Here is a 229,532-nt window from a genome sequence, read left to right on the forward strand (position 1 = left end):
TCTTCTGTAACGGAGCTCTGATAGAACAGATTTGTCTTCTCATACAGTGATCAGATCCAGCATCTCCCGTACGATCCATGCTGGAGCTCTTTTTGGATTTGGGACTGCATCGCCACCCATGCTGATCAGAGCTCCACGCTGGGCAAACAGGAAATGCAATTCAAAAGTTTGCAGGGCTTTTCCTGTCTACCTGGCCAGTGCATCAGAGTTCAGATTGCTTTCCAGAGCTATCACAGTGGTGCACTGTGGGATACCGCCTGGAGGCCAATACCGTCGATTTGCGGCCACACTAAACCGAATCCGATATGATAATACCGATTTCAGAGCAACTCCTCTCATCGGGGAGGAGTACAGAAACCGGTTTAAAGAGCCCTTTATATCGATATAAAGGGCCTCGTTGTGTGGACGGGTGCAGCGTTAAATCGGTTTAACGCTGCTAAAATCAGTATAAATGCGTAGTGTACACCAGGCCTGTGAGTGTGCAAGAGCAAAATGCAACTGGTTTCTGCTCAGATCCATGATGATGGAACAATACACCACCTAGGCAATAGCTGCTTGCATCTGCACTAACCCTTGTGGGTTTGCCCAGATCACAGTACCTGAGAACTGGAGCTGTTGAGATAATTTATTTTGAAGGCAATTTCTTGATTTGACCCTTATAGCCAAGATGTATTGGACCTTAACAATGCATTCAGTAGTTTTGCCACTGTAGAAAAGTCTTGTAGGTATTGACCAAGTTAATTTACCTTCCCCAGTTTGTGTCTCAGTTCTGGTACATAAGCTTATGCATTCAATCCTCTAAGTGATTTTAGTTTTCTCCAGGTTATGACTGATTCCATCTTCATCTATTGTCTGTTCCAAAAATTTAGTTTGGAGTAGACAGAAAAATGCATTTTTCCTTGTTCAGTCAGTCCAGATTGACTGATTAGGCTAAGGGCTTCACTGAGGTTTTATGTTCTTCTGTTGAAGATCCATATATCATAATATCGTCCATGAACATTATAACATCATTTGTTTTCATTAACAGTTCTTCAATATTTCCTTGGAAAACTTCAAAGTCGCTGGTAATCGCAAAGGTAATCTTTGAAAGTAAAATCTTCCAAAGGATGTGATAAATGTAGTCAGTTTAGCACTTTCTTTGGCTAAAGGAATTTGCCAGAATCTGCTTGAGGCTTCCAGCATGGAAAATAATGTATCTCCATTCATTTTGAGGAGGCTGACATTCAGCGTTGAGATGATAGATTTTTCTCTCACAACTACTTCACTAAGTCTTTTAAGATCCACACAGATTCATATTTCACCATTTTTCTTTATAGCAGATGTTACGGATTGGATCACAGAAACCCCCTTGGGAACTGCCAACTGATGTGCCAAGACTACTTCTGCCTCTGCCTTCTCTGCCAGCTTGGCACACCAGCACCCTGTCTTGCTGAGCCAGACACACCAGTCTGTTGCAACACAGACCAAGGTTCTGAACCACATGCCTCAAAGCTGCAGACTTAGCTGGATGCAATTTACAGAAGTCTTCCTGTCTTTAACAGTCAGATGCCCAACTCCCAATGGGGTCTAAATCCCAAATAAATCTGTTTTACCCTGTGTAAAGCTTATACAGGGTAAACATAAATTGTTCACCCTCTATAACACTGATAGAGAGATATGCACAGCTGTTCGCCCCTCCCCCCCAGTATTAATACATACTCTGTGTTAATTAATGAGTAAAAAGTGATTTTATTAAATACAGACAGTGGGATTTAAGTCGTTCCGAGTAGTAACAGACAGAACAAAGTGAATTATCAAGTAAAAGAAATTAAAATATGCCAGTCTAAGCCTAATAGAGTAATAAAACCGAATACAGATAAAATCTCACCCTCAGAGAGGTTTCAATAAGTTTCTTTCACAGACTGGATGCCTTCCTAGTCCGGGCACAATCCTTTCCCCTGGTACAGCCCTTGTTCCAGCTTAGGTGATAAGTAGGGGATTTCTCATGATGGTTCTTCCCTTTTCTCTCTTTCACCCACTTATATAGCTCTTGTATAAGGTGAGAATACTTTGTCTCTCTGGGTTCCCACACTCCCCTTCTCAATGGAAAAGCACCAGGTTAAAGATGGATTCCAGTTCAGGTGACATGATCACGTCACTGTAAGACTTCATTACCCACTTGCCAGCACACACATATACAGGAAGACTCACAAGTAAAACAGATCCATCTACAGGTAATTGTCCTGGTTAATGGGAGCCATCAAGATTCCACACCACCATTTATGACCCACACTTTGCATAATAACAATAGGCCCTCAGAGTTATATTTTATATTTCTAGTTTCAGATAGAAGAGTGATACATTTATACAAATAGGATGAACACACTCAGTAGATTATAAACTTTGTAATGATACCTTACAAGAGACCTTTTGCATGAAGCATATTCCAGTTACATTATATTCATACTCATCAGCATACTTTCATAAAATCATATAGAGTGCAACGTCTCAGCAGATACCATTGGGACACACCCTGCTGTTGGCTCAGAGATTTTCTTGAGTATGTCAATCCATTTTCTTTGACTCAGTGTCCACTTTATAAAGTAAGGGGTTAGCATAACTATACCTCACAGGATTCCTCTCTGATGTAGCATTGTCTTTTAAGGTTATTTGTACAGGCTCTCCTTTCAAAAATCCAACATCACCACATACTGCATTTCAGGATGGGTTAGTTGGTCACCAGCTCCTTGCTGTGTGTGATGGCTGTAATTTACATTGTTCTAGTGGTATTCTGATCATGCTGTTATATCATTTTAATTTGGCTTTGCTTGTTTGCAATTTCATTTTCTTCTCTTGAATAATGCCAAGGAATTCTTTGTAGCCTAGCACATTCAATGAAGCCCCACTATCCATTTGACAATCACTTTCATGTTTGTTTATATGCTGCTGCCTTGTCTTTGCAGCTAGTGCTAGTCTGAGATTTACAAATGATTTTTTTTGCTATTTTCACTTCATTAATGTTATATAAGTGCAAAATCTCATCCCCTCAGTCACTGTTCGCTTCCTCACCATAGTTCCTTTTTTTTCTTTAGTTTTTCTTATTTGTGAACTTTAACATAAGGATTTCTCTTGCCACAATTACACCTCCACCCTGCTATAATGCTGTCCTCGGGAGCCAAAACATCTTACTGCGTTATAGGTGAAACTGTGTTATATTGAACTTGCTTTGATCCAGCGGAGCGTGAAGCCCCGCGCCCCCAGAGCTCTGCTTTACCATGTTATATCCAAATTCGTGTTATATCGAGTCACATTATATCGGGGTAGAGTTGTTACATATGATCTGTATTGCAGGGCCTTTTCCATTATGTTTTTCTCAACAGTACCAACGTATCTTCTTTGCATTTTGTTTAGCTCCTCTGCTTTGTGTTTATTCATTTGCTTTTGCACAAATTTTGTGTATTTCCCTATATAGTTTCATGTTTTCCCTGTGTTATTTAGTGAATTATCTCTGAGTCTTCTCCACTTATGCTCTGTGTTTGGATTGTTCACTGGTTTTGCACATGTCTATAGCTCTTGGTGTGCATTCTGATTTGAGCTCCTTCATCTTTCAATCCTATTACTGATCTATTTCAAATAAATTCATCATTTAAGGTCAAATCACAAGTCAGCCATTTTGTGGAGTATGGCAATACATTGTTTCTTCAGATTCTTCATTACACTTTTGCATATTTTTTGTGGCTTGAAAATGCTTTTAGAATGATTCTAGAATTTTTATATGGGTCTTCCCAGTCTGCTGCTGACATAACTAGATGCTGTTCAAACATGTGGCAGCCTTTGCAGCTAATAGGGTTGTTGTACTTATTTTGTTTTTATCTAGTCCCATTGTATTTCATAGTTTTCCCATTGTGATCTAAAGAATATCAGATTTCTGAGCACATCCCCTTTCATGCCCACCTACTTGGGGACAGGAATTAGGTATGATGCCATGAGTATTTGTTTTGTTTGCATTTTTTTGGAGGGGGCTTGATGTTCAACTTTCAATATTCTTAAGTTCTGACTACCTGTAATTGTAAGGCTTACACGTCTAACATTCAATACTCACAAAAAGAGAGAGCCAAGATAGTGCAATATTCATACTTTATTCCTTCCTCCACATATGCTGTCGTCTCTCATCACACACTTCCTGAAAGCAGAGTTCTGTAAGTTCCTAAAAATTCCCCTATGCATAATCATATTGTCATACTATAATGCTCCTGATGAGATGCTACCTATTGTAACAGCAGTTGTACATTCAAGCTGAGGCTAATTTTGTGTTCCTCAACTCCATGCATATGACTAAATACACAGCCAATTTAGTCTGTGTGACAACTAAGGTTGTCTGCATCAGAGCTGGAAAGCAGGATTTCCAGCTCGGATAGACATACCCATGACAGCTCTGATTGAGTTGCCATGCTAAAGATAGACATGTAGCCGTGGCAGCATGAGTCACATTCAAACTCACTTATCCTCAGAGGTGAAAGGTTAATGCTGAATCATCAGTTCCTCTAACATATACTGTGCAAGTGAGATTTTTGAAGGGTTTTGATGTTGATCTAACTCTGCTCCCACTGAAGTCAGTCAGTCAGCAGTTAGGCCAAGCATATGGAGCACTTTTGAAAATCCCACTTTACGTAAATTCAGGCTAATATAAATCTAGGGATGAGGAAACTAGTTCAGAGAAGATTAATTTTATCCAAGTCTTAATTTGAAACTTGAACCAAACTAACTGAACCCTTCTTTAAAGTTTGAAAAAGTTTACATACTTTTTTTTTCTCACCTCCAAACTTGCTTAATTTTTGAAGAAGACCAAAAGTAAAGACAAAGAATATTGCAGAGGAAGATTGAAAGCAAGAGGGTTGTGAGATCTTGAAAACATCCCTCCTTTTTTCCTCTCTCAGTAGTGTCGATAGAATCATATGCCTTTAAGGCCAAGTTCTGCTCATATGTACTGATCCTGAACCACTAAGATGAGAGTTTTGCCATTGATTTAAAAGGAAACAGGTTCTGGCCCTTAATTACAGATCTACAACTGTATAAGAAGAAAATGTTTCCCCTGAAATCTATAATCTTATAGATTTCAGGTTCTAGAGGCTTGCTAGTGAGATGGCTTCAGGTTATTCCGAGTCTTCTGTTAATTTTCTGATGTGGAATCCTACCAGCAAAAGTTAATCGCTCAGCAGTAGGTCCTCATAGAGATTCAGTTCCTGTTTTCTTGGGTTTCTTTCTGAATCAATGTCATCAGAGAATCAGGGAGCTGCTCAGATACCCACTGTAGTCAATGGAAAGGCACTCATTGATTTTAATGGGTTCTGGATCTGGGTTCATTCTTCAGTTCAATTCTGTATTAAATGATTTTCAGAACTGATTAGTGAACATCACACCTCAATACATACCAGCTCTGTTTACCAATATATGCACTGCCTTAAAATGAAAAGTCCTTCCATCATTAGCTGCTAATTAACTGACCATGAAGTTTTCACTAAATATACATACTAGATGTATCGTACTTTTTGGTAGCAAGCAGATAGCAGCAAGCATACTAAAACACTATTTCTGTCTGTCCCAGAAAACAGACCATAGAAACAGAAAGATTTTGCAGAATGGAGAAGGCAAGAGACTATAATGAATGCTTTCAGGACTGCAGTCTTTGTTTTTCTAATTTGACTAATGGAGCATTTGGACACAAATATTTGGGATGAAAGAAGCTGTGTGTAATGAGACACATCTGTCTTGCCTGAGAAAACAGACTGGCGCTCAAATATATTGTTTGCTTGAGTTTTTTATGTAACTGGGTTTCATTCACACAATATATATATTTTTTATGTTTGATCTAATCATAGGGAGGAAAAGAAAGTGGTGTCTTTCCCTCAATTGTGCATATGAGGGGAAACAAAAGTGGAGGGATGACCTTTCTAAAATCATTCAGTGTGAACACAGGGGTTAGACTAGATGACCCTTGCAATCCCTTCTAATCATATGGTTCTATGAAGCTCTCAGTTCATATTGTTTTCCATTTGGAATTTAACAAGGCTAGTGCCAATTACCATATTTGTTCCTGAGATCAGGCATTGTTATTACATATACCATATATCAGATTCTCCTGTCTACCAGGTTCTTTTAAATAACAGTTTATCATCATTTCTTTACCTTAGATTGTTTTTACCATCACTAGCTTCATTAGTTCAGTAGGAAGAATAATAGCAACACTCTATGTAGGGACCTGCCACCAGATTAGGAACAAAAAAAAATGACAAACGGTCATGGAGTTAAACACCAGGCACATTTTGAAGTCCTAGGCTGGGCAAATGCCAGATGTACTGGATCTTCTTCTGACAGGGGCCCAAATTTCTGTCTGTTTATACATTTTGGCAATACTTACTTAGTTTCTGATATCAATGAAGTATTATTGAGTGGAGTTATAGTTGAAGTTGGTTTAAACTGTTTTTATGCAGTGTGATGTATGAATTATGTAATTTCTTAAAACTAGATGAATTATGGTCATGTCTAACTAATAGAGGTCCAGTTCCAGAGTTTTACTTAATTCTGTTCAGTTAAAACTGCCATTGACTAAAATCGCGATTGGAGTCCTCCTCACTCCGGTAATAAATCCGACAGCCAAACACACACATCTCAACTTAAAATAGTTAAATGTTTTAGGATCTTTGTTTCCTGATTCTTGCTGTTGCTTTAAAGGTGTTGTAATTCTGTGTAACTCATTTGGGAAGTACTCTTCTCCAAGTCTTACATAAATGAGAGAGGATTTTGTCCAGTCCATAATTTAAGTCTTGGTGGAAAGTTCAGATTTTTTTTCTTAGTAATTGTTTTCTCTATCCCCTCTCTCCATCCACAAAACAAAAAGAAAAAAAAAACATATTTCACCAGGTTTAGAAGGAAGTGTATTATGAAATTATTTTATTCCAACACTAATTTTCTGGCCATGGATTCATGTTCCTCAACTGTCCCAAAACTTCAATGCCCAACTTTTAAATGTGCAGTGCATAACATCTTCATATACAAACCAGTGGAGAGTTCAAGAGGTTAGAGCTAGGGCACCACATTTTACTTTTCCTTGCCATTACAACTTGCTGAAGATTTTACAGAAAGGCAGAGTCTTAAAATCAAAGGCCAAGAGTTTTAAAAATGATGTCTAGTATTAGGGGCCTAAGATCACTATTTAGGTACCTAAATAAATGGCCTGATTTTCAAGAGTGCTGAGCACCAAACAGCTGCAATTGAAATAACTTTTGAACACGACTACTTCTTTTGGTGCTTAAATACAGACTTTGGTGTCCAATATTAGAAAACTATTTTTTAAAATCTTGGCTAAAGATATTAGAAAAGAAAAGGAGCTGTTAGATCAAGCCTATTATCCTGCCCTAGGAGGAGTAATCAATAATATATATTTTCTAGTGCTTTGTCTACTCTAGCTTTATTTGTCTTCAACATTTCCTTTGACATACTACTCTACTGTCTCAAAGGCCACGTCTACACTGCGGGATAATATCGAATTAGCCAAAATCGGTTTTATAAAACTGATATAAATTCGATTTCATGCGGCCACACTAGGCACAGTAATTCGGCGTTGTGCGTCCATGGTCTGAGGCTAACGTCGATTTCTGAAGCGTTGCATTGTGGGTAGCTCTTCCGTAGCTATCCCATAGTTCCCGCAGTCTCCCCCCTATCCTCCATAGTCTTCCGCAGTCTCAACCCCGCCTTGGAATTCTGGGTTGAATCATTATTGTCGCGGGTGGTTCTGGGTAAATGTCGTCAGTCATTCCTTCCTCCGGGAAAACATCAGCTGACAATCTTTCGCGCCATTTTTCCCTGGATTGCCCTGGCAGACGCCATAGCACGGCAACCATGGAGCCCGTTCAGCTTTTTTTTTTCGGCACCGTATGTGTACTGGATGCCGCGGACAGAGAGGCGATACTCCAGCGCTACACAGCAGCATTCTCACTTGCTTTTGCAATGATAGCAGAGATGGTTACCAGTCGTTCTGTACCGTCTACTGCCGAGAAAACTGGCAATGAGGATGACGGTTATCTCTCCCCCTCTGTACTGTCCGCTGCTATCATGAGTGCCCCTGGCTGAAAATCGGCGGGGGCGCAACGCAAAAGCAAAATTGGGATTGACTCACTTGGGACTGAGTCAATCCCTCCCTTATGGTTTCTAAAATAAGAGTCAGTCCTGCCTAGAATAAGGGGCAAGTGTATTAGAGGACCAGTGTATCAGAGCACAGCTGCTCCGTGTCAGTATTCACAGGGGGTGCCCCTGCAACAACCCCACCCGTTGCTTCCCTCCTCCCCCAACCTTCCTGGGCTACCGTGGCAGTGTCCCCCCCATTTGTGTCATGAAGTTATAAAGAATGCAGGAATAAGAAACAGAGACTTGTTAGTGAGATAAAATGAGGGGGAGGCAGCCCGAGATGATAGTCCAGGCAGGACTATGACATGCTGCCTATGGACAGTCCAGGCAGTACGGAATCTTTTCTTTCACAGGAAAGGGAGGGGGCTGATTGAAGCTCAGCCCCAGTTGCTATGATGAAGAACAGTTACCAGCCGTTCTGTACCATTCTACTGGGAGTACTGGGAGTCATTCCCATTTTACCCAGGCGCCCCGGCCAGCCTCACCTGCAGGCCAGCAGGAGCACTCACGGGCTGATGGCGACGACGGATATCAGTCATATTGTACCGTCTACCACCGGGGAGGGGGAGAGGAGCAGAGGAGCGATACTGCTCTTCACTGCTGCAGCATCGCGTCTACCAGCAGCATTCAGTACACATAGGGTGACATTGAAAGAAGTCAAGAAATGATTTCTTTCCCTTTTCTTTCACGTGGGTGGGGGGTGGGGGGGGAACTGAGGAGCTATTCCTGAACCACGCCAGACACTGTGTTTGAACCTACAGACATTGGGAGCTCAGCCAAGAATGCAAATACTTTTCAGAGACTGCTGTGGACTGTGGGATAGCTGGAGTCCTCAGTACCCCTGCGCCATCCATGAGCGTCCATTTGAGTCTCTGGCTTCCGTTACGCTTGTCACGCAGCGCTGTGTATCCTGGAGATTTTTTTCAAACGCTTTGGCATTTCGTGTTCTGTAACGGAGCTCTGATACAACAGATTTGTCTCCCCATACAGCGATCAGATTCTAGTATCTCCCGTACGGTCCATGCTGGAGCTCTTTTTTGGATTTGAGACTGCATCGCCAACCCGTGCTGATCAGAGCTCCACGCTGGGCAAACAGGAAATGTAATTCAAAAGTTCGCGGGGCTTTTCCTGTTTACCTGCCGCTGCATCCGAGTTCAGGATTGCTGTCCAGAGATTTAAAGAGCCCTTTATATCGATATAAAGGGCGTTGTAGTGTGGACGGGTACAGCGTTAAATCGATTTAACGCTCTTTAAATCTATTTAAACGCGTAGTGTAGACCAGGCCTTAGATGTTACTGGCAGGAAGTTTTGCCTGATACAGATGTAGCATTTCCCAGTTCATCCCATTATCCCTACCATGTTATTCCCCTTTGTACAAAGCTACATTATGCTCCATCCTTGGATTGAAATCCTGGCTTTATTGAAGTCAATGGCAAAACTCCCATTGACGTCAGTGGGGCTAGGATTTCACCCTTAGTGTTTACATCCTTCAAATATTCATAGATGATCATCATCATCCTCCAGTGCACCTCCATCACAGTCTTAGCCATGCCATACATATTGCTTTCTTAAGCCTTTCTTATAAAATAATCTATCTAGAGTTTTAATTATCTTTACTGTTATCTTAAGTAGACAAACTTCTCTCTGGTACTAATGTGTGACATACCTAGGGTACAATCTAGACTAGTGAATAGCTGTGTTACCCCTGCCCTCTAACCTGATGTGTCCTTTGCACTGCTTTGCTGTTTTTTGCCTCCACTCCTGGGCTGCTCACAAACAGACTCTAGCATGTAAGTAGATCCCAGTTATGTATGTCTATATTTGCAACCTGCCAGTCATTCTCAGGCTTTTACTAGCCCAAATTACACTGCAGGGTGACCCCAGCACATTCCCAGTCCCAGACTTTTCCACAGAGATATACAACTTGTGATGCCCAGCCCTCTCCTGGACAATACAAGCCCATATCATATAAAGTCCTTCGTTTTATAACTAGAAATTATGCACACAAATCTTGTTACTCCAAATGAAGTTTCCCAAACACTTCATTTCAAACACACTGATTTAGAGAAGACAATAAAATGAGCTTATCACCTTCAAAGAGAGAGATTTTAAGTGAATGCAGGTAATGAGGCATAAAAATCAGAAATGGTTACGAGAGAAATAAAGATACAACACAACTAATGTCTAACTTCACAAACTACAGAGGTTAAAGATGTTGCCACAGTTTTCTCGGTATCTCAACTGTATCATTTTTAAGACATTAAGAATTACAATTTTAGCTGTACTGAAACCATTCAACTGCTAGGTGTAAAGTTGTGTTTAAAAAAAATATAAACAGACATGTTTTCAAATATGACCTATTTTTCTAGTCTAGACAGGATCATGGTTTCTCCCACATTTCCCATTGTTTTCAATAGGAGGTGAACATGAATCACTGATGGTAAGATTTAGCCTAAATTTGTTTTTGTTTTTATCTCTGCTTCTAAAATGTGCTCTGCCTCCCTCCACCCCTTCTATTCCTCAGCTTTTACAAACTGACTTTTTCCTCTGCTAGACTGCTTTTGGACTGACTAGGTTTTCTCTTGTGGCTGTGGCTTTTGCCTTCTACCTCACATCTTTCTCTCTAGTCAAACCTCCTCCCTCCTCTGGTTGTTATTTTAGACATTCACGTTATGTTCCAAGCTCATTTTCCTTCTCAGGATCTGTTATCCAAGCTGCTTTTCCTTCTGCTTCAATGTAAGACATAGCTGCTTACTCAACTTTCTTTTCACCCATATTCTTCATCTATTCCTTAGACTGCTTTCAGCAGGATTAGTGCAAAAAGATCTTGGTGCCAGGATCTGCCTTAGCTGCAGTCAAATTCATTTATCGTTTTGTACTTATTCATCTGGTGGGTGGATGTGTTTGGGTCTGGTTAGCTAAAACATAGTTTTGGTAGTGCTAATAAACCTTTTCATGTAAACAAATAGAGATTGTGTTTATAAAGATATGTACAGTATATCCTGGATCAAAATGAAATCATACTGTTGCAACGGTATTTAAATCCACGGATTGGAAGGCAATGGGATGGGAGGAAGGATGGAGATGAAATAAAGAAAATCCTAAAAAAGAGAGGCATAAATGGGGAAAGAAAGAAAAAAAGCTGGCATGTCTCAACAAGCCTTTTGTTACCACTATTAAAGCTACAGTTGTCACTATTTCAAATGACAGAGAAAAGAAAATCTTTGTTCTGAAGCCTACTAGCTACAGAGCCACTAAATGTGCACATAAGCAGAGTATGTAGTTACTAAAAATAAACATTTAAAAAAATCAATGATGCAAATTAGTCTCCCATGTCCTTATTTAGGCACTTAAATAATGAGTTAATTTTTAAAAGTGCTGAGCCAGCAGCTTCTCCCCATGAAATAAATGTGAGCTATTGGCTGTTCTGCACTTTTGAAAATCAAGCCACTTATTTGCTGCCTGAACATCAGGGCTGGTTGAAAATATAGTTTTGTCAGAGTCAAAACATTTTGCAGAAACATCTTTTTTGACCAAATTTTTGACATGAAACCGTTAAAGTGTTTTGTTTCAAAAAGGCAATGTTTTGTTTCATTTTGTTTGCTTTGAACTTTATATGGTACTAAAATATTTAATACTGTATTACATTATATTTAACTTGTATTTAAACTTAATATTTTTGTAAAATCTAAAAGTCTATATGAAATTTATCAAAATGATAAAATTGAAATTAAATGTTTGGACACTTCCTGCAAAATGTTTCATTTTGATAATTTAGTCATTTTAGCTTTTCTTTCTGATTTGGAATGAATTTCTTTTCAAAAGGTCAGTCTCCTGTGGAACGGATATTCTGGTTCCCAACCAGCTCCATGAAATAGATGTTTAGGAGTCTATGTTTGAAATTATGGCCAATGAACTTATAATGCTCATCCACTGAATGCTCTACCCACTAAACATCCTATTTTCCATGTTCTCCATGACATTGAAGTGAAAGTTTTTTCATGTAACAACCACTGATTTACTGTGTTCCTGTGATGTTTTCTAACTACATATTAGGCCATTAAAAACAAAGTAAATGAATGAACAAAATCTTGTGAATATCCTGACCCTGCAATTACCAAAAGCAATTATACTATAAGGAGCATTATTTGGAACTCAATTTCTTTCAATAGATTTTCCAAAAAAAAAAAAATTAAACAAATTGAATACATAGGATTCATTTGAGGATATTACTCTCTCGTAGTAGACATGCATACGCCAAGATAAAGTCCTTCAAAATTTACAAAACGAGAGTGTAACGTTGCATCTCATAATACTTTATGGAAATATGCTTATGAATGTATATATGGCATAACTGGAATATGTTTTATGCTACATATGCCAAGTAACATATCTTTGTAAAGGTTATGATCTACTGAATATATTCATCCTATTTGTATGCACGTATCATTTTTGTATTCAAAGTTATGAATATTAGCTATGTACTTGTTTGATTTTAAGTAGCCTTAGTAAGGCATTTGGTCAGCTTCTTAAGAAAGGAATTTGCAAGTTAAGTGTCCAGTCAAGAAACACTTAACAGACAATGGAACCTTGGAAGACTCCAGTCCACATAAGAAGTCTTCCTGGGGACTTTGAATGTAGCATGTGAGCAATGGCTGCCACATGTAAAGTTCTGACTCATCCATGGACATGTGACTTGCCCATGTAACTCCAAAACTCCAGCTTGCTGCTGGATTCTGCATAGGAGAGAGGAAGGGGGTCTCCACCCACAAGAGAGTCTGTTTAAGCCCCTGAGAGGCCTCTCCATTTTGTCTTCAGCTAGCTCAAGAGATAGGTATCCTTTGGGAGTGGAGAGGCTAAAAGAAACTGGAACAAAGGACAGTAACCAGAGGGGTGTGAGTGATATCTGATCCAGACTAGAAGGAGACTAGTCTGTAAAAGAAACTTATTGGAACATCTCTGAGGGTGAGATTTCATCTGTAATCTCTGACTGTGTTAGGTTTAGACTTGAATGTTTTATTTTATTTTGTTTGGTAATTTTCTTTTTTCTGTCTGTCATTACTTGGAACCACTTAACTCCTACTTTTTGCATTTAATAAAATCACTTTTTACTTATTAATTAACCCAGAGTATGTATTAATACCTGGGGGGAGGGGGGGGAACAGCTGTGCATCTCTATCAGTGTTATAGAGGGTGAACTGTTTTTGAGTTTACCCTGTATAAACTTTATACAGGGTAAAATGGATTTATTTGGGGTTTGGACCCCATTGGGAGCTGGGTATCTGAGTGCTGGAGACAGGAGCACTTCTTAAGCTGTTTTCAGTTAAGCCTACAGCTTTTGTGGGACATAGTTCAGACCTGGGTCTGCGTTTGTAGCAGGCTAGTGTGTCTGGCTCAAACAGGGCAAGGTTCTAATGTCCCCAGCTGCCAGGGAAAATGGGCTCAGAGGTAGTCTCGGCACAGCAGGTGGCAGTTCCAAGAGAGTTTCTATGATCCAACCCGTCAGAGAGAGGACTAAAGAAAAATACAGTATATGGCCCTATAATTGAAACAGCCAGTAATAAATCAGTCTTATCACTCTTATTATATAGCAAAAATAATAAATTACATCTCTCTCATCATTTTCTTTCACATTTATTCTTTGATCAAATCTGTTTCCAACTCATTCAAAATGACACAACTAATGTTATTGTTTTTGTCCTGTTTAATCTTCATTAAAGTAATAAGTGATGACTCATTATTACATAAAGTTATGTTTTATCACAGGTAGTGGAAGGATCAGTCCGTGGTTAGGGCACTAGCCTAGGACTTGAGAGGCCGGCATTCAATTCCCTTCTCTGCCATGGAGTTCTTGTGTGACCTTGGACAACTTTATAGCTCAGTGTCCTACCTGTAAAATGAGGATAATAGTATTTTTCCTGCTGCACAGGGGTGTTGTGAGGCTAAATACATTAAAAATTGTGAAGCATTCATATACTATGGTAATGGGGGCCATGAAGTCAATGGAGCTGTGTCAATTTACACCAACTGAGGATCTGGCCAATGGTCTACAACAAAAATAAAAAAAGTTTAACTACAGTTTCCAAAGAGGAGTATCTGTAGGCCTGGGACTTTATCAAACCCCCCCCACACACACACACACTCCTCGCCTCTCTATTAAACTAGCATTGGATGAAACTCAGGGAGTTCACCATTAAAACTGAAAATAGAATGTTTTGCTGCTGATAAAGCACCCCCACCTTAGGAATGTTTCTAATGAGAGTTATTACCATCAATGGTTGTAAAGTAAAGACACCAAAGTGCTGGGCAGTTTTAGGGAGGATACAGAAAGACTTAATAAATGGTAAATAAATAATAAATTTTGACCAAAGAATTTATGCTGACCATCTGCACAAACAAAAATGGTCACAAATACATTACAATTTAAGCGTACAAAATTGCGCAGAAAGGAGGACACATAGGTACTGTATGCCCCAAACCCTCGAAAGGGTGCCTAAATTGACTGGATCACGCCTTGACCCCCTCAGTAGGGTTTTGGCAGGGTGTCCCAAATTGTGTGGGTAACATATCTGTTTTAGCTTAGAAAGAGAAGCATATTCTTGTTTCTTTCTTATGTTTATACAATCCATATGACAATGAGGCCTTGGCCTGAAGGCACTGGTGCAATACAAACAACAAAAGACAAAATAATTATGAATTGAGATAAAAATGTTGTTATAGGTGGAAATATCCTCTTACTTATCCCAAGAAGTGGTCAGAAAATGGAAGTTATTTCCTGCAAAAAAGTTCACAATTTGGGAACAAAAAAAAAGTCACCTTGAACTGAAGGGGAAAAAAAAATGTAAATTGCAAGATTATTTATTTATTTAGTAAAGAATTTCCAGGAAAATTCCATATTGAGGAAACCAAAATGGAATGTATGGCTTGCCAGCTGCTCACCTGGCAGATGGGCAGGTTGCCTGGCAACACTGAACCTGGGAGCCCTGGCTCTGCAGCAGAGCACCAGATGAAGTGCCAAGGAGCTGTGAGCCTGGAAGCCTTGAGAGACATGGCTTGCAGGCAATTCATCTGGTGCTGGGCTACTGAAGAAGTGAGCAGCTGAGCTGACAGGAAAGCAGGTTTCCCTAGAAAGCATTACCCTGACAGAAAACTGTTTTTACTTAAAATTCCAACCTCTCTCTATTTCTTCCTCAAGTGTCTTTCACTGTTCACTGAACAACACTAATGGATACAGTACACAGTCAGCATAATTAATGTGTCAGAGTCATATTTTGCTTCTATCTATTAAGAATGATTTTTTGTTTCTTAGCATTTGACGGTTGTATTGCTCCTGAACTCATTTCAGGCTAGATTGTGCCAAGGCTCAGTACAGTTTTGCAGAGGCCTGGGCCAGGAATAAGGACCATACCAATAAGATCTGCAAAAGGGTTTTCCTCTTCACAGCTAAAATGATTAAGGAAACACAGTGCTTGTGCCTCAGATGCTTCCATTTGGGAGCAACTGGGTGAGGAATAGATGAACCTGTAGCTCCACCTATCCATGTGCCAGCAGAGCTAAGTATGCATCACCATTATTAACAACAAACTCCCAGAATGAGACGTTGCAAATTGCCCCCTTTCTCTTCTGATCTGAATAACTGGGAAGACTGGGAGGTATTGTACCTCCCTGACACAGTTGCCTCCCCTGCAGCCTCCATAGGCACATTGCCAAAGGAATGCCCCTTATGTTAGGAGGAAGCCTGCAAACAGCATGATCCTGTCCTAACTTCTTAACATAGAATATAAAAATAACTCCTCACATGTACGGATTTAAAGTAATTTCTTAGCAGTTTGGGACTTGTCTCATTTTTTCCTCTAGGAATATGTTACAGATTCTAGCTGGGAATCAGCCTTCTGGGTAGCTATTTCCCTCTGATATTACATACATCGCTTTTTGTGTGATGTATAAAAAGACTGGGGCAGAAAAACGTTTGAGACTATGTATTGAATATTTTAAGGCAAGCTTTATAATTCAATGCTCAGAAAAGAAATACTATATTGAGATTTGAAGTCAGTCAGATCTGAAATATTTTAAACTGTTTTCCCAATTGTCTACCCGTCTGTGCAATGCAACATTACTGTGAATAACAGCATCTGGCTGTGACCGTAGAGATGGAACCTTATTCTTTGTTTCATTATCTTTCTTGAGGAGAAGATATTGGTTTTTCCACCTGAAAAACTCTTCTCCCAAGATGATAAAGGTTTTTACATTTCCTAAAATTTCCTAGAGCTATTTAAGACCACAGATACTAATGGTGGTTATTATAGGTAATACACCTTGCCAGCTCCTCAGCTGGCATAAAGCTACATAGCTCCTTGAAGCACAACAAATTTATGGGCTGATTCTGCCAATCTTAGCCATGCTGAATAAAATCATACTGCACAAGCACTGTAAGCTGGTGAGCTGTTCCACCAGCCAGGAAAAGGAAATAAAGCGCAAAGCAACATCCAGGACCTATTACTACTGTTTGTATTGCAGAGCCCTAGTCCTGGATCAGGATCCCAATGTGCTAAGCACGGTACAAACACAAAGGAAAAAGACAATCCCTGCCCCAAATTGCTAACCATTTTAAATGTAAGATGAGAGATGACAGGTGGTTACAGTAGATGTGAGGGGAGCCCAAGGAAACAATGAAACATTTGGGTCAGTATGGTAGGCAGAGGTCTAGGCACAATGGTGCTGGAACATTAATAGTGGTAGTGCTGAAAGCCAGCCCTCTTACCCCTGTCCACCAACACCCCACCCCACCCTGCCCCCGAGCTGAGGCTGGGAGCAAAGCCCCTGGCACACGGGGCAGCAGCTAGAGCCCCAGACACACAGGGTGGCAGATGGAGCCCTGGGCATATTGGGAGCCCAGGGGTGCTGCAGCACCCCCTGCATCCTTAGGTCCCGCGCTGATGTGACAAGATGCTACAGCCTGAAAAAGGGTTCAAAGGAGAAAATGGAGCTACTTGAGGATGATTTAATTATGTTGACAGGAGCACTCTCAGTCCTACTAGTTTTTTTTTTTATCTGCTTGCTTGTGTCCTATAATTTATTAAGAAATACAAACGCCTTAGCATCCCTGCTACCCTCACTGCCAAGTGTCTAGTCATAAATTAGGTTGTAGAGTGTTATGGGCATGGAATTGGTCTTTTTGAATGACAGATAACACCGTGGGGCCCAATCCCAATTAGAGCCTTAGAATGTTACCATAAATCAATTAAATAAAAATAATGGAGGCCAGCTAAGATTAGAGACTTCAAAGTTTATTAACAATTCAGGAACATAGATGTTGGTGTTGATTTGTGATATCCCTTGAACATGAAAGAGAAGGATAATTTCCTGGGAGTGGGAATTACTTTTTATAACATAGACCAAGTAGTGTATTGATGGCAGTTCCCAAATATTGCCAGAATTATAGCATATTCCAGAGTCTAGTTATTTCCCTATAGATTACTCTTTGGGGCTATGTCTATATGTCTCTACCTAGCCTACTTGTCCTTCCCTCTGAGCTTCCTGTACAGAGTTCATAAGATGGCACTACACCACACAGTTCTGTGGGATAGAATCCAAATATTCATCAGCCTGGATTTGTACTATATGATTCCATCTCCCATGCCTCTTCTCAGCTTTGCACAGGAAATGCCAAGGGACTGTATGCATTATCTTAAAATAACATTTACAGCATTCAATTCTGTAGCTCTTTTATTAAACCTGTAAAACATTTTATACCGCTGCATAAGGTTAAGATTAAAATGACCTCTTGCAAATAAGTAATACTACAATGGTATTTGAGGTAATCCCCTTATAAAATGGATAGAAATTCTCTCTAATATTGAGGAAAGATTTGTGTGTGTTTAGGGTTACCAAATAGCAACTGTGAAAAAACAGAACAGGAGGTGGGCGGTAATAAGTGCCTTTATAAGAAAAAGTCCCAAAAAATAGGACTGTCCCCTTAAAAATGGGACATCTGGTCACCCTATGTATGTTGGCATGAAAAATGCTAGATAAAATGTAATTTACTACTACTTATCAATTCCTGTGGTTCTATGGATCTCCCCACACTGACCTAGAAGAAATGCCTTTTCACTAGGCAAGAGAGCCAGAGAAAGAGGCTGTGTAATAAGCTCCCAGTTCTCATTTACACTAAGGCCTCTTTACGTAACGCTGGCAGAGTAAATGAGAATCAGGCCCTAATTATTTTAGTTTTAGTCTTCCTTGATAGTTGGAGCTCACCTGAAAATGGCACTATTTTTTAAAATAAATTGCAGTGTCTAAATAAGACACGGGTGCTAGTTGCATCTTTTTGGAGATTGCACCAGGAGATAGTGTCCCATGTCTTGTTTACACTATATTAACTATGAGTTCAAACTCTGAATACACGTAGTGCTCAAATTTACATTTGGACTATTTCACGCAAAGAGACTCAGTTGGCCCAGACTTTAGCAAAGACTGAAATACTATTTTGTAAGCATTAACAGCTGGAGGTTTTTTTCTTGGCGCAAGGAAAACAGCCTAATCTGTTAAAGTGATGGTGTTTTGAAAGTAGTGCTGACACCTTCATAAATCTTTCATAGAAGCAGAGGTGGAGCTGAATTGGATCTGTGTTGTACTCAATCCATCTGATGTGCAATGTGCTTTGGACTAGTAAATATAGGGCTAGATGAACATGTCAGTAAGAAACGTGAATCTGCATTCATTGGACACTAGAGTCTGCAGATCCTTGAGGCACCACATCTTTTTCTCCCAGCTTTGCACTATTTTATAGCTTGCATAGTGTTTTATAGAGCTGGTCAGAAAATAAGGCGATTTTCAATGAAAAGTGCTCACTCTCTGGCAAAATATCAAACCCAAAATGTTCTGGTTCAAACCCGAAGTATTTCAATTCAAAACAACTTCACTGTGCCTTATGGGAGTTGTAGTTTAGGTGCCTTATGCTCCCATTCTCCTCTATGGGTCAAGTTCTCTGGCCAGACTACATCTCCCCTGATGAGCCACTTTTCTCCTATCTTGATAAAAGAAGAAGGGGCACCTAGTCATGCTGCATCTTAAGAGATTATTGGGGAATGTTACTTTTTTCAATGACATAGCTACATTTTCTATGGAAAGCAGACCCTTCATGAAAAACTTTTAATTGAAAACCTTTTTCCAACCAAGAAACGGTTTTGATGGGGAGGGGAGTACTTTGACCAAATTGGTCTTTCTTTCCCTGCAGTAATTCTGTCTGAGCTCTCTCCTGGAATCCAGGAAAGCAGTTTCCAGCCCGGTTGGCTAGATGTTTTATTTGAAGCCTTCTTAAACAATCAAAACCTCACACTCTTCCTTCAAAAAATCTGTGCAGCCCAAGTGTCCCTTCCCCAAGTCTGTTCTTCACACCAGTAACCTAAAATTTCTGGCTCTTGCCTCAGTAATAAAGGACTTCACATGGTCTCCCTTCTGTCCATTTATTCTCAGGAGCAATTCCTCTCTATAGTAGTTCCAGTAGCAGTCCTTTGGGAGGGTATTGCAATCTCCCCTCTCTACTTCCTACTGCCCTTTTTTTATAAGGCTCAGCTAATTAATTTCCAGCACTTCTCAGGTGCAGCTGGCAGAGCTAATCATCCAACCAGTTGCAGGCCTCTGATCCTAGAAGGATGGTATCCCTTATAACTTCACAAGTATCTAATTATTTATACTACTTTCTTCACTAGTGTCTAAACACTTGACATATTCCTATAGTTCCCTAAAATATAGGGATCTGATCCCATAAAGCTTCAGATGAATAGTCCCCTTGACTTCAGTGGGACTGTGTGTGCATAGGGCGGGTGCAAGGATGTTTCACGCCCTAGGCAAAACTTCCACCTTGTGCCCCCTCCCCAAGCCCTGTGTCAGCTCTCCGCCCCTTCCCACCCTGAGGACCCCCTGCAGCAGCTCCCCCTGGCCCATCTCCCTTGGAGGGCAGGCCCAAAGGTATATTATGAAATCCACACTCTCTCTCAATGTGGAGGAAGGTATGCACAGCCTCTTACTCACGCCCCCAATCACTGCTCTACAGCCAAAATGCTTCTCAAATAAATGTAGTCAAACTTTACTAATTCTGGGTCACTGAGAACGAAAATGATGCTGAAAATTGTTGATTGGCTCTAGTCTAGCTGTTGGGCTCCAGACTACAGCAGTGGAATCTCCTGGCAGGTGATGTTAGGGTTTCCATGTTCCATGATCGTCAAAAGGATCTTGTCCCATTCTTCTTCATGGAAGGTGATCTTGTAGCCTGCAACAACATCAGTGGTGTGATGGCAGCCCTCAACATCGTTCACGATCCAGATGAGTGGAGACTGTTCATTGATTCATTGAAGACGAGTCTTAAAGCTGTTTTGCCGCATAATGGCAGTGTTTTGCCATTAATTCCAGTTGGTCATGCAGTCCATAGGAAGGAAACCTATGACAACATGAAACAACTTTTGAGGTGCATAAACTATGACCAACATCAGTGGCAGCTTTGTGGCGATTTGAAGGTTGTTGCTCTCTTGCTTGGTCTGCAGACTGGATACACAAAGTACTGCTGTTTTCTCTGCGAATGGGATAGTCGTGCAAGAGATTCCCACTACATCAAGAAAGATTGGCCACTCCGACAGTCATTGGAGCCTGGGAGGAAAAGTGTTCAGCATCCACCACTTGTTGAATCAAGGAAGATTTTGTTACCACCCTTACACATCAAGCTGGGTCTGATGAAGAACTTTGTCAAGGCCATTGACAAAACACAAGCAGCTTTCAAGTACCTCCGTGGAAAATTTCCAAGGTTAAGTGAAGCTAAGATAAAGGAAGGTGTCTTTTTTGGTCCTCAGATTCATGAACTTCTTCGAGATGATGCATTTGACCATGCACTGCGTGGCAAGGAAAAGACGGCATGGAAAGCCTTCCAGTTAGTGGCAATAAATTTTCTCGGAAACAACAAGGCAGACAACTACAGGTTGTTGGTGGAAAACCTCCTCAAGGCATACAAAAGCCTTGGTTGCAACATGTCACTAAAGATACATTTTTTGCACTCTCATCTAGATTTTTTTCCACCAAACTGCGGAGCAGTGAGCGACGAGCACGGCGAGCGATTTCACCAGGACATTGCAACAATGGAGAAACGCTATCAGGGCAAATGGAGCCCATCAATGCTTGCAGACTATTGCTGGACAGTGACAAGAGATGCTCCATTTAATGAATACAAGAGACAAGCCAAGAAGCGCCGAGTAGACACTGAATAGGACTAAACTATGTACGTAATAGTTTTTTGCCTTTTGTTTCATAATAAATTTTATTTATATAACCCTTTTGCTGATTTTTAAAGTGTTACATAAACAGGACAGGTGAAATATTATCATGTAAAGCAACCATAAACACATGAAAAGACCTAGGTTTACAATTTATGATTAAAACTCTACTATCTACACAATATACATAGACATAAAATGTAAAAACTTAAATATCTTAGAAACAGTAGCCAATCAGTTGTTTTAATTGTCATATTTGAATTCAGCACATCAAAATACATAATAAATACCACATTTTATCTCTGAAGCAGACAACTTCTCAAAAATTGTAGACCAGTGTTATGAATTGCACAAGCTGGGTTATATTATAAACAATAAGTTTATTAAGTACAAAAGGTGAATTTTATGTGGTTAAAGGGATAGCAAACAGAACAAAGCAGATTGCTATACCAATAAAACACGCAAACTAAGTTTGATTCACTACAGAAACAGGTTACAAAATGGAATTTCTCACCCTAAAATGTTGAATTAGGCAGGATGCAAAGTTTCTATAGCTCAGAATTCCAATTATTTCTTCTTATAGACTGGACCGCCGTCTCAGTCTGGACTCACCCCTATCTTTCCCTTCAAGTTAGTTCCTTTGTCCCTTCAGGTTCTTTCAGCAGTCCTTCTTCTTGGGTAGGCAATGAATGAAAATCTCTGTGGCTGGGAGTTTACTCACTGGCACAGCACCTCCTGCTGGTTGTCCAGGGAATTAGCTCTTTTCCAGCTCCAGAGCACAGTCCCCTATCACCAGCTGATTTCTCACCTGCCGTTGGCCCCTGTGTCCCTCAAAGACCCCAGTGCCCTTTTATGTCAGGGTTCTGACCCAGCAGTATCCCCCAATCTGGGTCTCCCCTCCTGGGGAACCCCCAACCCTCTAAACCCACCTTGCCTCAGTGGCTATTTGCAGTCACCATCTAGCCCCCACTCCCTGGGGCAGACCGCAGTCTGTAAACCACTTATCATCAGCAAGGGGGGTTGGATCAGCTGCTTCTGCCTCTATCTGGGCTGCCTCTCTGCAGCCCTAGTACGTTTTGTAGGCCTGTAACTAGGCCTGTAGCCCGGGGTTTACTAGGCTGGAGCTCTCCAGCTCCCTCTGTCGTTCCCTAGCACTGCTCCACCTCAGGTACTTTTCCCAGGCAGCCAGGTCCTTCTCTCTCTAGGAAGCTAGAGAAAATGTCTCTCTCAGCCTCTGGCCCTTAGCCCTCTTATAGGGCCAGCTGTGGCCTGATTAGGTGTGGCCTCACCTATGGCTGCTTCCCCAATCAGCCTCTCTTTTCCCAGCTGTAGCCCTTTCCAGGGCTGTTTTAACCCCTCAGGGCAGGAGCGGGGTAGCTAGGGTTGGTGCAACCACTAGGTGAACTAGGTTCTCGCCTAGGGTGCCAAGTGGTTGGGAGTGCCAAAAAGCAGTGCCCTGGCTCAGCAGGGAGGAGCTGCCTTCCGGAGGCACTGGAGAGCCAGAGCATCAGCTTGTGGGGGCGGCGTGCCACAGCCATGGACGAGAAGGCGCAGTGCAGGGGGGCAGCAGCAGCCCTGCAAAGGCAACAGCACTGCTAGTGGGGAACATCCTTGCCCCCGGCCCCTCTTTCCCAGGCTGCGGCCTGCTCCCTACCCCCCCAGGCTCCTGCAGGCTGCAGAGGATGCATGCAGGTGCCAGCCCCCATGTGCCCCTTCATTCCCCCCTTGCCACGCTTGGGCTCTACAGCTCCCAGGCATGTGAGCTGCTGCCGGGGTGCGGGCCCTGAGCCTGCTCCAGGAGGGGCAGCGGCAGCTCACATTCCTGGGAGCCGCAGAACCCGAGCGCAGCGAGGGGGGAGCAGGGGGCACACGGGGGCCACCGCCCGCAGCCCAGGCAGGCTCACCCACCACGCTCGGGTTCTGTGGCTCTCAGGCATGTGAGCCACCGCTGCCCCTCCCGCTGCCTCAGCACTCTACAGGGGAGGGCTGTGCACCTGGCAGCATGTTTTGTCTCAACATGGAGCCAGCGTCTGACCAACATGGCAGTAAGGGGCAGTCAGGGAGCAGGTGGTGGGTTGGATGAGTCGGGAGTTCAGGGTGGGGGGCTGTCAGGGGGTAGGGGTGTGAAGAGGGATTGGAGCAGTCAGGGGACAGGGAGCAGGGGGGATTGGATGGATCGGAAGTTCTGGGGTCCTGCCAGGGGGCAGGGAGTGGTTGGATGGGGCGTGGGAGTCCCAGGGGTCTGTCTGGGGGCGAGGGTGTGGATAAGGGTTGGGACAGTCAGGGGACAGGTAGGAAGTAGGTTCCTAGAGGAGCAGTTAGGGTGGAGGGGTCTCGGGCGGGGCTAGGTCAGAGATCTCCCCCCCATCCTCTTTTTTGATTGCTGAAATATGGTAACCCTAGGCGAGGGGGGAGCTGGGAGGCGTATGGGGGCTGGCGCTCACATGCATCTGCTGCAGCCTGCAGGAGCCCCCAGGGGGGCGGTGCCAGGCCGCAGCCTGCATAGGAGGGGCAGGGGGCGCTAGGGTGGGGCGTTGCTCGTTGCTAGCAGCACTGCTGCCTTTGCAAGGCTGCTGTCCCCCTGCACCGCGCTGGCTCCTCCATGGCTGGGGCTCACCGCCATCACAAGTGGGACACTTTGGCTCTCCGGTGCCTCCAGAAGACATCTCCTCCCTGCTGAGCTCCTGCAACAGCCCAAACCCGGCAAAGCAGTGAGTGGACTCGGGGCAGGGGCCGCTAGGGTGGGGCGGGCGGGGTGGGTTACACGGTGGAAGTTTTGCCTAGGGCGCAAAATATCCTTGCACCAACCCTGGGGGTAGCCACCCTGCTACAGTCTCCTTTGCCTTCCTCCCCAGCCTTACATAGGCAGGAATCTTTTGTTTCCCATCTTGACACACATACCCTCTCCTTTTAGTGGAAAGTTACAAGAAGTCCAAGATAATGTTTAGCTATGTTCCCAGATGCCTCCCAGGAAAGAGAGAGATTAGTACAGGGGTCGGCAACCTTTCAGAAGTGGCGTGCCGAGTCTTCATTTATTCACTCTAAGTTAAGGTTTCGCGTGCCAATAATACATTTGAACGTTTTTAGAAGGTCTCTTTCTATAAGTCTATAATATATAACTAAACTATTGTTGTATGTAAAGTAAATAAAGTTTTTTAAATGTTTAAGAAGCTTCATTTAAAATTAAATTAAAATGCAGAGCCTCCCGGACCAGTGGCCAGGAGCCAGGCAGTGTGAGTGCCACTGAAAATCAGCTCACGTGCCGCCAGTTGCCTACCCTCGTATTAATATCTTCACAGTCTTGTTGTTTCTTCCTAATGGCCCATCAAATCTGATGATTGCCTGTTGTCTGGTGGGTATCTTCCAAATACACACCTAGTTGTAATAGTGACAAATCCATATTCCTAACTTTAGATACAGGAATGATACATGTATACAAACTGGATAATCACATTCAATAACTCATAACCATTCTAATGATATCTGACATGAGCCATCTTGCATAAAGTACATCTCGGTTATGCCATATTCATATCATAAGCATATTTTCATAAAGAATATGGAGTATAACATCACAAAGGGTTTTCAGGATCATGCCCCAAATGATTAAACAACAATGGACTCAAAAGTATATACTAAATAAATAAAACTGCAAAAATCAGCCTGAAATTCAGTGACTCAACCATACACGGATATACTCCATCTTTGCAGATGTAAAATAAGTTGTCCATATCACAAGGTAGGTTCATAAATGCACACATTGCACATAACTGTAAATACTTTTTCCTTTTTAAAAGAGTGCATCAGCTGTTCACTGACACAAAGAAATAGTTTATTAAGAGTTATTGTTGGTTACTAAGAGTGACTCTTTTTACCATCTAAAAGAATATTTTATGTGTCTACAAGTCTAAGAGGGAAGCTCAAACTTTTCCCATCAAAGCTAGGTAAATTTTGTTTAATTTGTGAGCTAAGATTTGTTTAGTTAGTTTAATTTCAGAGCTAAGATCACATGTATGTTGCCTCTGAATAACACATGAATAAGTCATATCAAGTTTAGCCTCAGTATAATCAGGTGTGACTCCCCTGAAATAAAATGAGTTGTGCCAGTATACACTATGCCTGATTTTGCTCGTAATGTGTAACCTGCCCAGATTAACACAGAAAAAAATAATTCACAAACAGGACTGCATAATTAGAGCTGCTTTCTCATTGGAAAGGCTGTTGAGCTGAACACCAACTCAGAATAAGAGAAATCTGGCAAAGGGGACTCAAATGAATTTCTTTTATCTTTAATGTGAAAGACCAACCACATGTTTTGTAACGATGCACTTAGACATCACTACAGAACCTGCAGTCTTCCAAAGTTAAACTGCTCCAGTGCATAAATTCCACTTCACTAGGCAATGTGCCTTGACACCAGGCCTTTATGGCCTAAATCTGATCTGGGCACACTTTCTCGGTGTAGCTGTCTCCTGCCAATTAAGAAAGCATCTGTGTCTTTCTAGCCCTGGCATCAGTGGAGCTTTATATTATTTGTCTGAAACTCAAAAGGCAGCCTAGCCAAAGGACTGGATGACAGCCTGTTTTCAACACTCATGCACCTTTAAAAATAAAGCCTGAGGTGGGGGATACCAAAGCAAGGACCACAGTTACATACGACAGCAGTAATTATATGACAGTTAACACTGGAATTAAGGGACATAGGAAGAAAATTCTCCTAAGCATTAGCTGCCTGGTTGTTTAGATGTTAGTTGGCAGTGTAATTCTCTATCTAGTCATATTGCCAAGGGCTCAATACTAAAAGATGCTAAAAACCTGCTGTGGAAAGCTGAAAACAATGGGAATTAAGAGTGCTCAGGAAAGAGATATAACTTTGCTGGATTGTGCCCCCAGTGCTTCGAAAAGATTTTTGTGGAACAGCAGATGGGCAAGCTGTATTCAAGGGACCAATCGGCACAGATCCATGTTAAGATCTGTATCACATGACTAAGAGAGCACAGAGGAAGTCAGTCTTGGTGCAGGTGTGAGGGAGGGAAATTTAGCAAATATTGGCAAACTTGCCTTGGTAAAAAGGCTTCAGAAGCAGGTCACTTTGAATTGAGATTTAGGAGTTGGCTTGCTGCCTGGAGATTGGAACAGGTCAGACTCCTCTTCCTTTCTGTAGAGAAGACTGGCTGGATTGTTTTATTTTTCTTTGTTAATGACTGATAATGAACACTTCTTGTCTTTAACCCTCAGATAAGCTTCAATTTGTTCAAATATGACAGTTGTTCGATGGCTGTCATGCCTGTTTTCTTCTTCTTTGAGTGTGATTGCTGTGTGTTGCCATTCTATGGCTTTCTATTCAACAGCATCAGTTATCTGGTCCAGCAGCTGCCTTTGCCCCTCCAGTGATGTTAAAGGGCAGTGCCAGACACCTAGATCCTTTCCCCACTGGCTCTATAGCAATGGTGGGCAACCTGCCGCCTGTCAGGGTAATCTGCTGGCAGGCCGCCAGATAGTTTGTTTACATTTGCACAGCTGCCTGCAGCTCCCAGGGCTGCAGTTCGCTGTTCCCGGCCAATGGGAGTGGTGGGAAGCGGCACGGGCTGCAGGGACATGCTGACTGCCGCTTCCCACAGCTCCCATTGGCTGGGAACAGCGAACCATAGCCAGTGGGAGCTGCAGGCGGCTGTGCAAGTGTAATAAACTGTCCGGCAGCCCGCCAGCAGATTACTCTGATGGGCCACATGCGGCCTGTGGGCCACAGGTTGCCCACCGCTGCTCTATGGTGTCAGTGATACATCCTAGAAACTATCATACATACATGGAGTAGACTGGGTATTTTCACAATCTGGTAGATTGACACAACTTGCACGCTGTGAATATGAATCACTGTGGGAAATAGTTTGACTAGTAGTTAGAGTAAGTGTCACTTACCCCTCTATACCTCAGTGAGCTTCTCTGTAAAACAGTAATAATATTTAACAGTTAGTTAAACTCAAGATAATATCCAGACTGAATTCACTGTTGTTTATAAAGTCCTTTGGTATTCTTGGGTAAAAGATTCTACAGAAGTTCAAAGCACTATCATAGCAGGAGAGTCAGACTGAATGGAATCTGGATCTGCAAAACCCCCAGGGATCCTCCAAAATAAAAATCCTCCATACGTTCACCCTTCTTTTTCTTCCTCTCCCACCTGTCACCTAGTCTTCTTACCAATCCTGCACCCAGGAATATTCTTTCTTCCTGTTGCTCCCTTCCTTATTGGCAATGTGCCAGGACAGAAATCATACAGCAAATGTATTCAAAGGCCAACCTTGCTAACACCTATCATTTATACAGTGGGCACTAACTCCAAAGGCTATCTTCTGTGGGGTGCCATGATATAATGACTTGCAAGCCCTGTGTACACCAGGAGATTGCACTGCAAGCTGCATCAAGACAGCATATAGAGTACTACTTCAAATCTGTCTTCTGTATTTATCTGTTTCTACCCACATTTTATCACTAGGGGTGGCAACCAAGCAGGGGATCAAAGATGTTAATATCTGGAGCAGTATTAATGATTTATCATGCTGTATCTTCTTATGCAAATTAGTATGCACCAGAAAAAGTAATCCAAAGAACTAAAGGGGGAAGGGGTTGGTTTTATACTATTGCACGGTAGTGTAAAAAGAGAGATTCCACTGAAATCCATAGTTTCATCAGTGTCAGATTGGTGTAAGTGAATGAAAATCTTTATTTGTATTACAGTAACATCTACAGGGTGTAACAGAAATAAGCCCCTTATTGTTCTGTACACTGTACAAACACAGTGAGGGACCTCTAAATTAAAAAGCTTAGCCAAAGATGGGAGGGAAAACAGGCACAGAAAGGTGAAGTAACTTGCCCAAGTTCACACAGCAGGTCCTTAGCTGAGCTGGAAATAAACCTAAGAGTATATCTACAGAAGCAACAAGCCACACATCACATCAGCAAGTCTCAGAGTCTGGGTCAACTGACTCAGACTTGCGCTATGGGGCTAAAAATAGCAGAATAGAAGTTCCCTTTTGGGCTGGAGCTTGGGCTGTGAGACCCACTCCTCTCACCGCATTTCAGAACCTGAGCAGGAACATCTCCACTGCTATTTTTAGCTCCATAGTGTGAGCCAAAGTCAGCTGAACAGGTTCTGAGACTCACTGCTGTGGCTTTTGGGTTGTTTTTTTTTCCAGTGTAGATGTGCCCTTAGCCTCTTGGCTCCCAGTCCGATGCCAATTGGCACTTAATTATTCCCAGGGCCCCCAACTTATCATACAAAATGGAAAAATATCATGGTAGGAGCCAAATTGTTCCCAATTTTCCATATTCCACTTCTCTTCCTTTCAGATTGGTACCAGTGTAAATGAGATTTACCAAGCTATACAAACTTAAAATTATACATTCACATCTAGAGACTTTCCTTCTAATTATTTAATACTAAGGAAAGTACTAAAAAGATTTAAGACTCCCAGGTTGTTGGTGGTGGTTTTTTTGTTTTTTGTATTCTTTCTGTTTCCTTCATCTCTATGTTTATATTTCTCCATCGGGACTGAAGTCATTTCTATGCCCATTAATGGATTGTTCTACCATTCCCATACCATGCTGATTCCCCTAAAACCCTATTAAGCATTTCAGTGGAATGGTAGATTCATAGTGATTATTTTGTCAAGTTTTTTTAATGAATGAATTGAGCTCTGGGATCTTATCTGCCTCAAAACCCTCTTTTATGTATGTGTAAGAAGGCTGCTTCCTCTCCACTGGACTCACAGCTAACTTTTTCCACCACTGCTCATCATAATTTGTCAGATACCTTCCAACAGCGGAAGCATGTCACTTTAGCTGTCCTAATTAATATTGGGCCCCCTCCACATCTACTTTTCAGATCCTAGGAAGACGGAAATCAGTCCTGAACCTACTAGCTCCTGGTTTTCACTATCCCCAGAGAGTGAAACTTTCTACCTCACTGACCTCATATCTGCCTAAATACTTGCTCTATTGCTTCCATCCTGGCCTCCTCATTGTACTCGCCTCAAGACTCCTCACAGTCTGGGTTTTTTCTTTCATGTGTTTTCCCCCCAACTATCTGGAACATTCTTCCTTGCTCAGTCTGATCCACTGAGTCTCCTCCTCACTTTAAAACCTCATCTTTAAAACGAAGGAGGGCTGAACCAATTTGGCCAAATCAAAAACTGTACAAAATCTGAACCTAGATCTTTAGCTTCCTCACAGCAGTCCCTTTAGAAAATTATCAGTTAAGTATCTTCCCTCCAACTTCCCATTGCAGGCAAATCTTTTGGTTTTGCTGAGCTCCATCTTGGAGTCTCAAGAGATTTGGAAATCTGCTAGTCCAGCAGCTGTTTTCAAGTCTCACAAGGCTTAGGGATTTCATAGGGCTAGAAAACAAAACACTATGTTTTATGTGGAGTTTCTAATACAGGGATGTGCCAGTCATAAGAAAGATGAAGCTAGCCAGAACCCAAGAGAATTATGGCCAGATTATGATCATATTTACACTAGTATAATTGAGATCAGAATTCCCCCCACAATGCCTGTTGCGTGGAACCCTTCCCAGTGAGATATCACCACAAGTAGGAGGCTGGGTCAGCACTGAGAAAAGGCAATTATGGGATGTCAGAGTCTCTAGTGAAGGTCAAATACAAACAATTGGGAATGAGGAGGTAAGAAAGATCAGCTTCAGAGAATGAAGACTTCAAAAGATTCACATGCACTTGAATAAGCTGTATATCAGGTTTTTGTTTTACCTGAACTAAATGAAGTCAGATGTAAAATCCATTACTGCTTACAACCTTCCTGCTGACAACAGCTTATTGAAAAATGTCAAAGATTGAAATGCTGATGAAAGTTTTTGTTGAAATTTTGGTTTATAAAAAAGGAGTCAGAATTTAAAGTGTTCACAAACATTTTGAAATTCAAAACTGATGGAAAATATGGGACAACTGGAGAAATGTGAACTTTGTTACTAGCTCTGTTGTTCACTTTAGCTCTCGCTTCAGAATACTTTGTGTCAGTTTTCATGAATGCACGAAAATGCATTGTTATGTTTTATATCTCTCCTTCCTCTTGCACATCCACATCATAGCTAGGCTTGGCAGAATGATTTTTTATAATACCGACAGATAATATCAATTTGTTTCTTTTTAAGCAGTTTTCTAGTTTTATCTATTTAAATTTTCACAGCTATGGGAACTTATGGGGGATCAGGCAATTATTTAATGACAGTAGATGTTGAGATTCAAAAAGGTAAAAATTTATAACTGTTAAAACACAGATAATCAACAACACGTCAAAATATACAAAATAAACTCTAATAAGTTCCCAAGCAGTACTTTTCTTACTGTGCCTATCTGTACATTTCTGTTATTACTGATGGAAATATTTTTCATCAATTTCTGTTTGTACACTGAAATTGTCGTTTACCTACATTTACCAGTTAAAATCTAATCCTTCCAAGCCTAATCATAACACATCAGACCTTCAAGTAGTTGCCCTTCCAATTAAGTAATGTAGGCATTAGGTGAGTCCATTCTGGAGCTCCACAGCACATTGTCTCAAACTTGCTCATAGCCCAGATCTGTCTGATAAGACATTTTGACAGTCTCGATGTAAGTAGGGAAAAGCTCTCATAGTTCAATAGAGCCAAATATAATTCCTTGTTGCTTTGTCCTTGACGTTTCCATTTTTCCTTGGAACACAATTTATTTAGTAACCTATTCTTGAGGATAACATTAATGATATATCAGATCTTCTGCCTTTCCTTCCAATGAATCCTGAAGCAGGGCCGTCCTTAGGCATAGGCAACACAGGCAGCTGCGTAGGGCACCTGACAATTTGGGGCACCACTGGGTCTTAGTGTCCACCCTCTTCTTTTCCTATTCCTGTTCTGATCCTTCCTGCAAGCTCCCACAGATGGCTGCTCTAGCCTGGTGAGTCTTCCTTGGGAAGGAATCTAGTAGTTAAAAGTGAAAAAACCTCCAGCCTGCCAGACCTATTAGCACAACATTGAAACTGTTAAAGAGACATTCAAGGGGTAATAAAGCCATTTAACAGGCATTTTCCAACCCCAAGGTATATACTGACAGGTTTCAGAGTGGTAGTCCTGTTAGTCTGTATCAGCAAACACAAGGAAAAGTCCTAGTGGCACCTCAGAGACTAACAAATTATTTGGGCATAAGCTTTTGTGGGCTAGAACCCATTTCATCAGATGTCCACGAAAGCTTATGCCCAAATAAATTTTTATACTGTCAGTTTCTGACTTTACTGACAAAAACAGTTGTGCATTAATGTAATATTTACACAGAACATGTCAGTCTACAGGACCTTAGTTTAAAATTTGCTTTAAAAATATTTCATTAGTGAGCTGGTGAAGATTATAAAATCACATTTCTAAAAAATGCTTGCATAGAGTTTTAGATGCACAATCATCTTTAGCCTTAAATGCGTGGATCTTCAGACATACAGTTTTTTAAATAAATCCTTCAAAAGACGTCCCTTATCTAAAATACACATTTTAATTACTATAATTAAAAAAAAAAAGTGCTTCCAAGTCTTCCTGTCCTTTCTGTCCATCCCTTCACCACCTCTCCCCCCACTCCCCACTGAAGAGAGCCCTTAAAGGGACAACAGTCCTTCCCTTCCAGATAGCTGGACAAAGAGTTTCCCTTTCTTTACTTCTGACTATCCGATGAACTAGTTTTAAAAGAACCCTCCAGCAAAATCAGTACCTTAGTAAGACATAAAATCCTTGTTATACCTAAAATCTTTGGAAACATATTTTTTTAAAGTTGGTGAAATTTCATAACCATGTCTCTTGTTATGGAGATCACACAAAGTAAATTACTGTTCCCTTTTTCTAAAAGCAATGAACATTGTTATGAACACACTAAACCTCTCTGATTAATTTAAAATAATGTCTTTGTTTCAGTGAGTTAAATATGTAGTAATCTGGAATGCTGGCTTAAGGTTTGAGTACATTTAAAATATAAATTCAGCTTAGAAATACTGATTAAGAAAATGTAAAACAGAGAAGAGCTGCATCATGTATTCCATTATATGTAATGTTGTATTCAGCAGGACAGCTGACTCACCCTTACTACGAAGTTTTTGCAAATAAATCTCTGACAAACTTCAGGGCTTATCAAAAAACCTGTGACTGACATTTTTTATTCCCAAATTTTAGTGCTTTTAATTAGGTACTTTCTTCATGTCCATTCTGCATGAGGGAGAGGGTATGGGAGTGTCTGCGGGGAACTGTGACTCTCCGCCACCATGAGGCAGGCCGGGCATCTCATTATTCTTTGCTGTCTCGTCCCTCCTCCCCCTCCCCCACCAGGTTGTGAGCTTGGGCTGCCATCCGGCATAGGGGCACCAGTTTAATAATACTGCATAGGGCCCCATAAATCCTAAGGACGGCCTTGTCCTGAAATATGTTAAAAGCTATGACCCTGAATTGCCTGCAGGTGCCTCCCTGCACATACTGGGAACCCGCAGAAATCAGTGAGGCTCCATGTGGATGCATGGGTGTGTCTGGGTACAGTCAGTTGCAGGATTGGGACCTAGATACTGAAATCTCATTACTCTCTGCTGAAAGGCAGCCACTTCTTAGGGGGAACATGACAGATGCTTAGCAGTGCAGAGCAACACTCTAAAAATTTAGAGAGTGAAGACAAATATATTTTCCAGTTGAAACTGAAGGAATTTAGAAAACAAGAATATAATTATCCAAAGTGGCATATGGCCAAAGTGGTATAGTTCATGCTTATACTCTTACGAAAAGTGCCTTGAAATCTTTGCTGACCACAAATCATCAAGACATCCAATTTATGTCTCACCTGAAAGTCAGGATCTCTTGCAGCACCGTGCACCCAATCACCCCAAGCTGGATTGTGGTGACTGCTGAAGATGCACAATTTCAGCTTGCTTAACCATAAGCACTTTCCTGCTGCAGCTGCATATTCATACATACTACAGGTTAAGTACATATACACACATGTGTGTGTGTTGCCTCTATGGCGTATAGCAGCCTCAAATCCTCCCTTCCTTCCCCTCCCCCATACACTTTTTTCTGTTTATTTTATATAAGAAAGACCAGATCCTAAATTCCCTCTTTTATCAGAGGACTGTGGCAATATTGGGGGACCTGTAACATGACATCAAAAAGGAAACTGAAATATTAACAGCAAACTCCTATTCCCAGTAGCATTGGCGGGGGGAAGGGGAGGAATAATGAGTCTCAGTATTCCTAAGGCTTCATATTCCTCTTTATCTCTGGTGGTGGTTGGGAAAACTGTAGCTCAGTCTTCAATTCCTGTTATGTCACATTCCAAGGCCTCCAAACATTGCCAAAATCCTCCAGCGAGAGAGGAAATTCAGGCCTTGAAATCCTGACATTTCCAGTGTAAAAAACAGGGGAAAACTCTCATGATAGTTTAAAAAGCAAGCCTACCTTATGAGGGCATCTCAGTATATCACAAAGAAGCAATGAAGGGCAAAAACGTTTTGTTTTTACAGTTGTTTCACTTTTAAAATGTGATGTCACATTTCGCCAGCTTATAAAGAATCCAGGCCAGACCCTCAGCTGATGAAAACTAATATATCTCCATTGACTTCAGTGGAGCTATGCTAATGTACACCAGCTGAGAATCTGGCCCTTTAAATCAAGTTTAAGAAATCACAGGCAATTTGAGCATAATTTTAAACAGGAAGAAATATACATTTGAGATTCATGTTTCAACTTTGCATTTATGATACTATATTTATACTATATTTATATTGCTTTAAAGTATCCTGGTGCCACGTCACAATTTATTTTAGCTTGCTGTATTTTATTATGTTTCTGCTTGTCACATTGCAATTTTTTTATGTTTATTCATTATACTTTAACATGCACAAATTACAGTTTTTTCCTGTGATGGGGTGTCCAGCCTACACAAGGCCAGAAGGTGGCTATGCTGTACCTTGTGCTGTGGGTGCCAGAACCTTTGAAAGAGTGGGAGGACCACCAGTCATGACCCCTGCCTTTTAACATGGAGTAATTTGGGCATGGGGGACAGTGTTGACCCCTTCCCCATCCCAAACTACAAGCCTCAGGCTCTCCTGCCGCAAAGTGCAGCCCCTGCCGGCACCACTCCGTGCCTGCCCAACGCTTGCAATTTGGGGGGGCAACACTGCCCCCTGCCCTCCCAAACTATGCCCATGAAGTGGGGGATATGGCCCTCCCACTTTTAAAAGTGGGGAGCCATGACCCCTGACTACTTCCTGGCTCCTCCTCCAGACAATGGCACTGGAATGAGTGTTTAATTAAAGATAAAGCTCAGCTGGACAGGAACAGGAGGGGCCTGTATAAAGCCCAGTAGCTGAGAGTTGAAGGGGGCTGCAGTCAATCTCAGGATGAAAGAAGGTAAGGAAGGAAGTAGCCCAGGGACACAGCAGTAAGGTTTAGGGCTGTGAAGATTTTGTTTTGTTGTAGGGTCCCTGGCCTGGAACCCAGTGTAGAGGCCCTCAATTCCCCTACCAGCTACTGGACAAGGGGCACTGATAAGGGGGCAGTGAAAGAGAAGATTGCCTGGGAAAGTGGGTCCTAAGAGATTTTAATAGTGCACCCGCATTCCCCTGAGAAGGGGAAACTACAGTAACCTGGCCAGAGGGCCAAGCCACGAAGTGGGAGCAGTAGAGTTCAAAGAGAGTGTGATGGAGTGCAATTGCAGCAAGGGGCATCAGCCTGGCAGAGCTACTCCCCAGATGCGGCCAAAAGGAGGTGCTCCAGCAGTAAGCAGAGAGTGCCCCATGACACTCCTCTTTTATCATTACTGTATATCACACTGTAATAGCTGATCTGAAAAAGGTTTATTAGAAGTGACTACTGGGTTTTTAAAGCTGAGTGTAATTAAGATGTTATCTTCACCCTTTCAGTCTGTTGCTTGCTTGCATGAAACTGCTCGCATAATGATTTTTGTCACAGGAAAAGTGACATCCAGTTTATATTATGACTAGTAGCTGAAAGCCCGTGCTATTGCATAGGTGTAATTCATAAAGTCAAATGTATTTTTTTTAAAGTTGAAAATGGGAGGCTCCTGTTTCCACGCGCTGTGCTATAGTGAGCAATGTTGCTGTCTGTACATGTTCCTCAGAATTGGTGCATAGAACTTCCTCAGGGCTGGAGCCACAATTGCCTTTGTTACCCCATGTAGCTCTTACTCCCACTTCCTCTGATCAACTGTCACATTCCAACTGCCACAGAACCTTTGGACTCTAATGTTCCCTCTGGTTCTCAAAGGGCCTAGTGATTGAACCTGATTAATATTCTTTAAAAACCAAAAATTCTCAACCATGCTTGTAGCAGTGTCCATCGCTTCACTGACTCAACAGACATTTTAGGCTTCAAAGTGATATTTGAAGTTATTGTGTATGTCAGTTGTGTTTGGGTGTGTGATTTTGTTGATTTGTGGTTGCAGGGGTTGTACCCGGAGCTTTGTGATATTTGTGCAGGAGGCAGTTGGGGCAAGAAATCAGTCATCTGTGTAGTCTCACTCATAAAACCAATTAAATCATTGTATGCAAATTAGCTATAAAGCAAGAGTGGTGACTGGCTGACCTAATTCTGATATCTCAATAGTCTAAGACTCTTGGCATGACATAGATACACTCCCTTCACTGCACTGGTGTGATTTACAAGCTCACAATGGCTGAAAACTTAAAAGTTGGATGGTAACAGGTGGCAAAACCCACTGATGATTGCGCCTCGTGATATTCTAAACAAAAAGAGCTCTCAGCTGTGCTTGTAGCAGCCTCTGTCGCTTCATGCTGACTATATAGACTTAATTGGCTTCAGAGTGCCAATCCTGAAATCTTAATAATATCTCACAGGAAACATCAATATCAGAGCTAGTGGGGGAAAATGGAGAAAACTTTGTCATTGCCATTCCACGGGTTTTGAAAAGGAATGGTTTTTCATGTATTCGATATTCCTTGCCAAATTTGTGTTTAAAAAAATTGATTTTGACTTTTTATTCAATTTTTACTTTTTTTTGGTTTTCCTCTTTTCCTTTTTCTCCCTTCCTTTCTCACTTTTCTCCATTTCGGTTTGCCACTAAAACCAGGGCAGGGGGCAACGCAGAAGAGAAAGGAAAAACATGAACAGCAGAATAAAAAGTAAAATTGATCAACTAAAAACATTTTTAAAGAACCACAAAAGCTATATTTTTCTAAATGACAGATTTTTGTCAAAATTCTCTTTGAAAACTTACAATTCTTCGAGTGCTTGTTCATGTCGATTACAATCAGGTATGTGTGCGCGGACATGCACATTGACGGGAAGATTTTTCCCTTAGCAGCATCCATCAGGTCAGCCTTGGCGTTCTCTGGAGTCACGCCCTCATGGCACCTAATATACAGCCCTGCCGACCCGCCACCCCTTCAGTTCCTTCTTACTGTCAGTGACGGTGGCTGGAACTTCCCTTGGCTCTTGCTGAGCAAATTTTCTTCTCTATTCCATGTATCTAGTTAGTTAGTTATTAGTAGTATTCCAGTTAATAGTTTAGTATAGTATAGTAGTTGGAGGGGGGGGTGTTTCCCCTCAACTCTGGCCCCGGTGCCATGGCATGCCACAGTCCCTGGGCTTCAAGAACTGCATGGCTTGTGCCAAGCACATGCTGAAGAGTGACCCACACTCATCATGTCTTCGATGCCTGGGGGAGACCCATCAGAAAGATCGTTGTAAGATCTGCCGCAAGTTCTGCCCGAGAACACTTAAAGAAAGGGAACAGCAGCTGAAGGTTATCCTCATAGAGGCAGCCCTAAGCCCCCACTCCAACCCAGGCTCGAGAGACTCGACCGTATGGCAGCATCCTTGACGTGGAGCGCCCCAGTGCCGTTGGCAACTTCAGCACCAAGGAAGGACTCTTCCAGGGACGCTAGGCACCACCACGACTTCTCATGGGGCCCATCTGATAGTAGACACCGCTCCCATTCACCGGTGGCCTCAAAAGAAGAAAAAGCCGGATGACTGTTCTACTCTGGCTAAGCCTCGAGACATGCGACCCTAGGCAGGCCATTCCTCGGCATCTCCTTCTGGGGCCGTGTCGACTCCTGTCCAGGTAAGACAGTTGACTCTGACCCCACCTCAGTCACTGGTGCCTACACAGCAGCTGCAGCTCCCATCCACACTGGAAACGTACCAGGCTGCTCGAGACTTCCTCCACCTGACAGCACCATTCTCGCCTGATAGGGAGGAACCCTCAGCGCCAACAAAGCACTGTCCTCCAGTGCACTGTAAGGGAAAGCCAGCTATGATGTCGAGGTGCTCCCCTTTGCCTTGTCCATCGGCACCTACACACTCCAACAGAGAGCCTTCCTGCTCCCTGAACTCTTGACGCTCGAGGCACCAAGGATCGGCTTCTCCATGGTCTTCAGTGTCTGAGGCCCAACTCCAGCACCGTGCTTGGCTCCGACTTTGGCACCAACCTTCATGACGTCAATGCACCCATCTCCCACATCTGCACCATTGTTGACCTCAATGCAGGCACCTATGGCCCCGGTACCGATGTCAACACTGGGACCCCCAATCCCTGCAGCTCCTGTGGGCGTCCCGACACAGCTCCCTCCGGTGAGACTGATGCTGATGTCTGCTGCAACGCATATGGCCCTGGAACCATCATTGGCAGCACCTCCTTCAGCGCTGCCCCAGGAGTCACGTGACCCCTCCAGGACAGTCAGTAAGACGCTTCCACTACCAGCATATGGTTCCTCCTCCTCGTCGCCAGACAAAGTGTTGGCAGGGACAGCCATAGCTCCTGCGTTAGAGGATAACAGAGTCCTACAGGACTTGTTCCACAGGTCTGCCCAAGGTCTGGGCATCAAGGCCGAGGAGGTGGTAGAGGACATGGATCCCATGGTGGACATCCTAGCACCCTCAGGACCTTCACGGGTAGCGTTACCAGTAGTGTAGCTGGGGGGGAGTGGGAGAGCAGCCGCTCCCCCACTGAGCACAAGTGGTGCCTTTTTAATTTTACTCACCTGGGAGCAGGAAAAAAAAAGGCGCCACCCGCTGCAGTGCTTTTGCTGACAGGGCGGCGCTCCGGGTCTTCAGCAGCACTTCAGTGGCGGGATCTTCACTCACTTTGGGTGTCTTCGGTGGCACTGAAGCTTCATCATCGAAATGCCGCCAAAGACCTGTGGAGTGAGTGAAGTTCCCGCCACTGAGGTGCCTCCAGAGAACCAGAGCGCTGCCCTGTCAGGAAAAGCACTGCAGTGGCTGGCGCCTTTTTTTTTTTCGCTCCCCACTTCCCTTCACCTGGCTACGCCACTGAGCATTACCCCTCATAAAGACGGTGGTGGACACCACTAAGACCCTGTGGCAGATGCCGGCAACCCTGCCACCCACTGCCAAACATAATGAGCGGTGGTATTTCATCCCCTCCAGAGGCTTTGAGCATCTGTACTCCCATCTGCCTCCACACTCGCTAGTGGTCAATGTGGATAACCAGCAGAAGAGACAGAGTTTCCAAGGTCCTTCCTCTAAGGATAGGGACGCTAAACACCTGGACCTCATGGGTAGAAAAGTCTACTCCACTGGTGGTTTGCAACTCCATATTGCTAACCAGCAGGCCATTGTAAGCAGGTACTCTTATAAGACCTGTGCTGCAATGGCGAAGTTCACGGAGCTTGTCCCTTCGGACTCTCGGTCAGAGTTCACTGCCCGTTCCTCAAAGGTTCCAGCAGCAGAACTGCCAGGACAATTCTTGGAGGAGGAACCGAAGTGGTAAGAGAAGGCAATATCTCTCCACTAATCAAGGCCAACCCAAACCACCCTCTGGTCCTAAACCGGCCTTTTGAAGGTGCAGTCGAGGACAGCACACCAGACCAGAGACTGGAGCTACCCCGCCTTACCTTTTCCTCTCAACTATCCCCTTTCTACCATGCACGGTCCCATATAACTTTGGACCGCTTGGTGCTTTGCATGGTAGAGAAGGGATACTCCATCCAATTCTGTGCCCTCCTGCCCTTCCATCCTCCTTCCCTGTCCCTGTTCAGGGACCCTTCTCACAAGCAACTTCTCATTCAGGAGGTGCAATCACTCCTAGCACTGGGAGCGGGGAAGGAGGTTCCACTAGAGCACGGGGCGAGAGTTTCTATTCCTGCTATTTCCTAATTCCGAAGGCCAAAAGCAGCCTCGGGCCTATCCTGAACCTGCGCGACCTCAACAAGTTCATGAGGAAACTCAGGTTCCGCATGGTCTCCCTGATATCCATTATCCCTTCACTGGATCCAGCAGACTAGTATGCCACCCTCAATTTGAAGGATGCATATTTTCACATAGCAATCACGCACAACCACAGAAAGTTCCTCAGGTTTGTGATCAGTGGTTCCCATTACCAATTTACTGTCCTCACTTTTGGTCTGTCAGCAGCACGTCAAGTCTTCACCAGTCATTGCCGCCTTTCTGCGGAGACATCAGGTACAGATGTTCCCATACCTCAACGACTGGCTGATCAAAGGTCGATCTAGGGCTCAGGTGGAAGCTCAGGTGGCATTTATCAGAGCCACCTTTAAGAATCTGGGCCTGCTACTAAACGAGACAAAATCAACTCTGTCCCCAGTCCAGAGGATAGAGTTCATAGGGGCAGCTCTGGACTCAACCCAAGCCAGAGCATTCTTCCCACAGGTGAGATTCCAGGCCCTTGACGCCATGATCCAGGGACTCAGTCAGTTCCCCACCACCACCGCAAGAAATTGTCTCAAACTTCTCAGCCACATGGCAGCCTGTACATATGTGGTTCAGCACGCCAGACTCAGGCTTCAGCAGCTTCAGTCATGGCTTGCGTCAGTATACAGACCTGCCAGGGACAGCTTGGACAGGATCGTGACCCTGCCTTGCCTTATCCTCGACTCACTCCTGTGGTAGACGGACGCTCAGCAGGTGTGCTCAGGAGTTCCCTTCACTGCCCCACAGCCATCCCTAGCACTAGTGATGGACACATCAGATTTGAGATGGGGAGCTCATCTGGGGGAACACAGGACTCAGGGCCTCTGGTCACAGACAGAGCTCCATCTTCACATCAGTGTCAGGGAGCTCAGTGCTGTATGCCTAGCATGTCAGTCATTCTGCCCATATTTAGCAGATCAATGTGTATCCGTCATGTCGGACAATATGACCACGATGTTCTATATCAACAAACGGGGGTGCACGCTCCTCCCCCCATGCCAGGAAGCCCTCAGGGTTATGGGACTTTTGTACAGAACACTCAGTCGATCTACAGGCGTTGTCCAGGGGTCCAGAATGAGCTGGCAGACCACCTAAGCTGGTCTTTTCACAGCCACAAGTGGTCCCTTTGCCCAGATGTTGCATCTTCACTCTTCCAGAGGTTGGCCTGTCCCCGATCAACCTCTTCACCACGCCATGCAACAGGAAGGGTCAGTAGTTCTGCTCCTTCCAGAATCACAGTCCGGGCTCCACAGTAGACGTGTTCCTCTTTCACTGGGGGGAACTGCTTCTGTATGCCTTCCCACCCATACCACTCATCCACAAGGTCCTGCTCAAGATCCGCAGAGACCGGGCTTGGGTCATTCTCATAGCACCAGCCTGGCTCCGCCAGCATTGATACACGTGTCTCCTAGACATGTCACTGGGAGTCCCAATTACCCTGCCGCTCTTCCCAGAACTTCTCATGCAGGATCACAAGCAGCTCTAGCACCTGAACCTGCAGTCGCTATATCTCACAGCGTGGAGGCTCCATGGTTGAATCCGTTTGAGCTCTCCTGTTCAGAACAAGTCAGACAGGTTCTCCTGGGCAGTAGGAAACCCTCCACTAGGGCCACGTACCTGGCCAAGTGGAAGAGATTTTCAATCTGGTCAGCTCAGCATGACTTTCCCCCGGCACTAGCCTCAGTGACCCAGACTTTGGATTATCTTTTCCACCTAAAGCAGGAAGGTCTTTCCTTGTCTTCTATAAGAGTACACTTGGCTGCCATCTCAGCTTTCCATCCGGGGGTACCGGTCCGCTCGGTTTTCTCTAACCCCCTGGTCAGTCACTTTCTGAAGGCCTCGACAGGTTGTACCCACATGTCTGCCAACCAGTTTTAGCTTGGGACCTTAGCTTGGTCCTCTCTAAGCTCATGGGGCATCCCTTTGAGCCTCTAGAAACATGATACCTGCTCTACCTTTCCTACAAGGTCGCCTTCCTGGTGGAGATAACTTCAGCCCGGAGGGTGTCTGAGCTCAGGGCTCTAACGTCCGAGCTGCCCTACACCGTATTTTTTAAGGACAAGTTTCAGCTCAGGCCCCATCCGGCCTGCCTCCTGAAGGTTGTATGGCAGTTCCACATCAATCAAGACATTTTCCTCCTGGTTTTCTACCCCAAGCCTCATGCGAGTAGCAGGGAGTAGAGGCTCCACACTCTCAACGTCCACAGAGCACTAGACTTTTACATCGAGAGGACAAAACCATTCAGGAAGTCGTACAGCTCTTTGTCGCAGTAGCAGACAGGATGAAGGGCCAGCCTGTTTCGACACAGCACGTTTCATTATGGATTATGGCCTGTATTACCAAGTGCTACAGTCTAGCAGAGATCCCAGCGCCCCTGATAACAGCACACTCTACAAGCTTCATCGACAGCTTTCCTGGCTCAAGTGCCCACCCAGGAAATCTGCAGGGCAGCAACGTGGTCATCGATACGCACTTCCACTGCACGCTATGCAATTACTAGGCAGGCCAGAGATGATGTGGACTTTGGTAGAGCAGTACTCCAGTCAGTGGACAGCTCCAACCCCACCTCCTAATTTTGCTTGGGAGTCACCCAACTGGAATCGATATGAACAAGCACTCAAAGAAGAAAAAACAGTTACTCACCTTCTCGTAACTGTTATTCTTCGAGATGTGTTGTTCATGTCCATTCCAATACTCACCCTCCTACCCCTCTGTTGGAGTAGCCGGCAAGAAGGAACTGAAGGGGTGGTGAGTCAGCAGGGCTATATATTAGGCGCCATGAGGACATGACTCCAGGGGGTGCCCAGGCTGACCCGACAGATGCTGCTAAGAGAAAAATCTTCCAGCCAACGTGCACATGCACACACCTGATTGGAATGGACATGAACAGCACATCTCAAAGAACAACAGTTACGAGAAGGTGAGTAACCATTTTTTTTTCAGTGAAACTGGAACATATAGTTTTAACCAGCTGTAGTCAACAAATTGAGTTAAATTAACCTAGAACTCTGCAAATTCCCAAACACCAGATTAAGGGCATAATCCTGCCATTTGTTGTGCAGGTGAATGGATGAAAGGAGTCCATTCTGTCACATCTCGCCCCTATAGCAGGTACACAGGATTCCAGGCTAGTTCTCTGAGTGCTAGGCTGTGGGAGTAACTAGTGGACCTTTTGATGAGTGGGTAATGAGTCAGCTGATGAATTGCAGCCTTAGGGGAGCAAAGTTAAGCTCCTGGTCTCCTTCTCTAATGGCTCTGAACTAAATCAAGATTTAGTGACCCATCTGGAGTAAAGGGTAGCACACTGTTGTACTGCTGAAGGGAAGGAGAATGTCATTCCTGCCTTCCCCACAGCTCTAGAAGGAAGTAAAGTGTGCCAGTCTACATCTGGGACTGCACTCTTCCCAATGCACCTGCATACAACTGCCTTGGCACTGCCCGCTATCCACCCTTTCTGACTCAACTACTCAGAAGTGAGACATAGCAACTGTGCAGAGCCTTCTTCCCTTCCCATGCTGCTCCCTGTGCTGCCATACTAGCAGCAGGTGGAAGAGGAAGGTGCACGATGCTCTCATTTAAGTGTCAGATTATTGAACGATTTGCTCACATTGAATAGTATCTTATCCCATGAGCAGCCCTTGTGAAATCAGTGAGGCTCTGCCACTGGCTTGCTGGCTGACCTTGGTAAATAATTTACCTCTCTGTGCCTCAGTTTCCCCATCTGTAAAAGGAGATTAATGATACTGACCCCCTTTTGTAAAGTGCTTTGAGATCTAAAGATACAAAATATTTTAAGAGCTAGCAGTAAGTCAATTATTTTGTTATTTCTGAAATAAAATACTAATCCACTGGAGTCAGGGGCTCATAATCTGCCCTGAAAGGAGAAGCGTGGGGCCTGGTGGTGTCACATAAGGATGGATTACAGGGACATAGGAATTGCCATGCTATGCCGGACTGCAGTGGTCCATCTGCTCCCATATCCTGTGTCCAGTAGTGGCCAATACTAAATACCTCAGAGGAAGATGCTAGGTAGCTCATAACATATAATAGTTTATTTTAATAGCTATTTTTCCTCTGTAGTAATCACTACTTCATCACCTTGCTAAAATTTGAGAGCTTACACGGCTTTATGAACAGAATATTGGATACAAAACATACGTACACTGTGTATGTGTGGAGAGAGTGTGTGTTTTCCCCTCAGGAAGTATTTCAGTGATGACTGAGGTGGGTTTTAGAATCACTTGATTGTCTGGAGGATTTTCGAAGGCACTAGGGACAATTAGGTGCCCAACTCTCATTGCTTTCCAATGGAAATTGGGCACCTGACTCCCATTGATGTCTTTGAAAGTCTCCCGCATCACTAACAAGAAGAAATAATCTGTAAAGTTAACTCAGTACTGATGCTGCTATAGTCTAGCCTGGCTGTATACTGCAACTGGTTCCTGTCTGTCTGTGTGTGTGTGTCCTGGAGAGTCAGCATGAAGTGTGGCGTTGCACAGTGTCCTATAAGACATGTGGCAACTTCAAATTTCCTGCTGAAGCTTTTCCATTTATAGCACATAGAGTGTTAATGGTTCTATGAAAGCTAACTCTGGATCAATTGAGACTTCTGTAGGCTTGTTTTGTTATTTGCTGGCGTGTTGCATGTGAAATCATTAAAGTGAAAAATGTGAAACCACTGATTCATGCATTTGTCAGGATGTTTTCACTGCTATGGCTTCATCCGGCTTCCCTCCCCCATGCATGTAGGCGCTACAGACAATTCAATGCTGTGCATCGCTGTCTAACTCTAAGTGGCATAATTCACAGACACTCATCCTGGTTAAATATTTCACAGTAATTATGAGGTACTAAAATTGTTATTAATGTTGATACAATGCAAATATATTTATCTCCATATGTTCTGTCAATGCATGTGTTATTAGTGCTAATGATGTTGCCTTACAAATGCAGATGTTTTCTCTCACCATTGTCTTTTATTTTGACATTCCAAATAACTGTGTGTTCTGAAGCATGAAGTAAATCCACTGTGTTTTTGTAAGCCGCAGTATCATATGTCTGGTGAAGGTCAGCCAGGACATCAAGGGAAAGTATATTTTAGAAAAAAAACACAAGAAAAGTAGTTAAACAACCACTCCTGCACTATTTTAATGATGACAAGCATCAAATTTGACATTTAGCAAAATGTTTGTTCTAGGATCCATGGCTTTTGGGAGGAAATGACAATGATGATCAGTGGTGTCCTCAGTAAAACAGAACATTCCACCATGAAATGGGAGGGCTTTGATTATCGGGGTAAACATACACAAAGAAAGGAAACTATAAGGTACAAGCACAGACAAGTACACTTAAAACAAGTGTATGGGTTAGCCCAGTGCTCTAATGACACTGCGTTGTGCTACCACAGGGAAATCTAAATTTGAGACCAGAATGGTTCAGATCTCAGACATCTACTCTTGGATGTCTGTCAGCTTAAACTTAACATGGCCAAAATTCAACTCCTTGTCTTCCTTCCTTCCCAAACTCTCCCACTGCTCACTTTCTTAGTTATTGCTACCACCACCATCCTACCCCTCACTCATGTTCATAATTTAGGTATCACATTTGACTCTGCCTCTCTTTAAATGTGCACATCGAGTCTGTGTCCAAATCTTGCCACCCTTCCTATATAACATATCTAAGATCTGGCCTTTTCTCTCAGTTCACACCACTATCCAGCCCCCTTCTATTTAGAAGCCATGGAAAATCATTGACATAAAAATTACTGTCTATGGTCATTTGTGCAACTTCTAGTGATAGAAAGACACTGTATGGCCTGATTCTCATTTACATTAAGCCCACTTTACACTATTTTGGCGGTGTAAAGGGGCCTTAAAGGGGATGTAAATGTAATTTATATCCCCTTTAAGGCCCCTTTACACTGCCATAGTGGTGTGAAGCCACCTTAGCATATGAGAGAGACCAAAGGGTTGTCCACATGGGAAAGTTGTTTTTACCAGTTGTACCAATATAGTCATACAGGCATAGTTACACTGATCTAATCCCCTGTATGAACACTGTTATTCCTGTATAAGGCCATGTCTACACTACAGGGCCTTAGCCAGAATAGTGGAGATACAACATCAGCTGACAAAAGGTGTTCTTCTGTGACTTAGCTACACCACCTCCTGAATGATGTTAGCTAAGCTGACAGAATCACTCTTCTATCAAAATAGATTAATCTACACCAGGGAATTTGCAGGTATTGCTATGTCACTAGGGGCTTTAATTTTTTCACACTCCTAGCGGACATAGTAATGCCAGCAAAATTTTGTAGTGTACACCAGGCCAAAAAGTGGCTCTCTTCTGGATTTTCTTAAGCCCCTTCCCAGGTGATATAAATTAAATTTTATAAAGGTACTCAAAGCAGAATAAGAGTGTGGGGAGAGTTGGGCTGGAGAGTGTTATTTTTGTATCATATCTGTTTAGCATATATCAGAAAATTCCCTGTGTGGACAAGGTCTAAAGCTCTAATTCTGCAAGCTGCTTCTCGTGGGCAGAACCCCATTGACTCCAGGGGAATTCCACATAGGTGCAGGGAACCACCCATATAGAACACCTTTTAAATTCTAGCCTGAGGTCCTAGACATGAATTACTCTGGATGGCTCCAAACCCTGACTTGGTTATGCATTCAGCTCACTTTGGAAGACAGATAAGCTTTCTTTGCTATCTGATCACTTTCATTTTGGGTGTTCAAGAATCCTTGCTTCCTGATCAACTCAGCAAAGATTTATTTTGCTTGGTATTAATCACAAAATCTTTCTTACAATTGATCTGTGAATGATGAGAGGGTATAATTATTAATGCTGGGTGTTTATCACAACCATGACTTCTGTGAAAAAAATCAGGATATCTACATGGGTGGCTGGTTTGTAGAAATTTTGGTGGTGTCCAGAACACTCCCCCCAAACTCCACCCCACCACATGCCTAAGACTCTGGTAGGGAGTTTGGGTGGAGGGAGGGGGTCTGGGGTGCAGACCCTGAGCTGGGGCAGGAGATTGGGGTGCAGGGTGCAGGCTCTGGGAGAGAGTTTGGGTGCAGAAGGGGTGAGAGATTGGGCTCTGAGAGGAAGTTTGGGTGGAGGAGGCGGTCTGGGGTGCAGGCTCTGGGCTGGGGCAGGTGTGTGTGTGTGTGTGTGTGTGTGCAGGACGAGGTGAGGGGTGCAGGCTCTGGGATGGAGTTTGGGGATAGTGGAATGTGGAGGGAAGGGGGCTAGACTCTGGGAGGGAGTTTGGGGATGGGAGAGCGTGCAGAGGGAGGGAGCAGTGGTGAGGGCTGTGGGGTGGGGCTGAGGATGAAGGGTTTGGGGTGTGGCTGGGGATGAGGGGTTCATGATGCAGAGGGGGCTCAGGGCTGGGGCAGAAGGTTAGGATGTGGGAGGATTAGGGCTCTGGCTGGGGCTGGGGATGAGGTGGTGGGGTGTGGGAGGGGCTCAGGGCTAGGGCAGAGGGGGGCGAGGGCTCTGTCTGGGGCTGGGGTTGAGGGGTTTATGAGTGGCTCAGGGCTAGAGCAGAGGGTTGAGGTGGGGAAGTGATGGATCTGGCTGGGGGTGCAGTCTCTGGGATGGGGCAGGGTTGGAGATGAGTTTGGGGTGCAGGCAGGCTGCCCTGGGTCTGGGGCCAGAGAGGAGGGCTTCCCCCAGCCCTCTCCCTGCTGGCAGCAGTGAGCTCTGGGGGAGGGGCCCCCCTCACCGCTGTCACTGCACGTGCTCCTAGGGCCCCTCAGGTCCAGAAAGCCCCCTTGCCTCCCCTCTAGTGGGTGCCAGGGGGGGCTGCCATCACATGTGCGCCTCTTCCGCTGCTGCTGCCCCTCACTGTAGTCTCACTGGGGGTGAGGGATGGGGCTGCCCCTTGCCCAGAGTGGGCAGGAGCAGTGACTGCAGGTGGGGGGGGGGCTCCCTGTGCTGGTGGAAGGTCCCACTGGAAAAAGGAAGGGTCCGAGGCAGAAGGGCAGGGGCAGGACAGCCTGCCATTGCATTAGTAGATGGAGGGCACTAGGACCTTGCAGCAGCAGTTGATGCTGGGAGCCAGAAGAGCTGAGTCAGCGTGGAGCTGCAGGGGAGAGGCAGGGATGCTCAGGGACCCGGGGAAGGTGTGCGGGTGCAGCAAGTGGGGGCTGGGGGAGGCAAGGGGGCAGCAGGCAGGGACGGGGGAGAGACCCAGCCCCAAAAATTGGTGGAGCTGGGCCCCTGGGCCTTGAATATTGCTGGAGCCCAGGCACCACAGGCCCATATAACTCGCCGCCCCTGGATAACTAGGAAGTTTTCATAAAAAGTCATGGTCTTTGCTAGTATAATCAGATGCTTAGGATTCAGTCTTGCAAAGGTGCTGAGCTCTCCTGTGAGGTGTTGAGCACTCTCAGGCCTCAATTTAACAGATCACTTAAGCAAATGCTTAAATTTAAGCATGTGCAGTGCAACAGTCCTTCCCTATTCAGTAAAGCACTTAGGCACATGCTTAAGTCTCATGCTGAATCGGGATCTCAATTCCTTTCAATGTGAGTGGTACAACTTGGACAAGGGTGGCCAGACCTAGTGGTCGGCACAGAAGTCAGGAGTCGGGCTGAGTCAGATACCAGGAGATCAAAGTCCAAGAATCAGGTCAGAAGGCATAGGGGTGAGTAAAAAGACTGGTCATGCAGATGAGCAAATGGTGTGGCTGTGGCATGGGTCACCTCCTTTTGGAAGTGTGCCAACCTGCTGCCTTTGGAGAGCTGGAAGGAAAGCTCCCTAGAAGTATGGGGAGGCCACCGTTGCCCAGACAGTGGCCCTGATGCATTGTTTTCTGTCCCAGACTAAAAGTCAAATGGAAAGCTAAACAGGGTAGGAAAAGGTGTACAACACCTCCTTTTTGTAAAGATGTGGAGGATAAAATATATAGAGTAAAACACTTCAGATACAAATTTTCAAACAATCACTTCTGCTAAAATTCTTTAAAATTTTAGTATTCCTGAGTATTTTTATGAATACCTAGAAGTCAGCTAAATATTCATTACCAATCAATAATATGACCTTGCAAATGACCCGGAACCAAGCTCACTTTTTCTATTGATGAACATATTTCCAAATCATTTTTTGTTTTATTCGACCAGCTTTAATGACATATAGCTCAGCCAGATAATGCACCGAATGACAGAGGCTTCTAGGGGCCAAACTTAAAAGTGATCCAGATACCCTACTATATGTTACGTTCATTACATGCAATATCAAAACCTTTGGGAAGAAGTGTGTTTTAAGGAGGGATTTGTGTGAAGGGAGAATGGTCATTTGATACACAGGAACAAGGAGAAAATAGTGGAAGAAAAGAATTGGAAAGAAAAAGACAGGCAATTTCCATGGACTGGTTGAACATACAGATGAGTTTAGTGAAAAAATTCTGCATAAAAAAAGTTCTTCTTTGGTGAACAGTGTATTTTTCTCAAGGAGGAATACATTCTTTTCAGGTCTTTTTTGGTTCATTTATGCTTTCAATTGTGCAGAATTTCTTTCAGAAAATAATTTATGAATTCCATTGCCTCATTGATTACTTGTCTCCATTCTTAACAGAAATGAATGCAAGCAACTGTAGAGGAAATAATGATACACTGATTTGGACATATTAGAGTTTCCACTGGGGTTGCAGCTGGTTTCAAGACTCACACACAGCCAAAGAAGAGTGGCATTCCAAGTCGTGCAGTCATTGAGAGAGATCAAAAAGGCTTTGAGTATTTACTCCAGTACTACTACTGAGATACAAAACTTCATCTTGGTCACGTTTTGCAGGCCTCTGCGAGGCACAGCGTGCACAAAGCAAGGAAATAAACTGAAATCTGGCAGAACTGTCCTTGTACATTCAATGCAATACTTTCTTAGAGCCAAGAGGAAAAGATTTAGAGATTAGATATGCAGACTGAATCTCAGCCAGGCATCTTCTTCAATCTCTGTTTATAATTTACAGAAGAGCTGAAGATGTGGCTTTTGGGTCATATCCAGCAACAATTCACCCTACGAATATCTCTGACTGAGGCTGGTCTTTAGTGTACTGTCCCATTGGTAAAGGCATTCTAAAGCTATTGAATTTCCCTCCCCTAATTATTCTGATATGATTTCCATGTTTTCTTTGTTCTATTTGGTGGGTGGGCACTTTCTTCTGCTGCAAGCCTAATTAAATCTAACAGCTTTGCCTGGACAGCCTAGTGCAAAGCACACTTGTCTGCAGCATCCCTTTTGGCTTAACTCAGGGAAATATGCAAGTGGCACTTGAAAGCATTTCTGATGAGACAGAACCTAGGCAAGTTAAAGCAAGCACAATTTCAACATGCTGGTCAACCCAGTATTCAGCCCAAGTCTGAATGATGAGAAGCAAAATGGAAAACCATAACTATTTTTATTACATTTAGCTTTGTTTTGAATTGTAGATACAAGCAAAGATTGAGCAATCATGCTGTTTTCCTTTGTATCAGTTCAATAGCATTTTGGAGTGCTTTTCCTGAGTTTGGCATCCCTGCATGTTAAGAGTATGATAGACCTTTCTTTGTTATTTTCTCAACATGCATAAAATATGGCCAAGAATGTACTCTGGTAATGTCTGTACATTCCTATACCTATGAGGAGGTTGCTGATAAGCATTCAGCTAGCAGTGGGCCTAACCAGGAACTCATTTATCCACTTCTGAAATTGTAATAGAACTCACTGGCATGTAAATCAGAGACCTGAACACACAGGGCTTGTGCTTACTTGGAGCCCACACCATCTCTTATTCTGAACAATGATGGTCAGTTTTGGTTGCAGTCCCCTGTCCTTTTCTCCCTTTCTCTGTGCAATGAGGCTCCCTCCCCCATCTATGGCCTATGTTATACAAGAGGTCAAACTAGAATCTTGGTGTCCTTTATGGCCTTGGAATCTATTAATCTACTCTTTCATAGTGCTAGGGAGCATGAGATACCTCCCTTCCCAAGTCTGCTTCTCATCCCAGTAAGCCTCTCAGTCTTTGGTTGCTCTGTTAATGTTCAAAGGAGTAAAGAAAGGGACTTCACTAATGGGGAAGTCGCTCAGGCAAAGAGAGTCCTGAAGGAATGGCACATGTAGGCCCCGGGAATGGGGGATCTACTGAGGAAATTTTCCTGACCTCAGTGATAAGTCAGAAATGGTGTAGAGATGGAGGAAATGGTCAACCTCTAGCTCAGGGGTTCTCAAACTGAGGGTCGGGAGCCCTCAGGAGGCTGTGAGGTTATTTCATGGGAGGTTGCAAGCTGTCAGCCTCCACCCCAAACCCCGCTTTGCCTCCAGCACTCAGAGGCTTGCTATGTGAAAGGGATCACCAGTACAAAAGTTTGAGAGCCACTGATCTAGCCCCAGTGAGAGAAGTGCGTGGTGGTCAGGAGTAGGTAAAGATACTCAACAACAACACCCTATCCCCAAGCCCAAGCAGAAAAGAAGCAGAGCCCCATTGCTGCTGTTCCCTTAATGTGATGGAGTGAGTAAAAAAAAAAATAGCTGACCAGACATTGCTGTCATTTAAAGCAAAGAACCCAGTCAGAAAGAAGAAGGCGGGAGGATGAAGGCCTCCTGCACACATTGGAGAGCAGCCATGGCATCAAAAATTGAGGAACCCTGCTAAGGAGGGAAGGATTAGTTGACTTAACTGGGAGAAAACAACATTACTAAGATGCAAAGGCATGTATAATGGTGTCATGAATGCATATTCCAAGTAGCTGGAAGTCATTCATAGATTTTTAGGGCCAGAAGGAACCATTATGTCAATCTAGACAGACCTCTTGCATTACACTGGCCACAGAATTTCACCTAGTAATTCCTGCATCAAGCTAGAGAATATCTTTTAGAAAGATATCCGATCTTGATGTAAAGACTGCAGGTGATAGCAAATCCACCACATAAGTAAGATTAATTTATGAATTACCCTCATTGTTAAAAATCTGGGCCTTATTTCTAGTCTGAATTTGTCTAGCAACAGCTTCCAACCATTAGATCTTGTTGTGCCTTTTGCTGTTAGATTAAAGAGCCTTCCACTATCAGAAATCTTCTCCCCATATAGGTTCTTACAGATTGTGATTATGTCACCTATTAACCTTCTCTTAGACAAACTAAATTGATGGAGTTTCTTAAGTCTCTCACAATAAGGCACGTTTTCCAGACCTCAAGTCATTCTTGGTTAAGCATGGATACTAGCACATGCCTTGCTGACTTAGAAGAGAGGATGAGTTCTGAGTAAAGCACCAGACTCTGAGAGTTTGGATAAAGTCAAACTTTCTCCTGCACTATCCCTGGTTCTTAGTTTTGCTCTTCTCTGTATTTGACATCATGTAGATACAGGCTTTGAGACTCTGTAATATTAGGTGATGATTGTAACAACTGTGAATATCATTTTTCTAAAGATTGGGAGATGATTATTGTGACTGGTTCCCTCCAAGGTGCCACCTGAAACTGGGGTACCATTGAGCCCCTCAACCCACCAGCCTGGGCTCCCACTCACCTTGTAATGTTGTGACAAGTGGCAGACAAGCTCCCGGTCTCACACTTTCCCCAGCACACAGGTAGGGACATACCCAGCTGTAGTAACATGCAGACAGGCTTTCTGACCAGCCCCTGCATGGGAAGGCTATACAGCTAGGGAACTTACCAGCTCCTGAGGCACACACCCTCTCAAAATTATACCATCTTGTGCTGCACAGAGAACTGTACAGCATAAGCCCATAAAATTCACCCTCTCCCTCAATGTGGAGAGAGAGATGCAACATCTTTCTTCCCCAAGTTATGATTTCCACACACTGGTTTTAGACAAAACAAAAACAAGTTTATTAGCTACAAAAGATAGATTTTAAGTGATTACAAGGGATAGCAAACAGATCAAAGCAGATTGCATTTGTTTATTTGTGAGGTAATCTAAGCTTATTATACTAAAGAGATTGGGTATGAGAAGCAAATTCTCATCCTAAATGATTATTTCAGCTGGTTGCAGAGATTCTTAAAGGACAAGTTGCACTTGCTTGCAGCTTAAAACCCCAGGTATTCCTTTCACAAGCTAGAAATTCTTCTAGCCTGGATTCAGCCCTTCCTCCCAGTTCAGTCCTCGTTCCACAGGTGTTTCCAGGCGTCTTTGGGCGGGGAGTCAGTGAAGAACCACGATGATGCCACTCCCCTGCCTTAAACAGCTTTTGCATGTGGCAAGAACACTTTGTATCCCCCTTGGTTCCCAGAGCCGGTCAGTGGAAAAACACTGGTATTCCAAGATGTAGTCCAGTACCAGGTCACTTGGTCACATGCCCCTGTAGGGTGACAGCAGCCATGACTTGGAGGCTGTTTGTAGCATCCTCAGGAAAGCTCCCCGGTGGGAAATTAGCTTCTTCTAAGATCTATTGTCCTCCCTAATGGCCCTTCCAACCAGCTATCTAGACTGATTGCATTCTACCTAGTGGGAGTTTCCCTGGTGTAAACACATTTGTAATAGATGCATAGACAATGTTCCTAACTTCAGATACCAAAATGATACATGCATACAAATAGGATAATCATATTCAGTGAATCATAACCTTTTCAATGATATCTTACATGACTTTTTTACAGAAAATACATCATAGTTATGCCATAATCATATCATCATAATAGTACTACGAAGAACATGGGGTGTAATGCCACAATGTAGAGTAGTGGAAAACAATACTGACATCTGTGCATTGTTTCTTTGTATTAATTACAGATGGCCTGATCTAGCAAGTGAAGACGTTTACTCTCAGGCAGAGTCCTATTGAAATCAATGGTGAAGTCTTGTGGATCCTTTTAAAGGTTCAGGGCTCAGGCTAGAATTGTTGAAGTACATATGCCAAAATATGATTTCACTGTATAATTATGTATAAATGTGCATATAAATCTGTAGATGGATTTTGTTCTTACCTGCACAGAGCTGTAAGATGCTCTTGACAGCTGATATGACATTCATTCATATGATTCTCTTATTCAGAGACCTGCAACCCAAAATACTTTGAAAGGATTACAGAAAGTAATAAAAAGAAATAAAGTTTTATCATTAAATTTTAAGATTTGTGTGCTCCATGCTTTTTTTTTTTTTAAGCAAGTCTGTGCCATGATTTAAACCCTGGGCCTAATGCTACATTCCAGGCAAGCTCTGCTGGATGCAAGAACAGAAAGGGCTTGGAGTGCAAACGTGGATTTTAATCACCTTTGCACTTTCCCTTTTGGGAGGTCCCCATCCCAGTACAATTAGTGACAATGTTTTTAAGGCCATTCTAGCAGCCAGATAGAGCCAAAGCACAGAGGTGCTGTATTTTCATGCCCTCTTATTTGACCAAGGGAAAAAAGGGAAAACCTCCTTCACACAAATAGTGCCCACCCTCCCCCACTCTGCTACACTCAATATCTGTCCCTTACAGGGCCGGTGCACGGTGGTGCAAGGATGTTTTGTGCCCTAGGCGAAACTTTCACCTTGTGCCCTCCTCACGCCCCCGCCCTGAGGCGCACCTTGCCCCCCCACGGCAGCTCTCCCCCTCCACCCTGAGGTGCCCACCTTGCAGCAGCTCCCCATCCCCTCCCCCTGCTCTGTGCACGAGCACCCCGAGCACACGGTGGCTGCTTCACTTCTCATGCCTCCCAGGCTTGCGACACCTAAGCTGATTGGCACCGCAAGCCTGGGAGGTGGGAGAAAGGAAGCAGCTCACCCCTGCCCTGCCTCCACTCCAAGCACACCGTGGCCACTTCACTTCTCCCACCTCCCAGGCTTGCGGCGCCAATCAGCTTAGTCACCGCAAGCCTGGGAGGCGAGAGAAGTGAAGCGGCCACGGCGTGCTCGGGGAGGAGCCAGGGCAGGGGTGAGCTGGAGCGGGGAGTTTCCCTGTGTGCCGCCCCCCACTTATTTGCTGCAGGTGGCCCTCTCCCCCGCCCCCGCCCCAGCTCCCTCCACCTAAATGCTGGAGGCGACCAGGGCGGCCGACGATCCAGCCGCCATGGTCGCTGCCAAAGAAAATGGTGCCCCCCAAATGCCAGTGCCCTAGGCGACCGCCAAGGTCACCTAAATGGTTGCACCAGCCCTGTCCATTAGTACTGTAAAACTGCAAAATCTGTGAACTGCTATATGGTTCATATGCACACTAGCCATGACTGACCTCACTGCCTCTGTATACAGGCCTGTGGTAGATATTTTGTACTGAGTTCTCAGTCTATCTGTCTGTGACTTCTCCTCCTCCAACCCATCTAATCTTTTTGTGAGCAATTTTCTGTCTTTCTGCAGGGATGATAGAAGTGATCCTTTAAAGCCATTAGCTTTGACATTTGAAAAAGGAGCATCTAAAATGAAAGTATACTCCAATTAAGCAAAACATCAATTAAGACTTAAGCAAAGATTAAAAGATTCAGATCAGTTCTTTCACTCAAATGAGAATATATATATATATAATATATATACTTCACTAGTGGTAATGCTCATTAGAGGAAAGGGCATTTTAAGCATATCAAATTACCATGACAAAACCTTACTGTGTATGTAAGGGGAATTATCTTTCAATTGTCTTTGAAATAATATGTGGTATGACCTACTCTCCTAGTTGTCTAGCAGACGTAAGGGCCTGATTCTCGTTTAAGGCTGCTTTATAGCACTTTAGCATAGCAAAAGGGCCTTACAGTGTGTGTAAATATAATTTATTTCTGCTTTAAGGCTCTTTTACATGGCCTTACTTTGAACAAGGGTCCAACAATTTGTGCATTCATTTGTCTGGACACACATGCATCCAGAATTCCCAAATTATATTACAAAAATGATAAGATAAAAATAATGCGCTTCCAAACACATGACCTTATCCTGCCAGATTTTCTAATGACACTGGGTGTGTCTGAGATCTACTGCACATTGCAGAGATTGCTAAAGCGTGATCTTCACACCCTGCAGTCCTATGTCAAATACTCGTTTGATATGTAGAATAGAATTTCAGTGTTACAAGAACTGAGGCCAGTATTTTTGTAAACAGAATGTGCAACTAATTGGCTTAGACTTGATGTTATTTTCTGCAAGATACGTAATTGTCCTTTATGACAGTGATTATATTTCTATATTGTGAAAATGAATAGGTGCTATGAGTTTACTCTGAAATAGAATATTCTGAAGGGATTAGTTCACTCTTTTAAAGGAACTTGCATATTGAGAAAACTTTCAAATACATTATACTTCAGAATAGTCACCTTTTTCATTGTTTAGTTAGTTTTTCTCACCATTTTGCTGAGGATCAATGATATTTGTTGAAATAAAATCCACAGGGTGTACTCTTTTTTTGGAAAATGTGATAGCATAGTATCAACACTAATAACAATAGTTCCATGTGGAAGTGGTTTTTTGCTGTGTACTCTTTACTACTCGGAACTGGACTAAAACCAACAATTTCACTGCTAACTTCATTTCGCATTCGCCATTAATCAGCCATTAGGTGGTAATGACCTTCAGTCTGGACCGACCAAGGCTAGATTTGAGCTGGAGTTGAAAGACAATATATCTTAGCTGCCTGATCATCCCATAATGCTGAATTTGTAACACAACAAACATTTTCATAGCAGCTTGTGATGTTAGAAACAAAGGATTATGTCTTCATTATGGGATCAAATGAAAAAATAATCCAGACTATGAGGTAGAACAATCCTACAGTAACGTCTCGTTTAACGTTGTAGTTATGGTCCCGAAAAATGAAACTTTAAGTGAAACGATGTTAAATGGGCGGTTAGATTCCAAGGAAACGTTTTTGGGGCAGACAAAAGGCATTATGTACTGTACTGTACTGTACTGTGGTGGGGAGGTGCCCCTGGCTTACCCCAGACAGGCACAGCCTGCTGCAGACAATGAGGCAGGGAAGGACGCTAGGAAACACCTTGCACAGCAGCAGCTTCCTCCCAGAAGAACAGGTGCTGACTTTGCCGGGGGATGCTCCAGGCTCGCCTCTTCCCATCCCCGCTCCGCTCCTTGCCCACCTCTTCCCACCTGGACTCCACCTCCTGCCCGGAGCATGCTGCATCCCCGCTTCTCCCTCTTCCTCTCAGTGCTTCCCTGCTGCAAACAGCTGTTTGGCAGCACTTAGGACTTCCTGGGAGGGAGGGGGAGGAGCGGAGACAAGGCTCTTCCCCGCTCCTCCCCCTCCCACCAGTGGCAGATTTAGAGTTAGTAGGGCCCTGTGCTCAGCTTCATTTTTGAGGCCCCACCTGTGGGGAGGATTCTCTCTTATCTCCCCCCCCCACCACCACCATTTTTCATTCTTTTTTTCTCCATTCTCCTCTTGGGGCTCAGGGCTGTGGGTGCAGGGTCTGGGAGGGAGTTAGGGTGCAGGAGGGCTGGAGGAGGCTCAGGGCTGGGGCACGCAGGAGGTGCAGAGCACTTACCTGGGGCAACTCCTGTTTGGTGCAAGGCATGTATAGGTGGCTCTGCACAGTGCGGCACCGCCCCCATAGCTGTGATTCTGGGAGCTGCGATTCTGGGAGCTGCCTCCCCCAGCAGGCAGGGCCACTCGGAATGCAGGGGCTTTAGGGGCTGCAGGGCCCTGGGCTAAGGTGGCCCCGTGGCCCTGGCCTGCAGCTCTAAAGCCCCTTTTGAAATACGGCCCTGTGAGCACAAGCCAGAGGACTCAGGAGAGAAGCAGCCACAGTGGCCGGAGAGAAGCACCGTTTTGAGGGCAGCTTCTCCACTCACTCGCCCCCTCCCTCCTTCCCAGAAAGTCCTAAGCACCACCAAACAGCTGTTTGCCTGGGAGGGAGGAAGGAAGGGAGGGGGAGGAGTGCTGGGAGGGAGGGAGAAAGGGAGGGGGAGGAGGCGGAGAAGAGGAACTTGTGCAATGCTCCCTTGTAAAGTCAGTCAAACAACATTATAAGGGAGCATCGCACAACTTTAAACGAGCATGTTCCCTAATGGAGCAGCAACGTAACTTCGAAACAACATTAAACGGGAAGACGTTAAGTGAGGAGTTACTGTATTTTGCCATTAATCTTCTGTAGTTACACAAAGGAAGTATCACAAATTACCTGGATGGGCAAATTGGCTATGCAACAAAACAAACAAAAAACATAAAGGTATTTTTTTAAAGTTCAGAGAAATTTAATTTTAAAATAAATACTTGTCATGCTTCTTTGTTTCCTAATATTGAAACATGGGAATTGCCTTAACAGTTCAGGCTATTGATCTATTAAAGCTATTTATTGTGCATCTGGCAATAGTCAGTACATGTTCTTGTAAAGGAGAAGAAGAAAGGTAAACAAATATTCATGCCTTATTCTCCATTAGAGAGGCTCTGATCAAGGACTAGGGCCCCATTTGCAGAAAGCTCACAATCGAGGTTTCTTACATAACACAACAGGTGCAATTAACAGGGAAATAGGAGGCGGGGAGAGGATGCTGTAATGGTAAAATCAGCATAGTTTTGGTATAATAATCAGTAGTCTGGGCTAGCTAATTGCTTAGCAATTATGAGGTGGCAGTGCTTATAGACATTGTGACAGTGGCAAGTCTTATGGAGAGATTTGAAGAAGGAAAAGGGGATGGCTTTACAAAGTTGGATGGAGCATTTTTCCCATAAACAAGGGGAAAAGTGTGAAAATACTTGTTAGAGAAGTGAACTAACAGGTGATAAAGACTGGCATTGTCAACCGAACAAAGAAGGAACTATCCCCTACTGTATATGACAGAGATAATACTTTCCTGATTCCGGCAGACAATGAGCTTAGTTTACATAAATTTCAGCACGTATAACACAAATATTATAATTGCCCATAAAATTATTCCACTTTTAAAAAAATGCAAACCCTGTACTTGACTCTCTGACCTACCAGATCAGTGAATTCTCAGGCTGGCTGTCCATCGTATGAAGAAGTATTTATTTGTTTTCATATTTATTAATGATATTCAGTTATTTTATTTTCTATTGGCCTTTATTTTCAATGGGACCAGAAGTGGTAAAGATTATTCCCTTGGTAACAGCAGTGTGGCCAAAACCAGATGTACTAACAACTTCATGAAAGAGTCTGTTCTCATGAGATATTCAGTATGAGTTCCAGGCTAAAATAGATGTATCTCCATAAATGCATCTCCAAATTCAGCTCATGAGTCTGAACATTATGAGGTTTACCCAGAACCATAAAATACTCACAAAGCAAAGTGCTTTTCATGTAAATATTCTTCCAAATTTAGCAGAGGGCAAAAGTTCCTCTTTAAACTTACCAAAAGCCTTCCTTTAGGGAGGAGCCAATCATTTTTACTTTTTATCTCCTTCTCTATTGTATCAGCTGTTTCTGTCCCACAGTTGGAGCAGCTGATTCTCTTTTAAGTATTCTTCATCACATTAGTTCTTTCTTATATTCTTCCTTAAGAGCTGCTGGTGCTAATGAGTTGGAAGCGAGTAATGCATTACTCATTCTGCGAACTGAAACATGTACAAGAACTTCCATGTCACTAATTCAAGCCACTCCTGGTGGTAGTAAAATTCAGTCCAGTAGTGTCTAATAGACATTGCCATCTGATGGCTAATAGCTGTTACCATCTTATGGCCTTTATAAAATGAGCTGGTGGCAATCTGTCCAGTTTTTAATGGAATCCCTGTTGTCTTTGGCACCAGTTGGTTTTTATTATTGACGGTATTAGAGAAGCCAAGAATTGAATTGTCATAAAGGTTATGGGCTTTGCTATGTGGAACAGCTGAGGGGTGCACTAAAGTGCACTAATGTGGTCCATGTAGAGCCGTGGTGGCCAACCTGTGGCCCGTCATTTCCCGCAGCTCCCATTGGCCGGGGACGGTGAACCACAGCCACTGGGAGCTGGGGGGTTCGGGGAGGGGCTGTGCCTGTGGATGGTCAACGTCAGCAAAATGTCTCACGGCCAGCAATCTCATTACCCGGATGGGCCGCAGGTTGCCCATCCCTGATTATAGCCTGCTGCTATGCATTAAAAATTCCCTAGTGCACTTTAGCATGTGTTGTTTGAAACAGTACTATGTTAAAACACACTAGGGAACTTTTAGTGCACATCAGCAGGGTCTGCCTGGACCAGTTAGAGCATAACACACTAGTGCACTTTTAGAAATCACCCTCCCTACACAGTGCTCATTGCTGCTCCATGTAGACAAACCCCAAGTTACCTTTCTACCCCTGCAATTGGTTTCTTCAGATGAGATTGTGTTGTACTCAAAGTACTATATGGGATCTTTTCAGGGGGATTAAGGCAAAAAGCCACATTTATTAGTAATACAGGTATTAATTAATACTCTATCATATGCATATGATATATTACAGTCATGCATTCACACACACACACACAGACACAAACACACTCCGTCTTGCTGTTGTTACCAACTAGTTGCTCCCCTTAACTGCACTGACCAGGTGAGTTAGATGGGGGAGGGGTGGAGCCGGGCTTCTGCCGATCCGGATCGATGCTCCGATGGTGACAAGACGAGACCCAGGGTCCTTCTGCAAGACACCTTGTATTTATAGCAGCTTCCCTCTTATGCAAATCCAGACCAGATTCAAAATCTGGGTCTGTGTCCGTTGGTCTTTGTGCTGCTTTTTTTCTGGGTGTTGTCCCAATGCTGCTCAAAGAGGGCGTTTTCTAAAGAAGGTGCTTGCTTCTAATCCCTGAGGTCGTCAATATGTCTGCTTTTCTTTATTGGGCCCACTTGACAAGTTGTATTGTCCTTTGCTCTGGCTTCCATTCCCTCTTTAACTGTTGTAGCTGTCTGGAGGTGGGTGTCTTCCAAGCCTCACTCATTCACACCTCATTCAGTCAATGGGGCAATTGATTACAGAGTGTGGGGGGGGAGATCTTATTCTACTTCTAGCAAAAAGGCACATGTTTCTTTCACTTTAACTATACTATCCTTAGGGGCTATAACATTTGATACAAAGTTTTCTACCAATTTTCTAATACAAAGTTGTATGAGAGAGGCACAATGCCAAGTCATATGAAATACAAAATTAAACAGTGAACAGAAGTTACAATGCAGGCAAGTGTAGTGAATGGTGAACAGAAGTTACATTAATAAAGTGAACAATTAAAAACAATTTCATTTATCAGTTCTACAGTTGGAGACACACTGTACAGTGGAAGGGGAAGCTTACATTGCCACTGCTTATTCTGTACCTGATCGTTGCATAAATGGTGGATACGTTAGTTTCCAGCCTGTTACTAACTATAAAAGTGGGGGATAGGGCTTTGGGAGGCAGTGTAGTCTAGTGGACTGCTAGGTTCTATCCCTAGTTCTGTCAATGACTTTCTGTGTAACTTCCGGCACATCACTGGCCCCGTGTCCCTTCCCACTCTGACCATCGTGTCTAGTTAGCTGGAACGCTTTTAGGGGCAGGGTATGTCTTTCATTATGTTTGTACAGCACATAGCGCTATGGGGCCCTGATCTTACTTAGCTGAGACCTCTAGATAACATTGTAACTATAATAATAAAACTGAACCCAGAAAAAATGTGACTCAGACAGTGTGAGGTGACATACAGTGGACATCTGACAGCAGAGTGACTGAAAGCAGATCCCAAAATCTGGAAACCTCAGCAATGACTGGGCACAGTGACAGTCATTGTGCTCGCCTAAACTCAGAATGGAAGTCTAACATCACCAGTAGTTCTAGACACTCCAGCATGGGCAGGGGAGGTCAGTGTGTGCTCTCTCCCACATATGGTGCCCAGCTGAGCTATCATTGTGCAAGAGGAGCACAGACTGAACAGTTTCAAGGGCTGTTTCTGTGGCTGCAGTCCCCTGTGGTATCGAAGAAACTATACCTGCCTGAAATACCACGGGTCAGATCCTCAGCTGGTATAAATCGGTGTAGTTCCATGGAAGTCATGTAAGCTAAACAGATTCACACCAGCTGAGAATCTGACCCAATGCCTTTAGGGTTGCCTATTGAAGAAATGTGACTCTGCACTACCAGTGTGGGCTTAGGTTTCTAGCCACCATTTTAGCCCTTAGAAGGGAGAGAAGAAATAAGATGCTCCTCTGCTCTGTATTCACAAACATATTAGTCTCCTACACAATGTCCTGCTGTGCATTCCTAAATGTATTTTCCAGCCAAGAGGAAAAGAAGTACCTGGTATTCATCATTAAAAACAGCATACTGTATGCAGTCATGACTGAAAAATGTTATAAAATGTCACTCTGGAGTTTTTGAGTGGCTTTGTGGCAGATCTAACCAGCTTTTCACATCATGGAAACTTACTCTCCATTATTCATTACACAAAGTTATTTATTAGAGCAGAAACTGCAACACTTGACGCACAGATAATATCTGTAGCAAAACAATGTTCTTTTGCAACACATCTTGCTTTTGTTTGCAGGGCAGCTAACATTCTTCCTGAAATCATTATACTTTTACCATCAGTTTCTGAACGGATGTGTCAATTTAAACTTTTTTGCTTCAGTGCTAGAAGGAGGGTTTCCAACTATTCATTTAGGACCCAGACCTGCCAAAATATCTTAAAACTACCTTCATCCTTCTAATTCAGGATTATTCCTCAAGCAACTCTTCCATTGCTTTTCTCAGACAGATTTTAAATATTCCAAGCCACTGGCCTCCTGCCACTTCCTTGGAAGTTGGATCCAAGTGGAAAATAGTATTATTTAATCCTTGTATACCCTATATAACCTGCTAATGGCACACTTAGTTCTCCAAATGAGTTTAACTGCTTAGACAGCTTCTCTCTCCCCATTAACAAACGTTTTTCTCTTTTGGGTTTCCTTGAAGAATTACCGTATTTTGAGGGTATCTCCATGAATAACTTATCAGTGACTGTCCATCCCACCACAAGCAATGATTTTCTTGGAGTGTCTTCCTATTAGTGGTCCCTTAAAAAGAAATCAGCATCTCCATCATATCAGTACCTCCTCCAAAGAACTTCTCTTAAGAGTGTGCCAGCATGGCTTCACAGCTCTGGTACTTGAGCTCGCTAGATTTCCCTGTGATTGCAGTGGAGACATACATGAACCTGCAATTGGCTCTACATGGGTGGAACACTGTACCCGTGGCCGTGGGGAGTCAATTAAAAATCAACATGGGTCCATACTGCCCTGGGGGACCACCCACACAGCTCATTGAAAGATTGGACCCTAAATGGGATATGCCAAATCGCATCCCAAAGAGTACAGCACAAAGAACCAAAATACAATCAGCCAAGTCTATCATTGGTGTAACTCTACTGAAATCAAAGGATTTTCAAAAGGGATAAATTTGTCCTCAAAAATTTAACCACAGGGCTAACCACTGCCCTCAATTCCAGCATGCATCTCCCACTAACATAAATGGGATTTCCATTCTTGTGGGTTTAAGATAATGAATAGCCCTAAAACATTAGAAAATGGTGCCAAATTTTCCCTATTTTCTCCTTTCCCTCCACCCTTAAATATTCCGCCCATTGTATTATTATGCCCTCCCACCACAGGTGTGTTGAAACCATTAATTGAAAAAGTTATGTTCAACATCTGTTCCCTCACCTGACTCCTTGCTTTTTTCCCTTTTTCCTTATCGCCCCAACAGACTCCATTCCCATAAACAACATTTCTTGCATATTTCTTGATAGATTCCCCCGCTTTCCTCTCTCTCTCCACCCTCATACACTCTTGTTTGTTCACTGACTCACTGTTCTATCAAGCCAGTTCAGATGCTAGCTCCACATCCTGAAGATCCTTAATCTGTCCCCATCTTCCACAGTTGGAAGGATAAAGGTGTCTGTGGAACTATATCTCATTTTCCTAAATAGTCAGTAGAGGCCATGGGTGTCCCCTCAATGATATTCCTAATCTTTCCTGACCCAGGACTATCAACAGTTGAGTTTATTTGGCTTTGTGCTCTTAGCTGGTGCAACCCAGTTGAGGTCAATGGAGTTAACCAGTAAAATGGAAAGGAGTTGGCCCAGCATTTCCAAGCGAATAGTTGATAATTCAAACAATTCATCTGGAGAGAAGGTGTAAAATCAAACAGTTTTTTTTAATTTAGAAACAGCAGCCACTGTGCACTTGTAAAAGTATACTGTTCTATTATAGGGATCTCAGATCTAGATGTGGTCCCACACAATTTTTTTTTTAAAATAACACTTTTAGTAAGTAGATCTAAAAGGGTGAGCGTCTGTCTTAATTTCCTGACTTTTATTGAGTAGCATGAGATACTTAAGAGGATTTTATTAAGTAATTTTGTGTGTGAATTTTTAAAATGCTGATTAATTTCTAAGGCATCAGAGAGACATTAATATTTATGATCTGCTTGGTATTACTGCAGGTTTTCTCTGTGTTGTTATGACAAAGCATTTAAATGAAAACTATTTTAAAGAAAAAAATACAAAATATCATATCAATCTTAGGAAAGCAAATAGGAAAATGGGAGGTAAGATATCTTAATGTTTAAACCTTTTTCATCCATACAACTTCCAAATTGTCATAATATATAATATATTTCAATTTTTTTATCCCAAGGTGGTTCTTATAATGTATCTGTGCCATTTTAGCACTAGATCGTTAAGGTTTCACTGATTTTGGAAATTTGATAATTATCTTATATTTAAATATTGTCTTTTAGTCAACAGGTATCCTAAGCATTTTATAAACTCTTTATTGCATTATTAACTACAGAAATCACTTCAGCAATAACTGAATGCAGCCAGCTCTGAATTAGAATGTTTGGTAGCACAGCTGCAATATTTACACATGGCTTAGGTTAGGAAAAGAAATAAAGAATATTTAATTTGGATCAGATTCGGTGGTGATACAAAGTCTGGTACAAGTTTTTCATGCTGGTTTAAACTGTTAAAAAAATCTGGCCTGATAACGCCTGCAACACGAAGTCCTTAGGCCCAAGTGAGGTGTTGGATCAGCACTGACCTGGAGGGAAAAGAGTGCCATATTAAATCCCCAACAGCATTTCCCAGGTCTACTGTCCAATCCTTAATTTATGGGCTCTGATGAGATCAAGAATCAAGATCTCTGATAAGATCAGCTATTGAGGTGGTGCGTCTTTAAGGCAATATTCTCTGTTTACAGCCATCTTGTCTCAGAGGCTAGATGGTTCAGGGTTGAAGTCTCATATAAGGAGATGCTCTGTCTGCCTATATGCTTGAACAGCACCAAGCACAACAGGGCTGTGATCTTGATTGATATTTCTGCATGTTGCTGCAATACTGCTACTAATAATTAGTAGTATAACTATTAAATTCCCTGACACGACATCATATCACATTGCATTGTTGGAGATGCCGTTTTTTGCAAAGTCAGATAAACTGTGGTCCCTTTGCCTGCCTTTGAGGACTGTCAAGGTTAAAATTCCATGGTACATTTTATATATACCCAATATTTGATCAACACATCTTCTAAACAAAAAAGGTTTCAATGTTCAAGGTTGTGTGCGCGCTATTGCTTAGTCACTGACATTTTTTCAGTAGAGCCACAGTACAAATATTTTGCTTACCATAAAACTGTGAGATGCCTTGAGTATGGAAAGGTGCTACATGAGATCCAATGTTATCTAGAGCTAACACTGTGGGATGGGACACAGGAGATCTGACACTGACTTTCTGTGTGATGCTGGGCAAGTCACAACCACTCCATACCTCCGTTTCCCTCAGATGTGTAATAATGATAATGATAGTTACCGACCATAAATGGATGCTCTGAGGGTGAAATAATTGATTTTTATAAATCATATTAATAACATTAATATCTAACTCTATATTTAGCACTTTTCTTCTGCAGATCTCGAAGTCTTGTACAAGCACCTTAGATCCTTGGATGGAAGACACTACAGTAGAGCAAAGTATTATTTATTATAGTATTAAAAAAATTCTTCTCTGTTAAATATTGACTTGACTGAAGACTTATAGAAGAAAACAGTGAGTCAACAAAATGATGTCAGCTGAAGGCATTATGGAGATATTGGAGGTCACTCTTTCAAAACCAGGGAATAGCTTTCATTTTAACATAATGAATATGCATCTATGGGAAATAACATCACTAATCAATAATTAGCGAGGAACGGATTGGGTGTGATCAGCTAGGAAGGGGGAAAAATATGTTAAGGCCAGAGTGTTGGTGTGGGGTGGATCCCCAAATGGATATTCTCCTCAGAATTTTGGGTCTGATTGTAATTCATCTTACACTAAGAAGGAATCATGGCTTGATTGTTGGGACACCAGTTTATGAGTTCAAATCCTAGCTGTGTCATACATGTCCTGTGGCCTTAGGAGAGTATTGAGCCTCAGTCTTCCATCTATTTTTCTTAAAACAGAAGTGTTGCTCTTAACTCTGCCTGGCAGAAATGTTACACAAGAATAAATTCATTAATGCTTATGAGATGCTCAGAGGCTACAATGATGGGAACCAGGTATGTACTTTAATAGATAGTGTAGTTCTTGACTGACACCACTGAAATCAAGATAAATTCTGGCCTTTTATTTCTTAGGGCCAGATTTTTAAAGGCACATAGGCACCTAATTCCAATTGATTTCAATGGAAGTTAGGCTCCTAGATGCCTTTAAAAATCTGACCTTTAGACACTTGTCTTTTTTTCTTCTTTAAGGTATTGAATTTTTTATGACTCCATCCAACTTTCCCATCACCCTGTGTCTGTCTCTGTGCCTTATAACCTTTTGAAATAGAAACAACACTTAAAAGTGCTGTGTTGATACACTTAATTCTCGCTTCCCTCTTTTCTTTCTCAGCTTTTCTGATCATCATTATTCTGGCCAGGGTTTACTTAACATTAGGAAAGTGTAAAAAAACCAAAGTGAAATAGATAGCAAAAAACAAAAACAAACCATACAATTTTTCCCCCCACCGTAATATAATTAGGAAAATGACAGATAGTTTCTACAGATTGGAAAAGTGTCATTCTTGCACGTAGAAGGATGAATTCTGCCCTCAGTAACATCTGTGGGATGAGGTTGGTTTTAGTGAGTATCCACTGACGTAGGCTGAGATAAGGACAGAACCTGGCACTGATACACTGTGAAGGTGTGAGCCAGTAGTTCTGCACAGCTCTGACTGGTATCAGGATACAATGCTCTTTTTCCAGACATTAACTCATCCTTTCAGCTGCTCTGTGATTTCCTGTGCTTGTACTGTTGTGAATTTCCCTCCATCTAATGGCTTATAGACTCTAGGACTGGAAGGGACCTCGAGAGGTCATCAAGTCCAGTCCCCTGCCCTCATGGGGTCCAGTCGAGACCTCGAGAGGTCATCGAGTCCAGTCCCTGCTTGTTTATCATTATTATTTAGAGGTAGATCCACCCATGTTTAATTCAGGTGGCCGCAGTTTGCCCACTTTTTGGTAGCTGTGAACTGCTGGGGTGGAAAAAATATTAAGCCCTCTATTTTCGAAAGCGTCAACTATTTTTTCTGTCTCAAGTTAGATACCCAAAAATTATGCCCCCAACCCAGGTTAGCAGACACCTTTGAAAATATAGGCTTAAATGACCAATACCTGTCTCACAGTTCTCTGGCAGCCAGAGAACGTTAGTACTACAGTTACCACCCATCCAAAATTCATGGACAGTCACAATTATCACAGGCTTCCAGGGTGTAAGATAGATCGATCTTGGCATAGACTGTGATTATATGGTGTAGTGTGATGTCATCAACCATTGGAGGAGCTGCTGCTGCTGTCACCATCCAGCTTAGGCCACATCAACTACTGTTAATGACAGTGATAACCTGCTGTTATTACTGTTACTTTTGATTTCTGCCATCCAGTCCAGCCCCCTCAATTACATCATCTGCAGAGGGCTGGACTGGGTGGCACTCTTGCTTCAGCTTCTGGTATTCATGCTAACTCCCCTCTTTCACACAGCTCGAGGGGGGTGGGGGAAGGGAAGGAAAGCCATTGACACTTCTGCTCACCTTGATTATTAGCTCTTCAGAATGGTCACCCAGCGAAGTCATTGCTGTGGAAGGAAAGAAGGTACATAAAATTGAATGACTCCCACTACATGATTCTCAACTTTGTCTTTCTGATTCTAGTCTTCTTTCCCTCTCACTGACATATCTTCATAGATAAGAGTAGAGTTTAAACCTAGCTCTTAGGGGGCAGGAGGGAGGGAACAAAGGGCATGTCTACAGAGCAAAAGCTATGCATGGGCAAACCTATCAAGGATAACTTGAATCCAGATACTGCAAGTAATGCCAGAGGTGAAGACAGCACAATGCAGGCTTCAGAGCAGGCTAGTGATCCAAAAACATACGTAGGTTCTTTGCTGGGCTTGTATTGCCTGGTGTGCTGCCTTTACTGCTTATTACCTCTGCTAGTTTCGGAAGGCTAGCCATGCACAGCTTTTGCTGGGCAGACATAACCTTAGAGTACAGTGCCTGTTTGCCTAGTGTTTTAGCTTTGTTGTTTCCCTGCACATATTTTATCCTTGGGAGGCCATATTGTCGCTATCACAGGCATATGGTAATTTCTAATTTTTTCTTATTTAAGATGGTTTTCTCTCTCTTGGCTGTGTTCTTCCTCTGAGATAGCAAAAAGAAAAAAGGGACAGAGAACATCAGACAAAATTAAGCCACCTTTGGCCTGGTCTACACTACGGGTTAGGTCGATTTATAAATGACCGTATCCACACAACCAACCCCGTTCCGTCGACCTAAAGGGCTCTTAAAATTGACTTCTGTACCCCTCCCCGGTGAGAGAAGTAGCACTAAAATCGACCTTAGTGGGTTGAATTTGGGGTAGTGCAGATGCAAATCAAAGATATTGGCCTCCGGGAGCTAACCCAGAGTGCCCCATTGTGACTGCTCTGGACAGCACTTTGAACTCCGATACACTAGCCAGGTAAACAGGAAAAGCCCTGGGAACTTTTGAATTTCATTTCCTGTTTGGTCAGCATGGTGAGCTCAGCAGCACAGGTGACCATGCAGTACCCCCAGAATCACAAACAAGCTCCAGCCTGGACTGAAAGGGAAACACTGAATCTGATTGCTGTATGGGGAGAAGAATCTATGCAGGCAGAACTCCTATCCAAAAGAATAAATGCAAAAATATTTGCCAAAATCTCAAAGGGCATGTTGGACAGAGGCTACACCAGAGACACACAGCAGTGCCATGTGACAGTTAAGGAGCTCAGGAAAGCCTACCAGAAGACAAAGGAGGCAAACAGTCGCTCCGGGTCAGAGCCCCATACATGCCGCTTCTGTGAACAGCTGCATGCCATTCTAGAGGAGGACCCTACCACTATCCCATCACTGTCCATGGACACCTGCAAGGAAGGAGTCTCATGGGACACGGAGGACGATTTTGTGGATGAGGAAGAGGAGGAGGAGGAGAAGAATGCACAGCAGGCAAGTGGTGAGTCCATTTTCCCCGGCAGCAAGGAACTTTTCATCACCCTGGAGCCAATACTGCCAAGGCGGGATCCCCAGTCCTGAAGCTGGAGAAGTGCACATTTGTAACTACAGTACAGGGTTTAAAAGCAACAGTGTTCATGGTCACCTGGTTGAAATAGGAGAATTATTGTAAGGGAACAGTAAAAGGACGCCGTTCATGCTGGGCTGTTTGGGCTTGGCTAAAAGGGATCATCCTGGAGAATAACCACATGGTGAGGGGAGGGGAGAAGAAATCCTCTGAGAGAAGAGCCACGCAGTGGAGTGGGGGAGGTGTGTGCTGCACATCTACCCGTATACTGCAGCCCCTCCTTTTAAATATGAAACCTAGCCCATTGCATGCACTGGGAAAGGGGGGCGTTATGAAGATGTAAGAAGCCAACCCAATTTTACTCTCCCTTTTTATCTCCCCCCAGGTGCAAATGTTTCTACGCTCCCCCTATCATTTCCATCTCTGCAGTTATTGTAAATTAGAAGGTGAAAAAAATGCACTCGGATGACATGTTTTCGGAACTGATTCAGTCCTCCCGCACTGATAGAGCACAGCTTAACGCATGGAGGCATTCAGCGGCAGAGGCCAGGAAAGAATTGAGTGAGCGCAAAGACGGAGGCAGGACACGATGCTGAGGCTAATGGGGGAGCAAACAGGCCTGCTGAAGCATCTGTTGGGGGAGCAAATGGACATGATGAAGCATGTGTTGGAGCTGCTGGAAAGCCAACAAGAGCACAGACCCCCTCTGCATCCACTGTATAATACCAAACCTCCTCCCCATGTTCCATAGCCTCCTCACTCAGACGCCCAAGAATGCAGGGAGGGAGGCTCCGGGCACCCAGCCACTCCACTCCAGAGGATGGCCCAAGCAACAGAAGGCTGTCATTCAAACAGTTTGATTTTTAGCGTGGCTACAATAAACAATGTGGCCTTGTCCTTCCCTCCTCCCCCACCCCGCCCAGGCTACCTTCTCCCTTATCTCATTTTTTAAAAATTAATAAAGAAAGAATGCATGGTTTCAAAACAATAGCTACTTTATTTCAAAGGGGGGAGGGTGATTGTCTTAGAGGGAATTAAAATCAAGAAAGGGGGCCGGTTTGCATCAAGGAGAAACACACACAATTGTCACACCATAGCCTGGAAAGTCATGAAATTGGTTTTCAAAGCCTCTCTGATGCGCAGCACGCCTAACTGTGCTCTTCTAATCGCCCTGGTATCTGGCTGCTCAAAATCAGATGCCAGGCGATTTGCCTCAACCTCCCACCCCACCATAAACGTCTCCACCTTACTCTCACAGATATTGTGGAGCACACAGCAAGCAGCAATAACAATGTTGATTGCGCTGAGGTCTGACCTAGTCATCAAACAGCGAGCTTTTAAACATCCAAAGGCACATTCTATCACGATTCTGCATATGCTCAGCCTATAGTTGAACTGCTCCTTATTACTGTCAAGGCTGCCTGTGTAAGGCTTCATAAGCCATGGGGAGCAAGGAGTAGGCTAAGCCCCCAAGGATAACTATTGGCATTTCAACATCCCCAACAGTAATTTTGTGGTCTGGGAAGTAAGTCCCTTCTTGCAGCTGCTTGAACACCCCGGAGTTCCTAAATATGCGAGCGTCATGCACTTTTCCTGGCCATCCTACGTTGATGTCAATGAAACGTCCCTTGTGATCTACCAGTACTTGCGGCACTATTGAGAAGTACCCCTTTGCAGTTTATGTACTGGTTGGTAAGGTTGTCCGGTGCCAAGACGGGGATATGCGTTGCATCTATCGCCTCATTACAGTTAGGGAACCCCATTCAGCAAAGCCATCCACTATGACCTGCACATTTCCCAGAGTCACTACCCTTGATAACAGAATGTCAATGATTGCATTGGCTACTTGGATCACAGCAGCCTCCACAGTAGACTTGCCCACTTCAAATTGATTCCTGACTGACCAGTAGAAGTCAGGAGTTGCAAGCTTCTACAAGGCTATTGCCACTCACTTCTCAGCTGTCAGGGCAGCTCTCATCTTGGTATTCCTGCGCTTCAGGGTAGGGGAAAGCAACTTACAGAGTTCCAGGAAAGTGGCCTTATGCATGAGAAAGTTTTGCAGCCACTGTGAATCATCCCATACCTGTAACACTATGCAGTCCCACTAGTCTGTGCTTGGTTGCCTGGCCCAGAATCAGCGTTCCACTGTATCAACCAGCCCCACTGCTGCCATGATGTCCGAATTGCCATAGTCCGTGCTTTCAGGAACGTCTGTGTCCATGTCCTCATCAAAATCCTCCTTGTGCTGGCGTCTCTCAGCCTGGTTCTGCATATACTCCAGGATAATGTGCAAGGTGTTTACAATGCTCACAACAGCAGCTGTGACAGTGAGCTGAGCGGGCTCCATGCCTGCCATGGTATGGCATCTGCAGGAGAGCAGAGTTGCAGTGGAAGCGGTGGATGATGACGGTTAGCAGTCTTACTGCACCGTCTGCTGACAGCAGCACCCAGGAGGACCAGAACAGATCCCCTGAGCTTGTCCCTGGGGCGCAGGAGAGCAGAGTTGCAATAGAAACGGTGGATGATGACGGTTAGCACCATGCACATTTCAGACAACATGGAGAAATTTGCTATTGAGAGTGAGCTTATTTAGCACAGACCTTCTACCTTCTAGGCCCCATACGCACCCTCAGCTTGCCTATAATTGCTCTGCTCCTGCCAACCCACCTCAGTGCACCTCATACTCATAAGGACACAATTTTCCCCTTAGACTTGTGTTCAGCTAAGCTAATTTGTATAGTTAACCCCTGCTCCCCACAAGCATTCCTTTTCACAGAACCATTAGAAAAGATAGGAAACCTAAGGATAACGTACCAAACCTCCCAAATGAGGTACAATTAGAGGTGGCCAAGACTTGCAGTGGATTTGCTTTTGAATTTGGGATTTGATGTATCCAACAACTCAAAGTAAAACCATCAACTATCCTTGGTTTCCCATTAAAATCATGTGAAATCACGATGCATAGCCATAAATCTGGTTAGCATTGCTCACTATTAAGTCTTAGCAAATCTCTCTCAATGACTGATATTAAATTTCTAGGGAAACCCCAATTTGCACAACTTTGAGTTTCATAACACAAGTTTTGCATTCATCAGTTGTTTCTCCAATGTGTTGTACATTACTTACAGTTTTTGCATGTGTGAAATTACCACAACACAACTGATTGCAAAACACATTCAAAACTCTGCAAAAGAACCAAGCCTACCAGACAAATGGTAAATCTATGTGGTGAACATGGATGGACTGGTTCACCTGCATTCCTAGCTCCAGCAAGCTTCTGGCTAAACTCATGCCTTTCCTTTAAGAATTCAATATTGAACTTAGTGTCCTTGTGGTATTACTGGTTTCCTCCCAGCAGTAACAATTCAACAGTTCAGCAGAGCAGAAAGCAGTCTAATCACCATGTTTGATCTCTCCAATTGTTCTGCAAACTAATTTACAGGCTGAACAAACGAGGTCATCAATGAATAACCAAAAAACAATAACCACCCCTCTACCAACATGCATCTTTGCACACACAGGGTTCACTGCTAGTTTCAGCTGTTTCAAAGCACCGGCGACTCAGCATCCAGTGTTTTTAGTGCAGTGTTGTGTCCGGTTGTCTATATTAGCACCTTTGACCTAATTCATGAAACACAGCAGGCCCTAATTTAAGTGGTTGAGAAAGGGAGAGTGAAGGTTGAGTTGGTGGAAATTTTTTCAACAGAGCAGTTTTCATGCAGGAAACATTTAATGGGAATGTATCAATTTAGTGAAAAAGTATTTGAAAATTTCATTTTGACAATGTTGAAGCGCTTCATTTCAATTTCAATATGGTTGGTTCAATAGTTCCAGTACTTATATATAAATATGGAAACGACCCTTTTGAAGGGCTACATATCAAAAAGATCATTTCTATATTTCCCAAACTATTTTTCCCCAGAAATTTTGTTTTGTTAGAAAGTTTGAAATTTGGACTTTCTGCTCCAAATCGGGATGAAAGGGAAATTTCGGAATGTCAGGATTCCTCGGCGGAAGGGAACTTCTGAGTGTCCCCCGGGATGTGGTTAAGAGCATGGGACTCAGTTTGCATGTTACCGTGTTGGGTGTGCATGGGGGAATCTGGAGAGCCACCCTGAGGTTTCTTTAAATTGGGCTGGGAAGCAGCAGAACAAAAGGACAAGCCGATCCGTGCTTCCCACCACTCTTCTGCTCCTCGCGGTGTCTTGCCCAAACTCTTGAGGGTGGTGTTTTGCTTTTTATTGCTCTCTTTCTCTCTGTCTGCGAAGCGGATGCTGCTTTCCACTCTGCTCTCTCCACCCCGTAGCCCAAATCCTGGCGGAGCGCCAAGTGCAGGCGCAGCGCGTTGTACATCTCAACTGCTCCCCTCTGCTGACTGCACCTTCCAGAGCGCGCAGCAGCAGGGGGAGAGGGGAGGGTGCTGTCATCGCAACCCCCGCCAAATAAATCCAAGGGGGGGGGGAAATGGCAGCAAGATGCAATATCTGCCATAGCACAGGCGGCGTGTGACCGCCATGCGGGCGGCTTCGGCGGACTGACTGGCGCTCTGTTCCTGCTGCCTCCCACCCGCAGCCCCTCTTCTCTGCACGTACAGAGCGGCCCCCGGCTTGCGAGCGCACGCGGTGAGTGGAGCGAGGGGGCGGGCGCCTCTGCTCGTGTCTGTAGCGGGCATGTTCCCGCAGAGCCTCCCTGCGCGGCTGGGTGGGGGGCCAGGCTCCGCGTGGCCGCGAACGGCGGGGGAGCTGAGCTGAGCTGAGCTGAGCTCCTCTCCCCTCCGCCCGGGCATTGCTCGGAGAAAGTCCAGGCAAGTGGGATCCACAGAGAGGGGACCCCCGCACCACCACAGCTTCGGCCAAAGGCATCAGGAGCCAGGCAGAGGGGGGCGATGCTTGGAAGGGGATCGCTCTGCATTGATAGGCGCTGCTGGTAGGTTGTTGTTTTGTCCTGTATGTGACTTGTAGCTATTCAGAGGGGTGAAGTGGAGGGTAGGGAGTTTAAATAGGAATTGCCTGAATGGCCCGCAGCGGGGTGAGTGATGCCAATTTAGGGCTATTAAAAGCAAACGCCGCTGCATAACTTATTGTAGCTTCATCCCTGCACATGCAGGTCTCATCAACAACATGCACCTTTGGGTGACAACGGTGTCCAGCCCCACCCTAAGCCCAGCAGCCATAGTGGTCCTGTGATTTCTGTCGGTAGGGCTATCCTGAGTTACTGTACGTTTCTGACTGGTAACAGGTTCACATGAGGATATAGACACGAGGCACTAGGCTAGGGGAACTTTGATAAAATGAAATAAAACGATCTGGTTTGAACAAGGAAATGTTTTGGTGCGGTCAACAATGGTCTCTAGGGAGATATGTTTGATTTTCCAAACCCCGGAGACCCACTGAAGGCAAATACATAAATTGCACCTGTATGTATCCCTTCTCAAGGGATGACTTGTTAAATACTTGGAAATCACCTAATTGTAGCACAGTTGGCAGGACTTTAGACAACGGTCTGTTGTTCAGTGAGATAGACTTGGGTATTGGGAAAAAGTAGTTTTGATCTTTTTTTTTTTTTTTTTCTGAATCATGTATTTCTCCAGAAAATCAGAAAAACAAAACATCTTTTTTTTCCCAAGTGGAAACTACATTTTAGCTGAAGTGTAGTGGGAATTCCTAGTCTATTCCAAGCTATGCTTAGAAACTAATACATAGTCTAGTGATTTAATGATGGTGGTGGTATCTCTAATGTGTTTATTGACAATGTTTAAGTTTTTGAAATAAACTATGCAATAGAAAATAAAGCAATACCATTGTGAAACCCTTATAACTTAGCCATTTAATATACATTTTAATCTATTTTATCATTCTCATTTTGGTGGCTTTTTAATAGTAAGTATACCAAGTAAGGAGTTTTAAATTAGAGAGATTTACAAAACCTTTATACATTAACTAACATTGTCTTAGAGATATTTGGCAAGATTTCTCGTTAATATTTCTGTGCATTCTATTATGTACAGTAAAACGTAGTTTTAGTTGTTGCTTACCCAATACGTTTCTATCAGTGCTAGGTTGATATTTAGCCCTCATATTTGCTTGCCAACATAATGTTTTAACATATCATATGAATATAGAATTAATGTATTTGCTGTCACCTTTCGCATCAGAGATACATATCTAAAATGTAACTGAGGCTGATACACAAAAACATAGTAGTTTTGTCCCGATAACATTCTTCTTCTAACTGGATTTGACTATAAAATTATCTTCAGTGGGTCAACTCCTGTAATCTTTATCCACATGAGTGAGATCTATATGCATGAGCAGGAATTCACAGGATGGGGTTGTATAGTTCCATTTTTGTGTGTGCAGTTATTGATAATTTTGACAAGTTATAACAAATCTGATAATTTTATGAAGGTTGAGTTGTTTAATACTCTTCAAGACCACATTAATTTGGTAAATGTCTGTGTTTTAATATCGTGAAATCACCAATAGCAGATAGCCTTGGAAAGGGCAAAAAATGCATCAAGGAAATGATTTAGCCTTTATAGTGTTCATAATTTCCAGCCAGCATGCTTTTAAGCATTTCATTTTAAATTACAGGAAACAATCAGTGATTGCATTTACTGACACAATGTTTAATAATCAAAAGATACAACCTGTAACAGTCTAAAAGTAAAGTGTTGATGCTTAATTTAGGACCAATGGTGAGAGAGAAGATGAAAGGTAAGAAGCCTTTTATCCATTGGGGGAGAAAAGGGGGAAAGTCAGTTGATTGATTAGCCATTTTTCTTGAAATTGGAATTAAATGAGTAGTGCAATATAAAGCAGCTATCATAGTCAATAAGTGTGGCTTTTCAGGATATAGTGAGATTAATGTATTATTATAAAGGTGTGCTATAGCCACCGAGTTCATGGAAGGTCTGGTGAGAGTGCTCCTTTTTCATTACTCCATCTCTTAGGTAAAGAAAAGCATATCTGAAATTTAATTCCAGAACTAAATTGAACAATACACATTATTTTATAGTTTCCCATAGTAATCTATTAATATTTTACTTATTATGAAACATGGATTGATTGGGATGTCATGTTTGTGCCCCTCCCTGCTGAATAGATAACTTGATGCTTAGTCTTCCGTTCTCTCGTTAATAATCTAATTATAGGAAGAGACTGGAAAGAATATTGAATGAAAAGTTGTTCCCAGTGGACTTGCAGAGGAAGTCACTTTAAAGTAGAACAATATTTTAACAATTCTGGCCATAACTGCTTATCCACTGTCAGGGCCAGATTTTCAAAACAGCTCTGCTCCCATTTTAGCACCAAAATTAATGGCCAGATTTTCAAAAGAATTCCTCATGTTATGTTCCGAGCTCTCTCTTTTTTATTTTTAAATATGGCCGTAAGTGCCACAGTCCGAGCTCCTCAGTGTAGTACAGAATTTGGCTCCAATTTGTGGGTGTTTTGCTCTTGAAAAACTGCCCCTAAGCTTTTTTGAAAATCTGATCCCACAGTTATAATCAATTTCCCCCCTTTACTAATATGTATTCTGGAGGAGACTCTTTTTTTTTTAACAGGAGGTAGAATTGTAGGAGTAAAATATAGCAGCTGTAAAGAAAGCCAGTAAAAGTATTTTAATTTTTTATGTGGAAAGCCAGCAGATTTAATGTTCGATAGCTATACGATAAATGCTTATGAAAAAATATTAGAATTGTAAATAGAAAATGTAAGTAGCACTTAATCGCTGAACAAAAATAATAGGTAATGAGAAAAATAGTTTTTTCCTGCTTTAACTATACATTTGAGGGAATGTTGTAAAGGATAATAATTGGAAAAAAAAATAGATTGATCCAGATCCTGAAACAATTTAGACCAACAAAGGTTCTGGCCTACTTTGAGTTTTCTTCGCTTTAGAGCAGTGGTTTTCAACCTTTTTTCATTTGGGGACGCTAAAAAGTTTCAAATGGAGGTGCAGATCCCTTTGGAAATCTTAGACTTAGGGTATGTCCAGATTACCCACCATATCGGCGGGTAGCGGTCGATTTTTCGGGGATCGATATATCGCATCTCATCTAGACGCGATATATCGATCTACGAACGTGCTCCCGTCGACTCTGGAACTCCACCGGAGTGAGCGGCCGTAGCGGAGTCGACACAGGGAGCTGTGGACGTCGATCCTGCACGGTGAGGATGGGAGGTAAGTCAGAATAAGATACTTCGACTTCAGCCAGCTGAAGTTGCATATCTTACATTGACACCTCGCACCTCCCATTGTAGACCAGGGCATAGTCTGTGGACCTCCAGGGGTCTGCGGACCCCAAGTTGAAAACCACTGCTTTATTAACTAGGAAAACTGATGCTCTAAACTAGCAAAACAAAAAAAGGTGTGGCACCTCTGAAGAACAAAACTGAGTATTTTCACTACATAATGGGAAAGCTTTAGAAATTATGGAACAGATTCTGATCTCACTTATCCCTCTGTAAATCACAGTGAGGTCTACTGTGAAATTACTCTACATTTATACTGAGGTAAGTGAGTTCAGAACCCAGCCCTTCCTATGGAGAACTAGCATAGTTACATTAGAAGTAAAGCCACTGGGTCCTATTTTGATCTCACTGAAACCAGTTTTAAACTGATTTAATACCATTATTATCTTCAGGCCAGTTTCTTCTGGTTTACACCCATGTAAGTAAGATCAGGAATTGTTTAAAAACTTCTGGTCACAATGACTTAATCAATTGTACTCTCTTTATTTTTAAGGTTGCATTAATGTTTGCTGAATGATGAGAAATGGTAGTTATCTGCCTACATCTGTGATCCAGTAATTAATCAGAACTCACTGACACTATGCACAACGAACAGAAATGAAAATTGCTTATTGCATGTCTGGAAGTGTGTCCTCTGTGTGGTGTTAGCTTTTTCTATAACTTGTTTGTGGCATGAAGATTAATTAGGTAATTCTCTTTGAAGATGAAAAATGTAATATTAGGATAACTATAATTCAGAATTGTTATTAGTTTTTATTAAGGGAAACTGGTTGTGTATTCACTAGTTTGAAGATCATAATTTAACATTCAGGCTACAGATGATTGTTAAAGGATGTTTAAATTTTGTATTGAAGTGTGTGCAGAATGGCTGGCTGATGTCCTCCACAGAGTCAGACCATTAATAAGGACCAGCTTGTTTCTAAACAATTTGGTGCTTTTGGAATTTGTGTGTATGGCATGGGGGTAGAATGGAGTTGAAAGGGGGAATTGTGGTGTAAGGTAAGGTTCTATCATTGTTCCTTTAAACCACTGTGCAAATATATTTGCATTTTGAGTTTCCAGGCAAGCCAAAATGTAGGACTAGTATTGAATGCTAAATGAAATCTGACAGCTAAATCAGAGCATGCCACATAATGATCTTGGGATTTCCTTACTTGAATAATGTTTCTGAAAATTTTTGCTTGGAATGAATATAGTCCTGTTTAAAAGCTAGTTTAAAACAATAGCAGGTGGAAAAAATGAGGCTGGAATTTTATTCTGTTTAAAATCTTTCTCCACTTTAGAGGTGTTTATACCTTTGTTACCTTTCCTGTCTGAAAAATGGGGGTAATGATACTAACCTCTGTAGCAAAGCCCTTTGAAATCTACTGATGAAAAGCAGCATATATGTGCTGGTTTGTTTGTTTGATTTATTTATTTCCTTGTGATTGCTGGAAGATTCGCACAGGTTGTAGAAATGAAGACCCATCTTTGCTCATCAGCCAGTCATATAGTGCAGACAGCCACAATGCACTCCTTTGTGTTAATCAGGCTGAAACTCAATCTGCCTGAGAGACTGAAGGATGATTTGAAGCTTATTTTGATTAGTGAGAGATACATCACTACATAAAAGTTCTTACTCCGTATGCGTGCACAAATGAAACAGCAAATTATTATGGGAAACTTGATGGTGCATCTCCTAGATAAGAATAATGTTTCTTTGCAGTCTTGCCACCATCATGCAAAAAACAAGATGGTGATACTGAAAAGGGTCCGTTTTGCTCTTTTGTGCTCAGAACTTCAGTCTGCGGATATTTCCATTGAGAAACAACATAGAGAGACCTGAAGTGAACTTAAGGGTAGAAATAAAGGCAAAAAATAGCATTTGAGGAAAATTATCAAACATACTTAATGTGAGGGAATACCTTGGGAAATAATAGTACTGAAAGAATCCTGAGGGTTATAACAGAGAACAAATTAGACCTGAGTTTGCAATACAGTACGGTGGCAAAACAGGCCAATGCAATTTTCCATCACATCATTATTATGAATCAGAGGGACAACAGGCTCTACGGGTTTTGAGTGGATGCATTTGTGATTCCATGTTAAATTCAGAGCACCTGAAGATACTAGCAAATTGAAGGCATTTGAAAAAAGGTCAATAACACTGATTAGGGGACTGAAGGGACAGATTTATGAGGAAAGATTAAAAAATGAGTCTGTATAGATTGACTAAGGTGATTGAGCGGAGGGAGGGACTTTACAGTTTTGGATATAGATGCTAAATAATTTCTCTCTATTTTTAGTATTGTATGAAGGGATATAATTAAGATTAATGGGCTAAAAAAGAAAATTTAACTTGAATGTCAGAAAAGCTTCCAGACATGGTAATTATTCAGCTGTGGAATAGTCTTCTGAGGGAAGTGGTGGTAACATCATTGCTTGGGATATTTAAAAGTAAACTGCATAGAACTCTGGAAAATATAGTGTAGGTAATAAGAGAATCCAATTTAATGACACTCCTGGCTAGGTCATCTTTGGGGACTAAGCTGGAGTCTCTGTATCTAAAAGTATAAGCCTCTACTGCTTGAGCTAAATGCCCAGATTCACTAGCTTAGAGGGAGAGGTAAACTCAAACATCAATAGGTGGCCTAATGAGAGACACGGTGTCATGATGTGTCAGTGTGGGCAACACTTGCAGAAGGAAGGAGATACAGAAAATATCTAACTCCTAAGGTCCTGTGTCTCAACAAATGTGTGTTTGCTTATATAGCTAGCAGTTGAAATGGGTGTCATTAGGCCATATAACAAATATTGCCTCATCATGTGTCTCCATTTGGTTTTCATTGGTGGGTGGAGGAAAGGGGAAAAGAAGATGCTATATAATGAGTGGTTATTGCGGGTCAGGATTGAGATACATAATGATTCTGTTATATCCTTTGTCCCAGGTAGAATTCTATCACCTGAAGAAAATCTAGAAAGTCACTGTTTCTTGTCCATCTTACTCCTTCAGGTTCCAGCCAGTAATGGCAAAAGGAGTTGAGTGATACTGTTGGGTGATACCTTTTCCCTTGTTGATTCCTTTATAAATTAATCTTTGTACACTTGCTGAAACTTGAGAGGCAACCCTGATAGATTCAGACATTCCAAGGCCAGAAGGGCCCACTATGATCATCTAGTTTGATTTCCTGTATAACACAGGCCATGGAGCTTTTCCAAAATAATTCCTGGAGCAGATATATTGGAAAAACATCCAATCTTGATTTAAAAATTGTCAGTGACAGAGCATCTCCTCCATGAGCTTTGCAATTGTTCCAGTGGTTCATTACTTTCACCGTTAAAAATGTACACTGTATTTCCCATCTGAATTTCAACCTCCAGCCATTGGATCGTGTTATACTTTCTATGTTAGATCAAAGAGGCCATTATTAAGTATTTGTTCCCCGTATAGATAGACTATTTTAACTCCTCTCCAGTTTTACAGAACCAGATGTTTCAAAATGTTAGTTAAGAATCCAAAGGTTGGATCTAGTCTTTTTGAGCTTTGTCTATATGGATCAAAATTGGCTTTACATTATGCTTCTGAAATAAATTCTCTAATTTATATAATCCCACTCTGAGTCAGTTTTCCACTGCACAACTTGTCCTTTTTATTATTATCAAATAATTACCCTGGGTAGACATGCTCTTAAGTGTTTGTTTGTATTTGACTTTGTTTTATATTAGATTTTGCTGTATCTCTTTTTTGCATGTCTTACTGTGGGATTTGTTGATTCTGCTCCAGGGTAATTTTATGGCCACTAATGTTGTGTATAGCTGTGCATGCAAGATAACAAGCTAGGGGTAATTGGAGTGTATTATTTCAAAGTGTAAAATGATTGTCATGCAGTCAGGAAGAAAATTTTCCATTCTGTGTACAGCATCGCACAACTTGTTGGATGCATTGTGGGTTTCTTTAAATTTCTTTGAAGCCTCAGGACTGGCCCCGGCCAGAGATAGGATACCAGACTATATAGCAAATGGTATATTCTTGTATCTTATGCTATTTTAGAGGCAATTTTTTTGGCATTGGTAATATGCTGTTATCTGTCTTGCCCACTGTCTACTTTTATTGAGTCAAGTGGATTCAGCTTCCTTTCTTGGGAGTAGTCAACAGCAGCCTTTGGGAGACGTGGAATTGATATCACCGTGGTATGACTTACTCTTCCTCATATGTTGAAGTTAAGTGGCTCCCATTTTGCTAGGTCTTGTGAAGATTTGTGAAGAACTCATGAGTTCTAATCCCATCTCTCTAATGGATTTACTATGGGACATGAGATTCTGATACCCTTACTCACGTTGGGATATCTTGGACTTCAGTGCAGTCAACTGAGAAGTAATATACTATTCAGTATGAGTAAGAATATCAGAATCTGGCCCTTAAGATATCTGAATCTGGCCCTCCAGGTGGTCCAATAAAAGATATTATGTCACTCACCTTGTCTCTTTTATATCCCAGGGCCGGCATGGATAGAACACTGCATGCAATTTTCGTAGCCAACAGGAGTGCTTTAGGTTTAATCAGTGAATATTTGCACAGCACTTTAATTATATAAGTGGAAAGTATCAGATACTAATGCAAACAGAATGTTACAAAAGGGACAGGGGAAGAAGTAATTATGGCATGGAAAGAGACAAACACTTAGCTCTTTACATTATTAAACAGACAATGCATGTAGAGTGGATTCCTTCTTTGCTGATTATTTATTCTGGATCTCAGGGCTCTTAGCTGAGGAAGACATATACTGGTCTTTAGGAATGGAAGGGGAAATCATCCAATTTAGAGAGAGGTCATATTATAACATCTGAATAAATTGCACACCAATTCTGCTCTTTTACAAAAACAGATCTCATTTCCCATGAACATTTGAAATTCTAAAGAGTCTAAGCGGACAGGGTATACCTTTCATCTGTCTGCTTAGGTTATGATGAGATGCTTATTCTCACACACATTTTCGTAACTCTCTCATCCTAGTGACTGGCTGGGGAATGCTTAGGCGTAAGTATTCCCCTACTGTGGTCTAGCTTGATTGTTTTGAGTTGTTTTTTTAATAGTTTATCTAGTTAAAGGAGATCAAATTTTACAGTGATAAGATGAAAATCACTAGTATGCACACTGATCTCCCTTTGCTGCATATTCTTGTGAGGGATTTGGAAGGTTCTACGGCCTGAGTTATGCAGAAGGTCTGACTAGATGATCGTAATAGCCTTAAAATATATGAATCTATGAAATCATAAACAATTATATAGGTCTACTAACTTTACTGATGATTGCCTTGTTGAGCCTGAACTGCAAGGTGTATGGAGCATTCTGTATCCAGTCACTGGAGGCTACTGTCTGGATTATGATTTCCTTATTCAGAGTCACAGTTTCAGGTGTAGAAACAGATGCTTGAGCCGAAGCCCTCTTCTCATCACTCCACACTTGTTTATTTTTCAGTTTTGCATTACAGATATGCTTTTATTATAGAGAGAGAATATGATTCCATTGAGATTTGTTTTCATCAGTAGTATTAGCATGTCCTTTTAAAAGGACAATAGAAGAACCCTGTAAGTATTTTGCATGTGCATGCTCTTGACCAAATTCTGTGCTGCTTAGAACCCTATACAGGCCTATTGACTTGAGTGGAATTTTATAAAATCTAAATTAGTGCAGAACATGCTTTGTGGCTAGAGGATGCCTATGCTGTGCTGGTGCACTTGGTGGAAAGAATGAGGAGGAGGTCTGCTACTCTCCTGATTCATTCACTAGCAACTCCAGAGGGACATTTCTGGGCCCCAGCCAGCTAGTGTGGGTGCCGCCATCACCAGTATATGCTAAATGGGGCACACACTGCTCCTTTCCATAACAGTGGTGAAATGCACCCCATTGCACGTCTGGTATATTCTGCCCAGTCTTTCAGGATCCCCAGAGTAGTGGACACATCTAGTAGAGATCCTGCTGTACCTCATTGCACTTACCAGAGAAGGATTTGGCCCATAGGATGCCAAAAGGAAATGACACATCTTTTAAATCTGGTAAGCTGAGACGGGTTAATACTCGTTTTCACTGCTGAGCAGTGCACAGACAGAAGGGGGCTGCTTGATCTAGTGTGCTAATACAGCCTTCCATCCTGGATTTTCTATGCAAATTCACACTTAGATAGCAAGGAGCTATGAGCTAATATGGTCTTAGTTTAGGTTTTTTTGTTGGGGGGGCATTTGTCCATATAAAACCACTATATTGCTGGCAGCCAGTGTTCCACGAAAAAATCCTGCATTGGAACTATAGGGGTGTCATGCGTTGGGAGAATCAAGGGTCACTTGTAGAGTTTAGTATGTGCAGGGTGTATCTTCGGTATGTATGTGTATTTTTAGGCAGTGTGGCTTAGTGGGTTGAGACTCAAGAGACCTCAGTTCTATTCTGGTTCTGACACTGGCTTTCTGAGTGACGTTGGTCAAGTCACCTCACCTCTCTGTGCCTCAGTTGTTCCATTTGTGAAATGGGGATAATGATACTGACCTCCTGTATAAACATCTTTAAAATCTACTGATGACAAGCACCATATAAGAGCTAGCTATTGTATGTGGGATACTGGCACAACACCTGTTTGTGCTGCCACTAGCTCTAACTATTGTTACCTTGTTCCTGGACACCAAAGTCACATGCCCACATGTAAGTAAATGACTCACAGACGTTAAGGTCAGGAGGGACCATCATGATCATCTAGTCTGACACACCTTTAGTTTAGGCTTGATGTTTAACTACATCATATCTGCCAAGCTGTATTTTGTAAATTCTCCTGTCTGCCTCTGTGAATAGGGCAGTAACACAGTGAATGTTGTTAACCTGGCAGAGTGAAGAACAGGAAATACAATGGAATTAGTGTATTTTGGAGAAAATGATGACATGTCAGGAGGTACAGTATGCTGTTCTGAAAGCTAGGTGAAAGCATAATGTGACTGGGCAATTGTCATGCTTTAAAAAGTCTGGGACAACTTTTTAAGAAAGAGATAATTGCTTGGTTGAGCTTTAACAAGCAGCCCTGTGTTTTGTTGACTGTGTAACAAAGCCCATATTTTTCTTCTTGGAAAATATAGTAAAAAGCCTTAGGCATAGTAGTGACACAGGTTCCTCGGAGAGACTTCAGAACAGCAGTCAGTTTAATTTTTCATTTATTTCTCTTGCTTATTAACAAGAATCCATTTATAGTCCTGAGGGTGTTGGTGTGCAGCCTCTCTGAATTGTTGATTTGGCTCTGCATTGCTAATAATGCTGGAGATGCGTGTAGTCTAATTCCGAAGCTGCTAAGAAAAATTTTAATGGGCTGGGAGACACAAGTGCTGTGTTGTATGGGTGCTGAGAAAGCACTGGAGTTGGGGTAATCTGAATATATGCTGTGCTGTATTAGATTCTCACTCTGTAGAGTACTATCTTTTGTGTTTAGAATATCTATGTGCATTATTCAATTTTATATTGTTTTGTACAGGGACCTTAAGCAGAACTGTGTGCCCCTTGTTTCTGGTTGCTTATGTTGGAAATTCTACACCAGGAGTTTTCAAACTGGGGGTTGGGACCCCTCAGGCGGTTGCGAGGTTATTACATGGGGCGGGGGTCGCGAGCTGTCACTCTCCACTCCAAACCCTGCTTTGCCTCCAGTATTTATAATGATGTTAAGTATATAAACAAGTGTTTTTTTTAATGGATAAGGGGGAGTCGCACTCAGAGCTTGCTGTGTGAAAGGGGGTCACCAGTACAAAAGTCTGAGAACCCGTGTTCTACTACCTGGTGCTGGTGTTGGTGCCACAAGCACTGGTTGCTGCTGATGATCTGTGTTTTATTTCCTGGTAATCCACTTCTTTCCATTCCAGCATTGTAGATGACTTTAGTAAGGTTTTGTCCTCTTTGGCTATACTTATCTGTTGTCAATTTTATGGAGGTGCGATGGCGTAGCAATATAAATGATAACACCATGTGAATTAGGATGCCAGGTCAGCCTTGTGTGTTTTGTTAGGGATTGTCTTCAATAGACTTTCATGCTTCAAATTATTAAACAAGTTTGTAAAGGCTAGTCTGGACACTGCCCACCTGTTTGATCCAGTTTTGTTCTTTATCCTATGCTGATCCCTGGGGTTAAAAATTATTATTTGTAGCCTTGAGGAAACGTGGATAGTGTCCACACTAGTATTTACAAACATGTGACCTAGAGCTGGTTGGGAACCTGATTTTTCATTTCACAGGTAATTCTGTGACTCAAAAAAATTTCCATTCTGAAACGAGGGGGGAGGGAAATTAAAATTTCCTGCAAAAAGCTTTTCTGAAATCAATTAGCTTTTGGTCAGTTAATACAATTTCATTCCAATTTCAACTATTTTAAACTTACAAACAAAAAAAAATATGCAAACCAATGAATTTCATTTTGAAAAGTTGTTTTGAAAAAAAAATAAAACCATTCCATTTTGACATTATGGAAATCCTTTGTTCAGAAAAAAAACAAAACAATCTTTTGTCAAAATTGAGACGTCTTCAGATGTTTTGGCTTAGATTAAAACAGCACTTTTTGTCAAAACTGTTTTAATAAATTTTCTGACCAGCTCCAGTAATAACTACACTGAGTTAATTGGCAGTCAGTTAATACAGGGTACAAAAGTATAGTGAAGATGAAAAGAGATACAAAGTGAGTGAGGTAATATATTTTATTGGACCAACTTCTGTTGGTGGAAGTTACAAGCTTTTGAGCTACAGACCTCTTGTTCAGTGAAGACAAGTCTTAAGTCCCTGGCAGTTGGGGCAATGACCCCAGGCTCTGGGAAGGAAAGGTACAACATCCATTGCATTTTATGACCTCCTAGAAACCAGCTTGGATTGCTAGCTTTACATATTGATCTCATTAAGATACCTGTGATCATGTTAGTATCTTAGAAGACGGTCAGGAAGAGACAGAGGATTCTAATTTGTTCAATGTACGCTTAGCTCCTATTTAGATTATAGCTCTGTAAGGTAGAGTCTGTCGTTAATCTATTTTTGTGCAACAGCTAGTAGAGTTAGGCCTTGATCCCTCATTGGGAAATCTAGTGAGACTGTTAATCAAATAAGTAATAATAATATTACACCTCTACCCCGATTTAACGCGACCTGATATAATACGAATTTGGATATAACACGGTAAAGCAACACTCTGGCGGGGCGGGGCTGGGCACTCCGGCGGATCAAAGCAAGTTCGATATAATGCGGTTTCACCTATAACGCAGTAAGATTTTTTGGCTCCCGAGGACAGCGTTATATCGGAGTAGAGGTGTATTTGTTTGGCTTTCTTTTGGATGATCAAATACAGCCGCTGTCTGCGGCCCATGGATAGTATAATGACTGCAGTAATATGTAGAGTGAACCGTCAGTGGGCTTGATTCATCACGACATTTCTTCTGTTTAACACCAATGTAGTTCCACTAAAATGGTGTAAGACTGAAGTAATGTAACAATGAATCAGCCCAATTATGTCCTACTGCCAGATAGAGGGCAAGACCCAAATTTAGCACCTTTGGGCAATCACGTAGCAGACCCAACTCTAATCCTTCCAATTAACTGAATCAAGAGTTCCCAGTAACTTTGTCACCTTACATTTTTTTTTCTTGTTTTGGTTTGGTTGTGGATCTTCATTCCTAATTCCAGAGATGGGTCTTTTCCATTTAAATTTTGCTTGAAAAATTACAAAAAGAAATAAAACAAAAGCTGAAGGGCTAGGTAAGAACATGACACGTTAATTTAATTGATACATTATTGCTCTGTTTTGCTTTCTTCTACATTCAATTCAATCTCCTCTGCCACAAAAACAAACAAAGTGGAGGAGTGTACAGTATTCTATGAATGGTAGCAACACAACAGAATCAATTTTTGGTAATAGTATTATGAAAGTCGTGCTCATTTTGTGACATGAGTACCAAACTGAATAGTCATCCCCTGTTCCGCTGCTTGGATGTCATCCTGCTCCCATTGAAATGAAGGGTCAAAAATGGAAAAATTCCCATTGGATCCAACACAGTTTTTGTGAAACTGACTTGCTGCAAAGAAGTACAAAACATGCAAGTGGGGATTTATTTTAAGACAGTATTTATAGGTATGTCTTCAAAATTGCCCATTTCTAGATGCTGAGAATATTTGAAAGAAAAAATGGGAAGTGGGAGGGAGCAGAGCTCTGGTGTTAATTTCAATGACTCATCCATCAGAAATCTTTTCTGTCCAAACATTGAGTGTGTGCTCCATCCATTTACTTTGAAGAGCCAGTCTGGCTAATACATTCTTGGGGAAAATAGCATTCTTCTTGTTAGTTAGGGATACTGGATTCTGGAGACAGGAGTGCCTAACTCAAGAGAGAAGATTTCTTATTCAGGAAGAAGTAAATTGGCCTTTTCACTGCATTCAAAATGCATGTCTCCAGTGTGCTTGCTTGCTAGCTGACTGCTGCAGCATCTGATTTACTTGGCTGTTCTCTCTATTGTCAGATTTAATGATGTGTGTTTTGTTAACACATCTCATATTTTACCAGAGGACTCAGCAGTTCTCTTCAGTCCACCAAATCTGCTCACTTCGGGTCAGATTTTCCCAGGAAGAAAGTCAAATGAAGTAAAAATGGGGAACAGATTTATATAATCAATATTTGCTGCAATTTTTAGACTTTAAAGGTGACCCACAAAGGAAATTAAATGGGCCTGTGTCCCACTATTATTTTTTTCTTGTGATGTACAGCGAAGACCTGAAAAAATTAGTTTTCTTTTTTCTGTTTGTCTTTTTACATGTGAAATGCAGGTCCTGTCTAGGATGTAAGATTCTATGACTGTGTTAGCCAGAGGGAGCTACAGTGTAAGCAAGGCTCCTGAGTTGTCAGCCTTTTTAAACAGTGCTTTAGCTAAGCTTTCTGTTTTGCATACTGTTGGCCAAATTCAATGCCACCTTGTACTCCATGTAACCCTACTAATGTCAGTAGAATTGCTTATCTGCTCAGAATGGTGCCAAAAATTATTCTGGCCTTGTCTTTGCTGCGACTCTCATCAGTTTTAACCCCACTTCTTTGTTTGTGTGTTTGGCTTGCTAGTATTTTGCATCTGTCGATTTATTTAATTCAAAGACTAATTAACATTTTGAAGAAGGCATCTTTGTTAAAGATTCACAGCCCTGCCTTTTAGTTAAGGCATGAGAGCTACCAGAATTCATCCAATTGATTCTCCGGTAAAACCAAGAGAAGAGCTGACATTCCTGATATTTTTAAGGTTAAAAAAAAAAATAGGCAGAAAGAACAAACTATAATAGCTTAATTAGTTAAATAAATAACCCATCTTTCAGATTTTTTTTATATAATATAAGATGCAAACTTATGGTTTTTGCAGCCATTTGTGAGTCACATTCAAAGGATGATGAAGAGTGAATGGTGAAAATGCTGCATTTGGTTTGCATAGGAATTGAACAGTAACAAATAATAAATACCAGTGATGATGATGATTTCTATGCCAAAAACCTTTTGTTTTACATATAGGAGTTATTAATCTGATTATGTGCATTGGGAGCTTCCAGTTGATATTTCACGTTTCAGTTTTGACCATATAAAGCCCCAAGTGTCTTAAGACCTACCTTCCTGACATACTAACATAATCAGAAACTCAAGCTATATCTAATATGGCTCCCATTCCCATAGTATATGAAGGCCTCACAATCTTTAATGTATTTATCAGGGGTGTTGTGAGGATAAAGCATTGTTATTCCCATTTTACAGATAGGGAAGTAAGGCACAGCGTGCTAAGTGACTTGCCAGTGGTCACACAGGAAGCTTGTGGCAGAGCAGAGACTTGGACCCAGGTCTTCCAAGTAGGAGGCTAGTGTCCTCACCACTGCTCTGTCCTGCTTGGAAACCTTACTGCTCTGTATACAAGAAGGGACTGTTGGATAGGCAGCGGCATTGGAACAGTGGAGGTGCGGAAAGGCATTGAACAAAAGGATAAAAACCCTATATGATGAAAACCACTTCAAGCCAGGCGGTGCTGCTGCACCCCCAGCACCTTTAGTTCCAGCACCCTTGTGGCTTGGTGTTTTTTGTGAGGGCCTCAAAGCTTCAGAATTCTTTGCCACCTTGTTCTGAAACAACTGTAATCTGATGACTTGAGGACCTCTGGGGCATGCTATTAAGCCATTTCCTCCACAAACATTTGAAAATGGGGGGAAATTGGAAGGTGGGAAAGGGTTAATTTGATCTTTTGGGTTGTCTCATTTGCAACAACTTTACTGCTATGCTTTAGTTATATTTGGGTGTTAATTTTGTTGTATTTTTAAGTTATATACCTGCAGCATATGAAGAGATGCTTTTGTTTTAGTGTGGGTATAGCCATCTTTTTGTTTTGATGGGGTCCTGGTCTTTGACTGAGGCTCCTAGGCACTACCATAACACAAATAAGAAATAATAATATAATTGAAATCTAAATACATATGAGTAAAGAGTAAGAGTTGATTCTCACTCAGGATAAATAATTATGCTGTCTTATTAACAGGTTTTATGGTTATTTTTCTAACTGTCTTTGCATGTTAAGAATTAACCACATTCCAGAGTTGCTATGAAAGTACTGCCAGATATTAGTAGTGTTCTCTAGCTGAGTGCAATTCAGCATTGATATAGTGATAACATTTGTAAAGGTTAACAATACTGTTTGAAGATAAGCTCACACTCAGCTGTTCCGTCGCATGTGTGTGATTTTGGTTCTTTTCCTGTCTCGATTTTTACTCACTGAAGATAAGCATTGCCAAACCTGGCCATGGTTCATGATCTCACTTCTGTTTCACCAAATTCCATTTCCTTACACAAGTGGAATAACTTATAGTCCAGTGTGGATAACTTTGGCATTGTTAAAACTTGGACCCGGCCCTCTTTTTATAAGCAATATTACCCAGATAGTTTTATATCTATTACACATAACAGAGACAAACACCTCCACTACTAGGCAAACTGCTCATTGGATGTACAAGCAAATGCTAACTGATGTTATCCACCAAGATAGATTTGACCTGCTCCATTAGGGACCTTCACATTAAATTCCCTTTCTCTATTGATATTGCCCTGTGGCAGGGCGATGAGTCACCGGTGCAGTGCTCCTGCTGGTTGTCCAGGAATTAGCTCTTTTCCAGCCTGGAGTGCCCTCTGCTGGCTGATGTCTCGCCTGCCACTGGCCCTGTGTCCTTCCCAGACCCCGGTGCCCTTTTCCCAAGGGTTCTATCCATAGACTCATAGACTTTAAAGTCAGAAGGGACCATTATGATCATCTAGTGTGACCCCCTGCACAATGCAGACCACAGAATCTCACCCACCCACTCCTGTAGCAAACCCTTAGCCTATGTCTGAGTTACTGAAGTCCTCAAATTGTAGTTTGAAGACCTCAAGCTGCAGAGAATCCTCCAGCACGTGACCCGTGCCCCATGTGGCAGAGGAAGGCGAAAAACCTCCAGGGCCTCTGCCAATCTGCCCTGGAGGAAAATTCCTTCCCGACCCCAAATATGGCGATCAGATAAACCCTGAGCATGTGGGCAAGACTCACCAGCCAGCACCCAGGAAAGAATTCTCCTGTTTTTGTTATAAGTAACTGCAGATCCCCACCGCCATCTAAATCCCATCACAGCCCACTGGGCATACTTACCTGCTGATAATCAAATATCAATGCCAAATGAATTGCCAAAATTAAGCTATGCCATCATGCCATCCCTCCATAAACTTATCAGCTTAGTCTAAAGCGCAGATATGTCTTTTGCCCCCACTACATCCCTTGGAAGGCTGTTCCAGACTTCCACTCTCCTAATGGTTTAGAAACCTTTGTCTAATTTCAAGTCTAAAACTTCCTAGTTGTCCAGTTTATATCCATTGCTTTTGTCCACATTGGTACTAAGTTTAAATATTCCTCATCCGCTCTAATAGTTATCTCCTGATATATTTATAAAGAGCAATCATATGTCCCCTCACCTTCTTTTGGTTCGGTAATAACAGTGCCAAGCCTCTTTGCGAGTCGTCCTTTCATAAGACAGGGTTTTCCATTCCTCGGATCATCCTAGTAGCAACCTTCTCTTACCTGTTCCAGTTTGAATCAACCTTCTAAACATGAGAGACCAGACGTGCACACAGTACTTCCAGATAGCAGGTTCACCAGTGGCCTTGTATTAACGGTACTAACACCTCCTATCTTTGCTGGAAATACCTTGCCTGATGCATCCTCCTAAGAACCCCACATCAACTGGCGACTTAGTTAATCTTCTGATCAACCAGTACTACTACCAAGTCTCTCCTCCTCTCTATCCAACTGATGTGTCCCCAGTTAACTCACACTAAAATCTGTGGCCTAACCTAATGGATGACTTGCAGTGTACACTCTTAAATTTATTCCTATTACTATACTCCAGTTTAGCAAGGCATCCAGATCTTCTGTATATATCTCGGTCCTTCTCTGTGTTAGCACATACTCCAAGCTTGGTGTCAGTCTGGGCAAAACTTGTAATTAGCAACATTCCCAGCTTTATGTGCCAAGGTCAGTAAGGTGACAAGATTGGTCCCACAACCGATCCCTTAGGAACTCCACCTAGTAACCCTCTGACCGCCTGACAGTTCACCTTTCAGTATGACCCGTTTAGTCTCCCCTTTAAAACCATTCCTTAATTTCCACCTTTCAATTCTCATACGTGATTCCCCATCTTTTCCAATTTAGCTAATAATCCCCTTGTGGAACCGTATCAAATGTTTACGAAATCAAGGTAAAATTAGATCACTGCGTTTCCTTTGTCTAAAAAAATCTGTTATCTTTCAAGGAAGGAGATCAGGTTGGTTTGGCACGATCTACCTTTAAGTAAACATGTTGTATTTTGTCCCAAATTACCAGTGACCTCAATGTCCTTAACTACTTTCTCCTTCAAAATTTTTCCAAGACCTTACATACTATAGATTCAAACTAGACAGGCCTATAATTCCTTGGATCACTTTTTCCCCCTTTCTTAAAGATAGGAACTATGTTAGCAATCTCCAGTCATACGGTACAACACCTGAGTTTACTGATTTTATAAAATTCTTGCTAATGGGCTTGCAATTCATGTGCCAGTTCCTTTAATATTCTTGGATGAAGATTATCTGGGCCCTCCAATTTTGTCCCATTAAGCTGTTCAAGTTGGCTTCTACCTCGGATGTGGTAATATCTACCTCATATCTCATTCCTATTTGCCATCCTACATTATCCCTAAGCGCCATTAAAGACTGAGGCAAAGTATTGTTTAGATATGGCGCATGCCTAGATTATCTTACCTCCATTCCATCCTCATGTTTAGAGGTCCCACTTCTTCTTTCTTTGTTTTCTTCTTATTTATATGCCTATAACCTTTTACTATTGGTTTTAATTCCCTTGCAAGGTCCAACTCTTCATGGTTTTGGCTTTTTCTTCACTTTTTTATCCCTACATATTCTGACCTCAATAAGGTAGCTTTCCTGCTAATCCCTCTATCTTCCACTCTTTTGAAAGCTTTCTGCTTTTTCTAATCACCTCTCTGAGATGCTTGTTATCCAGCTTGCCTACAACTCCTGCCTTTGATTTTTTACCCCTTTCTTGGGATGCAGGCCTTCTGATAGTTTCTGCAACTTGGACTTGAATAATTCCAGGCCTCCTCCTGCTTTTAGATCCACACGTTTCTTTCAGTCCAATCCATTTCCCTAACTATTTCCTTAATCTTTAAAGTTCGCCTTTTGAAGTTAAAAAAAACAAAACAAACAAAAAAACCTAGTTCCAGACTATTTTTGTTTATCCTTCCATCTAGTTTGAACTGAATTGGCTCTTGATCACTCGAACCAAGGTGTCCCCAACAACCATTTCTTCTATGAGATCCTCATTCTACGCACCAAAACCAAATCTAAAATGGTATCCCCTCTTGTGGTTCTTCAACTACTTGGTGAAGAAATCCATCAGCTAACCACACATCCAGAAAAATCTGAGCCCTATTATTACTACTAGCACTTGCCTCCATCTATATCTGGAAGTTAAAGTCCCATAATCACGCAATTCCATTAGTGTTACTTCATTAAAAACATTAAAGAGGTCTCTCTCCATATCCAAATCAGATCCCGGCGGTCTGTAGCACACCCCAAAGCACTATCTCAGGGGAGGCTCTAGTAGCTTTCTTTTCCCAATAGTGATTTTGCCAGACAAACCTCCGTCTTATCTATTCCATCATTCTTATTTCTTTACAGTGACCTCATCACTGACATACAGTGCTACTTCACCACTTTGCCTTTATTTCTGTCTTTCTTAAACAGCACATAGCCTTCAACCTGTACTCGAGTCATGACTACAATTCCACCATGTTCTGTTATCTCTATAAATCCGGTTTCACTTTCTGCACCAGTAGCTCTAGTTCCTCCATTTTGTTACCTAGGCTCCTCGCATTAGTGTACAGACATCTTAATTTTGCCGTTTGGCTCACTGACACTCTTTACTCGGTAGACACAGAGATTCTACCAACCATATCACCAAATTAGACTGGTCACACACTTCCCTTCCTCCTTATGTCCATTCTTCTGCCACGGGTGTATCCTCTCTTACTTGTTTTTCTTCCCTCTCAATGTGAATTCCGGTGTGGAGATTACCTGACATCTCCAAGCCATCTCCCCAAATTTCTAGTTTAAAGCTCTCTTAATCAGTTGTGCCAGCCTCTATCCTAGAAGTCTATTTCTTCCTTACTCAGGTAAAGCCATCCGAGAGAACAGCTCTTGTCCATGAATGCTTCCCAGTGGCCATACATCCCCAAGCCCTCCTTATAGCACCAACTGCCTGAGCCATCTGTTGATTGCCATAATCTTGTCACACCTTTGTTGACCTCCTAGGAACAGGCAGAATCCCACTGAAGATCACCTGAGGCTCAATTTCCCTTAAGCGTCTTCCCAGTCTGGCATAGTCTCCTTGATACATTCCGGTGAGAATCTAGCCGTATTGGTTCATTCCCACATGAAGGACAATCAGCGGATTCTTTCCCGCTCCATTAGGATACCTTTTCAGCCTCAGGTCCACATCCCGTATCTTAGCACCTGGCAGACAGCACACCCTTCTGTTCTCCAGATCAGCCTAGTTACAGGCCTGTCTATTCTTTCTTCTCAGTAAGGTGTCCCAATCACATAGACCCCCTTTTCCTGGTGACAGTGGGATTCTCCGTCTATCCCCTGCCCCAGTGGCTTCAAATCTCTTGATTTATATGTCCCTTGCAATCCTCCGCAACTCATCCCGTATCCTCCTGGGGTTCGTACTTGGTATTGTCTCCATTGACTCTTCCCCTCTTCCTATAGACTAGCTGCTCTTCTCTTCTTCCTTGCCTCTCACTTCAGCAACCACCTGTTTGCCCCTTCTTCATTTCCAATCTGCAAATCTGTTCCTGAGCTCTATTCCTCCTTCACTGGCTCGTCTTTTCCTCTGTCTATTCTCTTAGTCACATGCTTCCACTATCCACTTTCCTCACCCAGCAGTCTCCCTCAAATCTTTGATCTTGCTCCATCTGCAAGTCTGAGCTTATCCTTCAGCCTCCTCCTATCTTTGCTCCATCATCTGCTCGGACTCCTCTACCAGAGTTTCCACCTGCATCTCCACCGCAGTACCCCTCATCTGGGTCTCCCCACCCAGGGACCCCCACCCAGGGACCCCCCCACCTCTATCCCCACCTGCCTCAAGTGGCTACTGTCATCATTGTCTAGCCCCACTCCCTGGGGCAGGGCAGACTACGATCTGTAAACCATCATCGGCAAGGGGGTAGGACCAGCTGCCTTTGCCTATCTCTGGGCTGCCTCTCTGCAGCCCCAGTACCCTTTGTGGGCCCTTAACTTGGCCTGCAGCCTGGGGCTTTGCTAGGCTGGAGCTCCCCAGCTCCCTCTGCCCTTCTCCAACTGCTTCACCCTAGGTGCCCTCCTTCAGCTTCCCAGGCAGCCAGGTCCTGCTCTCTCTGAGAAGCTAGAAAGTGTGTCTGTCTCTGGCCCTCAGCCCTCTTATAGGGCCGTCCTGGCCTGATTGGGGCATGGCCTCACTTGTGGCTTCTTCCTCAATCAGCCTCTCTTTTCCCCTCTGCAGCCCTCTCCAGGGCTGTTTTAACCCCTTCGAGCCGGAGCGGGGTGACCAACCCGCTACATGCCCACATACTAATTTATTATTCAAAGCTTTTAGTTTAGTCCCAGAACTTCAATTTCATATGTATTTAAGACCAGATCCCCAAGGTTGTGTTCTGTCACTGGATGCTATATTATATTGCTTATAGATATCTTGTTCACTGGATCTTCAATTTTTCCTTAGCTTTCATTGATGATTGAAAGTGATTCCAAAGATAGAGATACACTTTTGTTGGGATGACAGTTCTATCTAATTCCTGCCATCAGGATTTAATTTATGCCTTTCATCTGTATAGAACTGCATTCTTGTTCTTCTTGCTCACAAAAGCATTTTTCCCAGAAACTCAGTGCAAAATATGCTGAGGGTGTATCGTTGGCTAATTTGAAGTCAGTGGACTTGCTCCCATTTATACCAGCTCTGAATTTGGCTCTCTATTTGCAGTATTTTCATAGCTCTTTTTCAACTACTTGGAAAAGAATAATTTTATATCTTCTGTTAAAGAAGACACTGAGGATATAATTAATCTCCTTGATTATCAGAACTTGAGGATGAGTGCCACCTTTGGTTTTGTTAATTCTGTAGTTAATTTCATATAATTATTGTTAGTGTTTCACTGTATTCCTTCCCTCTCGCAAAATTTCTTACGTGCTTACCTGACTCTACCTTCTTTTTTTTTCCCAAGAAGAATTCCTCAGTAATTCCAAAGATCATCTGAGCAGCATGTCCAACTTTTAATATAATCTAATTTTGACTGTTTTCTCCTTCATTTTAGTATTGGGCTCTGTTTGTTTTAAATATCACTAGTGCTCTACCAAATTCACGGCCATGAAAAACGTGTCATGGACTATGAGATTTCACTGAGGAGACCGGCGTTTCACAGGAGAGCGACAGCTGCTGGCCAGGTGCTGACCCCTTAAAGCAGTGATGTGCCAGCAGCTGCGTAGAAGTAAGGGTGGCAGTACCATACTGTACCATGCCTTTCTTCTGCGCTGCTGCTGGTGGTGGCTCTGCCTTCAGAGCTGGGCTCCTGGCCATCAGTTGCCACTCTCGAGTTGCCCAGTTCTGAAGGGAGCACTGCAGCAGTGCAGAAGTAAGGGTGGTAATGCAGCGACCCTCCTACAATAATCTTGAGACCCCACCCCCCACAATGCCCTTTTGGGTCAGGACCCTTACAATTACGACACTGAAATTTCAGATTTAAATATCTGAAATAATGAAAGTTATGATTTAAAAAATCTTATGACTGTGAATTTGGTAAATATCATACAAAGTGTTTGTAATGGTCTTGGAGCTGATTTGGGCAATGTTTCTTTTTTGACCTATTAGAACTGGTTGATAAACCTCTCTCTCTCTCTCTCTTTTTTTTTTTTTTCCTGTGAAGATTTTGAATGAAAATGTTTCATTTAAAATTTTTTGTTCATTTTATTTTTTTCATGGAAATGTTAAAACAAACATTGTCATTTCAATGTAATCAGTAATGTTCATTTTGATTCAATTCCAATAATTTTGGTGTAGTCAGTTTTTAAAAATAGAAATGAAACCAAGATGCAATTCAAAATTAAACAAATTTTGTTTAATTTCTTTTTGAAATTTCCCATTGCGAAACTGAAAAATTGTTAGGTCCCTCCAGAGTCAGAACTTGCACCAGTTTAATGTAAATCCGTTGTTAAACTAATTTAGACAAACAGGTGAAAGCCTACTGTGTAGATATTCTTATTTTCATTTGAGTGGTTGATTTTGGTTTAACTTAAACCAGCGATTCTCAAACTGTGGATTGGGACCCCAAAGTGGGTTGTGACCCTGTTTTAATGGGGTTGCCAGGACTGGTTTAGACTTGCTGGGGTCTTGGGCCAAAGCCTGATGGCTTCATCCCTAGGCAGTAGAGTTCAGGTTACAGGCTCCCTGCCTGGAGCTGAAGCCCTTGGGGTTCAACTCTGTCCCGCTCCCTCCACCTCCTGGGGTTGCAGGGCTTGGGCTTTGGCTTTGGCATCCCATTCCGGGCAACACGGCTCAGGTGGGCTCAGACTTCAGTCCTCCCCTTCTTGGGTCAGGTAGTAATTTTTGTTGTCAGAAGGGACTTGTGGTGCAATGAAGTTTGAGAACCCCTGGCTTAAACCTCTTCCCAATCAGTATAAGAATAAGAGCCCCAGGAGTGGTTTCCATTGGTTTATCTAAATCAATTAAAAATCATTCACATCTTAAGTTGTACTGTACAGCTTCCTTGTGTGGGCAAACCCTGCATATTCCTATTGGCCTGAGTAATGGAGTTATTTAGTGCATACTGCTGAAAGCAATGGAATTTGTTAATTCTGCCTTCAGGACACCTTTAAACTTTTACAGTTTGCCTCACCTCCACCTCTTTTCTCCTTACCTAAATGTCTGGAGGTCTAGCACTTGGGGCTTCCTTTGTGAGTTTAGTCTTTTCTGCCTTCAGTGTCATTGATCCCTTGTTGTGTTATATGGTCCTGTGCTGTCCCATCACATGCTCTCTTAAGACTGTCAATAGAGTTTAAGGCCTCAATTCTGCACCTTCTGAAGTCAGTGCAGCTCTGTGTGGAAACAGATGCCCGCCTATATACTGTCACTTGCAAGATCAAGCCCTAACTGTTCACTTGCTGCTTGACTCAGCAACCTACTCGCATGCAAACATATCAAAATATCAAAAGGCACTGGAAACTTTGATAGACAGGAAGACAGAAAGACACAAAAATCATGGAATCCATCTCTCTTGGGAAAGCCGTGGCAAATTAGCATGGGGAGAGGAGGATTATCCACCCACCGATCTTAAAGAAACGTGAAAAATACCTTGTATGACAAAATCATGATCTAAAAAATTGGTGTGAAACTTGAGCCATGGTGGGAATCAAGCCGGTAAGTCCACAATAGTTAATTGCGTTTAGACTTTTTTTTAACTGTTCAAGTATTGAATGTTCTTAATGGACCAGATCTTCTAGTCCAACTGAGAGATGCTCAATATCTGAGGGAGCTTTTATACATCTTGCTGCCCCTGGGTTCTGGGGCTCCTCAGTGCTGACATCTACCATCATCCGATGCTGATGCTGTTTCTACCCTCTCAATAATGGGTTGGAGCAAAATGATGCAGTCATGGTTGTCTTTAAAGGGCATGGTAGCTCAAGAATTAAAGCACATTCTATCTAGACTGTCTGTCTGTCCTAGTTATCCCGGTCGTGGGCCAAGGCTTCATTATGCTAGGTGCTATACAAACACAATGATGGTCTGTGCCCCGATGACCTTACAGACTAAGTAAATGAAATTTATCTGGTCTGGGGGTTACTGCTATCTGTTACCAGTGAGAGACATGAGTTCATTTCCCTCAGGTCTATGTTTCCCGGACTGTCAAGTGGTACAAGTGCTGAATATGGAGCATAGTCAGCCCCTGGAAGGGGGAGGGAATTTGAGCAGAGTGGCTGAGTGCAGAGTTGTGTTGAGTAGCTTTGAAAGTAGCCCCATTTGGCTGTTCTTAGTTGTGGATAGAAGGTGGTCATGCCTACAGTTGTGAGCGTGGGGAGGATCTTGTGGGAAAATAGAACACTTATCATAAAAGAGACACCATGTTAGAGTGCTTGGAACAAACTCCCTTCAGTGCTGCCTTTCCTTGGCATTGCTTATTTTTTCATGTCCCTGTCTTCCCTCTGCCCCGCCATCTAAAGAGAATTTTTGTGCTTATGAAGGTTGTGATTTCCAGTCATGCAGCTTAAAGTCCTCCATTTAGCCACAGAATAAATACAGCATACGGAGTAACATTGCAGGCTAACCCACAGCCACCCCCTACCTCACTCGTCCCTGGGTTATGAGATAATCATCTCTAGGGGTAAGAGGTTAGTTCTGTCTCCATGCCCATTGATTTGTTAGCATCTCTACTGGGACTGCCTGTAATGGTGCCCATTTGTGCCAATCATAATAGTGATGTATGCTGAAGTAGATGCTTGTCAACTAGGAAGTGGACTGAGACCACCAAACTTGTTTTTCATGGGCCACTCAACGGTCATCAGTTGGTAACAACTTCTAGATACTATTACTTTCAGTTACTTTGTTGATTTATGGGGTTTTTTGTTTTTGTTTTCAGTTTTAGTTGACAATTCAAAGCACCATCACACCTGCCTGTCGCTCATCTGTCATGCTTGCCACCTCCAGAAAAGCTGTGCAGCAGCAATAGCCATCTGTCTGGCTGAGGACTGATTGCTAATACACAGATTCAGGAAGTAGTTATAAGGAGAATTTAATTTGCTCTCTGTGCATGTCAAGGCCTAAGTAGTACAAAAAAGCCCCCACAATGATAGACAGAAAGAAAAAGTCTAGCTGTACCTCACCATCTGGCCACATAAAATTATGCAACTGCTCTGTTAGTGACAGGCTGATGTTTCTCAGACCAGCTGAGGCAGTCAAATGAACAGCACGGTGAGCATAAACCAGTGCACATTAATATTAGCAAACAATCCTATCAAAATAAAGTGGAATTGAGAACAGAACCTCCTAAGTGCTCTAAAACATTAAAGTTTCCTCTGTGATTTGTTTCCCTTAAGCCTGGAAGCCAAATAGGGTTTCAGCACACACAAGCTTCCAAAATGAAGTCCTTTACCTTTAAATCTACAGTGGTTGGTTTTGAAAAATTAAACTGACACCAACTAGTCAAAGGACTATGATCTGCACAAGACACAGTGGGACTGCTCACATGCTTAAAGTTAAGCACCTGCTTTAGTGCTGGATTAGGGCCTAAGTCTAGTAGCCAGCATTGCCAACGCACAGTTTCATCATGAATAATTTGATATTTTGTGTTTTTTCTGATAGCCACACTTCTGCAATCATGTGACTGTAAGAGAATCTGAGTTTTCATTTTTAAAAAATGTCTTTCTAGCCTTTGTGGCTGCAGAGAATAGTTAGAAAATGTGAACCCTAAGATCTCAGATACTAGAAGGAAAATAACCCCCAAATTTATTATTTTAACCCAATTTCATGATTTTTTCAGATCTGACTTGTGACTTCTAAATTCTTGGGGTTGGCAATACTGTGATATGGAAGATGTGTACACCACAGCCCCTGGAGGATGATGAAAAGACCTATGCAATCCTCCTTTTGCCTCCTGACCACTGGAACAGGACCCTAGACTCCTCTGAGAGGTCTCATTTTTATGTTGGTCTAAGGCCTGATCCAGCATCCACTGAAGTCAAAGGAAAAGTCCCTATGTACCCATTAAAAATCCAGACCTTTGCTAATTTTGATTTTTACTTTGTAATACTGGTAATGAGTTCAGCACAGAGCATTTGTCAGGGATTGATGACCGGCATGGAGTAAATAGCCCTCTGCTGCTCCATCTACTCCTTCTATGCAGTCATTAATCCCCAGGAAATGTGTTGCACCTGAGGTGTTGTTGCTTAGTCTAATGCTGTTTAGAACCCCGTAAGTGCCCTTATTCAGTTGTCCAGCCGGGTGATTACTGAATGACACAACGCACTACAATCCCTCAATGCTAGCTCTGCAGTGCTTTTATTCCTTGGTGGGAGAGGGAGCATGAGGACAGGGTTGGATTGGACCTATGGCTTTTGCATGGTAGCACAGAGCAGTGCTACTGGATCAACCCAACTGTCAGTGTTGAATTAATAGTTCCTCTTTATTTTCCAAATAAATCATAAGTAATTCTTCCTCTACTACTGTAATCAGTCCACCAGTTCTGGTTGTTGCCTGCATGACGACAGCCATGACCAGGACTTTGCAATTCTTGAAAAGTCATGGGGCCAAAGCTCTCCTGACCTAGGTCAGGCAAACAAACCTAAACTCCTTGTTCATTTCAGCCTTGACTTTGGCCACTCCAGAGATCTAGTAAATGTGAACTCCAGATGATACTCTGCAATTAACACCCTGTTTTGTTCTGCATTTGTAGGCAGATGTGCCCTGGTGGGTATCCTCCTGACCAAAATTTTTATCAAGGATTTCTTTTTCTTTTATCTGGTTTCATAAAGGCTTGAATGTCAGCCACTTGGCAGGGAGGAGCCACCTTCTGGACACATCAGAGAACCAGAGCGTTCTGCTTGCGGCAGCAGTCAGCCCCAACCATGGAGGAGCCGACGTGGTGCAGGGGGGCAGCAACCCTGCAAAGGTGGCGGCAGCGCCGCTAGCGGGGAGCAGCTACGCCACCCCTCCTGCCCAGGCTGTGCCCCGGGGGGCCTGTAGGCTGCAGTGATATATGCAGGCGCCAGCCCCCATGCGCCCCTTGGCTCCCCCCTCGCCTAGGGTTACCATATTTCAACAATCAAAAGAGAGAGGAGAGCCCTGCCCTAGCCCCCATCCACTCTCTCCCACTTCCCACCCTGATTGCCCCAGTCAGAACCCCCAACACCCCCTGCTCCTTGTCCCCTTACTGCCCTCTCCTGAGACCCTTCCACCCTAACTGCCCCCCTAGGAATCTACCCCCTACCTGTCCCGACTGCCCCAACCCTTATGAACACCCCACCCCCAGACAGAGCCCTGGGGACTCCCACTCCCCACCCACTGACAGGACCCTCAGAACTCCCAACCCATCCACCCCTCCCCCAGGACTCCCCTTACCAGGCCCATGCCGGTCAGACACTAGCTTCGCTTGAATGCAAAATGTCACATGGAGCGCTGAAGCAGCGGGAGGGGCAGCAGCAGCAGTGGCAGCTCACACTTCCTGGAGCTGCACAACCTGAGCGCGGTGAGGGGGAGGCTGGAGGGTGCGCCTGCCCGGGCTGTGGCCTGGTGCCCCCCCGGGCGGGCTCCTGCAGTGGATGCATGTGGACGGTGGACCTCATACATCCCCCCGGCTCCCCCTTCGCTGCACTCAGGCTCGCCGCTTCTCCAGCAGCAGGCTCAGGGCCCGGTGCCCCAGTGGCTCTCACTCCCAGGAGCTGCAGAACCCGAGGCTCAGGGCCCCGTGCCCCAGTGGCTCTCACTCCTGGGAGCCGCAGAACCCGAGCGCGGTGAGCGGGGAGCCAGGGGGCGCGTCTGCCACCAGTCTGGGGTCCTGGCCACCGACCCCGCTTCACTCAGCTGGCTGTGCACGCTGAGTGGGGCCGGTGGCCGGGACCCCGGCTGGCAGCTGTGTGCCAGGCAAAATCGGCTCACGTGCCAAAGGTTGCTGGCCCCTGAAATAGAGCTTTGAAATGCAGACCTATATTGTTAGAAAATTAATGGTAAATACTAATTATATTTGTCTGTGTTTGCCTATATGCTTGTTAGATGTTAACAATGTGATTTTTTTTTTTAAAGCTTGTAGATGGTAAAGTGCTCTTCCTGTCTGTTACTATGTTCTATTGATTCAGAGATCACAAGGCACTATTTAGATTGTAGATGAAATTTGGGAGTAATAATATCTTTGTCTATATTTCTCTTTAAAGTTTGTAGCAAACTGTCTATGAACTGTTTAATGGGTAATTACTTTACGCTGATGAATGCAACTAATTACATGTATATATGTAGGAAATAGGAGGTTTTGCTTCAAGGCCACAATTCTTCACCCAAGGAATATCTGCTGTCAAGAGGCTTTCAATAGCCTGCCAAAGATCTATAAAAGAACTCTAGGGCCCCAATCCTGGCATCTCAAATCTGCTTGAACCTTATCAGGGGAGGTTTTGAGTCCTAAGACTGAGGTATCCAGGTATCCTGGACTATCCCTGCAAATTCTTCTGGAAGGATTTGAACAAACTATACATGAACTGCCTATTTGGATTATAACCTATGGAACTGATTCTGAAAGAAATTTTTGCAACTCAGAAGCTCACCATCTCTACTATGAAAGTGACCTAAGAACTTTATTCATATCTGTGTGCATAATGATGGTCTTTTAACCACAATACTCTTTTTTCTTTTTAATAAATCTTAGTTTAGTTAATAATAATTGATGCTAGTTGTATATTTGGGTAGGATCTGAAATATTCACTGACCTGGTTGGTAATATGTCCAATCCCTTTGGATTAGTAGAACTTTATATATGATTAACAAGATTTTTAGTAATCCTCATCATATTTGACTTGAAGGTCTGAGTGGGGAGCCCAAGGCTGGATTGCTTTAAGGGTAACCAGTAAAGGACTGTAGAAGCTGTTTTGTTGCTGGGTTGGTGAATATAATTAGTAGAATAACCAACAGTTTGGGGGATCGTCTGCCCCATTCTTTGCAGTTTGCACTGACTGAGCAATCTCAGTGTGGCCCCTCCGGGCACCAGCAGTCACAGTCTATTTGAGCATATGAGGAGCTGTTCACTGTTGTTGTTTTTTCTTACCACTAAAAGCAGCTGGCCTTTACCTCTGCTCACAGGATATGTGAACATGGAGTCCTATCCATTAAGGAGCCTTTCCTACACAGTCGTCTTGAACAAAATTGAGAACAGGCTGGAATATCTACCTGTGGTGTACTCAGCTTTTCACAGGATGCTTCCTTTTCCTTTTGTCCTAATGCACACTGCCCTATTGAAATTTGCCTTCACTGTCTGGTTGTTATGAGGGCGTTTTTGCTTTTAAGACCTTACAACGTGCAGTGCCTGCATGCATCTGTAATCTGGTATCCTTTTGCATTTCTTTCTCCTCTATCAGTGGCACCAGCCCTGCTGTCCCTTTAATTTCATTCATTCATGCATTGGTGCTTTCTCCCAGGCAACCTCTTGTGCTGGACATGCTCTTTATTAATGCCCTTTACTTACTTTACTAAGCTGCCTTCTTTGTCTTATATCCCTCCTAAAAACTTATGTCTCTGCTGTCTTGCCAACAAGAAGTAGGAGAGGAAATAAAACAAAACAAAACAAAAAACCACAAAAAAGCAATTTTTTTTTTAAACAGGAACAGAGCCAGCAAAATACATACTTTCCTAACTGCGTAACTGAGAGCTCTTATTATCACAGCTTTGTCCTCCATCAGCCTTATTACCCTAACTTGTTGTGTTTTGCATTGTAGACTCTTCACAAAACATTCAAAGCTATAATTCTGTCCTGAAGTGCTTAGTATATCCTGGCTTATTTAATAGCAATACTTTATAGCCATTGATTGATTAATTATTACCTGGACAGAACCAAACCCTTCCACAGATCAAATGGAAATTATAAAAAGGGTTTAAATCAACCACAGCCGGCACAGTGAAATGTGGGTGCTTTTTGCTATTCCACAGGCCTAAGAGTTAGCAGACAAAATCCCTACTTCAGTTAGGACATGATCCAGAAGCTCACTGACATCTGCGGAAAGACTCTCGTTGATGTCGGTGGGCTTTGGATCAGGCTGTTAGAGCACATTCAACTAGATCCATTGGTTCATAGGATGATAGGAAATGGAGCTGTTTCAAGGAGATTTGTAGTGTCATGACACTGGTGGTCAATTCTCACATTTACTCAGCTTTGTAAAAGTGGTATTCTCTTTGTTTTGGATACCAGTTTTGTCCCTTGTCCTCTTATTTTCCCCAGTGTTTGCTAATTCCCAGCAGTACCAGAATGGCAGATTGGATGAGAATGAGACAATCACGTTCTTTAACTGTAACTGAGTTTTTCAATTATTCCCACTCTATGAAACCTTTAATCTCTTCATAAAATTATCATTAAGGGTTACTGCTGTTCTTGATGGGAAGCTCCTGTTAGCTGCGGACGTTAACTTTTGGAAGAATCTACTTGGAGTGTGGTCTGACACTTCTGTTTACAGAAGCTGGGCACTGGGCTCCATGGATCTTTTAAGGAGCTGTTATGGTGATGACAGCTGTGGGCAGAATGGTTGAGAAGACCTATCTGAGGTAACAAACCGTTCCGTTATATCTTTCTCCACATAACTGTTCATTGGAACTAGAAAGGAGGTAAATAAGGAACAGGAATGTCTATTTTTCACTAAAAAGGAAAGACATTCAAAATGGAAAGACTTTCACCATTCACTTTTTAACAAATCCATCCCAGTGCAATTTATGTTCAGCCTAAATAACCATGTATGTCATTTTCTTTGTATGTGTGGTGTTGGACTGTTGTGGGAAAAATTCTAAACAGGCAGAGTTCTCAGGTGCGAGGGGTAACTCAGTTGGCAATAATACTGTCAATGCCCCTTGAGACATCAGAGGAATCTCCAATGAGTCGTCCCCCGTCCCCTCCCTCCCCCGATGCAGACTTTCCTTTAGTTTACTCTCTGCTGCAAACTGCCTCATTTGCCAGCAAAACTGTTAACACGCTGTGACTGAAATTCATCAGTTTTAGTTCCTCTTTGGCTCTTCCCTAAATAACTGACAGAATATTCAAAGGAAACCTCTAGAGTGCTTCATTATCATAGCTTTTAGGGTCGAGTGCTCAGGCCTCTGCATGAGTGGTTTGCAGTTTGATTCTCTTACTGAAGTCATTGTGGGCCGTAGACTTTATTGTGAATTCCATACACAGGCTGACTGCAAAACCACACCCTGAGATAGCAAATACATGTTGAGCTAAATTAGTATATGCCCATTAAGGGTGGATTTTGAAAAGTGCTGGGTTTTGGCCTGACTCTGAGCCCACTGAAGTCAATAGTCAATTTTCCCATTGTCTAAAGTGGAGGCAGACTTTTCAAAACAGACTCTAGAATCAGGTCTCCCGTGGTCCTGATTCTTGACTCCAGCTTGGCTCCACTCTACCCTCAAGGCTGGCCACTCCCTTGGCTCCGACCATTAGTAAGACCACCCATGACCCCGGTTGTGATCCTGACATCTGTGCTCATGGCTGCTGCAGGCAGAAGAGGTGGCAGGGAGGCAGAAGAGAAGAAAGACTTTTTAAATAAAAACTTAGATTCTAACCCAAATATGTCAAATGAGCCAAAAAGAGAAACGCATCGAGGTGACTTGCTCAGCCTGGTGGCCAGATGTTTGACACATCTATCAAAGGGTATGGCTACACTTGGAATTTCCCTGATTACACTGACCGCTTTACAGCGCTGCATCTTGCAGCGCTCAGGGGTGTGTTTTTTCACACCCCTGAGCGCGAAAGTTGCAGCGCTGTAAAGTGTGAGTGTAGCCAAGCCCAAAGGGTGTGTCTTCATTGCAGAGGTAACTCAGGTGATTGGCAGCTGCGTCTGAGCACTGGGGTAGCCTAACCCAGCTGCGAGCAGTCACGCTACAGAGCCACGCTTGAGTTAACTGTGTCCTCAATGGTGCTGCAGTCACTCGTGTTTCACTAGGACTTCAGGGGGCATATCCATTGTGCTTCAATAAGCTGAGTTGCTTTATGATTCTTTCCCTGTGTATTGTGGGTGAATTTGTCCTTTGGGTATATGGCAGGAATTGTGGGAAGGCATTGGAGGATTACCAGCATTTGAGTGATTTAGCCTGTGTCCTCACTGCAAAGTGGGTGAGTTACTAGCCTGAGTAAAAGAGCATCTCCAGGTAAACACCACCAAACTTGGGTCAGAAGCTTTTGTGTGTGGACGGCTGGAGGGAGTTACAGGCAACACCCGAGTAAGAGTGCAGCTACAGGGGTGCTGGAACAATTTTTATAGTGTGGGTGCTGATGATGGAAATGATGTATTTGGCGTTTATTACTTCAAGCCCAGGGGTGCAGCAGAACCCCCAGTACCTCTAGTTCCAGCACCACTGGCAGGCTAACGCTTCAGTGAAAATCTATCCTTAGTGAATCTGTATTTCTCTATTCTGTGTTGATTATTCCTTCCTGTCTAAGAAAGATGCTGTGGGGAGTGGGATAAGAAGAGGCCTTAGCTGAGGAGAGGAATTAGTTGAGCTTGGAGTGTGGAGAGAGAGAGGTAAACCAAGGTGGCACGGAGGATTTATAGCCTCTGTCCCTGCCCAAGAAATGGACTAGATTAATGCTGCTTTTAGCGTTTTAAGGGTTTTTATAATTCTTGCTCCAGATCTTTACTACTTGCTTCTTTTTCTCTGTCCCACATGTAATAAAGGTGACATGTTTTTATACAGAACTTTTATGTGCCTCCCTTCTTTAGATGGGTCACTTGGGAATAAAACTAAGAGTTTTGAGAAGAAATTGTTCCCCTCAGGTTTCCGCCTTCGCCAGTTTGCAAAATTCAATCTCCAGAAGCAGTTTATCTTCACTACAACAGCAGAAAAGGTGCTCAGAGAGAGTTGGTCTTGGAATGGAAACAGGTTGTCATCAATAATTTTTAAGACGATAAAATAAGCAAATTGTATTATTAATTCCAAGTGCAATTCTGCACCCAGTAAAGTCAATGGGACTTTTTCCACTGATTTCAGTGGGGCCAGGATTTCAGTTTCAAATTATAATTTTCATGTCAATTTACAAAGTTGGTTAAGGATATGTTGTTTTTTAGGAAAAAAGTAGAGAATTCCACCCAGGAGGAAAACCCAAATCCTCATGTATCACTCTTGAGCATAAATTCATTTTCAGAGTTATTTTGTAGCAAAAATAGTCATCTGCAAATGTGTTTAGGGCCTGGTCCAGTGCCCATTAATGTCAGTGGGAGTCTAGGAAAGAACTGACCTGAAAAGATTGAGGGCCGTTCTTGACTTTCTATAAACTTGGCTGTGGTGCCTCAACAAGGTGCTTATCTGGGCGCAGTGCGCACTACAGGGGTATAGGTACAGGTCTCCCCCCATCCGTTGTCTCATATATCCGTTGCACATCAGTAGGGCAATGTTCCGATCTCCATATCCGTCGTTTGCAGCTTACTTGCTTCACCTTTTGCATCATTTTTCTGCGGCCCCCCCAGTGCCTTCTGTCCGCCATGATCAGCTGTTCAGCAGCGTTTAGGAAGCATAGGGGAGAGGGGAAGGAGCAGGCGGAACTGGGCGGGAAGGTCCGGGGTGGGGGAAGACGTGAGGCGCCGATGAGTACAGTACAGTACTACCCATCATGAGTGGAAAACGCACTCAAAGTGTTAAGAGCGGGCCTGTGCCTAAGAGACAACATAAAAGTGTAACAGCAGAAGTGAAATGAGATGTTATACAGCGTGTTTCCAGTGAATATTTCAGATTTTACCCAAATATACGATTAGCACCAATTCTTATTACCTAAACTAAGATTTATTAAAAAGAAAAGAGCGAGTATTGTGGTTAAAAGCGTATATGTCAGGGTTGTGTTATTGAAAAGAGTGACAGATACCGAAATGATGTATACCAGGGAACCGCTGATACAGCAGTAGCGTAGGCAGGAGGGGACACTTGGGTGAGTGGGCAATGACAGGGGGTGGGGGACGGAGGGATAGGAGCGATCTGGCTGCCTTCCCCCACTCCAGCTGGCCTTGCAGGGGAGAGGGAGTGATAGATGCTCTGGCCAAGGGCTCCTGGAAAAGTGGGAGTGGGGCAGAAAAATGTGTGTCCCCGCATCCTTACCCACTCCTCCTCCACGCTCAGGGCTTGCCCCACTCTGCCCAGACAGGTTTCCTGCCCCGCTCTGCCCAGAGTGGTGATCCTTTTTGTGAACGTTCTGCCAAAGTCTCCAGAGTTCTCAATGATGCAGTGGCTTGCTACAGGGAAATCTGTCATTCAGAGATTCATGCAGGAGAGCAGATGTTGATAAAATCCTTTTTTGGGACTTCTGCAACCAAAAAGCCAGCCGTGGAAAAGCCAGCCCAAGAAAACCCAGCTGCCACCCCTACCTAAGTTAAGCATAATTGTCACTGTTTTATATTACTGTATTAAAATGTTCTGTGTGTTTGAATGGTGTGAGTAGGGTTACACATTACTTATTGAATGTTTTATGTGTAAAATGTGTACTGTGTGACCTGTTATTTTAAAAAGGTACACTGTTTAGGTGAAAAGAGCATCATCATAGATGAGTGTGGAGACATGAACTCATCCGCTCCTTTATTTCATTATCTCTTATGGGGAAAAATTCCTAGATATCCGTCATTTTAGTATCATCGCCTTTTTCAAGAATGCAACCTCGACGTATACCTGGGTAGTTTATACCCCTGTAGTTTATTAGAAGGCTTTTGAAGGTCAGCAGCAACAGGAGGCACACCCCACAAATGGGAATATGCAGACACCTCTACAAAGTAGAATCTCCGTTTGTGCAGCTCAATGGACCAAAGTGGAGAGCACAGCTAGTATGCGCTGTGCTTGCATTCCAGCCTTCCCCTACACCTTAGTGTATGGCTTTGTCTACACTACAACAGGTTTGCTGATAGGGCTACCTGTTAATAGAAAAACCCTATTAACGGAGGCACAGCCTATACTAGCAAAAGAGTTCTTTTACAATATAGCTTGCACTACTTCCCCAAACAAAATAAATTATGCCAGGAAAAGGACTTGATTGCTGATATAACTACATCTACACTAGGGCTTTTGCTGGCATACCTGTGTGATTTTTTCATACGGCTAATCTATAGCTATGCCGGCAAAACCTTCTGGTGCAGACCAGACCTTAATGTAATTCATAATACCACTTCTCTCAGTGCTAATTCGGGGATGCACTGACGGTAAAATCTCCAGAAGAAACAGGTGTGTGGTGTTGCTGGTGCAGACATTCATGCAGCAGACCTTGGCTACTCCAGACTGTTAGGTTTATTGTGGTTTACTTTCAATTACCATGTCCATTTGTTTATTCTTTTGCTTGCATGCTTTTATACCACAGCCACTGAATTGGAAGCACTTGTGTGCTGGTCACTCCTTGTTGGATTGAACATCACATACACTAACACCAGATGGCAGAAATTAGAAAGTATGTGATTGCTCTGACTACTAGAAGTATGTAATAGGCATAGTGTGTGCAGCACTTTTTCAATTAAACTCAATGCTGATTTGCAACACTTCTTGCTTATTCCAGTCCTGGGCAAGGACTGACAACCCAGCAAGATGAAATTGGTTTATGCTGAAAAAATAAGTCTGGTGCCACCAGTCAAAAAATATTATGCACTGTAATTTATTTTCAAATATAGACATATTGATTTTATATGTATGTATGATTGTGTGTGTGTATATATATTCCCATTGGCTGGGAACGGCGAACCGCGGCCAGAAGGAGCTGAGGGGCCCCATGCCTGCAGACACTCCAGGTAAACAAAACGTCCCGACCCGCCAGTAGCTTACCCTGATGGGCTGGGAGCCAAAGTTTTCCAACCCCTGAAATATAGGGTTGGCTTATGAAAGGGTCGTACAGTTGTTGGTATTTTTACCTATCCATTTTGGGGGGTCGGCTTATAAATGAATGAGCTGATGAACAAGTGTATATGGTACTTCTCACATTCCGAATCTGAGCAACTTCCAAATAAATGCAAATGAAATAAAAATCACCTGTCATAGGTATTTCCTTCTTTGCCACAATTCTTTGCTAGAATTACTCTAGCTGGAGGTTCAGGGTGGCCATTGTTCAGTCCTGGACTAGTGAGAGCTCGAAGGTCCTGTAGTTTTTGAACCATCGGGGCTGGAAATGGGCTCTTTATCACATTGAAGAGCTTGGGATTTTCCCCCTTTGATGTAGGGCACTTGTTTCTTTCCTTAGTTGGTCATGAGGTATTAGGCCTTAAATCCACAACATGGCTATGCCTGAAATAGGTATTTTAAATGATTTTGAGCAGTTTGTAAAACACATTAGTTCTCATTTTACACTTCTTTGAATCTTTGTGCTGTGGACTCCTCCTGGTGCTTAGGCAGTTTGATTTTAAGGTGGAAGAATATATAAATAGTACCAGCAAAATTTTAAAATGTTTAAAAACACTTCTACAATAGTTTATCTGTAAACAATATGGAATAAAAGAAAATATATGATGGGCTTAATGGATTCTTTTTTTATATGAGTAATATACCAATTGTGTTGCAACTTGTTCAGATGTGCTTAACTCCAATTTATGCCCACCTGTACCACAGCATCATGTTCATTCTTTCTCTCTCTCTCTCCTTCTGCCTTCACACTTAGGCACTTGGAGAGATACAGGAAAGAAGATGACAAGGGTTGCAATGACACATGTTTAATTCACTGATCATAAATGTACTGGCAGAATTGCTGAGCTATGATAATTAAAGTTGTTTGCTTAATTTAAATTAAAAACTAATGTAATGTTCTGGTCCACTCTAAAAAGTGACTAAAATTGACAATGCAGCTTTATATGTTTTATTATCTTGCTTTGACACAATTTCAGATTTTCTCAAGAATATGCAAAATGGAGGGTTTTTCTAAATGCCAGCATTGAAAAGTCAAGCTAGGATCTGTAAGCCAAGCTGTGTGTTTTAACCCATAAGAAGCAGCTATTCTTGTATACTTTTCTGACCATAACATTGTTTAAAATAATAGCTGTTGTCATGAATTTTCTTTGATTTTCCTGCTTAAGCAAAACAGGAAGGAACTTAAACGTGCTTAAAATTAAGGATGTGAACATTCCCAGTGAAGTCAATGGGACTATCTCAGGTGCTCAAAATCTTGTCCTGGATAGAGACCTAAGTTGGCCTTGTATTGGAGGAGTTTCTTTTATAGTAAACAGAAGAGAGATCTCTCCCTGTCAGGAAACCAGTGCACAACTTAACAGAGACATGAAATGGCACCCCTTTTGCTCCACTGCTTATGAATAATAAGTAATGAAATAAATGCAATTTAAAATATATTACATTTAAAAATTGTTATAAAAATAACAAATATAATAAGTTCTCAAACTTGTTGGGAACATCCTATTTCCTCTACAGCAGCATCTTCGAAAACAGTCGAACTGGGATCATCCTTAACATACCTCTCTAAAAATGCCCACGACAGCATTACGTCTGTATAATTAACCTTACAGAGGAGGGAAGAACTTTGGGAGGCAAATTTTCATATCATAACTTGGAAGCTGCAAAGTATATTTTAAACAAGCCACACCCCTTGGAAAAAATTCTTTTCATATCTGAAGAAAATAGGATGTGTCTAAATTTTACTTTAATATAAAACAAAAATGCAAACAAATCCTCCAGTGGTTGCTTAAGAAGGAACTAAGTTCGTAGAATAAATTATACTTGTTGTTAAATATATAAATGTTACGGGCCTGATTTCTCCATTGCTATGCATCTTGTGTAGTCATTGACAAATGCTACTAAATGACAGTTGATAGTGTTTTACAACTTCTTTTGCATTCACTTTGCCCTGAGTATAAAATACTATCATTCTGACTTAGTAGCATTTGGCACCCACTTTGCGCTGGTGTAAATGACTACACAAAGTTCAAGGCAATGGATAATCAGGCTCAGAAATAAAAAAAAAAATATTAATATGCAGCTACCAATGACAGGCAAAAAGGGAGGACATTAAAAGAATGTAAATCTTTCATGCCAGAGTCTCAAATAGCATAATAAAAGGCGATAGGTTTCCGTTTTTATAGATAAAACAGAGGAAGGGAAATCCAGACTGGGACTGTGGATTTTATTAATAGCAATCTCAAAGGGGAGTGTAAGACCTGCACAAGAGAGGCAGGGCTCAGAATGCAGGGTCTGCCATTGCTGATAACAGAATTTCAAGCAAGTTTTTTAAAATACATTTATACCATCTCAGCAGTTCCGTCTGTCTGTCTTGGATTTTTGGTTTGGGCCTGTGATCTCATACAATCCAGTCTGTTTTAAACTGGGCATCTGCAGCCTTTTTGGTTCTGGAACATATGTTATTTCCAATGTGTGTGTTAATGGAAGCTGGTCTTGTTTTTACCAGTGGGTGTAGCTATCAGCATTGGTGTTAATGAGCCAATTTCCAGTGAAGAAGACAAAGCAAGAAAGGGAAAGGCAAACAGAGAAGTCCATTTGTATCAGTGTTAATTAGGGTTGGCAGAATTTGATATTTATTAGTTTATAATTTTGATGGATAATATTGGGATTTATTTTTAACCAGTTTTTAGATTTTTATCAATGTATTTTCAAAGTAGGACAATTTTTGGGTTTTAGGCATTTTTTTTTTTAATTTTAATTTTATTATTAAATGTTCATGGTTGCTGGAAATCGGGTGGGGGATGTTGATATTCAAAAACTGAAAGTTTTTATAGACTGTTTAAACAGAAATTGTCAACTTCACATGTCAAAATATATAAAGTAAGTATCCTTAAATCAACAAATCATATTGGTTTGTACTATTTATTTGCTAGTCCACTTGTAACAAGGCTAAAATCACTGGATTTTGACTAAAGATCTCAAACAACATTTTTTGTACTTTTTCTATCTGTCAGCTTTGCTTATTGATGGAAATACATATTTGTGGGTGTATGCTGAAATTGATATTGACTGACATTTATCGATTTAAAATTTTAAACCTTCTAAGCTTAGTGATGAAACGTTAGAGCGTTGTGACACATACTGATTCCAAGGTCAGAAAGACACCACTGTGATTATCTCATCTGACCTCTTGTATAACACAGGCCATAGAACTTCTCCAAAATAATTCCTAAAGTATATTTTTTAGAAAAACATCCAGTCTTGATTTAAAAATTGTCAGTGATGGCAAATCTACCACGACCCTTGGTAAATTGCTCCAGCTATCAAACTTTTATGCCTTATTTCTGTTCTGAATTTGTCTTTCTTCAACTTCCAGCTGTACTCCGCTCTGTACAATGGATATGAGTCTTTATTCATACTGTTGAGATGTAATTCGTATCTTAGAACATGTGCAATACATTCTTTTTCATCTTCTTTTGCAGAGCTGCCTGTTTTGCAAGTTGCTAATCTTTTCCACCAAATTTTCTTGACTGTTGGAATTTTTCTGTGACACTTGAGAATATATTGCAGAGGTGCTCAACATCTGCTATTCAGTCCTGTGTTCTACACCCTTTAGCAGGTAAGCTACTGTCATTGCAACACCAGTTGTTCACTGTTAAAATGTTTCCACTTCTCAAACATCCCTGCAGAGGGCTCGACTTTGATGAAATGAAGAGCTGACTCTGGTTAACTTCTATATTGCACAATCTCCCACAACAACTCCACATTGTATTATCTGCCATTGAAGAATTAGTGCATAACATGGCAGTATCGTATGACGTTGGAAGTCAGCTAATGTCAATATTTATTGCTTTGGCCTTCTAGCAAGTAAAGATTGCACCAGTAACCTCCCAATTGTGAATCCATTTGCAGCTGGATTAGAGGTAACTCTGAAAAAGCAACATAAGTGATTGGTTGAGGCCTTGCACTTTGTGGGAGGGGGGGCTCTGCATAAATTGAACTCATGGGCTGAGAAGCCCTTATAACATTGAGCTGGAGAGAGAGACCCTGTAGACTATAAAGCCAATCTTGAGTTGGATTAAAGATTTCAGTCATTGTTCACCAATACACGGTTCATTTATGTGTGTTGCTAAAACTGAGTCTAAGGGATTAACATTTGGGATTAGGGTTTTCAGGGGGTAGGGTATTGTATGGATTTCTTGAAATAATTTTCAGAAAACATCAATTATTGGGGATGGGGGGAGAAAGAAAGAGAGGGGAGAGAGCGAGAGTGTGTGTGTATGTATGTGATAGAGAGAAGTATGCTGTGGTTCCTTACCAATCCTTTTCAGTTTTTCTTTTAAGAATGATACCACATGTAGTTACCCTGATTTTTCTAGGCAATTAAATATTGCTCAGACAAAAGTTTCCACTAACCATTTTAAAATGACTTTTCTTCCCAAACCGTCTGAGGTTTTCTCATCCCTAAGAAGACCTTAAAGAAAATTTATCCCACTGATTTAACTGAACTTCATCAGCAAACTATAGAATCTCTCTAAATTTTGCAGTGGTTTCATTTTTTAAAAATAATGTGGTAGACTTCCCTGAAGGTTCTCACCATAAAAATATTTAAACATTTTCTTGTAATATACAATCCCATATATGGTGCTTTATTCTGAATTTATACCAGGCAATAAATGCTGGGGCATTCCTGGTGACATTTCTCACCCAGATTGTATTCATTCTCCATGTTAGTTAATTTCAATGGTGAGGATTAGATTTCCATATATATAATGTGACCATGTCTCAGTGGGGACTGCTCATGAGTATGAGTGCTACTCAACATCAGGATGGTAAACTGAGTCTTGTATTATGTTCAATTAAATTTAACGCAGATTGTGACTGCGGGTGTTCCAAGTAGGAGCCTCCTCCACCCCTTGTGCATTCCCCATGAGAACTAGGTGCAATCACAGATCCTGCTCTCAGGAAAAAAAAGATGAAGGTCCACATTGTGTCTGGCCCTTGTGCAGTGGGAGCATTCAAAAAACCTTCTCTTCTTGTATACCCTATGCTATAGTTATTGTCCTTGTGTGCTCCTGAGTGAAGGACTGCTTCTGATTAGTGCCAATAGCAGTTCTGGCCATGCTGGGTAAAGGCAGAGTGGTGTCTCCATTCCCTAACACCAGCAGACAGAGCTTGCCATCTGAGGAGGATTTCCCCCATGCCCAATACAGGGATGTGATGTAAAGCCAGAATTTAGCCCCTCAGACCTGAGAATCTAACTCGGACTTCTCAGAGTAATAGCAATACCTTGCACATGTATTGCACCTCTCATGTGAGATTTCAAGGCTACTGCCAGCCCAGTGGCCCCATGTGGAATGAGTTGGCACTGTGAGTAGCAGTCAGATCATAGCAGACAGGGGTCCATGTCAAGTCAAGGGCAGAATGGGCATGGACCCTCTCACTCTTAGAGGTGATTCCTCTTGAGGCAGGACAGTATTGACAAGCCATTATGGAGAAAGTTGTACTTCTGCTGTCCATGTTGATCCTGTTCTGTGGGAAACCAGAGAACTTACATTTCCACATCTGCTAGTCTTTCAACGTCCCCAAAGCTAATATTCACTGTAAAGTTTAAGTAAAAGCAACAGTGATGGCGTATCCAATAACTCAGTCATTATTGGATGGACTAAATATGGACTTAGTCTTGTGTTTATCCACTACCTAGCATTGATCCCCTTTAGAATGGTTTTACTATGAACAGGCCGTCTTTGCATTATTTTGTTTTGAAACTTTTTGCATTTAAAATTCTTCTTTCATGATTAACTCTGAATCGCGCAGTAAACAAACTGGCATATAAATGCCATCTGTCTCTACTGTAAAATGCGTGAAACCAGTTAATTTATCATGGTTCACAGAAAACATTACAGTGATGGACTATCAAAAGGGAGCCTTGTTAAAGCGGGACAATGTTTGACAGTTTGTGTTTAATAAATTACGAGCACCCTACCGATGTGTTTGTCTAGTAAATGTACTAATAGTTGATGAAAAGACAGACTGCATCCTGTGAATCCAGGAGTTTACAATCACTTGTTTTCTTCAATGCAAAGCCTGTAATTTCTCACTTGCTGGCAATACAATAATAAGCCCAGACATTAAATGATGCTTGTGGTAATAAGTGCAGCATTATAATAAGATCTTATTTCCTACCCCTGCACATATTTTCATAGTTGTATTTATTATTATTAACTTGTAGTATGGGAGGGCCTTAAAGTCCCAGTCAAGATCAGGGTCCCATGGTGCTAGGCATTGTACAGAATACATATCTGAACCAGGCAGGCCATTCGTCCAGTTTTAAGCCCAATAGCCCTGCTTTTCTAAGGTTTGTCCTCCATTCAGGAGTGAAACAAAACTGGTCATAGTTTTGAATGGTATCAAATAGGGGACTGCCCTTTTATAAAGCATGCTGCCCCTCCCCTACTAGCATGCATGTGAAGCCACACGTTGTCGGGGGTGGACCCATGCCATTCCTGAAAGTACTAAAATGTCTGATATTCTGGGGATGTGTGAGTGGCCTCCCTAATATAAACCTGATCTCTGTTCCCATTAGCTTACATTCTAAGGTCCTGACCCTTACAAATACTTATGCATGTGCTCAACATTAAGCAAGTGAGCAATCCCATTTTCCTCAATGGAACTATCACGTGCTTAAGGTCAGGCAGGTGCATGAGTCTTTGCAGGATAGGGGCCTAATTAGAAACAGGACTGCACTATGTTTCTTCCATTTACAAAAGCAGGAGGAAGGATGATGTAACAGTAATAAATCATACACTTGGTTTATATAGTTAACATAGTGCACAACTGGATGATTGACATTATTCAATATCTTTAAAATTCCATTTCAAATTCTAACCCCTTGGACTCCCTTAACATTACCCCCACCCAGAAAAAGTGATCCTGGACTTACTGCCTATTTTTATTTTATTATTTGTTTTCCTCCCTTCTCCATAAATTATACCCAGCCAACCTTCTCCTAGGAAGTTCCATGGAGGGGTCTAATCCACACAGTGCTCCTTGCTGGGGGCTGCAGGGCCATATGCTCCCAGTGTCCTAAATCTGCAAAGTGGGTGAGGTCAGGGAAATTCAGCTAGCCCCTCTCCCCTAACTCTTTTTTGTGCTGCTGGCAAATCGCTGCTGAATCTCTTGAAATAGCGACTAAAATATTTACCTACTTGAAATACCAGTTCAACCTGTTAACCAAAAAAACCACCCCAAAGACAAAACAGTGCTCAATTAAGGTTGGAACAGTTGCATCAGAAAATGATGCAAAACATTAACTGTGTGCATGCCATGTCAGGTAAAGATATTGCTGTCATGGTTGGCTGAGCAGAAAAGCAGACACATAACAGCCATAGGACCTGCTCCTGGGTGCAGTGTTTGCTCAGCTTGAAAAATGGGAAGGGAGATTTGCGATGCTGGAATTTAACACAAGAATTTTTTTAACTGCCTCTTTCAAAGAGGGCATCTCACGTTGCTGAACTGAAGTGCCGTTCCACCCAGCAGCCTCCTAGACACATTCTGGCTCTTTAGAACCCTTTTGGTGACTACCTTGCAGCTGGGGATGAGATTTCTGGCTTGGGTAGATGTACCCTCACTAGCTTTGACTGAGGTTTGCCACCCAAGTATAATCCCACCCAGCCCCCGTACTCAGGTGACTAGCCGGTGCTGATGCCCGTTTAGTGATGGCTACATTGCTATTGTTACCACACTGGCTCGATCAAAGCTAGCATGGGAATGTCTACCCAAATCGGAAATTATACCTCTCGCTCTAGAGTAGTTGTACCCATTAGGTGCTGAGTAACTGCCAGGAATGGGCAGATAAAAAGTGTTCTTCAACATCACTCCAGTTTGTCTCAATTTACCTTATTCATTTCTGCTCAGATACTAACTACAAAGCAAGGAGAGAAAAATAGTATGACTTCCACATTCTTCTCCAACTTCAAACAGGGTCTGTATAAGAAACTTTTGTAGGGTTAGGGACTGTATAAAGAAAGACAAACTGAGGCACAGAAGGGTTAAATAATTTGCCCAGAGTCAAACAACAAGTCACCAGTAGTGCCAACCCCAAACCTTCAAAAATCATATTGGGGCTCAAAAAGTCATGAAATTGATTTGAAAAATCACAAGATTTAAAAACAAATAAACAATTGGGTTCTTTTAATTTGCCTTCTGGTTTCTGATCCTTTTAAGGCACAGTTTTTCTCCAAAACCATGAGGGCTAGAAACACATTTTTTGATAACAAGTAAGATTCTCAGGTAATCCTAGGACCCCAAGAGCTGGAGCTTTGAGTATAATGCCAAATGTTGTGAGACTCCCAATGAAAGCACAAGAGTTGGGGAGACTCGGTCAGTGATAGAGTTGGGGCCATTACCCAGGAATCATGGCTCTCTCATCCCTGTAGTCGAATCACTAGACAGTACTTTCTGAAATATAACATATTTTTTAAAACTTAAATAGCTAAATAAACATAACATTTTGATGGGGTCAATTCATAGTTTGAAAAACCTCTTGACTAAGATTTTCAAAAGCTCCTACTGATTTTGGATGTTTCAGTTCTTAGTTGCCTGCCTTCTGGCACCTTCACATGACCTGAATACACTGCTACCTTGATACAACACCACCCGATATAAAACAAATTTGGATATAACGCAGTAAAGCAGTGCTCCGGGAAGGGGCGGTGGCTGCACACTCCGGTAGATTAAAGCAAGTTCAATATAACATGGTTTCACGGTAAGATTTTTTGGCTCCCAAGGACATTGTTATATCGAGGTAGAGGTGTATTTGTAAAGTATGGAGCCACGCACCTTTTAAAAATTAAGGCCACTTTCAGGTCTTTAAAGCTGCACACCCAGAAATTGAGTTAGCCAGAATTCCTAGCCAGGTCTGAAATGTTTTAAATTGCTAAAAAGTTTGAAATGGAAGGTTTTCTGTTAAAAGTGTGTGGTGGGGAAAGGGTGTTGTTATGGTAAAAACAAATGTTTCAGCTGTCAGATTTGCTCATGTGGAATAAATTTGGTGGTTTGATTTGAGATTTGTATTTCACTTTCAAATGGCATGTTAATTTCTTGTATTAAATAAAATAAAGAAAATCAAATAGAGGAGCATGAAACAAAAGCCTGGATCTGAATTTTGAGGAAGGGAGCAACTGAAATCTATATTTGACATCATACAGCTGAATTCTACAAATGGCGTCTTGGCTTTATAACAGACTAAGCTATAAATTCATATCGAACTTGGAGTGTTTCTTTTTGAGCCAATCTCTAAAATATGTGAGTAATCAAATAAACATGATCTAACGAGATTTACCATTTGAGGGATTGTTTGAGGGGATGTTGCATTTTGCTTTTAGATTTATTTCACTTTATACGTCATCCCCTCTCCACCCTCCTCATCTCTTAAGGATGTGCTGTCTCATTGTGTTGACTATACACAGAAGCTGCAGAGTGGGGAGGAAAAGTGATGCTTTTACAGGAATGGAAACATTTTATTTTTACCGGCTGTACTGGTCAGGCTGACTAAGCAGGTATCCTAAAGGCTGCTGCAAGCTATAGTCTCTTACAGAGTCCTAATCACCTGCTGTATGTTTACATTCAGCTATAATTACAGTTCTTTGTCCTTAGCGTCCCATTCGTCTGGGAGGAATGGAACAGGAACTCAGCATAATTCAATTGAATTTATCTTGTAAGCAATATCCCCAGCAAAGCAGTAAGAATTTTTTATGGCTGCAGGACTTCTCTAGTCTAAAGCAGGAATGGATTGAGCTCATATGGAATAAATATGAATTGAGCCAAACCACTGCAAAGAACTAAAATCAAAATGAAACATGACCCAAGATTTGGAAAAATATGGTTGCCTCCCTTTTTCTTTTCTTCCTCCTCCCCCCAAATCCCCTTTTCCTTTTCCTCTTTTCTTGGCCCAAAAACAGAGAAACCAAAATGTCATGAGAGAGGTGCTGTTTAGGTATGCCTGCCCTCACTAAAATTAGGAAGAACTGAAAATCTTGCCAGAATTCTGACCTCGTGAATTCCAGTATCAAAGATGTATTCTGGCAGTCCTTAGTGAAGCAAAACTTTCATTGATTTCAGTGGGAATTTGACTAAGTAAAGATCACAGGACTGAGACAATTTTCAGATAAGCTTTGGGAACTTGTTTGACAAGGATCTCTGAGCCTTTTGATGTTTGTTTGACATCACTAGTCTGAAGCCTGGTGCAGCTTTATGAAATTGGCTGATTTGTCTAGCTGCGCTGACTCACCTAGTAAACTGTTGGAAGTGGCCGTGGCTGACGGAGCTTAAATAAGAAAACCAGAATTTAAGAATAATGCATTTTTCCCCCAGAACTGATGGCAGATTATGAAGAATTTAGAACAAAGCAATAATGAAATGAAAGGAGGTTTGACAAACATGCTAGCTTTTCACTGAGGTACAGGGACTTCCTGCTAAAGCACCTCCAAAAAGGGTGTGGAGCGCCCTTGTGACTGTAGGCTCTCAATCGTTGGGGCGCTTGCATGGAGTTAGAGTGTAAGTACTATCTGCCCTGAGTAGAGGCTGACATGCAGCTGCACCACCTCCAAAGTATAGCGGAGAATGAATAAGTGACTCAGACATTCTCGGTTCCTCTTCCACTCCCCTCTTGCCCTGAGGGTAGTGTGGGGAGGGGAAGTCACTTCTTTCCCCTTTTTGGAGCAGTTTACTCCTCTGTATTCATCTCCTTTGTATTCATCTGGCCAGCTATTCTGGCAGAGCAGGAAGGAGGTGGGGCTGAGCCTGTGTTCCAGGGCCATCCTTAGCCATAGACAGAATAGGCAGCCGCCAAGGGCACCACTAGGTCTGGGGGCACCGCTCTGCCTGGAGCCTGGACAGATGGGAAGCAGTGGAGCATGTAAGAGCAGGGCTGCTGGGTCCTCGAGAGACGAATGCAGCACAGTCTGAGGGAGGGGATTGGCTGCTGGGGTCTCTGGGAAGTGATGGGGGAAGGAAGTCACCTGTGAGTGTGACTCTTTCCCCTGGCTTGAGGTGAGGCAGGCTCAGCGGCTCTGGCAGTATCCTTTGTTGTCCTCCATAACATCCATTCTTCTCCCCCCCACAGAACACCCCTGTCTTCCCCCTCCCCCCTCCCCCCGGCTGCCTGCTGAGGAATAAAAATGAAAGTAACTCACTTCCTTGGCAGGCAGCCAGGATTGAATGGTCGCACAGGTCTGGGCTGGGAATAGCCAGATAGCATGTGCAAAAAATCAGGATAGGGCATTGGGGTAGGGTGAGCAAATGTCCCACTTTTATAGGGACAGTCCCAATTTTGGGTCTTGTTTTTTATATAGGCACCTGGTGCCTATATAAGACAAAGCCCCAAATATTGGGACTGGCCCTATAAAATCAGGACATCTGGATCTGATTACCCTGGCTGGGGAGCGCGTCTCTCTCCCGGGCGGAGCTGCACAGGGCAGGATGAGCTGCTGTGGCTCCATGGGTGCCCTGTCCCTGAGATCAGATGCTATGCTAACTTCACCATGGTCCGTTGGGCTGGCGGTGCTGCCCACTGGTATGTGATCGGACCTGAGGATTTGCTGCTGCTGTTGCCACTCTGAACCCAAGAGGTGGATTTTGAGGTCCTGCAGTTTTCCACCTATTTCCTCCTCTACTGCAGCTGTCGGACCAGCAGCCTGAGGGGGTGAGCTAAGCATGAAAGCAGTGCTGTGTTGCCATTTAGATTTTCATTTAACAAATTTGTTTGCCAGAAATGCTTTCTAACAATCCTGAATTCAATTGCAATTTAAAAAAAAAATCAATATCTTAGCCAAAAACAGAAAATTAAATTGTTGACAATTATTTGTGACAAGTTTGGTTTGGGGCAGGGAGTGGGCCAGTTTTCATCAGAGAAACAAAAAATGTTGACTGACTTTCCTATAGCCCTGTCACTGCTAAATAGAGCCCTCCAACAACTGTAATATGCTCATCTCCTTAGTAGTGTATAGAGCAGTGGTTCCCAAACTTTAACAGCTCGCGAACCCCTTTCACTAAATTGTGAAATGTCATGAACCCCCTTCTAAAAATGAATATTTTCAGAGATTTAAGTTTAAATTACCTCAGTGTGATGGATGCCCCAACTGCCCGCCCCGCTCTTCCTAGAGCTCAGGCTGGGGTTTGGGCTGCTGGCTCTCCTGCTGACAGGGGCAGGGCTCAGGCTGCCAGCCCCAACTGGCCAGCCCCACTCTTCCTGTTACTCGGGCTGCCAGCCTCGCACAGAGCACTGGGGTTCAGGCTGCCAGCCCCAACTGCCCGGCCCCACTCTCTCTGGGGCTTGGGCTACAGCCCTGTGCAGAGCGCTGGGGTTTGGGCTGCTGGCTCCCGCGCTGACCACCAGAACTCTGGCTGCCAGCCCAAACTGCCCGGTCCCACTCTCCCTGGGGTTATAGGTGTCTGCCCTGCAACTGGGTCCCACCTGCTGTTTCCAATGCCCAGGGTCCTCTGGCCATCATTACTGACATTTTTCTGGTGAACCCCCTGTAACATTCTGCAAACCCCCAGGGGGTTCGCAAACCCCAGTTTGGGAACCACTGGTATAGAGCAGGGGTAAGCAACCTAAGGTGGCATGCCAGCTGATTTTTGTTGCTCTGGGGTTCTGGCTGCTGCCCCATTGCCAGCCAGGGTCCTGGCCGCCAGCCCCACTCAGCACCCGCTGCCGGCTTGGGGACCCCCAAGGAACCCCAGGCTGGCAGCGGGCTAAGCAGGCCAGCGGCTGAGACCCCGACTGAGCCACTCAACCCACTGTCGGCCTGGGGTTCCATTCACTCAGCTGGCAGCAGGCTGAGCGGGACTAAATTCGACAAAATAGGAAAACAAGAGCAACTAATGACAAAGTGCAAGAACCTAGAGAGCCTCCTGAAGCACGGTGATAGTTTTGATTTAAATGGACTTGAACTGTACGAAGAATTGAGTACACTGTCATCAGTGTTGCCACATGCAAAATCAATGATGGACATTGTACAGTTTATTCACAGCAGCAAACTTGTTTATATATATATCTCCTCATGTGTACATTGCCACTCGTATTCTATTGACAATTCCTGTAGCAGGAGCATCATGAAAACAGTTTTTCTCAAAACTGAAGCTCATTAAAAACTATCTCCGATCTACGACTCAGGAACGCTTGACTGGTCTTGCTATTCTTGCAATCAAACAAGACATCACTTTGTCTTTGTCATACGATGACATTACTGATTTTGCAGCCAAAAAAGGCAGAAAGATTGCTTTTAATTAAAAACAAATCCTTGTTTCAATACTACTTCATGTAAATTTCCAATAAAATGTTGACAAATTTAAGAAGTTTATATTATTTGCATCATTCTGTCAAATCAGAACTTCTTCTATAGTGCTACTTCTTTAGTGCTAGCCCATCAGCATTAGATTGTGCTTCATTAAGTTAAATTGGTTTTAATAACATGCATATGGCAAGTTTTCCAATACTGTAAGCTTGTTCGTATTGCTAAGAGCAAGTCAGGCACAGAGGCACCAATTTAATAATCCTGTCTAGGGCATCATAAATCCTAAGGATGGCCCTGCTGTATTCCATGTACTCCACACCTATTTTGTGCTGAGCATCAAGCAAGTAGCTCTGTTTACTGCATCCAGAATCACAATCTGAGCAGGGGCATATGGGAGACTTCCTGAGCACAGCAATCCTTTGACACCCAAGCTGGAGAGTTTGAAATTTGCTTCACTAGAAGGAACAGCTGTGCTTGGCTCTGCAGCCTTCTCTTACCCATGCCATTAGATCACTATGACCGAAGAAGCTGTTTTTTTAGGAGCCATCAGAGGCTTTTAAGTTGGTTCTTAAATTTCAATGCATTTAAAAAATAAAATCATAGAATCATAGATCATTAGGGTTGGAAGGGACCTCAGGAGATCATCTAGTCCAACCCCCTGCTCAAAGGAGGATCAATCCCCAAATCCCTTAATGTCCCACTCAAGGACTGAACTCACAACCCTGGGTTTAGCATGCCCATGCTCATGATAAAGGCTATTATTTAAAAGTCAAATAAAAGACCAATTGCTTCCAAAAAGTGTAAATATTTACAACAGAATTAAATTACTGGTTTGCTGTAATATGTGGTGTTTCATTTACTAGAACAGGTCAGGCTGAAGTCATCACCCATGTGTTTTTTCATTGGCTTCAATGCACTTTGTGCCTAACATTTTGTCGGTCTTATTTGGTAATTAATTTGTTTTCTGTGTAATTGTCCCACTGTGATATCTGTGCGTCTCATCTACATTAATAAGGCAGGCAAGTATTATCTTTCCATTTTACAGGTGTTGAACTGAGGCATAAAGAGATCACAGAGCTTGCCCAAGTTCACAGAGGAAGTTCCATCTCACTGTGTAAATTACAAGCTTTCCTTTCATGTCCTCTGGACTGTGAGGTGCAGGACTTTCAAAAGCACTCTGTGTTGGCCTAGCTGTACTCCACTGAAGCCAGAGGGAGTTTTACGTTGAAGTCAGTGGGAGCAGATTTAGAGCAAGGCTGAACACTTTTGAAAATCCCATGCTAACTGTCATTTTCTTAAATATACAACGTTGTGACCAAGAAATTTAAAAAGCAAAACCATTAGCCACTCTAAAGGTTAATCTACACCAGCGGCTCTCAAACTGTGAGTTGGGACTGCAAAGCGGGTCAGGACCCCATTTTAATGGGGTCACAAGAGCTGACTTAGATTTCCTGAGGCCCAGGGCCAGAGCCCAACCCCACCATGTGAGGCCGAAGCCAAAGCCTGAGTGTTCTGCCCTGGGCAGTGGGACTCAGGTTACAGACCTTCTACCTGGGGAGGATTTCAGCTTTGCCCACCCCCTACCTGGGATGGTGGGGCTTGGGCTTTGTCTTTGGCTCCCGCAGGGTTTGGGCAGGCTCAGGCTTCGGTGCCCCCTCCTGGGATTGTGTATTAATTTTTGCTATCAGAAGGGGGTCATGGTGCAATGAAGTTTGAGAACCCCTGATCTTCACGGAGTAACCATGCATTGCAGAATGTGTGGTTTCCAAACTGGTATGTTAAAGAGCACCTCTAGGGAACCATTAGTGAACACCAATGGGGTTTACATGGACCAGTTGATGCTCAACACATTAGTGTACTTTAAAATCACAGCCCCATAGTGCACATTATCTGACTGTCTAGACAAGTTCATTGTGCATGTGACTTGCAGAGTCATCCAGCCAGTGGAGAGAGCACTGCTCAAGAAAGATGCTGTGTGAATTATTCTTAGTTGAAAGGCTCAGTTGGTTCACACACTTCAAAGAAGAAAAAAAGGGGGGAGAAAATCTCTTCCAGAAGGAAAAGGACTAAATAGGCCAGGGAAGAAGTACTAGTTTTAAACTTCTAAGTAGATTTTATAAGCAACGGGGAGCCAAATAAAAAGTTAAAACCCATTTGACAAAAGGTACTTGTTGTCTCTTTAAATTCCTTGTTTTATAAAAAGGAAAAACTAAGGGCAGGGTACAGGGTCTTAAAAACTCCTGCTCTAATTGTCAGGTGCTACAAGCCTGTGTCTTATGTGTGTGGCTTTTTTTATGACTGCACACCTTGTCATGTGGGGGTATGAAATAGCACAGTAGTGGAGCCCAGTAGCACTGCTGTAGGTAAGGGTCTGCTAGCCTTCCTTTCCTAAACCCTCCTAGTTGGCATGTAATTGTGTTTGTCATTTAATATCCTAGCCCCTTCAGATATCAAGGCTGAAACTTGGCACTCAGCCCAGCTGAATTTTTTAAAGATGTAAACGAATTCAAATTGGTTTGTCTGGTTTTGCTTTAGAGATTGGCACAAAGCACAGATTTCTCAGGATTGAGGAATGCTTCACACTCCTCAGTGACTTGGTACCAAATTACGTGACAATGTCTGTAAAGACAGAACAGTTAAGTATGTTTAAGAAATTAAGAGCCAGATTCTGAGCCCCCTGCTCATGGTGAGGAGTACCTTCCTGTTCAGGGAGGAAGATGCTATTCAAGATGAGTCCGGGTATCAGAATCTGTCTCTTACCAGTAACTTCTGACTGGGAGAGAGAGAATTCCTTTTGGGGAAAAATTTTGGGAGCAATTTTCCCTTCCCAGGAACCATGGACATCTCCATGTTTTACTGTCCCTCGTCCTGCACAGAAAGATGTGAGGTTACTGCCGCTCCCCAGTCTCAGGACTGAAGGAAAGGATTAGGGTGGAGGCTGTGTTCATTTTATAGAGGAAAGTAGGACCTAAACCAGTTGTCCTTTAACTGGTAGGAGAACCCCCCTCCTCTGCATGACTGAACAATATGTGTCAAGCTCCAGACGGGAAACCTCATGGGGTTTTCTTCACCTCCCCAGGCTTCCCCACTTGGGTTTCTCTGTGAGAAAGGAAGCTCTGCTCCCTGGATAAAAATGCAGGATTGGGACTTACAGAAATGCAGGTTTTCTTCCAGGCTTTTCTTCTTCTTCTTCTTCTCCATGTGCCCTGATGTTGACACTAGCTTCCACTCTGAATGGCAACTCAGTATGCACTATACTGACCATATATGCACTATACTGTCAGCCACTGTGACACGTGCCTGGAGCTTGAGGCTGGTGTGGGAAGGAGGTATCAGATGATTATGTAAATTGACAAACACAGCCACATACATTGTTAAGAATTTTCATAAACCTTGTTTTGTAGTTTTCTAAATTTCCAGCTCTCACCTCACCCTCTCAAAGTGAGATGTGGGCTTTTCTTGGGCTTCCACAGTGGTTGTGACATCATGAGCACAGTACATGCTGGGATGCCACAGAAAATGAGACCTGCTAATCTTGTGACATCAGGGAACATGTGGAAGTTTAAAATCAGTTGTGTGGAACTGCCATTCTTACCCTTGGTATTTTGAGCACCAGCATTTTGCTCTGTAGTTATTGTTTAACCTATATATAGGTGCTCTAAATTAGGCTAAAATCCTGTGGGTGGTAAGTATCATTTGTATGAAATGTTTGTACAAGGTCATCACTTTAAAATGTGGCATACCACATCCTGTACTGCAGGAGCTGCAAAATCTCACCACACTGCTTGTGGCTGCCATTTTGGAATCGCTCTCTTCAAGAAGCAAGACTTTTTTGGCCAGTTTTAAAATGTTTGGTTTCATTTATAAAAGAGAGTTCAGTAGAAGCTGTACTTTCCTCATAGGCCATCCTTCACACGGCCTCTGATCAAAGGTAGCTTTGCTTTTGAAAAATGAATCTTTCCAAGGCCAAAGGGAAATGATATATGTTCTAAAAAGCGAATCCATATTGATGGCAAGGCTTTCATAGCTCTTTCAGTGTCCTTTATACTTTGATACAAAAAATATAAAGTGCTCCCACTTCATTGGTTAGTACTGTGCTGCTGATCTACTTGAATTTCTCATGGGGATTGGCAGTAATCTTAAAGCAGGGCGATATTTCCAATAATTCTCATATGAACATGTTAACAGTAGAGCTCTGCTTTGGTGCTATTAACAGCTGGCTGCCACTGCAGCTTATTAGAAACTCAGCTATTTACCAAAGTGGGCTCTTTATCTTGGTGACCTTCCAAGACCATCAGAGCCTTCTTGGAAGACCTTGAATCGGAACGGTTTGGATGTAAGAAGGGCAGTGCGGCACAGCACACAGCTCAGAACTCCCAGGATTCATATATTTGGAAGGCACTGTACCATGTATAACTGTAGAAGATAGAACAATGATACTCGAACTGTCCCATCAAGGTCATAGTGTTCAGAGATCCTATTAATATGATGCATGGTAAGCAATTTATGAAAGAAGTCACACAGCATTTGAAAAAAAGTCATAAACATTATTATCTTAGTTGCTTTTTAAGATTATTTTTCTACTATACCATGATCTTGTAAAAACAGATAAAAAAACATTTTAAATAATGAAGTTATTTATTGGACAGAATTCGAAACATCAGTTTATGTATCAGTTTATATTCCATTTATTAACAAAGCCATGTGTTTGGTTTGGCATTCATACCATTTATACTGTTTAGAATGGGTTGTACCACAGTGGCTTCGGGTGTGGGGGTGGCACTGAGACCTTGAATTGGTGCTGCCCAGAGGTCTTAGTACTGATAAAGAAAAGCCCCTGTAGGTTATTAAAGTGAAGGGTGCGAAAGAGAATTACAGATGATCTAGCTGATGCAGACTAAGGCACTGAACTTCACTTCCTCTTCCTCACGTAACATTCCACCATATTCATTCTAATTACAATGCTCAGTTTAATTCCCAACCCCTACAAGGAGATAATGAACAAACAGAAAAGCTGCTGGCATTGTCCTTTGATGGAAACACTTGGCATTTTTTGATTGCGACATAACAGGCAACAGCTTCAGGAAGATGGCCTGGTTCTTATTCAATCACAATATTTTCTGGGGGGAGGGGCGGGGTGCAGAAGAGAATTAGCAGTACGTGCGTATTGTATATTATGTATTGCACACTTTTAACTGCTATTTGGGGAATGGAAAGGGATTTAATGGAAATTTTAGGTATGAGTGTTTTACTGTCATTTTTATTTATTTATTTATTTATTTTATTTGTATTGTATTATGGTTGTGTGTAGGGACCTCATCGGCGATCTGGACCCAATTGTGTTAGGCACTGTAAACCTAAGAGACAGGTTTAAGGTGTTAGTGCTGCACTGAAGCCTACAAACTAACAGTGTAGAACCCGAAGCCATGCAGAGCCCCACTAAGGTTAAAGGCGGCTCTGCCCAGTAGAGGGGTTCAGCTGTGCAGTTGGCAATGCAGCATCAGGGCTCAATCCTGACATCCTTTCAGCTGTCCTGTGAAGCTGGTCTGAATTATCTTATTTTGCAGATGGAAAAACTGAGGCAGAAAGATTACGTGAGAGCCCAAATCCATAGAGAGAGTCCAGAGCTGGAACAGGAATTTAGGAATTCATGGCCTTTAAGTCCTATACTCCCAACTGTTGTTCTAGACCACATTTCTCTTCCTTAGTGCTTACAGAGCTTGTTCATTTGTGCGCGTACAATAATTTTGTTTTTAAAAAGTGAAGAGTATTCTTCTATCCCAAATCCTTGCTGTTTACTTGGTAATGTCCCAATACGTTTTCTCACAGGACACTAATAATGAGCCAGACCCTCATGTGGGCTAAATTGATGTTGCCTGGTGGAAGTCAGTGGAGCTGCACTGACTTTGAACCAATTGAGGAACACATCTCATATGTTTAAAGAGTGGCTGCAGTTATAAAAGTTAGTGCAAAATGGCAGCATGACCTAGATTGTCCCCTTTACTGACCTCAGTGGAGGGTATCCTTCACAGGCTCATTTCCTCCTGCTTGGCTGGAAGGGGGATGCCACCTGTGCAGCAAAGTTCCTGTCCTCCCCCCCACATGAGGAGGCAAAAGCCCCTCATGTGAGGCTCTGCAAAGAGCTCCATGGAGTTATGGGAATAAAGCTGAGGTTAGAAAGTGAGTCAGAGAACAGGCCACACTCTACAGTAGCACTTTAGTGCTATCATAGGACCAACCGTGGTAAATGACAGCAGGAAGTACCCTAGTGAGCTGCCTTTATTTCCAGGTTCTTTATCATGGACTAGTTGCAAATTCAGTTTTATACTTTCCTTGCTCTCAACTGTTGTTTTTTTCCTACCGACAAGGGAGCATTAAGGGGAGATTATCTTGAAAGAATTGATGCATTCAGAGTTATAGTGCTTCCCCTCCTCCCTCTTCATTCCACTCCCGTTCCCTCCTGCCAAGCAGAGCTTTCTTTCCCCTTTCCTCTGTTGACTGCTGGTGGAACAAGATGCTCTGTGCCTTTAAGAAGTGTGTCTTTTCAGAAGGCTGATTTCTTGGCTTTGGCATGTGTTGAGGCATGTTTTCAGTTTAGCTGTGTGTTTTATAAAATCTAAAAGTGCATTCAGTTAGTGGGGTTTGTAACTAGTTTCTGTAAAGAGTTGGAGTTCAACTCTGTTATTTAGTTGCACTCAAAAGAATAATCAGCATTTCTAGGATAATTCTCCCCTCTCCTCAACTCCCCGTAAAACACGAGGAAAATTAAAGGAATTCGTATTTTTGTATTAATTAAAAAGAGGATCTTTCTCCAGTGCCAATATTTAATTAAAAAGACCCAGCAAATCTCTAATGAAATAACTGACAGGGCAAATTCTGTTCTGAGTTATGTTCCCATACATTCATCATGATCACTGCTGTTTTCATTTTGTTGTCAGTGTGGTGACATGCATGGAACTGAGGGAATAATTTGGCCCAACACAGTTGCCAGCTTGCTTTATTTCATTGTGAGTCTCCTGATATTTGGAGTGTTTATTAAAGCCCCTGCTCCTGAAGTCATGTGAATAATATGAAAATTTCAGCTTGCTTTTTTTTTTTTTTCAAATAAGTTTCTGGCTCACTTGGTTGTTCAAAAAAGCTTGAAAATGTGACCCAATTGTACCCAAAAAGCTCAAAAGCCAGAAGGCAAATAAAAAGAACGAATCACATGATTTTTTTTTGGCAGGGCGGGACCTGACTCAAGATTTTTGAATCCTTCGGATTGGCAATACCATAATAATTAAAATACAGCATTCTAAGTAACATATTCTATTTAGAATAGATACACTTTAGGGTTCTACTTAAATTATTTTTTTAAACTAATTTCCATGCAGGGCCCTGGCACTGGACTGCAACAACAGTGCACACCACCTAGGACTGTCCACGTGTACTGGGAGACTAGTCTGCCTTCAGTAAACTCACATAACTGTCATTACTCGATATCAAAGTTGTGGTCTTTTTAAATCCTGGTCCTGCAAGTGACTCATTATGACCAGACCCCTGCACCAATACCAAGTCCCATTGACTTCATTAGGGTTTTGTGCAAGCTGTGGAATCCACCCATGCATAGTCACTGATTGGGTCTTCTTGGAGGGAAGAATAGGTTTCCAAAGATCAGCCCAAGAAGAATGGCTGAGTGGCGGTGTTGTGTATTGTAGTTAGCATAAGAGACTGGACTCAAAGGTTCTGTTCCTACTCTGCTACCATCTCACTGTGTGGCATTGGTCAAGTCACTTAACCTTTAGGCTACAGTCCCACGTGAGTTAAAAAGGGGCAGTAATACTTATCTGCTTCACGGCTGTGTGCTAGGATTGAATTAATTAATGTCTGTAAAGTACTTGGGGGGCTTGACTCTATATAAGTGCCAGGTGTTATTTGTATTTAAGGTTAATTAATTATTCATTATGGAACCATGGCAACTCCCCTCCCTTTCCTGTGTCACTAGTTGTTTTTGGTGAGCTCATCCCAAAAACTTGTGCAATACTTAAGCCTTCAGAAAGTCCCTGCTATTTAAACCCTTTATTCTGAAGTGAGTGGTGTTTAGGGGCTGCTCTTTTAGTAAGAGGTTGCAGAGCAATGGCACCACCCTGCCCTTTTATCTCTCAAGGACTACATCTATACTTACAGCAGCATGTAGTGTAGAGATTGCACACCCAGCTAGCTTGTGTATAAATAGCATAGACTGAGGTATGGCTTAGGTGAGTAAAGCGTCCTACACACCTGAGTGCCCAGAAAGCTCCTGCGTGGCTCTCTACATGCCAGGCCTTGCCTCCCACCTCTGTGCTGCTGTTTTTAGCAGTGTAGTATTCTGCTGCCAGAGCTTTTCCGGATGGCAGAGAAATGATCCAGCCGTGAGTAAAGGCTCTGCCAGGGTGGAGTCAGTGGGGGAAAGTCCCTGGCAGCAGGGAAAGCCTGCTCCCAAAGCGTTTCCTCACAGCAGGACCCTTTCGCTACTGCTAGAGCCTTGCAAAGTACCCTTGTAGTCCGTGTCGTCTACACACCACTGTTTGTTTAAGAGCAGATGCAGCCAAAGTCAGTCAGGGATCACGGGTGCTCCTCCCCCCTCTCCTAACCATCTCTTCTTTCCTCTTTGCCCCTTATGCCAGGCAGCACTATGCTCTTCCTAGCATCATGGCCTAGCAACCAGTGGTTACAGTATGGGGCTGGGAATTAGAACTCTTGGGTTCTATTCACAACTCTGCTCTGGCGCACTGTGTGATCTACGGCTTTCCCCGTGAGCTTCATTTTAGATGGGTATAATAAATTTTGCCTGATTCCCAAGGATTTGAGGCTGAATTAGGACTTGTCTACATGGAGCTGTTAGTGAGAAATAAAGTAGGAGGCTAATTTAAAACACACTAGCTACCCTGGTTTCACCAGGTAGAAGAGCCCTTAGGTAATACTTAAAGTGATTGAGGTCTGTGAATGAAAGGTGCAATGTACGTTCTAAATACTCTTCTGTTGTTATGAATGTAGGCAATCTTCATTGAAAGCAAAGTAGCTTATCTGTAAATCAACATTTGATCAGGTGGAGGCATAGATTCCACGTTAGTGGGAGGGAGAAGGAGTGTAAACAAACCCTGCCCGCTTCTACTGAACAGAGAAAACTGTAGTGGAATTAGAAATGATTCTCATCCCTTGTGGTTTGTTTTGTGTGTAACGCAGATTTTGAATGTAGTATTCAAAAGCAGAGGCCAGTTATTGAGACTGTTGGATAGAAATGAGTGTAGTTCAGCTATTGATGTGGAATTTGAAGTGACAGAATGAGAGAGCTTTTTTCCTTCTGTTAGCAAGTTTCGTGTGAAGCCCGGTACTGCTTTTTTTTTTTTTTCCAGCAGCACTTCCTGTGGGCAGTTGAAAACATATCACAAGCACTGAGATTACTCAAGTGAGCAAGTGGAGCATTCAAAGGAAGAAGAGCAATTAAGAGAGGAGTTTAAAAATTATCATTGTATTAAGAGAATTGTTAATATACAGGCATAACAAATGTGCAGTTGCAAGCTTTCCTGTGCTGTCAAGAAAGGAGAAGGAACTAAAATTCCAAGAAAGATTTAATCCACATTTTGGGCTGGTCTACACTACGGGGTAAAATCGATTTTAGATACGCAATTTCAGCTACGTGAATAACGTAGCTGAAGTCGAATATCTAAAATCGATTTACTCACCCGTCCTCACCGCGCGGGATCGATGTCCGCGGCTCGCCATGTCGATTCCGGAACTCCATTGGGGTTGGTGGAGTTCCGGAATCGATATAAGCGCGCTCAGGGATCGATATATCCCGTCTAGATTAGACGCGATATATCAGTCCCCGAGCAATCGATTTTAACGCGCCGATACGGCGCGTAGTCTAGACGTGGCCTTTGTAAAACCTGTCAAGTTCACAACAGGTGAGAGGCAGTAAATGTTTCCTCCAAAGGAGACTAGAAACCAAAACAAGACAGAATTACATTAGCACAGCTTAACCGGGTTACCAGCTAGTAATTTAATTAAACAGAGTAAATCCTTGCTTAACTGAACTACCTCACCAGAGAAACTCTCCTTAATACAAATTATGTTCCCCAGTTTCCCCCTTTCTTCGTCCAGATAAATTAAATATCCATCCTATTTGAAGAAACAGGGTTCTACTATATCTGTTTTAGGTCACCGATTTGTATGCTGTAGAAGCTATCTCATTGTTTAGAATACAGAGATATACTGTTGTGCGTGTTTTCCCTTTGCTGCCTTGTACATGGATTGTTGTCTGTTTGCTTGTTTTTGTTTGAGGGTTTTAAACATTTGGAACAGAGTAGAAATAACCAAGTCTTTGTACAAAGGTAGGTTAGATTTAGACCTTTGTCTTAAGAATGAATTTTTCATATTTCATACATTATGATGCCCGTCTCCCATACTTCAAGTTTTTGGGTGGGAGGGGCAGCCAACAGAAAATTAAACCTAGTCTTCATTTGACCATTAATATTAGCCCAAGATAAAATGTGTTTTCGTTTTTTCCCCTCTGTGATTTGATCAACTCCTCCTCCCGCCCAAACAATATGCAAAGAGCTGAGCCAAATTTCAGGCTGTGGGGTTGGAGGGGTAGAGGTAATAAATAAATAAATTCAGATTTTGACAATGCTTCCAAATTATTGATTCAGATAAGGCATCTATGAATTTCAAAATCCGTTTTTGCTCCTCTAGCTTACATTAATTTGACATATACTTAGGCGTGGCAGAATTTGAAGGATAATATCTGTTTATTTTTAAGCATTTTTTCTCTTTTTATAGTTTACAGTTGCAGGAAATTATGGGGGGGTGTATCAGACGAAGGACAGGTCAGGCAATAATTATTTAATGACCTTAAACATTGCGATTCAAAAAGTTAATGTTTATAACCTTTGAAACACAGATTGTCAACATCACACGTCAAAATATACAAAGTAAATATCCTTAAATCAAACTCTAAGTTCTCAAGTAGCATTTTTCTTTCTCCTGTACATTTCGATAATTATCGATGGAAATATTTTTTTCATCAGTTTGCATTTGTATGGTGAGATTGATGTTTACTGACATTTGTTGAAATTCAAATCCTTCCAAGCCTACATATACTCAAAATGTATTCACAGATCTAGGTAGCTGACTTTCATATAGAAGAAAAACAAATGAAACAAATAAGTATAAATGTTTTGTGCAATGTTATCCCACAAGAAGGTCCAAATTCTGATACCATTATGCTGAAAAGTATCTTACTCTGTGAGTAGTCCTTTTGGTTTAAGTTGGGCTGTTTGCTGAGTAGTGTTACTAACATGAATCTGGCCCCAAGTGTTGTATAATGCTCATCTGATGCATGTCCAACCTGATGCTATATTACAAGCTATTCTCTTTTTAGAAATCTCGTTACAAAGGTCTGTCAGTACTTAATTGATAAGGAAAAATTTGTGATTTGAAACAGAATCTTGGTGCAACAAGTCAAACATTGGCTAGAATCTTCCACCATTATTTTCATAAATATTACAGTATCAGAGAGAGCAGGATGTTCTTCGCTTTGAAGATAACTGAACTGGGGCTTTTGTTGTGACTAGACATGCCCCGGATTGTGAAGCTGTTATTTCAATTAAAAAACATTAATAAATCTCAAATAGTTAGTCATCTTATTCACTCTATTTAACCTCTGAAGTTCCTCAAAATGAAAGCACCTGCTTCTACTTTTTGGTCTGTATTCATTTTTCTTTCTTTTTTTAATACTCTCACTCTTGTGGCTTATCCGATGCTTTCAGCTTAAACAGCCTCTGAGGCAAACAGTAGGTTTGTGCTGTGTGTGTGTGTGTGCGCACGCGTATGTGAGTGTGTGTGTGTGTGTGTGTGTGTAAGTGTCGTAACGTGGCGGGGCATAGGCAGTTATGAAACTTCCCAATAAAGTCTCAGTGCGTCAGTATTGGTCGGTTGTTTTTTTCCGTTGCCCTCTGATTTCATTTCCAGTTATGAGTGAAGAGAGAGGGCTGGGGGAAAGAAACTGAAAAAACCAGTTGACTGATTAAAGCAGCAATTCCCATGACAGGTGGAGCATGCAGCATGTTGAATGAGACTCTTCATTTTTGGTGCACCAGGGCAGGGGAAGGGGAAATCTTTCCACTTTGGGCAGCTGCTGGTTAAAAGGGGCCCCAGCAAACTGTTAAAGCAGCAGCAAGAAGTTTGGCTTTAATTTTTTAAAAGGACTGGAGAAATTATTAACCACAGTTTATGACGTCACAGTTGATCTGATTAAAGGTTTGTTTTCTTGCTGGCAGAGGTGTGCTCTGTAGAGACTGGTTCTCTCTTCTTTTTTTTTTTTTAAGTTTCTTTTTTGAACAACAAACGGAGAGAACTGCTCGCGTTGCTGCTGCTGCTCCAGCTGCGTGTGTGTGTGTGTAAAAAGGATGGTGTATCTGTAGCTGCCACGCACAAACACACATTTGACCATGAGGACTCTTCGCAGGTTGAAGTTCATGAGTTCGCCCAGCCTCAGTGATCTGGGCAAGAGAGAGCAGGCAGCCTTGGATGAGCGGGGAACCCAGCAGCGACGGGCCTGCTCCAATGCTACCTGGAACAGGTAAGGTCTTGCTCGATGCACTCCTCACCTGGAGCCTCTAAACTCTCTGACAGCAGCTGGCATGCTTGATTCCACAATTACCATCTCTTTCTGTTTTGCAGTCTGGGATAGTTTGTTCCTAACAGTGCTTTATTTCAGGAACGTAACAACACATTGGCTCCTGTATTAATGTATAACATGTAACCGGAGACACGTTTAGTAACAGACAGGAGCAACTCTTTGAGGCTATTAACCTTTCTCTGAATGCTGACAGAAAAATAAGACTTGCCATCCTGAAGATGGTTCAACCTATGCTTCATTCTGACAGGCACGAACTTTTTTCAAAGCACCAACATACAAATATGTTCTTATACCTTGCTAGACATTTTAGTTCAAGGTTGATTTGGTTTTGTTTAAAAGTGTCTGCGTATGTTCTGCTTTGCTGTGCTTTCTGTATGTTTTGGAATGGGGGGGAAATAATCCATCAGGCTTACTTTTTTCTGTGTATGTATTCTATGTCTATCACAGTTTGTCAAAATAGATAGTGAGACATTTTCAAGTAACTTAGGGGAACATTTTCCAAAGTAAGTGACTTAGGCATTTAAGAGCCTAAGTCCCATTGACTTTAATTGAGACATTGACTGCTCGGTGCCTAAGGCGCAGATTTTAAAAGGTATTTAGGTGCCTAACTCCCATTAATATTAGTGTGCCTAAACACCTTTAAAAAAGCTGGCCTTAAGTTAATTTTTTGAAAATGAGACTTAGGCGCTTTGGGAAATGTTACTGATAGGTATTTTTAAAAAGCACTGAGATATATTTACAGCAAGAGAGAAATCACTGGAGTGGCCAGGAGAACAAATTTCCTAATAGGATTATGTCATCATGCAAAAAAGGTTCCAGGAACCACATCTATCACTATGACTATGCTATTTATTTATTTAATCATTCATTCATTCATGTATTTATTATCAGAGCAGCATGTTAGGCATTATAACAATACAAGACACAAAGGAGACACTGTCCCAGCCCTGAGAAGTTTGCAGCTTAAGAAATACAGGTGTGCACAGGGAGATCCCGATGATGGTGCTAATTCAAGATTTGCCACCCTTAGTCGTGTTGAGTAGTACTTCACTTGGCTACTTGTCCCACAGGAATCAGTAAGGCTCCTCGCAGAGTAAAGGCTGCTCGGTGTGAGTCAGGGTGACAGAATCGGGTCCTCAGAACTTTTTCATAATGGTGTGCTGACAGCTTTCCCTGGCTGAGATTAGCACTGGGCCTCCTGGGAGAAGCAAGTTGTCAGGACGGATTTGAATGGAGAGGGAGTGGCTGCCTGGCATAGGGAGATGGGGAGGGTTTAGGGGACGGTATGGAAGGGATCTCGTGGTGCTGCATGAGCATTGTTCACATTCACTGTCTCTGCTGTTGGTGCAAAACACTGTCCAAGAACTGGTCAGAGAAGAGCGGGTTATTTATTTATTTATTTTAGAATTTGGAAAAGATGGGTACAGTTATGGTCAATGGGAATTTCCCATCTGTGTGTGGGAGACTTGTTAACTCTCCTGTGCATTTAATCTATCATGCATCACATATTGTTTAAACCATGCATGTGTGAGTAATCTCTTTACTGGTTTGTGAACTTGGTGACTGACCTTTCTTTTTTGCCATGAGGTCATCTTTTCCTTCACTGTGAATACACTGCCATCCTGAACTTCCATAGCACACATCTTTGAAATCCCTCTGGAGAAGCCAGCGAAGCTGCTGCTTTATAAGACCCACACTGCTTAATTTTGCAAACAGAGTGAGCATCAGTGTATGTGTGCCAATGTGCTCTGAAGTCACGATAAATATTACAAAATGTGAGTGATTTTTAGAGACTGCAGCCTAAGTGCAGGCCCTGCATTTCATAGTAAATAATAGAAGGCCCTCTCTGCAGCAAAACAAGGGGATAAATGTAGCTCTTTCTTGCAACTTAATGCAGCTCATATTCTGTCGTCTCCCCCCCCCCCGCAACGCTGCCCGCCCCATGGAAACAAACCCTCCTTCCCCAGCGCCACCCCGGGAAACAGCTGTGGGCCGAAAAGGAAGGTTTGGGTGGCGGGAGAAATGGCGCCCATAGGGTGACCAGATAAGATAGGACCTGCCCCCTCCCCACTCGGCCCCACCATCATCCTCCTCTTCACCCCCTAGCTCCCCACTGGCTTGCTGTGTCCCTGCTGGTCAACCTCCCACCCACCACTCGCCTTCTTTCACCTCCTTCCTCCCTTGTCAGAAACCCCCATGCCCGTCCCTAGAACCCCCGCTGGCTCACTGCTTGCCTCTTTGCCCACCCACTGCTTGCCCACCTGCTCGCCTCACCGCCCCCCACCAAGTACAGAGCCTCATTCAAAGACCCAGGGGTCACTATATTACTGCACACAGCAGTCAATCAATGCAGTTGTAGATAAATCTCTGTATTATGCATTTTTGTATAACTTTTATATGACTTTGTATTGAACCTTGGTAATACATTATAGCGGGGCCTTAAGGTAGAATAATTAAGGTAAAAGCAAAATGTCTTTTTGCTAGAAGAATAAGATCTTCACCCCCCACCCCTTTGTAATCAATTGGCCTGTTAAATGAACGAGGTAGGACTGAGGAAGGTGTGGAAGGCAGCACCTCCAGACATCTGCAACCCTTGGAGAGGGGCTGGGAGCCAGACCAAGGACTATCAAACTTGTCAAGTGGGCTGACTAGAGAATAGCAGACATACTGACGGCCTCAGGGGTTAGGAGGAAGCACCTTCATTTCGGAGCACCCTCTTTGCAGCGTTGGGACAACCCCTAGCCCAGAGAGAGACCAACAGACACATTCCCAGATTTTGAATCTGAGAGATTTGCCCCCCTCCAGCCACCGACTTGCCGCTCGCCTCCTCACCCCACTGCCCCCAAGTATAAAGCCTCATTCAAGGACCCAGAGGGTCACTATATTAATGCACACAGCAGTCAATCAATGCAGTACCAAAAATTAAAATACTGAAAATGGATGCCTCCCTCCAGGCACCAACTCATTGCTTGCCTCTTCACCGCTCCCCCCCCGCTCCACCAAGTAGCAGTGGTGGCAGGTTGTAGAAATTTTGGTGGTGCCCAGAACACTCAGAGCCCACTCCACCCTGAACTCCGCCCCCCACCTGCCTAAGGCTCTGTGAGGGAGTTTGGTGGGGGGAGGTCTGGGGTGCAGGCCCTGGGTTGGGGCACGGGATTGGGGTGTAGGACGGTTGAGAGGTTAGGCTCTGGGATGGAGTCTGGGGTGCAGGCTCTGGGATGGAGTTTGGGTGCTGGTGGCAGGCTCTGGGCTGGCTCACCCACTTTTGAGCCCATGCTTCCCCCTCCAGAAGTAGAGTTGTGGCTACTTCATGTGCCAAAATGAGCTGTCCGGCAAAGTTTTCTTCACTAAAGGCTAGTCTACACCGGGGGGGAGGGAGTCGATCTAAGATACGCAACTTCAGCTACGTGAATAACGTAGCTGAAGTCGAAGTATCTTAGATTGATTTACCTTTCGTCCTCACGGCGTGGGATCGACGTCTGTGGCTCTCCCTGTCGACTCCACTACCGCCGTTCATGCTGGTGGAGTTCCAGAGTCGACGGGAGCGCTTTCAGGGATCGATATATCGCCTCTAGATGAGACGCGATATATCGATCCCCAAGAAATCGATCACTACCCGCTGATACGGCGGGTAGTCTAGACGTATCCTAAGTCTTCTATGTTCATATCTGCTTAAGCCCTTGGGGTTGTATTTGTAACAGGGTGAATTCTGCCCTTTGTGGCTAGGTGAGGGCAAATTGCAGGAGACTGGGTTCCATTTCTGTCATTGCCCAGCTCCCCACTGGCACATTGCATTCCTAGCAAGGTTTCTTCCTCTGCAGGGATGTTCCTTCATCTCTACAGCTACAGTACTGTAAAACAGCATGAAACTGTCAAATCAAATGGAAGTAAATCATTGTTGAGCTTCTGCCTACTACTATGTAAATTAGACTTTGTGGGCACAGCCTCTTCTGTCCCTGCTTTTCCATGAACCCCCAAAACAGTGTGTACCAACTCACCAGCCAACACATGTTCACTAGCAACTAGCAGCAGCATAATTGAACAATACAACTTCAGTAGAGCTCACAAAATTTGCAATGGATTAAAATAATTTAGGTTCTTTTACAGGCATTGTCTTCAACTGCTTGTTTTCTGCTGCAGCAGTAAACAGGGCTGAATACTGACTAAACTGATTGGACTGAGAAACCCAAGGTTTATAATCTTTATAATCTGATAGCCAAGGGGGCCCCTCTGAGGGCAAAGGAAATCCAAAGAGAGGTTTTTTCTGGCTGAGCTGGCACTGACTGCCTAATCAGTGCTTAATACTGCCTGGGTTCTGCCGCTGAAAAGCCTATGGTGAAATGAACGTGTATTCTCCTTGGTGTTAGGGAAAAAAGGGAAAATGAAGAAGTAGGAGGTAGTGAATAAAATAAGCCAAAATATGAGGAGGAGGAGGAGGAGGAGGAGAAAGAGTTTCTTACAATAATGAAGTCAATGGTAAATCCAAGCTGAGAAACATGATTAGGAACAATTGGAATTAGTTTTTGCAGGAATGTAGCATGTACACTAGCTTGCCATTAAGTAGTGCTCAGTGGAGGGCGCAATGCTTCATCTTGAATTAAAAATCCCTGTCTTTTCAGGTTACAGCAGGACTTTCCTAATGAAAGAACTTTGAAATGTGTCAAACTGAAAGTACTAAGCTTTCGCTTTTGTTAGGACATTTTTCCCTTTCCCACATTGGCTAATGATTCAGAGATACGGTATTTGTATTGACTTAGCTCCTTCTTCCCAGACCTTCTCAATGGGATCCACTTTTGAGAGAGAGAGTTTGGTTTGAACACAGGAACAAATGGGAGCCAAAAACTCCTTACTTCTACATCTTCACTACCCGCCGTATCGGCAGGTAGCAATCGATTGCTCAGGGATCAATATATCGCGTCTCATCTAGACGCAATATATCGACCCCCGAACGCGCTTATATCGATTCCGGAACTCCACCAACCCGAACGGAGTTGCGGAGTCGACATGGGGAGCCGCAGACATCGATCCCGCGTCATGAGGACGGTGAGTAATTCCATCTTAGATACTTCGACTTCAGCTACATTATTCACGTAGCTGAAGTTGCGTATCTGAGATCGATTTTTCCCCCGTAGTGTAGACCAGCCCTGACGCTAACTCTTTTTGTTACACTTTGGGGAAGCTACTTAACCCTCTGTATCTCAATTTCCCTATCCGCAAAAGAGGGATAATAATGTTTATCTCCCTCACAAATGGGTTTACAGTTGATGCAGGTAATAAATGAATGTTTGTAAAGCACTTTGAAGACTTTGTGTTTTATTAAATGTTTGACAAACAGCTTAATTTCAGTCTATGGGTGTTTGCAAATTGTTCACTTTGGGCACAATTTTCAGAAGTACCAAAGTGTCTTAGAAGCTCAGAAGTGATTTAGGCACTTAGAAGCTTAAGTCCCCTTGACTTTTAGTGAGATTCACATGGTACTGTTTCTGTTCACTGATTGTTTGACTGGAACTTTTTGAACAGGAGAATTACAAATAGCAATTACCGAATACTTGGGTGTACTCTCACATACCCTTCTTTGCATATGAGTTTGGTGTTTATTTACAGACTAGCAATTACCTAAAAATGTGCACAGACAAAAACTCATTTACACACCTTTGTTTGAAAATATCAAGTGAAAAGGGTAGTGGTCAGAATGATCAGGTGGTCAAATTTCAAACTAAAGTTAATCAATAGAGCTGGATGAGAAATAGTTTTTCCCATCTGTGAATATTTTCAAGAGTTTGACATTTTTTCCTATATCAGATCAGGAAGAAAACTTGAAATCTTGAAAATATTTCAAAACCTGAAAAATCAGTTTTATTTTGAGTCAGTCAAAATGTTTTGTTTTGATAATTTCTAAATATTTCATTTTCACGTTGGCTGTTTTTTCTTTGATTCACTTTTTTCCCCAGACTAATTAGTTAACTTCTTTGTTTAAAAAATTTAATGTAATACCAGAAATTTCTCAACCTTCTTTCCAGTCAGAAAATTTAGTAAACCTGACCCTATTGTACAGACAGTTTAACTTGTGATGAATTGGCATTTTTCAACAAAAACATAGTTCATTGGAAAAATTCCGGACCAGCTCTTTTTTTTTCGAGCCCAGGTTTGCAGTAGTTCCTCAGCTCGACATACAACTTTTGCCCATTGGAAAGAGAGGCGTTTAATCTTAACTACATCTGGTTTTAAAACAATACAAATTATAGATTTAGGATGATATTTTCAGATTTCCTGAGCACCCATAACACCCATTTAATCAGTGAGCAGCTGTGGGTGTTCAATAACTCTGAGAATAAATCTTGTCCTGTCGGATTGCCATTCAACAGCCCGTGTGAAATTAGTTTGTTTGGTCTCTAGTTACGCAGTGGCCAGGAGTCCATATGTGCCTTGCGGCTAATTACAGTGCAAGTTAGGAGCCTCCACAAGAATCAAACAATGAATAGGCTAGAACGATGCTCTTAACCTCTTTGGGTCCCTTTACTTTAAGGCATAGTGCTGGGGAAGCCGACCCTGCTCTTGTTTAATAAGACATTATTTCATCCCTAGTTATAGAATACAAAGTGTCATGCCCTTGCCTTTCTGAGGATATTGATTGGGCAAACAGTAGAACATAGGTGCTCTCCAAGTATCAGGTGGAACGTCCACTCAGCTGATTTTACCGTTCTTCTTGTGAGTTCGTTCTCCCTTTCAGTTAGTGTTCTTTTGGCATTCTACTGCAGTCTGTGGTAACTGTGGGATGTATAAATACGAGAGATCAGTGCAGCCTTTGGCAGGTCTCCCAAACAGGCCAGCACGGGCTTCCTGTCAAAAACATTCCTATCTTCAGCAGCTCACAGCTATGCTGCATCTTTGCCTTTTGTGATAGGTCTTCACTGCCATGGTGTATTTGAATGTGTTAATTCTTAGGAAATGCTTGATTAGTCTTTTTGTTTTTGATACAAATCATTTTAAATTGTCACAAGAGCTTATCTTGAAAAAGTGACAGGTGGACAGCTTTGGAGAGCCGTGTTGCACTGTCTTTACATTCACCTTTGTTCATGTTTCATTTCCTATAGTACAGTATCTTTTTACACATGCAGATACTTTTGTGTGTAGGTCAGCTTCAGATTGTGTTTCTTATACTCTAACAAAGGCTAGGGCATTAGGGGAAATATTTGTATTTTCAACATAGAATGTAATCTCCAAACTACAGAGAAAGCAGTAACAAGTACATTTCTGTCTTGTTACTTGCATGCTTACCTGCATTGCATATCCACCTATTAAACCCAACGGGTGACCTAGATTTGGTGTTCTCCAGCCTTTTCGTTCATTTTGTATGGCAATGTCTATACTATAGGTGCTACAGTAGCACAGCTACAGCTCTGTAGCTAAGCCTCTGTAGCACCGTAGGAAGAGGTTTTTCTGTCACTGTAGGTAATCTGCCTCTCCAGATGGCAGTGGTTAAGTTGATGGAAACATTGTCAGCCTTGCATGTCTATTTCAGGGGTTTGGTCAACATAATTGTGGTGCTCAGGATCGTGAATTTTTCACACCCTGAGTTTCATAGCTATGTTGATATAACTTCTTAAGTATAGACTTGTCCTAAGAAAGAGCTCCGCTTACTGACCTTCCTTTTTTCTCAACCCTCTCTCCCATCTCCCACTTCTGGATTCACAAACTGTTTGATTCTGCAGATACAGGAAGGGCTCTTTAAATCATTGGTGGCTCATCGAGACTCACCTTTTGAGGAAACAGTGACTTAGGCTAATTAGTCTGGTACTTCACAGAAGCCAGCTAGCAGTTGAAGAGAGAGAGAATGCAGTCCTCCTACTGTACCCAGATTAGACAGTGCTTCGCTACCACACTAATTTATAGAGCACCACATATAACACTGGGAGGCTTTCAGTTTTTGCTGCAGTACTGCATGTTATAAAAACCAAGCTGCTTGCTGCCGATTCAGCCCTGTCATGAAAATAGCTTAAGCTTTTTAGGGACTCAGGGTGTCTACTCCTCTACTGCAGTCTTGACTTGGACATATAACAAGTTTCTACGCTTCTCTTAGGTAACTGGAAATCTCAACCCTCTGATCCCCTAATGCCCCCCACAAGCACTCTCAGTTCTGGACACATTACGGTTCCTATATTCTGTGCCCTCTGCCCATATCTAGCATTCCTCGGGGGTGGGAACCCAGCCCTCCACCCCAGCTGTCATGGCATAGGAGTGTCAGGTGGGGGACTGGATGAAGAGAAGTTCACCCAGTGAATCATCTGTCTTTTCAGAAGCAGGTGAGAGAATCTGGAGCAGAGGAGACAGGAGATCAAATGGCTATGCAGAGGGAGTGCAGATCTCCTTTAACTAGCCATGGCTCATCCACAATTGGAAGACCCAGTTCAGACTTCCCAGCTCTTGCTCTTCTTGTAATGTGGATACTTTTGTCCATTACGAACTGAACTGAGATCATCAACTTATGTCACACAGGTCACCAAATGCCTATCAGATGGTAAAGACTTGGTCATTACCAGCCTGGATTTCATTCATACTGATGACAGGCGCTGTGTGTGTGTGTGTGTGTGTGTGTGTGAGAGAGAGAGAGAGAGAGAGAGGCTGAAGTAAATTGCAATAGTCAGTGAAGCTACACTGATTTACACCAGCTGAGGAACTGTCCCATCAATCCATACAGTCTTTCCAAAACTGTGCAACCTCCTGCAGGGTAAGCATAGGTGCTGACGCCGTGGATGCTCTGGGGCTGGAGCACCCATTGAAAAAAAAATAGTGGGCGCTCATGATCCACCAGCACCTGCTGATCAGCTGTTCAGTGGAACCTACCAATCAACTCCTCCCCCTCCCCCCCAGCACCTCCTTCCCACCACCGATCAGCTGTTCGATGATGGGTGAGAGGCGCTGGGGGAAGGAGGAGGAGCGGGAGTGGGAAGAGGTGGAAAGAGGGCAGGGCGTACTTGGGAGAGGGAGTGAAGTGGAGCCTTGGACAAGAGACAGAGCGGGCATAGGAAAAGGCAGAGCAAAGGCTGGGTCTTGGGGAAAGGAGTGAAGTTGGGGCAGGGCCACGGGCCTGGGGAAAGCTGAAAGTCAGCACCTGTGAGTGTAAGTAAATGATTGGATTTTTTTTGTTTCATTTGTGTGCTGCTCAGATACATCCACTTGCCTGTGTGCGTGCACATATACAGTAACTCCTCACTTAAAGTCATCCTGGTTAACATTTGTTTCGTTATTAGGTTGCTGATCTATTAGAGAACATACTCATTTAAAGTCACGCGATGTTCCATTTTAAGTTGTTTGGCTTGCCCCATTCCAGCTGCCCAGCACTCTTGCCAGGGAGCAGGGTCGGGGCGCGGGGGCTTACCCCACTTCACCCACCCAGCATTCCAGCCAGGGAGTGGGCAAGCCCCTGACCCTGCTTCCCAGCAGGAGTGCCAGGCGGGTGGAGCAGGGTGAGTGCCCATGCCCCGACCCCACTCCCCGGCTGGAACGCTGGGCGGGCAGAGCAGGGCAAGCCCCCATGTCCTGACTCCGCTCCCTGGCGGGAACACCAGGCAGGCGGAACGGGGCAACCCCCACGCCCCAACCCCCACTACATCCCTGCCTCAACCAAGCTTCACAGTCATCACTGGGGAGTCCAGTATTAAATTGTTTGTTTAAAATTATTTAAAACTTATACTGTATATGTATATAATGTCTTTTATCTGGCAAAAAAATTTTTTCCTGGAACCGAGCCTCCCCCAATTTACATTAATTCTTATGGGGAAATTGGATTCACTTGACATCGTTTTGCTTAAAATAGCATTTTTCAGGAACCAAACTACAACATTAAGCGAGGAGTTACTGTACTCACACACACAACACACCTTTCTCGCACCCCATTCTCCCACTACATGATATATGAAACCACTTTGAAGTTAAAGGGAATTGCTCGTATTCTGAAGGAGAAGAATCAGTCCATGAGCAGTTGTGATGTATGAGGGAGAAGAAGCCATATCTTTGTACCTCTATACGTAGAGTGTATCAGTAGACTAAATCTGTTTTGAACTTGTACATACAGTAGTAGAAACAAGTGGGTTCTCATCTGGGCTGAAGGTTATAACATTATTCAGCATTGGGGAGTTTATCTGTACACAGCAAGTGCACAGATGGTTCAAGAAATAGATGGATTTTGTTGTCTTTTATGGAACTGAAGTTTGGTTTCTGACTCTGCTTTGCTCTTGTAAATATTTTATTTACAGTCCCATAATATTATATACATCTAAGTTTAGTGCATTGAAAGACATGATAATTGGCTTTAAAAAGTACCAAAATGAAAATTGTGTGTAGCATTGTTTACTATCCTATGGATAATAACATTTGGCTTTGACTTGTGAGGATGGTAGTCATGTTGCGAGGATGAGATAGCAGACAGTCATGAAGATCATTAGCTAGAACCAAACAGGATCATATGTCCATTGTGCCAGTGGCTCATGGGCCTGTCTGGCTTTGTATGTATCCCATTATCAAACTTCTGATGCATGCGGTTTACCCGTATTTTGAATTCTTAATGAATTCCATATTATTGCTAAAAGCATAACCAATTGCTTGACAACACTTGCAGTTCAGTGTTAGCAATGTGTAAAGTGACCAAATTGCACAATAAATTTGGCTATGGTTGGTTAAGTGAAAGCAAAACTATACAGAAAGGAATGAGTTAATAGCACACCAATCCTTCTGAGAAGCTTGTTTCTCACAGCATGCAGTTCACCTTACACAGAAGGTGTGCTTTGAAATATGTATTCAAAACCACCTCCTTTATACCAGACCATTTTACAAGTTAAAAGTCTTTCTGTGTACATTACTGAGTTCTAACCCACCAATTTATACTAGTCCAGTACCTTTCTTATCTCCTTGTTTTCTTTCTGGTACTATTAGCCTGCGACAGTACCTCTCAAGCTTATACCAGTGTAGAACATTCATGTATCTTGTCTTTGTACTTTGTGTTTTCCAGTACCAGAGCTGACTTCAGCTTTGCAGGGCATTGTGGGGTACATATCTCTTGATATAAGTAAACAGATTTGTGGAAAAATTATATTACCATTCAGTTAGTGCAGTGGTTCTCAAACTTCTATAGTGGTGACCCCTTTCACATAGCAAGCCTCTGAGTGTGACCTCCCTTATAAATTAAAAACACTTTTTAATATATTTAACACCATTATAAATGCTGGAGGCAAAGCAGGGTTTGGGGTGGAGGCTGACAGCTCACGACCCCCCATATAATAACCTCACGACCTCTTGAGGGGTGCCAACCCCCAGTTTGAGAACCCCTGAGTTAGCGTAACTTTCAAACATTTGTATATGCAGTGTAGTTGTGTCAGTCCCAGGATATTAGAAAGACAAGGTGGGTGAGGTAATATCTTTTATTGGACCAACTTCTGCTGGTGAGAAAGACAAGCTTTCAAGTCACACAGAGGTCTTCCTCAGTTCTGGGAAAGGTACTTAGGCTATATCTACACTGGCACTTTTGTCGCTAAAGCTGTTTTCACTCAGGAGTGTGAAAAAACACCCCTCTGAATGACAACTTTGAGTGATGAAAATTGCTGGTGTGGCTAGCGCCCCTCGTTGTGGGTGGTTTTATTACAGTGAGCCATTGTAAGGTGCGTTGTGTAGACATAGCCATAGAGTCACAGCTAAATACAAGATGGAACAGATGGTTTATCCTAAGTAGTTAGCACATACTCTAATATTGCCCAAGTGGAACATAAGTGGTGCATAGTCCTTATGCTAATCTTGCACAGACTGAACTTTACTCTGTAATGACAATAAGTACTGCTACTTAGCAGAGTATGGGCAAAATTAACATTCAGAATTTGCTGCTTTACAGTGATGACAGAATCTTCTATTCTAAAGATGCTACATTCGCTGCTGCTACCTGGCAGGGAATGTTGATTTATTTTTCTTAAATTTAAACTTTGGGATGTATGTGTGAGATGCTCAGGGCAATATCAGTGAATGTATGCATGCTTCAGAAACAGGTATGTTTAGAAAAGGGATTGTGGAATACATTTTATAAAGCATTTCCAGTTTAGGTTGAACTGTTAAAACATGAGCTGAGATTACCCCAGTATAACAGCATTTTACATAAACTGAATTATGTAGATTACAATATAAAACCTCATGGAGGATCTGCACAGGCACAGGAGTCCACCCAAGTGGAACAGCTTGTAAGATCACGATCTCTCTGAGTAGAAGAAACAGCATCCTTTCTCTGCTGGAGAAAGTTGAGCCAGTTGAACTAAGTGTGATTTTAAACCAATTTAGAAAGCCAATGCAACCCCCATGGAACACTCATAGTTTGATTTAAACCAGATTTATTTCAGGTTAGCTTAAGTCAATTATGAACACAAATTGCCACAAACACAAGTAAGCCACTCTTAAATTGATATGGCCACATAGCCTTTTTTACCTGTTTAGCTAAATTGGTTTAAAATCACACCTTTAATTAAACTGGTGTGACTTTCTCATATAGACAAGCCCTAAGTATTCTGTTCAGTGTCCTTAATTAGGGCTTGCAGAACTTTTAGAAGAGAAATAAAGAAGTTAAAAAGATTAATATAACAACAGAAGAAAATTATGACAAAAATACATTGAAAAAACACCACAACTTACATATTGACTGGGGTAAAGTTTTCAAAAGTGTCTGGGTCCTATTTTAAAAGGTGAGAGAGGCTTACACTAGCACGTTTATCAGCAAAACATAGTTAACACTGCTTGTCGGGGGTGGTTTAATTATGCCTGCAGGAGAGCGGCTACACAGGAGACCTTACAGCGATGTAGCTGTGCCTCTGTAAGATCCGTAGTGTAGACATAGCCTTAGTCCTAAAGGCTTGAAATTGACTGGCATAGCTAAAGCAGAATAACTACTGCTCTCTAGGGGTATGGCTACACTTGAAACTTCAAAGCGCTGCCGCGGCAGCGCTTTGAAGTGCAAGTGTGGTCGCAGGGCCAGCGCTGGGAGAGAGGTCTCCCAGCGCTGCACGTACTCCACATCCTCATGTTTACACTGGCTCTTTACAGCGCTGTGTCTTGCAGCGCTCAGGGGGGTGTTTTTTTCACACCCCTGAGCGAGAAAGTTGCAGCGCTGTAAAGCACCAGTGTAGCCAAGGCCTAGGTATGTTGGTAAAACTTTCCTGTGTGGACACAGTATTCTGGAATAAAAGTGACTTTGTTCCAGTATAATTACTCCTCCAGTTATTCGGCTATAACTATGATGGTCATTTTTCTGTGTAGACAAGCCCTAAATCGTGTTGTAGTCACTGAATGCCCAAAATGAAATAAAGGGAATCCAATTCCAGGTAGTTCAGGCTGCTTCCATCATTCTAGTCCTCTTGGGGAAAAATCAGCCAGTAGTAGCATGTGCAAATAATAGGAACATTGAGGTTTTTTTGATGCCTGCTTTATACAGTCGCTTTCATACTCAGAGCACTTCACAAACAGCTACTCTGTCTACAGATAATAGCCCAGGTTAGGAGTGGCCTCCATGCAGTCGCTCAAAGGCAAACAAAAATCTTCTCCCTTAAGCAGCTGCACAGGATAGATGTCCCTGTGCTCCCTGCATTCTGGCACTGTTCACTCTTGCTCCCTGCCAGGAAGCAGGGCTATAAAAAAGGGGTCAGACCCCCACCAAGCTCACATAGCAAAGCCAGTGTACTCCAGGGGGAGCAGTCTGCTCCATTTGATGGATGGAGCAGGTTGTACTCCCTTTAGTACAAGGAAGAGTCTCATGTAGACGCAATATATCGACCCCCGAACGTGCTCCCCGTCGACTCCGGAACTCCACCGGAGCGAGCGGTGGTGGCGGAGTCGGTGGGGGAGCCACGGACATCGATCCCATGCGGTGAGGACGGGAGGTAAGTTGGAATAAGATACGTCGACTTCAGCTACGGTATTCCCGTAGCTGAAGTTGAGTATTTTACATCGACACCCCGCCCCCCCAGTGTAGACCAGGCCTCTGTCAAGGTTTGTAGAGAGTCTAGCTCCATTTGAGAGAGCGCCCTCTGTGGAGTAATAGACCTGCTGAGAGTCTGGATAGAAAACCTTCCCTCCAGGGGTGGCTCTAGCTTTTTTGCCGCCCCAAGCACAGCAATCAGGCAGCCTTCAGTGGTGCGCCTATGGGAGGTCCCTGGTCCCGCGGATTTGGCGTACCCACTGCCGAATTGCCACCAAATCCGTGTGACTGGCAGACCTCCCGCAGGCAAGCCGCCGAAGGCTGTCTGACTGCCCACCTCGCAGAGACCAGCAGGGCGCCCCCTGCGGCTTGCTGCCCCAGGCACACACTTGGAGCGCTGGTGCCTGGAGCCGCCGCTGCCTCCCCCTCATTCAGAGAGGATCTCCAGAGAGAGAGAGGGAGAGCTGTAGCAGATATTTCAGTCATTCCACTCTACAAGAGGATGTCAGGGAACATTCCAAAGTACATTTCCAAACCAGAAGAGTGTGTAGAGAGTGCTGGTTTTATTAACTACATTAATTGCACCTCACATATTACTCCTAATATTTAAACGTGGCCATGTCACTTCATTATGTACTAGGGACATTTAGCTGCCAATTTTCAAATGATTGTAAATTGAGTGTGTCTTTTCAAGCCAGCTAAGATCAACTGTATTGGATTATTAATGTTCACGTGTGAGGAGAATTCAAACAAGGAGTACTTAACATCTCGAAAATGACATTAAATGAATAGCAGAGGGAGAGAGAGGTTGATGTTTTCTGTTTTGGTCTGCTTATGCATTTCTGCATGGCTGGATCATATGCTAACTATCCTGGACACATCACTTTTATTTTCCTTTCCCCCTGCTGATGAGGCCAGAGATGTTTAGCTGTAGGTCTTTTCACTGTTAAACACTGTGATTGTCTCTCTACTGTGAAAATGAACCAGAGTTTGAGTGGTTGCCAAATCTCCTTCCACCCAGGGCTTCACCCTCAGCCTGCACTCAAAGTGTTTGTCTTGTGGTGGACCTGACTTCCACACAGGGTCAGCCATGCTTAATGCCTATTAGTCTGGCCCTGCCAAATTCACAGCCATGAAAAACACATCACAGATGGTGAAATCTGGTCTTTTGAGTGCTTTTACCCCATACTATACAGATTTCATGGGGGAGACCAGTGTTTCTCAAATTAGGGGCTCTGACCCAAAGGGGAATTGCAGAGGGCTCACAAGGTTATTTTGGGGGGGAGGGGGAGCAGCGGCTGTTGGTTGGGCACCCAGCTCTGAAGGCAGTGCCCCGCCTGCAGCAGCACAGAAGTAAGGGTAGCAATACCATCCCATCCCACCCTTACTTCTGCACTGCTGCTTTCAGAGCTAGGCTGCTAGACAGTGGCAGCTGCTGACTGAGGGCCCAACTGCGCAGGCAGCAGCACAGAAGAAAAGGTGGCCATACCATCCTTACTGCTGTGCTGCTGCTGGTGACAGCTCTATCTGCAGAGCTGGGCTCCCAGCCAGCAGCCACTGCTCAGTTCTGAAGGCAGTGCCGCCACCAGCAGCAGCCCAGAAGGAAAGATAGCAATACCACAACCCCAGCCTACAATAACCTTGCAACCCCCTCACAACCCTTTTTTTGAGTCAGGACCCCTATAATTACAACACTGTGAAATTTGAGATTTAAATAGCTGAAATCATTACATTTATGATTTTTAAACTCCTATAGCCATGAAATTGACCAAAATGGTCTGTGAATTTGGTAGGGCCCTACCCATTAGAGCAAAACATCTGAGATATTATCTAGACTTTCTCCAGTGGTATGTGTATCTCTCTCCACTTGCTAAAACAGGTGTTGAACTCTGTTGGCCCAGTCCACACCAGGAGAGTAACTGTTTCAACACCAGTTCTGAGGGAAAGAAGATATTCCCAAAACCCGATTTTGATGTCTGCTGCCAACATGGCTCATTTTTCTGATACAGAAGCAGCTGGCACTGAAGCCTTTTAAACCATGTAACAGAACCAAGCACAATTCAAAAGCAGGTAGCCGCGTTTTTTCTTCACATAGTATAAAATGTAAACTGAGTTATTACTTACAGCACTAGATGGTAATTATGCCTTTCCAAGGAGGTGGTGTCAAACATGGTTCTGACTCTGGAACAATAGTGTGGATGTGTAAAAGAATTATTGAACCCATCTAAAAGTCCAGACAGGGATGGCAAGTTGTATGGGCTCATCTTGCCTGGGCTCCAGCAAATTCAGGGCCTGGGGGGCCCAGCTCCACCAATATTCGGGTCTCTCACCCAGCCCTACCTGCTGCTCCCACACACCTCCCCCAAGCATCCCTGTCTGCCCTGGGCAGCAGGCGGCTGGCCCCTGCATCTGTGTGCTGCACTCCCTTGCTGGAGTGGCGCTGGGAGGCAGGCTGAGGTGGCTGCTGCGCCTCTGGAGGGAGGAGGTTAGGAGGTGCATGACAACCCCCTCTGTTCCCCCCCCAGTAGGTGACTCCGAGTCAATGCTGAGGAGGGAGGGCTTATCCTGGCTGGACCTCCTGAGCAGTAGCCTTGGGGGGCTTGGATGAGTTTCATGCCAGGGGGGACCATGGAGGCCCCCCTCCCCTGCTCCTCCGGAGTTCGCTGCTGCCGGCAGGGAGAGGGCTGGGGGAGGAGTCCTCTCTGGCCCCCCACCCCAGCCCTGGATCAGCCTGCCTGCTGTACTCCAAACTCCTCATCCCTGGCCCAGCCCCATGCCCCGCACTCCTTCCTGCACCCCAACCCTCTGTCCCATCCCAGAGCCCGCACCAGGCACCCAAACCCTCTCTCGCACCCAGCACCCCAAACACCTTCCCACACCCCCTCCTGCTCCCCACCCCCCGTCCCAACCCAAAGCCCATACCCAGTACCCAAACTCCCTCCCAGAGCCTGCAACTCTCCCACACCCAAAGTCTCTCTCCCAGACTCTGCACTCCAATCCCCCTGCTTCACCCAAACTCCCTCCCAGAGCCCACACCCTGCACCCTAACCCCCTCTCCCAGCCCAGAGCCTGCACCCAACATCCAAACTTCATCCCAGAGCTCGCACCCCTCCCGCATCCAAACTTCCTCCCAGAGCCTTAACTGTGGGGGAGAGGAAGGGGGGGGGAGGGAACCGGACTTGGACCCATTCTGGGCACCACCAAAAATCATATAAACGTGCCTCCTGTGTGTCTAGATGAGCTTTACTGCTATTAGGTTTTTGATGTTTGAATTTCTCTCATAGGAACTTTAGGATTATAGCCCACATCCAGCCCTGCTTCACAAGGCAATGAGCTTCTTTGCTTACTAGCTTGTCAAATACAAACTAGCACACTTAAGATAGACAGATTTGGTCCAAACTTTGCATTCTAGAACTCAGAAGCTTATCCTTTTTCCATTTTACCAGATACACTATAGTGTGATCTGAAGGAAAATCAGCTGCAGAGTTCTAAAAAACAATGCTTGCTAAGTCAGTGGTAGAACCAGAAACACAGGGTGGAGGTGTGTGTTGTTGTTTTCAGTTTCCTAAAAATATTTTCCATCAGATATTCTAAGGGTGAAATTCAACTCTGTGACCCACAGCGATGGTCTATTAGTACCACTGTGGATCTCTATTGCTATTTTGCACATTCTGTGTGCAGAAATGTCAGTGGGAGTTTGGCATGTAGAATGTAGATGCACTCTGCAGATTAGGGAGGAAAATTCAGCACTGCGTTTTCAGACGAGCTGTGAGGCATTTGGTGCAAAATAAAACAGGAAGAGCTTCACTTTGTAGTTAGTAATTCCTTTTTTGCTTGGTAGAGTTAAGAGAGAAGAAAAGTGAAACAGTGCTCATTGTGAAGAGCCTGTTCCATAACCACAATAATTATGTGCTCTTATAATAATACTCAGCTCTTACATTGAGTTTTACATCCACTGATCTTAAAGCACTTTATGGAGGTGGGCAAGTATCATTACCCCCACTCTAAATATGAGAAAACTGGGACCCAGAAGCTAGCCAGTGTCACACCGTGGTAGAAATAGAAATAGAACCCAGCTCTTGTGACTCACAGTTAAATGGCCTATCCATTGGGCCAGAGTACTTTTCAAAGACATAATGTGCTACTAAAATCCTTCCTTTTTCCTCCCTGCAAAGGGAACTAAGCTGTTCAGACATGTTTGTTTCTGTCAGGGTAATACTAATGTATATGCATATTTTTCTGTCTGTGTTGGAAGTGATTACTCTTGAGGTATTTTTCATTTTTAAAGATATACTGAGACAGTTGCAGTTGAATTTAAAACCCTGGAGCTATGTCAATTTACATCAGTTGAGAATTTTATATTTCTTTACTTGTTACTTTCATTTTTAACAATGAAATAATTTCAATGATCTCATTAACATTTTGCCGTTAATCCTATTTGTTCATATTGTGCATTTGTATCCATCTGGAGAATTAAACTAACCTCGTCACTTTCATTTTTATTCAGCCTTTAGTTTAATTTAACCAACCGAGTCACTTCGAGTTTGTGTCTCTTTTGCTGTAGCACAATGCTGCAATGTTTGGGTTGCAAAATTCAAATATAGTTGAAAGAAGACGTAACTCTCCAGACTGTGTGCAGGAAACTTCCTCTCACTCTTGTGGTCCTGCATGAAGGCTGTCTACACTAGCATTCCCTGTGTTTCCCAGCCTCTGGGGAGGGCAGGGACTGTTCACTTCTGCTCTCCACCATCCCCAGGAGTAGGATCCCCAGAAGAGGACAGGGAATGGTGGGGATGAGTCAGGCTCATAATCCACCCCTCCCATGACTCCCCTTCACCCGAACCAATGCATAAAGCAGGGCTGGGGTGTTGTGCATGGGGAAGCAATCTTCTCCCTAGGATGGTGCATATCGTACACACGCACACGCTTGTTGTGCAGCGATTTCCCAGAAGAGATGGTGTGTCTGAGGCACAGTTTCCCCCGTGTTCCTCCTGGGGTAAAGCTGTTTGGGGCAGAGATGTAAATGCCAGAGACTGGACCGACATACGTTTATTGTTTTAACCAGAATATTTTCATGAGTGAAGAGCTGCTTTTCTCTCCATGTTAAACTGATAAGGAGAGCCTTCTGTGGGCAGCGCAAATGGTCACCTTAGTAAGAATGCCTGTTCGGGAAAATGGTGTCAAACTGTTGTGGAATCATGTGGCAAAACAACAAGAGGAGTAGCTGATAGATATAAAGTCCATCCACATTTTGAACTGGAGATATAATGCCCAGCTCAGGAAGGCATATTTGTGCTAGCTCTAATCTAGCAGTGTGCTAGACATAGAAGTGTAGCTGCAGTGGTGAGTGAAAGGAGGCCCAAATACAATCCTGTCTGAGTCACTAGGTATGTACGCAAGTGGCTAGCCCCTCCAGCTGCTTGTCCTGCCATGTTACACTCTATTTTTAGTGCATTAGCTCAATCAGAGCTAGCACAGGTTGGTCTACCCAAGCTGGAAATTACAGCTCCAGCTCGAAGGGTAGACATACATTTGAGTTAACTTTTCAGCTTTGCCCTCAGAAACAAATTCTTTAAATTGTGATGCATGCCTCATTGCATCAGACTCAATCTGAACCCTTAATGTATTTCAGGTCTGTATTGGAGTCTGATCCTTATTCATCTGAGGGCAGGTCTACGCGTAAAACATTGCGCTGCTGTAGCACGTTAATGAAGATGCTCAACATTGACAGGAGAGAGCTGTCCTGTCAGCATAGTTAATTCATCTCAATGAGAGGTGGTAGCTGTGTTGGCAGGAGAAGCGCTCCTGTCGACATAGTGCTGTCTATCCCGGGGGTTAGGTCCGTGTAACTATGTTGCTCCGAGGTATGACTTTTTCACACTCCTAAGCGATGTAGTTATACCAAAGTAATTCTGTAGGGTAGACCTGCCCAGAGTGGTCCTTACATGTGGAGTCCTCTTAAAGTCAGTGGGACTCCTAAGCATTGTTAGTAAGAGCTGCCAGATTAGGCCCATAATGTTTTGCAAATTTTCAGATCATCTCTTCAGATTTGGGCAGTCATGAAAATTATGATAGGTGGTAGCCTTCAGCAGTGTGCATTTATGTTAAATACCCACTTACACTTCTAGACAGAGCTTAGTGAGTTTGGAGGTTTCCGCTTTGTGTGCAGTCAATGTTGATCACAGTAGAAACACGCAGGCAACACTGACGGTCTCTATACAGCCTTTGCATACAAGAGAAGTACAAGTGGAATTCAGAGTGGGTGCTGAGAAGGGATTATATCTGTACCTGTTTCATCACTACCTCTGTTGATGGCTAACTTTCATAAACATTAAATATCACCTAATTTTTTCAGCTTGTTTTCCTCTACCTAGGGCAGGAGCATAAATCTTGGAAGTGTGGGGAGGGGAGTAGCAATGAATTGGTCTGTGTTACTGATGCTTTTCTGTCATACTACTGTTACTTTTCTTAAGAATGAATGAGAGATGTCCAGTGAAGTTAGCCAAAAACCCATCAGAGAAGAGAGGTGTGTCCATATTTTTTTCTCTGAAAGTCTTTGAAAACTCTAAGGATTCTTGTGACTTGAGTAAATATATTCTAGTGAAATAAGATTATGTTTATGGTCTGAACTTCATTTTGTGTTTAGTCTTAAACCACTGATTATTGGTAAAGAAGTCAAATAACCTTAGTTTAAAAAATATATACACCTCTACCTCGATAGAACGTGGTCCTCGGGAGCCAAAAAATCTTACCGCGTTATAGGTGAAGTCGCATTATATCGAACTTGCTTTGATCCTCCAGAGTGCGCAGCCCCACTCCCCCAGAGCACTGTTTTACCACATTATATCTGAATTCGTGTAATATCGGGTCGTGTTATATTGGGGTAGAGGTGTATATCAATAATACTTGTGTATCATCACCTAACTTACAGTAATATATTTCCTCTGTGAAGGGGCCTTTATTCTTGTGATTAGAATATGTAGGCCTACATTTTCAAAAGTGTCTAGTGGTTTTGGGTGCCTCAGTTTTTGGGTGCTCAAATGGAGACGTCTTAAAGGGCCCTGATTTTTCAGAAATGCCATCTGCCTCTGGAAATCAGGCCCCTTTACAGTGTCTCAGGTTGGATACCAAACATCACTAGTCACTTTAGGGCATGAGGTTTGTGGGAACTGATGTACAGCTTATCGTGGATGTGGTTACATTTCCAACGTATGAGAGTAATGACTCATTTTCTAATTTCTGCTTGCAGTATCCATAATGGAGTAATAGCAGTGTTCCAACGTAAAGGGCTCCCAGATCATGAACTTTACAACCTCAACGAAGGAGTTAGGTGAGTACCACAATCAGAGAGAGAGACGTTGCAGCACAGTTTTTAGAAGACTGATGTTGTTGGCCAGTAATCGTTGCTGACAACTCCCACAGTGAGGCCTTCTTTCTTCAGTTTGTGTTGGAACTGATCAAGAATATCATTAATCTGTCCTTATTGGTTAGGTGTTGGTTACTGTTCAGCTGTGTTTACTGCAGGACTCTTGTCTGCACATCAGAGGGAAAAACTAAATGTAGTGACCTGCCTGTGTCGTGGAAACAAATATAGTCCTGTCTCAACCAGTCTGTAGCGGTCTAGATGACATTTAGAAAACAAGAGTGCAAATCCAGAGCAACAGTGTTGACCTTAGTGGAGTTACTCGTGATGTGCTCCCATATACCTGGAAACAGAATCTGGTCCACAGTTTTCTTTTAACAGCAGATTGGCTATTTTTTTTTTCAGATTGCTCTTGCATAATGTGCCAGGTTATTTCTTTTAATTAGTTTAATGATAAACCTGCTTCACATGTTTTGCTCAATTGATCATTCATTTTGCTGTGCTTGGGGGACAACAGTTGCTGATGATTCATACCAGAGCTGATTGAGGGCACATTGCAAAATCTAGATCAAAAGCTTCTGTCATAAACAATGCATTAGTAGTGTGAAACTCTGGAGTAAAATAATGCATACTCTTGCTTAGAGGTTGGAAATTCCAGTTATGGTAGCATCCTCAGGGCTCCTGACCATTTGGAAATGATTCCCACGGATGCAGCAAAACACAGTCCAAAATTATCGGTTTCAGGAAATGTGTAGACCTTTCCTTTGTGAGGCTGTATAAGGCACTAACTTGTGTTGTGGGTTTGTGGAGACCTTAACCAGTGGGAGTTCCAGGAGTAACACAAAGCAAGCCTGGCCATTGGGCCACCTTGTAAGAGGTTGCAGTGTAAACTGGCTTAGGCAAAAGGGGCAGGTGTAGCACTAACCTCTGCACGCATCCCTCAAGGTGGCTAGCAGGATTATCCTCGCACAGTCCATCAGTGTGAATAAGTGCAAGGTGGTGCCTAGCCATTGCAGGAGAGAGTGGGGAATGAAAAGAAGAAATGATTCACTGCTCATCCATCCAGTGTATATGCAGAGTCTGCTCCTTGGAACTGTAGAGTCACCAAGCATAGTCCAGTTTAATCTTGCATAGCAAGAGCTTTCCTGCAGGGTTCATTTGTCAGAAAACATGAACAGATTAAAAAACCATGATTAAGTTAAAACCCAGCTAGCCTTTCCACTTTTATGTAGAGGTTTGCTTCCTCTTAGGCTCCAAGTTAGGTTGACCATCCTCTTAACAGCAATCCTCCTTTTCAGTGACTACCCAGGAATTGTTTTTTATGAAGCTTCTGATATGTCCAGTGATCCTTCATAAAAACACTGTTGTGAAGGGAGTATAAGTGGCTTGGAGGATTGTGCAGGGGTCATGAAGATCTGTATCAAGAGGAAGCATTTGTTCAAATGTCAACTGCTAGACAGTCTCTTAAGCTGGTTAGAACACATTTGTGCACACAGCAGCAGAAGCTGTCTCTTCTGAACTGTCCACTTTCTGACTTAACTACATTTTTCTACTGCACGTGGTCAATATGAAGTTTTTGAATCCTCATGGCTATTTAAAATCAGAACTTTTTTCAAATTTAGTTAAGCACAATGAGGACTATTTGCATGGCTCAGTTCAAAGGTCATACTTCAGACATTATTTCTGTAGCTGTGTCCAAAAATTGAAATTAATGTTATTCTGAAGTGGGACAGATATAATCACCCTCTCATAACTCAGACATCACTGCATTCCTCTCCCCCTCACCCCCGCCCCCCAGACGTGATCTTTAGGCAAAGACCGAGCCTGGAAAATTTCACCTCAGATGCTGTATTTTCTTCACAGTTACAGGATAATAAGAGAAGTTATTTTCCAGCTATAAACAATGCAGGTTCTACTGGCAATTCTTGTAATTAAATCATGAAAAGAATTGAGTAGCATCATAACACAAATATTAATATGTGGGGAAATAAGTTACACCTACAACATTTGTGCATCTGTGACTCCCAAAACCATGTGTGTTTGTGCATGAGTACTTACATGTGGTGTTATCTGTTTTGTACATGCATATGAAGGTTTTCTGTGTCCATTAATTGTACCCACAAGTATCAGGTCTTCAGCTGATTTAAATTTGTGTAGGACCATTTCCTTCAGTGGAAATACATTGATTTACACCAGGTGAGGATCTGGCTCATAAAATTTATGGGTACCACTTCATGTTTGAAAGTTTGACCCAAGTGTCATTAGATAGGCCTTTCTTCCTTCTTTCCCACCTGTCCTTTTCTTCCTCCTCCTTCCTCATGGAAGATGCAGAAAACATCACAATGGATCAAGGTGATTTTTTAATACATACAACATATAGCTGTAGTAAGATACATGTCTTCTCTGCAGCATTAGGACTTGCGATTAATATGATCTGAATAAGATATATCTTTGCAACATTAGATCTTTCATACCAACATGGGAATATTTCCCTTTTAGTGCAGTATTTAAAATTTCTGTTCTCCATGATTTGCAGATTTTCCCTCGCCAAAATCACCGTTACATTTGAGGCTGATTGGTCTCTGGGTTGGCAGTCTTGGCAGACCATGTAGCAAGTCACTAGCAGAACCAGAACTAGAGTTCCAGAACTAGGGTTACAAATGAAATGCATGCTAGGGTGATAAAGCAGATGGTTCCCCAAGTTAAGTAGCTATAGCTCTGAGTGCAAATACATTCCAAGAAAATGATAATCAACCCATTAGTGCTCTGTACCCTGAATACTGCTATTAAAGAATCATAGAGGGCCTGGCTTCGTTTATACCAAAGCGCCTTTTCACCACCACCAAGAGAGAGTAAATTACATTTAGGGCCAAAGGGACTGATTTTACTTCACTTGCACTATCATAAATCAAGAGTGACTAGTTTTACATCATTGTAAAACAAGTTTAAGTGAGGGAAGAAATAGCTCCAAAATATAATTGATTTATATCCTGAACTCCTTAACACAGCTTTCATTCTGTCCTTATCAGTTGGTTCAATGGGAGTTTGGCTGAGAAAAGGTTTAAGGTAATGTTCCATAATTATTATAGTCACCTTAATTTTCAGCCAAGTTAAAAAAAAAAAAAAAGTCAAATCAAGAATTTTTAACAAAAACCTATATATAGAATCTCTCCGCCTAACTCTTTTTTTTTATCTCTGATGGTGTGATATTAATAACTATATAGTGGAGACCTGCGGGAGTTCTCTTTTCTTATACTTTTAGTTGGATGTCATTATTTACACTCCTCAAAAATTAAGGAAGAAATAGAAGGAAGAGGAAACGGTGAGGAAGCAGGATATCCAGTATTAAAGATGATATATATTTATAGCTGCCTCTCCTCTGAGCTTCAGGATGCTAATTGGATTCAAGCAAGGCAAATTTCAGCAGCATTTCCTCAGTTGTTGAAAGATTTTGTATCTGATGAAAGAATCCCTTTCTTCGCGTCTTTCATGATTTAATAGCTCAAAAAATAAAGGTCAGCTATAATAAAGAACTAGATTTTTTTTTCATTCTGAGTAGCATTTAGGAGTCAATTTCAAAGTCAGCCAAAGAAGAAGCAACATGAAGATATAAAAGGACATTTTATGTGAGTTTATATCAGCTTCTTAATTTGTAAAGTCCTTAAACAGACAGAGTAGATTTAGAGCAAAAAAGATACAAGCCTCACACGAGTGCAAAATGGCTCTTGGTAAAATGAGAACTGTTTAAATATCACGTCTCATATCTGATCAGAAATCTCATTTTAATTTAACCAGCATTTTTCCCTGGACTCCATCACAGAAGTATATGTAGTCAGACATAGCTATTCAGTACTGACTATTGCCTATGGCCTGATAGATTGGTACAATATATTTTATTAAAAAAAAGAAAAGATATACATTTTTGCAAACAATTTTGTTGGGTTCGGTTCTGCTTTGGATCACTTTTTAGTAAGGATAGGTACTGAGGACATCAAACACTGATGTTCTAATGTTTTCCAAGGACCTCAGCATTCTGTTGATAATTAGTTGAAGTCAGCAATAAAGTACCAGTATTGTTAGTGATTCAAAGGGGAGAAAGCACCCAGTGCTGTCAGTTCTGCCTCTACCCTGTAAGTAGAGATACTAATGCATCCATAATCATAGAATATCAGGATTGGAAGGGACCTCAGGAGGTCATCTAGTCCAACCCCCTGCTCAAAGCAGGACCAATCCGCAGACAGATTTTTGCCCCTTTAAGGATTGAACTCATAACCCTGGGTTTAGCATGCTGCATTTCATTGTTCATGTAAATGCAGGCTGTGTACTTTTTAGCTTTATTTCTTTCTCATTTGAACTACTAAGTACCAAGATTTTAGTTCATCAGAGCCTAGGGTTAGTTTTCTAATCAAGAGAATGCCATTTTATAATCAACATTTGGAACTCCAGTAATTAGCCATCATGTCTAATGAAGGTATGAAGCCATCTATGTATTAGCTATTTACAAACCACCTAATAGAATCAACAAGGAAGTTGGGACTGGAGTTTGAAGAGCCAATAACTTGAAGGGAAGGTGGAAATAAAGAGAGTGCCATGTAACAATGTCCTCCAATATTCTTTTTCTGAGCTGTGATACCAAGGTTATATTGCAGAGTGAGGTCTGGAGTTGTGGTGTCTCTTTCATATGAGAAATAAAATCTCTGTGGAAATTTACTGCCCTTTCATTATAGACTAGATTCAGCCAACCTTACTTATACTGAGTTGTGCCTTATTCCATGACATGTCCCATTGAAATCAGTGGGCCTGCTTGGGAAGTAAGCTACTCACCAGGAGGCAGAATCTGGCACAATGCACCATGTCAACAGTTGAGATGAACTGAGATTTTTGTGAATAACCCCTAGATATGAAGGTCAAAGTGTTGTAGGCAGAGAGTGCTCAGTAGAGGATCCTTAGCTGCAGGATTCACTTTCCATATTTCATCCAACAAATCCTGGGTCTGTTGACCTTCAGAGCATTATTCAAGGTTTATCTACTCACCTAGACTGAGCTTTCGAAAGCCGACTAGGGGATTTGAACATACCATTCCCAGTAATTGTAATGGGAGTTGCATGACTAAGTCCGTTAGCTGGCTTTGACCATTTCGACACTATGCTGTTATCTGAAGGAGTGTGTCTGAGTCGGTTGAGTTTCTAGGGGAGAGTTCTTTTCATGCTGAATTTTGTCCGGTTGGGCTCTCTTGAAAATCCCACTCCTTGTTTTAATTTAATTTCATGCGTTCCTAACATGTCTGCACAGAGTGCACCAAGGTCATGATGGGCATATTCTTATCAATATAAAGGAATAATAATAGATGTTGACATGCTCCTTTTCATAATGGCAGCTGTCGCTGGACACTGCATGGGAGAATGTGCTGAATCTTGTAGTGTTCCACAAGTAAGTTTCCATCTCCTGTGAGGGTTTTGTGGGGGAGGATAAGGCAAAAGAGGGGCATATAGAGGGGAATGGATTGCTGAGCTTCAGAAATAGGGCATTTTTTTTTAAAATTAATTATTTTTCAAGGCCAGAAGAAGGGAACAAAGGGAAGGGAATGGGAACCACACACAACAAAGTGTCTGCATTCATATATTGTGAAACTTGTCTTGTACGACCACAGTAGGGACCAAAATATTTAATTGAGGTGCTCTTTAACCAGATTTCACAGATGGTTGTATACTGAGCTCCTTCAGTGGTCAGATGAGGCCAGATTTTCAAGTGTTCAGCAACTACAGCTGCAACTAGCTTCTCAAAATTGTTCAGCACCCGACATGCATCAAGTGGGAATTTGCTGCATAGGTCTTGTTCTGGTTCTCTACATGGGCAAATTTCACCTTGAATACATTGGTTCTGGCATTAGAGCTGGTGGAATTCAGTTGTTTCATTTGATGGTGGTTTATGGGAATTTTATTTTGTGTAGGTTGGCACTCCCACAGTTTGGCTTAGAGGCTCTCAGCTGAAGGAGTCCCCAAACTGAAAGTGATATGCTGCATTTTAACTTGATTTTGCACTGAAGCCATGTGAAACTTGGGAGTTTTAGTTTAACTGGCCCAGATTCACTCTGGATGATCATGACACTTGGCTCAGTTTCAAGCTTGTCACAAAAATCCAGAGAGTTTCACTGGGGTTTCAGGTTTCTTTATGAATACTTGGCACAACTCTGTTATTAAAGTTACTTAGGGCCCAAACCTGCAGTCCAGAGCTCTAAAAACTCAGACCGCACCTCATTAAAGCAAGCCAAACTCTCATTCCTTTGGAATTACATCATTTCTAAATCTGCCAGATTGCTCAGAGCCACATACCAGCATAGAATGCTAAGATTTTTCATATTCTTCCACTTCTGAAGTGAAATTCTGGTCTCGGTTACATAGGCGTAAATATAAAGTAATGCCAGTGACTTCAGTGGTGTGATACCAAATTTATACCAATGCAGCTGAAGGCAGAATTCAGCCTCTCTTCTTTTAGTTAAGAAAATCACTCCAGACATATGTGTATTTGTACCACAACTATATTCATTAGCAGGTCTAAATCTCCAACAATAAATATTTCTGATCATTTAAAGATGTTGGTTTAAGGGTTTATTATAGTGTGTTATCCCTGTTTAATATGCTTCGGGTTAAACATTTTTAGAAGGAAAGATATGCAACTTAAAACACTTTGTAAGATCAGCAATCTTCTTCTCTTATACACAATGCACATTGGGTACAATTTGTTGATTGTATAAATATTTTTTTATTCTCTAATACAGGCAGCTACTGAAAACTGAGCTGGGATCCTTTTTTACTGAATACCTGCAGGTTTGTGGGGCTTTTTTTTTTATTTAGCTTCTTAAATTTGTCAGTGCTGCTGAGTAAAATTATTTGGCTGAACAAGCAGTAGGTAAATCCTTTTGTGACGGGTTGGATCTCAGAAATCCCTTTGGGAACTGCCAATTGATGTGCCAAGACTACTTCTGCTCCTGCTTTCCCTGCCAGCTTGGACTCCAGCACCTTGTCTTGCTGAGCCAGACACGCCAGTCTGCTCCAACACAGACCCAGGATCTGAACCACGTGTCCCAAAGTTGCAGACTTAATTTAACTGAAAGCAATTTAAGAAGTGTTCCTGTCTTTAACACTCAGAGGCCCAACTCCCAATGGGGTCCAAACCCGAAATAAATTGATTTTACCCTGTATAAATCTTATGCAGGGTAAACTCATAAATTGTTCGGCCTCGCTAACACTGATGAAGAGATTTGCAGACCTCTTTGCCCCCACCAGGTATTAATACATACTGTGGGTTAATTAATAAGTAAAAAGTTATTTTATTAAATACAGAAAGTAGAATTTAAGTGGTTCCAAGTAATAACAGACAGAACAAAGTGAATTACCAAGCAAAATAAAATAGAGCACGTGAGTCTATGTCTAAGAACACTGAATACAGATAAAAACCTCACCCCATACGCTTCCTTTTACAGACTAGTCTCCTTCTAGTCTGGGTCCAGCAATCACTCACACCCCCTAGAATTAATGTTCTTTGTTCCAGTTCCTTTCAGGTATCCTTGGGGGTGGAGAGGCTACCACTTTAGCCAGCAGAAGACAAAATGGAGGAGTCTCCCACAGGCTTAAATAGACTTTCTCTTGTGAGTGGAGGCCCCCTCCTCTCTCCTATGCAAAGTCCAGCTCCAGGATGGAGTTTTGGAGTCACATGGGCAAGTCACATGTCCTTGCATAGCTCAGTTTTTACAGGCAGCAGCCATTGCTTACCTGCTACCTTGAGCGTCCTCATGTAGACTTCTTATGTGGATTGGAGCCTCCTAAGATCCATTGGCCCTTAAGTGCTTTTTGATTGGGCACTTAATTTCTACATTCCTTTCTCAAGAAGCTGACCAAATGCTTTACAAAGGCTATTTAGAAATCAAGGAAGTACACAGCCAATATTCGTAACTTCAAATACAAAAATGATGCATGTATACAAATAGAATGAATATATTCAGTCATAACCTTTACATAGATATGTTACATGGCATATGTAGCATAAAACATGTTCCAGTTATATATACATTCATAAGCATATTCCCATGAAGCCTTGTGGGGTACACCATCACACCTTTACCTTTCTATTACCTTAAAGTTAAGGATAAAAATAGGATTTGTTCCCCTTCCATCAATTTTCGTGTTACATTGGTTGAAATTTTATACCAGGTCAGATATTGAAATATTTGACCAGAGGTCTTTGTACCACATGTATTTTAAGGACACTATTAAGGAACTTTATTGGGGTCACTTATAAAGGAAGAATTCAGATTATGGCTACAGAATGGATAATATTTGCCCCTAACTGTGACAGTGGGATTCCTATAAATACTATTTGTTCCAGTATTCTGACATGATTTATTATCTTGATTTGAAGCACTCTAAAGTCTGTGGAAAGACTCCTGTTGACTTCAGTGGGTTTGACTTCAGGTCCTGTTATGAGCATTTATTGACTGAGATTTGGTTTTAATATTTCATTTTATAGTGAAAGCCCACATCTAATATAAATCTCAGCATAATACAGATTTTTATGAAACAGATCCTTTTCAATAGGGTCCAAATATTTAATTTAGGTGAAAATTCTGTGGGATTCCTCAAGTTTCTTGTGGTATAATTAATCAGGAAGCCATTTATTAATAATTATACATGAACTTACTTTTAAAATACAATTTACTACCTCCCTTGCTGATTAAATGTTGTATGGCTTATGCTAATGTTTGTAAAAAGCTTTGATATCCCCAGATGGAAGTTGCTATACACTGGAAGAGCTAAGAATATGATTATCATCATCATTTTACAAGTGTCCTAGTAGCTTTAAACAAGAAAATGGACATAGACGTAAAACTTCATTAATGAACAGCAGCCATTAAAACAGCTTGCTTGTTTAAAAAAAAATCTACAATGACTTCAAAGAAATATGGACTTGTAGAAATAAAAGGTGTGTGTATTTTATTTACAGAATCAGCTGCTTACAAAAGGCATGGTAATAATGAGGGACAAGATCCGGTTTTATGAAGGTAACTCTGACTTCAGCAATGATGCAGCTGTTCAGTAGGCTGGATCTAAAGCATACTGAAATCAATGAGATTCATTTCACTGATTTCAATGTGTTTTGGATCAGGTCCCATAACAGCAGGTTGTTCCAGCGTCACTTACAGTTTCATGTTCCTATTGGCTTCCACTGAGGAGAAATGTTTGCCTAGCACATCAGCTAACCAAATCTCCTGTTTGGATGTTTATATTTTCATCCAGTTATAACCTGTTTAAGATTAAATAGCTGTGGAAAACAGAATACAATATTTAATTAAATGACAATGTAAACCCTGCAATCCCATTAGCTGAAAAGTCATGGGAACACACCCTGATCTCACTTACACCTGTGTATATCCTGAGTAATTCTGTTGTCTTTAGCAGAGTTACTCTGGGTTTACATTGGCATAAATGACGTCAGAAGCTGTGCCATTGTGTTATCATGGCTCCATTTGTGGTTATATATGTCACCTAACTGAGGCAACTATTAATGAGATTTCTTTTATATTTGAAAGAATCAATCCAAGTACACCTCTACCCCGAAAGAACGCGACCCAGTATAACATGAATTTGGATATAATGCGGTAAAGCAGTGCTCTGGCGGGTGGGGCTGCGCACTCTGGCGGATCAAAGCAAGTTTAATATAATGCAGTTTCACCTATAATGCGGTAAGATGTTTTGGCTCGTGAGGACAGCGTTATATCGGGGTAGAAGTGTATTAAGTAAATAAATGGAGAGAGAAGGAACAAAAATTCAGAGTATTGGCCAGATTCTGCTCTCCTATACACCAGTATAAATCTCGAGTATCTCCACTGAAGACAGTTGTCCACTGGAATTACTCCAGATTTTCATCAGTGTAATTAGGAGTAGACTCTGACCCTGTCTCTTGACACAGACACTTGAGTTTCTCCCACTTGCATTCACTAGAGATCTGCGAAAGAGGCGGTCAAATCAGTCTTTTAATGAGTACATGAATGCAGAAAGAAAAAAATACCTCTTAAAATTGCTAGCACAAATTCACTGGCAGAATTATAGTATGGTCAAATTCTGCTTACCTAGCCTCCAGCTGCTATTTTATCTGAATACAGTATTCGTCATTTCATGGCCTATGCTGTTGTGCAGCAGTTAGAGGTGATTTTTAAATTGGCCATGTCAGCCAGAGGAAGCTATATTTCATTGGCGGGAGAAGTAATTTCTGAATATAGATTATAAAATAAAACATCTGAGAACCTTTTGGAGTCCAAGACAGTTTTAAAGAAATGCAGTTTTCTTTCAACTGCACCACAATGTCAAAACGTCTCTTAGTCTAAATACGGCATTTGATCAATTTCCTGGAGAAAGCTATTGGCATTACTTAACAGCTATCCCTGAATTTTAAATGTGATCTTTTCATTGCTGTCTGCTTATTCGATTGGATCAAGACTGTTATTGAACCCAAATCTGTTAATGAAAAGACAATTCCCCTGACCACAGCAAACAGAAAACATATTTGACATTACATTCCTCAAACTCCTCTAGAGCCAAATAGAGTGCTTTAATTATTTAACATACCACCTACAAAACCACAGACTGTAAGGATTTCAAGGTTTTCACAGCTTTCTTGCAAATTATAAATCAGATTTTTCAGTCTCAAACTGGTAAATCAAAACGAGAAACCAGTCAATTTTTAAAATCACACTGTACAGGTGCATTTTTTAAAAGTTGATATTAGACTGATATCAAATATCAATAAAATTTAAGATGCAAAACTGAGAATCAAACATTGAAATGCAGCTTGCTTCTCCTGTAACTGAAATGAAACTCAGAAACCTTGCATGTATAAAATGTCAACAAACTCTTAGGCTTGATTGCTAATTTGATTTAATGCCATATATAGTTTACTTAAAACAGGTCATTAAAAAGTGCGTGGTGTAAAAATATTGTGGGACCATGGAAAATATTATGTGTCTGTTTCATACAAGAATGACCACATCAGGCCTATGTTTATATGAGCTGAAGTTTCCTTTATCTCTGCAAATACTGTAGGAAATCCTTTGCTTGACAGTAAAACAAACGTTCTCAAAGGACATGGAAGTCAAATTCTTTTGTGTGAAATATGCTAATCACCAGTTGATTCTAAGCATTCTTCCACATCCCACAGTAAAAGGCCTGTCTGGGAAAATGCAGCTTACTGTGCAGATAAAGGAGCAGCTGTTCTGAGTCACTGTTGTTGCTGCATTGAAATTCGTTGCTTTACAAAGTAGACAGTGCTGAGCAGGCTGCCCACAAAATATAAGAGATGAGCGAAGGTAAAGACACTTTCCCAACAGGATTAGGGTTGCCGACTTTCTAATAGCAGAAAACGGAACACCTTTGCCCTGCCCCTTCTCCTAGGCCCTGCCCCCTCTCACTCCATCCCCCCCTCCCTTGTTCGCTCTCCCCCACCCTCGCTCACTTGCTCATTTTCACCAGGCTGGGGCAGGGGATTAGGTTGAGGGAGGGGGTGAGGGCTCCGGTTGGGGGTGTGGGCTCTGGGGTGGGGCTTGGGTGACCAGAGAGCAAATCTGAAAAATCAGGACAGGGGATGGGGGGTAATAGGAGCTTATATAAGAAAAAGACCCGAAAATCGGGACTGTCCCTATAAAATTGGAACATCTGGTCACCCTAGGTGGGGCCGGGGATGAGGGCTTTGGGCTGCAAGAGGGGGCTCTGGGCTGGGACACAGCATGACCACATGGACATCATTGCACTGTTTCCTACAGATCCTGGAATTTTCAAACCGTCCCTGTGGCTTATTCCTTGCTGGGACAGGGGAGGAACAATGTGGTGGAATCTCCATGTGGGGATCTTCAGAGATTTAATCCCCCGTGTTCCCTCCATGGAGTTTTACTGCAGGAAGCAGGGCCAGTCTGGCTTTGTTATATTCTGTAAGGAGCTCTCTGACTAAGCTTTGTGCCAGAAGTCCCTCAATTTAGTAAGAGCGTTTAATTGTGTGATCCAAAAGACACAGATACTGACTGATACTATGTACAGGCGGGGGAGATGCTTCTAAAATAACTGTCAGTGATTCCCCTTTGTTCTGCAGGAACTAGTATATTACATCATTTCCTGTGTTGCTCAGTTAATGCCACTGACTAAGTGTTCACAACATAAAACAAGTTAGTGAAGCTCTTATGTTTTTACAGGACAGAAGCTGCTGGATTCCTTAGCTGAAACCTGGGATTTCTTTTTCAGTGACGTTCTGCCCATGCTTCAGGCTATTTTCTATCCTGTGCAGGTGAAATATTACTTTGTTACTTTAGAATCCAGACGAGGCTGTTTGACGGGTTGAGCAACAAATTGGCACAACTGTTAAACTATTCCTGAGGGGCCAATCTGTTAGTGCAGCTGTTCTGAAGAGTCAAGTCATTTGCATGAATGGTGAAGTACTCATCTGAAAAACATGAAGGGGGAACTTTGAAAAGAGGAACTGCGTGCAGTGAGGATGTTTAGCCCTCATGTCGGCTTACACTAGAGTAAACGGATATGAATAGTAAAATGAAGATGGGCAATCTGTGAAGCAAGCACAGCTCTGTTGACTTCATGTACGTCTCTAGCTAGACGTCATGCATGGATATATCTGAAGTGCCTGCACTTAGTATAGTGTTAAAAATGTCAATGGAAAATTTTATACTGTGTATGTCATTTTCAGACACTTCCTGTTTTGCTGTTGGTGTACTTCTTCGCTGGTGTAAATTAGCTCAGATTCATTGACGTGAGTGGAGTTGCACTAATTCACACCAGCAGAGAATTTTACCTGAAATCATTTTAAACATGCTTATGGCACTTGACCTCCTTGTGGGAAAAAGCCTGGTTTTCAGAAACATCCTCCTATTTTGCAGGGTTAGCTTTGCATCTGCAATTGATAAATCTGTTAATTGGGTAACTAAATGCTGTCAGTATGATCATTTGCACTTGCAGGCACAAAATCCTAGTTCTGTGGAAAAGTTGAAACTTTATAAATATGTTGTTTCTGCAAGTAAAGGAGACAGCTGAAAAAATTCTTAAAGCATGTAAAGCATACAGGGCCACATTGTCCACTGACTTGTGCCATGTGTAGCCATTTAAACCAGTACAATCACCAACAAATCAGAATATTGGGTGGAATTTTCAGAAGTATTTTGACACCTAGTGGGATTTTCAAAAGCTGCTAAGTAAATTAGTTGCCTATGTCCCTCTCAAATCAATGGAAGTTAAGCACCAAACTCACTTTGGTGCTTTTGCTAATCCCACTAGGCACCTACTTACATCTTTAGGTGCCTAACTTTTTTTGAAAATCTGCCCCTAGGAGAGTTAGGAACACAAGTCCCATTCTCTTTCTATGAGATTTGTGACTGGGATTTTCAGAGGAATCTAAATGTGTATCTGAGTACTAGTATATCCTAGGGATGAGCCCTTATGTCACCAATTGAACTAACTATACTAGTGCAAACCCTAGTGTAGACAAGGAAATGGGGGCTTATCCCTAGTACAGACAAAGACAGAGGCTGCTATTGCTGCTAGAAACACGGTCTTTGGGCAGGATCTGTTTTTAGTGAGATGCGGTCTTCCCTGGAGAAAAAGTAGTTGCATGAAATCAGGATGTGAAGCATCAGCTCTGTACGCTAAGACAGTAGCACAGGCAGGTTTTGAGCAGTGGCGGAACGAGGGGGCCAAAGGGCCTTTGGTGGTACTCACCTGCAGTTATACCTATTGGCTTGAAAAGGTGCCAGACACAAACCTAAAGGCCACTAGGGGGCTGGTCGCCCCCTCTCCATTAGCTCTGCCACTGTACTGAGGGTTCCCTGAATTTTAAAGAGAGGGGGAGCCACCGCTGGGCAGAGCTGGAAAGTCCCAAACCTAGACAGTGTGAATTCCCACCCTGCACCCAAATGGGGGAAAATAAACAGAAATTCAAACGTTGCCCTTGTTAAAATACTCTTAAAACTTTATACTACTATATTTAGGGTTCCAAACCATTCTTACAGGGTGTAAATTCAGGAAAGATCCCTGATTACATGCGTATCCAGATGTGGCAAAGTTACCACTAACACTTCTTCCTGGCCAAATGTCTTGCTGCAACAACTTTTGCCTGAGTTTCCCCCACTGTCCTTTGGCCACGCCTGGATTCTCTGACAGTCCTCGTCCGTCCCTCTGACCCTGGACAGTCACCCCAGCCCTTCCAGTTGAAGTGCAACCCAGCTCTTCCCTGAGGGAATCCCCACAGCCTCTCTCCTGGGAGCATCCCTCATTCCCCCTCCCCCTCCCCCTCACTGTTACTCTGGGTTCAGCTCTCTGGCTTTGGAGAAGTCAGCAGGTAAACGCCTCTGTAGCTCCTCTGCCATCAGCCTTCTTTGGCCCTCGGCTCTGGAAGTCTGAGTTAGAGCCAGCAGGCAACTGCCTCTGCTGCTTTTTGATCTTCAGTGCTCTCCAGCCCTGGTGCTCTGGCTTGGGGACACCAGTCAGCAAACCCGTCTTGCTGCTCTCCTGCCTTCAGCCTTCTCCCAGGCACCATATAAAGTCTTCTGGCTCTGGCAGCTCTCACCTCCTATCATTCCTTTGACTGACCCAGGCCCTGACTCACCAGGTCTCTCCTCCTCTAATATCAAGAAGTACCCTCTTGTAAACCCAATTAATTGACCAAACTGGAGTGTGCTGATAAGGCTCTAGCACACTGGCCCTGCTCCCTCTTAAAGGGACAGTATCACCCTCTGACACCAGGTCTTGTATTGATTTGTGGATTACAGACTAAATAATCCAGTCCATGGCAATGATAGACAAGTCGTACAAAAGTATCGTATGAGTCCACACAAAGATTATGGATCTACAGATTGGTTTGTTTTTTGACCATCCCAAATATTTTCACTGAATTTACCATTGCTACTACTTGTAAAGATTTAAGAAAAACACTTATACTTGGGATTTTGACAGTTATTTTTAAATGGCTCATCATTCTTATTGTGGTGATTCTGTTCATAGGGGAAGGAGCCTTCAGTTCGTCAGCTGGCTCTCCTGCACTTTCGGAACATTATAACCCTCAATATTAAATTAGAAGATGCCCTGTCACGTTCCAGAGCCAGGGTTCCACCTTCAATTATTCAGATGCTGCTAATACTCCAGGTAAGGAGTTTGGGTTATATTTTAAAAATCTCTTTCTATGCTGTGTTAACAAGATTTTCAAAAGTGGCCACTGATTTTTGTGTGCCCAGTCTGAGACTTCTTGACCCTGGATTTTAGAGGCACTGCGCATCCACTAGTCCAGGTGAAGCCATGGAACTGTAGTTCTCAACACTGCTGAAAGTGGAGTTCATGGAGATTCAAACTGTGCAAAGCAAAAATTAAGGGACCCAAAAATAGAGACCACTTTTGAAAATTGAGTCTAAATGTATAAAGTTTTGGTATCCGGTTCATATTTGTGTCAGTAACACAACTTTCAAGGGGTGCTATGGGCTGATGCACTAGTATTTCTGGAGATTGGTGGTTTCATCATAATTCTTTGTATAGATTTGATCATGTCAATAAATTCTGTCAAACTTGCTTGCTATTCACAGATGTAAGATTCTAGGTATTGATGTTGTCTTTAAATATTTATCAAGTCCTTGGTCCAGAAATTAGGGATAAGGAGAAAATTACATAGATACAAATTAGGGCTGTCAAGTGATTAAAAAAATTAATCGTATGATTAATTGTGCAATTAATAATAGAATACCATTTAAATATTTTTGGATGTTTTTCTACATTTTCAAATATATTGATTTAAATTATAACACAGAATACAAAGTGTACAGTGCTCACTTTATAGTTATTTACAAGTATTTGCACTGTAAAAAACAAAAGAAATTGTGTTAGGTGAACTGAAAAATACAAGTACTGTAGTGCAATCTCTTTATCATGAAAGTTGGATTTACAAATGTAGAATTGTACAAAAAAAACCTGCATTCAAAAGTAAAACAATGTAAAACTTTAGTGCCTACACGTCCACTATGTCCTATTTCTTGTTCAGCCAATCGCTCAGACAAACAAGTTTGTTTATGTTTGCAAAAGATAATGCTGCCTGTTTCTTGTTCACAATGTCACCTGAAAGTGGGAACAGGTGTTTGCATGGCACTGTTGTAGCCGGCATTGCAAGATATTTACGTGCCAGATATGCTAAACATTCGTAGGCCCCTTCATGCTTCGGCCACCATTCCAGACGACATGCTTCCATGCTGATGATACTTGTTAAAAAAAAATATGTTAATTACATTTGTGACTGGGAGATTGTCGTAAATATAAAGGGAAGGGTAACAATCTATGTGGATGCATCCACATAAAATCCCTCCTGGCCAGAGGTACAGTCAGAGGTACAGAATCATTTTATCTGTAAGGGGTTAATCAGTTCAATTAACCTAGTTGGCACCTGGCCAGAAGGACCAATGGGAAAAGGAGATATTTTCAAATCTGGGGTGGGGAGGTTTTGTTTGTGCTGTCTTTGTTCCCTCTGGATAGAGAGAGAGAGAGAGACCAAGCAGGTAACCCGTCTCTTGAAAAGATACTTTGAAATGATACATCTAAAATTACAGAAATTGTAAGTAAAGGCAAGGAAATGCGTTAGATTATCTTTGGTTTTAGCCTATGAATTTTCCTTATGCTGAGAGGGAGGTTTATTCCTGTTTTTGTCACTTTGAAGTTGAGCCTCGAGGGGAATCCTCTGTGTTTTTAAATCTTTTTATCACTCTGCAAAATTACCTTTCCATCCTGATTTTACAGAGGTGATTCTTTTACTTTTTTCTTTATAATAAAGGCCTTCTTTTAAGAATCTGATTGGTTTTTAAGACACTAAAAACCAAAGGGTTTGGTCTGTGCTCATTTTGTTAACCTATTGGTTATTATATTATTCTCAAGCCTCCCCGGGAAAGGGGGTGAACAGGTTTGGGGAGGATATTTTGGGGATATAGGAACTCTAGTAGTCCTTTTTTTTTAATCTTTGTCTAAATCACTTGGTGGCAGCAGTACAGTCCAAGGACAAGGAAAGGATTTGTGTCTTAGGGAAGTTTTAACCTAAACTGGTAGAAATAAGCTTAGGGGGTCTTTTATGCGGGTCCCCACAGCTATACGCCGAGTTCAGAGTGGGGACGGAACCCTGACAGAGAGATCTGTATATCTCTGGCTCTATTATACCCGCATTCTGCCATATATTTCATGTTATAGCAATCTCGGATGATGACTCAGCACATGTTCATTTTAAGAAAACTTGGCTGAACAAGAAGTAGGACTGCGTGGAGTTGCAAGCTCTAAAGTTTTGCATGGTTTTGTTTTTGAGTGCAGTTATGTAACAAAAATCTACATTTGTATGTTGCAGTTTAACAATAAAGAGATTGCACTACAGTACTCATACGAGGTAAATTGAAAAATACTGTTTCTTTTGTTTATCATTTTTACAGTGCAAATATTTGTAATAAAAAATAATATAAAGTGAGCACTGTATACTTTGTATTCTGTGTTGTAACTGAAATCAATATATTTGAAAACGTAGAAAAATATCCAAAAATATTTAATACATTTAAATTGGTATTCTGTTGTTTAATAATGTGTTTAAAACTGCGATTAATCATGATTAATTTTTTAATTGCAATTAATTTTTTTGAGTTAATTGCTTGAGTTAACTGCAATTTATCGACAGCCATAATACAAATAAATGAAACCAGGGAAACTGTCAGAAGAAAAATAAGATATCCAGAAAGAAAAGCAGCACCTAGTTTGAAAAATATTCAAAGAATGAGGGCTTGCTCAGTGGGAGAGGGATAGCTCAGTGGTTTGAGCATTGGCCTGCTAAACCCAGGATTGTGAGTTCAATCCTTGATGGGCCCCTTAGGGATCTGGGGCAAAATCAGTACTTGGTCCTGCTAGTGAAGGCAGGGGGCTGGACTTGATGACCTTTCAAGGTCCTTTCCAGTTCTTGGAGATAGGGTATCTCCAGTGATATAATGTGTATATTGGAAGTAATGTTTGTGAACATTTGATGAAAGAAAAAAATCACAACAGGATGCATGTGTTAAGAGGGAAAGGTGGCATTTCTTAAAAACTGGGGCAATTGAGATGTTGTGGTTAGTAAATTTTTATATACAGATGAATTTAGAACAAACGAAAGGAAATACTTTTTCACTTCTGTTTGTGGTCATTGAATCAAATACTATGGCTGATTGTATTTTAAGGGCTGCATAATTTAATAACTAATGTGGGGAGGGATAGCTCAGTGACTTGAGCATTGGCCTGCTAAACCCATGATTGTGAGTTCAGTCCTTGAGGGGGGGCATTTAGGAATCTGGGGCAAAATAAACCAACAACAAAAAATCTGTCAGGGACAGTACTTGGTCCTGCTGTGAAGGCAGGGGACTGGACTAATGATCTTTCAAGGTCCCTTCCAGTTCTATAAGATCTGTATGTCTCCATATACATATATTACTCTGTTATAGGTAATGCGTCAATACCTCTGCTGGACCAAGAACAGGTATTTTTCCACAGTACCATATTGCACCATTGTCTAGGTACATTTTATCAACAGGGCTTAAAGTCAGGGAGGTCGCAGACCTGGCAAAAAATATAAATTAAGCTGGGTCACTGAGAGCACACTTTAAGCACTCTTACCAGAGCTGGTGTTCCCAGATTATGAAACTCCCCTCACTTTTTTCAGGCTATGTTAAACACTGGTTTTCAATTTTTTCACTTTCCCCTTTAAGAATCAAATAATAGCCACTGCTAGGATCCTGCTCCCCTTGAAGTCAATGGCAAGACTTCCATTGACTGCAATAGGAGCTGGATAACATCGTATATTAGACAGTTCAGAGGAGGTGATGGAATGATCTGCCAGGAATAGTGCTGCAGGGAAGTTTATTGCATCCCTCCCTTGTCCACCAGCAGGGAACATTAACAGGATAATAAGTACTGGGGTTTTTTATTTACAGTAAAAGGCCAAATTTATCCCTCTGCAACTCCAATAATTACATGGGGATGTATTCATCCCTGGATGTTTATTCATATAAATCTCCCACTTATTATCATACAGCAGGAAGCTAGTGACAAAAATTGTTGTTTGCCAATAGTTGCTTGGCTTTGCGGTTTAAAATCTAGGTGAAACCAAACCAAAGACTTACAATGTCAAAGAGTATCAGGAAATGAGTCAGTTTCTCTGTTTACATTTATAAAAGCTCATAGTCAATTCAGAAGGAAGTCTGTTTCCCAAACCCAAACATCAGAGTAAACAAAAGCTAATTTTTGTACATTTAGAGGTAACAAATGCAGTGTTTTAAGCTTGTTGAGTATGATTAAATCCTGTTGTGGGTAGAGGTGGGGCGCAGATAACAATGCAACTGTCTGGTTGTCATGCGAGATTACAAATCACATGGTAAAGTTTCATGCTCAGACTTCCCAGAATGATGGAGAGTGTTACAGACCTGTCTGAGTCACCCTCTTGGATCACAAGTATATTCTAATTGGACTCAACCTTTGTGCTTCCAAGCCAGCTGGGACTGGGCAGCATCAAATCAGTTTCTAGATCTGGGCCTCTAAGGGTATGTCTACACCGCCCTGGTCTACACTGGGTGGGGGATCGATCTAAGTTATGCAACTTCAGCTACATGAATAATGGCAGTGAGTTGACTGCTGCCACTCCCCCATTGACTCCACCTGCACCTCTTGTGACGCTGGAGTACAGGAGTCGATGGGAGAGTGCTCGGGGGTCGATTTTATCATATCTAGACTAGACATGATCAATGAATTCCTGCTGGATTGATTGCCTGCCAATCCGATGGGTAGTGTAGACATATTCACAGCAGAGAAAAAGCTGTGGCTGGCCCATGCCAGCTGACTCCGGTTCATGGGGCTGTTTTATTACTATATAGACTTCCAGGCTTGGACTGGAGCCTGGATCTAGGACTCTGTGAAGTAGGAGGGTCCCAGAGTGTGGGCTCCAGCCTGAGCATGGACAGCAGTTTTTCAGCTCCAGAGCCCAAGCCCTGCGAGCCCAAGTCAGCTAACCTGGGCCAGCCTCAGGGTTTTTATCCCTGTGCGGACATGTCTTAAGATACATCCTTACAGATCTTTAGGAAACACAGAAAAGCCTGTATGCTCTCCCCCTTGAATCTGTACTCAGATATCTGAGCCCTTGGACCCGCTCCTGCAGTCCTTCTGTTTTCTGGCAGTGATCAGATGTGCGGGGAGAGAGAGATCAGGGCAGATCCTGCTTTTACATAAAGTTTCTGTTCCCTCTGTCAGGTGACCAGCTAATGAACTGCAGACTCTAGTCCTGTGGTTAGCTGAGAAGTTCCAGCCATCTAGAGTTCAAACTGGGAAAATCAATTCCCTCCGGCCGGCTCCTCTCTCTAGCAAAACCTTGGTACAGGGGGTAGACCCCCATTACACTAAGCTGCCCTGGGTTTGTCCTTGATAGCTCTAAGCAGCTAGTTACAACCTGAAAGTGTGGGTCACATTCTTCAAGATGGCAGTTCCAGTGTCAATGGAAGGCCGTAATTTGATACAGACATGTACCAATCCATTACATCTGGTTGGATCAAAGACTAGATGCACTATGGAGGCAATGGGATTTGTTTGTGGTGTGGGGTAAACTTTGTACTGGTCATGTACCTTTCTTCACTGGTAGGTGGAGCCGGACTGGCCAGAGGAAGACAAAGTAACACAGGACTTTTGCTCCATGGAGGGGTAATGTAGGTTTATAAAGAAGAATGGGAAGTCATGAGAAACTCTGACCCCTATTCAACATACAGGTCCCAATCTAGCAAAGCACGTAAACACATGCCTAACTTTGACCACATGAGTAATCTCACTGACTTCAGTGGGACTACTTGCATATTTAAAGTTCAGTACATGCTTAAGTGCCTTGATGTATTGCTGCCAGCACAGAGGACTCACCACAAAGGAGAAAATAGTCCCTTTGGAGCATTTCTCAGTGAGAAGGCCTGGAATGAAGTTGGTCCCTCCTAGAGGGTAAACTTTTCTTTCACCAGGTCTTCCAATCTCTGAGCCCTGGGCTGCATTTATCTTCAGCCCACCTAGCAGCCTCATTCCAAGGAGTGCAGCCCAGCCTGTGATACTGTTTCAGCATCAATTCACTGGCATAAATTGACATAAAATGGTATATGAATTGGGACTGAAAATCTCACAATCCACCCTGCCACATCCCTGCCCTTCACAGACATGTGTAGACACCACCATTTCTCTGTGAGTACGGCATCAGAGATATGAAACTAGGGACCAGGAAAAGGAGAAGAAATGAATGAAAATGTAGTTCAGGATTCTGAATTTGAGAGTTGAGACAAACTGGAGCAGCTAGATTATCTAAAGAGCAACAAAGCGTATCAAGGGATTATAAAAGGTCAGCTATCCAAGTGACTCGTTCTATGGGTGCCACATGACAAAATCTCATATCCCTTATGTCAGCACTTTGAAAATGTGCCCACGGAAACGTGGAAAGAAGTATGTTCACTTTTGGAATAAGATTGTAGGGTGCCATCACAAACCAGTAGCAAACAGCAGAACTGAAGCTAACATTTAAGGATCAGAAAGTATTCCTAGAGCCAGTGCATGTATGCACCTCACCATCAACCTCATCTGCTCCTACAACCACTTTGACTAACCCTGGAAAGATCACCCCCCATGTTATCTGGTGGCCAAGAAAGAGTTGATCTAGATAGTGAAATCCTTGCCCTATTAAGGTACTCATTCAGAGGCTCTTATGACACTCAACTTCTCTGCTTCCAGCATGGCAGGAGAAAGTGCGGTCAGTTGTGCTGCACTGATACTTAACTGCAGTGTTAGCCCCCATGGCCATGTATAGACAACATAAATTAAAGCAGCCCTTAGATAGCTCTAGCTGGACTTGGGCCTGCAAGAGCAGCATCAGGATCAGGGGAGTGCAAAGAGGAACGTGAGGCTCCTTCGCATGCACATACATACAGACACACTCAGCCTGCACTCTCTGGCCCTTTGTGTAGAATTAGAAAGCAGGAGAATGAGTCAGAAAGGAAGCAGGAAGATGGAGGTGAAAAGCACAGAGATTCGGGAAGAACAGCTCACAAAACACCAGAGAGACAAAATGGTCACTGCGTGATTCCCAGAAGATATTTATACAGAGGACTGAAAAACCCCCCGACTTATTTTGAAAAACATGTGGTACAAAGGCCCTTTGTTTGCCACTGTGACTGGAACATCTGATCGCTAAATGTCCTAGTTTAGCCCTGAGAGTCTGCAAAGAGGGGTAAGAGAATATTCAGCTGAACATCTCTCATTTGACATAAGGATAATGTGGAGTCCATATAGAGGGTTAAAAAAACCCTCTCTGGGCAGCACACTATTTAAAAAGATATATAATACAAAGTACGATATCTCTCACATTGGGGGAGGAGGTCTTTTTACACAGCAGGTCCTAATGGAAAAATAAAACCGTGTGGTGTCATGTGTGGCTTCTCTGAGCTTCATTTGAACTCTTGGGTCGGGCATCTTTGTGTGAAAGCAGACAAAATAAATAAATACATCTGCCCAGTGGGACTTATTTCTTGTCTCTGTAATGTGCCTAAATGTTCTCTGTATATCCCATCTCATTTCAAATGGGTGCAAAGGGCATTTCAAAGGCTGTAATCAAATACAAAGAATGTGGTTTCCCCATCTGGGCAGCAACACAGCAAACCAGTGACAATGTAGCAGTTAGAGAACAAAATGACCTGCACTCTCCTGAGCACGGCAGGGACTGTTCTTTGGAACTCAAGCTTTTCAAACACTGAAGGGAGTATCAGCTGGGGCCAGTATATTATGGCCTTGAGGTTTATAGCTTGGCAGTCTTTTGTCAGGGGTAGCCTTGCTGTGCCTTTGAGACTGCAGCACGGGAGACAGGCAGGTTATAAGCAGGTCAAGGTGGCAGATGGTTTGGGGTACCAAGATGTTTATAACTCTTTTTTGGTGGTTTTTGAAATAGGGAATCTCTGGTGTTTAAGGATATGAGAAATGGGTACATAGAAATACACCACAGAGCCTAAATATAAAACAGCATTTCTTAAAGTGTACCTTTTCCCTGCCTTTTGGGAAATCAGCTCCTCTCCTGCTTCCCCACAATGGAGACCTCTGTCTGTTGCCGTCTGTGTGTTGTTTTTCTGGGCTTTCAGCCCCACAGATAAAGATGGGAGTGATAGTTCTTACATGGGTAGCAATCACAGCCAGATCCGTAGCAGGTTTAAATTGGCATCACTCCAATTGACTCCAACTCCAGTGACTTCAGTTGAATTGCATGAGCTTGAGACTATGCCCTCAAATTTCCACTTCAGAAAACTTTGTATGTAAGAACCTGTGCACTTGTGAACTGTGGCCAGCGTAATGTTTTATTGTCTCTGTTAGCAAATACAGATGTGTCACACACAGTAGGTATGGCACTGTTTCGTGCCCTGTGATGGATCATGTTTTGCCATGCAATTGTTTGGGTCTTTGCAGAGAGAGAATTTTTTCAAAGAGAAATGTGACTTTTTCTCCCTGCAGAATGTATTGTTTCTCTTTGTTTTTGCTTTATTCATTAACGCTATAATTTTTCTATATTAATTTGCTAGATTTCCAATGCTGAGAATTTTTTTTCACACAGAATTAGACGTGATCTTGTGATATTGGCATTGTTTCATTTACAGCTTATTATATGACCCCGATCCTTCATCAGTAGATCTCAAAGCACTTTACAAAGGGAGTTCAGGATCATTATCCCCATTTTACAGATGACACTGGTGTAAATGAGGTCAGGATCAGGCCCTAGAGCTGTTGAGGATGTGACTTAATGATAGTGGATGGCTAGCAATTTTCCACTTGCAAGCTGTAGTTTTATATTGAAGGAGGGAAACCACATCAGAGGCATTTTTCCCTCAGTATATATTTAGCTCTGTTTTCACAAGGCTTTGAGAAGAAGAATTTCTTGTTTCAGGAGTTACCACAGCTGAGTTCAGTACTATGTCCCCAGGCACTGGAGTGGGGAAACAACTGTGGTTACTATTAGCCATTCTACAAGCTTTAATGAAAAAACCCAGATTATTTCTCAGAGGTAATTCAACCTGAGCCAAAATTGCTGTGACAAACTCTAAGAGAACCAAGCCCGTTCTACTCATGCGGACTCTGCTTAAATCCAGGCCAATGAAATTCGCCCCCAGGATGGGTAGGTTTTATTTTCTTTTTTTAAATTGGATCTTCACTGAAAATTAGCAAGCAGCACATACCAAAACACAGTCAGTTTTCTTTGTTCTTTGCCTTAACCAGGACGGAAAGAGAAAAAGTAATACAGATTGTCCTCTGCTCTTTGTTCTGCGAGCAGATGACTCACATGCACCTGCTTCAAGTATGTTGTGCCATAATATTTTAACTCTGCGTATTCCCCATTCTTTTAATGCAAGAAGAGCAGTATGGCCTAGTGACTACTTCAAGGGAATTGGACTTGGCCCTTGTTTACATGAAAAAGTAGCTTCTATTCAATGAAGCTTGTTTAGAAACCAGTTTAAATCAGTGTAGGCTCCTCTTGTGTAGACACTTCTTACATAACTTGAAGAGTATCTTATATCAATTTAGCTCATGTGCTTACCTACGCAGACAGTTGCATTTGTCTGATTTAGTTGAACCAGGGCAAAAGGCTGTGTGGACATCATAAAAGTGGTTTATTTCGGATTAGCTAAACTCCATTAGAACAGGTTTAATCTGAACCAAAAACAAGCCACACTTAAACCAAAATAAGAGTGTCCATGCAGGAGTTTGCACCAGTTTAACTAAACTGATTTAATTAAACCAGTGCAAGTATGTGTGTAGATAAGTGCAAAGTAGGTAAAAAATCAGCTTATGCTAAATCAATATAAACCACTCAGAAACTGCAATAAGAGTGTCTGCTCAAGGGCTTTGCTCCAGTTTAACTGAATTGTTTTTTGACCAGTTGAGTCAGTTGGTACAAATGTGTCTGTAGAAATTTCTTGTGTAGTCGCATTTTGGTCTGTGTTCCAAAACTGGCATCAGAAATAGTATAGGCACTTGGGGCACTGAAAAACCCTGATCTAACCAAGGTCATATCACACGGAAAGGTTATGGTTTGAAGAATGAATGAGATGCCAGCAAAGTGTGAGATTCTTCTGGAGCGTTGGGGAGGGGATAGTAATGCTGTAACCGAGAGGGGAATCTCGACTGTTGAATTCTTTTGAGGTGAACAGACAGATTGATTGAAATACTGGCTGAGGTCAGTATTTACAGTCCATTGCACCAAAGTACATCCCATTCTAGGGCAGCCCCATTCACATGACACCTGACATGAATAATAACAACCACCACATTTGCAGCAGTGAAAATGCAGGCTCATGCTGTTTGTAGGTTTTTTATTTTAACATTGTATAATTCAAATGCACCTAGAATTTCTGAGAGGAAACCCATAGATTTCGAGTGAGATCTGCTTTCAGCCCCAACTACGTGCAGAAAGAGTTCTTACATCTCCTTGAACAGACACTGACCTTACACAGTAGGGGCAACAAGGCAGCACACTGCTTAGTACTTTTCAGTTTAGCATGAAACAAGATAACTTTCAGCAGCAAGCTTTTTCTGGGGGGCAGCTCACCTCAGCTCACCATTTTTTTTCTCCTAATACCTCTCAATCTCCCATTGCTGCTGTGTATAATGGGTAACATTATGTTTTTACATCAAGGTTGGATTTTTTTCCCTAAAAGTGATGCTCTATTTCAAATAGGAATTAAATCAGGGAAGTTCTATGGCCTGTGTTATGCAGGAGGTCAGACTAGATGATCACAGAGATCCCTTCTGTCTGTGAATCTATGAAATATTACTGATTCTAAAACGCATGACATTACTGCACTGAGCTTTGAGCTCTGGGAGCCAATGTTGGGCATCCTCCACCCCACCCACCTCCTGCCATTGTCTCTTCTTTCTCCTCCCTTTATCTCCTTCCTTCTCTGATTCTCTCCCTTGCAGTCTCTTCTGTGCTGTTCTTTTCCTCTTCTATTCCCATCTCCCCCTTCCTCCCACATATGCCATAGGCCGTAAGGGGAGATGCAGACAGGAAAGCTGCTGAGCGCGTGATGGTGTGTCAAATGCAGGCTGACTGAAAGCTGTGCTTCTCTGCAGGCGACTCTTTCTCAGATCACTGTCTATTTTCTTTCTCTCCTTTTCTTTGAGCATGTCTGGAAAAGTGGGTCAGGGCCTGGCGGAGGCTCTCTGCACTGCTCCCGCTTGCATGGAATGAGAGCTGAACGCAAAGGCTGCAGTTAGTTGCGGTGGTTGAAAAGCCTTTTTCAGTAATGCCTGTAACTGCTGAAGCCTCACAGAGTCAGGAGTGACATAAGCTAATTACAGTGGAACTCAGTTGTAAATAGTGAACTTGGATATAATGAAAGTCTGTTTACAGTGTATAAAATGAGTCCCAAATTGTTCGCATGGCGGGGTGAGGTGCAGTTATGGTTAGATGACTCCAGCTTTCCTAGCCAGGGAAGGAGTTGTCCTCCAGCTGTGGAATTTGTATAGTTTGCCTGCACTGCACTGAGAGTGGCAAACTTATGGGAAAATCCTACACAGTTTCAGAGGAATGAAACCATCAGGCTCCTATAGAAATCTATAGGGTTCTCTGCAAATGTCTCTAAAATTATGTGGCATTTAATCAAGAATGAAATTCTCTCTCTAGGTCTCTTGAACTACCCTATAGAATTTTATAACAGGGATAAAACTCTATTCTATGTGTATTCCATAGGGACAGGATTTGAGGGAGAAAGGGTTGTGAAGGAAGTGCAGATCCTATCTGCCTATCTATCATCTGTCCCATGCCTTTCCTACCCTCATGTTGCCAGGCAGGGAGACCACTGGCATGGAACAGGTAACGCTTGAAGACAAAGGTTCCACCACTATTTGGATTCTCCTGTCCACCGTCCCACAATGGGAGCACATAAGAGGTGTGAATGGAGGCCAGTCAGTAGTCTGGTAGAAGTAGCCTCTGTTGAATTGCTCAACAAGCCTGGAGGGAGAGGTCTGTGAAATCATGACTGGTGTGGAGACAGAGAATCAGGAAGTGTTATTTACCTTTCACATGGCACAAGAACCAGGGTCACCCAATGAAATTAATAGGCACCAGGTTTAAAACAAACAAAAGGAAGTACTTCTTCACATAGTGAAGCGTCAACCTGGGGAGCTCATTGCCAGGGGATGTTGTGAAAGCCAAAACTATAACTGAATTCCAAAAAGAACTAGATAAACTCATGGAGAATAGGTCCACCAATGGCTATTAGCCAACAACCCCGTGCTCTGGGTGTCCTTAGGCCTCTGACTGCCAGATGCTGGGACTGGACACCAGGGGATGGATCACTTGATTGCCATGTTCTGCTCATTCCCTTTGAAGTTGGTTCTAGCACTGGCCACTATCAGAAGACAGGATACTGGGCTAGATGGATTATTGGTCTCATCCAGTATGGCTGTTCTTATGTTCCCCTTTTTGCCCCCTCTGCATGTGCTCAGCATCCAGCCCAACCAGCTAGAGCTGGCTGTGGGCATGATGATTTTGTTCAGAAAGAAGCTGTATTGTTGAATTATCATTATTTTATTTTATTTTATTTTTTCTAGAGAAAGCTCCACTGCACTTATATGGTGATCAGTAAAGGGCATAGATGTGATATATTAGATATATTATTCTGTGTAAGTAATGTTTTGTTCTGTGGTGAGTGTATAGGGTTAACTCTTATGCAGTACTAATTGTATATTCTTGCCCTTAGCTCGTTAGGTGCAAAAGTAGCAAGCATAAGCACTCTGTGATATGTGAAACTACTGTGTAATTCATTACCTTGCTGCTACCTGATCATTACAGGCAATTAAAAGGTAAACAGTTAACCATGTGACTGAATGGTGCTTAGATTATGTGGGTGTTCTTTGAATTAAATCATTACCAGAAGTGAGACTGCCTGCTTTTCCATTGTTTCCAGTTTAGTTAGCATTTAGTTCCAGCAAAACATCCTGTAGTAGTTTTTAGCCACCTTTAAAATTGGTTGCAGCTGACTAACTGGCATGCCACCACAGAGCTTTTTTTATGGTAGATAGTCAATCTGAGAATGACCATCTCTTCAATAACAGGATGGGAGTGGTTTAACAAAAGACAAAACATTGAATTACCTTTCTCATAACGTAATGAGCTGTGCTGGAACTGAGAGCTCTTAACTATGGCACTTAACAGCAAACCTTAAAACGAGATCTTTTAGTACTACCAAATGGATCGTTTTGCACGTCACATGAGGAATTGTTCCTTAGTTCCTAATCCAGATACAAGATTGGAAAAATGCAAACCAATCTTTGCAACCAAGCTGCCCACCTGCAAGGGAAACACAGTATTTGAACCAGATGAAGTCACCCTCTCTATCAGCTTAACCCTTAGCAAAGTGCATTAATTACTCTCCAGGTATGTTTCACTTAAGGACTGTCTAATTTCCTGGGTTTACCTAGGAGCCAGGGGTCAGATGTGGGGAAGGCATCTATTGTTGCTTAAAGTCAGGGTAAGCTCGAGACTCTGGAGTTCTGAGTGATCTTTCAAGAATCTCATTTTCTCTCCAGCTCTGCCTTCTTGCTGTCATGGACCAAGACCTCACTGTACAAATATAACAAAAAGACAGTCCCTTCCCCAAAGATCTTACAATATAAGCAGAACACAAGAGATAAGAAGTGAATACAGAGAGACTGACAGGGGAGTACAGGGAAACAAAGGCAACACTAATAGCAGAATTGATTTTGTGACAAATAAATAATGTGATGATGCTAATGATCCAGGAGTAGTCTCGTGATCCAATAGCAACCTGGTACCATGGGATACTTGATGGGCTCCTAGAAGAAAAAAATGGACACATCATTCCTCCTGTATATACTCGTCTGCCCTTGATGTGGCTTCTCAGTATGTAGCTCAAGAGAACAAGAAACTCTAATAAGCAGTGGGGAATTTCCAGTGTTTTTCAACATTTCTGAATCACAAAGGGGCCAAACCACAGCTGGTATGAGCTGTTGTAGTTCTGCTGAAGTCACCAGTTTCCAGCAGCATAGGATCCAGACCAGTAGTTTTGTCTCAAAAATAATAGAATGAGCTATATTTATGGTAACCTTGTAGTTTACATGAAAAATGGCAGAAAAGTTGCTCCTTGGAGGCAGTCTTTTCATACGGTGCAGAAATCAATAGGAAAATCAGCCAACTTTGAACAAAATGTTACGTCGTTTTGTAAAGCCATATTCTCAGCTTGTGTAAATTGGTGTCACTCTGTTGATTTCAGTGGAGCTACACTGATTTATACCAGCTGAAGATCTGGCCCAAGATGTGCAGTGTAGCAGTAACTTCTGACCCTTGCTATATGACAGGGGGGGTTACCTTTTGTAATCTTCATTCCTGTCAGGTGACTACAGCCAGGAAACAAAGATCAATCTCTTATCACCACTCATCCATATGTACCCTTATTACATATAATATTTACATTTTGGGGATTACATGTAATTTGGTTGTAAATTAATTTGGTTGTCTTTACTTTCTAAGGCAGATAAGCTCTAGGATTCATAGATGAAGATAGAAAACTGTTCTTCTTCGAGTGATTGCTCATATCCATTCCAGTTAGATGTGCACGCCGTGTGTGCACGCTCGTCGGAAGATTTTTACCCTAGCAACCCCGGTGGGTCGGCTGGATCGCCCCCTGGAGTGGCACCGCTATGGCGCCGGATATGTACCCCTGTCGACCTAACCACTCCTCAGTTCCTTCTTGCTGCCCATGTTGGTCGTTGGAACAGTGGAGCGTGGCTTAGCTGTCCTCCACTTCCCTAGCTTCTCCTTGTTTATTCGATATCTTGTTGTATATAGTGTAATTAGTTTGATAGTTCTTAGACAGTTAGTGTATATAGTTTAGCGGGGTTTGGGCATTAGCCCTTCCCTGCACCCGGTGCCAGGGCCCATGCCCGGTTCACCAGGGTTCAAACTGTGCTCGGCATGTAAAAAGCCGATGCCCATGAGCGATCCCCACGACTCTTGCCTAAAGTGCCTCGGGGAATTGCACATCTCAGATAAGTGCTGCATTTGTAAGGCTTTTAAGCCACGGACAAAGAAGGAGAGGGACTTTCGCTTGAAGACTCTCCTTATGGAGGCAGCTCTGAACCCTCCGTCCTCGGCACCGAGTGCGGACAGCGCTCCTCCGGCACCGGACTGCGCCGGCTCCGCCAAGACACCTCGGCACCGGCCTTCTCCGGCACAGGGACCTGATCGGAGGCCCTCCGCTGCCTCCATACCTTCCATGCAGACTCACCCTCGTTCGGACCACCCGGCACCTACTCCTGCTGCGGCACCGATGACTGTGGTACCATCGACTCTGGTCCCAAGAGGGCCGTTGAGTCCGATCCTTGAGAGCTCCCCGCCAAGGCCTGTCGTTGAGCTTACGGTCCCCTCCACACCGGAGACATTCTCCTCAGCCGGGGACCATATAGCGATGACTGAGTCTGCCCTGTCTCAACGGGTAATACATTCCAGAGGCAAGCCAGCCACAATGAGACCTCCTTCACTGGAATCAGCAAGCTGGCACCAATCTCGATCCAGGTCCCGGCGCCGCTCGCGGTCTCATGGACGGTCCCGGTCTAGAAGCTGCTCGTAGTCTCGGCACCGCTCACCTAGGCGGTACCCGTCGTACTCGCGGCACAGATCCACTTCTCGTCATGCCCGGTACTCCCGGTACCGCTCCGGCTCTAGGCACTGCTCCCGGCACTGAGACTCTCGCAGCCGGTCCCGTCGCAGGCCTTCAAGATCCAGGTCGACCTCCCGGCACCGTGCTGGTTGTAGGCCCCAGTCTCGCTCTCGGCACCGATATGACTCCCTGTACCGATCCCTGACACCAAGGAGATCTCCAGCAGCGAGAGCGAAGGACTCGTACCAGGCTCACTTGGCTCCTCCCTGGGCGTCCCGACATCTGTCCGTGTCTTCTCAGGTGGATAGTGCATACGCCCCAGACACCGACGTGCCTGCTGCATTATTCCATGAGTCCCAGCCTCAAGATCATGGGCCGCAGCAGTGGGGTTTCTGGATGCCTTGGGCGTATCATCAGGCCCAAGGCTCTCACCCAGGTCCATCGCGCTTGGCCACCTCGAAACACCGGGTGCCGGAAGCCACGATCACCCGCCCTCCTCCTCCTCCTTTGGAGGAAGGGTTGACCCAGCCTCAGGACTCCCAGCTCCCACGGAACTGTCATAAGCCATTCCATCGCAGATTGACCTTAAGTTCAGAAAGTGATACATAGCACAGAATTCTCTAAGCTTAATTACAGCTAGATCTGATAGCCACACCGACCCCAAAAATATAGTGTTTTGGGCACTCTGACCTCCCCAACCTTCCCTGGGGCCCCAAGACCCAAATCCCTTGGGGTTTTAAACAAGGAGAAATAAACCATTCCTTCTTCTTTCCCCCTCCCAGACTTCCCTTCTGGGCTATCCTGAACGTACTGAACCACCTCTTTAAATCACAAATCGGAGAAGCAGTCCCTTCCTCCCACAAAGAGGCAAACAGATTCAAGGAAAGAGAGAGATTCCACCTCCCCCCCCGTCCCCCCACCAGTCTAGGTGAGTTATCCCAATCCCCCTGGGATAACACAGGGAAACAAGGGGAAAAAAGTTCAGGTTCTCTAAAAGAAAATCTTTTTAATAAAAGAGGAAAAAGTAAAGAATTACTATGCAACTTCAAGATGTAAATATACAGGGACCTATAGCTTACAGACACCAAAGAAACTTCCCCCAGTACCAAACAAATCAAAATATTCCCAGCAACTACACTATAAATTAACCAGCCAGATCCACAATTGCAAATAGAGTAAAACAATCAAAAGCTACCTATTTGAACAGAAACTTAGCGAGCCTGTTAGTAATGTCTGGTCCTCTCAGACCCCCCCCTGAGAGAGAACACAACAACGGACAAAGAAACCACAAACGAAAAAAATCTTCCCTCCACCCAAATTTAAAAGTATCTTGTCTCCTGATTGGTCCTCTGGTCAGGTGTTGTTTGTTAACCCTTTCCAGGTGAAAGAGACATTAACCCTTAGCTATCTGTTTATGACAGAGACAGAGACCATCCACCAGGAGGAGCCCTCGTCAGACCTGTTTGTTCCAGGGCTGTCATCTTCATCCTCCCCTGACGAGGCTGTAGCTGGAACTTCGTCTGTTGGCCCTCCACCAATCGACCTCAGGGCCCATCAGGACCTCCTCAGGCGTGTTACACAAAATATGAACTTGCAGGCCAAGGAGGTCCTGGAGGTACAGGACCCAATGGTGGACATTTTGTCATCAGATGCCCCCACTAGAGTGGCTCTTCCCTTCGTTCGGACGATACAGGCCAATGCCACCACGATCTGGCAGTCTCCGGCCTCTGCCGCACCTGCTGCGTGAGGTGTAGAGCATAAATACATGGTGCCCTCCAAAGGCTATGAATATCTCTATGTCCACCCTCCTCCTTGCTCCCTCGTTGTACAGTCGGTTAACGAGAGGGAGCGCCATGGCCAGCAGGTTCCAGCCCCTAAATCAAAAGACGCGAGACGCATGGACTTGCTAGGGTGCAAAGTCTATTCTGCAGACGCACTCCAACTCAGCATGGCCAATCAGCAAGCCCTCCTTAGCCGCTATAATTATAATACCTGGGTGGCAGTGGACAAATTTAAGGAGTTGCTTCCACAGGACCCACGACAGGAGTTTTCGGCGATCCTCGATGAAGGAAAGAAGGTGGCAAGAACTTCCCTCCAGGCTTCCCTGGATGCCGCGGACTCAGCTGCCAGGACTTCAGCCTCTGGAGTGACTATGCAGCGTATCTCGTGGCTGCAGGTCTCCGGCCTTCCCCCGGAGCTCCAACACACAATTCAGGACCTTCCCTTTGAGGCCAAGGGCTGTTCTCTGATAAAACTGACCCTAGGCTGCAGAGCCTAAAAGACAACAGGGTCATCATGCGCTCGTTAGGCATGCACACGCCAGTGACTCAGCGCAGGCCCTTCTGGCCCCAACTGCACTGCCCTTACCCTCAACCCAGGCAGAGGCAAGACTTCTCCAGACGGCGAGGCAGGACCGGTCGCCGAAGGCAATCGGGCAACCAAGGGGGCCAAAACCAAGGTTCCTCTAAGCCTTCCTCAGGGCCAAAACCTTCCTTTTGAAGGTGTGCCCGAGGGCATTGTACCAGTTTTTTTTAAAGGATCCGTCCCCTCCTTTCTCCAGCAGTCTTTCCTTTTTCCTCCCTGCGTGGTCCCAGCTAACATCAGATTGCTGGGTCTTATGCACGTTGGAATTTGGATACCACCTCCAATTTATTTCAAGCCCCCCTTTCCACCCCTCCCTCGTCCCTCTTCAGGGACCCTTCTCGCGAGCAACTCGTCCGGGAGGTGCAAACGCTCCTCGCCAAAGGAGCCATTGAGGAGGTACTGGAACACGAATGGGGCAAGGAGTTTTACTCCCGCTGCTTCCTAATCCCCAAGGCAAAGGGAGGTCTCAGACCTATCCTCGATCTGCGGGAACTCAACAGATACATGATAAAGTTGAAGTTCTGTATGGTATCCCTGGGGACCATCATCCCATCCCTGGATCCCAGAGACTGGTATGCCGCCCTCGACATGAAAGATGCCTACTTCCACATAGCTTTCTTCCCACCTCACAGGAGATTCCTCTGATTCGTAGTCAACCGCCAACATTTTCAGTTCGCAGTCCTCCCGTTCGGCCTCTCTCTACAGCCCCAAGAGTATTCACGAAATGTATGGCTGTAGTCGCTGCCCACCTCCGCTGCAGTTGGATACACGTGTTTCCATATCTAGACGACTGGCTCATCCGAGGGAACTCCGAGGCGCGAGTTGTCCGTCACGTCTGCATTGTCAAGGACCTTTTCCTACATCTAGGCTTAATGATCAATGCGGAAAAATCGACTCTGATCCCCACTCAGAGGATAGAATTTATTGGTGCCACCCTGGACTCCAATCTTGCCAGAGCCTGTCTACCGCTGCCACAGTTCCAGACTATGGTGGCCATCATCCAGAGTCTGCGAGCGGCTCCATTGACTTTGGTACGCACTTGCCTCGCTCTCCTGGGCCACATGGTGACCTGTACATTCGTGACGAAATACGCCAAATTGCGCTTCCGGCCCCTCCAATCATTGGTCAACTCACGATACCGACCAGCCAGGGATGCTATGGACATGGTCGTCTCCATTCCCCCGACCATCCCAGACTCCTTAGAGTGGTGGCTGGACCCCTCCATGGTGTGTGCAAGGTTCCTGTTCCATCCGCCCCAGCCCTCAGTGTCCCTGACAACGGACACATCATCCCTTGGTTGGGGAGCTCACCTCTGGCATCTACGCACCCAGGACCTTTGGTCATCTCAAGAGCTGATCCTGCACATCAACGTCCGGGAGCTGAGAGCGGTCCGCCTCGCTTTCTAGATGTTCCAACAGCACTTGCAGGGCCGTTGTGTGTCAATATTCACCGACAACACAACGGCCATGCATTATATAAACAAGCAGGGCGGCACGAGGTCCTCGCCCCTGTGTCAAGAGGCCTTACAACTCTGGGACTTTTGCATAGCCCACTCTATACAACTCATCACATCCTTTCTCCCCGGAGTTCGGAACATGCTGGCGGATCGCCTCAGCAGATCCTTCCTTTCCCTTGAGTGGTCGCTTCGCCCGGATGTTATTCTTTCGGTCTTCCGGAGGTGGGGGTTTCCCCATTTAGACGTCTTCGCGTCCTGCGAGAACAGGAAATGCCAGATGTTCTGCTCCTTTCAAGGCGTCTCACCAGGTTCAGTAGCGGATGCCTTCCTTATACCGTGGACGATGCACCTGCTATACGCCTTTCCACCATTTCCGCTTGTCCACAGAGTCCTACTGAAAATACACAGGGACAAAGCCCACTTGATCATGATAGCTCCAGTGTGGCCTCAGCAACACTGGTACACCATGTTGCTAGACCTGTCCGTAGCCGACCCTGTTCCCCTGCCTCTTCACCTGGACCTGATAACTCAGGACCACGGCAAACTGCGTCACCCAGACCTTCAGTCCCTCCACCTCACGGCATGGCTCCTGAGTGGCTGACCCAGTCTGAGCTACGTTGCTCTGCCCCAGTGCAACAAGTGCTCCTGGGTAGCAGGAAGCCGTCCACTAGAGCGACATATTTGGCCAAGTGGAAGCATTTCACGTGTTGGTGCGTGGAGCGGAACTTCCTTCCCGCCGAGGTCTCCATCCCCACCATCTTGGATTACCTTTGGTCTCTCAAACAACAGGGCCTAGCGGTATCATCTTTGAGGGTCCATTTGGCGGCCATCTCTACCTTCCACCCAGGGGAGAATGGTTGCTCGGTATTCTCACACCCGATGGTGTCTAGATTCCTTAACGGACTGGAGTGCCTCTACCCCAGGTGCATCGCCCTGCCCCAACCTGGGACCTTAACCTGGTTCTTGCCAGACTCATGTCCGCCCCATTCGAGCCGTTAGCAACTTGCTTCCTTCTCTGCCTCTCATGGAAAACCGCTTTCCTGGTGGCCATCACATCGGCAAGACGAGTCTCCGAACTTTGGGCCCTCACGGTAGACCCCCCATATACTGTGTTCCACAGGGACAAGGTGCAGTTGCGACCACATCTGACCTTTCTCCCCAAAGTGGTATCGGCCTTCCATCTTAACCAGGAGATCTTCCTACCTGTCTTCTTCCCAAAGCCACATGCGTCTCGCAGGAAGCAGCAGCTACACTCCCTGGATGTCCATAGAGCGCTCGCTTTTTATATCAAGCGAACAAAACCATTTCGCAGATCCCCCCAACTCTTTGTTGCAGTGGCTGAGCATATCAAGGGCCTACCCGTCTCCTTGCAGAGGATTTTCTCCTGGGTGATGTCATGCATCCGCACCTGTTACAACTTTGCTCATGTTCCATTGAGCCACGTCACTGCTCACTCTGCCAGGGCTCAGGCCTCATCTGCTGCTTTTCTTGCTCACGTTCATGAGATTTGTAGCGAAGCTACCTGGTCCTCGGTCCATACCTTCGCCTCTCACTATGCCCTTGTTCAGCAGACTAGGGATGACGCAGCCTTTGGCTCCGCAGTTTTACACTCTGCGACATCTCACTCCAACCCCATCGCCTAGATAAGGCTTGGGAATCACCTAACTGGAATGGATATGAGCAATCACTCGAAGAAGAAAAGACGGTTACTCACCTCTGTAACTGTTGCTCATATCCATTCCAAACCCACCCTCCTTCCCCACTGTCGGAGTATCCGGCAAGAAGGAACTGGGGGCGGTTGGGTTGGCAGGGGTATATATCCGGCGCCATAGCGGCGCCACTCCAGCGGGTGACCCAGCTGACCCACCAGGGTTGCTAGGGTAAAAATCTTCCAAAGAGCGTGCATGCGTGGCGCGCACATCTAACTGGAATGGACATGTGCAACACATCGCAAAGAACAACAGTTACAAAGATGAGTAACCGTCTTTTTCCCATTCCCCAGACACGCTGATGTTTAAAAGGGACACTCAGGAGAAAGCGTCCACACTAGAGCTGGTTGGAAATTTTTGGATGCAACATTTCGTTGTTGGAAAATGCTAGTTTGTCAAAATCAAAATGTTCTGAAGAAATGTGTCAATTTTCATTAAACTTTTGATGGAAACCAGGCAGGCTGCCACAGGGCCTGGGAGCTGCCAGGCTCCTGGGCTCTGTGGCAGCCCACCTAGCAAGTCGCTTGGGCCCCTTTGGGAGTTAGGATGATTGCCTGGGGAATCGGGCAGCTAGCTCCCTGATTCTCCAGGTGGATGGCTCTCCAGGCTTCCAATTTCCTGGGCAGCCAAGCACTCTGGGCTGCCTGACTCCCTAGCTCACTGGGCAACTGGTATCTGGGTTGCACAACTACCCAGGAAGTTGGGCAGCCTGGGGACCAAACCGAAAAATTCTATTTCAGTTTTCCCAAAATAGACTTTTTTCCAGTCTTTCCCATGAAAGTTTGTGCATTTTTTGTGGGAGGGAAAGACTGTTTTCCAGCCAGATATAGTCCATGCCTTCTACTCGAATGCTATTGAAATACATTGGCGTAGGGGAGATAGTTTTTGAGAGGGATTTAGTGGGGAAAATTGGTAAATACTTTGCTATAGAAATAAGAACTGTCCCAGTTTAATAGGGGCATTTGGTATGTGTACATCCCCTCGGAGAACTGGGATTCTCCGAACTCCTTCTTCCTCTCTGTCCTTCTCTTCCATGACCCAGTTTCTCTGCCTTCCTTATGTTGGTCTAGGATAAAATTTTCGAAAGTGCCTAAGTCCCATTTTTCCAAATTGACTTAGGTTAATGGTATAGGTACGTCGGAACCTAAGCCTCATTGTGACGTAAAGTCCCAAGTCCCAGATTCACAAAGATATTTAGGCACCTATCTCCCTTTGATTTCAGTTGGCTCTATGCACCTAAGTGCCTTTGTGTATCTGGGCCGAAGTGCCTAAGTCAGCTTTGAAACTGGGACTTAGTTTTTTCTAAATCATTCGCATGCGTCTGAAAAGTTTTATTCTAAATCTCACTGAAACCAAGCATAAGGAGTGGAAGAGGTGTGAATAAAAGAAATGAAAAAAGCGTTAACACATTATAGTGTGTTAATAAGCCACACAGATCAGGATTGGTTTACATTGTGGAGGATGCCTCTTCATTGCGCACAGGGGTGGGTTGTTAGTGGGAATCGTAAAGAAACCTGTGTAATTATCAAAATGGCAAATATTTTAAATCTAGGTGGACAAAGAGAGATCTCCAGTTAATCTTTTCAGACAAACTTCAAAGGGCAAGAAAATCAGTGGGATAGATTTAGTTATTCATGGAGGATGAAGTAGCAGAATGCTTTTGAAGGCTGAAATCCATCCATATAAAATAGTCATTAATGTTTTAAAGGGGAAGTGTGGGTGTGGAAGGCATGAGTTTGAAATCTTCACAAGTGCTTGACAGCAATCAAGTTTGCATTTGCAGCACTTCCAAAGACCTGCTTTGGATATCTCTTCAAAAGAGTCTAAACAAACCGAGGGAGGACTTGTCCCTCAGAACTCTGCAGTCATCCCTTCTCTTGGACTCCTACCCAAACTCAAATACAAGATGTATTTTCTTTAATTAGTGTGGAATGAGAATATCTTGGAGCCCAGAGTGGGTGAAAGACTTGAGAGTTCAAAGTCAAAATACTTCAATTCATTAGCCATGGCAGACAGGCATAATAAGTATGAATCAGCCTGAACTTAAGGAGGAGCCTATAAAGAATTGAACTTTACCCTCTGTCAGGGTCTGGGGATGCAATCCAGATCAGTAAGGGATTGTGTCACTCTCTTATCCTGTAACCCTGCGTTCCTCACAATGTTTTGCTGCTGTAGCTCCCAGCCTGGACACTCACAGACTGCCTATCAATATGCAGGTCATACCCTGCATATCTGGGTGCTTAGACAGACCTGGTTCAGCAGCTCAGACTCCAGCAGCCTGTTTACAGTCCCACAACCCCACTCTGGCTTTCACTAGCCTTGGCTACAACCAGTAAGGTGACCCCAACACACTGCCAATCCTGAATTTCCCCGAAACTCTGTGTTCTGCAGCATACAGCCCATTACAGCTTATTAACTTAACTGGGATTAATATACCCTTCCATTCAAACACAGCACAGAGCTGGTTTATAGTAAAAATAAAACAAATTTATTAGCTGTGGGACATAAGCTAAGTGATGCCAAGTAAAAGGAATAAAGTTAGAAAGGATTACAAGGAAATAAAAGTGAAAACACATATCTAAAATCTAAAACTTAAACTAGTAAGGTACAAACTTTGGTCAAGATGGTTTCTGTCACCAGTCATTCTTCTTGTAAGCTGTGATTGACTTTCCCTCAGTCAGAACCTTCCACAGAAGATGCTGGCTTCCCTTCTCTTCCGAGGGGAAAGATCTGTGCCTAAGCAGGTTTCTCTCCTATATTCAGTTCCCAGAGACTTCAACACACACACCCTTTCTCAGCTTGTAAGAAAAGATGTTGTATGCACTGTAGTTGTAGCCATGTTGGATCCAGTGGTATTAGAGAGACAAGGTGGGTGAGGTAAAGTATTTTATTGCACCAACTTCTGTTTGATAAGAGAGGCAAGCTTTCATGCCACAAAGAGTTCTTCTTCAGGTCTTCCAGCACCACAGCAAAATGCAAGGTGGAACAGATTGCTTAGCATAAATAGTTAGCACACATTGGAAGGGATCATTCAAGATAGAGTGGCCCATTAACACCTCTTCAGGCAAAGGACAAAAAGAAGAGGGGAATGGGTTACAGATTGTTGTAATAAGCTGTAAAATGAGTGTTCAGTTCATGGTTTTTAGTGTCCAGCAGAGTAATAAGTTTTAGCATCTAGGCTTGTCTTTTGAAAGTGTTGTGCAGGTTTCCTTTGAGGATGATGACTGATAGGTCAGATATAGAGTGATAGCTTTGTGAAGTGTTCACCCAAAGGTCATAAGGTGTTTTTGTCTTATATCATTTTCCTGTGTGAGTTCATTCAAGAGCATAGTGATTGCCTGGTTTCACCCATATAGTTGTTGTTGAGGCCTTTAGTACACTGGATGAGGTACACCACATATTGTGATAGGCATGTGTAGGATCCATGGATCCTGAAAGGTGTGTTAGGAGGAGGTGGTATTGATCATTGTGGCACTGGAAATACGTCTACAGATTTTGCATTTGTTGTTCGAGCAGAGTCTCATGCTGCTTTGAGTTGGTGCATTCTGGTCAGTGGGGAACTTGTTTCTGATGATGAGCTTGGGGATTGTTTGAAGGCCAGCAGTGGGGGTTCAGGAAAGCCCCATCCTGAAAGAATTCTTTTCCAGACCTGTAGAGGACCTCTGTGTGGCTCAAAAGCTTGTCTCTCTCACCAACCAAAGTTGGTCCAGTAAAAAATGTTCTCATCCACCCTGCCTCTTTGTTTCAAGAGGCGGAATGGCATCATGCTGTTCTTCTCTTCTTGTGGATTTTTTATCCCATTGCTGATTTCTGTGTAAATGGAGATTCCGTTGGTTTTGGTCACACCTTGCTTAATCTCTCTGGAGACAGGTAGATAGCTGCCTTCTTTCTCCCTGTTTGGCCACCGACTTTAAAGTATAACATTAAGTATCCATAATTTCTCATAGTGTTAATACATACATCTCAGCATTATCTTAATCACCAGTGTGTCATTAGCTTTCAGAAAAGACCTCATTCTATACACTTTTATTATATAGTAATATTGTATGCAATCAGTTCATTCAATTGCTTATTACTTGCATATCAGTCCCATGTCTTTATAGATTAATAAACCTTTGTAATGTATTCTTTGAAAAGTAAACATTAGACCAAGCTTCTCTCTCTCTTGCTGTTAGCTTGGTAACTGTTTACTTGGAATGTGTATGTACCTTTCATTGTCTCTGCCTGATGACCGGGCTACTGGTTAGAGAAGAAACACATTCCTTTGTCTAGGGCAGACCTGTTTAACAACTCCCCCCTGACATACCTGGTTTGTATACTTTAGTCATAATTCTTGCTATATCCGTAACTCGTAATGCACACTGCATACATACATCATGGAAGAATATTAATGATCAGTGATTTATTCGTTTTCAAATGATACATCACAAGGCATATTTTGCAAAAAAAATTATTACAATAGTGTATTGGATGTGAATACAAGTGTGTGTGGGGGGGGGGGTGTAGTCCACAAAAATCTGTCTGTGCAAAGACCAACCTGATTGCACCTGAAATTTATTTCACAAACACCTCTTCAGAAAGATTTGGGGACATAGATCGGTTAGCCTGGAGATTGCTATGGTGAAAGATCCACGCTAAGTCACCCAGCTATGCATAGCTTTGTTTAATGTAAGTCACATTAATTATTTAATTGTAATGGTTGCAGTCCTATTCGCTGCCTACAGGAGACGCTCACTTAGGAATCAAAGACCCTCCAGCCTGAAAACTGTATATGGCAGAAATGTGCACCGTTATTTCTAGTGGCTATTTAGCAGGAAAGTGGCTGCCCACTTCTTAAGGATTATAACTAGTGTTTTTAGGGTTTCAGTATAACTTCTGTATTTTTTTTAATTTTCTCATATTTTTTTACCAGTCTCATGTCTTTTCCTTATTGTCTGTCTTCATAGTCTCATCTTGTCTGAAGTGTTTAATAAAATGTGAGGAAATGTTTTCTTGGATTTCCGTAGATAAAGGGAAAGCTGTTTTTTCCTTCCTATGTGCCCGATCCTGCCTGAAAAAATCCCATTGCTATCCTTCCTTCTGCAGAAAAGCCATTTTGAAAAAAACTCCTCTCTGACTTAATATAAACTATATCTGGGAGTTCCATTGTGCTTACCTTTTGCCTCTGTCTCAATGTCACCATCTAATGAATGAAAGAGTGCTAGAGCAGCTGCTCATATTGAAATTAGAGAGACAAGGGGGGTGAGGTAATATCTTTTATTGGACCAACTTCTGTTGGTGAAAGAGAGACAAGCTTTTGTACTTACTCAGATCTCTTCTTCAGGTCTGGGAAGTGTACTCAAAGTGTCATTGGGCTTGTCTACACTTAGGTTTTATAGCCCTCTGAGCCAGCAAGTTAGGAGGGTGAAAAATCACCCCGCTGAGCACAGCAAGTCTGAGCACTTTAAAGTGCTACTGTAGACAGGCTCCAAGCGCTGGGAGCTAATCCCCTCGTGGAGGTGGATTACCAGGAGCGCTGGGAGAGCTCTCTCCCAGCACTTGCGCATGACCATACTCGGGCTTCAAAGCGCTGCCACGGGAGTGTTTCCTTGGCAGTGCTTTGAAGTTTCTGTGTAGACATAACTCACTGCTAAATACAAGGTGGAACAGATTGTTTATCATAAGTAGTTAACACTTACTTCAAGGGATCACTCAAGTTGAAGGCAAGTGGCCTGTTAAACAATGGCTGAACAATCTGTTCCAAATTGTCTTTAGCTGTGACACTCTGAGGGCATTTCCCAGACCCGAAGAAGAGCTCTGTGCAGCTCGAAAGCGTGTTTCTCTCACCAACAAAAGCTGGTCCAATGAAAGATATTACCTCACCCACCTTGTCTCTCTAATATCCTGGGACTAAGATGGCTACAATAGCACTGCACACAGTGAAATTGACATGTCTGCACTTCCTGAGAATAAAGTGAAAATGACAAGATCTTTATTTCTGCAGCAGTTGCAGGAATCTGGAGCATTTACTTCTGTCAATATCACCATGCGCAGCATGTCTACTTCTCCACTCTTGCTACATTGTGAGGGAGGCAGAGATTTTAACAAACATGGTTAAATGCTTCAAATACTCGCCTTTTCCAGGATACCAGCTACTTAGGAGAAAGTGTAGGGCTAATTTTTTAGTGGGCTTCTAAAAATGTGGCCAAAGTATTTGTGGATGCCTCTGTCTACATTTGCAAAAAAGGGTACTTGTACCTTCAAATGAGTAGTTAGACTTGTAGGGCCAGATCTTCAGCTGGCATACATCACTGTAGCTTCCTTGCCTTAAATTGGAGATACACTGATTTACACCAGCTCAGAATCTGTCCTGTAACAATTATTTTGCACATGCAAGAAGCTGTGCACCAATATATGTGCTCCCAAATATATGTTGGCATATCTGAGAAGCCTGTTTGGTAACTTTTACAATAATGAATGGTCAGCTTCCAGTAGGTTACGGTCTTTGGGAAAGAGGGGAAAACTATTTTCTTCCTACATGTTCGTATCTGGAAAGACATTACTTTGCTTCATCCAGCCCAAGGATATTTTTTGTCTTTGGATTGTTGCAGACACAGGCACCCGACTTTGTCCTTTCCCGGGGGGTGCTCGACCCCCCACTCTGCCTCAGGCCTGGCTCCTACTCCACCACTTTCCCCAAGCCCTGCCCCACCTTTTTCTGCCCCCATCCTTCTCTTCCCAACCCCGCGCTGCCTCTTCCCACCCCATTCCACCCCCTCCCCAGAGCACACCCCGCCCTCACTCCTCCCCCTCTTCCCCAGTGCTTCCTGCATGCCGCTGAACAGCTGATCCACAGTGTGCAGGGAGGCAGTGGGAGGGGCTGATCAGTGGGGCCGCCATCGGGCGGGAGGCACTAGGAGGAGGGGGAGGAGATGATGAGGGGCTGCCGGTAGGTCCTGAGCACCCACCATTTTTTCCCTGTGCATGCTCCAGCCCTGGAGCACCCACGGAATTGGTGCCTCTGGTTATAGAAGAACCCCAAGTATGAAAAACAAAAAATGTAAGTGGATTAGGTTTAGCTCACTTAAGAAGAAGAAGCCAAAGTTTTTAGTTTTTGTCTTGGAGCTATTTTGTTGTTGTTGTTGCTGCTGAGAGTCTAGTTCCTAAAGGTTAAAAAATGTCAATGTCATCTGCTTTGGATGAAAGTGAAATGAGGTAGCAGAGAAAACATAGAAGAACATAGCTGAGCGTTTCTTTCCAAGCTGGGGAGCATGCACAAATGCCTAGAGGAGGGAACTAGGAGTCAGAACTCCTTGCTTCTAGACCCATCTCTGCTCCTGATTAGCGTGATGGGGAAATTCCTTTACCTCTCTGTTTCTCTGTCTGTATAAATGATGCTTACAGTTCCTCCTAGAGGAGTTATGAGGTTTAACTTATTATTGTTTAACGCCTTGCAATCCTTGATAGAAGGCGCTCTGGTTGGTATCTGGACCCTACTGAATTCAGTGGCAAAACTTGCACTGACTTCTATAGGGCCAGGATTTTACCCAATGTGCATGGAAACTATTATTATTCCCTTTAAGATATGGCCTGCCCAGGTTTCCAGCCCTGGATTTCATTGGGCCAGATCATCAGGTGGTATAATTTGGTGTAGCTCCATTGATGTCAACAGAGCTATGCTGATTTACACCAGGTATGGATCTGGCCACTTATCTGGTATTGCACCCCCTCAATACATGTATAATTGTCATGCAGCTACATCAGTGAAAGCAGTTAACAGGTTCATTGTATCACCCCTCAAGAGAGTTCAGTTCTTGAGCTCCTTCCTATCACTGAAACCAGTAATCCTATCAGCCGTTGTTGATCTCCTGCCAATAGAGATTCAGCATGGGTAAATAATTACATTCATTTTCTAGAAAAAACTGTTAACACTAGAAGTATATCACTGACTCCTTAGATATGCCAATGTTGACCTTGGTTTCAAAGGTTACAAAGACAGAGAAGAATCTGTTTAATATATCATGTTGTAGTGAAATCACTTGTGAACAATAGCCACTGAAAATTCTGTCTTTTCACAACCATCATGAGTTTCATTTTTGTGGATTCGTTATCATTAAACTTTTATGGCTGAGTGTTTAGAAGAGGGAATATTTAATGTATTTAATATGTTTTTTAGGGCCTGATCCAATGCATATTGATAGAATCCTTTAAATATCAGGCCCTCTCTCTTTTGCATTTCAGCACTGTATGAATGCAGAATGTATAGAGGCACAAAAGGTTTGTGGCTTAGATAATGTTCTGATTCTTCAAATTTGGGGCCCAGTCCTGCAACCTTTTAATCACACAAATAACCCTTACCTATGAGAGTCTGGCTTTAATAGCAATACTCTTGTGAGTAAGGGTTGCAGGAGCAGGCCTTTAGTCATTCTGGATGCATTTTCTTGGCTTTTAATTTTATACTAGAGGTTTATATTGAGAAGGTAGATGCCAATTCAACCAGATAAGAATAAATTCTTTGTGCAAAAGCAAGTGGACAGTGAAAAATACATACACAGTTGCATACCTATTCAGAATCCTGCATGGAGATTTAGCTTCATGATTCCCACTAATATCAACGGTGTATTCAAGAACACCCCACTTTTGTTTCTCAACTAAGAGAGCAATTTGTTTTGAGCGTTGACTCTGTACCTTGGAGATAATTTTCATTGGCACTCTAAAAATTATCTAATGGAAAAAGTATTTGTTAAAGGGCAGCTCTCTGGGTCTGATTCACCCTTGTGTTGTTCCACTTTTGTGTTGGTTTAACTGTTGAAATCAATGAAGTTACATGCTCAAAACTGAGATAACACAGCAGTGAATCAAGCCTTGTAATTTTAGACCATCATATGTCATTTTAACTACAGTGCCTTCCTCTTTTCTTATGATCAAATCCATCCCTATCACTTTGATTGGCTGTTTATTTCAATCTTGTTATTTGTGTGGCCCCAGAGTGTACATCACAGCTTGCATCGCCATAGCAGTGATATGCTAATATCCATGTCTGAATAACAGACGTTTTTTAATGTAGATGTTGTTTTGGGTCTGCCTTGCAGGTTGAAACTGAAAATGAGATAGAAGACAATCTTTCTTATAACTGAATAGCAGCTATTAATATCCCGTGTCTGTCTGTCAGGTAATCAGTAAGTGTGTGTAAGTGTGTGTGGGCCACTCTCATTACCAGTTCAAAAGTGATTTTTCTGCCCTTGGTATCCTGCTGTTAATTGATTTGTCTCGTTAGACTGACCTCACACTTTGTAAGGCAACTCACATCTTTTCATGTATTTATTCCTGTTCCTGTATTTTCCACTCCATGTATCCGATGAAGTGGTTTCTAGCCCACAAAAGCCTATGCCCAAATAAATTTGTTAGTCTCTAAGGTGCCACAAGGACTCCACGTTTGTTTTTGCTGATAACAGACTAACACTGGTACCACTCTGAAACCTGTTATCTCTGTAGTTTCTGATAGTCATATTAGCCTGCTCTGTTAAGAATTTGCAGTCATTTCTGTATAAATATTCTCTCTCCCCCTCCTGGGATCTGCTGCCTTTAAAACCTATGTAAGGCAGGAAGCACTTATCTTCCTTACCTCATTTCATAGGTGTTTAAGAAAAGGCAAGATGAAGGACTAGTTAACTCAGGAGATAGCTTCTGTATCCTGTTACTAGTCACTTCTAGGGCAACTGTTGAAATTCGGTGCAGGATGGTTGTAGGCTGAAAGCTGTTAAAGCTGGTGGCACTAATTAGTGTATTTGGGCCTGATCCTGCAAACATTTCCTATCTCGTATTTTCTTTCTCTATCACATAGTCCCATTACTTTCAACAGTCTGTAGGACTGAGCCCCTCAATGGCAGGATCAAGATGGAGGCCAAGCACTGAAAGGTGACCAACCTTTTCATGCCTAGATGTGGATTCTTTCCAGGTCAGGAATGAGGCCTGTTGATAGGAGTAGCGTGAGGTGAAGCATGCACTGCTGCAGCCTGTTGTTCTATGAGAGGACTTTGTTCTCCAGGGCTGTCAATCCACCAATAGTCATGACTGCTATATTGACTTAAATAGTGGAGAGTCTGGCTTCTGCTCCTATGGTTTCTCTGAGCTTTAGTTCAGAGTTGTCAGGTACCTGGGATACGATTCTCCTCTGCTTCAGCTTCTTTTTGCCTGTGATGGCTCTGCACTGGGCATTCTTTAAAGCATTAGAAAATGCACTGCATCCCTTAGCCATCTTTCGTGTCCTCCTGTGACAAGACTCAGAGCCTGCCTTTGGAAATCCTGCTTGCTTTGCCCAGATGGATCTGGTAAAAGGTCGTTTCAAAAAATGCCTTTTTGGTTTATTAAAAATGTATCTGGCAGTTGGGCATTGTTGAAATCCGAGACCATCTCCGTTTGGTGCTTTGTTGTGAAAACTCCATAGTCAGCTAAAACATAAAAGTTCAAGTAAGAGTGCTATAGATACTTAATCAATGGCTAATGTACACTTCAGTGCATCTAAACTTGCTGCCTATTGATACCCAGTGATCGGAGGATACTGTAATAACAGAGCTTTAGTCCAGAGCTGCTGGTCCTTGGTACAATATGTGATTAAAATGGTCGTTTAATAGTTTATGTTTAAAAGGCAAGTGGAGGGCAACTGAATGAGGAGTCCTCTTTGGACCTGAATGTGGATACAGGACACTTCTTTAGGAAATGAAGTCCCTTTTGAAATATGAGCCCAAAAGTTAGTTGTTGTTGATCAGCCATGACTGCTTGAAGTGTAAAAGTGCTTCACTAATATTTTCATTAATGAACATGGTGAGGCAACTAGGGGTTGAGGCAGCAAAGAGTTCTGTGGCACCTTATAGACTAACAGACGTATTGGAGCATGAGCTTTCGTGGGTGAATACTCACTTCATCGGATGCATGTAGTGGAAATTTCCAGAGGCAAGCAAGAATCAGGCTGGGGCTAACGAGGTTAGTTCAGTCAGGGAGGATGAGGCCCTCTTCTAGCAGATGAGGTGTGAACACCAAGGGAAGAGAAACTGCTTTTGTAGTTGGCTAGCCATTCACCATTGTAGTTGGCCAGCTATTAGGGGTTGAGGGGGAATCCAAGGAACAGCTGTGTAGGAAGCCTGAGGCCTGGAGAAGAAGCCAGGAAGTCAGGGGAAGCCAGGAGCTGAGACGTGGTGAGAGGTAGCTGGGACGAGCTAGGGGATAGGAAGTAGCCGGTGGGGTTAGGAAGGTGAGACCCAAGATGTGAGGGGTGGGGTGGCGGACAAAAGCTGAGCACTAGTGTAATGAAGCCAGGAGGAGCAAGGGAAGGGAGCAGGTGGATGTTCTGTTCCTAGCTAACCTTCTGGTCCATGTGTGTTGTGCATCTCACTCAGATGTGCCATAGAGGATAAGGATCTGTCACAGCTCTCACTTTGAGAGCCTGGCTGTTTAGTTCAAGTGGTACATTCAATGTCCAAGTCAGTCTCTGGTGTTAGCCAAGATGGTGGCTGTCACTTAATTTTTAGGATCCATCAGTTTCTGATCAGTGTATCCTGTTAATGCTAAAGGCCCCCCACGTAGGTGAATCAGGATCTTTACTATTCCTTTCAATACCATGCCTATGAGGAGTATCTGAGCTGAAGCTTGGACCTTTTGTGTTCCATTACTTGGGCCAAAAAAGCACAACATGAGCTATGTGAGACGTGTTGGGGAATAGGACACTTGTTTATATTTCCTTGTTTTACCTAGACAGATGTAACTGAGTTATGTATGTGGAGTGAAGAGCAGTAGGCAGTGGCCTCCCATTTAGGATGTGGGTTATTATGGGATCATTCAAAAGAAAGCAGCAAAGCATATTAATCGTACCGAGGCACTCTGGTTAAAAACTATTATTCCAAAATTTAGAAGGGGTTGTTTATGGAGGCACAGAGTGATGTGTGGTGAGGAACGAATGGAGCCTAGGGTTTGATTTTGTGCTCAGTGGAGAGAATGAATTGTGTGTGGGGATTTGTTTGAGGAGGGATATTGTGCAGTGACAAATGAGAGTGAAATGGGGACCATGCAATGAGATGATCCACGCTGTGGATCCCAGGGCTTGGAACGGCCTGGCTCGCTGAGGCAATAATTCACAAAAAGCAACCATACGGGGGCCGGTGCAGCAAACTCCACTTCTCAGAACCACTCAGTGCTTTTAGTGCCGACTCTGGGAGGGATTACAGCACCAGTGCCTTCCCCTCACAAGGGAAATACTTAGGCCTTTGTCTCCTCTTCATAAAACAAGTTCCCTAATATAGATAATGATTAGTCCCCTTTTTCAGGGGGTGTAGCAGTCCCTTTCCCTTAGGTGTTAAATAGCATAACTCTTGTCCACTGGATGAGAAAAGCTAAAACTGGTCCCTTTTTACACAGAGTAAATGGTGCACAATAAAATAAACCATCTTCCCTTCTGCACGCTGCAGGGTTTTGCAAATCAGCTCCCCTCAGAGGAGAGACGTTCTGTGTCTGCTCACTAGAACACAGCTTACAGCTAGCTCCCTCTGTCTTCTTTCATCCTTGTAACGAGCCCCACGTGATTGGCACTACCATGGGAGACACAAACCATGACTGTGTTCACTCTGCTTGTGTGTCATGTCTAGAACTGGTCGGAAATTTTCTGACAATGTTTTTCTATCAGATACCTGCCTGGTCATGTGCTAGGCTCCTCCACGCTACTGGGGAGCCCAGTCACCCAGCAGCCCAGGCTCCTGGCTCCTTAGCATCCTGGACTCCCAGCTTCCATACTCTCAGCTCATGAACCTGCAGTGTTACTAACCAAACCCCAATTTGGATAATTGCATCTTGCCTAACTAAATTCCCCCTCCTTTTACAATTAGATACCTGTGGGCTGATACTCCACTGGTATAAACTGTAGCTATGACGATTTACACCTACAGAAGATCTGTCTTCACTTTCTGTCTTAAACTGTTATCCTTTGTTGCTTTGTGCTGTTACCCAGCTGCTGCTCCCTGTCCCAGAGGCAGCTGCATTTCAGTGCTGGCTGAAGCCATTCCAGTATATAGAAATCTTTGCAAAACACTCTGAGATCTCACTGTTTGAAAATGGCTTAATATAAATGTAAGACATTATTACCGTGTTGTCAACTTTCATGATTTTTTCATGAGTGTTGTAATATTTGGTGTTTTCTTGAACCCTAAGCTCCTGGAGTCAAGTCATTACATGAGAATCTTAGTTTTCATATATATAAAATAGTAAGTTTCTAGCTTTCATGAAAGTATGACCCTAATGTACCCTGAAAGCTAAAAACCCTAGGAAAAAAAATAAAAAATGTGTCATTTGGCTTAAAAATTTTGAGGTTTTTTCCATCTCTTGATATTGGGGGCAAGGAGGGTCTGACTCATGATTTTTCAGTGCTCAGGGTGGACAGTACTGCTAACAGTTTTTAGTTAACTTGGAATTAACGGCATACATCAACATATAAATAAACTGCACTATACACACTTCATTTAAAAGAGGATAATGTTCTTAACACACGGTGTTTCCATTCTCCTCAAAGAAGTGACTTTATTGAGGTGCCTTTGCCCGCTGTCTCCCCCATCTCCTGTGTTTTCCCCTGGAAGGCTGTAGACATCAGGCTGCACAGGATATTTAATATTGGTAGTTCTTTTTATTTCAGTAGTGTTTAGAGAGCCAAACCACGATTGGTCCTATTGTGCTAGGCACGGTACGAGCACACAGTGTGAGACAGACTCTGTTGTGAAGAAGAACTTAGCATCTAAACAGACAAAACAGATAAAGGGTGGGAGAAGGTTAGTATTATTCCATTTTACAGATGAGGAACGGAGGCAGCAAGAGATCCATTGATGTGCCCCAGGTGACAAAGGAAGTCTCTGTAGCAGAGCCAGGGATTGAATCTGAGCCCTAGTTCTGTGCTTTAACTACAAGACCATCCATCCTCCCTCTCAGTACCCGTTCACTGACACCAGCAGTGCCACTCCTTAGCAGGTTTTTGCAGTCTTGAGCTGGTGGTTTCCACATTTTGTTGGGCTCTCTCTCTCTCGAATGTTCTAGGAGTTAGATGTCTGGATTTTCATTTTCCCACATATATTTGTAAGACAAGTGAAACTTGTCTCTGGAAGTAAAGAACTCCAGACATGGCTCAGTGTCCAGGATAAGAATATGCATAATCAAATGGATACATTACTTGTATCAGTGGATCAGTTGAGAGTACACTGACTATAGATCTATGCTGTAGTCACCTATCCATACATTAAAATATACAATATGGACAGCCCCACGTACAACTAAATATAAACCAACCCCTCCAGCCTTCAGCCAACTGCAAAAGCCAGAGGAAATAGTTGGTCTTCGTAGTTTTTCCAGAAGGTTAACCAAGTTAGAACAGCCAGCTGTCCCCCAAAAGCCACAAGGATCAGCACAGGGATGGCTCAGAGCCACTTGCCTCCGTAGGTGCCAGAGTGAGACTGAGGATCTTGTGCTTAGGTGATCCTTATTAAACGAGTTGGGTCCTCTGCATCCAGTTTTCAGTGGACAAATGTCACCTGACCTACTGTATGCAACAGAAGTTGGTCCAATAAAAGATATTACCTCACCCACCTGACCAACTGACAGTACTTGCAAGCCCTGCTGGCAGACACAGAGAGGCCTGGGACTGAAAGCACCATAGTGTCAGAAAGCAAGACATGGAGGGTCAGGTCTAGTGGTTGGAGCAGTGGAAGTCATGACTAGTGGTCAGTGTAGTGGCAGCCAGACCAGAAACAGGAGATATACTCAGGAGCAGGAAAGCAAGAGTAGGGCTGGGAGCTAGGTTAGAGCAGGCTGAAGCCTGTGGAGTCTGTCCTCACTATCAGGCAGGGGAGAGTTCCAAGTGATGCTGGGCAGGCTGAGCTGCTGTTTCTCCTGCGAGGCTTGAATATCTGCCCTGAGAGTCACCAGACCAACTCCTGGCTTGTGGGTTAGCTGGAGCCTAGCTCAAAAATGACTCATCACCACATGTGGCTTAATCAAGCTCTAGTTCAGGGATAACTCATCCCCTCACACACGGCTACCGCAACACCTCTCACATCGAGGAGGTCCCTCCAATACATACAGGTATATTGGTGGAGCAGGGCACATGCTTATGCATGGTGCTGTGCCTGTTCTTTGGATAAATACAGGGCTCTGGAGCATTCAATCTGGCACTTATTCACACACAAAAAATAAATAGTTTTACAAGTTTATCATATAGCCTGAAGTCCATCATACTTCTGGTATTAAGAGAGGCTACATACAAATTGCACCACTGAAAATATATATACATTCTGCTGTTTAATCTCTAAAGGCACAATCCCCTTCCAGAGAATTCAGGAAGATCTGAAACAATAGTTTGTGCAGGAAGGATCTTGCAGGTGGTAACAATGTATTTGTGCAAAGAGACAAAATAAAAGAAAGGTCATCACATCTCCGGAGGGAGCCAGGTGCTCTATGGCTTTTCAAAAAGTATTGAAAAATGTCTGATGACTGAATACAGAGCTGAGGGCTAAGACTAATTGCTGCCTGTGTCAACCAGCTGGAGATTTAACCTCATTCAAAGATAATAGCACTTTGAAGTCTCCATGCTTGAAAAGTGGGGATGCAAATAAACTAAAGTAAAAATGGGGGCTGGAGATTAATGTCGTTCTAGTTCTTGCAAGTGAAAGAAGGAACTTTGTGACTGAATTGGAGGTGAAATTGAACTGTCAGATGCTGTTGTGAAAGGGCTTGTGGGAGGAGAGAAGATCCCATAGTGCTAGTGAACTGATCATATTTTTCAAGTGCCTTTTACAACAGCAGGCAGAATCCTTCTCCAATCCCAGGGGAGATAGCAGTGCTACAACAGAGTATTAGGACTGCTCAGGGCCGGTGCAAGGATATTTTGCACTCTAGGCGAAACTTCCATCTTGCGCGCCCTCCCCCGAAAAAAATCACATACATTATACACAATACACGGTCACAGAGTAACATGTTATAATTTAGAATTTATGTTTCCATGCTTTAAGTTTAGCAAATTTAGAAACAAGTTCCTCCAAGTCAATGCTGTGAGCAATGTCATGTTCTAGTGACAAGGTAGATAGCCCAACAAATCTTTGTTGCAACATTGATGTTCGCATGTATGTTTTTATCAACTTGAGCTTCGAGAAGCTTCGCTCACCACTGGCCACAGAAACTGGGAGAGTCAAGAGAATGCGAAGAGCAATAACTGTATTAGAGACACTATCTGTCAGCTGGGGGTCAGGGCTGTGGGGGGGATGGGGTCGAGGGGGTTTCCAGCTCAGGAGGACTGGGCTCAGGGCTGGGGGTCAGGGCTGGGGGGAGGATGGGGCCAGGGGGGTGCCTGAGGGCACTGGGGCAGCTCAGCTCTACAGGCTGCTGTTCTCTCCAGCTGTCCAGGCACAAGGGGAGCAGGAGCAGGGACCAGCCAAGGACCAAGGGGGCAGGAGCACAGGCACCTTAGGGCGACCTGTGGGGAGGCACTTGCTTACCTTGCCCAATGCATGAGCGTTGGGGTCCTCTTTCTTCCTCCGCTCCACCAGACCACCACTGAGGCTCTTTTCTTCTCCGTGCCCGTCACTGGGGCTGACATGGAGGCTGAGCCAGGGGGCAGCCGCCGCTTTTCTCCAGAAGCGAAGCCCTGGTGTCGTGCCGCCGTCGCAGGGCCTCTGCCATGTGCCCTAAGCAGAGCTGCGCAGCTCTGCCCAGCCGCCGGCACCCCCGTCGGCAACGAGAAAAATTGCATAGGCTGGAGCCCCTGCTCTGGGAGAAGAAGGGATTCTGAGCCTCTGCCTGCAGCTCAGGGATTCGCCTGGGTCAGCGCGCCGCGGGCAGCCCGAACCTCTGGGTGCAGTTGTGGTGCCCTGACCCAGGGGGTGCCCTGGGCTGCCGGGCTGCCGCGGCGGCCCTGACCCACGGGGCGCCCTGGGCTGCCGGGCTGCCGCGGCAGTGCCCTGACCCGGGGGTGCCCTGGGCAGCCACTGGCAGCTCAGACTACCTCTCCAGCAGCAGCAGCTGCTCAACCATTTAAAAATTTGGGGGGGACCACTTTTTGGCACCCCCAAATCTTGGCTCCCTAGGCAACCACCTAGTTCGCCTAAATGGTTGCATTGGCCCTGGGGCTACTCTTCCCCCCGGAATTGGAGAATAATCGCTAATGGCTCAGATACCTCCTCAGGCAACTCCTACTCAGGAGATATCTGAGCCATTAGCGATTATTTTTGAAAAGTCATGGAAGACGGGAGAGATTCCAGAGGACTGGAAAAGGGCAAATATAGCACAATCCAGGGAATTACAGACCAATCAGTTTCACTTCAGTACACAGAAAGACAATGGAGCAAATAATTAAGCAATCAGTTTGCAAACATCTAGAAGATAATAAGGTGATAAGTAACAGCATGGATTTGTCAAGAACAAATTGTGTCAAACCAACCTAATAACTTTCTTTGACAGGGTAGCAAGTCTTGTGGAGAGGGGAAGTGGTAGAACTGATATAACTTGACTTTAGTAAGGCTTTTGATACTGTTTTGCATGACCGTCTCATAAACAAACTACCATAGACTCATAGACTCATAGGTCAGAAGGGACCAATATGATCATCTAGTCTGACCTCCTGCACAAAGCAGGCCACAGAACCCTACCCATCCACTTCTATACAACCCTAACCTATGTCCGAATTATTGAAGTCTTCAAATTGTGGTTTGAAGACCTCAAGCTGCAGAAATTCCACAGCAAGCGACCCATGCCCTATGCTGCAGAAGAAGGCGAAAAACCTCCAGGGCCTCTGCCCTGGAGGAAAATCCTTCCCGACCCCAAATATGGCGATCAGCTAAACCCTGAACATCTGGGCAAGACTCACCAGCCAGCACTCAGGAAAGAATTCTCTGCAGTAACTCAGATCCCATCCCATCCAACATCCCATCACAGACCATTGAGGTGGGTGCATATAACTGGTTGGAAAACCGTTCCCAGAGAATAGTTATCAGTGGTTCACCATCAGGCTGTAAGGGCATAACGAGTGAGGTCCTGCAGGTATCAGTTCTGGGTCTAGTTCTGTTCAATATCTTCATCAGTGATTTAGATAATGGCATAGAGAGTACAATTCTAAAATGTGTGGACAATACCAAGCTTGGAGAGGTTGCAGTGCTTTGGCGTTCTCAACCAAAGGTACACATACCGTGGGGGTACTCAAGAGATCTTTCGGGGGTATATCAACTCGTCTAGCTTTTTGCCTAGTTTTACAACAGGCTACATAAAAAAGCACTAGCCAAGTCAGTAAAAAATATAATTTCATACAGACAGTGACTTGTTTGTACTGCTCTATATACTACACACTGAAATATAAGTACAATATTTATATTCCAATTGATTAGTTTTATAATTAGATGGTAAGAATGAGAACGTAAGCAATTTTTCAGTAACAGTGTGCTGTGACACTTGTATTTTTGTCTGATTTTGTAAGCAAGTCCTTTTTAAGTGAGGTGAAACTTGGGGTACGGAAGACAAATCAGACTCCTGAAAGAGGTACAGTAGTCTGGAAAGGTTGAGAGTCACTGACCTAGAGCTAGACAGGTGTTTGTCCAGTCTGTTCTTAAAAACTTCCAATGATGGAGATTCCACAACCTCCATTAGTAACTTGTTCCAGTGCTTAACTAGCCTTATAGTTAGAAAGTTTTCCTAATATTTAACCCAATGTTTTTGTTCTCTCTCTCTCTCTCTTTCATTATAACTTTTTGAGAGTTTTTCCTCTTATTTTCTGTTTGTTCAGAGATCCACATTATAATTGGCTGAATAGTGTAAAAAAAAAAAGATATGCAAATGTACATGGTGAGTTCGTTCTGATGTTACTCATGAGGTCACATTATGAGTTTTCAGATTGCTGGTGGACTCTATTATAGTTATTAAAATGATTGTGAATCCTGATAGCTTCACAGAATTTAACCCACATGAATATTTAAGGAGAAATTCATCTCAGAAGTTTATTCTTTATTGGGATGCAGCTCTGTTTGCTCTTTGTTCGTCATTTAAAAACTTTCAATCATCCAATCAGGGAGCAGAGGTAATAACATGTGACTTCAGTTATTAATCACACAGTACAAATAGCAAAGAAATGAAGTGAACCATTCACAGACATTTTTACAGGCTGAAATTTGTTCTCAGAAGCTATTTGGTGAATATTGACAGATAACAAATACATCTATAAAAATGGGGATCATTTCATGAACAGAAGAAAGGGTATCCATTGTGTAATTCAGGGGTTCTCAGACTTCATTGCACCGTGATCCCCTTCTGACAACAAAAAATACTACATGACCCTACAAGGAGGGACTGAAGCCTGAGCTCCGCTGTTGCACGGCTGGGTCCAGAGGAAGAGGGGGAAACCAAAGAGCTTCAGCCCCAGGTGTGGGGCCTATAACCTGAGTACCATCACCCAACGGTGAAGCCTTTGGCTTCGTCTTCAGCCCCCGGCCCCAGCAAGTCTAATGCCAGCCCTGGCAACCCCATTAAAACAGGGTCGTGACCCACAGTTTGAGACCCACAGATAATTTATTCAGAGTTAATAGTTCAATCTGCATGTTTGTTTCCTTGCTTTCCTTTGAGAACAGTTTATTGATATTTTTATGATTATTTCAGGGTTACACCAGAGACATACACTATAATACTGGATTGATTTCTGAAATCTTTACTCAGGCAGAACTCACATTGGCTTCAAAATTTATGCTATAAGATCTTGATCCTGCCATGAGATCTGTGTGGGCACAACCCTATGCCCATGTGGAACCCCAGTGAAGTCAGAGAGGGGGCCTCCAGGCAGGTGCAGGAGTTCATGACACAGATGTAGTTGTAAGGTCAGGAGCTAAGAGTGAAATTCACCTTTCTGCACAGAGCTTCCGCCACGGGTGTAAACTTCACCCTGACTGACTTGAATGGGAGTTTTTCCTGAACAGTGACAAGTTTTTGGGGAGAGAGGAGGGCAGAGCGCGTGGAAGACTAGAAACAACACTTTCTTACAAGTATTTTTCATGAAAATCATAAAAATCTTTGATTACGTATTTTAAGAGGTTCCATGTTTTACTTTTTTCTCTTAGATGTCACAGTCCTGTTTGTATTGCTTTAGATGGCAGTGACACCTTGTCGTACTGGCCACTCAAGCAGCATCTACAAAGTTTTACTAAACATTCAGTCAGGCGGTGCTTGTAGATCACAATAAAAAAAAACAGTGACAGTTTTAATCATGATCCGCAGTGTCTTGTCTTCTGCTTTGGTTTCTGAGAGACTATAGGTCTGATTCTCAAAGTGCAGTACATGAGTAGCTCCCATTGAAGCCAGTGGCTGTAGAGTCAGAACGTCCATGTAACAAATGCATCAGCTGGTTTGTCAAAACCCTGATGTATGAATTTTGGTGTAATATTTGCAGTATGTGAAGCTATCAATGAGTGTTAGGAATTTTGAGGGCATCAGACATGTTTTACGACAGGTTGGCAACCTATGGCACGCGTGCAAACAGGTGGCACACGAGCCGATTTTTGATGGCATGTGGGGCGGGCTGAGCTGCTTAGTCCGCTGCCGCTCTAGGGTTCCCACTGCTGGTCCCTTACCAGCTGGGGTCCCGCCGCCGGTCCCACTCAGCACCCGCTGAGTGAAGGTCTGCCAGGCTGGCAGCAGTCTGAGACCCCAGATGGCAAGGAGCTGGTGATGGAAACCCCAGAGCGGCGGCGGGCTGAGCTGCTCAGGCCGCCACTGCTCTGGGGTTCCTGCTGCTGGCCACTTCCCTGCTGAGGTCACACTCAGCACCCGCTGCTGGCCTGGGGGAAGGGACCCCAGCTGGCAGGAGCCAGTGGTGGAAACCTCAGAGCTCTGGCAGTCAGCCCCCTACTGCTCTGGGGTTCTGGCTGCTGGCCCCTTGCGACCCGGGGTCCCCGCAGCCCCACTCACCTTGCTTCCAGTTGGTTTCAGCTCAGGCCCCCTGCCAGACAGAGTCCAGGCTTCCAGCCCTGCTCAGCCCTACCAGCCGCCAGCTCCATTCACCTCAACTGCGGATCACAGGTTCCAGCCACTGACCTCCTGCCAGCCAGTTATCAACTTATAACTCAGAAGCCTATGTGCAGCTTAAAGTATCTAAATAGGTGCCACCAGACATTGGAAAACTCAGCAAGGATCACACTAAACTAATAAGATCTGTGTTTAATTTTAAATAAAGCTTCTGAAACATTTTGAAAACCTTGTTTACTTTACATATAACAGTAGTTTGGGTTATATATTATAGACTTAGAGAGAGACCTTCTAAAAAACGTTCAAATGTATTACTGGCACGCGAAGCCTTAAATTAGTGTATGCATGAAGACTTGGCACACCACTGCTGAAAGGTTGCCGACCCCCGTTCTACGAGATGCTCTGCACCACGTAGAGCAGGGCCCTTGTTTAGAATCTGTAAACCTTTGCTCCCTCAGGACAGGGTCTATGGCAGTGTGTGGAGTACGGACATTGCACGCCTAACTGACATGGGAATAAATGACAGTGTAAATGATGAGGCACTGCCTAGATGAACAAAGTAGCGAGCCCTGCATTACTGATTCCCAGGGTATATATCTTACATGGCTTTCTACACACCCAAGCCCTGTCTGGCGGGGGTGGGGGGGCAGTGTGGAAAGGCTCCAGCAGTGGAGAGCTACACTTTCCAGTGTGGATGCAGCATATTGCTACGTGCACCCCACACACCACTGCAAGTGTAGACAAAGTCTTAGAAAGCACAAAGGATGCCACTTGAGTATGGGCGGGGCTAGTCTGTGCAGTCGCAGCTTCGCTGCTGTTATTACTGAAGCTAGTTAGAATCAAAGCTAGCTCAGGTAGGTCTGCAAGTCCTGCAGTCACACCTCCCAGTTGCAGTAGATATACATACCCTTAGACTGTATGCTCCTGGTGGCAGTCTTGTTTTGTGTTTGGACAAGTGCCCAGCACAAAGGGACTCTGGTCTATGATTGGGCTCCCCATATGCTACTGCAATACAAATAATAACCATCATAAACCAATGTAATACAGCATGTGTGCTTTTGGCATTTAATGCAATCAGAATACCTGATGGCTCTCTGTCCTGGCGAGCAATTTGAGCTTGAGATGTTCGGAGACAATATTGATCTTCCATTTTGCTCTTTCTTTCAGGGGGTTCACGAATCTAAAGGAGTGACTGAAGACTATTTGAAACTGGAATCCCTGATACAGAAGGTGGTTTCCCCTTACTTGGGCACATATGGTCTGTATTCCAGTGATGGACCCTTCACACACTCCTCTTGTATTTTGGGTAAGAATAACAGGGGCTTGTAAAATGTCATTGATTTGACATAGTGCAGACAGTGAGCCAGAAAGCTTTGTAAGTACCTCACACTGATGCCCATAAAACAGGTGATTGTCGATGCCAGAAAAACAGGGACATATTGTTTCCTTTATGGTGTGCTGGGGGCACAGAAAATTACAGCTAAGCCTGACCAAGCCTCCTCCAGCTTTTGAAACTCTGAAATAAAATTTGTAATAAAAGAAGTTTTATGTTCTATGGCTTGTGTTATGCAAGAGGTTGGACTAAATTATCACAATGGGCCCTTCTGACCTTAAAATCTGTGAATGTTTACATCTCTCTCTATACCACTTCCAGTGAGAAGAATTGAACTCAGGGTGCATTATGGACAATGTGAGGTAGAAGGAGAGAGGATGTGCAGATACAAGAAGTGCATGCAGCAATCACTGTGCCTAAATGTAGCCATTTCTGGAGTGGAGCATTGTGCCTTTTTATCAATACCCAGCAACTTCATACAACTGTTTAGTATAGAAAATGATGGTGAAGGATGATCAAAAGCACTCAATGTCTTCCATAGAAGGTTCCAGCTAATATCAGCAGAGGTGGACTTGGGCCAATACTGAATGCTATTCCATTTGAGTAGTTTATACTGTTGAAACTATAGGGAAATACACAGGCACGGCAAGTCAGAATGGAAAAGTAGTAATTGTACCCATAATTTTAAAAACAAGTAATTTGCTATCCAGTTTGGATATACTTTAAATTGTGCATTTTCTGGGCAATTGCTTTACTCCATTTTCTCATATGAAATTGTCGAGAGGGTAGTTCATGCTTTTCACATGAAGCTGAACTGAAAGTGGAATGTGTTGCAACAGGCATTTAAAGAAACAGATCAATTTTATGTGAGTCAGTCTAGGCTGGTTATCTTCAGAAAACGATGATTCAAAGGAACCATTTTGTATTCATCACTGCTATTAAAGGAACATGAAACAATGTGATTATTGGGTCTGCTCATTACACCAAGCCCCTAGGGTGCCAGTAGCATGCCCCGTGATCCTGGCTTGGACCCAAGCACTGTAGGTGCTTCAGCAGTTAGGCCTCATTGGTACTAGTTCTGGTGAGGCCCCAAAACCACTCAGACACATGGCTAAGGTCCAGGGTATTTTTCTAGGCCTGGCAGAAAAGGGAAAGGTGGCAGATATCTTAGGTACAGAGCCTTAAACAGTTCAAAGTGAGCAATGATTGTATCTCTCCTTGGGGCCCTTTTGCACAGGCTGCCTCCCCAGCCACTGCTGTTTCAGCTTCCCTGCAGCACCTCACTAGCCATACAGCTGCCACTTCCAATCAGAACTGGACCACTTCCTTATCTGACCTGGAGGAAGGGGATGTGCAATGGAGAGAGGGCTGAGGGAAGCTGTAATCTCTTGCTGAGGGGATCCATCATAGTGCCCCAGATTTGACATCGTTTGAACATCAGCTTTTACAAAACACAAGAACAATAGAAATATTCCCACAAAAAATGTAATACAATTCCAATGAAAGAGTTTTTAAAATAAATAAATATTCCACTACTCTATTTGAAACCCAAACATTGAAGCACTAAGGCCTTATCTACACTGGCTGAGTCATCTGCTGGAACTGAACCCAGGTTCAATGGATTTAAAAGCATAAGTGTCTACTGTCTTTGAGCTAATAGACCTGGACCTGGTCTCTGTACTAAATCAGAGCCACCGTAAGCCTTTATTTATGCCTAGCTGCCAAAAGCCCCATGGGCACATTCTGGTAGGTGAGGAATCATTAGTGCATAGTTTCTCTTTGCTGCAGCCGTAGCCCCATACGCTGAGATGGTGAAGTGACAGGAGCAGCAAGGCAATCGTTTGAAGACCAGATGCAGTAGCTGTATGATTGTTCCTGCTCAAAGCATCCTGAGTAGTAGCCAGGATCTGGCCCATAACTAGGAGAACAGTGGAACCTCTGGAAGGATGCTTAATAATTATTTCAATCTTGTATGAATGTTTCATGAAAACGGCACAGTTCCAACAGGTTCTTAGGTAATGCCAGTAATATAAAATTACTGCCACCTAGTGGTCATTGAATGAAAATGGAGCTGTGGATTAACTGAATTCTAGCAACTAGCTGTAAAAATCTAGAATACTGTGAAACCGAGTTCAGATTTCTTATCTCAGTCATGAGATAGGTTCTGATATTATTTTGGGTCACACAGCACCATGGCAGTACGTGTAATCTCAAATTAAGTTTTTAAACCAAGATTTTTCAAAGTGATTACACATTTGGGGTGCCTTAAATCAGGGGTTCTCAAACTGGGGGCAGGGACCCCTCAGGGGGTCGCGAGTTGTCAGCCTCCACCCTAAACCCTGCTTTGCCTCCTGCATTATAATGGTGTTATAAATTAAAAACACTTTTTAATATATTTAAGGGGGGTTGCACTCAGAGGCTTGCTATGTCAAAGGGGTCACCAGTACAGAAGTTTGAGAAACGCTTCCTTAAAGGGACTTGATTTTTTCAGAGAACAGGTGACTGGTGTATAACTGCTCTGGATGGATTTTATATCATTAAATAGCTTACTTATAGTTAGCAGCACCATCTTCTCAAAGCACGTTTTTGCTCATCTTGGAGGAGTTCGTTTGGTGAAAGAACAAGCTCAATTAAACCAAAGGAGAGCTCAGCCGCAGCAGACACAAGAGAAAAAGCTGGGTCTCAGATCCTCACAGTAAACTTTGACTCCAATCCTCTCTTCTCCCTACATGTGGGGAACTTCCAGTCACATCCATAGCCATGCACGTCTAAGAACAGAATTTCACTCCTCGTTTGTCATTAAATAAAAGCACTGTCACAAACTCTGGCAATTTTATCACAAGTCACACAGTCTTTGGCATTCTTCTTAAATCCCTAGTGCTTGGAATCATGTGAATACTAGAGAATCTCAGCTTTATTTTTTTAAGCAAGTTACTAGCCCTCATGGTTGTGGAATAAAGCTTGAAGATATGATCCATAAAGGTTCAAAAACTAGAAGGTAAATAAAAAGAATCCAACACTGATTCTTTTAAAAAGCTTATGATTTTTGTGCCATTCTCATGTTTTTAGGGCCCTGATTCATTATTTTTGAATGCTTGAGGTTGGCAGTGCTATTAAAGACATAGACTTCAGAGATTTTAATTGAGATTTGTGTTTGTTTACAGAGAAGCGGTTCTTCAGACGTTCCAAATCAGGTGACATCCTTGCCAAGAACCCCGTGGTGAGATCAAAAAGCTACAATAACCCACTGCTGACCCCGGTAGCTGAGTATGAAACAGAGGGTATTGCAGCCAATGGAACTGGCATCCGAAGGCACTCCGTTTCTGAAATGACCTCATGCATGGAGCTACAAGGGTACTCCAATCTCACAACCATCATGGACAATGGTTCCAAAAGCTCTATGACAACCACGAAGAGCTCACTCTCAGGAGAACAAGAAAGGCCCAGTGCCAGTTCAGTGCAATGTTCCAGCAAACTCAATGCAGTTGAGCAACAGCAAGGACTCTTTCACACCATGGGTGATCAAAACAAGGCTTTTGAGCTGGCCAGGGACCCTGCCTTGATTCCAGTCCCTTCTTCCAGCCCCGAGAATATAGTGGACCAGATTTTGGAGTCAATTGACTCTGATTCTGAAGGAATTTTCATAGATTTTGGCCGAGGTTGTTCAAATTCATCAGCGTACAACGTGGATGTGAGCAGACAGAGCATCATGTGATGGACAGGAGACAAATCCTTGGTTTTATTATTATATAGAAGTAACTGGTATGTTCGGCAACACAGCAGGGAATAGATATACATACAGAGCCAAAACCTCAGCAGGTATAAATCATCAGTATTAAAAATCAGTGGAGCTATAGTGATTTACATCACCTGGAGATATGACCCCTAATTTTTTTTTTAAACCACCAACCTATTTTCTTTCCATCATTCTGCAGTAAGATTTCTTACTGTCTTTGTAAGATTGAGGATTGTTTGTTTTTTGCTGAATGGAAAAGAGTCTAATAGAAAGCTGTTAGTGCAGCTGGATATGTTCATTTACTAACATAGTCCATTGTATGGCTGTGTTCACCTTTATTTTTAGTTGTCTTGAAAGATTCCTGTAAAAGTGCAGGCTGCTCTTTGAACAACACGATCTTGGCTGGAAAAAAAACCTTTTTTTAAAAAAAAAAGAACAAACCAACAATGATGTGGTCATAAATGTAGCAGAATACAATGATTTATAGTGACACTTTTTTTTGTCCTTTTCTTAGTATGTCTTGTATGCACTCCTCTAACTGCAATGAGTTAGGATTATTAAGAAAAAAAGTAAAATAAACAACAATGTACTACATAATGTGATGCAGTGCCTGGCATCTAAGTTTTGTTTCACAGCCAATACAGTGTTTAGGTGAGAGAGATGTCCTAAAACTGGGTTTTAGGACTGTGTTAATTTGCTTTTAATGTGACACTTCCAAGAATTTTGTGCACTGTAAACTCTTGGACAACTCTCCATTCTATGGTGAGGTCCCAGCAGAACACAAGTTACATGTTTCCTGTGTAAATAAAGTTATGGGCTTTCAATGGAAATCTTAATTATTTATCAGAGACCTTAAAGGAATACTATGAAGCAGGTATTGTAATTAGGTATTGACATGTAAAGGATTAGCATATGAACCAGCAGCCCTTCTGAGTATGCATAGTCCCTTCTCATACCAGTAGTCTCAGGGAGTAAGTGGAGTTAATCTGTTGAGATGTGTAAAAATGATTTCAGGATCAAGCCCCCAGAACAGTGCAAAGGAGTTTGGCCACTTGACATCCAGTAACATTAATGTGCACTGTTCAGTTACATGCCAGTGTCACCTAGGGTTTTGACCTGATGTTTTAAAGTAAATGTGGAGCCCATTACAGTTGCCACATTACAATTATCTGGAGGAGTGAAGTCCTATAATTAACCATAGAACATCATTGATATCCAAGCAGCATTTGTGAAAGCTTCCCTCAGTACTTCATCATCATGCCTTAGTTCTGGCTCAGGAGACACCTGCACAGTTGCTTAGTCTCTTACTACTATGGATGGTCTGTCAAGGCTGAGGTATATTTGTAGGGAGGTGCTCTAGAAGCTTGCAGTGCCACTGGCCACGCTGCTTTTTCTATAAGTAAAAAGGACTTTTCACTTGCATTAAATCTATTTAAAAGGGGGGGAAGGCATTTTTTCCCTAGACACCGCTGTTACTAGCTGTCATAGGGTGGGATGTCTCTTTAAGGTAGTCAGGTTTAGCCTTAACTGTAACCAATGAGCCACCTCCCAAATGATGGGCCTGAGACCAGCTGGTAGCCTGCAGGTCACCTGGCCTTTAGATGAAAGGCCAACAAGCCACTGAGTTGAGAGTGAGACCTGCAGGGAGTAGATAAGTTCTTGGAGGAAAAGCTGCCTCAGTGGAAGGAACTTGGTTTGATTTATGTTGAACTGTTTTTGATATGGAGACATAAAACTCAACCCTGAAGCGAGAAGAGATTGAAATCCTGCTGTTCTTGGGAGTGTCATCTGATGTACTGGCTGGTGAGTTAGCCCCACTGGTGTACAGCAGCAAAACTTGGTCTGTGGGTCTATTATGATTGTGGTTGATGCATGACAAGGAAAGACCCCAACTTAAGTCTAAACTCCCATTGTTAGCAGGGCTGACAGTTAAATATTTGTATTTACTTACAAGCTGTGTACATTTGCTATGGGAAAACACTGACATACAATAAACATGGAACCCCATGATAGTGTTTTGGTAGAAACACTTCTCAGTAGAGAATCATGTTTTACATTTGTTCAGTGCTGGTCAAAATACACAGCTTTTTCCAAGCTTAGGGTCACTCAGATACTCAAATGCAGAACTGGGATATGCCAATGACCAAGCTAGTTACATATGATAACTGAGCTCTGTATCTCTCTAAAGCTAGAGTTCCCCTGGAGTTTCACTACCCCGGAAGCAGGACTTAAGTACCACTGGGATGATGTGCTTGAGTTCAGCAGGGCCAGAGTGGGGCAATGATGCATCTCTGCAGGATGAGTACCTTTTGCTGAATGATACTGCGAGTGGCATGGACTTTCAGGTTCACACCTGTCTCTCCCTCATGTGAAGATGAGCACTCTATGTGGGGAGGAGGAGGGGAACGTTGGTTTTTGGGATCAGTACTGAACCAGCCTGCACTTGGAGCCCCACAAGCTGAGCAAGAACCTATGTTCTAATGTACAGCCAGCCCAAATGCTTTGTAAATTGACTGACCTTGAGATCATTGTAGCTTAAGTATGACCTTTTTTCCCCTTCCTTCCCACTGACAGATCATTTCAAAGAGAAAGCAGGGAATGCATCTAGTATCTTATTGGAGGGTGAAGAAGGGAAATCAGAGACTTTTTAAAAAGAAAAGCTGAGCTGAATTTTGAAAAGTGAGGGCAGGTGACAGGGAAAGCAGCAGAGGCCAACTAAGTGCCACCTTGTTAGAGGATATTTACAAAGAAATGGTTTCTAACTTTGTAAATGCTACTACAGCACAGCGTTTCTAGCACTGCATACTCTGTTAGGTCATAAATAGTCTTCTGACACACACGCTCAACTCACCAGCAAAATATAGTGTCTGTCTGTCCCGCCCCCTGCTTTTTCTGTTTTGAATGTTGCATTTCCTACACCTTTTTCTCTATACACTGACTCCTGCCCAAAAAGAAGCACAAAAGTCTGAGGAGGAATGGTCCCATGTACCCAAGTGGAGCTAAGATAGAAATTGGACAGGTGGGGCTCTATGAAGGCATTGATACACAATTTAAAGTCCTATTAAAGTTGGCTGACGTGTAGAAGAATGTTAGGGTGTGGAACCCCACACAAGCAGAAAGAACTGGTGGAATAGCTTGAGAACCAAAGCTGATCTGTGTGGTAATGTTAGTAGTGCCCTCTAGTGCAATCAGACTGAACATTATTCACCCAATTCTAAAATCAGGGCTTTTTTGCCCAATAATAACCTAAGAACTATTTTCATTATTCAACCAGCTCTTGGCAACTGGTAGGGTTTTAGGGTAAGCAATTCCACTAAAACAAGGGCACTCACTGGAGAGGCCTAAAAATAAACTTGGAAATGCACCAGCTGTGCACCTTTACACAGACCCTTAAGTAGTTACCCCAGGCAGAGCTGAGAGAGATCTCCGGTCTCCTGCTAAAGATCTGACTTAGAACTTCCATGCTTTGCCAGGGACAATATCACTGAAGAACCAGGAAAGATCATTTTCTTGTTTGAAATAAAGGACAAATCACTGAAATAAAAGTATCACTCAGTTTAAGGAGTTGCCCGTTGTTTTGCAATGCAAATGAGTATTCAAAATCCCTCCATCCAGTTACTACTAGACACATGCTTCTACCTGATTATATAACCTCTAGTAGTGGTTAAACTCTGCTAGAAAAAACTCTTCTTGGTTCTTTAACTAAGCTTGTTTAACATCAGCTGCTCCCCAGTCCAAAAAAAGCTGAAAATGGCCTTTGTTTGAAACTCCCCCTATCAAATCCCATATGCTGGAAACATATCACATAACTCAGTACTAGTCGCTTATACAAACTTTTCCTTACTGATTTTGCAGGTAAAGAACCATGCCTTCCACAAAATGGCTACTCAGCTGCTAGACTACAGTTCCCAAAATGCTATAAGGCTTAAGGTGAAAGTTCACACTACCCTCCCCAGGTATAAGAAATTCTAACTTGTAGGTTTGTGTGGTAGCTGTGTTAATCTCTTTTAAAGAAAGCTCCATACTACATGTAGGATCCCCAAGGCAAGTAGTTGCTTCCAATACTGTTGTTTAAAGCAAACCTACGATTTGCAAATACAATGTTGCCAGCCCCAAACATTCAAAAATCATGAACCAGGCCTCCCGAAATCAGGCAATTGGCTTAAAAGTCATGAGATTTTCAAATGCTAACAAATATGTGGCTCTCTTTATGTGCTTTCTGAGCCTTTAGGATACGCTTGCTTCCTGTTTTCCTGCATTTTCACCCTGATTTTACCCTGGCCTTCCTACTCCCCAAATATTTTCTCACCTACCAAAGACCTTGGACTGAGGAAAATCATCCAAACCAAACAAGCAGTGGAAGTACTACTACTGTTTGTATTACAGCAGCAGCAACAGCTGGAGTCCCATTATACAAGGCCCTGTAGCAGCACCTAGTTAGAGACAGCCCCTGGCCTGCAGCGTTGTGTTCTAAACAGAACAAGGGTGAGAGAGGAGACAGCAGCACAGAGAGGAGACATGGGCAGCAGGTCAGTGGCACAGCTGTGACCAGGTCTCTGAGTCGCCATGGCCCAGCCCCCGCCCCCTATCTGACTCCCCCTGCTTCTCACACCTATCCAGCCCCCGCCACCCCCCCGATGGCTACCCCCTGGACCTCTGCCCGCCCCACCCGGAGCCTGCCACCACCGGCACCCCGTGCACAGCTGGGCAAGCAGGCTCCCCACCCCTGACTTCCCCCTGCCACTCTATCCAACCCCTCCTCTCATTTCTGACTGACCCCCCCCTCCCCAGGACCCCTGTCCCATCCAACAACCCTTTCTCCCTGACTGCCCCTAGGATCCCTGCCCCTGACTGCCTCCTGCTGCCCCATCCAACCCCTCCTCATTCCTGACTGCCCCCACAGGACCCTACCCCATTCAACCCCCACTGTTCCTGCCCTCTGACCACCCCAACCCCTATCCACACCCCCACTCCCTGACCACCCCCCAAACTCCCCTGCCCTCTATCTACCCCCGCCCCCTTACTGTGCTGCCTGGAGCACTGGACAGGCAGCCACATGGCCCGGCTGGAGCCAGCCACACCACATAGAGCACTGGGTCAGACTGTGGCTCTGCAGCTGCACTGAGAGCTCACAGCCCCACTGCCCAGAGCACTGTGCCAGCGGCTAGTGAACTGAGGCTGCAGGGGAGGGGGAACATCAGGGGAGGGACTGGAGGCTAGCCTCCCAGGCCGGAGCTCATGGGCAGGCCAAGACAGTCCTGCAGGCCGTAGTTTGCCCATCTCTGCCCTAGACTATGCTTCTTCCCTAGGCAAAGGAGCATTGCTAATGTATTATTCCTTGCTGTAGAATTATAGGTGCCTTTTCAGCATAATGCTAGGAAAAGTAAGTCTCCAACAAGACAAGAACAGGCCATTCACACTAACATACTTGAATAGTAGATCAGACTAGAGCCGGGGGATAGGGTGAGAGGAGGTCAAGGAGGTGGTTACGGCTGCTGTGTCTAAGCTCCCACCTGAGTTACAGCAATCTGCCCTTATTTGCCCCAGCTGTCTGTAGTCCTCAGAAGCCCATTTACCAGCTGGGGATAGCTGGAGAACAGCGTGCTCCTGCCTTTCCCCCCAGCCCACTCCACTGCACTGGGGGCTGTGGGGAAGGAAGCCAGTCACACCAGCTCTCTGGTCACTGGGACTGCAATACAGCAGAGGAATCCCCAGCAAGGCCTTTGTGGTCCTGTTGCAGGGCTTGAGTCGTGTGCAGAGAGTGTAATGAGTGAATTTATCCTGATGTCTGGGAGGGATTCCTGGATATCACTGGGAATGGGATTTTACAGTTGAGTCAGATGACTAAATTCCTGAAATCTGAGCTATGGAGAAAGAAGTTGATGGTCAAGTTTTGAAGGCAGCGACTCAAATCTTATGTCCAATGTGAGGATTTTTAATGTATGAACAATCAGACATGAACTCTTAGGGGTATTCAATATTGGCCTAACTCTGATCCCCCCAAAGTCAATGATAAAACTCCTATTTGTTTCAATGAAAGCAGAATTAGGCCAATATTGAGCAGTCTTGAAAAATTCCACCCTTAGATTATTAAGGTTGAGGGATATACCAACTCATATTATTCAAAGATGATATCTCTAGATTTGCAATAAGGATTTAGATTTGACCTATTTCACTGTCATAGTAACTTGGGCATTTTAATATTCTTCAGACAGGTTACTTGACTAGTAATTAAATAATGAAAACAGCCTATTCTTTCATAAGTGTGCACTCTTCAGGTCCTGTGTTGCATTATTGGATTAGAGAGCTAGCTGCCTGCCTGTAACAAGATTGCCTAGCTGAAACTGATCTTCTTTCAGGTAGCTCTGCCCAGAACCAGAGGAAAGAAAAATAAAGACTAGATGTATAAGTTAAAGGTAGAATTGTGGTATTTTACAGGGCTAATAAACTACAAGAGGTTTCTGCTCTTTACTTTGGCTAAATTGAGGCTATATTTACATCATTATAGTTAAAGTTGTGTTAGCATTTCCATCCCAGGGATTTCTAATTCTGCCAGATATTTTATTCTGGAATGGAACTCAGTGTATAATGTCTAGTCTCCAGCTGGAAAGACTTCAGTTCTTTAACTACTGTCCAGAATGCTTTCCCTTTAAAAAACATTCTATGTGTCTAAATACTCAAACTAGTTTTGAGGGGGAAAATCAGTTTGGGGGCATGTTTAGAACACAACTACTGTCTTTATTAGTTAGTTTGTTGTTGTGGTCAAAGCCACTGGGCTGGGATTCAGGAGGCCTGGGTTTAATTCTCAGCCCTGCCACAGTTCCTGTGGAGAGTTGGCTGGGAATTTTTTGATTTTTTTTTTGTTTTGTTTTTGTCTGAAAATGACAGTTCATCAAAACCAAAACTTTGTGGGCAATTTCTCAGTTTCAGTGAAACATTTGGAAAGGTTTCTCAGGTCCAGGATGGAAATTCTAGTCAAAATGAAAGCAAGAAAATAGCCCATAGCCCAGCAGTCAGGGCACTCCCCTGAGATGTGAGAGCTCCAGGTTCAAGTTCCTGTTCTGAATCAGGCAGAGCAGGGACTTGGTCCTGGGGCTCCCAAACCCAGGGGAATGCCCTGACCACTGGGCTATTGGTAATCCAGGGGTAGGTAACAGTAGCAGGGTGCTGGTGCAAAAGCACCTAATTAGCCCCTGCCCAGTCAGCTCCAATTGGCTTCCCCTGATTGGAGCTGATGGAAAAGGCCTGATGCCGGCCTGAGGATTGGCAACACCTGCTGGCCTGACAAGCCAAGGGCTATAAAGGCTGGGAGGGCAGTCAGGGAGGAAACTGGAGGCCTCATAGCTGAAGGCTGCTGCTCCCTGGGAGGGGTGTGTGAGCGTGCGAGGCTGTAAGTAGATAGACACTGGTGGTGGGATAACCTTAAATAAATAAAGACGGGTGTTGCATAACCCTTAAAGCCTCTCTGAGCCTTACTGGGAGCAGCAAGCAGCCCCCAGGAAGAGGGGTGGGTTGTGAACCCTGTTATAGTAACACAGGTACTTTCTCCCACCCCTCATGAGAAATTTCAAAATGTCTCAGGTTTGTTCCAAGTGAAACCAAAATAAATGTCAAACCCTCAGTTTTTCTTTGTCCTTTTTGTCTATTTAATTCGTGAGCTCTATGTGACATGGACTGTCTATTACTCTACAGTTATTCAGGCTCTAGCAAAATCAGGCCTTGATTTCACTTGTTTACTCTAGCTACTATTATAACACAGCTAAATAATTTCTTTCAAGTCTATGATGTACCTATGGAGGCTATTTAGTCCCATAGAAAGATAAAGTTATTGCCCTAAAAAGCTTACAGTTTTGTGACAAATGAGAACTGTCCAAGAGTCAGTTGCAAAGAAGAATTAATGGTATAAAATAAATTATCTAAAGCCTTATTCTTAAAAACAGATTGAGCTGGAGCTTGTCAAGCTCCAGCTAAGACAAGTAACACAGAAAAGCAAGATTGTTAGGCTACCTTAGAGAGGCAATCCTTATTTGGAACCTAGGAATTTTCAGACTGGAACAGACCCAAGGGTCTATCTAGTGCAATACTGTATCCTGTGTCCAACTGCGGTCAGCACCAGATGCTTCAGAAGAAACTGTAGTAGATAGATTTGAGATAATCTGCCCCCCTACCAAACACACATGAGCTCATGCCAATTTCTAATACTTAGCAGAAGAAATACTATCTGATCATGTAATTAAAGGGTGTATTATAATGCATACATACAAGACTAATGCACAGGCAACCTTAATTCAAGCATTCCATAACTTTTGAGTGTTTGACTTTTCGCAACATTGTTTTTAATGTTTTTTTGTATATAAATCCATATACTTGTTCCTTATCAATCACCTATCTATCTAATCCAATCTTTCTTCATAAAGACTTTTTAATGAGATTGAATCATTTTAACTAGCCTTCTGTGGATCCCCTGAAGTTCTATAGTATCCTTTTTCAGATGCGGTGCTCAGAGAATTCCAGATGAAGCTGCATCTTTGATTTTTTTCATATATATATATATATATATATATATAAATAAAAGGAGGGCTGTCAAGCGATTAAAAAAATGAATTGCACTGTTAATAATAGAATACCATTTATTTAAATATTTTGGATGTTTTCTATATTTTCAAATATATTGATTTCAGTTATAACACAGAATACAAAGTGTACAGTGCTCACTTTCTATTTATTTTTTATCACAAGTATTTGCATGTTAAAAAAAAGTCTTTTTTTCAATACACCTAATACAAGTACTCTGTGGATGAGGGGAAAGCAGTGGAAGTATTATTCCTTAACTTTAGCAAAGCTTTTGATACGGTCTCCCACAGTATTCTTGCAGCAAGTTAAAGACATATGGGCTGGATGAATGGACTTATAATGTGGATAGAAAGCTGGGTAGATCATTAGGCTCAACGGGTAGTGATCAATGACTCCATGTCTAGTTGGCAGCCAGTATCAAGCAGAGTGCCCAAGGATTGGTCCTGGGGCGGGTTTTGTTCAGTATCTTCATTAATGATCTGGAGGATGGCATGGATTGCACCCTCAGCAAGTTTGCAGATGACAGTAAACTGGGAGAAGTCATAGATACACTGGAGGGTAGGGATAGGTCACAGAGGGACCTAGACAAATTAGAAGATTGGGACAAAAGAAATCTTATGAGGTTCAACAAGGACAAGTGCAGACTCCTGCACTTAGGGCGAAAGAATCCCATGCACTGCTACAGATTAGGGACCGAGTGGCTAGGCAGCAACTGGAAAGAGTCCAGCAGAGGGCAACAAAAAATTATTAGGAGGCTGGAGCACATGATTTATGAGGAGAGGCTGAAGGAACTGGGATTATTTAGTCTTCAGAAGAGAAGAATGAGGGGGGATTTGATAGCTGCTTTCAA

The 229,532-nt window shown here is 43.1% G+C and overlaps 1 protein-coding gene across 3 annotated transcripts; it reads left to right on the forward strand.

Annotated features, from left to right (window-relative positions):
• Positions 1–73,283: 73,283 nt before the first annotated feature.
• PRR5 (proline rich 5) lies at positions 73,284–220,526 on the forward strand. Of its 3 annotated transcripts, none has more exons than XM_032804774.2 (10): positions 73,284–73,667; positions 113,975–114,111; positions 136,138–136,391; positions 157,646–157,726; positions 164,538–164,586; positions 166,760–166,817; positions 169,995–170,086; positions 172,807–172,947; positions 216,207–216,345; positions 219,537–220,526. In XM_032804774.2, exons 3-10 carry the CDS (start codon positions 136,261–136,263, stop codon positions 220,085–220,087), a joined length of 1,242 nt encoding a protein of 413 aa, XP_032660665.1. In that variant the 5' UTR covers positions 73,284–73,667; positions 113,975–114,111; positions 136,138–136,260; the 3' UTR covers positions 220,088–220,526. The 3 variants fall into 3 exon arrangements, with proteins under 3 accessions (XP_032660665.1, XP_032660667.1, XP_032660666.1); XM_032804776.2 differs by having other exon boundaries at positions 136,278–136,391; XM_032804775.2 differs by lacking the exon at positions 73,284–73,667 and adding an exon at positions 73,788–73,971.
• Positions 220,527–229,532: the final 9,006 nt, after the last annotated feature.

This window comes from Chelonoidis abingdonii, chromosome 1 (assembly GCF_003597395.2).
Source record: "Chelonoidis abingdonii isolate Lonesome George chromosome 1, CheloAbing_2.0, whole genome shotgun sequence".
NCBI classification, from domain to species: domain Eukaryota; kingdom Metazoa; phylum Chordata; order Testudines; family Testudinidae; genus Chelonoidis; species Chelonoidis abingdonii.

Excerpts from the sequence above, each read along its gene's own strand:
- PRR5 (XM_032804774.2), top strand. The coding sequence starts at position 136,261 with ATGAGGACTCTTCGCAGGTTGAAGTTCATGAGTTCGCCCAGCCTCAGT. Across the intron at positions 164,587-166,759 it reads TTTTTACTGAATACCTGCAG|AATCAGCTGCTTACAAAAGG; the intron begins GTTTGTGGGGCT and ends TTTTATTTACAG. Across the intron at positions 170,087-172,806 it reads CTATTTTCTATCCTGTGCAG|GGGAAGGAGCCTTCAGTTCG; the intron begins GTGAAATATTAC and ends TTCTGTTCATAG.